Raw genomic sequence first — 288,358 nt, 5'->3', positions numbered from 1 at the left:
AAAGTGAGGCACTGAAGTGGATTATAGTGCCTTTAAGTGCAACATGTAGCTGTAGTACATCATGTGGGCTTAGGCTGTTTGTGAAGTCCCATATTGCTGTTTTTATTATAAATATGGTGTATGAGATGGTAAACAAATTGTGCTTTTAGGGTCAGTTATGTGCACCAAGTTTGATCCACAGAATGCTAATGAGGCAGAAATATCCAATTAATTCATCAGCCAATCCTAATGATCAAGCACTGAGGTTGAAATGTCTTGTTTTAAAGCATAAAGTGCAGTGGTTTAGATCACAATTATCTTTATCATGTTTTGAATTTTTTTCCCCAAGGGAATGTGTGGGAACCCTTAACTTTAAACCTTAAAAAAAGTTGTTATAAATGTTGAAATTAACTATAGAGATCAAAACATGTTTGTACCAGGCTGTAAACATATTTATTTCTGCTGTGGAAATGGGCATTTTAACATGGTTGTCTATAGATATTGAATCACTTCTGGCGTCAGCCTGATGCAGACATGCAGAGATCTGATTTTGCCTGAGAGGTTGCTGCTTGGTAAATGCATATCTGCGTAATGTAATTCCATATATGAGATACCCCAGATTACTAAAATAATCCGAAATCCAATTTGTAATGAACACCTATTAGCTAAAATAAAAACTCTTTCCAAGTTTGCAGTTTGTATTTTTGAAACTTTAACATAACAAATATGCAGAGTCGCAGACAGCTAGTGGAAATCGTTTTAGGGACTGTTAGACTTCAAAGCTACAGACTTTTAAGTGGTGGTTGTGATCAGTAGTTTGACCGAACTAAATCCAAACTGGTATATTTCTTAAAATGCAACAACTTTAAATGTACTGAGTCAGGCAAAATGTCAACAGAATAGCTTTGACTGTAATGGCGTATGAATGGAAAACTAAATTGGAATTGATTGTCAGAGAGAACCAGTTGAGAGAGAGAAGGAGAGGGTGACTTAAGAGAAAGCACCCCCACAGGTTAGGATTTTATAAGATGATTCTTGATGCAAACTATTCATGGATCACTTTAACATTGATCAACAGCTTGACAGATGAGACCATGACACTTCTTCATTTAGGATTCGATATTGCATTGTGATGTCTGCAGCTTACAATCAATAAAACCTCTCCAGACACAGTCCAGCTAATCCAGAATGTCAAAACTGTCTCACTAAAAGTGTGGCTTGTGTTGCTAATTAGTCTGAGGCCTTGTTTGAGGTGATGTGAGGCGAAGTCTGTTGTAAGGGTCAGACCAGGACGAGGGCAACAGATGGACGCCTTGGAATTCAGGGGTCAACGTGTATTGAGTAATGCGACAGCTCATGTGTGCACATTTTAGACTCTGCCCTCTATGACAGACCAGAGCAGGACAGCCGAAAAGCAACACACCAACTAACCAGGGTCACCGCAAGGCTATATTCCCGTTCCAGGCCACTAACCTCCCTCCTCCCTCCACCTCTTCCAAAACAACCCCCATTCTAGTATCACTTACACACATAATCAATACAGGCTCTCTGCTGTTATTGATCCAGGTACGGTGTGTACACAGCTGCTGAGCCCAGACTGTGGCCTCCTGCCTGGAATCAAGGACCCAGAAAAGGACACTTGATCACCCGCACCTGGTTCTCCTCAGCCATCCCCAGGATGTGCCGAGTTTGGGGAGATCAAGAGACAATGCAGACATCAAAGGCTTTTGCTTCATACAAGGACACTTAATCAGCAATCGTGAAATGTTTTTGCTGCCGGTCGATGACTCTGTGTTACAATATAATGAAGGGTACTCCTGAATTATAACTGCAAGGCTATGCAGAGCACTGACCTTTGATTAGCTGTCAAAACATTAAGGATGGTTTGAATGCGAGCCCCTTTCTTGCTTGAATATACAGAGAGAAGGTGCCAACGTCAAGCAGTGAGAGCCTAATTTGGGGTAATTATGATGCCACATGCTCTGGAGAAACTTGCGTCAGACATGATGCAACATGTGAGTTTTGTTGATTTTTGGAGTGATTCAACATCTCCTCTTAAGCTTAGAATAATCCACATAAAATTGAGTGGAACCAAAAAAAAAACAAAAAAAAAAACACGTCAAGACTGTAGGTTTTGGACGAGCCAGGTGGTGCAAACGAAACTGTTGTTTATTTGGAGAGGAATGAGAATGCAGTTCCAACCAATTATAAGAAAATTTGTTTATTAAATGGTTATAAAGGGATGGATGTTGACATCCCATCTAATTCACTCTTAGCTTCATCATCCTTTATTTGTTTTAAAGAAGTATTTCACTGCTGGAAAGATGGTCTTTTTTTAATAAAACTGGGCTCTCTATGCAGTAGAAAGAGGCAAATATTTATGAAAATTTAACATGACGAATGGCTGTAGCATTTGCCTATGCTCATGGGGTTAAAAAACTGCTGAAAGCACTGCGCCGCATCAGACCAATAAATGCTTTGCTGGTAGGTGATGTGATGTAGACTTGTCTGGTTGTTGTTGGTGGCTGGTTGGTAACAAATAATCTTAAAATTCAGTTAAGCACTGCCTAGATTTACTGTTTGATCTCAGTTTTTCAGCCCCCTTATTTACAATACTGGAAACAGTGTGGTGCCAACATACAGTACACAAATTCTATTAGGGCCAAACAGTGCACTAAGATATGTTGCAAGAATCAGGCAATACAGTAAAAAGATCTTGGTTTATATTCGACCAGCACTGTGTAGTTTTACCGTTTGTTCTGAATTTGGTCTGAGTTTGACCAAGTAAGAAAGAGAGAGGGGCTGCTCTCTGTCTATTCTCTTTGTGTCTATAGTGGCTGGCATGTGAAAATGCAGAAGTACAATCTGTAGTTTGAGCAACAGCCCTAAAGCCAGTGAAAATTTGAGCCAGTGGATTTGAGCTGAGACATGAGCAGAGAGATCTGGGCGCTGGTAAGATGGAGGGAATTTTACAACAGTTCATTTGCACATACTACCCACAATTTTATGATACAAAACGGTTTGAAATTCGGCAAAGTATCCCTTTAACTGGCGTGAACACCAGAGATGATCAAGTCTGTCATGCTGTAGGTTACAAGAACTAGAATCATGTTTGCTGCTGCTGTTCTCTCCTACCAGAATAACCAACCTGGCAGGATGACAGCAGCAGTCTGTCCAGTAAATGAGCTGCAGCTGAGACCACTGATGTTTTGTGCACATGCCAAAGAAATAAAATAATCTGGATGGGTTATAAGTGCCGTACCTCCATGAGGGGCTACCTACTTAGTTTTCTTTTGATTTTTCTTTCTTTATATAAAATTCAGCACCATAACCCTCTCGTCTTATGCCAGTTAATGACATTAATGTGTTGCTTTGATGAGAGGCAGAGCGCTTTATTGCTTCATCTGATATTAGTGGATGTGGCCATGTCCAGTGTTGACATTAATGTGTCTTTGGAACAGACACATTGAAGTTATATAAAAGAAAACCACCTCATGAACATCACCTGTGCATGTATGTGACACCCTCTGTGTTTTGTATAGAGAGTGGTGAATTGCAGTGTTATTTCTACACTGCAAACCCATAGTTTCTGTATATCCACAGTGTGTAATTATGAAATGCAAAAATGCTGCAAACTAAACTTCTCTAATGAGATTTGGTCTGAGGAAATCAAACCGCAGGCGTGGTTGTCTCTCGCTCTGTGATTGATTGTTGCCTGAAGGCTCTTGTATAGTTTGGTGGTGGGAGTGAATATTGCTCGCAGCGTCTGAAGGCAGCTTTGCCCATAATGACAGCAGACCGTAACTGCATCCTGGGAATTCAATTACCTATAATTTTACCTTCCCCACTTCAACATATTACCCTCTGTCAGAGTCAATCAGTTTAATCAAATCCGATCAAATATGGTGTGTTTTCCGCTGATTGATAATCACATGTGGATCGGGCTGACTGCCTTGCCGTAATTAAATTGTTCCAGTAACCTGCAAGAATTGTAAATTCTCACTGTTTGAGATGTGATATTGACATTCATTTGTTCAGAGGACACGAGGTGACGCTGTGTCACAGGAGCCTCTTGCTTTTGACAGATCAGAAATGACACCAGGATTAGTGAAAATGATTCGGTCTTGTAGGGGTTTTGGTAGGGATTAATGGTGGATGGATTCACATTGTAAAGACTGGGTTTGAGGTATCGCAGGGAAAAGACACATCACTGACAGTGTAACCCCAGAGACTGAGTTCAATCCTGACATCAGTGCCTTGCTTTTCTGCTCCCCCGTCCTTTCATCTCTCACTACTTAGATGTGTTTCTTAAATGAATCACGAGGAAATAGAATAAGCTAAAGGGCAATTCGTTTTCTGCGATTAAGGTCTGTATATAATGTGTCAATTATTTTTAATTGCGTTAATCGCAGGCTGACATTTCCATCTTTAAGTGGTTGTAATGGGCTGAGTTTTAAAGTAAGAGTGATGATACTGGTATCATCTGAAACAACAAGGCCTGGGGAATCCATCATGAAAACTACAAACATGTCATGAAAACTGGCATATTCATTTCATGGGTCCCTTTACATCTGACCTCTGACCTCTGACCTCAACATATCTGAATGAAAATGGATTCTGTGAGTAAGCAGCTTTGGGTTATTTGATTCCTAATAAAGACAGTCTGGTAAGAATTGCTTTACCTTGTCAACATGGACTTCAAAACAGTTTTGAAATGTGAAAGTGGAATTGAAAACATGATTAAAAAATGTGAATATTTGTGCTTGACTAAAGAAATTCTGAGAATAATTGCAATTCGACAAATTGTAGCAATGTCATAACTAGTAATTTTGTTTGCTGCAAAAATGGAGGACACTGGCGAGCAAAGGCACTGCATCAAGGACGCAGTGTAGGGGAGTATTTTGGGTTGAACACCATAGATCAAAAAGTAACCATAAAAGCTGTTTGTTATTTTCTACAAAGCAGCTGTTCTGCCTCTTTCTCCATGTATGCCAGCTAGCTGAAATTATGTTTATGAGTAGAGTTCGAGTGTGATACTTTAAGAAACGCCAGGAAAATAGGGCAAGAATGAAAACCTTTAATGGATCCTTGAAAACTCATGGAAAAGTCTTAAAATTTTGTCCATGAAAATGTATGGGAATCCTGGAATTGGATGCAAAATTCCAAGTCACACCCCAATCTCAAAACTCATAGTGCAACTGAATGACACCACACGGGAAATAATTTCAAATCATCTTTCATTTTAAATTCATCCAGTCTTGATTTTTGGGAAAAGTAACAGCCCTAATACCTGTAGCAACATATTCACATAAATGCAGTCCTTCACTCAGTGCTATTTTTTCTCTAAACGCAGCCTCAGTCCCAGGAGTGTCTGCTGTTTGTTGCTGTTGCAGACTTTATTTGATTTTTACAGTCGTGTCAGGTCAGATTATGTGTTTCACCTCACATCACAATGTAACTATAGAACTCTGATCAGATTAAAGTGGCAAACGAGACAATTTCTTTCCTCTTCCAGCCCACACATGCACTAACACATCTGTGTTGTGGTGGTAGTTCCTATCATTTCTGAAGGCAGAGGTGCTTGTGTAAGCACTGCAGCAGGGGTCACCCAACATGAGGCTCAAGGACGTCGTAGTAATGTAATCTTAGCTGTTAATAGGACTCTGAGGGGGGGTGTGATCGCCTAAGAGTGGGAAAGCACTGTAACCTGATAGTGGCTACTTCTATACATCCCGGGGCACGAGCACACTCACAAGAACACACATTAAAACGCATCTTTTCTTTATCTGTTGTCAGTGCTTTACAGTGCTGTTCTTTGAACAACCTTACGATCATCTCATTATAAGACACTTAAGTGAAGCCAAATGCTTTAAGCCTTTAATCTTTGATTCTGATTTGGCAGGAGTGTGTGTGTCAGTGTGTGTATGTGTGTTCATCTCAACAGTGATCACAGTCAGTAGGGATCGATAAAGAGCGGATAAGGGCGCTAATCAATACCCATCAGAGTTCCGCTGATCAAATATTTATCCAGGAAGAGAGAGGAGAATAGACTCCCTGTCTGTCTGCCTGCTCGGCTGTCTCTCTGTCTGTTGGTCGTTTTCTTCTCCAGGTCCGTCTGCACGCGTCGGGCTTTCTGTTTGTAATAAGAGTCAACCTCGGGGCCTTCAGTGCCTGTTGACACAGAGATGCTTCACTCAGGAAAAAGGTTTTTGAACTTGGTGTATCTTAATAGTTTTTACGTAATTAAGTTGACCGAAGTTGAAAATAGTTTATCTTTTGAGGAGATGCATCCTGGATAGCTGCCAAACTGCAGCAAGCAACCAATGAGTGACAAGAGATGCTGGAAAAACAACCTGTTCTCCTTTTTATTCAGTGTAGTTGCTGCCGCCTCTCTTTCTCTCCTCTCATTCTGTCTGACTTTGTGACTTCTCAAAACTGGCACTGATGGATCTGTAATGATTGGACAGGTGTGTATACATGAGCGTAACGCAAATTGTTTCCTATTCCTGCACCAGTTAACTTTGTGCTGAAACCAATAGACTGAACCACAGTGTTTGTTTACAAGAACTTCCAATTAGAAAATCACTTACACAATAAAACGGTACGGAGCAAATGCTGCCTCAACTGGTTACTTAAAAAAAATCAATATCAGATTAAGTGTACACTATATTGAGAATATTTTCTCTGCTTTAATTTGCTGTCAGACATCTCTTTCTGATTGGGGCACAAACAGTAATTTACCTAGCAGAAGATGGGAGTTGGTGGTCTACCACTGCCTAGTTAGAAAGATAAAGTGGAGGAAATATGTCATATATAGTGTACATTTACTCTTTTTTACTTTTTTTTGTCTTTTTTCGGTGGCTAAAACACATTTTGCTGCCTATCCGCAGCAGTACATGGTATAGGTTGTTGCAGATACAGCTGAAAATATCTAAATAACAGAAATAAATAAGTTTGCCCATATCAGCAACTGAAATCAGTTCCCAGTTGTTTACTGGAGGGGAAAGTTGTTACTAGCATCATGTCACAGTGATTCAGTCTGTGGGATTGATGTGTGTTTAAAGGAGAAGTGTGAATGTGTTAATGTGAAAAGACCTAAACAAGGACTTGCTGTAGATTTTTTTTTTTAATGTAATTTTCTAAATTGTGACTCCCACAAACAAAATCCCTTTCACCTCCCTTGTATTGTAAAGGAAGGACAGTTAACTGTGGTAAACTTTCTGGTGGTTGACATCGTTTCATGTTATGCATCTTTGTATTGCCCATCACTTCTGCCTACATGTGTGCTACCACTTAATGTTATTTTTGCAAATTTCGTCTTTGTAAACCTTTCAGCATAATGACCAGGTAAAAAGAATCCTTGGCTTTGACACGCTGAACGTCACATTGTCAAATATTGATCTAAAGAGCATCTTCACCTTCAGTCTAATTTGTGTTAACTACTTCCCTGTGTAAAGCTTCGCTGCTCTGTTGTGCAGCCATCTACAGCGTTGTTCTTTCAGGCGGAGACGAACACATTAGCAGCTCCTCCTCAAACAAGATGATTCCAAAACACACATGATAACAGCATGTAAAAACATGTTAATTTATTGGCTGTTGGGAGTCTCTATCTCCCTCGTCTTCCTCGCTGGGGGGAAAGGATTACTCCCAAATATGAGGATGGGCATGTTGGTCGAGGTGATTACAGGGCTGCTCCGTTATCCCGGTTGCATTAATGGCGAATGTTTAGCTGTGTTTTCCTGCCCCCTCTCCTCCGTCTCCAGCAGGTTTAATGCTGTTTGAGTTGTCAGGTTCAGGGGGTTAATTCGCTGCCTGTTTTTTCTCTCCCATTGAGCTTCTCCTTCCAGCTGTTTCAGCTATTGGCAGGCGGCTCTTTACACTCTTACATCAGCCCTCCCTGGCTCGCTGAACTGTGGAGCTGGCAAAAGCGAGCGGCGAGGGGAGGAGGTGCTGCAGGAGAGCAGGAGGTGCTGCCAGTTGGCTGAAGCAGCGAGAAAGTGAGGGTTTTTCGCTAAAGAGAGCCCCTGTAGCTGCAGTGATAACAGCATGATAGTGTGTGACTCAGAGGCAGAGGAGACGGGTACCTTGATGCAGTGCTGAGCAGGAGATAAGATGCACACACTCTGACACATAAAAGCAGCATGTTTGGGGATGTGTGTGTATTTGAAGTGGTTGAGTAGTGCGACAGCAGCAGTGCAGAACATACAGACTTGGATTGTGTACAAAAGTGGCTGGTGATTTTGTGTGTGTGTGTGTGTGTGTGTGTGTGTGTGTGTGTGTGTGTGTGTTCAAACCTCTGGCTACAGCAACATTTCATTGAATAGACGTAGCAACATTCAACAGCTTGATTTTTGTCACTCAAATATTCTACTTTTTGTTTAACTGTTGTTTCTTTGTCTATCCTCCCACCCTCAACGCAAGCAAATGAATTGCCTCGATCTTAACGAAGACAACATCAAAATACACAAGAGCTTCACCAAATACATAAGGACAGAAATATGAATTAATATGAACCTTGGCTGAAATTCAGTACTTTTTAATGACAGCTGCGTAGCTCAACTAAAGAGGCAGAGAGCAACACATCACACCACACTCACCAGAGGGAAAACTATACATATATATATATATATATATATATATATATATATATATATATATATATATATATATATATATATATATATATATATATATATATATATATATATATATATAATCTGTCGATATAAATGCAGTATGAGCCTGGCTCTACATATGGGGACCAGATAAATGTTAAAGCACAGATTATGTGAAGCATGTTTTTTATGGAGTGCTGTGATCTAATAGTTTCTCTGTCTCTGCAGTATAACTGATGAGCTGAATGATTCCTTTCTCACACTTTGCATCTCTTTACTCTGCTGCTCTCCTACACCTGCACTTTTCTCTGCATCATCCTCTTTGCCTCGGTGATTTTAACTGCAGAGCTGTGAATCCTGCTGGTAAGCCCCCCCGCTATCTTCTCTGGCTCTAGGTGGGTTTCCCTTTACAGATTTTCAAAATGTTTATTAAGGACAATGACTGTGTTTCCATTGAGTGATGTTACGTGACTTCTCCTCTCACAATAACATTCCAAGAAGTGTGGCGATGGATGTTCAGAACATTAGCAGGTTTATTTCTTTAGCAGCCACCGCACTAACCGTCATTATTCCAATCGAAAATTGCTAAGGCGTGTTATGCGAGCATTAATGAAATGGGAAAGCCCCTTATTCATGGGAGCAGCCACATATGAGGTATTTCTGGGAGGAGATCTGGAATTGAGGATTCAAAACTTCCGGATGATCCGCTCAACTTTTAAAATTATGCCATGCAATAATACTTCTTGTAGCACCTGCTGCATCATGCCTGAGGGAACCAGTTCCTTCATCATGTGACCTATAAAAGTGAAAAAAGTGTGAGTGAGCATAAAAACTTTTTTGCAATAAATGGGAGTTTTTAAGAAATTGACATGTTTCCATTAGCCATATTTATTGTCTGTTCGCAATTTCAGTTTGTGCAATTGAAGGTTAATCCAAACTCTCCTCCTGTTTCCCTCTGGAAATCTTGAGTTTGGTTTTAGGTGGAGGGTTTCACCGATCACAGTGAGATTCTGCAGCTGTTTATGATGGCGGCTTAAATTTATATTTCCAGGTGGCACAGGTTGTTGTGGTATAGGCCATAAAGCAGGGATGGTCTCAAAAGTTCACAAATGCTTTCTTTTATGTTTAAGCTGTGTCAAGTTTTGGAGTCTTTGAATTCTAGCCAGCAGGATGAAACAATGATATAGGAAACTGTTTTTAAGATGAAGACCCCCTAAAACCTCACTAAACCATGATAAGAGTAGCTCTGTTGTAGCTATAGAAATGAACAAGTGAGCTGTAATAGGAACCCACCTTTTTAATAGCTTCACTATGTTCCAAGGCCAGATGATATTATTTGATTATAATACATTATTCTCTCAGTGTGGGTAATTTTCTATCGTCACAGCCCGTAAATGGAATTTCAAGCTGTGAAGGTGCGGATCCTTTTTAATTCTGCCAATCAGGTTAAGCTTATTTTCCACACAGCATGTGTGCTGTGTTAAACCACAATAGTGTCTATTTGTTTCCATCCAAACTGCAGCTACATACAGGATAAATCTATGTGCTGCAGCTCAGAGTTTCTGTCTGTTGGATCGCTTTATCAAGGTCAGCTCGGGCTCCAAAGCACCTGCCAAAAACTGAAGACTTTGCCTCATCCGGAATGCAAATGAGGCTGTTTGGGTGTTCGCATATCTTAATTTAGACTACAGTAAGCACTTTTTAACTAAAGGTTATCTTAGATTTGAAAGCCAAGCCTGTAGGCAGCAGAGTTTCAGCTGTTTTGGAATGATGCAGTATTCAGAGCAGAGGACGGGAGGAGTGTGTGCTTCCTGTTTGTGTGCACCCATGTTTGTGTTAGTGCATGCATGTGTATGTGAGCGGGTGGTGTGACAGAAAAGAAAAAGCTCATTTATCAAAACATGCTCTGGAACCTTCCAGGGGTCAGCCTGCTGTCCAAGTCTTCTCTAATGAAGAACACAGCTGAGCCAATCAGGGCCTGCCTCCAATGAGGCGGCCCCAACTGCCAGCCAATCAAACACGTGAAGTTCAGCGGAGCGACATGCAGAATTGATGAGAGGAGTAAGTCCTAGTGAAGGATCACCATAAGCTGCCTGAGATAACACTACGCTGGAGCCGCACAACACTCAGCTCCATGGAAATGCAATAAAGCCTGAACCATATCTCACTGTTGGCCGATGGGTGATAACAGTCCCATAGTGGAGTATGGAAAATGGCCCATTGAAATGCAGCGTGAAATACGGTACCTCCAGAGCTATACATGTAGAGCAATGGAAATGGGATGATGTGTGAATACAAGTGGTTGGCATTATTACCTTTTGGTCCCCACTATTCTCTGATGGGACAAAGAATGAGCTGCTGAGACGATTTGTGAAATCAGGGCTGTGGAGGTGTACTGTGTCGGGCCTCTGCTGCTGCTGCGAGCGGAATACAGATTACAGTTTAGCTCCATAGTTCACTCTGAGGGCATGCCGACACTCTGTGTTTTTAAAAACCGTTTAACTGAGTCCTCCTCCTGCAGAGCTTTGATACAGTTGCAAGCACTGATCCAAAACCAGTTAGAGGAAACAGCTCTGTTATTTTGCAGTTCTTGGTTTCTTTGTAGCATTGGTAGTTCGTGGTTGTATACTGTATTCTGTTCTACTACTTTGCAGCTCTCCTGTACCTGTTTTTACTGTCTATTCTGTACATGCATTACATGAGGTTACAAAGGGACAGGAGTTATTTCAGCATTCAGTGTTTGGGAAGTAAAAGTCCCATTCATTTTTTGCATAGGCAGAGTTAGGTGACTGACAGCTGTGTTTCCCCCAAGATTTTTTCCAGCACTGGTGCTGAAGTGCCTCAGCTAGATTTTTCCTGAAGCAATTTAGCACGTCTGCTGACGCGAGAAGGGCTTTAGAAGCACACTTGAACACAGTTGTAGATAAGGAATTACGTTAAATTAAGTTCTTGCCAGATCCCATTTGCTGTTACAATGCTCCTGCACGTGAGGGCAGATGTAATAGCTGAAATCTTGTGTTTCAATCTATATTGTTACTTTGAATATATTTGATAAGTTAACAAGTAAAACACAGATTCAAGTTCCCACCATAAGAAATGTATCCAAAGAGTTCAAGAGATGTTTGAGTAATGACATTAAAACCAAAGTTGCCCTCGGTCTCCCTTAATCAACTCTGCATTTCCAGTCGCAGAGACAAAATGACTCAAATCATGGAAAAATGCAGATGACAAAGAGCTGGTGTACATAAAGATGCAATCTTGGTCATCTGGACATGATACAGGGCAGGGCAAAGCTAACTTCATCTTTGACTCTGATGAAGACACAGTGGTGTTGAAACGTTAGTCTGTTTGCACAATTAAAGGTTTTAAAAGTTCTTTCCTTCTCCCTTTGAAAGTCTCTGTCCTTGAGCTCAGAAGCACCTGATTTAGCTGCTGGATGATTGGCATGGAAGCCTGTTCCAACAAAACTAAATGTAACTCTGTTAGAAAACAGTGGAGTGTATTGCAGCCTCTACAGAAACACTTCGTGCGGTGCAGAGTCTGCACTTGGGTCAGGCAGTTGAGCTGGATTAAGCATTAAACCATGACTGCGACAATGAATGTTCAGTGTGAGCTACAGTTTCTCAGAAGCGTCATATCAGTAAAGCTATCTCATGGCACATATTGTCTTGAGTGTTTTGCATTATCTGATTGGCCTTTCAAACTATTTAGACTGAAAATCAGCCAATAACAATCAGTGGCAGATCGATCGGAGCACCCTTATCTGTGGTTGTTCGATATATAATCCTTGATCATCCCTACACCTGTCTGTTTAAAGTAGAGATAGCGAGTTATTTGCATATGGTGAGATTTTTATAGCAGTGGAGCTAATCATTTAGCAGCAACACAGAAGCAGCACTGCTTAATACAAATAGGGGAAATACTGGCCAGCTTGAGCACTTCTCAGTTTTGGATGGACACGAAACTGTCCTGGTTGAATTTGGGCACCCTTTAGCTCAGCTGGTAAAGCAGGTAAAGGGTGGTATAAAGGCTATGTCCTCACTGCAGTGGCTGCAGGTTCAAAAACAAACCACAGCCCTTTGCTACATGATATCCCCTCTGTCTCCTTTGACGCTATAGCTTTTCTATAAAATAATGGCCGAAAAGCCCCCCAAAATAATCTTAAATTAGAAAAAAACCTTGTTCAATCATCAGATGATCAATAGTTTTGAAAATATCTTGCTCTTCAATAAAAATACCAATGTGTACAAGTCTGTAAATCAAAACTTGAAGAGAAAAGTCAAGTACGAATACCAAAAACATTTTGAGGAGACACATCCTATCACAAAGCATCACAAAGAAATAATTAAAACTGATGGCCATAACACGAACCTTTAGTATTGTTATATAATTTTAAAGATTGCATTGTTTCATTGTATTGTGGTTTTAAAAAAATACACACAAAACCAGCTGCTGCTAAGATTTTGGAGCCTTGTTTCTCATCTCTATCTTAGAAAAATGATCCCTCCTCTGCAAAGATTTTTTCCTTTTTGTGTTTTGTGGTCCAGTGATAGAGGGGGTTTTATGATATACAGATTTTAAACCCCATACAGGGGATTGTGGAATATATGGATAGACGTGACTTGAAACAACATAAAAATACAAAGATTTATGCGTATGAGGGCGTGAATGTTCTTTACACCAGATAGCCAGGAGTTCTTCATGCTCTGAAAGCGTAACAAGATAAAGATAAATCCGCCTTCCTTAAATTACAATGACTCGGGCTCGATTTGTTTTGACCGCCATCACATTAAAGCATTATCTCAGGTGTGCTTTGACATGATTAATGACCGCTGGTTTGTGGGCTTTGACTAGGGATTATTAGACCGTTGCATCTCTTATCTTATCAACCCGCTAAGATGCTGCTAGTTTGAATAAAGGCGTCGGTCACAGGAAATGACCTCTCAAGGACTCAGGTGTGTTGACTTGTGGTAAAAGTGTGTCAGGAGAGCAAACTCCAGTTTCCTCACTGAAACTTGGCCTCATTTTACAAGGACTTTCACAATGAAGGCTTTACAGGCGTTACAAATGAGTCCTAGAAGACCAGTCTCTCCGGTCCATTTGTTTTATTTTGGGTAGTCCTGCTTTTGTGCTTCGTTGTAATTTGTTATGGGAGAAAACAGGTGAATATTTTTAATTTTCTAAATCAGGATGCTACTTGTTAAAATTATTAATGATGATAGGTGACAGGATCAGTTTAATGATTGATACAGTCCGTGGAGTCACATCAAATTCTGCAAATGCTGTCTTTGACTTATAGAGAACAAAGTGGAGTTTGATGTTTGCTTGCATCACAGACAAATTGTCAAACTGTCAAGTGCACCGTGCCCGTGTTGTTACATTCGCGGCCTTTCACTGGGTCACTTTTGTAACGTATGTGTGAGATACTTGAAGAAAGAAAAACGACCATCGAACTCAGACGATATCGACTGCAGTCCAGAGGTGCCGTCGCCTGCCGATGATGTATGAGGCGAGGAGGAGCGTTCATCAACGAGCGGGAAGATTACTCCTCCATCCCAAGACACCTCGCTCTCCATTTCCTCTCTCTCACCTCTTCTGTCGCCTCCCCAAGTGAGGATCCATCACCCTCTTTCCACCCCCTCCTCCTCCTCGCTCCTCTACATATCACAGCGGCACCTCTCAGACACTTTCTGGATGTGTATTGATCCAGCTTTTTCGTTTCCTCCTCCCTGATCAGGAGCTAAGATAGTACTGGCCCACTGTAACTTCCCGGATCAGCAAATATTAGCCCAGCTTGAGTCACGGTTTTCAAGGTTACTTAATGATTGTGTGCACTGCATCGCCAAAATGACGAGAAAACATAGCTCGGGCACAGCTAAAATGTGGTTCCTCATAACATGAGGTATCTGTAGATCTGGCCTTAACCCTCTGAAACCTGGATCATCAGAGAGAGAAGGAGAGAGAATCACTGGAAAATTATCCATAAAAAAGGGAAAAATAAAAAGTATTTGCATAATTATTAAAATAATGTAATTAAAATTGTGTTACACAAAAATATATTTATATTTATGTATTAATATAATTATCTTTTAACTCATTTTTATTTATTTGTGTTTTGTATGTTTGAATTTTTTGGCTATTTTTTAGGAAATTCATTTTCATTTTTGGGTCATTTCTAAAGTTGCCATTGCCCTCTGTCTATTTTTTGTAAAGAAACCAAGCCAATTTGCTCTTATTTCAAAGGGATAAACAACATTAAAAAGGCTTTAGAAGGTATTTAAAGGTCCTCAATATTATTTATAAGTGATAAATGTATCTTGCTTGTTGTAATGTTATAACATGTATTGTGGCTCTGGAGAGAAGTTACACATTATAAACTGAAAGGCGGAGAGTTGTGAGTGTGTGCATGCCGGAGGATGTTGACACCTTTTTTGCGAAGCATCCAGCAGCATCGTCAGACCTGCAGCCTACACTGCTGCTATTGATAATGGGCCAGGGTCAATTTTAGCAAGAAGTGAAATGAAGAATAAGTCATTTGTAATCAGTTAATCCATCCAACCCTTTTAATATCACGTCACATTAATGTAATTAACTGCATATTATTAAACATCTTGGCAGTGTTTCATTTTCATAATATGTTCTGTATCCAGTGTATCTGCTGGGCTTTGGGGTGCTGGATGGGCTGTGTGACTAATATTGGTCTTGTAGAGACAGGAGGAATATTTCCTCTCTGACAGCCAGGATGGATCAAAGCTTGTCTTTCTGCGCTTGTCGAGGGTCACAGCTGTATCAGCGGGAGAGCTGCCAGTGCTCTGACCAGGAGTAGTTTCCCTCCCATCAGTAGCAGAGCTGTTAGCGTCCAAGCTGCTGTCACCAAAATTAGGTTGGGCGATGTGTTTAAAAAAACATATTTTTTGTTGTTGTTTTTTTAGGTCTGTTGCCTTTATTACAGGATACATAGAGACTGACAGAAAAGGAGGTAAGAGAATGGGGATGACACGCAGCAAAGGGCCACTGATCTTGAGGTCGCTCCAAAAACGCAAATGTTTCATTTTCAGATGTTTGGGGGGCAGAGGACGTCTGCTTAACTTTGGTTTTTGGGAATTAGCTTTTATTGCTCATCATGTTAAGAGTTCAACTCCACCTAAATTATGTTTCAGAACAGCACGGCATAGAGGCACCAACTAATGCAAATCACTGGTATCTGAATAGATGCATATTTAGCACTATTTGGGGGATTAAACAGACACTTTTGTGGTCTGCCAGACCTGTGCAATTATACCAGAAAAAGTGGTAATCCTCAGTGAGACCACACAACTATGAATTGCTTGAAATCTACTAACTCTTTTGCCAGTGAACTTCCAGCTATTTTATTGTGTTAAATCCTTTTGGCTATATCGCTCCAAATTGTGAGACAGAGCAGCATCAACACCAGAAAGTCAGACAAGCAATTAACAGGTTTTCCATCCTCTGATCATTATCTGTCAGAGTTAGATTGGATAAGGAGGTGTAATCTTGTAATAATAGTTAAGGCAACTGTGGTAACAGAATTGCAAAACTCTGAATACTCTTCTGGAGGAGACTGGCTTGTTCTGTTAGCTGCAGCTCTGCAGTAATATATGATCAAAATCCTACCCACAATTCCCATGACTGAATACCTCCAAAAAGTTATGAATAGAAGCTCCCTCACAGTTTATGTGAAGAGTTTTTTGTGTCCCAGGATGTGACAGATGCACACAACCCTGTCAGGAGTGTGAGATGAATGCTTTAAGGTAAATTTGAGTCATCCAATGAAACTGAAGGAGAACGGACCTGAGCGCTGTTTGTCACACATGCACAGAAATAAACTTTACACAGACGGGTCACATCAGTATTTTTGTCATCTGGCCCCCTAAGAGTGAAGGTCAGAAGACTTGTTTGACATCAACACATACTTAAAGCTTAGTGTCCTTTAAAGGACAACTTCAGCGTTTTTTAAACTGCATATCCTGTTATCTTTCAGAGCAGGATGAGCCTATATTGTGCTCCATTACATTTCTCACTAATCGTGGGAATCATAGCTGTCTGGGCGGCTTTGCTCTTCACAAATCCTACACCTGATGATGCAATCACGGGCCAAGCAGTAGCAAGAACACCTCATTTCAAACCCAAAGACCTTGAATGATTCTCTCAGTCAAACAACACTGTGAGACTTTGAAACCAGTAAAGATAAAGTTAGAATTTTAAACCAGCAAAACAGAAATTAGACTTTGAAACCGTCCTCTTGTCGCTACTGCATTTTGTGACTACTTTAAAACATGCAAGATTTAGATAGTGGCCTCTGATGATGTGACGAATTTCATTGTCAAGTGTACTGTTAATCTGTGTGAAGTGGATTACAAGTATGCCAGTTGGAAATTGGTGAAATGGATCTTGTAATTGAAGTCAGCTTTGACTTACTGGAAGCAGCTTGCTTCGTCTTGCCAGTAGTTTGCTGTCATTAACACGTCTACAATCCTATCTAATTAAATTATTGAGAAGAAGCCTTTTTTTATAGATCTGTCCATGATTAATAGAACTCATTTATGCATTTGAGAAAGTGGGAAAATAAAGGTAGATGAGAGGGAGTGAAGGTGCAATAAGTAAATTACTGCAGTTATACACTTGAAAATAACTCCTGGACCTCATCCAGCATAAGAGACCGGTGATGTCTGAATGTTCAAGTGTCTCTGAATATCCCTGTAAAAGTGGCTCATACGGGAGCTATGTACAGTAAGATAACATGAAGTATTTCATTTATTTGTTACATGAAATTATAGAAGGTGCAAAATAAAATGCTCCTTCAGCTTGTGCATTGCACTGAAGTCTTTAGTGCGTCTTCTTATGTTGTAGATTGCTGCTTCATAATTGTTTATGTTTCCAGACAGGATGCAGTGCGTGTGTTTGTGTTGTTGGCATCACGGATGGTTCTGATAATTGAAAGTGTCAATTGTGGAATAATAACAAGTTTTGTCATCTGTTACGTCGAAGAAGAATGTGCTTCAGGCTCTGATTGGCTCCATCTCTTGCATTACTGGGGGCATACCACATGGTTTGTTTACATATTTTGACCTCAAGTGGTGGCGTAGTCGTTCCTCCTGAACACGGGCATTGAGTCTGCTCTGCAGCCATCACTAAACAGTGTATAGCAGGGATCAAGAGCAGGAACAGGACTAAGGCTATACTGGACTCAGAATTATGCCAGTCGAATCAGATTTGGCTGATCAATATTCAAAGATTAGTTTTGTTTTTAAGTCTAAACTGGCTCTGCTGGGTGTTCAGTGTGACAGTAGTACGGCACTGACAACAGATTGCAAATGCGCAACAACATTATTTGCTGACACTCAAACAAAAGCCAGAGACTGCAGCTTGCTGTGAGCTGTAAATTCACCACTTGTACACCTTACAGTGCAGTCTCTCTCTCCTTCTGTGCCGCTGCCTGCATGTCTGCAACTGCAAAGAGTAGTGTGCAAGTCAAGAGCACTCACTACGCAGCAAAATCTCGGGACGGAGAACATCTGCAGAGGTACACTGCACAGAAAGACGGCTCAACTTGAAGCAGTCTCAGTTGATTGAGGATGTCCGACTGATGATTTGTGTGTCCGACTTTCAAAGGGCAGGACAGCACGTCACATTCCCACCGTCACACCAGTCTCTTTTCACCATAAAGCTCATGCCTCCCCCTCTTCTTTAGAGTCCTCTGATCAGTCAGATGAGCATAAAGAAAAAAGCCTCACGGTTAAATGACGGTGTCAAGTATTTCAGGATTTTGTCAAGTTTTGGTGAATCAAAGGATAGTACAGTTCCTGTTGCCCCATTGGAAACTGTTGTATGTTGGTCTTGTGCTTTTATTCCAGGCTGAAATACTTTTGAAAAAATGAATGATTGAAGTTTGATAAAGTCATTCAGGATTCCTAGATGAATAATCCCAGTGAACTGATATTTGTCAGCTTTGATGATAAACTTGCAAGCTAAAATGTTACTGACTTCATCATGTGGGTGCTACCTTTAAGAAAAAAGGATAAACTCTTCATTTTGGTTCATTATCTCCGGTGTCACCATCAGGCCCAACCTGTATTTTTCGTGCCCCACTTGTGCAAAGCATTAAGAATGACAAAATTATCTCTATACTTCTCGCCCATCCAGCAATATTGTGCTCTACTCGAGAGTGATAATGAGCATTTTAGCCTCAGGGAAGGAGGGAGATTGATTGAACTTGTCCATCTTGTCCACTCCTCATGGCCATGTTGTTACCATGACAACCACAAGAGCAACGCTTTTGTTGGTATCTACATCCCCTTAATGGAGAAACATCAGTTTTAAACATGGATTATCCAGTTTTGCCCTGTGATTACATTAATTGGCTCAATTTGCCGTCTTTTACAGTGTCATATTGCCAGCCATTTGGTCCAAAATGATCAAAAATATGAGGCGATGAGATGAAGGTTGTGGATTTGTGGATTTTTTAGTCACCAACAAACACTGACTTTTTTTGTGAGGCTCCTGATAACAGGATATTATGTTTTGGCAATAAGCTCTCTGCAGACTACACACACCTCTGTGTAGCCATGACACCAAGCAATTGTATGACACCCCCCCCCCATTTCTAACCACAAATTGCAACGCAAAACATTTCTGCTACTAGCTCTCTTTGCTCCATTTTGGCATATTTGCCAAGTTGGCTACGGCATCAAAATGCTGTGGAAAAACACAATTCCCTGATTAAAGGTGTATAACAAAACTGTGCAACAAAGCAAAACTCTGTCTGTGGATGTGTGTGTTTGTCCAAGAGAAACCACAAAATTATACAATCAGTCTGATTTTTTCCAGTAAGGAGTGAGATCAGAGACGGAGGATTGAGTTTGATGGTTTCCTCTCCAACCAAACAAAAGCAGCTGATTTCACCTTCAGCCTGTGAGAGATAACCAATCAGTGAAATAAACTTGTACAGATTGTAGATGGAGTAAAAATCTCTCTGCCTTTGCTGCCGTATAATTACTCTCCCTGAGACAAACATACACGTATGCTTTCATGTTCATTTAGCTCATGTAATAGTACCTACATGGGAACTGTTTGTTTTTATTCATGGAGTCGTAATTCTCTTTTAACGATTTGTCTCAGTCTGACCATGTAAAACCAGCATATCTGAATATTAATGAGGATTTTGAAATTGCGTATATCCACTACAGCTGCCTGCAAGACCTCACCGAAGATAAATGAATAAATGGATATGTAAATAAGTGGAGGTGAAGTAAATAGAGTGCGGGAAGGAGGAGGCATGAATAGTGCATGTACCAAATTGATTTCCGCTTCCCTGCGCTTTAACTCATTTACTCAGCTCAGAGAATACCTCACGAACCCTCAGAAATCTGTATGTACGAGTCTGATTGTGTGTGTCTTTGGGTGCCTACAGACATTATGTGTTTGCCTTTTGTAGGAGAATCGGTGTCCCTATAAGCAATTGCAATTGCATATAACAATGATAATTTCATTATTGAGTTAAACTGACTAGTATTTCTGTTGCCAACTAGCAAGGGCAGCAATGTTAAATTGACTACACCACTGATTGTGCACATTCAGGTAAAATACAAATGTTTGTTATGCAATTTAACATAAAGGCTAATGTATGATGTATGGCATGTGTCATTAACTACCTTTCATAGTTAACAAACTGGGTGAAAGACTTGCTCTACTGCTCTGAGCATCTAATATTGCTGCAGATGGGTTTATATTGAAGTTAGTTGAAAGCACTTTGGTATTAGAAGCTGAGGATGACTGACGAAGTTGCTCTATTTCACATCCTGTGGATGAGAGTGGGTTGTATTTATTGAAGCATTTCTAGCACCATGGCATAAAAATGCAGCTTTTTGATGACACATCTTTTTCTTGCTCACTCCGCCTGTATCATTTGTGATACGCATTTCATTTTATTCTTCATATACGTCTGAACAGTTGTATTCCACTTGTAAAATTACCTGCACAGTTTGCAGTCATTGTGTCACCCTTAAAGCAATTTTGCCTTTTTGCCTCACTTGAATGCGTCACTTAAAGCCAGCCAAGGTGCAGAACACTGAAATTGGTTTTCATCTTTTACCCCGGTGGAAAAGGTGATAAATGAAGAAGTGTAAGTGAGTATTTCAGTGTGTCCTACTAAGTGTAAGACACAGAACATTAGGGACTTCTCTCTGTGTGACAGCTCCATTTCAGATTATTCATGTCTCATAGTCGACTTTCTTGAACCTTTCTCCCATCTTTTATATCCATCTCCTCTTTGATTTTCCCTATTTCCATCTTATTTTATGATTGAAGAAACCTGAACAGATGAAATCAATAAAGAATCATAATGTACATCTTGAATTTTCATCGGTATCCCAGCTGCTCAGGAGCTTTTATGCGAGAGCAGGTGGTCCTGATATAGACTTGACATTTTGCATACTTGATGCAGATGTGCACCACGAAGCCTTTCTTGTCTCACCTTGCAGCTTCATTTAGACACAGAGAGACACAGAAACATATTGGTTCGTCAGCAGCTGTTTGCCGCGGGTTGAAATGCTATAAAGAACCCCTGCCACACAAAGAATCTTTTAAGCCCTCTTATTGTTAAAATAACAGATTAAAGAATAGCAGATTTAAGCAGTGTCTCTCAACCTTTTTTGCTCTTTTTACCTCATTTGTCGGTCTTGATTTTTTCTGACTCTGCTCAATTTTGAGGACTTTGTTCTCTCCAGATTTTGACACAGCTCTGTAGTTTATTCTATTATTTTCTTCGTAACACCATCTTATGTGAATAAAAATAGGTTTCCAAAAAAAGGAGGTTACATTCTTGTATTTACACCTCTGCCAGGGAGGTTCTGTTTTCATCCTTGTTCATGATTTTCAGTTTATTGGCAGGATATATTAAACTCTTAATAAAAAAATAATAAATAATGTCGGGCCAAAGAAAACTAGATTACGTTTTGGTGGTAATCAAGAACTGACTTCATTAGAACATAATGTTTTTAGGCATCACAATAAAAGCAGCAGAGGAAGGGATTTGTTTAATGGCCAGGGAATCAGTTAAATATTATAAGTTTGTAAAACAGACATTTGTAAAACAGACATTTGAAGAATTGCACAGCATCAGCAAAACACTCTTACCCTCTGACTTACCTCTAGTTACATTTGTTGTTTGTTTTTTCTTCTCACATGTTCCTTTCTTCTCATCGGGAATAATTTCTCGTGTCCCACTGTGGGCAGGCAGGTGTGCTACGGTGGACCGCTTACTGTGCTGCCTCCTGGTAATGGGGGGTTAGGGGATGTGTGTGTATGTGTGTGTGTACATGATGTGAAGAGGTAGTATCCACCAGCGGGTGTAGTTAAGGTGGAACATCACGCAGCAGAATGAGAAGGTGTGTGCTTTTGATGTGTCTAGTAGTTCTCCTTTCTTCCCGTCTCTCTTTTTCTCTACATTTTCTCTGGCTTTTCATTCTGAGCCAGTTATAGAGTGAATTCATGCTAATGAATGGAAATGCTCCGTGGCATGTGTGTGTTTGTGTGTGTGTGCTGCAGCTACGAGAGACATGGCAGATATCTGGCTGTTAATAAAGCAGTAGAGAGCACGTCTGTGTCTCGGGTGTTTTCGATTCTTGCTCCTTGTTTTTTTATATGTTCTGCATGAATGGATGCTACCAGCAAATAACAAAGCGCGATGTCTGACTTTGATTACATTTCTCAACCATGGACTCTTGATGAGTACCTACATGTGTGTACACTTTTAGAGGTAAAGCATGCACATAGTATGTGAACTTTCAATAGAGCTCATGTGTGCCACCACAGCCAGATTGTTGTAATTTCTTTATGGTAAAAAGAGCATTACTTAGAGAGGAGTCTAATTGAATGAGCAGCTCAGATATCCACAAGGAGACTTCCTGTGGAGGTATTTTGCATACTTCCAACTGGGAGGAGACACAGGGGCAAACTCAGAACACACATCTGGTCTGGGAACACCTCTGGATCCCCGAGGAAGACCTCCGGGATGTGGCTAGGGAGAAGGATGTCAGGGCTACTTTGCTTTGCCGGCTGAGACCTCGAGCCAGATAAGTGGCTGAAAATAGATACATGGATGGTTAATATTCAGAGCAGAGTACATTTAAGCAAGTTTATTAGAGCCACGTTAGGCTGGACTGGTAAAATTGCCATCCACTGTGTTAAAAATGGAAAACAAAGTTATCAGTTCTTTCTAGTGGAGGAAAAAAGTCAATGCAGTATTCTATTGCAGTATTTTTGTGTGGCAATATTGTGTCGTGATAGAGATGCTAAGTATTAATTTTCTAATTATGCAAATTATTAATATCACAAATGCAGATTAAACTTTTGGGAGCCTACTAAAATCCACTAATCCACTAGATTTATTTTGCTGCAATAAAAATGACTGAAGTCAGATGAACTTAGAACATTATCTCATTTGATAAAACAGACGTTGTCAAAGTTTTCCTTTGGGGACATAATTTGCAGTTGGAAAAAAGGGAATTAATCGCAATATGCCCTAGTATATTTTACTGCAATACTCAAATTGCAACATGTGTAAAATTGTGTAAAAATGTGAGATTACTTGTCTTTAATAGTGTGTTTACATTAGCATTCTTCATGCAGTTTTCCATTGGGATTAAAGTATCCATCTGGAAACAGATCATCTGGGTCACTGGTGTGGTCAGCTGCAGGGTTTTGTTTCTGAGCAACCGTGTTTATATTTGGCTCATGTTATTATAAGTGTGTATTTAAATGGCTATTCTCGCTTATCCCATCCATCATGTCACTGCTGTCGTCTTTGTGGAAAAGCTACATACCTTAACCTTTCTTTCTCCATTCTTCTTCCAACATCTTCCCGTTTGCTTCCCTTTTTGCTCATTTTCCCCTCTTCTATGTTATTCTTGTTTTTTTCCCCACTGTCGTTGCTCCGTTGTCTTTCTTTCGCCTAAGGCCATTCAGGTTTCTGAAGGGGTTTCCCGCTCTCATTGATTTCCTGCGAGCCTCTTGCTGTGAGCAAGGCACTCCAGGCCCCTCACCCCACTGCGCTGATTTACTCGAGCTGTAATAGCATAATGTTTTTGAGACCCCCCCCGTCACACACACACACACACACACACACACACACACACACACACACACGTGCATGCATACACACACCCCTCCTACTTATTTTGGCTCATGTCGCGGACTCCTCGTGGCGTGTTGGCAGGAGAGGATCTGGACACCTGGCTGAGATATTAACATCGTTATGAACCAGCCAAGCTCCGGCTCCACTTAGACACAGCATGGGGGCCCTCACACACATAAACACACACTGAGGTCTGTTTGTGAGGCCATTTCACAGGACTGCATTAACTCCTTTTACCTTTAGGTGTGTTCACATGTTACCACAGTAAAGAAGCAGCAGGCTATTACTTATTTGGGTTGGAAGTCTGTAACATTAGGATGCTCTAGAAGTGAAAAGTGGCAGCAAGTGATGCTGCGATTGGGAATTGAAAAATTTAGCATTGATGAAGATACCCCTTAGTGTACAGGGCTGTAAGATTTTACAGAAAAATGTGATAAAAAAAAAAACAGTGAATATGTAAACAAGCTCAAGCTCAGCAGGGATATACTTCAAAAGTTCAGATTGATAGTGTGGCAAAACACAGCTCATCTCATGGTGTCGATATGTCTGAATGCATGCTAAATCTTGCACATTTTTGCCTCAAAGCTACCTTTGACTCTTTACACACTTTATGCACTTTAGCAATAATGCTCTTTGTGTCTATTGTAGATGGGAGGCTTTGTATACGCAATGTAGCACGCAACAGTTCCCTGATAAATCATTTTACATTATTAAAATATGAGCTTCTTCCACAGAAATTGAAAAGGTAGCACATCTGGTTCACTGCATAGTGCTTCAAACACTCTGATGAGGGCTTTGTGCCAAAATGTGTTTTTTTATAGTGATGTAAGCCAAATAAATACTTGAAGACTTGAGATTTGCTACCTTTTCATTTTTTTGGAATAAGCTCACTGGATTTTAGGTTTAGCAATCCACTAAGAATCCAGTTGCTGAAGCGCAACCTCTTTTTCTAAATACAGTAATTTAAAAATAGTTATACCTGACAGTGGATATGAAGGGGTCAGTATGCATTACCCGATGTGTTGTCACATCCCTGCTTCAGTCCTGGGTTCAGTACGTGTCAGATGGTTTTGGTGAATATGTGTTTCCATTGGGCATGATAATTTAATTTAATGTTACAGATGTTTAAACAACAGCCTTTTGTTTCTCCGTCTGCTGAAATATTCAGTTGTGTACTTGTAGAAGTTTGTGGACACTTTCCTCTATTCTAAAGTGGTGTGTTTGCCTGTGAAGTGGCTCTGCATCTATATGTGTCAGTGTGGTGGAGGAAGGGAGGCCACAGTGGACCAAAACTCAGCCATTGTCTACACACCTGAGAGGAGTCCTTCAGCGGTCTCCATTCATCCTCAGCCATCACTGACGAGATGAAGTGGACGACCTGCGTCTCCTGTCTGTAGAGAAGCTCTCGTCTTTGTTCTGAGTCAGAAAATACACCAGAGAGCTTCGAAAATGAAACAGTCACACTCCTGAATACACAATGGACTCCCTGTGTAAACTCTAGGCACACATTTTCCCTCTTCTCCCCCACTTCTCTTCCTCTCCTCTCCTTTCTTCTCATCTCTTTATGTCGTCTTTCCTCCCCCCTGGGTAATTGTGGCGACCCAGACACTGCAACCTCTGCAGAATACCAACGCAGTCTTAATGCCATCTCACTCAGATTCTCCAGAGAACTGGTGAAAGGAGAGGAATATGGAAGAGAGACGGAGCTGAAGGCAGATCTAGATGTTGATAATGTTGGCTGGAGAAATGAATAAATAGAATCAGCACACATGAGTGAACATGCACTGCATTTTGACCATCAGTGTCTTTGAATTGTATTTCTTATCTTTCATTTTGCATTCTTTCATTGCTCTGAATGGTGCCTGACAGTTTTGCACTGGCTGAGCCATTTCTGCAATAATTCAGCTAAAGATTGGTGACTGGAGAGTCAGGGTGTTGAATCTGTTTTTGGTGAAGTCTTGACTAATTTTTACAGATAGACCACTTTAATGGAATATACTGTGATATGTTTTTCTTTTTAAATCCCAGTTTTCTCCTTACCGTCCTACAGTTTTACAGTGATAATTTAGTGACACTGAAATCTCAGTGTGCTCCATCAAAATGAGTTGATAAAAATGTACCTTCAAAGGTTATCTCTAACTGCAGCAACATGCATAACAAGCACCAGAGCAGCACACTGAGTTTTGTCCCTCAGAGGCATCTATAACTTGAAAGGTTTGTTAGGTTTGTCCACCCAAGTCAGGGAGGGTAAATAAATCCCTCAAATAATTTCCAGTTTCGTAAAAAAAGATCGACAGGTCATAGTTTGCAAGTATAATGTCATCAATCAAAGCTTAGGCAGCGAAAAGTAAAGGACAATGTCCATGTTTTAGTCTGTAGGTATTTTCATGATGCATGCTGTTCTTACAAACTGTTTGTAAATTTTCCTACGAAATGTAATGCACTCAAATTCCTACATATTCCACATATTTTTGAAAGGCTGCATTTATGTGACCAATGTGCTGACAAGAGAAAGAAGCAGTCCCAAACGGTCTTGTTAGGAGGGGTGATAGGGGTGGTGGATGGGTTACAAAAACGCAGATATTTTCCCATTCTCAATGTTTCTTACGTAACTTTTATTGCCTAAACCTAACCTCCGTAACTTTATGTTTAATACGTAACTATACATAGGGGTGTTACATCATTCGTAGGATATTAATTTGTGAGATATCATATGAGCCTTTCTATGAGAATATGCTGCATTCTGTAATGTTAAGGTCAAAAAGATGCAAGTACAATATTATCCATATGATGCAAGTATCAGGTCTGTATCAGCAAAGCTGAATGTCATTTTCAGAAGGATAATAATTATAATAATAATTTGAATTATCAGTCAGAGATCCCTCAGTTGACAGAGATTGCTTCAGGTCTAGCAGTCTTTTTTTTCCTATGCCAGCTTTGAATGGAAAACAAAATGAATCATGGAATATTCGTATTGAACAGCCAAATCTTATTTGACTGACACAATTTTAAGTGGGGAACAACCGTAGTTGTTAGCAGTTGTTGTTGTCAGTCTGTTAAAATGCAGGAATTATTTGCCTGATATTTTAATACAAATTCTATAAACAGATATCTGCACATGTATGCAGGATTTGTCATCAACAGGACAAGATTTTGGTGTCAGAAGTATTCTGGTTATATGCCGATATCTGTTTTTAGAGATCAGCCAAAATGACTGGTGCATGAAAAAGGCAGTGTGGATATATGTCCACTGGCTGGACTGGATTTCCGAAAATATTGTCTGTTGCCCCCAGTAGCTTAGCTACTTAGATAGCGTAGATAGGGTCTGAGAATGCTGTTATGTTGTTTGGGAAAAGCTGCTTTTATGTCTGGTTCGAAAATCACAGATTTAATTTTATAACTCAACAAAATGAGGTTAGTTATGAACCAAACATACAGTAAACCCTCATTCACAGAGTTGTAAAAGATGGTGGACTTGTGTTTTTTAGCGTGTTGGTTTCCTTAGAGGAAAAGTCACTGTTTACCCCAGTAGAAAAACAAAATTAAGAAAACAGGAAGAAGCAAAACTTTTTTAGGCCAAGGAAACACTCTGACGTAGTGAAAGTTGCAGAAGCTTTTCAGTTTATGAAAAAACTTTTATTTTCATAATGAACCCTCAATAATTTATTTTACTTGACCAAGTTAGGAGTGGAGGGGAGACGAAGCAGGCAACATTTGAAAAAGTTTCCTGCTGTGTTTGTTTCCTCTCTTATCTATGTAGGTTTTTTCAATTTCATATTATGATGTGTGTATTTGCTTTGGTCCCTGCTGCTCCAGGCCTCATTCAGTGGGTTTCCTCTTTTTGTGTTGTGCCCACAGAGGTTTTCTCTAGTTAACTCCTATTGATCGCTGGGCTAGAGACGTGCTGTTTATCACACAATCTGCTCCACACTGCAGGGATAACAAGAGCAGTGTACATGCTCCAAATATTAAACTGACTCGTACATCCCTGCGTGCTCAGGTAATGAGACGAGGGGAGTTAAGGTAAATACAATCAATACGCTGCTCACGAAATGCTGGTACAGACAGCATGGAGACAGTCTTTAGTAAGAGACAACGTGAATTTCCTGTATTTTTCTTCCTCTCCTGCTCTGCATGCAAACATCCCCCTCTGTCTCTTGTCTTATTGTTATCCTCCCCCTTAACTGCTCATTTAGGATGTTTTTTTAAGGTCAACTTAGTGGATTTTCAAATGATAATTGAATGGGGAAAATACATTTTGAAAGCTAAAACTAGTGTGTTTGTTTTTGTTGGACAACAGTTTTGATAAATAACAAATTATTTGAATAATTTGCTTCCTTTGTCTGCTTTGTATCACAGTAAATTGAATATATTTGGATTGTTAATCTGACAAAACAAGACATTTTCAGATTTAATCTTGACCTCTAAATCATTGGATTAACAATGGTTTCAACATTTAATGTATTTGCAGAAAAACATACATATTATCAGGAAAAGAGAGAGATGACTGGTTGCTCTGTAGGCTGTGATCAAACTTATGTCAAAAACATCTAAGGTGCTCATAGAAAACAGGAACAAACTGGATAAACAGGAAGGAAATAAAGGGACTCCAAAAATGTGACAAATGAGGAGGAATTACATTAAAAAGCCTTTTTTTATAGTGGCTAAATTGTTAAAAAAGCCAACATGTTTCGACCACTGCCAGCTCAGAATTTCTGTCACAGAGCTTTTATTTTTAAGTGCCATTTCTTTTTGTAAAGTGAGATTTTTTTTCAGGTACAGGAACTACTTTATGGCCCTGTTCTGGGTGTTATTTGGTCTGACATGCTGTCTTTTTGCAGCGTTTTTTGTCACTGGGCTTCAAGCAATAATATGCACTTTTTTGGTTGCAGTGCATTTTATTCTTGCAATGCTTTTTAGTTCATTTTGTTTCAAGCTCACGCATTGTTTACATTATTGAAAAATAAAAATTAAATTTGTTGTATTTCCTTAATATGTGGACCTTGAAAGTATGACCAAGGAGAAGATCCTGTGGCTGGACCAGTTGGGAACCACTGATTTAAACCACCACAGGACTCATTCCTAAAACAGGGAAAGACTGATGATAAAATTAGCTGAGTTCACAGAAGAGCTCCTCTCACGCTGGATATCGATAACACCAACTAACCGATAGCCAATATTTAATTAAAGTCCACAAATGCCCTATTTATTGGAGAAATCGACATATATTTTTAAGCCCAGTTTAGATCTCTGATGGTCTGTGTACATTGATTGCTTCACTACTCGCCTCAGTTGAATGAGCACGCAGCCAACCTCTCACTGCTGATTAGAAAGCAGCTGTTTGTATTCAGCATCTCTGCCACCTGTGTTATTCTACAAAGGCAAAGTGACAGTGTGACACTAAAAAGTGTACAATTTTCAAGATGTAAGAGCTGTTAGAACAGCGAGAGCTGTGATTGTTAACAGTGACATCTTAGCAGGTAACTGTAGTGACAACTATCCCTGTTTGTACTCATAGCTAATTAATTTGGGCACGCTACAGTCTAGTTAGTGTGCTTTCTAAATGTTGGTGTCACATACAGCTGCCAAAGACACTAAAGTATTTTAAAGACATGTGAAAAGAACTTTTGCCTCTTTATAGTTGTGTTTTTTCAATGCTGTGTCTGCGATTTTCATAGCTTCCTCTCGGATGCCTGCTGCTTAACGTATGATACCTGGTCACTACCTTTTCATACAGTCACGACCTTACCTGTGCGCTGTGTCCAGGAAAAACTTGTCCACAACAAGATACGAGGAAAATAAGAAAACTCAGGCAGAAAGGCCAGAGTGTCAGCAGAAAAATACACTGCGACATACTTGTGGTGGGTCACAGGTGAAAGGCAATATTTTTGTTTCTCAGCTGCTTCTCAGGCGCGGCACATCTGGAGAAATGGTGGCTCGCTGATTTTTTCCATGTGACCTGCATAGTTTGCAATAAAAATACACAGTAAAAATTATGCTGCTTTAATAATTATATCAACTCTATACCACCTTTTACTACAGTTTCAATGCTGTATCTTCACAGACTTGAGGAAATACATATCTGTTTTGCTAATTCTGTCCTGTTTCTGTTTGAAAACAAAAGCGCTCTGACAATATTTTTGTCAACAGAATACCATTAGCTTTTGATACATGGCTTTTTATTGTAAACTGTGAACACCACAAGTGTGCAAGACGCAGCAGTGTGGCGAGGTTGCTGTCACACACTGCTCATGCAGTGTGTACGAGGTGTTAGTCTATAAATTTTTTTTTTGGATTGTCCTGCATAGTATTTCTTGAAACTTTAAAGCTTATCACTGATTAGAACTAGTAGGTAACTGGTATCTTTTGTCACTTTTGAGTGTCATTTTATTTTATTTTGAAGTTTTTATTTTTATTTCTGAGTAATAAGTCCACCCCTTATGCAGTGTCTCACTAACTTGATAGCTAATTTGGTGTATTTATCTATAGATAAATAAAAATAACTCTGAGGCAACTACATATTTTTATCAGATTCTTTTTAGGTAAAAACCACGAGGAACAAAACACTACACGTTTGACACTACGTTGACCAACCACTTAGGTCCTAAAGGGATTTTTTTAAAAAACACAGTCTTGATCCCAAAATTGGTCAGAAATATCACAGTTCAATATTTTCATAGCCTTTCACAGCCTTACAGCTAGTGGATGGATCTTTTTTGAATCCTAGAAAACTGTGTCCTCTCATTCACTCTCCTTTCTCTCTCTCTCTCTCTGTCCTCCTTTGTTTCTTTGTCTTCCTCACTCTTCCCTCACCTGCGAAGGTTTTGCTTCCTCCCACTCCTCCACTCAGCGTTACTCATATGCCAGATGCCTGGAGCTGAACAGGTTTATCTAATAACTGGAAAATTTCCACATATTGAAATTCATAAGCCACAACCCTGCTGTTGTGTTTGCGTTTGCATGCTTCTGTCTGTGTGACAGCAAAATGTTTTCTTCGCATATCATCTCTCTGATGATTAGGTGTTTTTATATTTGATTTATTCATATGTCTACATCCTTTCCATTGCTCTGTGGGAGGGATGTTTGTGTTTGCATGTTTGTTAGCATTTTGTGTGGGTTTGCTTGAAATTTGGTGGACTGAGAGCTTTGGATTTGAGTCTTACTTGATTAGATGTTTGTGGTGATTCTTATAGGGTTTGTAGACAATTATTAATTGTTAATATTATTTTGTAAGGTGTGAGGATACTCGGAGTAGACACAAGTCCCTTCTACACTGAGGTTGTGCTATAGGGCCGCTACAAAGTCCTTTCTGCATGTTTTCTTGGTAATTAACACAGAACCAAACGATGATATCACTCCACTCCAGTGTGTGATTATAGACAGCATGCAGGCAGTGTGGAATCAAAAGAGGCACGACAGGCATGATGTTTAACACAACAGCATCAGTCTTTAGTGCGACATAAAACATAGCTTTAGCAACGCTTTATAAACAATAACAATGGTATAACATGGCAAAAATGTCGCCCGTCGTATGGCGATATATGGCATATATGGCATATGGCATATTGGGTTAGAAGATAAGGAGCTCCAGTATGCGGCTGCTGCTCTTTTGCTTTGAGTTAGCTGCTAACTGCTACTAGCTGTTTTTTTAATCTCCATCAGTTGGTCGCAAACATAACACATAGTCAAAACATTAACACTCATCCTGCTCATAGTCCCGTCCTGCCAGCTGCCCTGTTTATACAAACCAGTCTGCCTCCCATTCCACAATCGTACCTAATAAACATAATAGCAAGGCGGCATAGTGGCTCAATACTCCCACCTTGATGGCAGTGTAAAATAGAGATAGATGTGGTACTTCATAAGTCCCTGGTTTTTAACTAAGAAGACTTTGTGTGGTTGTGTCGGAAAACCAAACCTGAAAAATACACACTAAAGACACAAACACTTGCAGAGGTTGCAGTTTACAGTTTAGTGGACATGTGCCTCCTTATTTGTTTTCTATCCAGCTGCCCCATGGGGAAAGTGATGTCATCCGCTTTCAGCAGAATCATTTGTAGGAAAAAAAGAAGCACCAAGCTCTCTGCAGCTTTATCTGAGAGCTGTTGGTCCTGCAGGTGGAAGGATTTCTTTCTGCTGATGGATGCAACAGCACCGACACTCCACTGACTGTGACTTCAGAGGGACATCCACAGCTCTTTGGAGGCTCCTCTTCTTCCATGTTTATTTTTTCCTCTCCTCTCTTCATCATCCTCACTCTCTTGAAAAGCAGACTCAAATCTGGAGTGTTGGCAGAGCTCTTGTGAGCTTAGCATCTGTTGGATTACTCTTTCCTGACCCAGACTGTAAAAATGATTGACGCCAGGCGCTGTCACAGTCTCTGCTCTCTCTCTGTCAGGATATCGACTGATTGGTAGAGATAGCGGATGAGACTAATAAAATATTAAAACGCAGAGGCCGGCGTCTGTGTTAGGCCCCATAACGCTGTGACATGAGCTATTGAACCCAGGCTTTTATCACCGCTGTGGAAGAACGCACAGTCACAGCATTGATTTGGAGTTTCTTTTTACTGCTTTTTTAAAATGACAGACACACTTAGGCACTTTTGGCAAAAGTCCTTTCAAGCCTCATGGAGTTGCCTCACTTCAAACAGTGAAGCCTCTGCTGCAGTCGCTCCCCATGTAGGAAACTGGATCTGCTGCTCACACATATCCCAGCAGAAGCACTTTCAGTAGCAGTGTGTGTATGTAAGCGTTTGAGAGAGCGAATGAATGGAGCTGCTTCGGGACTCCAGCCAACAACGAGCCCAAGCATCCTGGAAACCTCATCCTCTTTATGAATAATAAAACAAGCATCGTAAAAAAAAAAATACCTCAGCCCTCACTCACGTTCTGCCAGCCTGCCAGCCTGCCTGGCTGGCTGCACTGACTGCTGCTGCATTATATATTTATCATATGATCTCTTTATGTGTCTGTTGTTCGGCAGAGGGCAGATGATGACTCTGCCCCCATATCAAGGCCGTGCCTTTGTATCAGGCTGGAATGCAGAGGTGCAGCCATCGTGAGTCTAGAGCAACTGAATAATTTGTTGTCTATTTTTTTCCCCCTTTTTTTAATTTGCTCCTCTCACCGTGTGCACAATGAGATTCTGCAGGTGCATGGGAGACTCAATTAACTCTGTTGGTTTCAGATAAGGAATGCCTGAATACAGAAGGCGAGTCTTATTTGTCTGTTGCTGCTTGGCCATCGCCTGTCACATACATGTAGGAATAAGAGGTGTTTTTTTGGGCGTGACTCTGATGCTCATGCTGTGCTCACAACTGTTTGATCATTTTAAGATTTTAAGTTGTTTTATTACTTATTGCGAGCAGTTCCTTTTGTCTGATCTGGATTATACTTGTTGGAAAAGTTGTTGCACTTCATCTCTAAAATGAAATTTGCACTATTTTGCCTTGTTGTATTTGTGCCTGGAAACAATTGGGACAGGAGGCCTTCACCTACATGTGAGAGTGCCTGCTGTCACGACGGCCAACCGGTGGGTCCTCATCTGTAAAGTTCCCTGCAGACTGCTATGAGGTCCATCAGCCTGAAAGATGGTGGGAGTTACTGATGAGTTTTAAACCTCAGACGATATAAACCGATTTAAAGTGTTTCTAATGGCCTTGTCTAAGTGTTTGTTTTACTAACTTCTTGTCTACTTTTACTCATTTTGTCCCATGTCTGGTGGGCGTAAATGTCCACCCTAGAGGACAAAAAAGATCTGTTTTGTTTTATTTCATTTTATTTTATTTTATTCTGTTTGGGAGTTTTGTCATGCAGATACAGTGGCTAAATATCCCGCAGGTTTTCTCATTATGATAAATCAACATGTAGTGTCAGACGGTGGTTCAGGCTGCCGAGCATTGAGGAAAGGACACAAAGAACGATTTAAATTGGAGACCAGTCACCTTATACAGCTGACCTGACCTTTGAGAGCGAAGACGAAGGGGTGTTGGAGAACAATGGAGGGTGTGTTTAGAGAGGAGAGGTGAAGATCAACCTCCTCGCCCTTGCGGTTTGCAGAAGCGTTTTGATAAAGTGTGAGGCTAATGCACAGAGACAATAAAATGTCAGGCTTACCGTGTGAATGTCAGGCTGCCTGGGCAGGTCATCCACCATTATACAGTGATTAAAAACATTGTGAATTTCTGGACTCATTCTTATAGAAGCAGGTAGGCAATGCGGCGTCAATGGCATGAACCCTTGTTGGCTTTCCATTCACAAAAAGCAAATTGTGTCAATTTAAACACACAACAAAGCCAGCATCACTGTAATCCTTTGCAAATATTTTAAAAGCAATTGTGATTATAAATAGTTATTTTTAATTAAAGATATCTCCATCGTAGTTTCTGACTCATGATAGCTCCAGTTTCAGATATCTGTAATTTAATTTTGACAAGTTATATCCTTATTTGAGATTTACAGAAAGATAATTAAGATATCTTTAATTGTGCCAAATTAAAAAATTATCTTTCATTGAAATGATGCTGGGTCAAAACCAACCAGCAAACTCTGGGGCTGAAAAATAAAGCCAATGCAGAAGTGCCAAAAAACTACAGTTCCTTGAATAGCCACTCATAGCCACGGTTTTGGTCTCAATAACTACTTTCAACATTCATGACAAGTGTAAGGGGATTTTTTTTTTTGCTCACCCATTTATATTTTATTAAGGCTTAAAGTTATGCATATTTAAGGGTGAAGCCGTTTGAGTGACATACTATCTGCAAGGCATCGCTACAATATATGAGTCAGGTCCACCAAATGGTTCCTCTACAGCTGCGCCTTTAGTTCAAATACGGTCAATTTTGGCTCCCAAAAACAAGATATTGGTGTTTGAAATGCTGAGCTTGAGGATTTAGAATTGGAGTCCACATATCAATGGATGATGTTACGATAGCTGCGTTTCTAATCGTATTCTCAGTGTACCACAGAGGTTAATTCCTCCTAGTCAGAATGTAATAAGAGATCTGTCAAATTTGAAATTTGACTAGTTTAAATGTGATTAGAGATATCCTCTATTAAAGATTTAGACGTAAATGCATTGTAGGACATCGGTAATGTGAGTCCCATCAGTCCCATAAATCATCACTTGGCCATGATGATTGACTGTAGATCTATGATCACTATAGATATTTTTATAGGATTTCTGACTGTTATTTTGGACCAGAATCCGATTAAAACCCATTTTTATAGAGTCACTTTGATGTGATGTCGTCTATTTCAGTTTTATTTTGATTTTTTTTTTAAATTGATGTATTTTATTCATCTAATTATTTATTTATTTTTTATTGCATTTATTCATTTTTATCATTTAATTTATTTATTTTTTATTCTGCCCTAGTCATGTTTAATTCTATTACCAGTACTATTATTTCTGTTTACTTCAAACATTCTTCGCACAGCATTTATTCATATCTGGATGGGTTGCTGTTGTTATTTTTGTTTATGCGATTGTTTCTCTCTTTTGTCTGGCTTTAGTTCAGTATTACTGTTAAGCTCTTTTTGTCATGGTTCCTCTGCAAGAAACTCCTCTCGCTTCTGCTTTGCCTTGTTTGTCAAAGTACTTTCTAAACTCTGTTTTTAAAGGTGCTATACAAATAAAGTTATATTATTATTATTATTATTAAAGTAAGAATGTGAGTACTTTTCACTTTGTTTTTCTGTCTGTGTCTTCTCTATCTGTCTTTAACCTCTGTCTGACAGCCTATTCTCTCGTCATGTTAATTGTTGGTTTTCATCACTGACACATATCATCTCCAGCTGTGCTCGGTGCGCTCAGCGGTGGGATCCCTGCGTGGGCTGTTGTCAGCGTGTGCATGTGTGTGTGTCTGTATCTGTCTCTCTTGACGCGATGTGCCGTTAAAGCTCTCCTCAGGGCTTCATTGTGTGTGACCCGTCTTGACGTCAAACTGTGTCCCCTGTATTTTGTTCTTATTTCATGCCCTTGAGCGCTCTCTGGGTGTGTGAGTGTGTGAGGTGGGTGGCTGTTGGTGGGGGGTCTCAGAGCAGGTGGTACACCTTAGGGTATGGCGCTGCACGTCTGCAATAATTTGGGAGTGAGACTCCCGCTGCCTTCAAAACATTATTGTTCATCCAGTTTCACTTCTTGTCTTCGCTGCTGCATGAAGATGCAAAACACTTCTGACCTTACTACACAAACTAATACAGAAGACATGCACAGAGAGAATAATTACAATCCAGTACATTTTAAATTGGAAGCAGCTTACGAGCACCAAATGCCTGCAGACATGCTGGGATATTTTCTTTTAGTTTAGAGTTAACAAGCAAAATGAGGAAATTGGTTGACAGGACAAGAACAGCTCATCTTTGTAGTAAACATCTCCAGTCTCTACTACTTTATTTTTCACTCCAGTTTTTCTGCACTCCAACTTATTTTTTAGTGGTCCCACAATGGCACAAAAGTGGATGCCTGAGCCAATTTTGTAGTAGGTGCTTCAGCAACGAGAAAAGAAGTTTTGCATGCACACAATTGAGTGATGCTCAAAAAATGTTGATGTACAGTTTAAGTCAGTGTAATAAAAAAGGAACAACTCAACGCTGCAGCTCTGAAAATATTATTTTTGCCTATTTTATACATCGCCTGTAAAGTAAAAGTAAAAATCACAGTTTGTTGTTAGTATTAGAACCAAAGAAACTCGTTGCGTCCTCAAAACTTTTGAAAAAGTCTTAGAATTTTATTTTGTGCATTGAAATTGTCTTAATAATCTTCTGTAGATAACTGTCCACATTATTCAACATGATGGCTTATTTTTTTGCTGTAGCTGCTGATGTAACGTAGCTCTAATATGCACTGATGTCTGACGTCTTGTTGACCATCACTAAAGTTTCTTTATTTTTTCCAGCGTTCTGTCTCTTCCATGTACGCCAGCTAGCTGAAATTATATTTAAATAGAGTTTGAATTTGATATATTTTAACAAACACAGCACATTTGGCAAGAAAAATAATGCTATGGGTCCTTGAAAAGCGTATAGGAACCCTGTTCTCTCCACATAATGCCCATGTTTTTCTAGTGTCAATAGTGATATACTTGCTTTAAGGTTTACTGTGATATGAAAGTTGACAATTATTATACCGTGTACATTTGCTTACCTATGATATTGGGGGAAAAAAACTACGACTGCACAGAAAACCTCCTTTATTTTAGTTATTTTCAAAAGGCAAAAGTTTTACAGATACTTCCATTAAAATAATGGTTTCAAGTCTTAATTATAGTGATAAAATATTTGTTTTGTATTGTACCGTGAAAGTCGTAATTTTTTTATTCATTTTATTTCATTCATCATTTAACAGATCCAGTTTCTAATATATAAAAGAGGTAAAAATGCCAAACACAGTTCCCAGAGCCCAAGCTGGTGTCTTCAAATTGCTTTTTTTGTCCAACCAACAGTCCAGAACTCAATTATTTTACTGTAGACTGATGGTAAAGAGTGAAAAGCAAATCACATTTAAGAAGCTGAAATCGTAGACAAACAGTATTGTCATCTGCATATCTGCCCGTCCTTGTATGACTGCTCTGTTTTTTATGCTAGGTATGTTGTTGATTTAAACCAAAAGGTATGTTTCCTCTTTAAGTGCTGCATCTTTTTACACCTGCAGCTCTCCTCAAAGAAGCTCACGCATTCAAAGAACATTTTATAGTTACAAGCATGGCGCTAAGTCTTTATAAGAGCCCAACGATGCGCTATTCCCAGCAGAAATCACTCTGCTTCTGGCTTTCTTAATCTCCCATCCATCATCCATCACAGCGAAGGGGCTGTCAGAGTACCGCTATCTCCCCTCCCCCTTTCTGTACCTCCCAGCCCTCCCACCCCCTCCTTTTTCTAAGTGAGGGAGCCCTCATTAATGGTGACAGGTGAGCATCCCCCAGAGGGACGAGACCAGTCAGGCCGAAGGGGTAGATGAGGATTCCCATAGAGGTGATGGGGAAATGAACGTAGGGAGGATCCTCTCTCTATGATCCTGTATCGGGTGCAAAATAAACTGTCCCTGGTGGGGGGCCATTATGGGGCTCCGATGGTTTAGAGAGGGAGGAGGACGGTAGGACAAACAGAAGATGAAATAGAATGGGGGAGGGCGATGACAGCTCTAAAAAGCAGCAGTTAGTGTTTGCTTTTTTGATACAATCACTCACGCTCACTATGATCAGCGACGAGTGTCCACATGAATTCAGTGAAATCTGGAAACGCTGTTTACATATGAAAATGTGTCTCCAGCGCACACGTCCGAGGTTGTTTTCTCAGCCTAAACCAAAAGCGACAAAGCTGCTGTTATTTTAGATGTAACCAGCATGGCGTGGATGTGGTGTAAGACACACATTGCGGGACTGTGAAAGTGATGAAGCCTCAGCTCACATCCTCACTGCATATAAACATCACACTGCTGCTGTTAATGGGGACAAACCACAATAACAGAACACACATGCCGTGCAAAGCTGGAGGTGTTTACTGCTGAGCACAAGTGCACACCCAGTGCGTCCTTACTCACTCATTGCAGAGCTGATGAGATCTCTGGCTCAGTGTTTTTTGCTGTGATTCTGCTGCAGGGCCAGTGTGAGGAGATCAGAGGCTGCAGATAACCTCCCATCCACAGAGGAGTGGTGTTTTGAAGGAGAGGAGGAGGCGGGGGTGAGAGGGAGGGGAGCATCTGGAAGCTGACAGAATAACAGATTGACACACAGCACTTTGGGTTAATTTTAGCCTGCCGCTGACACTTTCTTTTGGGAAAAAGAAAATTTCCACCGGGCGAGTCTTTAAGAACACATTTTCATTTTTAGCAGCATTCATTTTGCCTCTCTGTCAGCACGTTCTCTGGGTGGAAATATTGATCTGTATCTTTGCAGAGAAGTAATTCAAATTTCCATCCACTTAGCAGAGAGGCTTTTACTCCAAAACTAAAAGTAATGCAGTGTTTTCTGGCGAGTAATTTCCATGTGAAAGGCTCTCCTTTTAATGAAATCCTCATATACTATAGTGGAGTGCTGTTATCCTTGCTGCTCAGCCTTTCTGCAAGTGTTTGCCTTGCACCACAGAAGAATAACAGCAGTCCAGTTTCTGCAGCCCACAGGTTTGACCGTGGTAATTCCACACTGGCAACATGTCACCTCCAATGCACAGAACAGACTGTTTTTAAGCCTCAATGCCTGTTGTCTATGCCGGCTCACTAAATGGAAGGCTGCGGCTTACATACTTTGGAGGCCACCTACATTGTGTGTACATACCATCAGCTCAAATCACCGACCTGCGGAGGCTGTTTTTAATTACCTGTTTGATGAGGCAGCATGGAAAGTGTCAAAGCGGGTGTTTCTCACAGCCTGGAGATGGAGAGGCAGAGAGAGGAGGGATGTGAGATCCTCTGGGGAGTTGTAGAGCCACATGTTGAATATATTCTCTGTCTGGAGTAAAATACTGCTTTATTTTACTCTTTTATTTAAACCTTGATTTAATGTTTTTGAACCAGGTTCAAGGTGAAAATGTAGACAGCTTGGGCATTTCATATATCATTTGTGGGCTACATCCACTCTACTTTGTTGTAATAAAATGCATTACTATTGCTTCCACATGACTCATTTTGCAACCTCTAAAACAAAGACCTTTGAAAACGCTGCTGATCCCGTTTTATTTTGGAAACTCTGGGGTTGTATTTTAGTCTGGACAGTTGGAACCGACAACACAGACATCCATGTGCACTTCTTGATAGGTTTTTATTAGTAGTCATGAGTGTCAATGATGTGTCAAGGCAGAACATTTTACATCATTTTTTTGCACCTTTCCATAGCGCCATGGCGTCCTCCAAGTGATGCGCACATACAGATTAAGTGATGATCAGCTAGCTGTTGTGTAGGTTTATTTGAGAAAACCAGGAGCAAGTTAATAGTAAAGTTTTAACACAGCATTTAGTTTTAACAGCCAGTGCTTAAATCCCCCAGTTTTAGTTCAGGATGCGTTGATAGTTGGTATGAATATGTTCAGGTGTTTTTGACTTGTTGGTAGGGGCTCAGATTCACCACATTGTCTGCTTATGATACATAAAACGCTTCTGGTTCATGTTACTGCGTTTAAGTGTGTTTTTGCGTTTGCATGAAACTGGAAAGGAAATGTAAAGAAGTGCATGCAGAGATTTATGTGTGTATATGCAAGCATTTAGGAACGAAGATGGCTATGGGATAAAGTTTGTGAGGGCTGGGAAATGGTCTCGGATCCACCAGGACACTCACACATGCCGCCCAGATGCTGGGAGCTCCTCTGTGCGATCCGCTGGAATTAGAGACAGGTTCTTTTCATACCTGTGGGGAAAGTACAAAGGCTTCCTCCTGCTGCTGGCTGGAAACATCAGCAGCAGAGCCAGTTTACAGGCCGCACACTGCCGCCAGCCTCACCAGGCGAACCCCTCTTTGTTTTACATTCCTCATGAATCCCACAATTCCCTTCTACAAACGCTACTGTGAAAGTTGCAGAGCATTTTGTCCTAAGAAACCTTAGTGAGATGTATTACTCTTGTTGCTTTACTGGATATAATGCAATGAAAGTATTAATGTCTACATGCACAGAATGTGAGTGGCTGACAGGTCTCTGTGCAGTCTCACTGTGGTGAATGAAGTAAAAGTCGGAATATCAAAACGCAAGAATAGTCTGGAGCTATTAGCTGCTGAATACATCCCTACAGTAAACTGAATATCTCGACTGTTAGATGGATAAAACAAATTTCTTGGAGACTTCTGCTTGGATCATGGGTTAGAGTTGCACTGGTGTTGTGATCCTGACCGACGCCTACTATACTGCCATTATCTTTAGTCATATCTCCACTATCATTTTACACATATGATTATTATTTCCATATAAATAAACTACAATATTCATATGTAATATACATACAATCATAGACTACATTCATTACTTATCAATACATTATTAATATTCATATGTCTTTTAACTTATCTTATCTGACTTGACTAGACTTGACTCCCAGCTGGCCACCAACATCATAAGATGCTGATATTTGGTTGGATTGAGATTGTGAATTCGGGTGACCAAAATTCAATGTCAGGACATTACCTATCATCAATTTAACATAGAACACTGACGACAGAAGATGTTGGTTTTCAACTGTGTTGTTAAGTTACCAAAATCCAATCTCTTTGAAACATCTCATGCCAATGCCATCGTGATGTAGAATACCGACATTAATTCATAAGGTAGGGAGGACAAACACCAAATGTGTGCAAAGCAATGATGGTGATCACACACACATCACACACAAATAAAATGTAAAAGTGCACAACAAGAAGAGTAATAAAATAATCTCAGGAAAGAAAAGCAGTTAAAATAGTACAGTACAATACATCTAGTCCAACATTTTTCTGATATCATATTGAATTCTGGTGCCGTAAGGGATTCTTCGTATCATTAAGATTTTAAAAAATAAAAAGATTAACCAAATAATAACGAAAATAATTGATTGATAACAAAAATAATCGTTAACCTTAAGTAAATACCCTGCATTCACAAGTTGAAGTAAGTAAGTATTAGCAGTAAAATGCACTTTAGTAAGTGAAATCATTATAATCAGAGTTTTACCTTCTCAGAATAGTATATTGCAATATTAAAAGAATTTATTATTGCTATTGCCTTGAGCAGCATGCTGAAGTGGAACCAACTCTAACTATAGCCTGTGTTATACTCTATAAAAATATACTTTTTTTAAAGAAGTGGAGCTGGTGTATAAAGCATAAATGAAGAATATTTGAAGTTAAGCACTTATGAGTTACTTTACAACACTGGCAGCCTCAATATTTCTAGTACATCTGTGAAGCCCCTCTCTATAATGAAATCAGCGCTGTCAGAAAGCTCCCCTCCTCCTCTGCTCCCTCCTCCTCCCAGCCCACACAGGAGCTGGGCAAACATCGCCGCTCTAATGTACAATAAATACAATGGATGAGTTCCATGTTGTTGTTTTTACAGAAGCGGAGGTTCATTAACATCTCTGTGTTTTTCTTTGTATGCATTGTGCATTTTACTGGTTTAGTATTCAGGAAACTGCGGCTCTATGATTTTGATTCAATGTTAATGTATCGTTGTGTGATGATCTGCATCTACTCACAGTTAGACCATCTGTGTATGCATAAATGTATATATGCATTTATTTACCAACACACTCACATAAACTACACTACGGAGCATTGTGACGCAGCTGAGCCCAACAGCTGGTGTCTGCATCCTGCGGTGTGTGTTTTTGTGTTGTGGGTGTGTAGAAGGGGGGGCTGCTGGCAGGCTAGCTGGCTGGAGATGGCAGGGCAGCAGCAGTCTGGATTAAGGGATCAGTGCTGGTGTCATACAAACATTGGATTAGTGCTGTAATCTCGCCCTCGCTGGCCCGAGCCTGAAACCGAGAACCAGGACCGTCCTCACCCTGTGTTCACACACCTGTCGGGATTAACACAGAAAAGAGCCGGGCCTCGTTAAGACCTCTGGCCTCTCAGCCTGTAATGAGCCTGGTAATTGAGTGTCGGACCATAACTTTGCCTGTGAATGCCAATCATTGTGCCCCCGGGGTGGAGACACCAGGAGGTGGGAGATGAGCACTGCTGTGTGTTGCATAATGCCTTCATGCATTTTAAATGGCAGGTTTGCCGTTTACTCTGGCATAGAGACGACGAGGTGGAGAGCAGCATGTCACGGATATTTGTGTTAATATTGTGTTTGTGACATGGCATTTCTAAGCAGTTGATAATGTCCTGCAAGCTGGTCATTATCATAAAATAGGCATTTAAATCTCACACACACACACACACACACGCACATACACACTTTGTCAAGCTTAAATCACATCTGCTTGGCAAAGACATAAATATTTACCCCCAAAATTGAGGTGAAATGACAAACTAATTTATGAGTCCTTATAATTTATCAATGATTTGGTATTTAAATTGATATTAAAAGTAGTTGGCAAAAGCATTAACAAGCCTTTTTGTTAAGAAAAAATTAAGATACCAAAATCTGGCTGGTAAATTGTAATATAAGGATGCATTTACATTAAACTTCCTAACTTGAGTTACTTTAATTGACCAATCAGCAGCTTTTTGGTATGTTCCTTTATTTTTCCTTTTTATTGTCTGTAAATGAAGCATAAACCTAACTGTGAGATGACCTAGCTGAACTTAGCTCAACTTTTAGACCTGTAGAAGAGAAAATGAGTGTGCATTGATATGCTTTTTTAAAAGGAATCAAGAAAATGGTAGAAAATGGAAAAACAGATTAATGAATCTTAGCTTTAGCTTTGGTATCCTTTTTATAATTAGCATCCAATGCTACTATTGCAAAAATGTAACCACAGTAATACCTCGTATCCTCAGGATACATTGCTGAAAAACTGTAATCATAACAATGGAAGGAAATTGCTTATTGATAAGTCTGTAAGCGGCAACTTTTAAAAAATGAAACTTTATTTAAAACTCAAGTTTATATTCTCTGTTATGTCAGTTTGTCTGCAGGAGCCAGAGTAACTGTCTGTTAGTCTCAATGAAACTCTCTTTATTTGTAAGTGTCCTGACATATTAATTGTAGAGTTATACAATTAGATGTCAAAATGCAATCTCTTCTGTCTAAAAATACGCATTCTAATGTAAATCACCTCATTTAGGTCTGTATGCTACATTCACATAACGAGCACAATCCTATTTTTGTTTCACTCTCATGTGACCGCGGATCAGATTTTTTCAGAGTAGTGTGCACACAGAAATCTGATTTTTTTTTCCTGTCAGATCTGGACCAATTTTGTATGAAGTGGTAAATCACATAGATATGAGAGCAAGTCATACTGAAATTCTTGTGTGTTCCTGCCATATGTCTGCTGTTTTTCCACGTCATACTTAAATTTGCAGGTGCAGATTTCTCATCATAAAATGTTGAACCCTCCATGTGACGGCCCCACCACTCCTGACTCCGCTCCTCTCCTTATTCACTGAATGACTAGCTGCTAATAGAGCCAGTGGACCGAAAGCCCATTTTTACAACAGCTCATTATCCCAAAAATCAACGCCTATTCCTCCAAAGTGCCATTTCTCCGATAATACACTACACATTCTCACATTCTCACACAGAAGCATGTCGATCGTTGTTATAGAGAATTATGCCATCAAACCTTCCCACTGTGCCGATCATTCAGGAGATGAAGCTTGCGCTGCTATACATCATAGAAATTTTCACAAATGTGGCGTTGTTTTGTTGTTGCACATGTGTGTGACATTATTGGATACATGAGGCGTTTCAGGGCAGAGATACGCTCACACTGATGTCAGATATGGGTCACTTCATACGTAAGTGTGAACGGTGTAGACAGAAAGATTGGATCTGGGGAAATAATCAGAATTGAGCATAAAGTAACGTAAACGTAACGTGTTTCATGGATTCTTTCCTCTCGCTCACAGAAAAAGTCAGAGCGGACGTTCCAGTGCACATCATTTGTTTACTGGCCTTTAGAGATGCCAAGTCACTGTCACATGTACCGCTCAGGGGTTTCTCTGCTGCCATGACATTTGCCTCAGCCTGCTCATGTCTCTCTCGTTCTTTGGTCTGAACGTAACGGGAGAAGCGCTTTAGGGGCCAAATGTAAAGGACTTCATGATTTCCAAGGACGTCACTGTTCCACTGATGTTGCCATATAGATTTAAAAAAACTGCCATCTTTTCTGCAGAATAAACATGATTTGATTTTCCTGCCAGAGCTCATGACTGTGTGGAAAGTTAGGTTAAAGTCTTTGAAATAATACAGGTGTCACCTGATATGTCAGGAATTTTAACTTTTAGTTAAGTGCCTTGCAGACATCATTTTAATGTCTCCGATGTGGTCCACGTCCTGAATCTTTTTTAAGTAGCTTACATTTTCTTGTTTTCAGTTGTTTATTGTGTCGTGCATTATAAAAAACATGCATAATATAACTTTATTGGGAGTAAAAGTGGCTTTTCTTGTCAAAATTGACTTCTCAGAGAAGCCAGAGAATTTTTCTTCTTGTTAGAAACTGGAGCTCAAAGGCTTGGAGATGGTGCTGGATAGATGGAGACATGTTGGCAGAGATGTATACATCATTATGTTTGTTGACCCCTGCGGAGCTCCGACTGATGGTGGCGTGATCAAGAGGAAGAGTAGCTGCTGGCTGCAGTCAAATGCATAAGCTGAAATCTGGGTACCCCTGTCATGGAAAATTTAGATTGATTTGAATGTGGTACATCGATGTGCATATATGTAAATAATGTTTCAATGCAATACTCCTGGATTTTAGTGGTCAGAGCTGCCATGGGAGTAGAGCCAATCAGCAGAACAAAGGTGCAGCAGTGTTGTCACAGTGTTCTGCACAGGGATGTGAGTTGGCAGTTGTCTGTCGTTTGGCCGTAGTTATGTTTGATCGCTCGGCTCACGGGAGAGTTTCCGCTAGTTGTGGCAGAGATATTTGGCAGGCTGTGGTGATTGGCTCAGCTACTGTACAGTTATTTGGCGATGTGTATGTAAGGGCTCTGCAGAGTTATATTTTAATGACGCAGGTGATTAGCAGCCTGCAGAGTTACTGATGGTCTGGCTGACAGCGGAGCAGCTGGGACACTCAGAGCTGTCAGCCAGACTGACGAGGAAATGGCTGGTGAAGAGGCTAATGTGGTTGTTGAGCGGCTGACAGGCTGTGACTTAAATATGTCCAATTCAGCCCTGGTCAGTCACCAATAAAATCCGTGAAATGAGAAAACTTTAGGTGTGCTTACATCGCAGGTGAAAGCGGACAAAATCTGATTCTTTTTTAACCTTCAGGCCACGTTGGATTTTGGCTTTGGTTAATATTGGTTACATTAACAATCATAATGTGAATTATTGTACAGAATAAATAAATAAATAAATAAATAAGTAAAATGGATCTGAGCTCAGAATCATATTGAGCACTATATGACTGACAGTATTCAGTATTTCACATGGGAGGAATTATGGAGTGAATAACGCATAATTTATAAGTAAAACAAGTTTAACTAGGGAAACTGAAACAACCTTTGTCAAATTTCATTTTTATAGTAAACATCTAAAACTTGTTCAGTTGAAGGCAAATCTTTGGTCCTCTTGATAAAGTACTAAAAAATAAAGTGAGCTACAGTTAAAAAGTCAACTCACTGTGAAAATGGAAAGGACTGAACACATACATGCAGTGTGAATGTGTGCTCATTACAGGAAATTTCAGACATCCAGGTTGAGCTGCTTGAACTTTTGTCCTTCTAGGTGGAAAGAGAATTACTCCAGTGAGGAATCAATGGAACATATCCTCATGCAAAATCCAAATAAAACATAAATAATATGAGGCTTCACATGTTCCTTCAAGCTTTTTCTGTCATATGACATGCACACTGAAGTCAAAGAGCTGTTGCATATTCATCAATCTTGCAATCAGAATCCAGCTAATGCACAATGAGCCTGTATGAAGAGTCACCGGAGGCAGAAAGGTTATGAAAGGTCATTATCATCACTGTTTGAGTCATGCATGAGTCACCCTGTGGGACTGTAAGGTAGCACTGATTCATTTACTCAGTATTCAACACACAAACATAATCCAACAGAGGAGGAAGCAGAGAACTCATGAGCCAAAACCTTTAGCACTATTAGTATCAGAGGTCACAGTCACAATTTAACTCAAGAAGGGATGAAATTATACAGAGAGGAGGAGGAGGAGGAGGAGGTGGTGGTGAGGTATGTTTGAACTAGAATGACGCTGAAGGAAGAAGAAGTGATGTTGTCTGTTCTTGGAAATATTCCTCTGTCTGAGGATGATTCAAACTTTTGAGGTGCAACAAAGTGTTTACCAGTGAAGATTTAGTATTTAGTATTTATCATGTAGTTGTAAAATAGTGTCATTATTGGGTGCTCTGGTAGGTTACCTGGAAGAGCGTGTGCCTCATGTTATAGATTGGATTCCATAGCAGCAGTCTGGGTTTGAGTCTGAACTTACTGCCCTTTGCTGCATGTCCTCCCCTCTTTCTACCCCCTTTCATAGTATTTGTCCTATCAAATAAAAGCCAAAATCTCAAAAATAATCTTAAAAAGATAACTTAATTATGCTCAAGTCCAAACAGATCGTAGTTGACCAGATTTTTTATTCGGGACATTGAAATCTTGCAGGCCACGTCGAACGGCATCCATTTTTTGGAACGGAGACCCTGCTCCTGTCATTGTCAGTACACATGGTGTCTTCAGATCTCTGCCATCTGGTCTCTGATCACTTCATTGATTTAGTGCAGTGTGCTGAGGTCCTGCATTCCTATTTGACTTTACTCTTTCTCCTTCGCACCTCCTTACCTCTCTAAACCTCAAACATTTGTCATAATTTGGTGGAGCACTATGGAAGTTAAAGGTGTGTGTTTATGTGTCTGTCAGCGGCCTCCTTGGGGGTCGTCTCCTGGGACTTTGGCTGGTTCTCCATTTTTTTTAGTGCAGTTTATAAATGTGAGGGCAGCCTGTGTGAAACTACAGAAGCCGTCTGTAAGAACGGCTAATGGTGAAGCAGCAGCCTGTGGAGCCGTAATGGTGACCGGCCTCTCAGCCAGAGCGGCGCTCTCATTACTCTGCCTGTTAGTGGATGGCTTATTGCATGGAGGTGACAGCTCGAGGCTGGAGACAACATAGGCAGGGATATGCCCATTTAACAACCCTGCACTGAGATGAAGAATATGGAGAGGATTGGCAGTGGACAGGAAGATGGATATGTTCTGCCAGCCCAACTGAATCATGGTTCAGCCACATGCTGTATATATTTCAGCAGGAAACTCTGGGGTTGTCTCTACTAGCAGTTTTACTTATGCTGCTTTTACACAGAGATCGTGCTATAAGGGTGCAACAGAGTTCCCCCTCTATACCGCAACTGCACTTTTGCAGAGCCAAACCACGGGGGCATCATTCTGCTTCAGTGTGTGATTATACACTGCATCACAGCATCCCACGATCAAAAGAGGCACAACAGGCATGATGTTTAAAACACAAGTGTCCGCCTCTAGTGTGACATATAATATATGCGTCAGTAGCGCTTTCTAAACAAAAACAAAGGCGTAACATATCAATAACAATTATTTACCTCCTCTGTTATATGACGGCTGATCTCGTCTTCTGCTCAGAGGGTAAGGAGCTCCCGAATCTCATTGTTTTTCCTATTTACACACATTTACGGCTGCTGTTCTTCTTAAAATTAGCAGCTATGCTCACGTGTTTTTTTAAAAAATGATCTCCTGCGGTGGGTCGCACACGTAAAAACGTCATCAAAACGTCACTCTCGTGTCGCCCATAGTCAAGTCTCTTTGGCTCTATGTTCTACTCAGACCTCACTACGCCGCTGATGTTACCTCTGTTTCTGGCTCAGAAGCGTGACCACTCTGTCTCGCGCAATCAGACGTTATATATAGAATGGCGAGGCGGCACAACAGCGTGATATTCCCGCCTATAACAGGCAATGTAAATGTGACTGTAGAAATATTGCTCAAATAATGCAGGTTGCATCTGTCCTTATTTTCAAGTACCTTTTGTATTGTTGTTCCAGATTTTCCACTACAGAATTCATTTTTTAGGCTAATTTTGGCACAGTACAAAACAAAGTCCTCACTTTTCTCTCTGAACATTCTTCTTCTTTGAAACAATCTCTAGAGATTCACTGTTCTCACCATTTTTCCTCTCATATGACAAATCGGGTAGTTGTTTACCTACGTTTGGGTGTGCAGTTATGAATGTATGCACTTCCTTTTATGTTACAAACCATCTCTTGTCAAAACTGAAGTGAGACATTTGAAGCAAAACGTTTCGTTTGTTTTTGTGTGTGTGAGAGAGCCCTGGGGGGAGTTAGCTGTGCGAGGCAGCTGTGCAGCTGAGAAACAGCAGGTGGAGAGCCGATGATCTTTAAATACAATACTGTCATAATCCTGATTATTTTCACAAGTACCTGTCCACCTGTCCAGGATGCTCAGTGCATACTGAGATGAGTCCAGCTGCTTTAGAGTTTCAGGATTGGATGGATGGAAAGGTATTACGACTAAATCCTCTATTGACTTTCAGTGGAATAATTGGGATAATGTGAACGTGCTGTGTTATTGTCTGCTTCCTGTCATCTAAATTAATTACTCAAAAAAACATTAAGATTATTTGGGTAGGAAACAAACGATTATATACATGCCCGTGGTTAAACCAGATTATCGACTTAGAGCTCTTTATTCAGAGGTAAAACCAAAAGTGAGCACATCCCAAATGTCAGGTATAACCTCTCGTTCTGCAGGGAAACTATGTGCACTGAAAGGACACTTTTGCTCATAATTTCATGATTAATGAGGTTTTTTTTATCCCAAATAAGTTTAGGTACCCCATGGGGTTTATTAGAATGTGTCTGACTGTCTGACTGTGTGTTTCTTGTTTTAAAGGTCCAGTGTGTAGGTGTATTTTTTCTTTAGTGTATAATCACTGTAAAATACATTTTTTTGTGTTTCTTTTAACTTTAGAATGAGCTGTTTATAGGGAGCAGGTCGTTACGTATAGAGATCACCATGTTGCACTGCTTTTTTTTCTACACAGAATGGGCACGCCAAACGCTTACTCCAGATAGCGTTTTTGCATTTTTACATCAGCCACTGCAGATAGCAGCCCCTTTGGAATGAGCAGTGTCGGAAAAACACAGATTTTGTTAACGTGAAACTGCTTTATTCTTGTTTGTACTGGTTTAAGCCACCAGATTTGTTTGTTTTGAAGAGGGAGAGTTTTGTGGATAATTCAGCTCCCAGCAGAAACCCCTTAACATCTCGATCTTAAATTATGAGAGAAAAAGGTTTAACACACAGTAGGAGGCGCTCGACAGTGGGCTCATCTGTGATGAGCTGAACAGCAGGAGAAACTGATTCCTATTGGGAACTGTTATATTCAGTGTTTTTACAGTTTAAATCATAAGTACAGTTTGCTGGTAAAAAAACTAAATGTTTGGATCACAAACACACATTAGTAGGTCTTGGGCTATGAGGAACACTGATTTGTAAATTAAAAAATGCTTTATTCAGTGTTTTTACTAGTTTGAATCCCTTGGTCCATTTGTTTTGGAGAGGTAGAGATAAAAAGAAGTGATTAAAAATAATTTGCCTCGCAGTAAAAACCTCCAGAACAATGAACATTGAAGGAATCCTACCCTGTAGAGGCTTCAGCTGGTTGCAGCCTGCAGTCCTCTTCACTAGATGCCACTGAATCCTACATACCTCGTCGTCTGTGTGGTGGAAGCAGCACACATACTTAGAAAACTGTCTCTCGTCACATTTTTGCATTCTCTCCTGAACTTCTCACTGTTGAGTTTGTTGTTTTGGCTGCACAACAATTCCCACCGTGTCGGGGCGGCTGCTTCTCTAGTTGCCAGGGAGATGGTTGCCGGGGTAACATACATTTGACAGCTGTTATTACTTTGGGTTCCCATCGCTGCTGAACTGTGAGAGGGCACAGTGGAAAGCAGGAGCACATTATTGGATCGACGTTGGTTCTGAAACGAGTGAAGCCACCTCAGGAACCTGCTAATTAGCAGCGACTGCAAGAGGCCTGACCGTTAGTGTGTCAGCAATTTTCTAAATTTAAGGCATCGACTTCCGCACTGCCTCCCAGCCAGTACGCTTGAACGTGTGAATGACTGCGCTGCAGCGCTGACTTGAAGGCCAGCGGCCAACTGCAAAGCATTTAGAGGCTGTGTGATGGCTCTTTGTGGCTTTGTCGTGGGCTAATGAAGGTTCCCTGGAGATTTACGTGCCCAAGGTCGTTTTTCTATTCACACAGAGGCCAGCGGGGACCGGCAAATCTAGAGCTCCCGTTCATCGCTGGACTGCTTTATAATAGATCCTAAGAGGCTAATAAATCACAGCGCTGGTCATTACGGCCCCTCAGATCTTGCAGAAAATGGCTGGAACATCTTTTCGTCATTGTTGGACTGCAAAAAAGAACAATTGTTGGCTCTGTTTTTGCTTTTTTCACTCCGGTTGCTTCAGTTGGCAGACTGTCGTGTCCTTGCAGGCTCTTTCTTTGCTCTACTGTACTGATCCTCATTATATCCTGACCGTCATTTCATGAAGCGCCCACTTATACGTGCTACACCGTGTATCACTCATCCTACCCCACCCCCATTCCTTCTCTCAGCATACCAAGGCCTCACAGTGACGCAGATGATGAAGACTAGAGACTGTCACCGTGCCATATAGGCTGTAATCACGCAGCTCTAATTCAATTAGGCTGGAATTCAGAGAGAACAGAGCTGTGGAAGAATTAAGGAGGGAGGAGAAGGAGCAGTTCCTTTGTTAAACATCATCATATCTTAGGCTATATCCATATCTATAATTCCCACCCCTGCTGTAAAATGTGCCATTTATTCCCCACCAATAACCCTCAGACAGATATAAATGGTTCAGTCTGAGCTTATTTGGGGAAAATTTGTACTCCATCAGTCTCAGAATACCGCAAATGAAATCAATTAGCTGTTAATGAAGTCTCCAGTGAGCTCTTTTGTCCCCCCCACCCAGTCATCAAAATGCCATATTACAGCACATACAGTGAATGCACCAGAGTCCTCATTAACCAGTAAAGACCTCATTTAGAGCGTCTGCTGTTGCGTGTCTGCGCAGGAAGGTGTTCAGGTGTTCAAGCATTTGATTGCAACAGTGTGTGTGTGTGTGTGTCAGAGTGAGAAAGTAGAGAAACAGGCAGATAGACAGTATCCTCTGAAGCCCGTGATCCCTTAATTATCAGACATCAATATTAAATAAAACCAAGCATGTATTTAATTATTGGTGCATAATGCAGCCCAGGTTAGTCTCAGGATTGCTCAGCTGGCAGATAAGAGTCCACTCCTCGTCATGAACTGCTTAGTCTCTCGGTGAACATCGAGATGATTTTGTCCCCAGATGCCTCATCAGCGTAGAGATACTTAGTTTTGTTTTGAAGCTATAACTCGCACAAACACAGGATAAACAGCTGTTGGCAGTTTACCCCTGTATGTCAGGGCAAAATGTAGATTAAAAAAATAACATTGCTTATATTTTCTCATTTGAGTTTAACAGCATAAATGTGTTTCTTTGAAATGTAAAACATCAAAGGGGAACTTGTTGAACTTGCGGAAGAGGCGCGGAGGACAGTTTGAGGGGAACAGGGAAGGGATGCTGAGTTGTGACTGAACTTGTGATTAAAGCCCAGACTCAAAATCCACTTTTCTGCATCTACTATCTTGCAAGTAGCAGATAGGGAGGACAAAATGACAAAGTGTGAGTTTTTGCAATGAAAACTCAACCACAGCACCAAAATATCAGCAGTAGAAAACAAGTGATAATAATCTACAAACTGTCATAAAACTGTGATATTACACCAACTACATATTTTGCATCAAGGCCCTTCTCTGTTAAGATGCTCTTAAACAGGGAGCAGATGAGGTTGAAGCAGAGATGGAGTAGAGTATAATAGATTTACAACTACATTTACAACTTTGTTGATCAATATCCATATCAGCAAGAAACCATCATCATGTCTTTATATACAGGATTTAATTACCCTGTTCATAAAATAAAGTCAGAGGCTTAAATTTGCATTTCGAACTGCATTTCTGTTGACATGCTTGTTCAGAGGACACATTTAACAAGAAAAAAATATATATTTTTTTGAACATCAAAGCTTTAAGCTTTTGAACACAGCTTTTACTTTGTTCTTCTTCTCTTGCCTTTGTATTAATGGTTTTTAGGTTTGGAAATACTTTTTCTTTTACTTTTGAAATCACATGCACCAAAAACATTTCACCCGCGCACACACACAAACACACACACACACAAATATTTTACTGGACCATTTTCTGTGGCTGGATCCGACCAAAGAAATCCAATATAGACTGCTTCAACAATTTTGTTGTTGTTTTATGACAGTTAAAAGATTGTGAAAATGTCACTTGAGCGGACTTTACCTTTTATTATCTCAAAAACTGCACAATAAAATAACTTTAAATTTGACGTGCTCACAGTCTGGGCCATCCTGTACATGATTACACTGAACATTTCAGCAAATCTCTGAAGGTAAACATTTATTTATTTCATTGAAAAATAAGGATATTATCAAAGTTTTACAATATGATTTAATGTTCAGTGTGTAGTTATGTACATTGAAACTACTTTATATAATTTGATGACATCACAAATTTAACAAGACGTATTTGATGTGTAGTACATTATTGCTGTAATGCAAGTCTTTCATCATCCATTTTGACATAGTGGCAAGTAGTGGTACTGTAATACCACAAATAGACATCCATCAAAATCCAAGTAGTGGCAGGCTCGACTGCGTCTTTAACTTTTTTCACAGTGCTGCTGCTGTCTTGTCTGTGTGCTGTTAGTGTTCTGTTTTTGCGCCGTGATGGTATCAGTCATAAATTGGGTTTTTACTGCTTAAGAAGATGGACATATGGCATGATTGTGCATGAAAGTTGCCAATTGCGTTAGTCTTGCAATCAGTACATTAGAGTTAGCAGCCTTGCATGACAGCATATTTTCTGTATGAATTTCATGCACACCGGTGCATTTAGAGCTAAGAATCTGATGCAAAGCTCAAATTATACATGCATTATGCACATGATGTTTCAAGCCCTGTTTTTATTGCTGTTGATGTCATCTTCCTTACAGCCTCTGTCATCATCTTTGTTAATATTTAACTACTGTCACTCTACAAGTTGACAGCTTAACAGGAAACCGTCGTGCAGAAATCTGGATTTTAAGGTCCAAGTTCAAATCAGCGGCCGCTGCTGATTGTTCGGTTGTAAAGTTTTGAATCCAAACAGTGAGGTCACTGATTAGATAGAGAAGGTGCTGCAGGGTCCAAGCTTCTAATCTCCTCATTACATTTACTCCCACAAAGACTGAAGTTTGGTAAGCAGTGTTTTGCTTTTTCTGTACCTAATCTGTGCTGCTTCTCTGTCATTTCATCGGCTGCTGTGCGGCTTTGAAGCGACTGTATGAGCTCAAAGGGATTCGTTTCACTTCAGGGAAGCTTTTATTCCCTGAGTATAACTGACAGCCTCTGTCTTTTTGATGGGATTTGAGACTTTGGCCACCTCTGTGTTATTTAACAAGAGCTAATTTGGACTCTCTTTTGGATATGTGAAAGAGGGAGTGTACAGTATGTGTGTGCGTGTGTTTTGACTTGACTGTAACATGCTGAGTGGCGTTGCTCCGCTGGATGCGCTCCTTGTGCCCTACACAGATTTAATTATGTGTCCCAGGGATGGACCATCACCCGTGGGAAAGAGAGGAAATCCCAGGGGTGGGAGGGTCACTGTCGTGTGAAAAGAGCAAGTAAGAAGCTAAAGCGATGGACAGTCTTTGAAGGCTTTGTCTTCTTGTTTCTTTTCAAACAGCACAGAGAGACTGAGACAGAGTGAAAGAGAAACAGAAAGCTAATTTCTTTGTGTCCAACCTTTATGGCCGTGTCTGGACATTATCTGGGCGTTGTAACTAGCTGATTTCTCCCTCATGGTTGAAGAGAGAAAAAAGAGGAAAGGAAATGAAAGAGTGAAGAAGTGGGAATTGAATAAATGCATAATTCAGAGAGGAGGAAGAAGAAAGCAAGGTAGAGAGATCACCTTGATCTCTCCACCTCGCTGCCTTTTAATGTGACGCTGATGCCTTCACTGCACTGTCACGACCAATAAAGAGAGAGGGAGAGGCAGCGAGATGCAAGGCAATTTTATTTATATAGCTCATTTCAAGTTAACTCAAACACAGAGCAGAGAGACAAGAGAAAAGGGAGATGAAGTGATGCAGAGAAGCATTTTGGCATATAAACTAGTTCCCTTATTTATATATATTTCTACTTCGTTGCCCTGTCATGATGATTTTAGAAAAGTTTTTCACAATCATATCTCGACTGCACGTCAAGTTCATAAGGAAATTTATTGAGCAAGACTGGCATCGAGTAGTAATGTCAAAACTGATAGAAAGAAGCATTTGACTTTGTGTTGTAGGCACTGAGTTTTGTATTGAACTAACAATGCAGCCAACCAGCGTTTTTAATTAATTTATATTGATAGATTAAAAAATTGTGCTGCATCTAATAATTGCTTTCTTCACTGATTAACCTGCTCATTATTTTCTTGACTAATCAGTTGATTGTTTTGCCTATGAAATGTCAAAATGTCAGGAAAAATTGCCATATTTCCCAGAGCTGTATGTGATTTCTGATATTTAAATTGCTTGTTTTGCAGAATGCAACAATTTAAGACAAAGAAAAGCATCAAATTCTCACATGTCAAGCCTAGACCATGTTTGGCATTTTTGCACAAAAAAATACAATTGAATAATTTATTTATTTGACTACATTTTAAAAACCTTTGGCCATTTAGAGCACATTCACACCAGACTTATGACGTCAGCTTTAGTGTGACCAGCCAACTGCTCTCTGGTCCGCCTCTCGGACTGCTGAACTACCGAACTCTTTGTGAAAGCAGATGCGAAGAGTTAGAAAACTGGAACATGGTGTATCATCCTTGAACAAATGGAGCCAAAAAGGACCAGTTTACCTAAACGTGGTGGAGTGGTCTTTTGAAGCAGTCACTGTCACTTTTGTAACGGAGAGAAAAAGAAGTAGGAAAGAATACAAAGGCAGGAAAAAAGGCAGATGTGTTTCAGCACAGTGGCCTTCAGCAGGGTGTTGTGATCCAGGTGTGCTGGGATATTAATGGAGGTAAAGATGCAATGGTTAACCACTGTAGCTTTCTCCTGGTTTCTTTAATTTACTGTTTTTGCATTACTTGTACTACCAAAATTACCATGTCTCATGATGTAAAATGTCACATGACAACACAACAAGGAAATATTTACTTGTTCTTTTTTGGCTCAGTTTTTTTAAGCATTGACCTCACCACAGAGCATCTTTTTTTTTGCACAGCAGCTCTGACAGAATGGCTGCCATTACTACAAATTTGTCCTCATAGCCACCACAACCACAGAAACCACATCAAAGCAGTTGTTCTGCTCCTTTGCTGATTGTCCACTGGACCTCTGGTTTTCACACGGAATATAAGCTTTTTAAATTTCTGGCTTCACTAGTAGTCAGGGGAGTGAGGGACCTCTGTGATCTCCTTTCTGCAGACAAAGCTGATTAAGCACCAAAGCTAATTTTATTAGAGAGCTACAGTACCTGTGCCTGGAAGGGTATGATCTCTCCCCTGTGTCCCACACCTACACATCCCACCCACACTCAGGCTGGAGGGTGGCTGTTTGTGTTTAATTTTTACATTTCACATGTTTAAACGATGTCCCACGTCGGCCAAAACCAGCGGGCTGTGCAGTTTTTCCCCTCTGCCAGTCCTCTTGATGAGTTTTTCTTTTTTTGGGGGGGTGGGTTCTCGTCAATTTTAGCTTTGCTTGAGGTGCAAGCGTCTGTGTCTGTGTGATCTTGAATATAAATCAGTCCCCCTCCCAGACGCCTCTTTCCTGTCCCATTCTCCATGTTCTGGTTGCCTGGCTGGGACCCCTGGCAGTGCTTATAAAAAGATTCAGCATGCAAGGCAACTTCAAAGGTGAAAGTGTGCAACATGATGAGTGTATCGGAGGGTAGAGGGGAGAGTTGATAAAGTGAAAGTGGGGGTCGCAAGGAAATTCTCAGGTGAGCTAAAGACTTTGCAAATAGGTAGTGGCAGTCACATTAATTCTGTCTGCTTTCCCTTTGTCTCTGTGTGTCTTCAGATTTCCATTCCTCGCCCTATTTCATCATTTCTCTCATGTCCTCTGTAAGTCATTTGATCTTTTCAGTAAAGGGAATGACAGTCTTTTATCTCACCCTGTTTCCTTTTCCCATTTCTTTCCCTATGCCACACTGTTTTTGACATTCAGCCACCCTTGTGCTTCCTGGTGTAACCCCAACTTATTTCCTTGCTGAGAGGGAGATGTCCTTTGTACTGTGCAGATGAAATAATGGACAGCATGCCTTTTTTCCCTGTCTCTATGTACTCTCTCTCTCTCATGCTCTCTCTGTCAAATGTCACGGGCTTCGTCGGCTCGGCCGTCCTCTCCTTTGTGGATGCAGGCGGCAGGGAGCTGGAGCTCTCATGTGGAACAGCCTCAGGGAAACCAGGAGGAAACTGATTTCACTTCGTGGAATGAGGAGTCTTGACACCGCTGCCCCCATCATCCACCCATCATCCATCACTTCTACTTTTATCTTTCTTTCTCCTCGTGTTTCTCGTGCTTGGATTTTTTCTCACTTGGTTTCTGAAGACAGTAAGAATTCATGTTCATCATCTTTTTATTCCCCTCCAAACAGATCATTTCATCTGTCCCTGCAAGATTTTGTGGTCTTGTGATTGTAAGAATTAATACAAATTCAAGCAGTCTGCAATTTTTCACAGAAAATGGTGAACCGGAAAAATACTTGACAAATTCAGCAGTCAAGTTCACTGCATAAGATAAATTCATTTCCAAACTATTTTATGATCAAAGTAAAATGAAGTGTCAATCCCGACAAACCTTGAAATGCTTCTCGGGCAGCAGTTGGCCCCAGGCTTTGTATCACTCCCAGCAAGTTTTCTCACATATCAGAAGTTACCAAAACTCAGCCGTCTCTAATCTAATACCTGAAACTAACCATTTCTATATGGAGCTTGATTGCAGCGGTACAGGTATGGCAGGAAGCAGTGAGGTCACCTGAAGCTGTTTTCTCATATCAACTTCAGACAATGTTCCGACATTGACTTGAGTTTCTCTTTAACACATGCAGCACACAACAGGAGTTTATCAGAAGCTTTCTTTATATTCTGTGTAGTTCAGGCAGTGGGTGGTGCCTGGGTAGAGCTTGCAGGAAACAGGACATGATGCACATTAAACCACGGTCATATTAGCCGCTTTGTAATCCTGACATTCATTTAGTTTGTCTGACGATCTCGGCTTCAGCCGTCTCTGACAAAAGCTCCAGAATCTTGTCATCACTCCAATTTAGTCTGCTGGATAGCATTTACTTTCCTTATTGTGATAATATGGTGTAGTGTGAATTCTATCAACTATTCTAGACATTGTGATGTTTCTAATAAATGTTATTTTGTAAATGTATTATACACTGATTATGATCAGTCATGAAATTCTTTGTTTTTGAATGTTTTCTGAATATTGTCATGTTTTTTAATAACGCTCACTTTAGATTAGATTAGATATTGATAAACTTTAAAAAAAAAAGAAAAAAAGATGTTGATAACTAGTCATGTGACTTGTGTATTTATCACATCTGCGAGTACTCATGTAATTTCCCTGAAGAAGCAACAGGCGCTATGCGATGCTCGCTGTTATTGAAGTCACAGTAAAGTTCTTCAGTATGCAGTGGTCAATTCTGTTTTTCCATACTGCCAGGGAGGCCTTTTTTCAATTCTGAAAGAGTTATGTATATTGGACTGTATGGATTGTATTGTTAAACTGTGTAGAATATTGAAAATCAATGACTCCCTGTAAGACAGACTAAGACTTGTATGAGGAAAAAACAACAGAATTTTCCTTTAAAGTACCAAAGTGTCACAGCCTGCCAGGTTCCCCCGGAGCGTCTGTTGACTCTAGCTGCCCTGCAGCATCTGTTTACAGTAGACTGACTCTGGTGTTTACCCAGTGTACCGCCCAATTACAGCACCGAGACATCTCTGCCACTCTGTTGGCTCAGACTCTGCTGCAGGATCCCTCAGAGACCTGCAGAGGAAACTCCCTGTCAGTGTGTCGCTGTGGCTACTTCCCCGTAACCCTGTAATGATATCGCCGCCATAGATGCTGAGCCCTTTGCTTCAAGTCGATCATTAGCTTTGTGGCGTGTGTGGAGCCAGAAAGGGCGGACTGGTAGCACACTGAATAATATTTCTGCTAACAGTTGTTAGACAGTGTGCTGTGGTGTGTCTCCTGCTCCGACAGTGTGGTGACAGTCTGTGTCTCTGCTCTCCGGGCGTTGAGGGAATAATACTGCCAGGGAGGCTTTTTTAATAAATCCTCAATATGTCCAGAGTGCCCTGTCTCTATGGTAACTGAGACTTGCGTTGTGTATTTGTGTGTGTGGTGAAACTGCGCTTTGTCTTCTGTGTGTATTTTCCTGATAGGTCTGTATTTGTGTTTGAGGGTTTTTTTTGTACACTGCATTTTGTTGTGCTGCTAAATCCTTTCAAAATACGCAATTTATTATATATAATAATTTACACAGAACTAGACTCAAAGCAACCATAAATTATCCATACACACACACACACACACACCCATGACTTGCTTAACAATTCAAATGGAGGCTGTAGCCTAAAGCCCCATTTAACTCAAATACATTTGAATTCATTGCAAATGAGATATATATGAAAACTAACTAATTTTTTTGTGCATATTGTCAATTGAATGTGTACACTTTGATCTTTGACAGAACACAGTTCGCTGCATGGAAATCAGACAGAAAAAAAGCAGAATAAATGGCCTAATAGCGTGAATCACAATATTTCTTTACAATAACTTCTGGGTGGAAAGCCCCCATGTCATGAACATAAAGTGAAACGGCACAGAGCAAACGCTGCCTCAACTGATTAGTTTCTGCCACCTAAGGGCCTGTGTCGCTTTTTTTCTCAGCGCTGGCATCTTTTTCAGCTGTTTACTATGAGAAGCGGGCGCTTGGCTTATGTTTATCTGTCAAGATATTTCTTTCATACAAACAAAGCCCATGTGCTCTTTGAAGTGGGATGAAGCGCTACTAAGCTCCCAGCCAACTTTTCTACTGAAAAAAAATGCCACGTGGACACAGGCCCTAGGAAAGGCCCACCTCAAAAACATCAGTTTAAGTTTATGTTATATTCGAATATTTTCGCCTTTTAACTTGCCATCCAACATGCCTTTTAGGAGCCTGAAGCTAATATCTCAAAGCCACCATGACTCCACTGACAAAAACAGTTATTTTATGGTAAATGGTAAATGGACTGTACTTGCATAGCACTTTTCTAGTCTTACTGACCACTCAAAGCTCTTTCAAAATACATTGTCACATTCACCCATTCACACACACATTCACACACTGGTGGCTGAGGCTACCGTACAAGGTGCCACCTGCTACTCAGTAATCATTCACACACTCACACAATTTTAATAAGCAGAATATGGTGTAGCTGATCTACGGCTGCCTCCGTTGGTTTAATGTGTCAGGTGATGTAAAGGAAATATTGTAAATATTTCAAATACTTACACTGATATTGACTTTTTTGTTGTGTCTTTTAAGAAGTCGAAAAGAATTTTTTCTGCAGACCCCATCCACAGCAGTATATTGCTAAGCTTTCATTGCGGTAGATTTGGTTTATTAAAGATATTAACAAAGCAACATATTCCTTACTATAAGCAGAGCAGAAATGTCAGATAGGCTGGATCACAGTGATTATCTTTATATTTTTAAACTTTACATTGACTCAACAGAAAATGGCAGCAGAAATGAATAATTTTGCTGATGTCATGATTCAAATCACCTACCTGAAAGTGATTGTTGCTGTTTGCACAGCATCACAGTGATTTGGTCCAAATCAGTGTCTATATCCAGAGATAATAATGCAAAAAAATGTTGTGCAGTGTTACCACTTTTTAATTGCAGGAAGTTATAAATAAAAGTGATTGTGAATTTATGTTTTTTAACAGTAGGAAGGAGCCTGATGGCTGATTGCAGTTTGTGTGTGGTATTTTTAACCTGCGGCGATCTGAAGCAGTGTGTGTGAGGCTGTGTTTGCGTGCCTCATCATGCCTCATCATGAAAGTGTGAAATTGGGATTTATCCCTCTAAGCCACCCTGCATGAATAGAGGTGGGAAAACAGATCACAGTATCAGCTTAGCCTTGTTATTGTTGTGAATAGTGAACAGAAAAGCTGCTTATGCATTCATGTCACCTCAAAGTGAGTAATACTTTCATGCCTGTTACTCTGTGTCGCCCAGTGTGTACTGATCTGTCTCTGTGAACACACAGGTGACATGGAGGGAGCCTGATGTTGCATACAGTTGGAGCTTGTGCAGGATGCTGTGCTATGATCAACCCTGATCTAATCCTGTGATACAGCATGCATGCCTTGGTGGCTATGGTTTTATATACCTTAAACATTTAGAGGTTGAAAAATGTCCAAACCTCAGCAAAAGTCCTTAGTCATTAGTTCAAGGTCCATTTATAAGTTAAATTACCACATATTCAATTTTATTTCACAAATGTATACATCACATAGGCTTAGAACACAGTAATACAAAACATATTGCACTAATAAAGTGCAATTATTTAAATTTTTGTAAATAAATAGCACTGGAACAAAAAAAAAGTGCATTTTATTGCTTCAAGATCAGTGAAATAAGAACAGTGCAAAGGCACAGCATGTTTATAGGCCAAATAATACGAAGAACAGGGTAATAAAATGGTTGCTGAACAACAGGAAATTGCCCTTCAAAATGAAAGCTTTTTATAAATTTGACATGTTTGCGAGTCACTTGCGGTCCATACACAGTGGACCCGCGACCCACTTTTGGACTGCGACCCACCAGATGGGAACCACTGTGTTAAAGGAAAGGAAGAAGAAGAACCTATGCGGTTGAGCTTTGTACCCGAATTCATTCATGTTGGAGTATAAATAATCTCCTGGCAAATAGCTTATCTACACTTTTTAAGAACAACATCAGTGATCAGTATTGCACTTTTCTAAAGCTTTTTTGTACTTAAAGGGATATTTTGACAATTTTCAACCAGCTTCTTATCATAACAGCATGAGTAGTACATGTAGATTAAGTGTGCTGAACGTCCCTTCACCTTCACAGGACCAAGACATCCCTGCTCATCCCCTAGCTCAAATATTTTTGCAGGCTCGAGACACTGCAGAGCAACAGGCTCAAACTACAGATTGTATTGCATTTTTGGTTGCAGGCCACCACAGACACACGGCATTAAATCTGACTGAGAGACAGAAAGAGAATTGCCTCTCTTCTTGCAAACTCAGAGCAAACTCCAATAAAAGGATAAAACAAGGCAGTGTTGATGGAATATGAACCAAGATTATTTTACTGCGTTGCCATTTTCTCACCTATAATGTCTTCAAAAACATATTTTAGTACCTTGTTTGGCTGTACATGAAAATGTATGAACAGGAAGGGTGCCGTACTGTGTTCTGTATTGTAAAAACAGAGGTTGAAAAAACTGATCAAATGTTAAAAGGAAACAGCGCTGATCAAAGGTGAACTAAGATTCTGGTAATATGTTGCATATTTCTTGCCTCAGATTTTTCAGAAACATATTTAATAACTTAACTTTAAACTGTAATACAAGATTGTTTGTTATCAGCTGGCAGCCAAATTGTTTCCTGTGTCAAAATGGACAAGCTTTCATTACATCACCCACCGGTGGGAGCATGTATTGGTCCAGTGCGACACTGTGCATTCTGGTAGTCGTAGGTTTTCTGCCTCTTGAGCAAAAGAATGTCACAGCCATTTTTTCTGTTTTCTGTGGTCATGTAGCAAATATTTGCATCTTTTTACTGCATACATAGCCTAGTTTTATGAAAAAATCATCTTTCCAACAGTGAAATACTTATTTTACTTAAAGCTCAATCTATATTGATTTGATAAGGAATTCAAAAGCATTTGGTTTTGATATGCAGAATTGATTCTATTAATTTATGATAAAATGCTACCAAACTGCAAACCAAAGATCATAGGCTGAGACGACAGTTCACAGTGATGTCTACAGTTTGTTTTTGCCACAGCAGCCTCATCAGCTGACACACAGCGCTGGAGTGCACAGAGGAGGTGTGAACCTAATTAGAAGCCAATATGTTCTGACAAGAAGGAACCTGCACTTTAATTTAAAGTAATTAAGTAATTTTAATAAAAGAATAGATACATACAGTTGGTAAACAAACACACATATGCACATATACCAAGACACGCAGATGCACACAGGGATAATAAAGTTTTATTGCATCTCAGGCACAGTGTGAACTGTGCACACTGTCAAATAAGGGGCTGAATAAATCATTATTTTACAGTAAGTCCCAGTCTGGGATTTATTTTTACTACATCAATTAAAGGCACGCCTGCCATTGGATACACCATGTGCTGCTGTGTATAAATATCATCAGTGTGATCTTTGTGTCGATGCAAAAGGCCGACTCCAGAATGAAAGCCTTTTTACTTCTATTCTGATGGATTGACCCAAAAAACTGATGTTTTAGATGACTGAAACTGCTATAAATACACTGACATGCTCTTTGAGAGTAACCAAAATAGACCAAGTGACAAAATTATCCTGGAATCTTAGATCAATAACCAACAGATATTTTAGGCTGGATGTTTCCCTTTATTTTTATGGGTAGCCAGCTTTTGTTCCAAGATATCAAAGTAAAATATTCGGTCTTTTTGCTTCAAACAGAGTGCAAAAATGTTTAAAAACACATATTTTTAGCTTCAAAATCCTGTTACTGTATTGCCAAACTAATATGCAAATGACTAAATGTCCAGTATACAGTATAGAAACACAAAGACGTCATGCATGTTCTTCTCTTTTCTAATTTAGCTTCTCCCTGCCTCCATTTTCACCTCAACTAACACTTTTCTGGCTGAAATAAGTATGCGTCTGCATTTTAATTAAAACACACTACACACATACTGATGATGTGAGAAACCTGTCAAAAGTCCCCAGAGATTGTTCAGTGAAAGCCTTACAGCGGAGTATCACTTTAGTGGAATATTTGCACGAACTGGCACACTTACCGTCAACTGCTAAAAAATAGCTGGCTGCTATTCATAGCTCACATTGATGTTCGTTCTTTGTTTTCGACTCCTCTCATCTCCATGTTGCTTCTCATCTCGCTGGAACGTGCTTCTCTGGGCTGCATGCTATTGAAAATGGACAAGTGTTTGAAGATGTTTATGTAGCTGGCCCTTTTATATTTGTATGAATTAAGGTAGAATGTGAACATGTCTTTTGATAAATTTTGGACAGGAAGTTGGATTTACCAAGCTCGTTTGAGGTTTAGGGTTGTATAATAAGTTGAGGGGTTTGCTCCTCTGCAAATCTCTATCTATGTCTTTATTGATTGATTTATTGATTGATTTATCTTTTCTTTGCATTTCAAGAAATCAGATTAACAATACCTCTGGAGTTACAAATCGTAAAAAAGAGAGAGAAGGAAGGTCAGAGAATACAGAAATCTAACAATCAAAGAGAAATAACAAAACAAACATGACAAATTAAAAAATAACTAAAAACAATAGTAGCAGGCTATCCAGCTTTATTTGCAACACAATACAATGAACACAATAAAAGAGTAAGGAGAAAAGATATAAAAGGTAAAAAATTAATTATTAAACAATTTACTATTTCAAAAATCACCTTTAAAAAAAGCAAAAGTGCAGAAAACTTGTAAATATAAAAAGATTATTTCAGTAATAACAGCTTAAAAAATATGAGCTTACAGGAAATAATTTAGCTGGTAACAGATTTCCTTCCATGAGATGTATATTAATGATAAGTAATACATTTAAGTCAAACTTTACATTTTACCAACAAAGGTCATGATGACGGGTGCCATAAATACACGCATAAACACACACCAATACGTGTGTGCATCCATGTGCATATATATACAATTACACACACACACACACGCACACATACACACACACACATTCTTTTCTACTGTATGCAACAGTAAATGTAAATTTGGTTTCCTTACTAATAATTTCTTTCTCTCTGTAAATTCACAGAGACGTTTATGCCTTTAAAGAACTATAACTCCAGCTTTAGTATGTTGAATATTGTAAATCATAAAAGCAAGGATGTCAACAGTGCAAACAAAGTGATACAAACAGTCATGCCTAATTATGTATAGATATATTAATCTTCATGAAAGAGGCCGTCAGACAGATGCAGCTGGAGCTAATAGAGTCACAGAGGAACAAAATTATGTTCAGCTCTAAACAGTCTCAGCTGAAATCCTCCACAGATGGCACAGACATTTTGGAAGGTTAAAATTATTATTTTGTTACTTGACACTCCGGTTTAATCACAGCAGACTACGTTCTGAAATATCCTCAGGAAAAATCTGTGTTCTCAGTGTCTCTCAAACAAAGACACACAAGGAATGAAAATGTAACATCTTGACAGTTTGCATAATAAAGTGCCATGCATGTCTGCACTAATGACAGCTTTTTTTCCAAAATATGTCAAAAAAATATGCAGGAAGATCATAGATAGTCTTTGTTTGATAATGACAATCTAAGATCTTTGTTCAAAAGCTCATAAAGCATAAATGAGTAAGGAACCAGGTCAACGGAAAGGCTCAGCATCATGTAAGACACTTCATAACGCTGGTCAGGGACACTGATGGTTATTAAAAATTATCAGTAAGAAAGTCTTCAGACAGCCGCAGTCATAAATTAGCGTCGGCTCAGGGGGAACTGTGCCCTTAAAGTTCACAGAATGCCTGTGAATAAAAAATATTATTATTATTAATTATAAGGGGCATAAAATGTCCCTTATAATTAAAAGTATCTTTTGTGCATTTAATCCTCTCCACTGTTTATTTATGTCTGAGTGTAGCTGTTGGCCTTGATAGACTGATCTGTGAGAGCCCAAGAACTCCCTTTTATCTGAAAGCATTATGAAAATAAGTAGTGGAAGTTTGTTTGGGGAAAGTGATGCAAACACTGTATTTGACAGAAGTATTGCATGATGTTACAGTACTGTATAATGTGAGACAATATCATGATTTGCCACAGTAGCAGATTTTATTCGTATTGCCCACACCCTTTTTTGTAATTTAATAGAAGTGTCTCCAAAAAGGAAAAAAGCAAAGCAGAACGCTGCACGCAGCTCGACAATTAAATACTTTTGTATTTTGAACTATAAAAAACATATATATAAGTCATGTTCACATGTGGGAGGGGCGGCAGCGTGTACTCTCTATGTTGCATAAAAAACTAATGTTACCCCCCTTCTTCTGACCCCATCACTCAGACCATACCCATCTTCGAACTCGGCCTTCATTGTCATCTCAACCACACACCTGTAAAGGTTTGTGACTGCATCTTGCACTTTAGTGACTCTACCTTGTTGAGAAAATCTATTCATAAGCAGACAGACACAGAAACACCATGCAAAAAAACATACCTCTGTGGTTGTTTGTAATATGCAATTGATTTATTTAAGAAGGGACAATGTACATTAATCCACATTTAAATGAATGTAAATGCACCCAAGTTAGCTAGTTTATATCAGTAGTCCCTTGCCTGATGTTAATAAAATACTAAAATACTGCTGCTACTACTACTACTACTACTACTACTACTACTACTGCTACTACTACTACTACTACTACTACTACTACTACTACTACTACTACTACTGCTACTACTGCTACTGCTACTACTACGACTAATAATAATAATAATAATAATAATAGTAATTAGTATGCGCTACAATAGATGTCACTAGGACCACATTTGCCATGATGAGACACACACAAAACACACACACACACACACACAGACTCATAAGGTGAAAACAATAGCAGCTGTCATGATGTTATCACGACTGGCGAAAATAAAACACGTTTCTCACCCTGGTCACAACCCATATTTTATGAACATTACAGCCAGAGCTGACATTGCTCCAAACCCATAACCAGCAGCTAAAGCTCCGGAAGGCATGCAGTGGTTCTTTAGAGCTGTGTGCAGGTTCCATATTTAAATATAACAACACCGGAAAATGCACATCCCCTGCACTGATAGAAACACAACCAGTGTACCGTGACCGCAAAAACACCTCACATGACATGCTGAGTTCCTTCAACCCTGTAAACAGGAATCTGTGTGTCCCACTGGTGGGAGGAGGGAGGCGAGGACAGGGACAGACTCTCTGAAGCCGTGTTGTTCTTACTGGTCTGTGACAGCAGGCGTTTGACAGACAGGAGGCATCAGACTGTACACAACCTGTCTGACAGGGATGAGAGAACTCAGTGGGATGTTGGTGCCCTACCCCCCTTTTTTTCTACACACACACACACATTGTTTTTTTCTGACTAGTAGCTCCATTATCTACAATTTGTACTATGATGTTCCCGCACAGCTCTCGGTGATTCGAGAGGTTGAGCAGCAGTAATGGTTGTCTTCTTGGGTCGAAGCGGGGCGGCCATATAGTGACACGCTGCTGTAATCACTGAGGAGAACACCTCACTAGGCAGGAACAGAGGGAGACAGCTGCTGAGCTTGGAGCTTTCTGCATGCTCAGGTCTGTGTGTGTGTGTGTGTGTGTGTGTGTGTGTGTGTGTGTGTGTGTGTGTGTGTGTGTGTGTGTGTGTGTGTGTGTGTGTGTGTGTGTGTGTGTGTGTGTGTGTGTGTGTGTGTGTGTGTGTGTGTGTGTGTGTGAGAGAAAGAGAGCGGAGGATAGATGGTGATACAGGAAGAAGGAAAGACTCATTAGTGAGTGAATGTCTTCCAGTGTAGAAGACACTGGCTCCACCCAAGGTGACTCCTCTGCATGCTGCTGCTGTCACGAGCCAGGTGATTTATAACTCCTTCAGGGAAGGGGGGGGTGATGTGGGTGGATGTTCCTGGCCTGAAGGCCCTGCCAGCTCGAGCCCCTGGCTGCAGCAGCAGTGATGGAGCCCCCTCTGCCCCTCTGACAGGCTCTTTGCTCCCCAGAGAGCAGTGCTGTCACCAGGGTGCTGCCAGAGCGTCACCACATGTCGTCCCATTTGAGGCTAATCGCTACATTATGAGGCTGTTAGTGCTGTTGTCACTGTGGCCCCTGCTCCATAAAAGCTCCATCAGTACAGATGCGCCATCCTCTTGTAGTGCCGCCTGCCTGTCTGCATGTTTACTGCCGATTTTATTTCACTTATGCCAATTTCGAATGCGTTAGGGCTCTTTTTACATGGACCATTAAAGTGTATTTTGTGTATTGTTCAGATGTGACAGTGCATTACGGTAAAACGATGATGGAGCTTCTCAGAAAGGCTCAGTGGACATGACATCCTGTGTGGACAGGGAGAGTTAGAGGACATAAACAGGATCAGTGTCATGTGATGTGCAGCTTTGACTACAGCTATATATAGATTTACCTTAAAGAAGTAACATTAAAAAGGATTATTTAAGACAGCCGAAATTGTCTATATTTGGATGGATTTTGCATGTATGTTTTGTAAGTTCTATCCTGCTTAATTGTTATTTATTTATTTTCATGTGAAGCGTTTTGTAGCTCGTTTTGAAAAGAGCTGTTCCAATACTATTATTTACTTCCCAAAACCGATTCCAGTACTTGAGCTTGTGTATTGGCCCATACCATTGCGTTTAAAAATATCAATTTGATAACAGCTGTACATCAGTAATCCTGCATGGGGGTGAAATCATTTATATTATTGCTGTATAGCATGGCTCAAGTTAAACCCTAAACTGGTTGGTCTTTCCGGTGTAAAAATTTCCAAAATTGCAAGCATTTTTATGTTTCACTATTTAGCAGAAATAATTCTTTGCTGTTTTAAAACCATAGTTGCCAGTGGATGCACAGTGCAACGTGCTGTGTAAGCTATTGTTTTATAATGTCGAAGAAGAAGTTTTATGCGAGTATGAAATTACTTTAAAGTTTTTTAATAAATTACATGGTATCGGATCAATATATGGACTTGTTTACTCGCCAACATCTGATCCGATATTGGAGCAACTCTGGATAAATCTACTAAGCAGTAATCCATCTGCTTCACCAGCCATCTGATGTCAACAGTCTTTTACCGGGATGTCACAACCAATGACATTCAGTATACAGTTTTTTCGAATTCAGGGTTTTATACAGCCACATATCATTTTTTAGAAATTACATGTCAAGGGAGGAATGGTTTGCCTCATAGACAGCCCTCATTTTCCTCCCTTCACTTTTTTGTTGGCGCTGCATTATTTTACTGTCTGCTTCATGTCAGTTAACACACACAATGTCACCTTATACAACTTGTCATCACATGCATGTTTCATAACTAGAGTTATTGATAGCCATGACAGCTGTTGATTTGAATCCAGGTTTGACACCTTTATGTGGTACTGCACTCTGTGTATCAAACACTCACTGCCTGTGGGCTTGAAAGCTGGTGTTAAAAGATTTGTTTTTTAATAGAGAGCAGCAGCTGTGTTTAGTTTGAAATAATGTCAGTTAGAACAGATTCCAACAGTTACAGGTTTTCATGGTAGAGAAAACATATTAAAGGGACCTATTATGCTCATTTTCAGGTTCATATTTGTGTTTTTGGTTTTCCCTAGGGCATGTTTACATGCATGCTATTTTTCTATCTGTGCTGAAACACCTCGGTCTGAGATATTCCGTTTCTGCACCAGCCTCTTTAAGACCACTCCTAAAAAAGCCCAGTCTGCTGTCATTACTCAGCATTTCTAACCCTTTCCCATCTGCACTCTTGCTGTCTCAGTACTATCATTGCAGCTGCTGGATGTATAAAGAGAACTGGATGAATCGTTGGATGTGTGGCTCAATTAAGTACTATGAAAGATGTCCAGTGGTGTATAAGACCAAAAAAGTTTGACTTCCTGGTACAAAATTACTCAGATCTTCCACATTAATAGGCAGGTTGTCCATTAACCCTCAAATTGCACAAATCGATATTGCATATATAAAATATGCCAAATGGATTTTGGAGCCCACTGGCATCACGTTATTGGCCTGGATGTAACTCCATGGTTACATGCAGTTTTTAGGAAATTTATGCTGCTGGTTAAAGAGAACAGCAGCACTTTCTATTGTGAAAAATCACCAATAAAAGCTTCTAAACCAAAATCTTCACAGACATGTTTCAGCAGGAATATGATCCCAAATTGGGGGCAAATGAACAACATCAGCAACCAAGATTACATGTTGACGTTAGCATGTAGCTTCATGTCTATTTGGAGCAGCTGATAAAGAAATCCGTAATGAGCTGACGTCATGTTGTCTTGAAAGTAAAAAAAAAACCAAAAAACTGTTGGCGTTTTTTTATATGATCGAAAATAAGGAAAAGCATTATTGGTCCACTTTAAAATGCCATTTAAAACTTCTTTGCAGCTCCTCAGCGTAATCCAAGTCTCCACTGTTTATCCATGCTCCATTGTTTTGACAAACTTTGGCCAGAATATTTTAACTTTAAATGTGACATGAAAGAAAAATATGTAAATCAAATCCTCTTATGTGTGGCATGCATTTTAAGAAGCTGAGGAAAACGTGACATCGGCAGAAGCGAATGGGCTGTAACTCAGACACCATTTTTCTTCTTTAAAAACACTGTCAGGAAAACTTGTCACAGTGTCAGTGCACCGGGGTGAGACAGGGTCTTTCATATGCCATGAAAGTGGAGGTGTAGCTTTGCAGAATATGGAGAAGAATTTCAGACAGATCAGCTTTTTAACATGCCGAAAAAAACACACTGTTTACACTAAAATGTGATCATCATGAATGTGTCCACAGAGGGCTTAAGGGAAATGAGAGGAAATAATATCTACTGTCATAACCCATTTCTTCTCAGAGCAACGCGCTCCCAACACGTCCTTTTTGATAAGCATTTCTGCAGTGACTGTGCTCAACACATCGCCTCTGGACCGACCTCTGTGTAGATTATCCTGCACTTCTTCCAGTCTCAGCCTCTCCTTTCTCACTAGTTCCTCCCTTTCTATCCTCGGATCCCTTTTGATTGTCAGGGACTTGACGACACCTCCCCCAAAATGACATGCGATGCTATCGAACAGCAGTTGTCACTGCTCCAGAGGGGGCTCACAAGTGAAAGGTCTAATTTTGAAGACAGCTTACATCATCGCTTTCATCTCCTTAGGGGAAAGTTTGGGATAACAAAAGTCAGCGAAAGTTTATTTCGCCGTCATTCGGAAATTGCGGCCTCTCTGCAGAACTGCTTACACTGCAGATATCGCCCCAGGATGAGCAAGCACATTTCCGGCATTGGGCACAATTGCTTGACCTTGCATGGTAAATATTTTACCTGCCTGTGTACCTGTTGACCCTTACCTGCTGTTCCTGTTGGCCCATTTCCCTGCTGATGTTTGTCAGTCGTGATTGATTTAGCTTCGAGGGACAGTGCTGCTCTGAATGCCACAGTGACGTTAATGTTGCTTAAGGTCAGAGGCTGTCTGGCTGCGCTGAAGTGCACTCAGTGACTCAGATGTGGAGTACTCCAAAAGGGGGCATGCACATGAAGAACACAGACATTGACCTTAATGTTGCTTCAAGAGGCAGAAACACTTGGTGTTTATGGTTTTTTTTTTTTTTTTATGTAAATGATGCATTTTAAGTGGCAGACTTTGCCCCAACTTTTTAGGAACACATTTCTTACAACTAAGAGTATTCCTACAGTACTTAAACCACCCTATATCGGCAGATTAGAGTTTTAAGCCTACTAGGACCTTCTGGGTCATTACTGAAAAAAATAATCTCACATGAAGGGATATAATTTACCTTTTCATTGTGATTATAAACTAGGAGAGAAAGTGACAAATTAAAGGAAATTTCAGAATCAGATCACAAGTGGACAGCTCTTAGTGCAGATGTGAATGCACTAAATGCAAGGAGCAAGCTATGTGTGACAATTGATGTGTTTATTTACATTTAGAGTGACAAATTGAGATCAGATCACGAGGGGTCATTCAAGACATGTTGAGACACATTCTAATGAATGAAAACGAATATGGCGGCATACAGGAGTGCAGGGACTTAATACTTGAATATTTATGCTTATACTTATTAATACTCATTTGTATTGTTTCTATCCTTGCTTAGTCTTAGATTATCTGGTTTTTTTGTATTTATTTGTTGTAGTTTTAGATTCTACTGTCCTATTTCATTGCTTTTACTGTGACCTTTTGAGTCTTGAATAGAGGTGTTCATGTCTTTTTAATACCAGCAGTAAAGTGTTGTGCCACTGTGGGCCTCCAGAGCAGCTTCAGTGCTCTTTGCTATAGAGTATTTAAGAGCCCTATATTGGTAGCTGAGTAATGGCTGACAATTTGGTATTTTCCTGACTTTAAAAATCGCTTTGCCCATCTGTGTGGTGCTTTGGTGGCCAGCGTAGAGTACATTGGACACAGATGGAGGTGAAGTGCAAACAGCTGAGAGGTTCATTCAAGTGAGGTAGAGCGTGCAAAGCAAGTTAAAATTTTTGCAAGAAAATGGGTCTTGGACTTTGTGGTGAAAACTTCTCATGTCTAAAATAGATTAAAAACATCAAATTTGAGTTTTGGCAAATGATCTTTGGGAAATGCATTACAAAAACAGCCGAGCAATAAGCTCCAAGCAACACAGACAGTAACAAAAAAAAAAAAAAGGAGGTGATGACTGTTGTGATGTGGCGGTTTTTGGTGTGTTTCAGCAGATAGAAAGGACATCACTGACTCACTTTACTGCGCCTGTATTTGCTCAGCCAGTTGCACTGCTCCTGCTGACACAGATGATGTATGGTGATGATAGCGAGGGCGATGTAGGTGATGATAGATGGTGGATGATGATGACTGTGATAATGGTGATGATGGTGACTTTTTTCTATTCGGGGCTGTGCAGCGCTCTGGTGCTGAGCATCCGAACACCATCCCGGCTCCCATACATCATCCCCTTCACAGAGCCCGCTGCGGCCCCTACAGGTGTACCACCCCAACTGCCAGAGTGACCTCATCTGTCCTCATTATGTCCACATCATTACACACGCATGTACTCGCACATATTCCACACATGTATAAATAGTAAACTAGGCCAGGGTATCTCCAAGGTTTTGGTTTTAGGAAGAGGAAGATTCTTGTTTATTTTTCTTTGTCAATTTCTGCCTTCATTTCCTGTCTAATTTCCACCCCCCCTCCCCCACCTATCCAGCTTTCCATCCTGCTGTCCCCCCCTCTGCTGCCTGTTATCTGGCCATGCAGGGTCATGCATCTGGGGTCACAGACTCAGTGTGGAGGCTTCCCCATTTATTAGCTCCTCAGAAAGGCCGCAGAATCAATTGTGTGCATTAAAGGCCGGCTGGCTGTCAGCAGGCCGGGAGCAAAGCGGAGGACCAGGGCTGCCCTGTCAGCTGGAGAAATGGAATTTTATCAGGATGAATCGTTGGACCGTTCAGCAAGAGCGGGGAAGAATAGGATCCGGTGTCACAACCGGTACAATTAATGACAAAAAGCTGGTGGGTGGAATCAATGGGAAAAGTCCAGAAGGCGGTGTCTGCTTTGTGCTTGCTGTCATGAAGTAAAAAGGAATCCCTGCTCCATATGAAAGTGAAAAGAAGCCATGTTTTGGTAAAACGTGATTAAGTTCTTACAGCAGTAACTGGATTTTTTGTAATTCCTCTGGTGGATGTTGTGGTATTTCCCAGAGGGGATGGGGTGGGTGGTGGAGGGAGGATTGACAGTGGGAATTTCATGTAATCCCATTTGGGATGGAGGGGATGCTCCTAGGGAAATCCTCACCGGCATAAACAGGGAGACGGCTGCAGAGACGGGAGGGAATAAAGAAGCAGCAAGTAAACAGAAAACATTAAGAAACATGTTGAACAAACTGACTCATACACTATAAAAAAAATAATATAAAGGAATTAAGGGAGTGAAATGGAGAAGATGAGGGATTCATGTTTTATTTTAATGACCTAAATGTAACCTCAGGCGCTGGTGCTGCAGCTGCAAATGCAGAGATGATGGTATACTGTATGTTGAATAGCTCAAACAGCCATAGAAGTAAATGTTTGTAAATCTAATGTGCTTCCTGGGGTCCATCAGTCCTTCAGTTGGATCTTTTGTTGGCAATTCCTTCTTCCTGTCTGCCTGATGAATCATTCATGAAGGCCAGAGAGCGTCACAGCCATATACAGTCGAGGAAGAGAAAGAGTAGCCGGAACAAAAGGACAGATAAGAGAGGAGATTGATGCAAAGGAGTAGAGGCAAAGATAAGGGAAGTTGAGGGAAGGGGTGAAAGGATTGATGGAGGTTAAGAAAGAGAAGAGGAGTGAGATTAGAAAGCGAGGACTGGTGAGATGAGAGGAAATGGAGGGAGCTTTGGTTCCAGGCTCAGAGGATCAAACTCTGATTTCTGTCCAACGAGCCACTCCTTAGGAAGGCTTTGGTGAAGAGCCGCAGAGAGCCAGGATCTGTTGATTTCAGCTAGATAAGATGGGCTTGATTTGCTGTTACAGACTCTTGGGCTTCCTCTGAGGAAATTTCTTATTTATTCTTCTATTTTTTTCTAAGATAAGTTGAAGAGGGCCAGAAAGTGACGATTTAAGTTTGAGGTGTTTGGAGTGACAGTCAGCCTTGTCCCCTGATGTGTTTGAGATCAACTTCATATAAAACTGACAGTGTGAACCTCTGCAGCTGCAGACCAATCCAAAAGATAACTGTGAATAAACATAATATCTGTTGTAGTAAAGTAGTTTAAGAATGGAGTGACAGTGAGGAGTATTTGTTGGTGTATTGAATGCGATTTTTCCGCCTTAAGTTATCACAACTAGGCGGGTCTCCATCCTAGATTTGCACAAAACGTAGGTGGTATTTTCTAAATGTCAATAAAACACAATTGCAAGATAACTGCCTTTCCATTGAGTGATGTTATGGGACTTCTCCTGTCGCGATAACATAACATGACATGACATTACATAACATTATATTACGTTACATAACATCACATTATATTATATATAATATAATATACAGTTTGGCACAAATACACAAACCAATAAATACATCATACAATAATAGCAAAATTATGATGTATGTAATGTTTAGAGCTCCAGTAAGTAAATAAACAAGTTGTTAACAGGCTGTAACTCTTTTGTAAGTATGAAATATACTGTATATATGTTTACTCAGGGTTTTTTTCCTTTTGGAGCTGAGGGGGCAATTCTGGCATTGTGCCTCAATGTGAACCTGGATACCTGGTATCACAGATGTGTGTGTGTGTGTGTGTGTGTGTGTGTGTGTGTGTGTGTGTGTGTGTGTGTGTGTGTGTGTGTGTGTGTGTGTGTGTGTGTGTGTGTGTGTGTGTGTGTGTGTGTGTGTGTGTGAGAGCGTTTCCCAGCTGTGTGTTCTGCTCACCACTGGTATGGAGCTGTCGCTGAGCAGCCTCAGACAGCAGACAGATGGGGAAGGAGGGAGGCGTCTGCAGAGAGCATGTCAACAGCACCAGCCAGCAGATTCCCATTAGATGCTCAGGTGCTTTATACATGGCTGTGTTGTCACGAACGGGGAAAAAAAACGACCCCAGCAACCGACACAGCAAAAAAAATCCAGCCAGACTCCGGCCCTGAATGTTCACCCTGTTTCTGTAGATCCAGAAGAGATGGATTACAGTTCAGAGCTCACAGGAACCAAAGTGTGGCTCTGGTGCTTTATGAGTTTCTGGTTTTCACCGACACTAAACAAAACATATTTATGCAACGTCAAAACCCAGAGAATATTATGACTATTGTTAGTGTTAGTAGTCTTTAGCCCTTTTTAAAAACACAGAGATCACAGTATTGGGCCACTTCTAAGTCCTTTCTTTATGCTGCTGTTGCTTTTTTACACAGAACCAAACAATGGCGGCATCAAGCATCCTGGATGAAAAAGAGGCATGATGTGTGTGATGTTTAACAAAACAGCATCTGCCTTTAGTGTGACAAGTAACATACATTTCGGCAGCACTTTATAAAAAAATAACGATGGCATAACATGGCAATAACAATCATTGTTTGTCCCTGTTATATAGTAGCTGACCTCGCCCTCTGCTCAGAGGGTAAGGTGCTCCTGGACCTCATTCTCTCCCCAATTTCCCCAAGACATTTTCATCCGCTCTTCTTTCTCTCTGAGTTAGCTGCTAAATGCTGTTCGCTGCTTTTCAAATCTCCTGTTGTAGGTCACAACTGCTTGAAAGTTTAAATGCTATGTGGACATTACAGTATAAAAAAAGTTGTCATTTAATGGGATTACAGCTTTGTATTCACCACTCCCGGTCAGCTGGCCACCTCAAAATATATGTCTTCAGCGATCTTATCACAGGCCCTTTTTTAGGAACACTTGCAATTCGATGTGTCTTACACAGCCACATGATGTAAATGCATCTTCATTAGCCACAGAGGAAATTTTGATTGCATTCGTCTTGGTTATCCTGAGAAGATGTAAATCTGTTCCAACCACTGAAATAGAAGTTGCAGCAGCAGCATAATGTAAGCAGATGCATTTACACCTTTTTAACATCCAGCGAGAATGTTTCTCATTATCACCTAACTAAATATAGCACAAGAGGAGAGAAGACTTAAGTTTTCACTAAACTTTCTACTGACTTCTACGAATGGACTATGACTTAAGTTTTGCTCTGTTTCATCTACCCAAATTGTGGTGTGGTGTAATGTGAAATCAGTGCTTTTTCGTCTGTGCATTCACATGTAGCTGCCAAAATTTCCTGTCGATCCCACGGACCACTTGTGCTTCTGTTACCCGTAAAGTGATTGACCTGCGTGCTGTTGAGTTCACTTTGTATCTCATCTCTTCACATGTGAACGATTAGCAGCCAGAGATCAATGTAGTGCTGAAGGCTTTGAAGCTAACTGGCTAATCACTGCTCTCAGAGCATTTCAGTGTAAGATCCCTGGCCTTATTACTCTGTGTTGGTGTTGGTGCAGTGCAGGTGAAATTTCAGCAAGGCATCGATTAAAGTGAGAGAGGAGAGGAGAGTTGGAATTCAATGTTAATAACAGAGAAAAACACACAAAGCACATTATCTATCATTAAGAAGTGTCCATAACAAACACACACATACTCACTCACTCAGGCCACAGCTCAGATAAATCCACAGAAGACAAGAGGAAGAGGAGATTAGAAAATTAGAAGAAAATAGAGATGGAAAGGATGGAAAAAATAAGAATGGAGGGCAGACAGCAAAGGAGAGGAGAGATAAAGAGAAAGTGGAGAGGAAGAGATGACTAAAGGGAAAGGAAAACAGAAGAGAATATTGAGGTGGGGAAGGTGGTGGATGAACCAGAAAGCAGCGTAAAAAAGGCAGTAAAATCTTTAATCATTAAACAATAATTTAGCCTCTCCTTATCCCACAGTTTGGTTCCTGCTTCTGAGGTGCAATAAAACGTAATTATCCCCGTGTATGTGTCTGTGTACCTGTGTCGCTCTGCTGGCCTGAGGCGAGCGGAGGCCAGTAATGGTCTCATTAGACCAGCCCTCATGTACATATTTTATTCTCAGAGGTGAAACAGCAGCGGTCAGTTAACTTCTTGTAATGCAGCCTGACCAGTGAACACATTAACCTCCCCGTAACTGTCAAATTCTGCTATTTTTCATTCTTTTTGTTGCTGTTTTTTTTTTCCCATTACCCTGGGACCTGCACTGTAAAAACTCACCCATGATTACAACCACAAATCCCAGTGTCACCAAATCAACTACTAGAACTTTAAGGACACTTCAGTTCACAAATGCACTGACACACTGTGGCCTTATAGCTGAGCCCTCACACTGTAACCGCTGTAAAAAGAAGGCTAACAAGGGTGTACACAGAGTCACTCGAGGGTTAGAGCTCCCAGAAACCCCTCTGCCCTCCCTACAGGTTTCCAAGACTACCTTGATTTACCCCCATATCTCCCCTCCCTCACTCCTCTGTGTGTGTGTGTGTGTGTGTGTGTGTGTGTGTGTGTGTGTGTGTGTGTGTGTGTGTGTGTGTGTGTGTGTCTGTGTGTGTGTGTGTCTGTCTCTTGCTTATCCAGGCGTACTGGTACTAAAACATCACCGGGGCTCTTTAATTGGCTCTGTCCTGCAGAAAGAAACCTTTCTGTCTGAACACTGACATGGGAAGTAGTGGGGGCAGTGGAAGGGTTTTGTGTGTGTGTGTGTGTGTGTCTGTGTGTGTGTGTGTGTGTGTGTGTGTGTGTGTGTGTCTGTGTGTGTGTGTGTGTGTGTGTGTGTGTGTGTGTGTGTGTGTGTGTGTGTTAGAATGAGGTAATGGGCTGCTTGAACAACTCTCCTCTGGAAGCCCTTTTCATTTGTTGTATTTCCCACAGACCTCCTAATGGATGGAGCTATGTTATCGTCTTTTTTTGTGGAGTGACCTCTCTCCATGCCGCCCCTCTCCAGGACACAGAAAAGGACACTTCACCTTGTATACCAGGGACTGGGGGCTGTGTGTGTGTGTGTGTGTGTGTGTGTGTGTGTGTGTGTGTGTGTGTGTGTGTGTGTGTGTGTGTGTGTGTGTGAGATATTCAGTTTTGAGTGCCCTCTCCTCCTCCTCTGTGCTCTGCTGTCGGAGCAGAGATGCTGATGTCTTGGGAGTGGGTGTGGGTTTAGAGACCCTCTCTGCTTGTTACATTATTTATCCCTTTTTACAACAAACCATTACTCCATGTGACGTTTCTCCTGGTGATGCTGTGCAGAGAAAAGACAAAAACATCTGTCCTTCACCAAGGAGACTTCTTCTCTTTCTGTCCATCAATCAGTCCACTTTTACAACAGCATTCACACTGCTGTTTTTGTGTCCATTTGCTTCTGCTCTCACATTTAACTTCGATGAAGGTGTTGGTTTTTATGTTCTGATTTGCCAAAAAAAAAGAAGCATCCATGCAACATAAATTCAAGCCTGAGCACTGGTCAACTTGATATCCAGTCAGTTATCAGTCTATTTGCTCCCATCTAGTGGTGTTTCATGCTCAGCACAAATTGGTGGCACTTCATGAGGGTAAAATTCAGTTTTTCAACCTCAGTTGAAGTTTATATCAGTTTTAAAAAATGTAGTTAAAATGAAAAAAAAAGGTTTTTTGTATTTTTTAATTTTTTTTGCATCATTTATGAATGAGTGCGTTTTTATGCACAGAAATTTAAACTTGACTATTTTGAGATCTTTGAAGTTATTGTGGGTTTAACCAATAATTCTTGACAATGTCTGGCATGATTTCAGCTGTACAAAATTGTGTTTTATTCTGCGTTTGAATTGTAAAAGGCAATATTGTCGGACAAGTAGGTTGTCTGAAATAGTCTGAGAAATCTGGACACTCTGAGGTCAGTGATTTGCATTTCATTAGCAAAAACTGTCACAATGGTCTCGATCAAGCCAGTGGACTTTGTTCAGCGAGAAAACAACACAATAACATTGTAGCCTTGAACCTGTGAGTGTCTGAGGTACCTTCTCTGTAGTACTCACTATACTGGCTTTGTTTTTTTACTTGCCTGCTCTTAAGGAAAAAAATCTCTTCAACATTTTAACACGGGACACACGTCTGCGTTTCTTGTTTTTTATGCCTCCACGCAGGCAGAAGCAGTGGCTGAAGACTTTATGATTTTGGGTTGTCTGTTCGTACATACAGTCGTCCAACTGTCCTTTTTCAAGTGAACCCAGTTTTCTCAAATGTGGTACAAACATCCACATGGATTCACGGATGAACTGATTTGTTTTTGATGGTCAAAGGTCAAGGTCACTCTGACCTCCCAAAACATGTTTTTGGTCACAACTCAAGAATTCATACCTGTAAATGTGAAAGAATTTCACCCAAATGTCCAAGAGGATAAAATGACAAAGTGGTGACATTTTTTATCTGAAAGGTCAACTTCACTGTGATATTATGATGTTCAGTAAAAATACTTTTGGCCATTACTTTGACGTCATAAGTCAGGAGCAGAAGGGGAGACTGAATTGGTGGCACAGATTTTGGGTGTGCAATATGAAACTGTGCTGATTGTAAAAATCTGCTGTGCTGCTGGTTGGAAGATGTGTGTGAAGCATCAGTGTTTTATGTGTGGATGCTTGTATGTATGAGGCTTCCTTGCAGGTACATCTGTATTTAAAGTGTTGTCTTCTGTCATGGCAACACATGAGTCTGGACATTGACGTAAACTGCAACTTGACTGGTTTGCAGAGGAATACGGCTTTGAGGTCGTAATTCTTATTTTATATTCTTTCCACTTTCACCTTTAATGCAGCTGAGATGCATTGGGCATCCTTGGACATTTTGAAAGTATTAACTGAAGCAGACAAATGTAAAGCGAGATTAGGTAACATTTGTTTGAATAACTTCTGACGATATGAACCAATTGATAATATCTACAATTTTCTGTTTATTTTGTGTGTGAATTCCCTTTAAATAAGGATTTAATATCATAAATAAGAACGTTTCCTGATGTGCTGTTTGGTTCTGTGAATGTGTCCATGCCTGGCTGTTTCTCAGTCCCCGTCAGACCTCTGAGCTGTTGAATTTTCTAAAAATGTGACAGCGACGATCCTGACTCTGCGGCGGTTAATCCTTTTTGTCTGCAAAAACAATGAGTGTGAAATCACACCGTGCACGGATGTCTTCAGGCAGCCTTTAATCGTGTTATGGGCCCATGCTCAGGGGGGAATTTGAATCTGTGTGCGAGCTGCGTCTGCTGTGTGCTCATGCATGTGGGTCTAAGGCAGAAGATCATATTTAATGTCTTAATTAAGGGAAGATTTATGCAAATGAAGGGAATTCTATTTCATTTCCCTCTAAGGCTGTTTTTTATCCAATCTGGGGGAGCGTGGAGAGATTTCAGGGCGTCTCCCATTGAAAAAAAAGAGAGAAATTATTGTGGACGTGCTGAGATAAGAGTTAATTGAATTAAAGTGGCACCCTGGGCAAGATCTACGGGAATATCATGGTGGGTTTTGTGTGATTGAAATCAATACCCGCAGCTGTCAGTCAGAATTAGTGTGAACATCTTTCTCCTCTGACGTTTTATCAATTTTTTCAACGTGAAAGCCCGTTGTTTTTGATTGAGTTTTGAACTGTTTGACATATATCCTGGGAAATGAAGTAACTGACTACTTCAGTAGAAGATAGGGGTAAGAAATCATAAATTGCAGCACTTCTCAACAACCCTTTGCAACTTGGATTGACAACAGTTTTCTTGTGCTGCATTCAGATGCAGTGAGCAAATTGGTTTGATTTCTTCAAGAAACAGGAAAAAAGCAATCAACAACCTAGCATGAAATGTCAGCATATTGTAAAAAGGTGACAAAAGAATGATCTGAAATTTAGCTGAAATACATAATTATATAAATATCAAGAGAATTACTTGAATATTTAAGTGAACAGGAAAAAATACCAAGAAACCTATAGTTATTATTATTAGTTATATTTATTATTTATATTTTATTTAAGCACTTTTTGTCTGGTACTTTTCTGTTCTTTTACTTTTCTTTCTGTCTTTATTTTTTTCTAATTTCAGCTAATTTTATTGAAACTTCTTGTGACTAATTTCTGGTCATTTCTTTTCTAGTTGCTTGTTACCCTCTTTCCATGTTTTTGAAAGAAATCCAGCCAATTTGGTTTCAAAAGGCTCATTTCTTCCCCATTCTCATCACTCATGCTGTATTTTAACAGCTATATTACTCTCATGAGAGTCCATTTGTTTTGCTGAAACATTATCTGCATTCACATGCTGCACAGAGACATCTATATGTTTAACGTCTGAAACTGAGCTTACAAATCTTGACTCGACCAGTCTCCACTTGTGTTGTCTTAGAGGCGGCAGGTTGTTTGAACGACTGGAATTGGAAGGTGAAGATTCGTACATGCTTTAATATTTCAGGGCTGCAGACCTTCACACAATAGACAACGTTAGAAGCAGACTTCAATATTGACTGTCTGCAGGGGGAGGTTTGTTTTGGACCGCAGCTCAGCGGCTCCACTGTGATTTGGATCAGGAATTGGGTAAAACAGCCTGAGAAAAAGGAAGAGCTTGATTCATGTTCCTGGAGAGGTTTTTTTTTTTTTTTTTAGCCCCATGACAGGTCCTGCGTTTACACAGTGTGGTTTAGGTTTTGCTGATTCTGGATGAAAAAGAGGTTTCCATGCTAAGTTCCCATGTTTCTACATATTACATGTTACATTATTAATTCTAGCAGCGTTAATAAATAATTTCCTGTGAACAGGAACAACTTTTATGGTCATTAACCATTTAAAAACCTGGAGCGACATCACCTTTCTTGTGCTGTTTTCAGATGCATTTCACAAGCATTCAAGGCTTTTAAACCTAAGCAAATTAATTTGACTCGGTAAAAAAATATCCCACAAATTGCAAAAAAGTAGTAGATTTCGAAAATATAGTTTTTAAAAAAACCTAGGGAAAATGTCTTGAGGAGAAAGGAAAAAAGTTACGGACAAAACTATATTTAGAATTATTATAATAACAAAAGCAAATTATGTTACTTGATTATTAATTAAATATGTAGTGATTTTTTAACTTCATTTTTATTTTCATTTAGTGCTCTTTTTCTTTTCATTTAGAGTTTTATTTATTTATTTATTTAATTTACTAATTTTCAGGGATTTTTTTTATTTAAAAACAAAATCTTGCTCATTTTTGCATCATGTCTTCTTTGGTTGCTCTTTCCCTCCTTCCCATGTTTTTAAAAATGGAAATCAGTTCAATCTTCTGAGGTTTCTAAGGGTTAAAGATTGCAAGGTGTTGGGACTCTGTGTGAGGCACGTGCATTAGTTTTATTGACCACTGGAGGCCACTGCAATCCAGTTCTGTTGCTTTGTTACCTCCCTGAGATATTCAGAGTCAACTGAATGAGGAGTGAGTGCTCTCATTTTGATAGCAAATGTTTCTCTTTGAGTATATGCTGTGAGAATTTTAATTTTACCAAGTTGTTTTGTGTGGAGCTGGTTCGTTTAAAGCAAATTCTCTGAAAAATTCAAGGCCTAAATGAGAGTCTAAATTACATTTTTGAAGTGCAGCTGTTCCAGGATAAATTTCTTCCTTGTGCACCTTTGTAGCAAATACCCTTTACTTTTATGTAATTTCCCAGGGTTTTAGCAGTATTATACAAATTCCGATTTGTAACAGCATCTCTGGTATTGAAATTGTCCCCCTTTCTACCACCTGTCTCATCAAACACAGACTGTAGTTTTAGATTCCTGGTCTCACATAGGGCATTAGGACTCTTCTTACAGGGTGATACAGTGTCGCTGGAGGCCAGTTGGTCTCTGCAATTAAGTACAAATTAGCACCCAGGTCCTGTGAGGCCGTCATGTTTAATTTGGTTTAATTCTGCTTTAATGTTGATGTCCGGATCAGTCCCTCTCTGCCTTATGTCCCCCCTCATCATCCTGTTGTAACCAGAAACATGTCAAATTAAAGAAGACAGATCCTGCTGAGCTGCAGCTGCAAGTAAATGTTTAATTCAGAATTTGTCCTCAACATGATTTCTCTTCATTTATGCATAAGTATTTAGAGAAACAAATCTAATTCATCCCGTGTAAGCAAACTGCACGTGAGGACGGACATGACAGTACATGACATGTAGTTTAGAGGCAAAGGCATCACGATTAATCTTAGCCGTCACTGAGACAGTTGGGCGTCCAAAAAGCTTAAGGCAACGATAAAGAGATTGAGGTGAGTAAGTGTGTGTGTGTGTATGTGTGTGTGTGTCCAGGATACTGTTTCACATGCAAACGCTATCAGCTTAATCTCGGGTAACGTCTCTAGCAAGAAAACATTTTGGAGTTTTTACTCTGCATCCTCAAATGTTTAAGTCTGTTTTGTTCAAAGGCCTATCGAGGTCCGCTGGAGTTCAGAATGGTTTTAGAGTTGAGAAAGAAGGCATGTGTGTGTGTGTGTGTGTGTGCGTGTGTGTGTGTGTGTGTGTGTGTGTGTGTGTGTGTGTGTGTGTGTGTGTGCGTGTGTGTGTGTGTGTGTGTGTGTGTGTGTGTATGTGTGTGTGTGTGAGAGTGTGTGTATCCATCCCTGTAATTGCCAGTAAGTGGCTTAGTGGTATCTCCACCCTGTTTCTACTGATAAGGCTGCGTTCTGTCTACCGTTTGTTGTAAGACTGATAAGGACGTTTCTCCGTCTCACTGTAGAACAAAACTGCCCAATCTGAACCTCACAATCACAGTCAGAAAAGCAAAGCATTCAATTAAATTAGCATACTTCACATTTAACTGCTCATATTTGAACCAGTTCACGCTTTCAGTCCCAAACTGAGGCATGAAGGCCTTTCAAACTGGCTAAACCAATATTATAAGGCGTTGTGTTTATTTTACATTTTCTTAAAACAGATTTTTTTCCAAAATTCTTGGGAGAATATGTCAGATTTTTGTTGTGTTTTTTAAAGCTTGTTATAAAGTTCTTCTGCCCCCCAAAATCTATTAATTCAGCTTTATAAAGTGTCCACATATCCTGTTTGTAACATCAAGTAACTTGCCACCTTGTGTTAGTTGAGTATGTCATTTTTACCAGTCAGCTATGGGCTCATTTGATGGTCTGCTGTCACTTTTCGTGACACCAGAGGGGCAGCCGCTCTATAGACATTTGCATCGCAGAGGCTCTGTGCAGATGTGCAGTGTGGGAGTGTAACTGCTGTAGTTTCTAATAAAAACTCTGGCTTTTATCTTGGTGTGGGAGGGCTCAAATTTGGAAGTGTTGCTGATGCAAGGTCATATTTAGTGCAAAGTGCACAGGGACCTCTTGATGTCTCTCAGGCCTCTTTCCACCAAATTAGTTTTTGAACAGGTTTGTTCAGGATTCTTGGAACCTTGGTGTTATCTAACAAACCCACATTTCCTCCAGTTTTTCACTAAACCATTTTAATCAAGGATGCGTCATCAATGCAGGGTGTTGCACAATGCAGAACAGCAGTAAACAGTAGATGGGAAATCACATTGATTACCTGCAAGCTTTTGTTCAGTTATTACAGATACATTATTTATTGTTATTCAAAAAAACAAGCATAGACTAACTGTTAGTGAGAGCACAGTGACTGCACACACGTTTTTCCAATGATTTCTCCCTTGACTTCTTCATTGCTGTTTTCTCCCTCCTCTCTTTCCAACCTGTACAGTATGACTCGCCAGGTGATGTCATCACAGTTCGCATTTCAGATCAAGGAAAACCTGCCATTTATTTGGTTTTAGCTGGGAACCAACTTTTCGGGCTCATGGTGGTTGAAAAGTGGTATCAGTAGTGACAGCTCGCCATGTCAGAGGCTGAAAATTGTTCCGCATACAAGTGTTGTTTTTAAAAACTTTTTCCGTCTCCATGCACTTTGGAAGTAGGTGAAGTTGTGCTGGAAATAAGTGCTCTGCTAGAACCTGAAAATGAAAACAGGTTATCTGAAATGTTGATGAAAACACATTAGCTGCTCATGAAATAATTGCATATGCTTGTGAGCTGGTCACATGGGGATAATAGAAGATGCCGGTGCAGGTTGTAAAAGAGATTTAAAAGCAGCCAGCAGCAGTTAGCAGCTATCTCAAAGATGGAGAACAGTAGCTGTAAATGTCTGCAAGTTGTGAAAACAATGAGATTTGGGAGCTCCATTATCCTCCAAGTAGAGGATGAGATCAGCTGCCATATAACAGGGATGACAAATTATTGTTTTTACGATGTTATTGTTTAGAAAGAACTGCCAACGCATTTTGTTTGTCACACTGGAGGCTGATGCTGTTGTGTTACCGTCACACCCGTCATGTCTTTCTTGTTTCCATGATGCTGGTATGCTGTCTAAAGTCACACACTAGAGCAGTATGATGCCGCTGTCGTTTGCTTGTGTGTAAAAATGTAAAGGCAGAGTAAAGATGGGACTTTGTAGCGGCCCTATAGCACTGTCTCTGTGTAAAAGGGGACTAATTCTGAAGTCTGCGCCCTTCTTCTTCTCACCTTCACTGTATCCAACATTTCAGTCTCCGACTTAAAAAAAAATTAAACAGATTCTTGCGTTGTCATTCCTTTCCCACTCCTTCTTCCTCTCAGCACTGGTCTGTCATCTTTGTGTGTGCTGGTGTATGCGTTGTGTTGGTCTTTGCTGGTGGTCCCTCAAACCCTGGGAGTCCACCCACATGGCCCTCTGTTTACCCAGCAGCCCACTCTCTCCCAAACAGTGCAGCCGTAATGCCTTTAAATCAACAGGTAATGCGCTGAAAGGTTGCGTCCACTCTTTCTTTCGTTCTCTTTCTCACTGTTGCAGTTTATTTGCATTCAGCCTCTCAGGCTGCAAGGAGTGTTAACTCCTTGTGTTGCCTTGTTGCTTTTGTTGGCAGCTGAGGCTGGTACCAGAACAACCAAATAAGTCCGTCATTCACCGCAGAGCTGTGTGCGCTTTGTCAGCCAAGCAAAGCACTGCCCTGGTTTCATGGCAGGAATAAGTACTTTAGAATTCTCTGCTCACTGTGTTCACTTTATTTGATTTTCTTTTTTTCTACGAGAAAATGATGAGTGGCTTATTTTATTTAGCTTGACTGTACAAATGACACCCAGTGTCCTCTTGTCGTGCTTGTCTTGTCTCCTCTGTGCCTCTCACCCCTGATGCCTCATTACCCGCAGGTCTATTTATACACCTTGTTATCCGTGAGTGAAGCTTTCCTGGCAGGAGTCGCTGAGTAGTGCCAGCCCGGGAAAGAATGCCCGTCCAGGGCCTCCGCAGAGTGCACGGCCCGGTCCCTGGAAGAATTGCCACTCTGTCTTCCATAGTTGGTTATGTAAGCAGCTGACCTACTCAAGCTGACACAATATGATGAACTCAATGGGAGCACGTTCGGCAGTAAAAACAGCTGAAGTCTAGAAATTGTGCTTCTTTTACATGAGATGATGAGGGAAAGTTCAAGATGAGACTTTGTCAACAGTAGTTTGTGCTGAACTCTGCCAGCACTGTATGGAAGAAATCCATCAGTTAATGGTGTAAAGTAGGTTTGAAACACCACATTATTTTTTGTTGTATTCATCCAGCTGTTATATGTTGGATATAAACCAATATGTGCCATGCACTCTGTGGTACTTTGACTTCCCTCCTTAAGCACAGCTGCAGAAAACCAGAAAACCATTCTTCTTTTTCTTCATCTTCTTTTTCTTCTTCTTCTTCTTCTAATTATTCTTCATCCTCTTCATCTTCCTCTTCCTCTTCTTCTTAATAAGGGTGGTGGAGCTGGTAGCCCTGAAAGAATTTATTGCGAAATTAGTTTTTCGATTGAGCGATTAGTCAATTGATAAAAAAATGAATCATCATTTTTAATAAACAATCAACTGTCTGGGCAATTTGTTGAGCAAAATTCTTGAATGTTTTCTAGCTCCATATTCTAAAAGGTAAGCATAACCTGCTTTTTGTTTCACATCATTGAAAATTACGTTTTTGACGATTGGTGATATGAAACTTCATAAGAAGACTTCAACTTGGGCTCTAAATTGTTTTGATTTTCTGACCTTCTGTAGACTTTTAATCGAAACAAGTCATCATCAGATGAGGCTATGATGAAAATAATTTGTAGTTGTAGCGCAAGTCTGGTTTCAGTGGGCAAGAAAACATTTGGTCACTTCTGGCTCCAAAATGCCAAGATGGCGACGGCTTAAATGCCAAACTCAAAGCCTCCAAAAGGCAGTCTGCAAACTGATGGGTGACATTTTGGCTATGTCTGTTACTTTTTTACAGTCTATATGGGAAACACAGAATAAAATAAAAACAATATGGTCAGTTTTAAACATCAAATTTGTTTTTGCTGTTTTTGAGTTTTTGCTTCTCATGCTGCAGTGATGTAGATTTCTATTCTAAGATGTGGTCAAAACATTCATGACATCACTGTTGGGTTTGATCTGAGGTACAATACACCTGAAACCTTCACCCATAGAGGACAGTGAATCCATCCTGGTATTAAATTATATTTTAAAGGTATAAATCAGAATCTCATCCACTGCAGTTTGAAAATCATCAACAGCCTTTAAAGAACCCACATTGATCGAAACCTACTTAAAGTAGAACTGGGTTAAGACTTCCCTCCAACAGCTCAGACTCAGTAAGCAGGTCAGGTTGAGGGGTGAAGGAGAAACGAGAACCTCATGCGCCACTGTGGAAGTGATGCTGTTAGTGACATTGTAGAGCAGAGCAGCCTAATTGGAGGAGAAGGAGGCGGCGGAGGAGGACAAGGGTGTTGAACGCCAGATGTTTAGCTATATGGTTCAAATGGAAAATAACCCATGTGGAACCAAAGTTGTGACGCTGGTTGATTCCCTTTATGTGGCTTCCCTCCCTCCCACCTCACAGCCTTCCATTAGAGGTTTTGGGGACGTTTTGCATGGAAATTAGGACTCTTTTTTGCGTCATGGGCTTAATATAAATAAATCACTGTGTCTGGATCCGTGCTGCATGTATAGCCTTTGAGTTTGTGCCTGTGTGTGTGTGTGCTTGTTATATTTTACACTTGTGTGATGTCGTGGCACGTTGCCAGGACCGTCTTCCTCTCTGCCTCAAAGCTCCTGCACCACCAATCACTGTGTCACATGTACAGTGCCAGCTGTTGTGGAGAAACGGCTCCCTGGTGTACGATGACTAAAACAAAACGTTGATAAAGTAGTAATCGACCTTCAATAAAATGAAACAGACTATGACTAACTGCTAAGAGTGATAACCACCCAGGAGCAGCATGTAGCTTTGTCTAGTCCATTTAATGTGTCCACAGCTCCTGTGAGACAGGGTGACCAGTGCGACCAGTGGGAACTGGGGTCAGCGGATGAGAAGGATATTGAAGTAGATGAGATTGAAGTGATCTCCAGGGTGTTTTTATTTCCTCTTTACTGTAGATGGATTTCCACTTTGGCACTTTCTTAATTTACCCTTCCCTGTTGACCTCACTAAGTTCTCTGCAGTGTCTCCTCTGAAGCTGGAGTGAAGGACTTTTACATGGAGGAGGAGGAAAATCTAATAGCAACATAACATGCTTCACAATTTTCATCTCCAAATGAATGACAGCAAACTGAATCTTGCCCATTATAGTTCAAGTTTTTGGATAATTTTTTTAATTTTCTTATTTTCATAAATCTAGTTATAGCGATATCAGTACAGTCTAGTTTAGTAAAGTGCAGAATGCATGGATGAATCCTGTTTTCCCGGCCAATTTCTTTAGGAACATATATTAATCATACTTTTGTAATGTATGTTGTTCCTGTAGGTAATTTTATTAAATGAATATTACTTGCTGCTATATTGGTATTTGATAACAGAGCCTTTGGTTTGCATCCTATCTGCTACTAATGGTCAGCTCGGGTTGCTTTTAACCATAACCCAGAGTCTTACCCCGTCTTACCCAAGTTGTATTAATTGATTAACCTTAACCTGACCTTAGCCACAGAGGTGACAAATCAAAGACTAAACCAACCAAGCGCATCCAAACAGACGTAGCGCCACTATGTGTGTGTGAGGAAGAGTGAAAGAGAGAGGGTTTAGAAGGTGGAAGGTGGACTATTGCAAGCAATGTTTCTTTAAGTTAGTACTTACTCAGAACGCTGTGGGTGAGGTCTATTATTTGATGCAAAGCAAGTGCTTCACTACAGTTGGCAGCCGCAGATAACCGTCAGCAATCTTTCTCAACTGTCCTTTTTCTTGTCTGACTTTTAACTTAATGTTTGAAGCAGAGCTGGAGGACTTTGCTGAGAATACTGGTTTCATTCATGTCTGACACTGGCCAGTTCCTTTATTTTTCCTCTACAATTTTAGTGAAGAAACAAAACAAAAAGATTTTGGCGTAAATTACCATGGCAATGACTGAAGCTTCAGAGTTTCTCAAGTTAATTTTTTTGGACAAAACCCATTGCTGTGCTGTTCTGTATATCAGAGAGGGTCCACCAAAAATAAATGGAAAACAATGTCAGGTTACCTGGAATTCCTAGCAAGTCATTATGATGTAAAAGTTGACTTGCAGAGTATTTTTAAGTATGAAGTTTGTTGTTAATCTCTTCTCCATTATGTCAATGCAACATGACAGTTGTGTTGATAAAACCAGTTTTGAAATGTAAAAAGGGGTTAAGAGAGACAAGAGGAGTATAATCTTTTGTTTGCATTTCTTCCCTGTCCACTCCTCTCTACTCAGAACACATTCAGGTAACATAGTAGTGAAATAATATTATTCTTAATTTAGTTGAGGACCCCACTCAGGGATCCTAGGTGGTCCCTGAACCCCTCGCTTTGGCAACAGCTGCAGCACCTCCGACCACAACATGCCCAGCACGTGCGTCACTCAGGCACCAATAAAAACATGACAGCCACTCCTTTTCCTTCTTGCTGGCGTGTGTCTGTGTGACTGCGTACATGGATTAAGCTATTTTTGGCTGTTTGTGAAGAGAATAAAACTTAATGGAGTGCGAGCTCTGTGCTCAGTCCTTCCTGTACGGTGTGTAAGATCAAACATTTTATCCTCATACATTGTGAGACTGTTGGTGAAATATAAATATAAGGTATAGTTGATGTTTTTTTATGCTACAATAAAAAAGACTGATATTTTTCTTGTCATGTATGATCCTGCTGTGTATATAGCAGTGTGGTCAACTTAAGATTGAATTCTGTCAATGTGGATTTCTGCAAAAAGGTGTCCCTGTAAATCAATACAAATAAAACAGACTCTTGTAGGGTTTTAGAAGATCCTGCGATTCTGTTGAGCAATAAAGGACTTCAACGGAGTTACTGTTTTATTAGAAAGCCCAATTACCCCCACAAGGGGACACTTATTGCTGCTACAAGTCATGCTAAAGCACGTTTTTATTTCACATCTCACCTCATTAAGGCTTCTCCCCTGTACGCTTAGAATTATAGCGATAGTTAATATGGAAATCTGTGTGTAGTGGAAAAGTGCAGTCACTCTCTATATTCGCTTATATTTCCAGTGTTGACATTACAAAGTAAAAGCATCTGTTGTAATGCAAATATATCTGAAGTTACAGATATTGAGCTTAATTACAACATGTTTCAGAGTTTTTACTGCAGTTGTAGGAAATGTAGTGAGTTCTCACTGCTGACGGCAGAACTGGTCTCCAGTTCATGTCCATGTGTGACAGGATATTAAGGCTCTGAGCAGCTTCTGTCAGTTGCTGCCACACTGAGCGCCTAATGAGCAGAAATAGCTCTCTCTGCTATTTTCTACGCTTTTCAGCCCGTTTCATCGATATGCTGCAGAGTTAGGCGGCACGTTGCCATGGAAACAGCAGACAAAGACGATGAACAGGGGTGTTTGCGAGCAGTAGAGAGGCCTCCCTCGAGTAACGGTGTGTGTATGTCAGTGTGTGTGTGTGTGTGTTTGCATTATGAGTCTTGAGCTCCATATTATAAGAAACCCTGTCCTTCTCAGCAGCGTTTGATCCGTTCACGCCTTCATGGACACCGGCCTTGGTCTTTTATCAGGGGACACAATATGGAAGTGATATTCAGCAGTGCTGTCTATCTGGAGCATCGCAGGACAGTAGAAGCCATCTGTCTTTTTTCTCCTGGTGAGACGTTTTCAAAGGGCACCAGTTACGAGACAGGGCCATCTTTTATGTTTATGACAGCAGTGTTCCTGCATGTGGAGATGCTCCTCGCACCACTGACACGTCTCTCTGTTTGTCAGCCATCAAATTTGACATGTTTGGTGACAAATTTAAAAATGGTGACAAAGCTGTTCATTACTGTGACGGACAAGTCACAATTAGAACATACCTTATTGCTTTTCACTTGGTGGATTTTACATCTGCGTATAGTTTGAAGATAATGAGAATATGTCACTGCTGAAGTTACTGTGATTAGTTTACTGTTATGGCTGTAAGCCCACATTCTTCCTAATGATGTTTCCAGATTATTATTTCAATCACTGCTAATGTTTTTGCCCTTATTACTCTGCTGTGAGGAGAGACAGTGTGGGAGCTATCTCATTATTCTTTACACATTCTTAGGAGTTTGGAGTTGACATGAATGATTCATTGGGTCTGTTTTCTTTTTTCTTTTTTTTTTTTTGAGCTGTTACTCAATCGAGCTCCTGAAGCTGATTTTTCTGACACCATAATTCATCTCATTAGTTATATAGCACAGCTCCACATCTCCTTTAGTAACTCTACACAGCTGGAGCCTTTAGAGCATTGCTCCCCAAACGTTTTGGGTTGTGACGCCTCATGGCAAAGCAACTCACAATCATTTGGCATGTTTGAGCTTGCAAGTAGTTCAACTTAAAATGCTCCCTTTTCAGATTGTTTTATCTGAGGTTTTAGTACTGAACACAATGTTCGAAAAACACTTGTGCTGTGTCATATTATATATAATCACACGTGGTATTTCCAAGGTATACATATTTATATATGACTTATTTCCATGTGAAATTATATTGGATTCTGGTTCAGATTAATGTTCATGCCAGCCTAAGCTGCATCCCATGGATCCTACATGCACATTTGAATTTGGTGCATGGACTTCTGCAAAGTGGGTTTGCCTTCAGTCAGTAGGGCAACATGAATCCATTCAAGTTTTATGTATCTAAAACATTTTTTCTTCTATATAAACAGCACAGGTATAATCGATGTTTTCATATGTCATACATCATATCAAATATCTAAATATCCATCTAAATATACACAAAAACTACATACACATGCGCCTATATGCAGATGTATCACATCTGAAATTATGTTTCAAGTGTGACATGTTTCACATGTAATGTGCTTTTTTGTACGACACATTTCTAGTCACAAAAACAAAAACTTGGAGAAAAGTAGGTAAAACAATAAACATAGTTTGAGGTAGCAGTTTTTTTTGCCCAATCTTAAAGAAAAACTTTACACCCTCAATGATCATTTTATATCTGTTACTCACCTTGTGTTACCTTGAATTCAGGAAGAAAACTTGTTTTTCTGGCATGCCTCCAAAGCGATGAAGGATAAAAAAAAAAAGAAAAAACTTACCTGATTTGAAGTCATATGAGAACATTACTATTACTCCTGCTATAACGCTTCCACACAAACAGCCCAGGCAAGCTACTCATCAGTGACTGTGACTATATAACGTAATACAGGGTGAGTCATTTCTATACAAATGGTCATATGGGAGCTGAAGTATCCCTTTAATGATCGTGTGACCCCTTAAAATGAATCTTGCAGCCCCGTGGAGGGTCCCATGACTGGGAATTATTATTGCATCAGATGACAACCCAGTGATTAGGGTGTTTTTTGAAAAGTTGTCTGCCTCATCCTGTCTTGTTGTAAAAAGGTTGACAGTAAAAGGTAAATACACTGACACAGTCCCTTTTTCTGCACAGTCTGAGTGTTCAGTCATCGTCTCAGAAAGATAGAGTCTTTTAGTGTGGTTGTACACTCAAAATCGGCAGTGTGTGAGAGAAAATGGTCCTATTTCATGTTGAGGGAATTCTTAGTTTGATTGGTTTCCCTGTTCAGGTTCAACAGTCTCTCTGAGGGAAAGCTCAGTCACCCCGAGGCGACAACGGCCCTCCTCCCCGACACTTATCACACTCAGAGAGCCCGCAGAGAGTAGGAGGAATAGCCTCATCTGACACTGGTAGAAAGAAATTAAACTAAAGGGAATGAAAGAAAGGAGAAACTGGAAGGTGTGAGAGTATAGCTGGTGTCAAGTACAATGATAGATTGTGAACTCTTAGTGGAAATGGCCGTTTTTGCTGCCTGATTGGACTCTTTAACCATCTGAATTGTCGGCCACGTCATGGTCACCATCCCTTCTGAGCCTCCCACAGACAGAATATGTCACTCCTTATGTGATGGAGATGCATACAGATCAAATATATCACGTTAGTCAGTCTCTCTGTGCCGATCGCAGTATTTACTGTGTTATTGCTCCAAGAGACTGGGTATGAGATGAAGATCTCAGGAGGAGGAGGAGAGACGTGCTGATTAAATCTGATTTGAGTCACGCCTCTCAGCTGTTATGATCATGTACCCGTTTTCCTGACAGCCGCATGGGAAAATAGTGACATCTTCATCAAGCAGCTCCTCCAATTTGATTTGCTTGTGTCAAACCAGGTTGTTCTAATTTAATTTTCCACAGTTTTGAATCAGAAATGCGCTTAAAAATTGAACATCAGGTTTGCAGTCATGGGAGATGATCTTAAAGGGATGGTGATGAGAGACCAATTAGGACATTTTTCAAGGACAAAGATGTTATACATAACCTAGAATTTCCCTGAAACCTGCAACATACAATTCACTATATCTCATCTTACATTTGAGGAAAGCTTGTTTTCTTTCCTTTTTTTGTAATTTTTTATTGCAAGACAATGGGCAGAACACTGACGAAACAAAAACATGAGTCAGTTAACAAAATTCCCACAAGGGGTGAGATTGTTGATTTGGGATGTGTGCAGTCCGAGCAGTTAGTCTGATGTGGTGGATGAATACTAAGAAACAGAGAAAAGAAAAGAGAAAAAGGTTTTTTTGTTGTTTTTTTTTTTAAAAAAAAAAGGAGGGGTAAGGGAGTATGGATAAATATCTAGATCGTGTAAAAATTATATTCCCTGCTCGCCGGCAGTGAGGCATGATCAGGTCACTCCAGACCTGTTCAGCAAGGTCAGTCCAGCAGAATCATCAGGTTTGTGTCTTGTAGTTATTTATATGCATTTTTTTTGTTTGTTTTAATTTCTTGATTTTTGGTGTTTTCGGGATTATTGTAACATCAGGTTAAGTACATTCACCTGAACATTGTTAGGAAGGGATGATCTGCCCACATCCTGCGAGAGTTTCCTGCAGCAGCTACAGATAAACCGCTCAAAGAGGATGGGAGCTAGCCGTGCTATGCACAGCGGTTAACTCCAACCTCAGTCTCTCTTAAAGCCTCCTGAGCATTTACAGCATACACAAGGCGCCAAGTTGGGTTACCTTCCAACAACCGATCCTCTCTCGGGGATAGAATGGATTAAAGGCAGCTATGAAGGCTTTGGAAGGCATTTAGTTAGCCTCCTCTGGTTTGCGTCTGTCTCCGGCAGCTCTTACCGTTCACTGCTCAGCTCTCAGTGGCTGTCGAGTCCAGTGGAGCGGTGCCAGCTCAGCAGAGGTAGTGCTGGGACGCAGCCAGCAGCAGTCTGGGACCGGCTCCAGAGTCCGCCATCAAACCTTCTTAAATCTATATGGAAGTCTCCTGGTGAGCCCCGGCCCCCACTTCACTCTTGGACTGATGGATTTATCCTTTATTTTTTGATGATGTGTTGTAATCTTTTCCTTTGGTCTCCTCGCTTCCTCTAGTGGTTTCCTGCGTTTCCAGAACGCATTTAGAAAAATTCCTCGAGGGAAGCTGCGGTTATGTCCAGTATCACTCACTGTTTAGTATATGGTGCATTGTATTTACCCTCAGACAAATGTATGCTCATTATAGTGCCCCCCCCAAAAATTGAACAATTGACCAGCCCAGTACATATGACTACATCACAAAACTTTAACATGGCGCCCCTTTTTGGATGATCAACCAGAGATGCGATAGATTTTCATGCAATTTCTCTGCCTTGATCTCAGCATTAATATGATAGTAACCTCCTCGAGTTTCGTCATGTCTGTTGTTTACATCCCACATGACACAGCCGGACGCAGCCGGACGCACGAGAATGGAAGGTTAAACAGCAACTATTTCTCTGGCCTGACAGGTGGCACTGCCATTACAAAGAACTTAAAAAAATATGCTGGCCTCATTGACAAACGCGACTGTGGACATTTTATCTTATGCCTACGATGCCTTTATTGCCTTGTCTGGTCGTGCAAATTGTAAAATACAGCATTTGGTCTCTCTTTCTCCTCTCAGATTTCTCTTTGTATTATTGTTAAATGTCGCTGTAAAAGAGAAGCTGATGAGATTCGATTCTGAGGGACTGACGCTAAAACCTGACATTTATCACTGATGCCTTTGATATCTTGTTTAGATAAATATTCTCCTCATGGGAGCATTTTGCAGGGGTGGCAGAGAATCACGGCTCAGATTAAAGCTTTAATTCAGCTTCTGTGTAGGTTTGAGGTCGTTCCCTATGTCATCCTCTTCTCCCTGGGGCGATATAAAGTCCGGAGCTCAGCAGTTGCAGGGGTCACGGTGATGTCACCTTCACTTGGCTTTGGGGCAAATACAGCGAGATGACCCATCTCCAGGCTGTCAGTAATACTGTGGGGTTTTCTGGGGTTAGCATGAACCAATGACTGAGCAGGATCACAGTGAAACCATTCATACTTTATGATCCAATATACCTGTTATGACTTTCCCCTGGACGCCAGGCTAAACTGAGATTATCTCCTGTCACTTTGTGTTTCCTGTGATCGGGTCCCTGCTGCCCCAAGGGCCGTGTAAATAATAACTCTCATAACCGCTGTGTTCCAGCGGAGCCGCACATAAACACAGCGAGTGTGGTTTCTGTTGAGCCGGCTTGGTTGCTCGCCCGATCAGCCGGCCAGTTAATTGCAAAGTACAAGCTGACCACATTGAAGCTGACATTCATTCTTCCGTTTTCTCCACACGCTTAATCCCATTTAGGGTCACAGAAGGGGGCGCTGGATCCTGTCCCAGCATGCACTGGGCAGAGAAACACCCTGTGCAGGTTGCCAGTTCGTTGCATGGCCTCAAGTTGACACGGGAGGCCAATATGAATACAATGTGGCTTTTCCAAACCCACAGTTTCCAGGTTGGAGTTCCATGAAGGAAACATCTGATGAGATGATTCCAGTGTGTATTTTAACAGACAGTTCCCCCCATTTCTTGAATAATCAACCTTTTCACTTATAATATTCCTTAGCTTTCCAGAGCTTGACAAATTCGTACGGTGAACATGGTGAGTCATCTATCAGGAAAATCCAGTCGGAGGCCTTCCTCTCCCATGAAGCCCTGTAGGAATTCTTTCCTCTTCTCCAATGAAACCAATTATTCCAGACAGCGCTGCTCAACAAGGAAAAGAGAGGGAGCGCGTCCCCGGCTTCCCCCGTGGTGAATAAACCAATCTATTATTGGCCCGTGTGATTCATCCGTGTATCGAGATAGGGAAATGTTATTGTCCAAACAAATTCATTCAGGCTGCACAGAAGCGAGTGGCTTCATTTAAAATCACTGCACGCTCCTCTGCTGCTGCCAGTGGACGCCGGCTGAATAGTTTTTGAAGACCTGCCTCGGGGTGACTACCAGTGGATGGTGGATGGTCCCAGACCGCAGAGAGGCGTTTGACAGCGAGCAGCTCCTCTTCTGTTTCATTTAAACTATTGTGGTGTTCATCAAAAGTTCTGCCTCGCTGCGGATGCTCGGAGTTAATGAATTAAACTTGCAGCCTGCTCTGAATGCTGAACATCCTGTTTATGCAGAGAGTCTTAATGCCGGCCTGTTATTCTGTTTACACTGCAAAATAAGAAACTCTATGCATAGAGCCTCTGTCTCTGCATCTGTTTGGGTGTCTTTATGTATAATGTTTGCTGCGTATGTAACAAGTCTAAGAAAACACAGGACTTGTCTTTAGTGGCCCTCAGCTTTGAGTGTGTTAACAGGCTACAATCGTGTCCCTTAAATATTACGTTAGTCACAAGGGTTCATGTTGAACCGATACCAAATTCTGATTCTGCCTCCTGTCTAAAGTTGAGCCTGGTGGCTCCATGGAGCTCCATTCCCAGCCTCACAGCTCCGGGACTGTCTTCCCAGCATTTGGGTCTTCCATCTCCTGTCTCAAGTTCGGGACATTTCGCAGCACTTCTGCCTCTTTTCTAAACCCCATGTTCTCCCCAAAATGTGCTCTCGGTTACCAACATTTGGCACCAAAGGATTTAATGTGCTTGAAAGAACCTTTATTATTCTGCCCCGACTCTTAAAGGAGCATTTTGTAAGATCCAGCCACCCAGTCCAACCGAATAGGGGTGAGTATTTCACCCTGTAAATGACTGTAAGCCTGTTTAGTTTGTGTTGTCATTAGTTACCTAAAGATATGGTTAAGTAAATAGTCAATGTTAGATGGTACTTACCAGTCTAAAAGAAACACTGCAAGTTCAACATCAACCTGCATCTTTTTACTCTACAAGAGTTGTCTTCAGCTTTTTAAATCAAACACCATTTATTCCATCAAGTATAAGTTCAAAAACCTAAAATATCATGACTGTATTACTTAATACAGAGATGTGGTATTTTGTGTAATTGCTGTTGTGTAGTTGCTGACAAGTTTAGATTTTTCTGTCTTCTTTTTTTTTTTATTTTAATATTACAGCCTCTGACACCATCAGAGATTGAAACTCAATTCCAAATCCTCAGAGCAGTTTTTAGGGTCAAGACATCAGTTTAACTTAAAACATAGTTGTACTGTACTGTAGTAATAATAATAGTAATGATAATACATTTTATTTATATAGGCTAGTGCTTTTCAAAATACTCAAAGATGCTGTACAGGTACAGACAAGCAACACATTAAAAGGAAAAAAAACAGCTGTAGTCATCCTCGGGCAGGGAGGCTGCTGCTCTGCTAATGTGCTCCTCCTTTGCAAAGTTTAACCGCTGTTATTAGAGAAAGAGAGAGAAAAGACAGTGAGCTGAACTGGGTCACTCATGATCCTGATGGAGGGATAGGAGAGGGAGGAGTAGCGAGAAATGAGAGGACAATAACCGGGAGCGTTGGTGGTGAAATCCTCGGGGAGCTCAGGGAGTGAGCTGTCACTCTCAGCATCATACGGCCCTTTCAGCCACCGAACGTGCTTACCTCCTCATATCCATGTTTAACACAGTGCGTGTGTGTGTCTGTGTGTGTGTTCTCTAAAATGTTGCTGTGAAATTGGACCACAGGGGCTGCAAGATAAGGGGGAGATAAGTTAAGGTTCAAGGAAAGCATTTCATGAAGGCATTTTCAAGGTTTGTGTTTGTGTGCGGACTTCCATGTAGATCCTTTGTGCTGTTGTACAGTGTGTGTGTGTGTGTGTGTGTGTGTGTGTGTGTGTGTGCGAGTGTGTGTTGGTCCATTAGTGTGTAGGGAGGGGAAGGAGCTGGCAGCAACACTGATGTGATCTGACATGGTTAAGGCTTGTAAAGGACGCTTGGGGCCTCTGTGGCTCCCAGTGCAAACCAGCAAAATCCAAACCCCCCCTTTCCTTGTCGTTTCCTCCCTCCCTCCATCTCTCCGTCCTCTCCTCCTTTCCCTCTCAGCATCCTTCTCTCCAGCTCGTCTCCCTCTCTCTGTTTGTTTAGGCATTTTGCCTTTCAGCCTTCTTGCGGGATCATTTCATAGCTATTTAGAACGGGTGTCTTCATCGGGTCAGGCATCTGTGTGTTTTTCTCTCTAATTCTCTGTCCTTCTCTCTCGGATTCACCTCTGACTGTCTCTTGCTGCTGCAACAATGTTCCTCTGTCAGCTAGTGTGGCTGCTGTGAAGCGAAGAGAAGGTGCAGGCCTGGCCTCTTTATCTGTCGCAGTCACTCTGAGTCAACTCGCTAAGGGTAAAGACAAACCAAGGATATCTACCATCAGATAGTAAAACAACTGCACAGAAACATAACAGAGCCTCTTTTTCAGAGGAGGTAAATGTTGCACACAAAAAGGTTAAAGCTTGTAAATCCTTTTTAGTGAAGTCTGTTGTAAAGGGGCAATGTCTGAATAAAGTCTACTGTGACTCTGAGAAGTTTTGGAAAGCCTCGTAAAGTGATCTCATGTTATGCTGTGTGCAGGTACAGCCCGCTCACTCCAAATAGTGCCGTTCTGTCAGTGCTTTCGGCGAACAAGTGTGACGCTGGAATATAGCTGGACGATGTCATATGAAAACACGCTCGGACAGAACCGGCGGTATTGTTATCAAACGCTGGTGGATGATCGGGTGGCACTGGGCGTGAAATGCTGAAGGACAGCGTCAGGTCATAACGCTGCAGGTAACCATGTAAAAAAAGTAGTATGAGTGCCCTTACAGGGCAGGCGGGTGTGTGAGTGGATGGGTCCAACAAAGAAATCACTTTCGTGCAGGAATCTGGAGATTGCTTCCCGTGTGGATGTGTGTATGTGTTTTTTCTACACCTGACTCTTTTGCCTAATGCCTGATGAAGATCTGTTAGATTGTAATATTGCACATTTAATATTGCCTTAGGTTTTTTTTGTTTGTTTGTTTGTTTGTTTTTAATCAAGCACTTGGGGAAGTTTTTTAGGATGTGTGTACCCTTCATTCTGCTTGTTCCAGAGATGGGAAAGATTACCACGTCTATGGCTTTCACGCATTCACAGAATCAAGATCGCAATGGACAGCTACTGCCACACATATACTGTCATTTTGAGGGAAACACAAGCTAATTTTTATTTTACAATAAACATTTGGGCAAAATTGTTCCTAAAAATCCATTACCTTTTCTTTGCTAATTTGGGTATTGCAAAATTGGTGTTAAATTTAATTCCGGCATTCAAAAAGTCTTAAAATGTCTTGAATATAACTTGCTTTATGCTGTAGAAACCCTGACTCACACTGAATGTTTGTCTTTGGCTGATGTAAGGCATCAAGTTTTCAGAAACGTTTTAGTTTCCAAATCATAAATACTATTCAATTTGGATGTTGTCATGAATTATTTTTTAAAATTAGGAACTATCTACAAGTCAAGGAGTTTGACAGATGTGGGTATTTGCCAGGAACTGAGTGTCTAACAAAAGTTGTTTTCAAGATGTGAATGGGAAATGTAGGATCCAGAGTTTTTGGAGCTCAATCTTGGATCCCATCGGTATTCATTTTGAAAACGATAAGGCCTCTGGGGGCAATGGCCAATATTTCAGGCTGATCTGAAGTAGCAGGCGGATATCTGGGCTAAGACTTCCTCTTCTCCGTGTGCTGGTCATTTCAGCTAATCTCTATAAACAAATATCTGCATATGAATACATATTTTAATAAAAATCTAATACAAAGCTAAATTATTGTCAGACGATAGACGATGGTTTCCAAGATTGCATTTTGGCAATGCGTTTCACCTCTCCACACGGACTGTTTACCAGCCATTCAAACATGATTCAGTACTACCCGAACTACAAATAGAAACCACAACACTTATGATACCAAACTCTTTTCCTACTGCCTATATATTATGCAAACATATGCAGATATCTTGATACAGAAGACTGGAATTTTACCCGTAAAAGGAAGAAAAAGTCACAACGTATCAGCCTTTTCTGTGTTAATTTTGACCCATACTTTTCAAGTTTCTCTCATAAGTCTCCCAAGTTTTTGTCACTGCAATGCTAAATTGCAGGAGAACTTCTTTAAGTGCCCCTCTACCTCTTTTTGTGTTAAATTAACAGGTAGGATTCAGATTCACCAAATATACAATGTAGGCCAGTCGATGGAAAAAATCACAACATGTGATCCAAATATTTGCTTAATTTGTAGAGTATATATGTGAATATGTCTCACGTGTTAACCACTCACGATCAGTTCAAGGATGATCATCTCTGCAGCCTTGAGTAGAAAAATAGGTTATTTAAAATGATAACATCGCAATAATGCATCCATCCGTCAAATATTACACCTTGACTTTGTTGTTCACTGAATTAAAAATGACAAAGAAGTCTTCCCTTAAAAAGATGAATTAAATGGAATTTAATCGGGATTGGGATTTAATTTATTTCAGGCTTTGAGGCAGAAAACCTGCAGACCTTGAATACGTTTCAACCCTCTGCATTCCCCAAATGTTCAGCATTCAGTATTCCTAGGCTGCCAGAATATAAAGAATAGATGCTGCAGCTCCACGGCCTTCAGCACATTTCTTCAGCCCAATCCTGCTCAGTCTTCTGCCCCTCGTTGTCATCACAAGGCTAAACACACTCATCCTTTGTGTTTTCCACTTCTTGCCCTCCACTACTGTATCTGTGGCTGAATGTTTTGCTCCAGGTTGGCATTAATACTCTGCAGAAAACAGGATTAGCACAGAGCGGAGAGTGGGCGACGCGGAGCGGGTGCCTTTCTGACCCAGCACGCTGTCGGAGGCAGACCGGGCCCACTCACTAAGCTTTTTAAAGGATTGCTTACTGATAAAGAGCGCACCTTCTAATCTGATCTCCAGATTGCTGCTGTCAGAAACAGTAGAGGTACATTTAAAGTGGCACCTGCTGCAAGAGAAGCACCACTGGCTCGCTCAACATCTACCGAGTTGTTATTACCTTTGGGTGAATGAGTTGTCAAGGACATCAGGATTTGAATGTGGGTCTGATTTGAAATTCAACAATTTTATTATTCAGGTTTGGATAATTAAATTTTCATGATCTTGTAAGGCTGCTTTGCAAATTAAGGAAAGTATCTGTGTATTATGCTGGTGGAAGGGTTGTACATATGGGGTTTTCAGGTAAACACCATCACATTAAATATCTTAGAAGAATGCGAAAACAGTAAATAATGTCTGTAACTTGCAGTTTGACCAAATTTGTAGAGAATTATCAAAGTTTGCAGTTAACAGTTCATTAGAATTCAGTATCTCAAAACTCTTGTCATTGCATTAGAAACACCTATAATTTAAATTTTAACTGTGTTAGCGTAATTCGATTTAAAGGTCCAGTGTGTGATGTTAAGGGAGATTTGGTGGCGCTTAGAGTGAGGACTGCAGATTGCAACCAGCTAAAAAGTTTTATGATTCCCTTCAGTGTTCATTGTCAAGAGGTTTTAACTTGGAGCTGAATTATCCACAGAAGTCTCTTTTCTTTTCCAAGATTTCCGATGGTTGAACATACTAATTTTAGCCCCTTAACCAGTGAAATGCAGCAGGGCATTAACAATAAATACCATCCATCTCCCTCCAAGCAGCGCTCAAACATCACTCCATATTAGTTTTCACTGAGTTTAAAAGAGAGACTGAATAAGTAAGAGATATATGGAAAGAAGTAACCACCGTGAAGTTTTGACAGACCTCCATCTATGCTGCTTTACTTCGATTTACTAACCTGTTCTCCAGCCTGTCTGTGACGTCAAACATGACACACCAAAAAAAAAGCTATACTCATCTGCTGCAGAGCTGTGTACACTGCTCTGAACACAAATCTGCTCCACTGTCAGTGTGAAAGGATATTCCCCCTAGATCCTATACATTGAATCTTTAAAGCTAAAAACTGAATGAAAACACATTTTCCTGGACCACTCACACCAAAAACAGCTCTCCATTTGAAAGCTTTCCAGGTCAAATGCAGGTACAGATACATTAAAGGTAGAGGTATGATTTAAATAATGTGATTATTTTCAATTCAAGTAAAACCAAGAAACTTGTAGCAGTCAAAATTACATCATAATTGTGATGGTAAAGTTTTCTTATCCTCAAAGTAAAAGCTTTTTTTCTGCACACAAAATGCATTTTCCTGTAGTTCTTCCACCCAACATTATCACGTTTTCATAAGAAAAAAATAAAAAAGTGGATTCTCAAAGGATAAGCTTTCTATTGCAGAGTTTCTTGATGCATCTGTTAAACTAAATGTAGCTTTCCCTGGAGTGCACCAGCGTAAAAAGGGTGGAGAGATCATCCACATTTAAACAGAGTAACCTTCGCCCACAATCTCCCACACAGCGTGAGAGCGGCAAGGCACATTCAAACTATCATGGCCATGGGCCTCGGTGCCTCCGCGTAAAGTCAGATTCATCACGGCCAAATTGGCTCATGTTGCGCTGTGAGCGAGGACGCCATGGACCTTTTTAGTTTTTATTCTGGGGGATATCCGCTTCCAGCCTTCGTTGGTAGAGTTTGGCCAATTAGCTGCTGCGAGTAGTGGTGTTGATGCCTGAATGCCAAGTGCTGCTTTGAGTGTTTGTTCATTTTCTTCTGAGCCCTGTGCAAACTGCAACCTTAAAACGCACAGAAAAACACGCATGCATCAAATTTTCAGTTTCTGCGTTGCATCCATACATACTTTTCCTCGCTCTCTGCAGTGTCTGTGCAGGCTGCTGCTCTTTATCCACTCGCTTGTGGTGCAGCTCGTCTATTAGAAACATCCCTGCCAACCTCTGCCAAATTAGAGCCTTTAATTGCCGTTTCGTTTTGTGGCTTGGAGTCAATGTGTTTCCTCTTCCCGAGCTGTTTTTCTTTGAACATTTAAAAGTCCTGCTTTCAAACTTATAAGGTTTTTACAGCATTTCATAAAATTCAGGTTTGTTTCCATCAAAGCCTCGAGGCAGGAAATGAGGCCTTAGACTTGATTTCCTCTCTCCATAACCAATGTGCTTACAGTAGGACTCTTTATTTGTTGTTTGTGGTGGTGTTAATTTCCTGTTTGCCTTTGAGGGGCCTTACTTGAGAGTTGCGTCCATCCCAGTATTCCTCTCTGTCTATCTCAGCTTGATTGCATCGCAAGTTTCTCCTTGTTAAAACAGGTGTGCGGGTGCTTCACTTTAAGTCTGAATTGGTCTGTTTTATTGGCTTTACATCACCATGCAAACAGCATTACCTATCAAATGGAAGCTGTGAGTAAGTGGTGCTAAGCTGGGTGGGCAGCACTTGGCAGCACATTTCAGCCTTGGCACCCCGCAGGCAGAAACAGGCCGTAAACATTAGGGTGGCTCCCCCAATGATTTCAGCTGGTCTGGGGCCAAACATACCTCTTTTTTTGCTGATACACTCTCTCCAGTTTGCCTCTTTGCTGTCGAATGATGGATTAAAGTTTGACATATTGATTTCAACGTCTTTGCTTTGCCACAACTTTTCTTTCCCACTGGATGACAGTTCAAAGAAGATTGTGCCACAACAGAGTGTGTTTTTCTGCAACATCAGGCATTCCTCATGATTCATTTGCAGGTCTTTTAATGTGTTTCAGTTGTTTTATGATCTGCTTTTACCTACATCACTAAAAGCATTAGAGGTTTATGGGAACATGCATTTTTCCTTGTAATATATGAGAAAAATGAATGGATATTACAGATTCAAAATCTAAAAAAAAAACATACCTAACACAGGGTTCATACAAGGTGCTTGAAGTGCTTGAATTTGACACTCAGAAATTTAAATAAGGCATATCTTGAAAATCAGACATTTTTTAGTTGGTCCTTGAAAAAATATTGATTGTATTTGGGAGGAGAACAGAAGTATAAATTATTTTATGAAACGTATTACATAATTTTAACAAGAAAGCTAAGAACAACGGTGCTTGCAATTTTTTTTCTAATGCTGTATCAGCTATATGTGATCGGCGCACCAACAGGTTATTAAACTCCACTAGATAATTAACGCCAGGATGTTTTGCTAGCCTGTAAAACGCTCACAGGGGTGCAGTGTCAGTCGTTAGTGCGAGGTTGAGCTTTGTCAATCGCATGCCTAAATAATAATAACCAATGAATTCATTTTTAGTGAATGTTAAGCCCTGCAAGCATTTTTGCTCCATTAACAAATTTGCATAAATCTTTACACAACCAATGGTTGTGCAGAGAAAACAATGGCATCCTTGAAAATAAGTGCTTGAAAAAGTACTTGAAAATCCTTGAATTTTACTTTCCCCCATCTGTACAAACCCTGCTAACAAAATTAAAAGTATTTCTGTATATCTGTCTAATACTGACATGTTTTTTTCCTCTTTCTTTTCTCCTGCTCCTGTTCGTCCTTCCCGTGTGATGCTGTGTGACCTTCTCATCTCAGGTAAGAAGTGCTTTTGTTTGTTAGCTTGTCGCCCTGTCCCATGTTGTTTCCTCTGCAGCGGGCTGGTTTTAAATTCAGCTGAGTGTGAGTTTCTGTCAAACACCGGGTCTCTCCACAGAAGCCCACATATGTGAGCCAGATGGAGGTTTGAGCACAGTGAGAGGGAGCTGTGAGATGAATCTTAAAATTAGAGTGTGTACTGTATGTGCATACACATTGACGTTCCCATCTGTGCAACTGTGTGCATCAGCATGTGTGAGCATTGTGGTATAGAGTGCGCAGCTACAGGGGTCTGTAAGTGTGGAAATAGAGCCACCTATGAGTTAAAGAGTACACTTTTTGGTATAGATTTTTGTTGAACCAGAATGAGACTTAGTGTATTGTGGATGCAGGTAATATAACAATATTGTAAAAATGTTCTTAATTGGAAGCACTTTTACTGTAAGTGTTTGCCATATAACGAGATTAGCTGACAGCTGAAGCAAATTAAGCAACTTGATCAAAATGACATTGTAAATTAGCTTTGGAACCACACAGATCTGGGGGATCATGTTTTATTTGCTCTGGCAGGGTCATCCGGTTGCCCTCCAGTTTAGACTGATTTCACACCCATTTATCTTCTTTGGGGTTGGTTTGATATAATGATTGACATCTTACTAAGACTTCAGGCTTTAATATATGGCTTGTGGGTCGTCCTCTAATTGTAAGGTTGGCGGTTTGATCCTCGGCTCCTCCAGTCAACATGTCAAACTATCCTTGGGCAAGATACTGACCTCAAATTGCTCCCGCTGCTTCGCCATCAAAGTGTGAGTGGGTATGAATGGTTACTGAGTAGCAGGGGGCACCTTGTACGGTAGTCTCAGCCACCAGTGTGTAAATGTGTCAGAAGACTAGAAAAGCGCTGTACAAGTGCAGTCCATTTCCCATAATATGTCATAACGTCATTTTTCACTCAAAGGACTCTACGGTAAGCATAAAGCTAGTTTAGCAAAGAGGAGCGCCATTCAGGCATTTGAAAAACAACCCAGATGGCTGCAGCTGAAGTGGAACTTTCTGTGAAAGTAGTATTTTTAAATTTTGACAGCAAAGATGGCAACACTTGTTTACAGACATATTGACGCTCCTCCATCACAGCTCATCTCTGCACGCAGCCTTTTTGCATTTGTCCGTCACTCATGTGACATGTTTTGTTGCTCTGATTGGTTAGAGGTCTATCCAATTGCGTCCAGAGGGATTATAATTCCTCTCGGAGATCATAATTGAAGTGAGAGGTTTCTAGTGACCATTGCCTGCCGAGGTGATATTTGTGCTGAATGTGGGCAGTACCTGATGTGATGCCGCAATATTTGATGTTGTCAGTACATATTACATTTTTCTACTTTCTATGCTTCTCTCCTAACTCCCTGCCAGACAGGCAGCATCTCTCATGTGGGGCAGTTTATATTTTTCACATATGATGCAAACAAAGCAACAATCAATGACTGTTAAGTTATTTGGTTTTGGTTTAGGCTTTGAAGCTCACAAAAGTTGAACTTCACGTGATGTGAAAATGCTAAAATGCTTCGCCAACTGAAGCAAATGTTTTATTCGCCCCTCTGCCTGCATTTAATGGAAATAAATAGGAGATGAATATTCGCCAGTGTTAGTTTCTCTAATGAGTGACAGTGCCATAGCTCTCATTTGTGATTTGGTGTGGCCCCACCAAGCTAACTGTGAATAACAGCATCTCTTTTCCCCCCTCATTGACTTCCCTGACCTTTACTTTACACTGTGCTCTTATAATGTCAGCTAGCTTTTCGTAGTGGAAGCATCCAACATTTACTTTGTTATATAGGCCTTGCTGTTGATTAGTGTGAAGTATGTGTGGTGAGCAACATCGTTCACAATGAGAAACCTTTTAGACAAGACTGTTTTGCTAATTTTAAAACTTGCCTGTGGGATGAAAATGACTCAACAATTCCACCAAACTATTCAGCAAAACAGTGTATAGAGTTTGTAACTACATTCCAAAACTATTCATATTTTCTGATGTGACACCGCTGCGGTTAAGGTTTGGTTTGGGTTTAGGTACAAACCGCCTTGGTCAGGGTTAGGGAAAGTTCATGGTTGTGGATGAAAGAAAGCAACATTGACGTTTGGGGGAAAACATTTAGCAACATGAAGTCACAGGCTTTAACAAACCAATGCATTCACCCCTAATCACTTCACTGTGGAGTTTTTATCTGCTATAAGTAAAAACCATGCTATTTTTACCTTTGATCCCCACAGATAAGGGTCATAATTAACACAGCAGCAAAAATAATTAGATTTTTGCACCCTGAAATTTGCTAATCTGAAGTATGCAATACAAGTTTTTGGCCGTTGTGTCATTAGATTATAGGTACTGTGTTAATCTTTCACAGGAAATTAGATTTATTACGGCAGATCATTCACTGCTAACCACATACAACCACACTTAACATAAAAGTACGTCTTTATTTATCCACAGGAAAAAGATCTTAACAATAAATTACCACATCTACAAAATATCCAATAGTAATAAATACTATGTATTATTTCAAAGGATTTGGTGTGCAAAAATGCAGTACTTAAACATCCACCTTTACACAGCTTGATTATTGATTTCTGCGTTATTGTCACTTGTTGCTCATATTCATATTAAAAGCTGACTATGTGCAAACTATAAAAATAGCAGCAAGGTATTTGGCAAAATCATAACTGTGTGCAACATATTGAGTATATTAATGGAAAGCGGAGTGTCTGATTATGTTGCCGGATTCAATTGAGAACTTAATATGGACAATTTGATACTTTTTTTCCACCATGAAAAACTCTCACCATTTGGATCCGTTGTAACCAAAATTAATCCAAGCTGCTTTTCCTCTACAAAATAAAACGATCAACTTTTTACAGTCACGTTTTTAAAGCCTACGGGGGATGAGTGTTTGATATTAGAAAGATTTTGGGTGGAGTGTCAATTCAAATTTTACTGCCCGTTAAAACAGCACAGCGCACTTCATGTGCTGGAGCAGATCACTGTGAGTTTCACATCTGCAACAGCAAAATCTGATGCCTTTATTGAATGGCTTTCTCACACTTTGGAGGGAAATTACTTTGACATTTTGAAAGGTTTCTTAAATCTCTTCTTACAAATTGCTACAAATGGCTAAGCATCCAGTGATTCAAATAACAAAAAGGTCAGATTATGAACTCATTGCACTTTCACACTTCTAGTAATAGAGCCGAGCAGCAGCACGAGTGCATTTCTAATTCTGCAGCGTTGAGGAATGATGCCACATGCAAATGCTGACTGTTTTGTTGCCTCCAATGAATAATGCATCCCTGCACACAATCACCCCCATAAACCCTGCAAAGTCCCAGCATTCTGTTTGGTGAATCCCATTTACATTTTTTTATCTCTGCAATCCACTAATCCATGATCTCTGCTCTCTTTGGCTCAGTCGTTGGGTCTACCAACATCACAGTTTCCTTCAATCACCCAAACCTTTCTGTAAATATATTTGTTTCGGGGAAAAATGTTTAGGTTCTGCAAATACACTGTTTATAACCCCGTTTATATTTTATATCTTTTTTTATTCTCTGCAGTGTTTTATCTGGCAGTTCAAATGCCATTTTAATTGCATGCATCAACAAACATTGGATTAACAATGCTCTGATGAGTATACTGTATCTGCACTGTATGTACTGCATGACTGGGCTTAACACTTGTGTAATAGCTGTAGAAGCCTGCGTTTGTCTGATTTTTTATTTTTTTTTGCTTGAAATCCTTCATTCTGGCACCCGCTGCTGCCCTAATGAGCCATTAGTTGTGTAAATGAGCTCCAGAAAGTTTTGTCGGATATGGCTCGGTGTGGATGTATGGACTCGATAATGAGCAGAGTATTCTCAAGAGCTCAGGCAGATTTATGTCAAAGCAAAAGAGAGCATTTTTTTAAAGTTGTAATAACAATCTGGGTTTCCCCTAATCGCCATTTGGTCTCTGTCTAATGCCAGAGAAACTCTACAAAAAAAGCTTTAAAAACCTTTCATATGTTGCTGGTATACTGTAGATGTTTTCCTCTCAGTCAGCTTTAGACAAGTTTCTTCGTTCGAAAGGATTTTTTTTTCAGCTGTAGCTTCATTGTGATCAAAGTTTTGATGTTTGCTTTGTGTTTGATTTGGTAAGTAACACAAATCAATAACGAGTGTCTGCGTTGTTGCATGTTGCAGTTTTGTTTACTTGTAGTACATTTACATTAACTTTATTTTATGCACAGTCTGACTTTGAAAAGCATAGAACATACTGCACGAGTTATGCGCAAGTTTGTAAGGAAATGTTTTGATTTAGCTTTGCTGATGTTAAACATCGTCCTCAATCAATCAATCAATCAATCAATCAATCGTTTGGTCAAATATGTTCACTGTTTTCAGCAGAAGCATGCAAGAAACAACATAGTTTTCTTCATGAATTGAAGGTAACATAGCAAGACTGATTGATTTACAAATGGTCATTTGGCTACCAAGAATTTGAAAGAAAGCAAAAACATGTCCCAAAAAAGTATTCTCATATGAGATCAAAAATCTTTGTGCGGGAAAAAGGGCTAACGAGACAGTTTAATGTGGTTGCTTTTGCATGTCTCTTTTCTGTGAAAACATCCCATAGTTTGAGGTTGTGTGTGAGCTGAGGAGACGGATTTATTAAAATATCGGAAATGCAGACTTTGGTGGGAAAGAGCAGTGGAATCTTGACGATAGCTGGTTTTTGTACCTTGATTATGCTTTCTGTAAGTCACATTGGACAAAAGTATTTACCAATTATGTGTAATATGATGGAATTGCATGATGGGCCACAGTGACAGGTGCTTGTTTAATTAATGGTAACGTGTCACGTAACACAGTATTTGGTAGAAACATGCATGCAGAAACTATTTTCTGGGGGAGGTTTTGCATGACTTTGGGCTCGTACATATGTTGCATTTTTGCACCCTCAAATACATGGTTTTCAATTTAGAAACGTGGCGAAAGGGAGAAGGATGCTGTTGTGGCACGCAAGCTTTGCCAAGTGGCTGTCTTTCAGGACATGATGGCTCTGTCCTGAGATAAACAAAGTTTAATTTTTTTGAACACAGCAAGACGCACTGCACGACATCTGATTAGGAAAAACCAATCACAGCTGGCAGACATATTTCTTTTGTTCTGTAAATATCCGTCTAAGATAAATGTGTAGGAATGAAACAGGCTGGAAGAAGTTCAGCTGATATCACCACGTTTCTTTCATGATGGTCATCTTTTGTCTGAAACAGTCCAAAATCGCACAGTATATATCATGCTTTACATGTGATAAAAGATGCGGCATGCATCCTAATGCATGATTCGCTTTTATTAAATGGACACACAGAAGCCTAATCCTGACAGTGTGTAGTGTACATGTGTTTTGCATGAAGTTAAGTCTGATTATGTATTCAAGAGTTTCCCAAGCCAACTTATCGTTTTACATGAAGTCTTTACAGGTGTCATGTTTAGGATTTCGTCAGTTTTTCTGTCAGAGTCCAGTATTGATTTTGCAGCCAATAGAAAACACATTTATCAAACCAGGACAAGTGCAGACTAGAATGAGTTACCATCTATCAGCCACTTATCTCTCCTGTGTTCTGCATCTCCGTTTTTTCTTTCCCTCCTCCTCCAGTCTTTTTTGCCCCCTCCTTAAGCTGCCCTGATCTACATCTCTATTTTGGTTACCTCTCACTTCCGCGCTTTCTCAGACCCATATTTGCCCTCATCTGTCTCACTTTTCTGTCCTATTTCGTCACTGAGAAAAAAAACTGTAAGTGGTTTTGTGTCACAGCAGTTGGGGTAATTGCTATTTAAGCCTCAGGGCTCACGTTACACCGGCTGCTTTATTGTAGACCAGTTGCCCAATGCAATTTTTTAATCTCACTATTGATTATACTCTTTCTCCACTAAGGAATAGAATGTAATTTATCTGAATGTCACTTGCTGGTGTTTTGGATATTTAGGCCAGCCTCTCAGCCCGACTTTTCCCGAACACTAGAAAGCATAAAGGAGGTCAGACCGGCTAATATTGACGCATGAACTTCAAATATGTAATTTGGAGCATTTTCTCAAATCAGCTGGGCTTTAGAGCTCTGATTATTGCTTTCAGACATTTGGTGTCCTCTCCTTCATCCCCATTCATTCATGAAATATTCACTGCCGTCTCCTTTGTCGAGTAAGATGGGCTAAAGCGGCTTAATGTTTGAAAATGTTAACATCAAATAGAGTAGCTGTAACATAATTACAAAGGAAAAAAACATGTCTGGCATAATGTGCTCACATTAAATTTCACCTTCAGTTAATTTGTACTAAATGAGCTACTAAAGGCTGATTAGTGCTGGTTAATTATGCAGACTTGATTAAGAAGTGAGTGGCGAGGCAGTTTATTGTGTTTCTACTTCATTTTGTCTACCTTGGACGAAATTGTCCTTCTCATGATCTAAAGTAGGTCTTTAGATCACAGGGGAAGATGCTCTCCACATGTACACACACACACATACACACACACACACACACACACACACACACACACACCTTGGAGCTGTAGACATGCTGACTTGTCCCTGTTTCCACCCAGACTGTTGTTTGGGTGCAGCTGTCTCCTCTGTCTTGCTTTAACTCTATATGAATGTGTGCTCTCTCTCTCTCTCTCTCTGTGTGTGTGTGTGTGTGTGTGTGTGTGTGTGTGTGTGTGTGTGTGCGCGCCTGTAATTTTTAGGATTTGGCTCTCATGTCTCTGCTTTTGTTCACGCTACACAGGTTGTGTGGTTGTCTTGCGCTGTGGTGAAGATCTGCATGTGTGTGTCTGTTCTTGTATATTCTGTCTTTGTGAGGACCAGTTTTAAGATGTTGACCTTGAGCAGTGAAGACAATGCTGGAAATTAAGGACATTTTTGTCAGCTATACTCTGTTCAGCATCTATCTTGGTTTTAGGGCCAAGCTAAGAATCAGGCTTAGTTCCTATCTAATAACAGCATGAAATGATCAAAAATGATAAAATGACATTTTTAAAAAGTGTAAAGATAGTGACAATCATTTCTGAAAAACATGAGAAACTCCAACTGAGAACATAAGCATATATAGCTTGGCAGAATTTCTTCTTGTCTTAAAGGTCCAGTGTGTGTAGGATTTAGGGGATCTATGGAATATAATTTAATATATTAAGTATGTTTTCTTTAGTGTATAATCACCTGAAAATAAGAATCCTTTTGTTTTTGTTGCATTCGAATGAGCTGTTCATATCTACGTAGGGAACGGGTCCTCTTCTACGGAGATCAACATGTTGCACCGCCATGTTTCTACAGAAGCCCAGAACAGACAAACCAAACACTGGCTCTAGATAGGGGCAATTGGTTTTTGTTGTGGTCACTGTAGTTTGCAGCTCCTTTGCAACAAAGAGCATCAGAAAAACACGCATTTCTTAATGTGAAACTGCTTTAATTAGTGTTTTTACCGCTTGAAATCATGTGGTCTTTTTGGTTTTAGAGAGAAAGAGACCTCTGCAGATATATCGGCTAATAAAAACTCCTGAACTTCTTGATCTTAAGTGTAAGAGAAAAAAAGTAAACAGAGATTAGTAGGTGCTGGACTTTTTTTTTTGCTGTGAAACTGTTTTATTCAGTGTTTTTCCCAGTTTCAATCACGGGTCCATCTGCTTTGTAGAGAAAGGGATCTCTGCAGATAATTTGGCTCCCATTAAAAATCTCTTGAACAATGAAAGGAATTTCAACCAGGTGAAGTTTCAGCTAATTGCAATCTACAATCATAACCACTTGTTGCCACTAAATCCCCCTAAATATTACATACTGCACCTTTAGAGGATCACTTTGAGTAGTGTTTGCTGTCATTCCTCTGAGTCCTAATAATATGGTTCTCATCATTGTACAAGGTAATTGCTAAGACCTGAAAATAAGGGGACATTGCTAAAGTGTTGTCAGAAATACACACAGTCAGACAGTCAGATCAGTTAGAATTAGCCAAACAGTAAAATTATTCCTCAAACTGTCCATTGTAAACACCCATCATAGTTTCGTGATAGTTTGTTGCCCTGTCACGATGACGATGCGGTCCCAGATCTTTTTTTGATCAATTTTGATGAATACATCGCCATCATAACTGAAAGAAATAATTACCCAAACTTTGAAGATAAGTTGTAATAAAGTGGAATTTCCCGCAAAAAAAATTAATGCGAGACTAAATGAGAAGTCAAGAGGAATGTTATGCAGTGTGTGTGTGTGTGTGTGTGTGTGTGTGTGTGTGTGTGTGTGTGTATGTATGTATGTATTTGATGTCTGCGCCCTCTGGACAGACAGAGCTAACAGTGATGACCTGTGTAGGTGACGTGTGACAGGAAAATGACAGGATGTCCCCCCATTGCCCCAGAGACCCATTTAGATCATACACACATACACACACGCACACACATGTGCCTCAGCTGGAGTTGTGCAAGGGCACTAACACACTTAGCAGTAGCCACGCTGACACGCACACACACACACACACACACACACACACACACACACACACTCCGTCTTCTTTCTCTCTCCTGTCAGTTGACTCTTCTAATTTTCTCTCCCATTTATTTAGATTTCATGTTTCATAAGTAAAAGGACCCGTTCGTCCTCCTCCAGCTCATCCTGCTGAGCTGATCTGTATTGAATATGTAGTAGGTGTGTTGTTTATTAGTGTGTGTTTGTCCTGACACTGTGCTGTGTGTGCTGTGTCACCCAGTGTCACTTGAGCCATGCCAGAGCCCTGCTGGGCTGCATGGACGCGGCTCCTCTCCCGCCTGCGATCCAGCCTTACAGCACTGCCACTGTTCATTATCGTAAATAACTTTGTGTTTGTGTGTGTGTGTGTGTGTGTGTGTGTGTGTAGGGTGTGTGTGCATGTGTGTGTGTGTGTGTAGGTCAAGTTGTAGATCCTGTGCTGTCGTGGTGGAAATGTCAGGCTGTTGCTCCAGTTAACGCAGCTCTTGTCAGTGAGAGCCCACTTGTTCTGCTCTGCTAACTCTGCTAATGAAAACAATCAGGAGAGGAAGGAACTGTGTGTGTGTGTGTGTGTGTGTGTGTGTGTGTGTGTGTGTGTGTGTGTGTGTGTGTGTGTGTGTGTGTGTGTGTGTGTGTGTGTGTGTGTGCAGTCTCATTTCATTTCCAGTGCATAAATATTGAAATATATAGGGGATATAGGAAAGGCTTTGGAAATGGATCACAGTCAACAAACTGTTTGAGTACTGTGTTTGAATTTTAAATATATCAAGGAATTTGATTTATAATAAAATTTTGTACTTTTAATTTTAGATATGAAGGTTCTCAGACCAAGTCTACTTTCCTCAATTTAGATTAAACTCACAGAGGTACAAATAAAAAAAAAGTAAAACCAACAGATTGAACTTAATAGCGTTGAAGAAAAATGATTTTCCAGGATCTAGTCTGTTTCTGAACTTCCACTAGTTTATTTTTTATCTGTAAATATTTAAACTACAAATCACTCAGAGAGTGGACATCACTGCAAAGGTTGCACGAGCACTTTGCCGCTGCTTGGTGGCTTTTTTAGCATTATAAATTTACTTTGAACAAGCAAAACCACTAAAAATTGTGCTTTTTGATTGAATGAAAATGATTTTTTTTTCTTTTTCTATCTAATACCACATGGTGGTATTATAGAAGCTAGCTCCCCACCAAAATACTAATAACTTTTTGGGACTTCAATTTAAAAAAAAAACCCAAAACAAAACAAACAAAACAAGTGGAAACATCTCTACGCGTTAATACAGGTGCAAAAATGTAGCTTTCAGATCCACCTCAGCGAGACTCCACCAATCAAACATAAGTGAGTGCCAAGTATAGATTACATTGTAATACTAACGGCGCATTTCTGTTTACATAGCGGTCAATGAGACGGAGGGCAGAATGATCGCTACGGTGATACAGTAACTATACAGACATGTAATATCCTGTCTCATATGCTGTAAACCTCTGAGCGTCTGATAAGGCTTCACACTTATGGATCTATTACTCAATCTGGATTGTATTTCATCGTCTCACCAACACCTGAAGCAACACGCCCTCGCTAACACACACTTCCCTGCATTTTCTTTAATGCAGTGCTCTTTTCGGTCTGGAGAGAAGAGCAACCAGTAAAAGCAGAAACCATTTTAGGGCTGGCCACAGTAGAATTAGTAATCCCACTCAATTTCTCAAAATTGATAATTCGGTACTTGAGCATCTCTGCAATTCATATATAATCTCTGTTGACACTAATCTCCCTCCATAGCTACAGAGCTCACAGCAAACACTCACCGCCTACCCCACACGAATGTTTATTATTCTCCGAAGACATACAGTATAAACAGACAGCAGAGCGGGCAGTGGGTGTCCTAGTTATTACTGTCAATACCGCCCATTTACAGCCAAACCGGCTCTATTATTAGACTGTGCAGGACTGTCATCAGGTATCTTCAAAGGTTACTACATAAATCACATGAGACAGGTTTTTTTTCCTGCTCTGTGAAGTGCTGTGTTGTGATCAGCGAGGGCTGAGGACATGTTTACCATCACAGAGGAGAGTAGGAAAATAATGGAAGTTTCCCTTGTTATGCTATGCTGTGCGCTGTATGTTTTTCTACTTTCCATTTTTGAAATGACAGATTGACATCTAAGGCTAGCCGCATGGAATTAATGTATTTTCCTATACGTTTCAGTCAGTAGTTTGTGTGTGTTTTGATGTCAGGATATGGGTGTTTTTTCAGTCAGGGAGGCAGCATGGCTTTTCAGTTATCACCAGTTACAATATTGTTGTTTTTTTGTGACAAGCTGGAATAAGTTAGTAATTATCTTAACCATATGAAATCTGAGCAAACTGGCTTGATGTCTTGCAAAAACACTGGGAGAAGGCAATGAGTAACTTTAGGAGACATAGCCCAAAATGAGCAAGAAATTAGTAAAAAATCACAAGAAAATTGCCTGAAAATAAGGAAAATTTTAAAGTAAAAACCAAAAACAAGAAAATTACCTGTAAAAGAGTACTGAATGTATATATATATATATATATACAGTATATATACATATATACATATATATATATATATATATATATATATATATATATATATATATATATATATATATATATATATATATATATATATATATATATATATGTCAACTTTTTTTCTGGAACATCCTTTCAAATATATAAATGTAATAATTTGAAACATAGTTTTCTGGACATTTTCAATTAGGGTTTTTTGTTCAGGTCATTTTTTTTCACCTTTTACCGATTTCTTGCAGTTTGGAGCACATTCCTTGCCAAGTTACTCACTGAAAGGCATCTGAATGCAGCACAAGAAAATGAATGTTGAGCCAGGTTTTAAAGGGTTAAGGTCAATATCTGGAATAGAAATGAAATCAATTTTAGTTTCAGAATGATGTCGTAATTACTGTGATCTACAGAACACTATAAATTTACCTCATTGAGATTTATGGTCTCAGGAAAACATATAATCTACCAGTACTGAAAATGATGAGAGCACTTCATGACTGTCTGTATATCGTATACATAAAGAATCAACCTGTTATTGACACCGAAGGCAGCTTTCAGTGTCTTCATAAGATGCAGCAGCACATCAGCTAACTCCAGTTTAAACCCATCTGCAGTAATATTTACCGCTGACAACTGATGTAGTTTTAAGAGCAAAAAAGTCTGTGTATAAAGTGGGCTTGAGGGAGTTGGATGGGTTAAACAAAATTGGACTTTCAGCAAGGAAAGACCGCAGTTTGTGTCCAATATAAAACTAAAAGTCAATAATGTTTGGCAACTTATGTGTGAATGTCAGGCACTGACTTCACTCACATGAGGTATTAACGTTATGTAACATATGTATTTTAACCTAAAACATGATCATTTTAGCTAAACAATTGTGGCTGTTCTGTTAAAGTTGTTATGTGTTACAATGTTTTTCAGCTCTGTGGACTTTGTGTCACTGACAGGCAAATTGGGTTCGACAAACTCTTAGTATTTGACCACCTGGGATGGGAACGTTTTGCCAGAATTCAGAGGAAATACATAAAATGCAGCTTAATTTGGGAATGGATAAAAATAAATAAATAAATAAAAATCTGGACTGGCAAATCTATAATTACATGAAGTGTTTCAAACTGTTTGGACCCTCGGCATCACATCTCTACACACACACACACACACACACACACACACACACACACACACACACCAAAACTGGACTTAATCATAATCAGATATTAGCATTTACATAATTTAGGATAAACGTAACAGGATTAAGATTAACATACTAAACACATCCTCTTCTGGATTAAATCATCGCCCTTTTAAAGTCTATGTTAAGTGTGTGTGTGTGTGTGTGTGTGTGTGTGTGTGTGTGTGTGTGTGTGCTACATCCATCTTTACTTTCTCTAATTCCACCTCCTCTGGTTCGCTGCTGTATGACCTGAGGTGACCTTTTCACATTGAACTGGAGCACTGAAAGTGCTCCACGGTTTGTGTTTAGTGACTCACTGGCTCTCATGTCTCCACTGCTGGTAATTTCGAGTAATTTGTTTGGTTTGGATTGTGGTGAGCTGCTACTGTATTTAAGAGGTTTTCACTGTCATTTCAAGAAAGCAGAGATGTCAGGGTAAATTAGTTTGTAAAATGGAGATTCTTAGCAATGATTTTCATGTATACATTTATGGTTTACAGAATTCATCCAAATGACTTCAAAGTTTTCATTTCTCCTGTGAAATATTTTAACAATACCACATTGCCTCTTCTCAGGATGAAATTTGGCACAGAAATTAATAGGTCCTAGATGATGTATGCAACTAACTTTGGAGATTGTCCTGCCACCATGTGATCGATGTTTTACATTTTAGAGTAAAGTATTGAAAACCTTCCCTTGCTGTGGCTTCTCAAATGTGAGGATACCACTTTGCTTTGTTTTATGTGACAGATAACCTGAATATCTTTGGCTTTCTTTGGCTTCGTAGGTCAGACGAACCAAGCAATTTGAAGACGTCGCATTTGGCTATAGGGAACTGCACAGACATTTTTTACAATTGTGTGACATTTTCAGCACCAAATAATTAATCAAGGAAGTTATCGTTAAATCTATTTTGACAAAAAAATCATTAGTATGAGCCCTAGTACACACACAGTTTGTTATATTTGGCTTTAAAAGCATGATGAGATACTTACGTTCTCACTCCTAACAAACTTCTATTGAAAGACATTTCAGATTTGAATTTTTGTCTCGTTGTTTTGCGATATTTGGTACCCAGTTTATTGCTCTCACCCACAGACTGTATATAAAGATGGATGACACTTACCCACTTACCCCCGCTATGTTAAGTGCAGCTAAAATATCCAAGATACGGCCGCTGCCAGCTTTTGCTGGTGATGTCATTCCGAGCCAGAGTCGATCTCCATGCTGGGGGAGTTTTCGCCAAACCACCCATTTGACCAATCGCGAGCAGCTCCATTGAACGTGAGCGCATAGATTGGCTGACACAGCTATCAATTATAGTGGAAAATCTGACTTATCATAAAATCAAAACATCAGGACTACCTGGGAAAAAATGTATTTGGCGTTTACTTTTAGTTTTAAGTTTGGCCCATGTCCTTTTCATTAACAGGGCAGGTCTTATGACCTATGCTGTAGACAGACACCAGGGGGCGATCAAGATTGTAAAGCCTCATTTGGGGGAAATGTCATGTTGTCCATCCTTATATACAGTCTGCTCTCGCTTTGCCAAACGAACTTAAAGGGTTAACACTCGACAGTTTTGTGAAAGCATACAGTAACCAGTGCAAATTTGCCTTAATGCTTTTCAGGTTTCATGGGGTTTGAAATGAACTATTTACAAATCATGAATTACATACAAATCTGTCTGTAAATACTTAAATCGACTGGTGTTGGAAGAGAAGAGGAGATAATGCAAAATCTCTCCTGCACTGCCCTTTTTTTCTGTGGCTCTGCAGCAGGATTTGAGTCATTCCCTCTGCAACCTTCACTAAGCCTGCTGGGAGTCAGGCTCATCTGACACTAGTCTACTAATTGGCCATCCGCGTATGTAAAAAAGGGGAGGCTTAACAGAGTCAGAGGAGGGAGCAAATACAGAGAAGAGTCTATTAATACTACATTTTCACTGTCAGTGGCTGTTATACTGTACTTGCTGAAAGTGAAGAAGCACTTGAAGCTTAACACGGTGATCTGGTCCAATATTCAGTTTGGTTGACAAAGCAAATAGTCATCAATCAGTCTTTACTATGATTGCTGACATATGTAGCATATTGTTGGTATTAGACCACTTTCTGCCTACATACATGCATCTCTAGGATCTGTAGCATTGGGAACGTTGCTATTTTAGCTCATGAGGTATAACACTGTTCTTTGGGTGACAGATTTTCTTGCATAGTTTTTTTTCCACAAACCCCCCAATATGTTACATTTGCATGTATCATATCGGCGTTTCTAAAGTAATTTAATATATGAGGTGACTTTATCATCGGGAGGTGAATGGCGAGATGCCTTCCAAGTTGGGGACCTCTGCAGATTTCTGTTCGCGACCAGGAAACAACAAAAATTGGTTGATTTATAGAGTTGTCGTGTTTCTGGTGGCTTTTTAGCCACCAAATGTGGGTGGGTTTTTAGCGATTTGTTGCTGTTTTTCCATCTGTCATAGTACCACCAAACCGGGCATTTTAGCCAAACATGATTTTATTCTAACCATAACCAAGTGTTTTTTGTGACTAATCTTTACCAATTTTTAACCACAGCATCATTGAGGCATTACTTTGGAATTACAATATTTTGGCTACATAATAACATACAGATGTAATGGTTCTGTTGTTGATGTACAAGGAAATATTAAAATTAAAATGACCTGAAAATTATTTTTTTAAAAAAGAAAAAAATGAAAAAGAAAATAACAAAATTTAATAAAACAAAGATAGAAATGACCTGAAAAATATGCTTAGAAGTGATCATTCTGTAACATAATTTTAAGTATGTAAATATAATACTTATAGAGTTTTTCTACAGCATTTTTCTTTTTCCCCAAGCATTAAAAACAAAATCCAAATGATCTAATTTCTTGCAATTTGTGGAACATTTCTTAGTTCTTCATTGCCTTTTCCCCATGTTTTTGAAAGAGACCACACCAATTCGCTCAGGCCTCCAATGTTTAAAAACTTGTGAAAGGCATCTGAAGGCAGCACAAGAAAAGTGGTGTCTATCCAGGTTTGAAAGGGTTAACTTACCGTTCCCCAAAAAGTTAGAGTCCATGGCTTGCGCCATTTCTAAAAATGTTAGAAAATAGGTCAAAACCTGTTTACTCTGAGCTTTGCAATAATTTCAGAAAGTTGTAAATACCACGAGGGGGTATTTCATGAACACGTAAACACGTAAACACGTAAACATGTAAACATGTAAACATGTAAACACGACCCCGAATGAGAGCACCCATAATCTCAAAGCAGGCTGACAGGATTTGTTTCTTGCAGTGGGAATTACATTGTTTAATGTGACCCACATGGATACTGCCTCATTTCAAGACATTTACATCTATTGCTCATGGGATTCAAGACCTTCACATGCAAAAAATAAACCGTAACACTGAACTGGCAACCCCAAAACTCAAGATGAGAATAAGTAGCTCCCCATGATGAGCATGTTATCTGAAAAGAAAGTAAGACATGCAGAGGAATAAAGAGGCAGGCTGCGGGAGCATACTGTTGATGTGTGAGCTTTTCTCCACATATGTCAGCACTGATCTAAGCCACACCTGCTGCTAACCACGACTTAGAGAGAGGGAGAGAGAGAGGGGCAGCAGAGTGAGTGTGTTTCAGGCTGTGCAGTCACAGGCTGAGCAGTCGTTGGAGCGAGCGGTCGCTGTGTCACTGCTGCCTTTTCTTTTTTCTCTCCATCTCTCGGTCTCTTCTCACCTCTTCTCAACGGAGCCCACTCTTTCCTCCTGTCATCCTGAAGCGATCGAGTGATTAACAGGGCTCTGTGGGAGAGGAACGCCTCTGCCTCTTGCAGGATCCTTTCGCCAATCGCTGACTCTCACTCAGTGCTGGAAATAAATAGAAGGCAACACTTGCTCTGCCACCAGGGAACTGGGGATTCCTCTGAGTGTGAAGTGGGATTTTTGATTTTCTTTCCTGGACTTTACAGAGTAGATTTTCTCATTTCCATCTGGACATTTTTTTACAGAGCACTCTGAGGAGGATTTGGTCTTTTCTAGAAAGAGCTGAAGCTGCTTACTCTGAAACAGGTGGATTTGGTGGGTTTTTAGCCCCCCACTGCATGCTGGGGAGCTCAGCTCACCCTCCTGCTGAGATCCAGCAGGAGCAGCCAAAGCTGGACTCCCAAGAATTACACACATTACTTCAACTAAGAGGTCTAAACTGCACGTGTGTTTCTCCTACCTGGTAACACCTTCACAGAAGAAGCTGGACCATATGTGAGTTAACAAAGACTCTCGCTGGAAAATTTCCATCTCAGTGTGAGAGGGAGGGGAGCGTGCGGTCATCAGGCGGTCGGGGAGAAGATGCCAGCCATCCTGGTGGCCTCAAAGATGAAATCAGGACTCCCCAAACCCAAACCAGTGCACAGCGCCCTGCCCATCCCTCAGACCCACAGCAGACCGTCAGCTCTTTCCCTGCCTCCGGCACCACTCAAGACCCAAATCCCCTCACTGGGCCAGCAGGTGGGCGCAGGATCCCCGAGAAGCATCACGCCAGCGTCGGAGGATGGAGAGGACAGGATGGTCAGGAAGGTCAGCATGTAAAACTGTCACCTGCACCCACGCCTGCTGAGTGGCATTTAAGACAACCACTGCGTTTTTGTCTTGAAATACTTCTCTGTCCACCTAGATACTTTTACTTAGTACTCAGTGTAGCTGCTGTCGAATGAATTTACATTATAGGCTCATTGCCTGCTGCTAGGCAAATGTGTGCAGCTTTGTGAGGTACAATATGTGCTTCAGTACATTTTGAGTATTGCTGGAAAGAGTACCGATGATTTCAGTGGTGGATGAAGTACCTGAAAGGTATATATGAGTAAAATACAAATTTCTTACCAGAAAATGACTTTGGTGGATGTTTAAGTCCCCTATTAGAATATTACTTGAGTAAAAATCTTGAAGTATCTAATACTAACTAGACTTAAGTACCAAATGTAATTTTATTATATTAAATGAACTTAAGTATTTAAAGTAAAAGTACAGGAAAATCCTGTTAACAAAAAAGTGAGCTGTCAGAATCATGAGAATCAAAAAGCTTATGTTTTAGTAACATACACCACCTTCAAAATGGAGCATACATCATATTAGAAGAAAAATTAGGTCTTTTTTTTAACAACTTAAAGGATTTAAAAAAAAAACTGTCTTCCTATTCCTTCATCCGTCCGTCTGTCCGTTCCTCCCTTATTTCCCTGTTTTGTTGTAAGTACTCTGGGGAAATACAGTTGAGTAAAAGTGAAAGTTGACAGAAATAATTAAACCTGAGTAAAGTACAGATACTCTTAAAAATACTTATGTACAGTAACAAATTATTTTTACTTTGTTACATTACACCACTAGATAATTGCCTTCAAAATCCTCTCTCCCTAAATGTTCTGTACACTCTTAGAAATGAAAGTATCAAATACAACCATATATGGTTCTTTGGCTTGTTTCCATAGGAGAACCCTGTTTGGTTCCTAGTAAAACCTTTTAATAAAGTTACAGCTAGAACTCTTTCAGGGGGATCTACCTAGAACCTAACATAAAGGGTAATACTTAAATAAAACCATCTGTGCAAGGTTCTACCTAGTACCCTCTATTAGAGGTTTTACAGAGAAACCTTCTACAATGTAAAATGTACAATGTTCAATCCAGAACCTTTCCACCATCTTAGAGTGCTAACAAGAACCCACCCAGGAGGCTCTAGCGAGAGCCCATTTACATTTCAAAGGTTTCATCTAGAACCAACTCAGACAATTCTTCCAAGAACCCTTTTATTTTCAAGTGTTTCATTAAGAAACCACTCATACGATTCTAGCTAGAACCCTTTAATTTCCAAGGGTTTCATCTGGAACGAAGAGGGGGTTCTTAAAGTACTAAGTCATTACGTTACCATAGACATTTCTCTTGCTAATCATAGATTTAGTTATTAATGTGACTTTTAGTCACACAAAGAACCCTTTCTTCACAAAAGGGTTCTTCAGAAGAAAACGGTTCTGGGTTGAACCTCAGCATTTCAGGATGAACCCTTTTGGAACCTTTATTTCTAAGAGTGTACAGATCATGACAAGTATCTGGGGTACAATTTTACAAAAGTGTTTTATTTTATTGATTGCTAATTTGTTTCCTCAAATCAAAACCCCCAAAATAATAAGTGATGGCTTTGGTTTCTGTCCCATAATCATCTAAATGCTGTTTTACAAGACTGGTTTGTCCAAAAATCTGAAGACATTCACTCTCTGCAAAAAAAAGTTAGTTTACAACCGTGTCAGTTGTCATCACTCAGTTCAGATTGTGTTTTTATGTGTCTGTCCTCGTTATTTTCTCATCCAGCTCTTTGAATAATCTTTTTTTGTAAATGAATACACAGACTTGTCAGTACTTTCTCTGGCTCTGTTTAGCATAACACAAACACAACGCCAAATTCAGTGATTTTCCTGGAAGGAGCCGGAGCAGGCTGCGTCTCTTCTGTCCAGGATGGCAGCGTAGCAGGATATCAGGGTGGCTGTTTTGCTGTGTTTGTGTGAAATATTGGCTGCGCTTAGCAACCCCACACAAACGGCTGCAGAGGCGAGAGGGATCGCTCTAACGCCATGTAAGGCAGTGAGGGGGAAGGAGGTGTCTGTGTGTTTGTGTGTGTTAGAGAGCCAGCATGTGCAAGCTTGGCAACCTGTCTGTACAGTAAGCGTGATTTGGAGCCACTGAGGCATCCAGCACGCTGTTGTTTAGGAGACAGCTCTGAATCTGGAGGGATGATGATGATGATGGCGTGAGGGGAAGCTACAGGAGCCCAGCGCCGCCGGACACGGCACGCGTCCGCTGCTGGTGTCGTTTGTTTAGTGGCTAATCATGTTTTCTCACTGACCTACTTTCCGTGACTTTCTCTCTCTCCTCTCTGTCTTTTTTTTCTCTCCCTCTCTTTCTCTCCATCCCTGTGGTGCTGATGAAGCAGCCGTCTTCACCCTCGGCTGAGTTAACCCCTGACCTTCCAACAGCAGTGATGTGAATATTGCAGCCATGTACTGAAATCCTATACTGCTGACTGTGGCTTGTGTGTGTGTGTGTGTGTGTGTGTGTGTGTGTGTGTGTGTGTGTGTGTGTGTGTGTGTGTGTGTGTGTGTGTGTGTGTGTGTGTGTGTGTGTGTGTGTATGTGTGTGTGTGTGTGGCATGTTTATGTGAGTGTTTTTTACTGAATGTTTAGGCAAGGGAATCCCCTGACAGCTGCTGTTTTTTATGTGGTTGTGAATTGCCTTGTCTGCCTTTCTTAGTCAACTTTTTTAACTACAGTATTGTACAATACACTTTGTTAGTCAGCTCATTTTATCAGGCAATAGCTGCTGCTACACAGAGAGCACGCTATAGAAACACCGCTCTGTACCACCCCTGTACTTTTACATGGAACCAAACGATAGCGGCATCATTCTGCTCCAAGGTTTAAATATACACTGCATCACGGCATCCCGCACTCAAAGGAGGCGCAACGGGCATGACTTTAAACACACGAGTGTCTGCCTCTAGCATGACATGACACGTGAGACCGGTCTTTCAACTTTCCACGATCAGACGTTATATAAGGAAAAGAAAGGCAGCATAATGGCAGGATATTCCCACCTTAAACAGTAAGTGTAAATACGGCTAATAACTGTTTAAAAATATGTCGTCTGCATCAGGATAAAGTGACAAATAGAGACCAAATTCAAATACATAAACTTAAAGGAGAACTTAACCCCCCCCAAAGTGACCATATATATGTTAGTTACTCACCATGTTTTATGTTGAATTACTTAAGAAAACTTTGTTCTTCTTGCATGCCTCCAGTGAACAAAAAATCCAAAAATGGAGAAAGTTGAAGTCATAGGAGTCAGCATATAACAACAGCAACACAACATCAAAACATAAGTGGTGGAGTAGCAGCGCCTTTGTGCAGTGAAATAAAATTACTGTTTTTTTCAGTGGAGTGTGGCTTTGAAGAGAGCATAGATGAATTTCACTTCATGTTCAGTTCCCGGTTGGAAAGGCCTCTCTGCTTGGGAAGCACTGAACATACGACTGGATAAATGAGGCTTGAGTTATCCTGCACAATTTGTGTGAGCGTCTGTAAATGGATCTTCTGATATAGTTTTGCTGTTGTTAATATAGTGGTGTATTAATATATCAAGATTTTTCTCATTTTTGGGGGGATTTTGCTTTCAACAGAGGCATGCAAGAAAAACACAGTTTTCTTCACAAATTCAGTGTAACATGGTGTAAGTAATTAAGAGATATACAGACGGTGATTTTTATCTGCTCCTTTCAAACATCACAAAGGTCTTCGGGAATGCACATAAAGTTAGATATCAAAGGAATACTTTACCCCCCAAATCACCAACAACAAAAACAGGGAAATGTAATTTTCACTTGAGTCGGATGTGATGGTCAGATATTTCAGTGGTCCACCTAATGCAAAAAAAAAAAAAAGATAAAACAAATGTTGGCAAAAAATAAACATGATTTCTACACCAGAGCAGCAGGAATTTGATTCCACTGATTGCATACACTCTGAAACACATCTGCATCACACACCAAGCATCTGAGTTTCATCATAGACTACATAAAATGATGAGGCTTTATTTAGATAGCACATTTCTCTCAAATAAATGCCCTACAATGTCCTTCACAAGTGATGAAATCCAGAAAAGACAACTTCTGTTTTGACTGCTTCTATTTTAGCAAACCATCAAATAATACAAAATATGAGACAAAAACATTGTTTCCATCCACATTTTTATGCACTGTTGCCCTTCTTTGGATTGAAAGAAAAAAACAGTCCATGGTTAGACAACCCTTTAATACAGAGGGAGTGTTGGTTGTCTCATAGCTCTATTGTCCTCATTTTTCATCTCTGTCTGCTGGGCTTCACTCCAGGGATTGACTGAACTAGAGGAAGCCCTGAAAGGCAGAATAGCTCCCGAGGATGCTGCACTGCTGTCAGCACGGGTCCAACCCTCAGCGGATTTGGTGCACAGACAGCGTTGGTCCTCACTGTGAACCCAATCTGCTCTGAGGGCAGAGTGAGATGAGACGAGGCTCTCCGGAGATGTGCAGGCCGCTGTATGATTTTGGTGCTATCGCAGCCATCTTCGGAGACACGATGTTAAAATTCTTTACTTTAGTTTTATAATCAGGGAAAGTCCATTCACCCAAAGCAATCTTTCTGGAGCTGCCATTTTGCGCCAACTTTCAACAATAATAGAGGGAGAAAAATCCATTATATGAGAGGCAGTAAGAGCAATTTCAGCTCCCACAGTAGCAACAAATAGACCTGAATGCAGCACAGTCAGAAGAGTGGGTTGACGTCTGAGTCATTTCGAGGAAAGCTTGTCATCTTGCTCCTACTATCTCTATCACAGTCAGTCTTTATTTTTGTGTTGGAACACTTAAAAAATAGAAGGTACAGGACCAACATATTCATGAAGATAAACAGTAGCTGAAATGGGAGATTTTCAGGCATTCTGGGAAATGTAGGAAAGAAGCTGAGGTAGAGGTCAAACAAGGGGCTTGAGGGACAGATGCTCCAAAAAACCTTGATGCATTGACAATGACACAGATTGTACAGGTACTTTTCACTCTAAATGAGCCAGATTTGGGTATGTGGATGTTGGTTTGCTTGGATTTTGTTGTTTGTTTGTTTGTTGTTTTCTTTTCTGCTCTCTCTGATTTGTTTTGTTTTCCTCTTTTTCCTTTATGTGTACAACAACTATAAATGTTTCTCATTAACACTGCTCTTTTCTTTGTATAAAAAAACTTAAATTGTACATCTGCACATTTACTATCCCGTTACTCTATAGTATTTTCAATTAAAAGAAAAAAAATGACACAGGTAACTACCAGCAGCACGCGTTTGCGGTGATCAGGAGGATTAGTGCAGTCATGAGTCAGAGTGTAGACGAGGCTCCTGCTCCTCACAAACATCCAGCTCGATGACCCAGTTGGCACTAAACACACAAACATGTTGTGCACACCTGTAACAAAGAGTTAATCCATAATGCAAGGAGAGCAGCAGGAGGCAGAGGGAAACATCCAGGTCGTGTTTACAGACAGGGGAGAGGAGGGCACTGTCTGTGTTCTCAGGTGTGTGTGTTTGTGAGTGTGTGTGTGAGTGTGAAGTCTGGCACAATCTGCTGAATCTGAAGTGAAGGCGATAGTCTGGAAACGTGTGAATGGTATTTGAGGCCGTTTGCTCTATGTTTGTGTGTGTGTGTGTGTGTGTGTGTGTGTGTGTGTGTGTGTGTGTGTGTGTGTGTGTTATTTCCAACTCATGTGTCATCACATGAAATGACAAGCCGTTGTGACCTTTAACCTTTTACCATACTGTCATTACAGAGAGCAAAACCTTGCACAGATACTCTGCTGCCCTCTAGTGCTTGTTTCTTTACCCTACACCTGATTTCATTCACAAACAGCGCACTTGTGTGTGTGTGTGTGTGTGTGTGTGTGTGTGTGTGTGTGTGTGTGTGTGTGTGTGTTTCAGTCATTCAAGGCCACAGTCTTCTCTATTAATCTGTAATACCTCAGTTTTATCCTGCACCACCTTCTCTCTCTTTCTCTCTCTTTCTCTCTCTTCTTCCTCCCTTGTTTTCTCTCTCTCTTTCATTTTCTTGCTCTTTGAAACCCGAGTGTTCATTGTTGCCAGCTCATTAATTCTTAGCTAAGGCTTTGAAAAAGAAAATGTTCAAACGAAGAATCTCTGAAAGCCACATTCACAGCAGGAGACCCTGAAAAATAAATTCTGATGCTACTTGGAGCGTGCACAGACCTTTATAAGTCATACACACACACACACACACACACACACACACACACACACAATCACATGCTCACTCACACATGAGCACGCAGCCACATAGAGAGATTTGTCCGTGTGCCGGTGTGATAAGGAGCCCCTATCTTAATAAGTATCTTTGCAGATAAAGGCTTAAGTCAGCCTCTGTGTAAAGACTGGCTTTATTAGACTCATTATGAAAGCTCATCTCAGCTTTTGAGCTGAAGCCCAATCACATAAAAACATAGTGGGACTGGTGAAGAGGGTCACAAGCCACCACAGCTAATATTTACCAAGAAGATCTTGTTGTAAACAAACCAAGATCCACAATTTAGGCATCCAGGAGAAAGGAGCTTAGTGTGGATATTAAATCATCACTGTGATAGATGCATCAGCGACGCAGAGCTCAATTAATTCAACTTCCTCCCTTCCTCAAGGTGTGTAATTGCCCGGGATTATAATACCCCTCATTTGAATTATTTAAATTGGGTGTAATTTCATTTTGGGAATTGGTTTGACCGTGAACCTGCAGTACCCGGTGACATGTGTGAACTCATTTAACTATTATGGATTCAAAGCTAATTAAATGACCCTCAGTGGCAAACTATGGATGAGTGGTGATGGAGGGGAGAGATTAGACTGATATATACAGTCAGTGAAAACCAGGCAGGGAAACCAGCAATGACATCATATTTTGTTGCCTGGTTATTCATTCATGTAAGTTGTAATTATTAATGTAATGCCTGCACTTTCCCTTTAATATTGAACACTTATGAATAGTTAAACCGCAGCAGACGGTAACTCCAAAGGAATTTAGTGTAGATACATTTACTGAAAATAATCAAGAAAAGATCACTTGACAACAATTTTGATAAATAATAAATCATCTGAATGCTAAACATTCACTGTGGGATTTTTTTTCTATCACACATTGAATACTTTGGAGGTTTTGCTCTGGTTTATGAAAAAGAATATATCTGAGGAAGTCATCATAGATCCTGTATGTACTAATTATACTGTAATGGGTACTTTTTGACAATTCCTGACAAAATATTGAGAGATCACGTCAATGAAAAAAACTCTAGTTGCAGCTAGGGGTTAGAGTCACCAGAGGCTCCACAATACAATATTTTCACAATAATTTAGTCACGAGGACATATTATTGTGATCTTAAATGTTTTATGACATGCTGAGTCTTATGATAACATATATTGTGATTTATTGTGATTTTTTACCGATTTTCAACCTTAAATTATGTCTCCAAAGAAAAACTTATACAACATCTGTTGTATAAGATGAAGTTTTTAGTCTGTTCATCTCACTTTATTCATTTTTATTGCCACAAAATATATCTAATGGACTGAAAAAGCGAATGATTTTTCTATTTTAGTGGGCTACCAATAAGTTAATTTGTATTTATAATATTAATGATTTATACAATAAAAAGTACTTGGCATCCGTGCATTAATACAATATTGGCTCACAAAATATTGTGATATTGTAGTTATTGTATATATATTGTATATTGTAGATGGTCAAGATGATTTTCAAGCACGGCATTTGATTTAAGGGAAACATAATAATAACAATAATAATAATAATAATAATAATAATAATAAAAACAGAGATTTCAACATGATATAGATCAAATTAAAACAAATGAATACTTTTGCGAAAATATTAAATATCCAGCCCAGTCGCCAGAAGAAAATGTCAGCATTGTATGTTTCTGCAAACATGAATATGTTACATTTGCATGTCTCAGATGCATCATATCAGTGTTTCGAAAGTGACGTAGTGTATGAGCTTTTTTTGTCTTTGAGAGGTGGAGGGGACAGTGGATGGCGTGTCACTTCAGTGAGACACAGCTGTGATTTAGCGAGACACTGCTGTATTTTCAGCAGCTATTTAGGCACCAAATGTTTTCCATCGCTGTTTTTCCAGGCAGGATTTTGGCAAGAAAAGTGGTTGTTTTTTACTGAGGCATCGCTGTTTTTCCAGCAGATATTGTGCAGGATGTTTACCTACAATGACTACGTTGTTTTTGTGCCTAAACATAAGTAACCTGTTGAAACATGAAGTTTCTACGTATCCGCCAGTGGTTTGCAGAAACACACAATGCCAACATATATTCTGGCGATTGGGTTGAAATTTCAGCGTCTTCGGTCTGCAAATACAAATACAATCAATCAACCTTTAAAACCCATCTCACTTGACCCCTAGAAGAGGTTTCTCTCATGTCTTTAGCCGCTCCCCTTCCCCCCCATATCCTGTGAAAGGCAGTAATGACTTTTTTTTATGGCTTTTACATCCAGCGTGAGTCTCCTGAAGACCCGGCCCAGCAGGTGAGAGTGAAAGGCAAAGCACCACCGTGCTGCATTGGATTGCTAATGCCCTCCTACCCGCCCAGAGGAGGACAGATTGGGTGGGGGGTCTGCGTGACTATATTGCTGCTTTTTTTTTTTATTACCATGACAAAGGGTCACACATACACATATGTCTCCTCTGGAGGAGCTGCAAGTTAAAGCCAGATTTAATGGATGTTTTAGTGATTCATTGTTGGAGAGTTCATTGTTCAGAGGAATAACTGAGGTTTTAACAGACTGCAGCAGTTCAGACAAAGAGCACAGGAAAAAAGACGTGTCTTGTTAGGACTTGTGAGTGATCCTTGTGGATTTGGCGTACGCTCTTTATCATTTCGTGTCACAGCTAGCATGGAAAGCCGTCAGAATGTGTCAAAAAGTCTGTTTCTGTCAAGCTGAAATCGCCGCTGTTTTCTTCAGTGCCTTAAAGCTGACACTCTGGAGATAAGAGGTTTTCACCAAACAGCGAACACACGCATGTTACAATCAGCATCAGGCAGGAGGAAGCCCATGTTGCTGTTGATAAGAGCTACAACACAAGTCTGTGTCCTCTCTCAGAGAGCACAGAGATGATGGTCCTGAGCTGAAACAGTCCGACGGCTGACACAAGCAGAAGCTTCACTCACACAGGTGCACGACGGTCAGATGATGAGATAGCAGCAAGTCTTAAGTCTGTGGGTTTTATTTGACGATAAAGAGACTGGTTATAGTGTTTCCTGCAGGATATGATGTTGAAACATTTGTGGTTTCTAGATCCAGCTTTGCTCATGATTTCATGTAATATGAACAACTGTAGTCTAGAGCTGCGATGATTAGTCAGTCGAAAGAAAATTCATCACTGTCTTTATAAAGATAGGTTGATCATTTTTCAAGGAAAAATGTTATGTTTTTTGTGATTCTAGCCTCTTAAGTGTGAGAATTTGCTGTTTTTATTTGTCATTTATGATAGGAAACATAGTCTTTGGATTTTGGACTGTTGGTTGGGGGAAATAAAGCGATCTGGAGTATAAATTTGGGCTCCAGGAAGTTTTGATGAGTATTTTTTTAAAATGTGAAGTAAAATGTAAAAGTTTTTATTTTTATTTTTTATATTTTATAGACTAAACAATTAATCTGTTAATCATGAAAATAACCAGCAGATGTATTGATAATGAAAAAAATAATCACTTGTTGCAGTGCTACTGTAGTCATGATTGTTGTTTTATCAATTTCTAACTGAATTGGACCTGTGCATCTGTTGAATGTATCTGAGACAATTCAGCTGTTATGTTTATAGAATAAATGTCTTCATATTTCTTTTATTCATTTATACATTCGTTCATTGTCACGGGGGATTTTTTTTTTTTTTTTAACAGACTCAGTTAAACGCTCTCTTTTTTGAGGATATACATGATCATATGGCAGTTGGCTCCTCTTGTAATGACCTCATCTCTGCCTAATGCGTCTCGATCAGATTCCACTTCCTGTGCGGTTGTCCCCTCGCCTTCCTGTGTGAGGTCATGGCTGAGGACATAACCATATTAATTAAGGCCGGGCATCTGCTTCTCCTGAGTCAACGTCCGTCCATTGATCTCCCCCAAGGTGCCCTCCTCTCTTCGCTTTCTCTCCTTCTCTGCTTTCCTCGCGTTAGTTGTAACAGGGAGCCTGTTGGTGCAGACAAACGGGTCATTGTGAGTGGCGCCCCCTGGGGAATTAAAGCTGCAGAGGCGGTTAGACTAACGCAATCAGCTCCATCTCTGTCTGGAAACAGAAGGCAGTGTGGAAAAGGGAGGAGAAGCCAGGAGGTAGAGGTCAGCAGGGCTGAAGTCACCCTCCCCAGAGGCCCGTGCCCGGGGTCAGCGAGGACTGAGAGGCAGGTTGAATACCTCATGACCTCTGTGGAGCCAACAGAGAGCCGATGACGTCTGCTGTCAGGTTTTAATACAACAAATCAGACTTGATGATCCGAGTCTAAATAAAAAGGAAATTTGTTTGTACAAAGCTGGAAAACATGATACCTCTCATAAAGTATAAAAATTCAATGTTTCAGGTCATATAATGTACAGCACATAAAATACATCTGAGATCAATTTGACTTGATGCAACAGCGACCGTAATTATTGCTCACTATGTGATCACCATCACGTAAGCTGAACTGCTCAAATGAAACATAAAAGTTAAGAAGTTCAAATTTACGATCAGATCTTTAGAAGTTATCCTTCTATGTAGAATACTATAATAAAACTTGAAATTATCATTTATATTTTATGTTTTAAAGTGGCTGTTTTAACATACTTAAGTTCCTAGGCCATTTAGTCAGCAAGTCTCTCGGTTTTGACTCATGTTCCAGTTTCTTTATGAAATCCAGGTACTCACACGAGGAAAAACTTAAACAAGGTTTATTTTAGCATACAAAAAAAATACTTCAGGCAAAGTCATTCCAAAGTCATGTTTCTCCTGGTCCACTACCAACGCATACACATATCACCTGTTAGCATACGTTATAGCACAGCATTAAACAGTCAGAAACTTCTGACAATCCACACCTATGCAGACTTCTGGTCGTTCAAGCATTCGAGGTCATCACGATCTCTAAAGTCATGCACACGAAACTGCCGTATGGCATCACACCTTTCTCAAATAACTTGTACCTGTATTTTAACAGAAATAATAAATAAATAATTTAAATATAAACAGAACCTTAGGATAGTCTACTTTTGTACACTATTTAAAATGTATAGAATTTGTTGTTTAAACTTAGATTACATCAGAACCTATATGATCACACACACACACACACACACACACACACACACACATATATATATTCTTTCAGATACATATTTTAGCGTACCGTTTAGCTGTGAAATGAGAAAGTTTGTGACCCGGCTTCCATGTTGAAAACAGTCCAGCCGATGGAACCAACTTTCTCATTTTACAGCTAAATAGTACACCAAAATTATTTTCCTGAAAATATTTGAGAAACGGGCAAAGCAGTAACAGAATCTGATTCATATTTGATCCGCGTTACCTGCTTTGACAGTTTGACCACAGTTCAGGAGCAGTGATTGACAGGATTGACATCTGCGTTATACACCTCTCAGCTCTCATTGGTTGTTTTTGTGCACCCTCATGTAGGTTCTTCTTCTTATAGATGGACTACGAGGAGGAGGGGGAGCATAATTCATGAGACTACCTGTCTCATGTTCAACTATGTGGATGTAGTGACAGTTTTAGTAAATATGACAAAAAAGGTTTTTTTTTCTTTCTAAAAGGTACCAACTATAGCTTTAAATGGTTTTAGTTGTGCTTCCAGCTGCAGAGGTTCTCTGTTGTGCTCTGAGTTTGATGCAAGTCGTCAGTGTAAATAGGCATGAATACAGTTATGAAGTATATTTCTTGGCTTTTTGTCAGCTCTCTGGTATTTAAAAGAGACACAGTGGATTTTCACATCTTTCCATTGAACTATATTATCCTGAAGCTTGAGCGAGTGTCTTCATCCCTCTGATTTCAACCTGGATGCAATCGCAATGCGTGTGTGCGTGCGTGCGTGTGTGTGTGTGCGTGCGTGTGTGTGTGTGTGTGTGTGTGTGTGTGTGTGTGTGAGTGTGAGTGTGAGTGTGAGTGTTATTCTGCATGTCTCCGCTTGCTCAGTTGACACAGGCAGTCTCTAAGCCACCCTGATAAGTGTTGAATCCTATGATGGGGCTGTAAATCTGCTCCTCAAGAAGCTTTTAAACACATCATCTCTGTCTCCCACACATCATCACACATCATCACGCACATACACGATGCATAATAAACAAAAAACAGAACTGCAATGAGAAGTTGCATCTCAACAATTTGCCTTAAGAATGAATATGTATCATCAATACTGGATAAAAACCTTCAAACAAGAGTTTTAGTTTTAGACTTTAATGGTGCAGCCACCTTTTAGGGATTATAAACTTCTTCCAAAACATGAAGACATAAGAAAAAATAGGCATTATTTACTCAAAAAATAAAAATCAAATTGACGTGAGAATTCTACAATTTTGAAATTTTGAGTTAATTTACTCACTTTTACTTAAAAAAATACTTAAAGTTATTTAATTCTGAGAAGACCAAATCTAGAGGCAGAGTATGTTCACATACAGCGATAACATGTTTCATCTTTTCTGTATCTTAAGATAGGATAACATTTTCCCGACTGTTACAGAACATTTTGTTCAGCGATAAAAAGTTGTTTTATTAGTAACATAACTCAGCTGGTAACCGTGACAAACTGCAAGTTGAATAAAAACTCAGTTTCTCTCCATTTTTACTTTGCCCCCCTTCACTCAACGCCATCTGGTTGCTTTTTCAGACAAAACCCGCAGAAAACAAAATTAAAGATGAATTTGACTGATAGCACTGTTAGTACTATTTAAATTTTATAATGATATAGCGATAATATCGTCACCATGAACTCAATAGTACAATAGTAGTGTAGTGAAAATCTGATATGAGGCCAAGCCCTGCTCACAAAGTATGAGAAATGTGGACACACATTTCAGAAATTTAGATTTTCTAATGCTGATATGATACCTTTTAACTCAAAGTTTCATTTGATGATTGATTTGATAGATAAAGAAGGTGGTGTCTGGATGACAAACTGTTTGACTTACCTTCAGTAAATAATAGTTAGTTGGTTAGTCGATAATACTTAGTGAAATGAAACTGTTAAAATACGACACCACACACACCAATTTATCTTATATTGCTAAGGGCTGCAACTAACAATTATTCTCATTTTCGATTACGCTGTCGATATTTTTCTCAATTTATTAATTACATCCCAAATATATTCACTTTAATGTCAGAGAGGAGTAAAGCTCTTAGAAAATATTCAAATTTAAGAATCTGAAATCAGAGCATTTAAACTTTTTTTTCTTAAAAAATAATTCAGCTGATTGATTTATATTAAATTAGCTGGTGGTTAATGACAGCTAATTGATTAATCTAAAATTCTGTGCCAAGTGCCAATTTTTTACATTAATGTGATTCCATACCACGTTATGTAAAGAGGACTGTATGTGATGTAAAAGTGGGGTCAATAAAAAGGCAACTAAAGTAGTCAATCTTTCATTACCTCCTCAGTAGACTCCTGTCTGATCGCTTTTGTGCACGTCACTTTACCCCCGGCAAGTCCATATGTCCCTCGCCCCCCATTCAGAGTGGAACAGCCCGGCAGCAGGGCCTTCCCAACCCCCCCTCCCACCATCACCCCAACCCCCCCGCCTTTCGAGTTCTGAGGTGGGGCTCCCCCAAAACAAAGGGCCCTCCCTGACAGGGTTATCCCCCCATTGTCGCTGACACACTGAGGTTTATCTGGGACTGTGAAAGGAACCATACTCAGCCCATTGACTGCGGCTGCACTTAATGAGCTTGTTGAAGGCCTGTTCCTAAAACTGTTAAACACAAGAACTAAATGCTGACATATTCCCTTCTTGTAGAGCCAGAATGTCATTAAATCAGTGCTGGTTAGGAGCAATGGGGGACTGATGTTCCCGTGGTGTGGTCGGCTGAGTGGATGGGGGTGTTTTTGTGTTGTCTTGGTGAAATACTGTATGGTATCGGAAATGTTTTGCACATGCAGGATTAGTTGCTGTTTGAAAAGTAAAGTATGATTTCAACTCTCCACTTTATATTGTTTACTTTCCATTTTTGGTGTTTATCGCTCATAGGTGCCGACAGTGTGGGTTGGTCCACTACTTTGGTTCAGAATGAAATATCTCAACAACTGTGGGATGGGTTGCCATGATATTTTAATTTAACTTAACTGTCTTTATTTGTCAGTCTTGCATGTTTACTCACAACAAATAAGTGGAATCTCTGTTTCGGAGTGGAAGCACAGGGTAATTTGGCGTCCCTGGAGCAGTTCAGGAGTTTCCTGTGCCTTGCCCAAGGGCATCTCAATAGTGCTGAGGAGGCAAAATGTCACATATTGAGCCGCCAGTCCGCACTCTATACTTGGTACGTGCGGGGACAGGAATCCGCAACCCTATAAGTTCCCAAGCCAAGTACCCACAGACTGAAACATTCACAGTCCCCAGAGGATGAATCCTACTGACTTTGGTGATGACTTTTCATCTAACGTCACAGTCAGGTCAAAGTTTTCACCCACTCAGTGAAATACATCTCAACATGGATGCATGAATTGGCACAAAGTTTTGGACATAACTCCAAGGTTCAACTAGCGCCATGAAGAGGTTGTCACAGACATTCATGGCCCCCACAAAATGATCACCATCAAGTGAAATCCTGAATTTGTTCATTTCTTTGTTTTATGACTAAGTACCTGCAAACCTAATATTGTCAGACTAATCTGTGCTTGTTTAGTTCTGATTAGCAAATGTTAGCATGCTAAGCTGAAGATAGTAAAGGTAGTAAACACCATGATACCTGCATGACATCTCTGGATTCAGCACAAAGCACCTCACGAGGCCCCTTGGCATTGTCAATCAATAAGGCACCTTTCCCACTGCACAAAAGACCCACTAACACCTGCTAACATCTGGCTTTGTATCTAATGGGAAAGGTAACAGTCACACCTGGGTCAAATGATTCTGTGGTCGACAGGTATTTATCGGCTCCGGCTCCGATTGGCAGCCATGAAAATACATCACCAGGGTGAGCAGGGTTGTTTTTGCCCCTCTACCAGGGTTATGCAATGACGCGCCACCACAAAACACCGTTCATCTCTGTACAAGCAGCGCTGAAACATTTTTACAAATCAGTCAGCACTTGAAAGGGAAACTGAGTAAATAAGATTTTAAAAAAAAGTAACCACCATAAAATTTTCACTGGGCCCGGTGCTGTTTTTTTTTTACTGTCTGCTAACCTGTTTTTCAGCCTTTCACTGTGACATTGAACGTAACACAACAATAAAAACAGAAAAGCATACTAGTCTGCTGCAGAGCCATGTACACGGCTCTGGTCCAGTGATTATTAAAAAATCTGGGCTGGATTTTGGTGGAAAAGAGGTATTAATGTCAGCTTGTGATGTCCTCCTAAATCTGTTGAGGAGATGTGACTTTCTCAAGTGTCACTCCATTTTTGGTTTGTCAGTGGTGTTTATTTCTGGCAAGCCAGCCACTGCTCTGTTTATGAAATTAAAGTGAAATTCTGTGAAGGAAAACACCCTGACTTGCAGACTGCAGTGCAAATGTTCTACATGAAATATAACATTTTACCCAAAATGCATTTTCCGTGAGAAGATAAGTGTCACAGCTGTCTTGAACCAGCTGTACATTGCGCCACTGTTGTGTTTTAGTATTTGGCTGTAGAGAAGCAACAGACATTTATTTCTGTGCAAACATCACAGGTCATTACCTTATACTGCCTACATGGCTTCAGCATTATTGTTGTTTCGTGAAGCTTTAAACATTTTAGTTCAGCCTGCTGGAAGTGATCATGCATCCCCCTACTGTGGGAACTTTCTGTAAATCTTGGGCCTTTCCCAAAATTCAAATTCGGCTTGTAATTTGTGGTCGGCGGTGGGGTGTGTGTATGTGCACAGGGGGTTGGAGCATACTCAAACGGAGGGCATCCTGTGCTGCGGACTCTCTTACACACACTCACACATACATAAAGGCTTAGGTTATGAACCCACTGTACACATGAACATAAATAAACACATGCAGCTGCTGCAATGTGATGTGGGTGACGGATGATCAGAGACCGGACTGCTCTGCTCTGGTTGGGGAAAATAAAACTTGGCCTTTTTTTACCAGACAGCAGAGGAGCTGGTTAAAGAAATAATAAATAGAAAAAGAGACGGTTTGCGTTGAGTTCTGCGTGGTTTGGCCTCTGAGCTGTGCACTTCCCACTATTTAGTCTCTCCACTGTTATCAAGGGTGCACTGATGATCCCTTTTTTGTTCTTTTTCCTCACTTTTTTTGTCATGGAGGGGGTCTGGTATCGGGGGAGGGGTGTTAGAAGGTTAAGAGGTCTGTCCTTTTTCTCTTTCGTTCTCCTCCCCATATGACCGATGGTCCATTGAAGAGCAATAGCACAATGTGTTGCCGTGGGCTAAGGAGGAGGGGAGGGGGGGGGTATCCACTCCTCCTCCTCTTGGTGCGTTTGGTTTGGCTGTCTCTCAGAGCGGCAGCAGAGGCCGCGGAGCTCCTCTTGCCTTTCACCTCCTGCGTTTATTTTTCCCTCCTCCGTGTCCCAGAGTGGGTGGAGAGAAGCTGGAGGCGCTGAGCTGTCTCCCCCTCAGGCAGACAGAGACCTGCTGGGGCTCGAGAAGGCAGCAGCTTAACATTTCCTCTGGATCTACATGGTGCACTCATTAGGGACATTTCTCTTAAACCTCCTCTGTGGATTCAGATTTTTTTTCCTGTGGATTTTCTGGTCCAGTCTGGTCTTGACCTGGTTCTGATGGCTTATATTTGGGCCTGGCTGGCCAACCAACAGTCCTCCTCAATGTGAGGCAGGTGTTTCTGAGGAAGGAAGCTGCAAGACGCAACATGAGTTTGATGCTGTGCCGCTGGGAGCAGAACAATTTCACCATGAAACTGGTAGGCTGAACACTTCCAGGTCATCACTAAGGTCAAACACCAGGGGGCTGTTAAAAATGTATTGTGTTTCAGCTCTTTTCAATGCATATAAAATATAAAATCACAGCCCCAATAGGTTTTTCTTTGTTGTTATTAGTCCTTTCATCAATACAGTGTTCACATCTTTATCCTGCCTTTCTTCCCCTCATGTTGCAGCTGCAGGACATGTCTCACTTAGATTTTTTCCCCCAGTGTGTGTTTATGTATCAGTGAAAATGCTTGTCTCATCAGCCCAAATCCGTACAGTAGCTGCGGTGTTGGATTGCAGGCACGCAATGGATTAGTGGCGGTCGTTTTAATATCATAGGAAAGTGCTGAAGGCGTGCATCCCGGTTTTTCCCCTCACCTGATACCAGCTTTACTTTGATGTCTGCATGGAAACTTAAAATAGGCTTAGCAAGGACTTCAAGCCCAGTTTTGCAGCACATTCATGTGTGTGCGTGTGTGTGCTCCTTTCAAGCATTTATAAGAAAGGACAGTGTTTGGTTCTGCTTTGTTGCCTGCTGCTTGGTGTGATGTGTGTGTACAGTGCCACAGAGATGGTAAATATTCAACAGGGTCTGGGACACTGTGATAAAATACAGGGCCGGTCAGGTGCAGAAAGGTCATGTGGTGCAAACAAACGAGAAAAAAAAAGATCTTTGTATTGGCTGATGTGTGTGATAAAAGTAGGAAGCAGCAGATTTAATAAAAGTCAGTTTACATAATGAGCACCCTGTTGAGTTTATACATAACACAGGCACATGGGACTTTCTCTCTCTCTTTATTTTCTCCATCTTTCTCTGCATCTCTCTTTCTTTCTGCCGTGGTCCTTATCTGGATCTGCCAAGCTCACAGAGGAAAGGGAGATGGAAGCAGAGGAGGTTATTACCAGAGTCTAGAGATGAGGCGATAAGGAGGCTAGTTTAATTACACACCCGCAACCTCCACACAGCATGACTGACGGGATGCCGGTGGGCCACAGGGTCAGCGTGTGTGTGTTTGTGTGTGTGTGGGAGAGAGAGAGAGTTAGAATGACAAAGGGATTACAGGGAGGCACACTTAAACATGTGCACACACTTCCAGATATTAAAATGACCTTCCTTTTTATTATGAAGTGTAGTCGATGTCCATGAGCACCTCTGTTCTAATACAGGTCTATTGATTATCTGATTGCCATGATCCTCATGTCAACATACGACCTGAGCAGCATAAATCAAAATATGTGATTTATATGTTAATCCTGATCAGAGACATGCCAAAGCTGAGAAAAGAATGGGACCTTAATTGTTGTTAGTTTTGTTGTATGCTGTAGTTGTCTTTGTGTCACTCTGTGTGTGTGATACTGTCTGTATGTAATCTTGAGTGACTCTCACTGAAGACATCAGTAGCCGTGACATGCATTCAACTGCTCATTTGTTTTTACAAATTGTTCTTGGGCTGATTTTATTGACTGAGTAAAGTTTTTGTTGTCAGTTATTGTTTATCCCAACCATCCAGGAGGTATGACAACTGAAGAAAGGGGAATTCAGCTACCTGTCTTCAAGCTTTGAAATCTCAATTAGGCCATTTAACTGGACTACTGTCCTTGTCCCAGTAACAAGCACTGGGAGAGAATCGATTTATTGACAGAAGTATGTCTGACTCCATCAAGGCAGGTGGAGACATGCCTCTTTTCAGATAGTTGCAATAAAGTTATAATATTTATACAGTCTATGATGTAGACCAAATCACAATCAAAACTGTCCATTTTGGATGTGTGCTGCTGCTTCTTGATGGCATTTTTGTGAAGTGCCAACCTCACCTGTGTTCTGTTATTGGCTGGGGGCTACACACTCAGTAACATCCTGACCACAACAAAATGATAAGAAAATAAAAAAGTGCAGGTAGAAGGCAGGGTGTCTGCAGATAAATACACTGCAACATAGTTTTAGTGGGTATTAAGTGATGATTGAGAGAGATTACTTTTGTAAATATGGTGTTTTAGAAACATCGTGCATTGCATAACTTTGAGAAAGTTATCCTTGGGTGTCAGACTCTGTTGACTCTACTCAAAAACACAGTGATATTGAAGAGTTTTGCAGTTTAATACAGAGGTTAAGTTATAGTGTGCAGACTTTCATTGCTCCTGTGCCACACCTGCAGAATGACAGTTTTTTTAAGGACCCCAAGGCAGCCGTCTCTGCCGGGAAATCAGTTTTATCATTGCATATGGCTTGCTCACTCATACAGTGCCACTAACAAGCTAAGCCCTCTTTAATAACTCTTGCAGGGCTGCTGTGCCCTCATGTGCATCAGGCTGCATGTCTCAGGATTTGTTCTGCTCAGATGTTGCACGGCAGACACCACTGTGCCATTTCAGCTGTGCAGCAAACAAAGCGCCAATTTAGGGGACTTAGAAGTCTTTTTTTTCATGATCCAATATTATAATAATCTGGATTAACCTCTGAATATTTCGGCATTGTCGGATAGTCAGGTTAAATTCTGTCCACAAGCATTATCAGAATGATCTTTGTTGGATGCAGATGTTACATTATTGCAATCTGAGTTTTTTTGTCCTCCACCCACCAGCAGTGAGTTTCAAATCAGTTTATGTATCTCTTATACACATGACCACACATGCACACTCTGTCCCTCGGCTTTCTGATGAATGACTCAGTTTCCCATACTCTAAACTGCTGATTTCTTGCCAGGTCGTTTTGTCTACCATGTGCCTGGTATGGCCTCCATGCCCCAAAAAGCCTCATGTCTTTCATGTGCCAAACAGAGACAAGCAGAGACATGAGGGCTCATTTAGAGCAGCATGTTTCAGCCCTCTGTGGGCTAAAGCCACTTTAGAGGTCTGTATGAGTAAAACAGAGAACGGAGGGGGATGAAGTAGCTGCCAGGGGCCCACAGACCAAAAATCAGCCATGGTGCATCCTGCTAGGAGCTGAGAAGAAAGGGAAGCTGCTCCAGCTGCAGTGGTGATGCAGAGGAGAGAATAAGGCAAAGTCAGGAACTTGACACACACACACACACACACACACACACACACACACACACACACACACACACACACACACACACACATATATAAAATCTTTTTTACATAATTTCCTGTATTTTATTTATTAATTCATTTATTTTACTAATTTCTAACTAATTGTCTTGTTAAGATTCTCATTGCATTTGCATGCACCATGTTTTTAATAGAAATCAACCCAATTTTCCCTGGTTCCATACATAATCTTTATCTCTGCACCTCTTATCTGAACTTATGCTATATTTAATGGTGACCTTTTTAACTGTAACTAATTTTACCCTCTATATCTTTTCTCTTTACTCTTTCATTGTAAGTCTTTATCGTTTGATATGTTTTATATTTTGTTCCACTGTACAGCCCTGTTGTATGAAATGTGCTGTACAAATAAAGCTGCCTTGCCTTAACAACTAAGAGGAAAAAAAGGCAGAAATGAGAAACAATGGAGCACAGTGCTTAAAAATCAGTGAAATCAGAGAACAAATAAAAAAAAACTACAAAGTGGTTTGACACACTGGCCTTTCTTTTGAGCCCCTGTTGGAAGCAGTTTTGGATGTTCCTACAACCAAAGATTGATCTTTCCAGACTCACTCTTTCCAGTTAATCTTTCTTGTGCCTTATTTCCTTGAAATCAGTCTAGTTTTATGTGAAATGTTACAGTAGCAGTGCTGCATTTTCCTGTAGTTTGTCTAACATCACGCAACTAAACTGTATAGAAAGACTGTTTGACTGAACTAAATGATTGCACCTTTAAAAACGTGGCATGAAATTTAAAGTTGATGTGTAAAACCATTGTGTTAAAATAAGGTAATCTGTACAGACTGTGCGGAAATTGAATCAAACTTAATTGAGTGAGCTGATCAGTGCATATCCCGTATTAGACAGTAGTGTTTGAAAGATTTGGACAGAGGTGAGATATGATGCATTTCAGCCAACTGAGCTGCCGGGATGCCTCAGTCCAGTTTGTGGTCAAGCACTGGAAATATCACTGTTAAAGCAGGGAGCTGGAGTCATTGTGTCCTATTTAAAGCATCTCAGCAGCTGGCAGAGCAGACTGCAGTCTTCTGTTGTCATATCATACAGACCAGGGACAGTGATTTCTCAGAAGCCATCTGTCTGTGCCTGCTAGTGGTCAGTGCCAGTGTAGAGAGCTGTGCAGACGATGCTTCCCTCTGCTCAGTGCTGACTTATTTAAGCTTTACTGATAAAGTATATATGATAGGTGTGACAGAGGAAGTAACAGTATGATAAGTGTATCATCTGCACCTATCCACCACTCCTTCCACTCCCCGCATCCTTCTGTTAGATTATTGTGAGAATGAATCCATGAGTCCATCCATCATTTTCCCACCAGCCATCTGCTAGTCGGCCCAGACTGGGTCAGAGGGGATGTGTCGCCACATGTCGCCCTCAGCCTGCAGCAGCACGGAGAGTCCTTATCGATGAGAGTCAGCGTGGTCGGGCAGCGGGAGGGGTCGCTGACAAGAATATGTTCTCTTGGTTGACTTAACTGCACTTACAGTAGCACCAGTGGGTTGTTATAGAGGTCACCTTGGGGACCACAACAAAAAGTGGTGGAGCTGTGAATAGTTTTCACATTTGCTTCATATGCTTAATGTTTCAGTAGCAAAGCCTGAGGTGTGTGTGTGTGTGTGTGTGTGTGTTTGGGGGGGGGTCTATGTCCCCTTTTACTCAGAGATTGTGCTATAGGGAAGCTACAAAGTCCCTTCTTTATGCTGCCTTTACATTTTTAAGATCATTTTTTGGGGCTTTTTGCCTTCATTTAAGAGGATAGATTAAGCGTGAAAGGGGGAGATGACATGCAGCAAGGGCTGGGATTGAACCTGCGGCTGCTTCAGCGAGGACGTAGCCTCTGTACACGGGGCGCCGTTCTACCAGCTTTTGTATCCAACTTGATGGATGTGTTGGTATGCTGATGTTTGTATCTATTTGTATTGTAATGTTTTTATTGTGTGTAAAAGGTGTTTTTTAGTGTTAGGTATTTGTTCTGTTTGTACCTGCCCAGGGACGGCAGATGTAAACTAGCTAATTGCTAAATCTGGCATGAATCATCTTTTTTCATTTTGAGATTAATGTTTTTATGCATGGTCCTTACTTAATAAAGACATGAAAAAAAAAAAGCCTGAGCTACAGGGCATCCCCAACCTTTACATTTTCACACAGTCTTCTTCCTCTGACACACCTGGCGCTGTACATTACAGCACCAGGTGTGTCAGAGGAAGAGGACACTGAAGTGTTCTGTCAGTCAGCGTCAGGAGCTCTGTCACATCGAGGAGAGACATCCATCACATTTACACCACCTGTCTCGGACACATGGGGTGACTCTCTTATTGCCAGGATCACAGATAGCGTTGAGTCAGTACAGGACAAAACACAACTCGGCTGACGGACTATAGAGAGCCTGACAGATGATGTTTTTTTGCAGGCTGATGCAGAAGTTTGTGTTGCTCTGTTCCCTCATCAAAAAGCCTGGGATTTTTCCATTGGATTTTGGATCATAGCAGAAAATAAACCCTGTGGTATACAAACATTTGTGATGCTTGCATGTGTTTTTCAGCAAGATAACCTCATATTATTCATCCATATTAGGCTATAAACGAACGACTCTTCAAGACCACTACGAGGCTGTAAAGCCTTGTTCCTGGCTTGGTGTGATGACACATAAAAGTTCATGAGTGGGTGATGTAGCTGATGTCATAAAACAAAATGTGAACCTTTTTTCAGCTTCTGCTAATCACAGACCTTTTTTCAGGCCTCTATAAAAAAAAAAACACTTACTTTGAGACAAGGGAACCAGAGGTGCTGAAATACTCGCTCAATTCTGGATTTTTGGACTCATTATTTGGGCACTCTATGGGTTTGCCTTGCTTCCTAGCAGGTAGACAATATTGCCAGTTGGAGTGGTTTTCCCCTGCTGTGAGACAACAGTGGAAACATGATCACAGTTGGTTACTATGCTTTGCCCGTGGAACAAGACCACAAGAACCCTATAAGGATTTGCCAGCTTGCCATTTAATAAATCATTACATTAAGGAGTTTAGGGATTTGTTGAATCTTTACAAAACAAAAGAGCAAGCAGCTACACCTTCTCATCAGAGATGTTTGTCACACAGTACGTCTGTTGTTTGCTTTATTATATTATCCAGATATGTTCGTGAGATTTAATGAAATTTGCTAAAGATACAGGGTGTTGCTGTCTGTCTCTCTACCAGTAGCATAGGAGGGAACTGAGTCAGGGTGTCTGACTCAGACAGAGTGAATGACACTCAGAGAGAGAGAGGGGTTAAAACAGTATCAGTGTGTCTGAAGCTTCACTATGAATGCAGTGTGAGTGGAGGTAAGAGAGAGGCACATTATGAAGAGGAGTTAAAGCATGTCCTGCTCATGCAGATTCACAGAGCTGTTACAGAGATGTGAGGTAAAAGAGAGGAGAGTCATCAAACAGCGTGCCTATATTTATCCCTTCTACTTTGCCTTTATGACTGAGTGCGCTCGTGTTTTGATCTCCTGGAAGTTTGCGGAGCTCTAGTTGTTTCCTTTTCCTGGTTAGACGTCTTTGCAAAAGTGACGGCTCCACATGGCGGAGTACGGTGGCCTTAGGGTGCCGGCCAGGAGCTACAGTCGCTTCTCCTGCGAAAACTACAAACTGGTAAGATGCCAGCGAGGGAGGGGAGGGGTGTACGCAGTGAGTTCATGAATCTATAAGTGTGTCATTACTGTGTTTTTGCTTAGCTTGCCCACTTGATGAACCATGCAGAGTTTTACTTTGCAGTAATTTGTTCATTTTAAAGCTGACATGAAGTTAACACTTAAACACCTGCATCCATTTCCTTGTGCTGCATTCAGATGGATTGTTTGTAATTGGATTGATTTCTTTCAAAAACACTGAAAAGAATAATAAGCAACTTAGTAATGTCCTGTAAACTGCCAAAAAATAGTAAAAGGTGATATGGAAATGATCAGAAAATTAGTTAGGGGGTTTATTGAATATCAAAAATGAGGGAAAATGTTCAATAAAATGGAATGTATAATTCTCTTAGTTATATATTCAATATATTTTTTAACATTTACTTACATTTACAAAGTCATTTGATTTGGATTTTTTGTTATTTATTTTTGCTGATTTTCAGGCAATTTTCTTGTAAATTTTTACTGATTTCTTGCTGATTTTTCAGCCATTTCTTGTTTAGTTGATGGTGGCCTCCTTCCCATGTTTTTGAAAAAAATCAGGCCAATTTCCACAGGTTTAAAGGGTTAACAGACAGCAGCATTCACAGTGAAGATTAAGTGTTGACCTGAGAGTTATGAGAGGAATAGACTCAAGAGGAAGGGTCAGCTCGAAATAGAAATGTCAGGGGCACAGCCAGATCTCCAGGAGCAGCCGGGAATTATTTTAGAAGCCCCCTGACAGAGGCAGGTAACACACACTACCTGCTTCCTTCATGTTGGGATTTGGTTCCACCTCATAAACCTCAAGATTTCCTAAAAATAGTCAGTGACAGAGACTTTACACTTGACATTCAGAGGTAGATTTCTCATAGAAAAGGTAGAAGAAAGCACTGTTATCAGAGCATGTCTTCAGTAGACTCAGCCCTCAGTTTAGTGCCATTACCTGACGTGTAACGAGAGCAGTTTAAGTTCTGGCTCCCTCTGAAAGCTTCTCGTGAGAGATAGCACTTTGTAGCAGCTTCGGTCCTGCTGTGTTCTCTTTATAGTTCTTGTTCATGTCGGTAGATTAGTTCATAATGGCGTGTTAAGTGCAGTGCTTTTTTAGGTTGCTTACTGAACCCTGAAAGTAATAAGGCTAATAGTCGCAAAGTTATCAGCATAATTGTTTCTGGAAAGCCGTGCGCCGTCAATGTATGTGAGAACTGTTGAAAGACCTGAGGTGTTGTGTGTTACTGCTGTCATGTGAAAATGTGGGAGAAAAAATGAGCTGCTGCTGGTTTGTGATTTTCATGCTTGGACTTCAAAGGGAAGACTAATGGTTTTCAACAGGTTGAGAAAATTCAGCCTCTCAGTTATGAAAGAGTTTCAAAAACCCATTGGAATAAGAAATGTGCCATATTATCACCATCAAGCTAAAAATAAACAGACCCAAGCTGTTGTGCAAACATGAAAGATGCACCAATTGCAGCTTTTTTGGCCAATTGCAAGTTTTTAAAAGTCTGACCCGCTTTATTTTTAATTGGCAAAATTGCAAAAAGTTCACAAAAGCATGCACATTCAGACGACAAACAACTTGATGCCAGATATAATACAAGAGAAGAAAAAACAAATTCTGCACACAAAATCATGTTCCTAAAAAAATTTACTTCAGTTACAGAGAGAATCTGAAAAATTACACCATTTATCAAAGCCACAAACTGTAAAAATACAGAAATTATTGTTGCGTATTCAAATTTCTGTGTGACAAAAGCTTCTGTCTTTTTAAAAATCACTTTTAGATGTCTCATTTGAAATTCTGATGAAAATAGAAGTTTCAACCTGTTTTCAACATTTAACTTGTAAGAAGGATTTGCATTTTGCTTAAGAAATTTATTTTGGTAATAACTCTCACTTGTGCTGTTTGCTTGTTGCATAGCTTCAATACCTACATTTGGGGTGAATGTATTTATAAAAAAAATGTTTAGGACCTATTTATGGTGACGGAAGGGTTATGCATTTCCCCCCAGTCATTCAGGGGGCAAAAGATCAAAATATTTGTAGCTTTGGATAGATAAATAAATAGACAGATAAATAAATAAATAGGTAAGTTAATAAATAAATATGTAAGGCGCGCTTCAGCCACCCCACTTCTCTGATAAATACAGTACAGTCCCTAAGAACTAGCCTAAAATAGCATACACAAATATATTTGGAACTTTTCTTTACTGGAAACTTGGCTTGAAAAGGTAAAAATGCATACATGATATAAAAGATGAGTATCTCATGAAACATCCATAAAAATCTGAATGATAATAAACTTTCATAACTAGTACAAAAACAGTTAGCCCTTTAACACCTGGATTGATATCAGTTTTCTTGCGTTTCGACACCTTTCAAATGTATTTGAACCTGAGAAAATGTATATGATTGCTTTCAAAAACACAGAGAAAAACCTATGAGCAACTTGGCAAGAAATGCCCTGCAAACTGCAAAAAAAAAAGAAGAATTATTTTGCTCTTTCTATCTATTTAGATATATGCTGTGTGTATATAGGCCATTTTTTTCCTTTTTTTTTCTTATTATTTTCAGGTAATTTCCTTTTTTGATTTCAATTATTACCCATGTTTTTGAGAGAAATCAAGCCAACTTGCTCAGGTTTCAAAGAGTTAATTTAGCCGACTGTGGGGGCGTGGTCAGATCATGCGTGATTGACAGCTGCCTCTCAGCTCAAGTGAACGTTAGCATTTCATTTTCCTCTCAATCATGAGCGTTTTGCTGCCACGGATTAAACTACCCAGTCTATCAAATGGACCCTACTTGGTAAGAAAGCAACTCTGATTTGATGTAACTAAACTTATCGAAATATGGCGCTAATAGTTGTATCATTTTCCTTGAAAATGACTCAGCTGGACAGCTAACGTGAGCTAGTCTTGCTGTCAAAAATACCGTCAGTAATATTTAGTGTGTGTCAAAGGCACGCGATGTTATTTACTTTATATTGTGTTAGCACAATGTTAGCACTCAGGATAATAGCTGAGCCAAAGGTTTCAAGTTTCCAAATCTGATTGGACAAGAAATATCTCCCGTTGTTAAGTCCTATCCAAGGTTCGTCCTATTTACTGGAGTAGTGAAAGACGTTTCCATTGCATAGAACTTTATGGGTCGGTAATGAATATTCCAGGTATTAGACAGGGTGTTGCCAGGGAAACAGTGAAAATTTTTAGGTTTTGACAGCAATAAGATTAAAATATAGTCTATATGAATATTTGTATCTTTTATTTCTCTGGTATTTAAGTTATATGTCCTGTATAAAGAAACTTTTAGCATCTTCAACCATTTATATGAAATAGTTATCTATGCTTCATTATACAAGTATGGGTGATTTGTCTGCTAGTTAACTAAACACAACAGCCTCAAACAGCCTGTAGCATGCATGGCATGGGAATAAATTAGATTTTTATGAAAGGACTGTATGTGAACCATCATGCAGAGTATGCACGTAAATTTAATTGCCACAGGTTCTGACCTACTCACTGCTCAAATAGCCTAATTCTGGTCACTTGATGATTGATTGATGCATCTCTAGCAAACATATTCAACATATTGCTGTTATGGGAATACTTAGTGGCTCCTGTTTTTGTGAATATTGTGAATTAGCCCGAAAAAGTTCATGCTGATACATTAACTTTAAAATTCATCATGATATTTAATTTAATTTAATTTTATTAATTTTATGTAATTCATTTCCTATTGAGAGTGAAAACTGTGTTTTGTAGGACTTTAGGAATGTCCTGTTTGTGGGCATTTCTATAGCTGCTAGTGTGTATAGCTAACCATAAAGTTTGATGTGCCTGTGTCATACAATTTCTTTTGAGTCTACTCTATAATTTACTTTAATAGACTCTATATGTTACAATGGTGCTTTCCATAAGACACACAGGATTAGTAAATGGTGAGCTTGAGGAGCTGTATGAGAAGGTTAGAAAATCTTAGTTGCTCTCATTGTAGTTGCAAGGATCTTGATTTTTGCAGATTGAGGCTTGCTATTTGATTGAATGCGAGAAGTTTTACATGGGAAACTGGGGAGATGTGGCAAGCATTCTTCATTAACCTTAAAACTAAGGTGGTTCTTGTAAAATTATAGAAATGTTGTTTGTTTTGTAAGCACTGAACAACTCAGTGTTGGTGCAAACAACAACAGAGATGTGAGGGTGATGTAATGTGACATGGTTGCTTCAGCTGAGTGGCAGTTTCATAGAGACATAAACACGCAAACACGCATATGACCACAAGAAGTACTAAAGCACATCTGCGTTGCTCCTCCTACTGTATAATCAGCCTCCGTCATTATGTGTCATGGCATTTGCTAAACTTACGCCTCTGCATCTGCAGCTGAGCCATCCAGCCAAAACAGAAAAGTCACTTTTCACTCTTTCGGCTCAAGGGCACTCTCTCAGTGTGATGTCCTGGCTGCCCTCGCCCTCTCCCCGCTCAGGCTGACCCAGCGCTGCGGGGATGGCCTGTGTGCGTCATGCCCTTCTGTAGGCATCGCACACAGGCCTGGTGAATCAGCAAGCCGGGGCAGCGGGAATGCTGGATGAGAAGCATATTTGTGTGGAGAGAAAAAAAAAGATGCAGCTGCCTGAATGAGTGACTCATCGCTGCTTGTCACAAGCTTTGAAGATCTGACTCTGTGTCACTTAAAGTTTAAATTGGATGTTATTATGTGAACATGCACATGTGATGCGTGACAAAGCATGGTCAGTTGTTTACAGGTCTTTTTCTTTCATCCAAGTTCATATTAATGTCACAATGTCGAGGTCTTTAGGGCTCTAAGTCTTGCTTAATTTGGATGTGAACAGCCTCTAATTACAGCTTTAGTCAGCACCTAATGCTTAATTCTTTTGTTTCAAATCAAACGTCCTGAAAGTGTTCATCTGTCGTAATACTTTTGGACTACACTTTTGATGGTCAGTGTTAAAAAAAGATGCTCATATTTTGTTAAAATTCCCTAAACAGGAGGTCAGTAGCTCAGTGGGCTACACATGACATTCTCCATAAGGCCCTGATAGTATGAATAACTTGGTGTCATGTTGCTTTCTGTGGTGACAGGATTGTCCCCGACATGAATTTACAGCTCCTAAAAAAGACCCTCAATCCCACGAGGAGAGAGTTGGGATTACTGGGAGTTTCAGGGAATGGGGGGATTTTCCCTCTTGGAAAAATGTATCTGTTGAACAGCAGAGTTTTTAATATGATCACTCAGTGATTCAGTGTTGGCATATGGATGTGAGAGATGCCATGGTGCCCTTTGTTTTAGATAGATAGATAGACAGATAGATAGATAGATATATCATTTTTCAAAAGTGAGGCCTTGTTGCGCTTATTATTTATATGTCCCAATCCCACTATTCCCATTATTCTTTGAGCCAAATGCAGGGGAAATACTTTTTTGACAGATGGTTGTGCATCTAACTTTAAGATGGACAGATTTGGAGTCTACAGTACAATGGAGCTTTTTATGTATGAATTAAGATGGTTACAATGGCAATCCAAAATCTAATTCATTGGTACTTTGATACTTTTATTGAATACAGGATATTTTTACAAATTTAAAAGTGGTTAAAAAAAGGTTCCATTTGGCAAAATCAGCCTACCTTTAAGCCATTGCACCAGTTACTGTTCTGTAAGCAGCTGTGTAAGAATTTAGCCTAAATACATTTTCGTGTAAACAAAGCATTGAGTCCTGTTTTAGATGAGGACACATCTGATTGCAGATTAGGTAAAGAAAGACTTAAGAATCTGACTCATCATTCAATGCCAACTTTTGAATCTTGACAGCTTTTGTTACCGGATGCCGCAGACACATTTAATTTGGCACAATGCACAGATGTTCAGTAGCCATTGCTACACAGAAAATGACCTGAAAATGAAACTACTCCCTTCTTACTTAACATGGGCTGTGAGGTAATAACGCTGACCACTTAGCCTCTACGTTGCCCTCTTACCCACGTAATTGCAATATTGATTCAGCAGTCCTTTACAACCCTTTGGAGTTTGATTACATTTTCTATATAATATGCCGAGGGCTTCCCTCTGATGAAGCTTAGAGACTGGATTCACTGAGACTTCATTTTGATAAATATTGAGTCAATATGGAGTCAATACTCCTCTTCACTAACCATTCAGCTTATTAAAATGCCTCTCAGATCAGTCTCCTGCTTCTCATCAGCCCCCGTCTTCCCTTCTGCTTGTCTTTCTGTGACCTTTCACGCAATTTCCAGATCACAGAAGCTACAATAAAAGTGCGGTTAAACACACATGATACAGATTAGTGCATGATGTCTTTTTGGGGGCTCTGATTTACAGACATGATGATGTAACATTTGGTCTGTGGTGGGATGGACTTCAGTGCTGGTTATGCCTCACTGAGGACGGTTTCATTATGAATGGATAGAAGTAATTAATCCCTTATGTTTACATTTTGCATCAGGCATCTTGCTGCAGCTTTATTGCGCCTTCTCTGAGTCAATGAAATATTGGTTAAAATATAAATTTTAAAACCAGTGCAGTAAAATGTAAGATAAGGGTTACAAGTCTTAAACTTTAAATTTTAGTCTCGACTTATTAACCACAGTGTTTGTTATGATAGCAAGTCAGTCAAAGCTACATTAATTGATGTTTTTGGCCTCTTGGGGGCAGAAGAAGTCTTATAGGCACATTATGGCCATCACAGTGCATTTGTGAATTTTATACCTATCCTATTAAGGTTTCTGAAGTGACGTGTGACCTTGACAACGGGGGTAAAGGGGACAGTAGATAGTAGTCGTAACACCTAGGCGAGACTGCAGACCACTGTTTGACGACAACACTGGTTATTTTTTTAGCGATCAGTCACTGCATTTCCAGGGGCTTTTTTGCTGTTGAATGTACGTAGGTGTTTTGTTGCGACTTGTTGAAATTTTTCCAGTTGCTTTTGTGCTGCAAATATTGGTGTTTTTTAGCGACCAGTTTTTTTTCAAATGGCTTTTGTGCCAACTTGGATATTTGTAGGGACTCACGGGGCTTTGAGCTGCTGAATGTAGGTTTTTGTAGCTTCCTGTTCATGCTTTTGCGGTGACTTTTGTGCCGCCAGTATTGGTATTTTTTAACAACCTTTTGTGGCTTTCCCAGCGGTTTGTGCTGCTGAATGTGGGCACTTATTTGCAACCCATTACTGTTTTTCCAACTGACTTTTTGCCACCAAATGTGGACATTTTTGGCCAAAACATGATCTTTTCCAAACCATAACCAAGTTGTTTTAATGCCTAAATGCAATCACATTGTAAACACAGCATTGGGCTGAAAATAGCTACTGGCTGCTATTAAAAAGGAGGTTGTTGAGAGAGGTAAGATGTGACTAAACAGTAAATGTGTTGCAAACCAAAACTAGTAGAGGCTGAAAGAAGCCATTGTTCAATTTCTCTGTGGATCACAGTGCTAAAATGCATCACCCCTGCATGTTTCCTCCGTCAGTGCCTAAGATATCACTTTTAAAGTTTGGATCTGTTTTGGCTGAGAAGATGACATCAGAGACACAAAATGTGTTTTGAGGAGTTTAATTTTCACAACTTAAAAGGCAACCTGTTGTGACTTGCCCACTTCCCCTCGTCTTTCCTCTTACAACCTCCCAGTGCCCCACTGCTTGCCCTCAGGCTGTTTGACCCCCCCCCAATCCCTCTGATATCCCCCTCTGTGATTGACAGCTACCCATTTCACCCCGATTTTGATTACACTCTAACCCCTCAATTTACCTGCCCGAAACTACTTCAAAGAAAACTCACACACACACAAAAGCTCCTGAACACTGCACTTCCTTTTCTCCGTGACCAGCTGAGAGTGTGAATTGAAAGGATAGAGCCTAATCCGGCAGGTTTTTTTTTTTTTTTTTTTAGCTCTGTGTGTTATTCAAAGGGCTTTTTATAACAGTGCATTTGTGTTTGGGTATGCAGGCTGTATGATTTACACCTCGCTCCGAGCCTCTTTGTGTTTAATGTGTGGTCGTGTACTCTCATAAACCCTTTGCAGTTTAGCTTGTGCGTGTAGATGAGCATATGTACGTGTGTGTGTGTGTGTGTGTGTGTGTGTATGTGTGTGTGTGCGTGTGTGTGCGCCTTTGAAGTGTGCACACCTGTTGTAAGCCATCATGAGAACGGTGATTCACCCGATGAGTAGCGTGGCAGAATTGCTCCGGGTCTGTTTAAAGTGCAAACTCAAAGAAACGAGGGTCACAACCGTGTCACACACCTCACCACCATGCGTGTTGTGTGTCCGTGTTTGTGCTGAAGGTTTGACCCCAACAATGCTGTGCACTCATTCAGTACTAATAGATGCACTTGAATTTCACAGTAATTCTTGAGAAAGTTGACACTCACATTAGAAGCCGGGTTACTGGGAGAAATGAGGTTAAACAGGAAATCTCATAACACATTTATACGAAGTATAATTGTAACCAGGTGACTACTGCTTACTGTTAGATCTGCGTATACATGCAGCAGGTCACTAATCAGATTTCTCCTCTGCCTTTGACCTTATTTTGGAGCCATGGCTCACTTATTTTAGGGTTATTGTAAGTAAGTAGGCATTTTTTTCCTTTACAGTTAGGGCTGGGTGATATGGGAAATATTTAAGATCACAAACTCTTGAACGGTTTACGGATTTAAATAAAAAACTGCTCCAACAATAGAAACCTTAAAGTCGTTGCTGAAGACCTACGTCTTCTCTTTGGTTTATGATTAATTTGAACTTGATTAATTTGTGGCTCAATCTTGTTCCTGCTGAAATTTGTTCTTTTCTCTCTTCTGTATTCATCTGTTTTGGTATTTTGTGCCTGTTCAGCACTTGGTCACTACTGTTGTTTTTAAATGTGCTCTTCTAGTTAAGCTTGACTTGACATGACAAAACACCCCAATATTAGGCTTGGGGTGGTATTTTTTAATATCTTCCTGACATTTCACTAGGGTATATAATGGTATTTGTGTAAAAAACAAAAAAAAACCCCAAAATCTTCCATTGTTCCAGCAATTAATAACCGTATGGGTAACGGCAAATAATGGAACAGCTTGAACAGTCTGGTAAGCTCATAAATTTACATAATTTTAATACAGCCTTTAAAACCAGAAAAGGACAACACTTACAATTTCCAAAATCCTAAACAATATATAGTCTCATATCACGATATAATATCAATATATCTCCCTACTTACAGCACAAGTGTCAGACACAGTTTCTACTTTCAGTTGTTCTGCCTCTGGATTTCAGTATTTTGATTTATATGGATGCATCACTATGATTAATGAGGATTTGTTTTATCCCGTTGCACTGCTGTCACAGGGATTCTTTAACTTAATGCATATGTGTGCATGTAAAAAGTGGGAAACTGGTAACACATGTAAGTAGCCAAGAAATCTGCCCTTTCCAGGAGCAATAATCCAGCTTGAAAAATCAGATTTCCTGTTTACGTAACACTGAAGAAATGAGATCACTGCAGAAACCGACAGTTACAGACTGTAACCAGGTGACTTAAACATACTGATCGTCTCTCCTCTGTCGTCTTTTTCACCTGACTGGTGCAGCAGTGTTTGGGGATGTGCGAAAATGACAGTGAGACATAGTGTAGTGCCGAGGGAGCGGCGTCTTAATTTAGCCGAGCTGTCGCACATGTTCCGGATCCCTGTGGGTGGAAAAACTGCTCTGAAGTTACACTTGTTAAACAGAGTCTCTGGAGTTTACAGAAGAGCCTGACAATGCTTCAAATCAAGATAGATCCATGAGGTTTCAGTTTCTCAAAAATAACTTCTTCTTTATTAGAAATAATGTTCGCTGCCACTTCATTTCAACCTTTGAGTGCCTTTTTTTTATCTCACCAGAAATAGAAACTCACTGCTCTTGATGAGAGAGAGGGAGAAACAGAGAAAGAGTTTGGTGACTAATTATGAAGGAAGCTATTCAGATTATTCAGATGCTTGCTCTGCCCCCTCCTCTCCTCCCCCCCAGGCAGTGAAGGGTCTTTTCTGTCCCCAGAGAGTGATGTCAGCATGGCCCATTGAAAACAGCCGCCGTGCGCTGCGAGATGAATGCCCTGGCTGAACACAATGGCCCCAATTTGAATACCACGCGGATATATGCCAGATCGGAGCCCCAACAAAAGAAAGAGGGCTACTCGGCTCCCATTCAACCATGTTGTTATTTTATTAGAGTCGTAAATTTGCTCCAACCATTTATACCTTTTGTAGTTTTCAAGTGTTTATGGAGTTTGAAACACGTGGACGACCTGACGGGGTTGCCCCTGTTTTGGACTGGATTTTATTTCTGTTGGCTCATAACTGAATGCTGCGGTTTGTGTTTGTGTCTGACCGCAGATCTACACGGACTGGGCCAACCACTACCTTGCCAAGTCAGGACACAAGCGTCTGATCAAGGACCTGCAAACAGACGTCGCAGACGGAGTGCTGCTGGCTGAGATCATACAGGTCGTAGGTAAGGAAAACACACTTTTGATTCCAAAATCTGCAAAAAGGAAACAAGCTCTGATCACATTGTTGCTGAAAGAAAGTGAAACACGTCATCAGTTACTTTTAAGATGTGGTGGATCTTTACCAAACAGTTGCGATATTTTAACAGCTTTTTTTTTTCTTTTCCAACTCTGTTGTCTGACATAATAATGCCAGTTTCAGAATGAATTGTGCAAAGAGTTTGTTTACTCAGGCACCATTGAATAGTTCCCTCCCATCGGGTGTTGATAGAGTCAGGACAAAACACTATTAAAGAAATGAAAATCCATTTTTGTCAGGTTTGCGCTTATGCTCTTGAGTGAACTTGAAGAAGTTGGATTTATTTTAGCTCCATAAACCTTAATAATCTCAGTCAGAAGCAAAGAAAGTCTTAATTTTTATGAGATTTAGTACGAATGACTTGAAATTCTTGCTGCCGTGTAAAAACATAAAAGGACAGAAAAAATGAAAAAAGCCCCCAAAAATAATCCTCATGTTAAAAAATTTCAGGTGTCCTCTGCTTTATGGTAATTACAGTCCCTCTCTTATAAGTTAAAACATTATGATAAACTTTGTAGAACATAATTACATTAGTCTCATTTTCACATTGACCATAGTGCATTTTAGAACTGATTAATCTCAGTTTTTAAAGTTTCTCATCACCCTATATGAAACACAGAAAGCTTGTAATTCTTACACAGACGTTAAATAGCACCATGAGTTCACATTCGCAAGATACGAAGATATTCAGCCTGTAAAAGTGGGCTGCTCCTCTGTGCTTTTGACCTTCACACCCGTCTGTATCATCATCAGTCTTGTCATTTCGTCTGGCCGTCCTTAGCTTGTCATTTCATGTGCAGACAGCCTTGAGGCTGAAGCAGGCTGACACCAGCTGACCGGTGACTCAGCATGTCACTGACTCTGTCTGCTCCCTGTTCTTCCCCCTCGTCTCTGACCCACATTCACTGTACACTTCCTATGATCAGCCTCATCCTGCACACAGAGTCTCACTGTTGCATAGCTGTCATACTGTAGCTGTTGCATGTGATGCTTTTTTTAAGGCTCGGGGCATTTTGTATGTCAAATGTATTTACATCACATGCTTGACAGCCTCCTCTCATACCATAACACTAGCTGCAGCCTCCTGCCATGATCTTGGCTACCTAAATTATTCTTATTATTACAGGGGTGAAATTATCTTAACTTCAGCAACAGTCAGTCCTGCACACCCAGGACCAGATGCATAGATGATGTGTATGCCCCAAAACCATGCGTAGACCCTTTCACCACACATAAACTAGTATTTATGATGTGCAATAATGTGCATGCCTTACATATTCTTCAGACCAGGCATACACAGTTTTAGGAGAGATAGCTGCGGGTAAAATTGTTGAGTTGAGCTGAGTGACGGATAACGTGTTTTTAGGTTGTTTGCCAATTTCACTGATTGTGTTATTATTTTGCAGTCTACTCCGAGTCAGTCAAAAACACATATACATTTTTTATGAGCATTAATTTCATCATATTCATTTTATTTGCATTAATCTTTCTGTGAAAAGATTAAAAGATTACATGTTATCTTGTGAGGCACTTTGGAAAGTCCGTCTTCCAGTTTTTTTGTTTTGTATTCTCACAACATCAAGCCTACATGCAATATATACACTTCGACAGCTGATCTGCTGCTCTGCGGTCATGTTAAAACAACACGAGACAGAATAGTCCATTCACCGGTTCAGCCTGCCTGCTGCCTCCTGTCCGCTGGGAAATAAACCTCACACCACATAATCGCTGGTGAAACTGGAGCAGCCCGCTGGTGTCGGAACAGCCATACTGGGACCGGATATGGCACCTGTTTAGCTATTTGACCAACTCACACTCAAGGTCGGGACTTTGGAAGAGGGAAACTTCTAGATCAAGGACACCAATAAAGTTTTTACGAACTGTCCTTGAGGCAACTGTTCTAATCTGTCCAGCAGAGTTCAGCCAGATCTGTGACCTTTTGGGTTATTTTACTTTTGTCTCATTACAGTATTGAGACTTTTCACAGACGCCTTTGTCCGGCTGCTGATTTGCAGGCTGCTGCTCTGCACTAGTCAACCAGGCAAAATATGTCTGGTTGTTGTGTTTTTTTTATTTTTGGAACATTTAATGTGTCTCAAAATCACAGAGTAGCTGTCTTTTCTGGGTGTCACCACAGTGTGAAATATTTTAGGAAGCACACAAACCATAGCCAACAGTAGTAACATTAAATCATCAATCATTTAAATGTCTTAACACGTCTAACACACATTTAAAGGGTACCATTATCCTTTTTCATTTTTTCAGTCATATATATATATATATATATGTGAAAACACATATGTCGGAAGTTCATATGAACAAAAAAACTCAGTTCATTTTGAATTCTTTCAAATGACAAGTTGAGGTCAGCTTGGGACAAATTTTTTATTGAGATGTCCTCCAGGCGTTACTGCAAGACTTTAAATTATGTAGCTTACACTGCTTATTGTAGACACATGTTAAAGTCAGCAAAACCAGAAATCTTGGTTGCCGATGTTGTTAATTTCTCTGTTTTAGAAGCTTTAAGTGGTGACTTTTCATGCTAAAAAGTGTTACTTTACTCAGTTACAGTCATTCTCCAACTGCAATGACGGTGCAGAGACACCACTAGCTGAGAAGCGAAGAAACACTGATCAATCAGAGCAGACTGGGCTTTTTTAGGAGGGGGGCTTAAAGACACAAGCGCTAAAACAAAGCATTTCAGACAGAGCGTGAATACAGGATTTCAGCACAGACATTATGAGAAAAATAAAGTGTACTTGAAAATGAGCATGACAAGTGTCCTTTAAACAAGTATTAGATGCTATTTCATGTATTTTTGCTTATATACTTACAAATTAGGGAAAGTGAGTACAACTGCCCAGCTTCCCTTACAGTTTTCATTGAGTCAGGCAAACTGATAGCTGTTAAAGTCAAAAGTTACAAAAGATAAATAAAAATGGACACATCTGCTTTTCCATTGTGACTACACCTCATTATTGGACACTGGAATTAAGTCAACTTTATGAAACCTTTCGACTGTTGCAAAGTCAATGAGATCACTCTTCCAAATTTGGCTTTTCATTATGAAACAACATATTCTGTAGAAGTAATCATTTCTTTTTTTTCTTTACCACAATGTTAATCTTTTAATTGAATAGTTTTACCTTTTACTCCTGCAGAGACACAGCTCAGTAGTCCGCCATTGTTGTTGTTATTGTCTTCCTCCTCGCACATGGGTATTTGCCTGAAACATAATGTGCATGCGCCAAGTGCGTCTGTAATGTCACCCTTCTCAAAGGGTTCTGCGCATTGGCAGTTTACATGGCAACAGAAGGGGTGGTGTTTTCAAAAAAAGGAGTTTTTTAGTTTGCGTTTTCAGGCCTCCAGAATGCCTTTGTCATGTGAACGAAAGGCAAAACCGCAACACAAGTTTAACATTTTATGCAAGAACTATTGCCTAGACAATCTCTAAAAGACACTGTATTTATTCACTGAACAGAGGAGTATTTTTTCGCAAGGTAGGTAATGCAGTACAAGGTCCTGAGCTGGAGCTGCACTGTGGGCCCCACTGTGCCTCCTGATGCAGGAGGCCGTGCTGTTGGCACAGTTGTCAGCTGTGAGCTGACGATCGTGTCTCAGCTGCTGTGGGCTGGGTCTCTAATAGATGGGAGGAATCCTCGACACCAAACACACACGCATCCACACGCCCCCTTTGAAAAGAAGCAGCACAACACACATCTAGATCGGGCCTCCAGTGGCCCCGTTCCCATTTGCTGTGACCAGATAGTGTTTCATGTCACAGCGGGTGGGGAGAGGAGGGCTTGGGGGGGTCACAGTTACCGGTGCGACACCTCTGCTCTCCCCACTCAGCCTGCAACTGTCGGGGACACACACACTCAGGGATCTCCACTGGAAATAAAAGAGGATTATGTTAACTGGACTCGCCTGAAAACAGTTTCATACTGGCTTCTTTTATCTCTCTGTCTCTGCCTCCTCTTTCTGTCTCTCTTCAGCCAATGAGAAGATTGGAGATATCAATGGCTGTCCCAAGAGCCGTTCTCAGATGGTGAGTGACCTTCTAAGTTTGTTTTGGCAGAACGTTGTGAAATTTACTTCCTGTGTGTGTTTCTGTGTGTGTGAAGCGACACACCTCTTTGATTTCCCATCTATCTCACCGCCTCATGTGGCCCTCGCTGGGAGCTGTGGCACAGAAGTCACTGGTGAATAGTTAGGCCATTTATTTTTACTTTTGTGGTCTTGCGGGCTGCCGTCCGTGAAAACCTCTGGCTCAGACTTCTGGCAGTTGGCACTCAGTTGAAAGCGTCGCAGGCTTTGGGTTTTGGGGCCAGTTTTGCCTCATCTTATTACACTTGCAAAGGAGCGAGCATTCCTCTCATCTCCAGGAGTGAGAGCAGGCGGTGAGCATCAGCGCTGAGGACAGAGACAAATGTTTACAGCCAGTTGTGACGTGATTTTTGTCCTCAGTGACATTTAGCAGATATGTAAGTGGGATTTCCTTTGTAACGCTGCTGGTGGGATTTCGGTGTTTTCACAGTTTTGTGTTCTCTGTGGGAAATGAGCCGACAGAGCCCAGGGCAGGGCTGCCCTCCGCTGAATGTGAAGGGTCGTAAATTGGGCCAGTGTGCCAGCTGAGGAGGCTATTTTTGGCCACCAGCCAGACTACTGATGCCTCAAAGCACCAGGGAGAGACACACACACACACACGCACACACGCACACACACACACACACACACACACACAGAGAGTTAACAACTGAGGAGGTGGAAGCACAGCTGATCGCTGAACCCTTTGCTCCATTGTGAACATGGACCCATCTTACTACACTTACGAGGACACTCTGTCATTGGGATTGATTTCTAGTGCTTTTTTAGTATTTTATAGTACTCTATCTTCATGTTTTTATTGTGGTCTGTTTCTGTTTTATGCCATGTTATAAGTTATGTTGCTGATGTAGCTACAGAAAATTCTCCACCTTGCTTTTTTGGTCTAATGAACAAACCATAGTAATTGTGTGATGCATACACTTCAAAGTAATGTAAAACTATTTCTTCAGTCAAAACGGAGAAGAAAAGTAGCTAAGTGTGATAAAATCTATCGGACCAAAATATTGCTTTTCAAATTATCTGGAAGTTAATCAGCAGCGTGGATTAATTTTCTTACGAAATACCAGAGAGAGTTAATTTTTCATGTTTATTTATATTGCCTCATGGTGTTCTGCAGTTGAAAGCCTTTAAAACTGATTAGTTGTTTGGTGTATAAAATGCCAGAAAATGGTGAATGCTGTCGATCAGCTATCCCAGAGTCCAAGAGGACTTCCTCAAATGTCCTCAAACCAAAATATATTGAGTTAATTGTCACAGAGGACAAAAGAAAAGAGAAAGTATTCACATTTAGGAAGCTGCAATAAGAGAATTCCAGATAACCTTTTTTCTTACACAATTACTTAAACCAATTAATCGATAATTAGTTTCTTAAATTAATAGTTGACAACTACTCAGTTAATTAGTAAGTTGTTGCAGCTCTATTTTAATCGTCACTGTTCTATTTGTGCTCAAACTATCCCTTCATTTGTTTAAAACCCTGTTTTAAAAGCAGACAGGACACAGAAAGTACAGGATTCTACTGACTTAGAAAAGTATATATTGCTCTTTATAACTTATCCCCTTTTGTAAATACAGTACTTATTTCCATGTCACGATACTGTATTAGTGATGAGAAATGTTTTTTCGACTGACCTGATTAGTAAGGATTTGGCTGTTGGCATGTTTTGGTCTGATCATTGATTGATTGGTTAACGTGCTGTGGAGCAAGTTGGCCGTGCAGCATAGGTGTTACCAGGGGGATCTGCCTTAGTTGTGAGCAAGCTGCGTGATACCAGAACACCTGAGTTTACTTACAAATCACTTCTGAAAATGGCTCACCTCTCCCTCTTCTTCCTGTTCCACTTACTATCAATTAGGCCTCTCCCATTAGCTCTGATTACGCCCCCCAGTCGCCTGTAATTGAGCGCTTTGCACTCTTTGGTCTCAGCGGTCGGGGCCTCTCTGTGGTTTTGTTGTGCTGTTATCAGCATCCTGTGTAGCCTCTTTCACATCCAGCCCCACTGTCATCAGCAAACACAGCAGCTTTTTTTAAGACAAGAAAATTGCAGGATACTTCAGAGACAAATCAAGCGCTTCCAAATATACAACTTGTCTTTGATGGTGTCCCCAGTGTTCATGGATGGTGCATGTGTCAGTCAACAGGGAGACAAAAAAATATATTTTTATACTGTGCATTCAACCAATGTGATATTGTTTATTGGATGGCTGCTGTCAAACTCTGCTTTTATTTTGCTTGGATGAGATCAGATGTTGCAGTGTGAGTGTATGTGTGTGTGTGTGATATTTTTGGATCGCTGCGTATAATCTCAGTAGGTTTGTTAGCTTTAAAGGAAAATCTGACGCACTCAAGCAGTGCTAAGGGCAGGTGCAACGGTAGTCATTATGCAAATGTTTGCTTTGTGTGTTGTTGTGCTGTCAAAACAAACACACACACTCACACGCACAGGTCCTGAGAGTTTAGGTGGCAGCTGGGGTGGAGGAGTATGAGAGCTCACTTTTACAGCACTTGATTTCATTGCAAAGCTTCCAAAGCTGCTGCCAATTACCAACACTTAACTTAACCTCCGTCTCTAAACGAATAAACATGGAAATAAGTTCCATCAGTGGAATAAATTGTAGCACTCTCAGCTCACTCTCACGCTAGGTGATTAACATGCGGGCTGTCCAGGCCGGAGCGAAAGGCTGTTTTTACAACTGTCACATCGTCGTTAAACGGACCCCCATCATCGGGTCATTCCTTTGCCACCCAGTAATTCCTCTGTGTGTGTGTTTGTTTGTGTGTCTGCCTGTGTGGGTTCAGTGCAAAACGGGGGTGTCGATGTGACACTGAGCTGTTAAAACCACACAGGATGCCTTGAACACACAAGAGACACACAAACACATACAGAGAGTTTTGTCCGAGCAGCATTAAGGCAGCAGCTTCTGAAATGAACTAGATTTCACCTGCAAAAAGCCTGACAGCTACGCTTTATCAGCCAAACATTTCATCATCCTCATTTCACTCAGTGCTAGTAATGGATTAAAGTACTTAATTTACTGCAGATACTATGGAACAGCTTTTTGAAGTTAAGCTAAATTTAAAGGGACAGTTTTAGTAGTCAAAAGAAGTGCAAATGAAAACTTGCAGACACTACTCCCTAAAAGAAATGTTACTGTTGACTTTTTTTAATGCATTTTTTGATGCTGTAATCACCACAAATTCTAAATCGTTTCCTTTCACTTCCATTATACGGCGAGTGACAAGTATCCCAAACATGGATAAATGAAATGAACATTTTCTGCAAAATATTAGTGAGAAAATGCATATTAAAATTTGAATGAACTGACCCTTCAAATTACATTATCTTGTGGTCCTCAGCAGATTATCTGAGGCACATTATACCCACATTTACATTAAAAATGATTGGATAATCCATTACATATGTATTTGCAAATTCAGGGACACACCACGCTTTAGACTATGTTTCTCCACTGTGTATTGAGGATGAAATAGAGAGTGAAAGAGCCTGTTCAAAGGCAGATTTCCCCCCCTAATTCAAAAAGATAAAATATATTTTTGTGTAATATTTATGTTTTTTATATTTTTTGTCTTATACCTGCAGTTGTATTTATCAGTGTGAATTGCATAGCGAATTGAGTTGTCGAGTTTCTAACTCCTAACACTATCACCTCATAAAGGAAGCGTGCGCGTAGTCATGGACGAGGGGCTCATGCTCGTGACGGTATGAGATGTAAATTATATTGTCCTCCATAGCTGAGCTGTAGTGTTAGCTAGCTCAGTGGTGCTAGGTGAGCTAGCAGTTGTAGTAGTACTTCTGCACAGTGACAAAGTTGATGAATGTAGTGAAAGAAAATAGTTCCTACATGAAACTGCTCACAACAGGGCATGTGGATTTTCTTGAATAAGGGGGCCATGATTTCTGGAAAGAGACATTGCTGTTGAGTTATTTAAATGTATTTTTGGCGCTTTGGGCACCACAAGCAGAGTGCCATCTAGTTTTATTATATTGGAGAGAAGGCAGACATCTCTGCGGCTGAAATCTCCAACACTTGGCAACTCACTAAAACTATCTAGACTGATAGCAGTACAGGTAAGAGGAAAAATGTATTTTTGATTTTAAGGTAAACCACTCATGGGTTTAAATTATTACCTGTATTCTTAATAACTTCTCTGCTGGACTGGTTTCTTCTCTCTAACATGTCTATTTTCTACTGCTGCAGAAGAGAGAGGGAGAGGTAAAGGAGGTAGACTGACAGTCAGCCACACAGGTAGAAACCAGCAGGACCAGGTGTCAAATGGGCAAAAACAGACTGAAGGAAGCATCGACATTCACAGAAAAACCTTAAATGACGACACAGCTCTTTCACTTCGTGGTTAAACTGGCCTGACAGCATAGCTTTTCTTTACCTTTTGCCCCGTGTGTCCCCTTCAGGTGCAGTGTTGCTTGAAACTGTTGCACAGTGTTGTGTTAGTGTGTGTAGTGAAGATCACAGATTTAGACCGGTGGCTATGTGGCTGTTTTCTAGACACAGATGGATGTTGGAGGTTTTGTTGCTGGTGAAGCTTTATGCAGGTAAGCAGGCCAAGACCCAAAAGATGTTTCATTAATGATTCAATGGGCGGGTGAATGTTTGATCAAAGGGAGTGGTACTTTCTGTGTGTATGTGTGTTAGAGAAAGAGAAATCCCCAACTGTGTCAGCTGGTCAGGACTCTGGTGATCACGTGATAGACTGAACACAAGACAGCAATCTACTGTTTCTAAGCAACCAAATATGCCAAACCCCAAAATGCTCATTTCTAAGGGCTAAGACCTCTATCAGCTCCTGAGCCCTGGGTGACAAAGAAACAGCACCCAGCAAGAGTGGACAAAATAAATAAGTTTAAAAACAATGACAAATAAATCTACCTTGTCCCTTGAATAATGCAATCCAATACAATAGCCCTGCAACAGAAGCTGCTGCAGTGAAGCACATTTTCAATCTTTCACAATACTGTGATTCCCATGATGCACGGCAAGGTGTTTTTTTTTTTGTCCACCCCTTGTACATACACACAGACATATTGTGCTCATTTGTTGCATAAGAAAGTCATCTGCTGCAGAAACAGTTAGTGCATTCATAGAAGATGACACAACACTTTGTAAATTACACAAGAAATTATTCCAGAAACCTCAAAACGTGGTGTTGTTAAAATGAAAAAAAAAAAAAGAATTCACTAATGTCTTCTGAATAAGTAAAGACAACCCTTAAGTGTTTTTCAGACTGCAAATGAGCAGATTCGCTTTAATTATTCTGCTCACAGAACGGGGGGAAATGTTGAAGTAGCCAGAGAAAAATGTTTTTGTTTGTGAAAGCATAGTGTCATCCGGAGGATAATTAGGAAAATCTAAAACCACATTAACATAAGGGTTTATAAATAATTATAAATCTTACGAAAATATAATACAACGAAACATGTTTAATAATGCTTAATTAAAAGAGAGAATACACACTGTGTCCACAACACGATTACAGACGTGCATAAAGACACACAACAGCAAGTCTATAAAAATACATTTGCAGAAGCACTATGCTGCCTGAGGTTGATGTGTGTGATTTTGCATCATGATGTGTGCATCACAGCAGCTGGTGCATCAGTGTTTTTATCAATAAGCTGTAAAAAACAGCACTTCCTCGAGATACTGAAACCTCTGCATAAATATTTCAGTCAAGAGTGAGAGAATTATTAAAGTAGACGTCAAAGTTCAGCATGTGAGCTGGTAACTGTTATCTGTGAAAACCTCTTGAGAGTGAAAGTGTGTGTGGGCAGATCCTGACAGATTTAAACACAGTCATACAGGCACGTGTGCAAATACACATGCATACTGACAATACGTTGTCTCACTACCACGTGATCAGAATCCACAAGATTCAACAGTTAGAAAGTTAAATGGTAGAGATCTTCAGTGTATCGGGTGTATCGTGTAATATTGGGTTTTTATGAAATATGACTCATCAGCTAATCATGTTGTTTGGTGACAGTGTGAAGGCGGTTTATTCCTCATCAGACCAGAAAAAATGTGGTTTAAATAACAATAACAATAAGAATTTAAATAATTGTTCTGTAAATTTTAATTTTCACGTTTTATACATTTCTTTGTTTATTTGGAACTTCCTTACACCAAAAATCAACTTCCTTATTAGAAAACACCAAAGTCAAAAACAAATACTTTTAAAATTGTGTTAAGTTGTTAAGTTCCTAAGAGTAAAAATTTCAAGTGTTACAGGTTTTGAATGTACAACCTCACTCTCCTCCTCCATGTAATTCTCATCACCTGGTGAGGCAGTTTAATTTGCGATATCACACGAGAATCACGAAATCACTCAATAATCCAGCTCTCATTTACAGCATCTGCGTAGAATAGCTCTCGTGGCAGAAACGGTATTGCCAAATCTCTACCGGTGGACACATTTCCGCGCTTGCTTTGTATGTATTCTGTCTTATCACCCAACACGAGCTGAGAGTTTGCATCCCTTAACTTTCCTAAGGCTGCCTCTGAGGCTTTTTCATTATGACAAGACTAAATTATTTGTATTGAACCACACAAGTTCATTGCTTTAGATCAGCTATCAGCAGCTTTGGTTTAAAAATATCGGCCTCAGTATCAGTTTTCAAAAGCTCCTATCAGTCATATCCAGCTTCAGACACGTAACACTCGTGCTTGCACACACACTCCCTCCCTCTAGCTCTCTCGCTTTCACTCTCTCTCTCTCTCTTTCTCGTTCTGTCTCATTCACACACACAACAATAGCATCCCTGTAATGGGAAGTGGTGTTTGTTCAGAGGGCCGTTGGCAAGCCGGCTCCGTGCTGCTGCCGGAGCAGAGCAGGAGGTGACGGTGGCCTGGGTGGAGGTGTGAGGCCGGGCAGAGCAGTCACACTGCAGGAACAGATCACATATCCAGGCAGGTGGGAACTACCAGTGGTGTCATTCAGGATCTGCTGTGGATTTCTCTCTGAGCTTGTTTTGAGGTATTTTATTGTGGTGATGAGCTGAGTTTGAGCACAAGAGTATTCTCATTTATTTAATTTTGACTGTATTTGCATACTTTGTGCATATTTTTTAGATTTTTTTACAAAATTTGTCATTTTACTTTTTTTAAAAACATGTTTTCTGCAGGCTGCTGCTATTTAAATTCTAACTTTACCAAAGACTTGGAGGCAGTAGAGGAGTGGTTCGGTCACTCAAATGGAGTTAAGGTCCAGTTGGGGTTGAGTGGGCATTTCAGAAAGGTTTTTTTTTTTAAAGAGTCTGTGGTATTTAGTGAGGATCATAGTCTGCATTCCTGTTATTCCTATGTTTTCTGCTGTATCACCTCGAAGGGCAGCACATGTCAGCCCCTCTAACAGCTGTTTCTGGGGTCAGAGGTCACTAAAATGACAGCAGGGGCTAGACTGCTGTTTCCACTCAATCAGTGGCCCAGAGTCCGCCAGCCTCTTCACACACTGACATAACTCAGATAAACACGGACTTTAGGAGTGGAATAAGTTGTATTAATCAAGTATTGGATTGATTAATAAAACTGTGGCACAGCAGTGAAGGTTAGCACTTGTAATGGCGTACATAATGTAGCAAGGAGGACTCAAACAATCACTACATAAATGTACTTACTCATGTTCTCGTGGTAGATGGACTTGGTAAAAATCAGGTTTTGGGTATTCAGGTTTGGCAGTAATAGAGTTATTAGTGATGAGGTGGTGCTTATAGCATGTGATTTTCAGGTTAGTAGCATATACACGACTAATATAAATGTGGTAAATGATATACGTAAGTACCTATTAATTTTGTGTTAGTGGATGGAATGCATTGGCTAAAATGCGATCTCGGAAACTAATGGCGATTGTCAGATAACGATTTATCTTAAGATTACCTTTGTTTTTTTGTTTGTTTGCATGCAGATATCTGCTCATAGAGATGAGGTGAAATGATTGTCCCGGATATCTGCTGCTAAACCAGATGTTTTGAAACACTGGCCATCTCCCCTAGTGGCATATTGTTGTCAGGATCATAATCAATGGATTTTAAGACCGTATTGAAATAGACCAGTAGTCCACAAACTTTTAATACCGTGTGCCATATTATTTGGCTCTCCAATACCACCACCATGTTGATGTGACAATACAGTAGCATAGGTGTACCCTTTTAAGCTACGGGCAGTTCACGCAGGATGTGGGTTTATTCCTAATCAGAATATTAACTGTCAGCAAAGCTGTACAAAGGAGTAACACTAGAATGGGCATTCAAACGCTTTAACACAGCTCATATATACTGTAAGGCCCAGCCCCTCATCAGGAGATGACTTCTGTGCTGCTGCTCAAGTAGCCACTGGCACTTGGTCGATTGTTGTCCACTTTAGTTTCATCAGGGCTGCTCGAAATATTTTGCTCCTGTGGTTCATTTCGATTTTTTTCTCTTTTTTTAACCTGTGCTGTTCTGGAGCTGGTTTGCCATTTGCTATCTGCTGGTTTACATGTGAACCTTGTGATTGACAAGTCACTTCCATGGCATTGTCCTTGGATTCTCAGTCAGATCCATGGTAGTGGATGCAACTAATAATAAGTTGGGGAGGGGGCTAATAGTAATAGTCAAAGTAATTTAGACTACTGTAGTAGTGGATGTAACTAATGGCAATATGTTGGATGAAACTAATTGTGATTTAGTAGTAGGTTTAACTGAAAAGGAATGGTAGCGCAAGTAACTCAAAATAATATGCAAGGGGATGTAACTAACAGTAGTATGGTCATGAATGTTATTAAAGTAATGTGGTGGATGTCACAAGTAGCAAAAACAGGAGACGTAACAGGAGATATGATGAGTAGTTATACAGCTCTTCATGTATGTAGTAGTAATGTGAGTGTAAGTGTAACTACTAGTGATATGGTAGTGGATAGAAGTAATCTAAAAGTAGTGGCTGTAAGTAATAAAAGTATGTTTGTAGATGTGGGTAGCACAAAGGAAGTAGTTGTCTTGTATGTATGCATCAGATGCTCATGTGTTTTCATTAGAGGAAGATGCAAATGCTTTACACGTCAGCTTCTCACCTCACAGCCAGAGACTTCCTGACAGGAGAACCATGGAGGGAGCTGTAGGTCAAGCTATATTTAGTCAGTGCATATTAAGTGTAATCATGTCATTAATCTTTAGAGAGCGGGACCCTCCCGGTTGCAGCCCACACAAAGAACTCAGTTCATATGTACTTTGGTTTAGAAACCACCTGGAGTATCACTGCTCTATATCTGTTCTCCCTTGGCTGTAAGACTATTTTTAAGTGGTTGTGCTCTCAAAACAGGGTTGTTGTAAGTACGTTGTGGCACACAGTGTGGTATAAACTGACTCTCACTGGTAATAAATGTCATGCTGGAAAAGATTTAGCACCTCTTTAACCTTTGTGCATACTGTAAAATGCTTTCAGTATGTCCATTTCACAGTCAATCCATCTGTTAATTGCCTTGCCTGGAGTACCACCCAGCAGTCAGAGCAACGGCCGAACCATATTGATATCTTGTGTGCCGTACCTGGTGTGTTTGCTCATCGGGAACAACAGTTGGTAAACTTTGATCGCGCGATCATTAATCTGCACCGACTGTGCCTGATGACTTGTTTTATGTGGTTTACTTTGTGATTACGTGGGCCAGCCAGCACACTCGCTGTATAATGGGTCACATGGGCTCTAAACAAAGCCTGTCTGCCTATCAAATCCTCTCGCAGCCCTGTGACAGCTCAGCAGTCTGCTCAGGTTGCCAGGGCTGCTGTCATAGCAACTGTGTCAGTGTAGATGGTTTGTTTCTCTCTTGCTCTGCTGACGAAAGTCTGCTTTGGTTTGAATCCTGTTTTGACTATGTCACCATGTGGCAAATATTGAGCTTTGTCCAGCACAGTGTGAGGAGCCAGTCTCTAAAGCTTTCCTAACATTTTACAACATTGTCTTTTTATGTTTTTTTTTTTTTTTTAATTGACTGACAATGTGCCATATGTTTGTTTTACAGCTTGATAACTCAAAAACTAGATTTGGATTCAATTTGGTGGAAACACTTATTTCATCACTACAAATCTCAAGAAATGTGGATGAGAAAAATGTACATATCACTTTGTTTTGTTTTATATCCCTTATCATTTCCTGTGTAATTGGGTAGGTATAGCCTATACTATATGAATGTAGCAGAGGCCCAGTTTGTTTTTTTCCCCTTAGCAGCAGTTTTAGGAGTTCTGCACCACTCCATAAAGTCACCGACCGCACGTCTATACTTCCTGTTTGGGTTTTCACCATTAATTGTTTACACTGTCAAGCAAACGTCACAACTCGGCAACTCAGTTATCATCAAAATTTCCCAATTTCCCACCCATAATTATGACTTTGGAAGGCCGTTCATGTGCTCGTAACTGGTAAATGTGGTAAATACGATAAATGCAGTAAATACGATTTTTCAGAAGAGCTTGTGAAGGCAGTATAAGCTTTGAACTGACCATCATCCTGGCGAAGCTCCCGGACTAGTTTGTGGTAGTTCCTGTGATTTCTCCTTTTTCTGAGGTTCTCATGTACCTACACAGATCTCTGTTTCTCTGTGTTCATCAAACTATTTGGAAACATGTTTTGCAATCTGCAAAATGTAGGGACTGTTCGGGGCCTAAGATTTCAAATTTGTGCAGCTTACTGGCATGAAATAAGTATTTACTGCCAAAGACAGTCCCATAAACATCAACAGTTTTAACTTCCCATTATAACAGCCTGTTTTTCTCGGTCCAACACTATCAAATCAATGAATATGAAGGATGTATGGATCTGGTTTCATTCTTGTGTTCAGCACCTCTTTTCTGAAAATTGTTTGAACATTTCGAAGGTTAGACCGTTTTGTGCTTTAGGCTTTTCTTTAAAGAAAGACTTAAAGATGTTCACAGCCAATTTTTCCACTGAGCTCTCATGAGAAGCGTGTAAAAGACAGACCGGCACGCTTCCTCACATTATACAAATATGCAAATTTGAATGGAAATGTGCAGGGTGCAGTGTCTTACAGCTGTGTCTATCTGTCTGCCCAGATTGAGAACATCGATGCCTGCCTCAGTTTCCTGGCAGCCAAAGGAGTCAACATCCAGGGTCTGTCTTCAGAGGGTAAGCTGGACTCCCGCTCTTCTGCTTTCACTGGAACAAGAATGGTAGACCTAAATGCAAACCAGGCCGTCAGAGCTACTGAAACAATGTCCTTTGTGCTGTGGAAAAAAAGATAAAGAGTGGCTACTTGATACACTGAGGCGTTTTTATTGGCAGGCTCTTTTGCCAGGACACACTTCATTAATGCCAGACAGTGCACATTAAAACATGTAGACTCAGCAGGGGCTGATGACTCCAAATATATGACTACTAATGTACCAGAAAGCTCACAATAGTGCTGTGTTTAAATGTACTACAAAAAAAGACAGCTTCTGGCCTAAATGTCAACATCATATTAATCACACCAGGAACAATAATAGTAGTGATACCAATACTGGTAGTGTCATCATTTTGCAAAAATGTGTATCAGTGGACAGCATGTCCCATTACAGTAAGAAAGACACTGGGTCAGTCCTCGGTTCTGTAAGGAGCACATATTCTTTAAGTATTTTCTTGCAAAGAACTTGCAAGTCAGATAGACTGGAGAGCCGAAGCCAACAGCAGACTGTAAATAATATTCAGGTTGCATGTTGAAAACAGCGTTGCAAAACAAAACAAACCAGTGTACTCACAGCAACTTGAGGATTGTTCACTTAATCGTGTCAATGCCGAATGAAGGAGTTAGTAAGGCAGGTTGTGGCTTGTATGTTCTTTTAAGCAATAAGTAAACAGTTCTCCTAAAACTAGAAGAAGTATATGGAATTAAACTGACAATAAGCAACAGCAGCAAATGAAATGACACTGCTACAGCCGCAGTGGACTCTGTGAAGACAGAGGGTGATTTAGGATTTGCAGAACCATATAAGACCATTTAAGTACAGATATGTTCCAATACCATTTTTATCCGCCGTAATACGATTTCCAATACTTACACAAACTTGCATATCGGCCAAGACTGAGTACTGTTCCCATACCACTGCATTAAAAAATAATTGATAGCTGTATACTAGAAACCGTTTGTGGATGTGAAATAATAACTACTATTGTTGTTTGGCATGGCATACAACATGACTCGACATTTAATGTAACACTTTTTATTTAATCAGTTTCTCCTCACGAATGAGACTCTCTAACAGTAGTTGCCAGTGGCTGCACAGCACAACTCTTTCTGTATGCTTACGTTTTAAATTGGCAAAAAATAATTAATTTCCAGGAAAACTGTTGTTTTATCTTGGTGTGAAACTGCTGTTTATAAATAAATGATGTGATATTGGATCAGCGCAGATACTCAAACTAGCATTTTAGGCAGTTTCAAAGGCATTTCTGACACCATATCATTTCTGTATCAGTATTGGAACGGCACTATTTAAGACAAATAAACTTTATTTATATAGCATTTAAAACACAAACACGGTTGATCCAGAGTGCTTTACAACACACACACACACACACACACACACACACACACACACACACACACACACACACAGCAAAAACAAAAACAAAGGGGAAAAAAAACACAAAATTTGAGCAATAACAGCAATATATTAACAAAAAATAATAAAATACCATTGCTGTTATTCTAGCATGTATAGTAATAACAATAGCAAACACTGTAAACTTGTTGTATTCACTGTCACCACATTGTGAAAGAAACAGTAATAATGACAGTTAAATTATGAACAAATAATGGCTAATTAGTAAAAGTGTGTTTTAAGATAACTCTTGAAAATCACAATTTTGGGGAGAATCGGATGGTGGGAAGAGTTTTGGGGTAGTCAAAATCTGGAATTCAAGTGTACAATGTCTTTTTGGTCACGTCTTTTTTTTTTTTTAGTTTTACTGTCACGTGATTATGTTTAAAGTACACTGTGGGCTTAATTTGCAAAGGCATAAGTGAAACTTTCTGCCTTCGATACTAAATAGGATTAAGCGGGCAAATGCAATTAAGGAATTAGTCAATAACACAATTTAACAACAATATCAATACAACATGACAGCCAGTAAAAGCAGTACTGTCATAGAGCTATCCTGCATTAGTTCCTTAGCCAAGAACAGTCCTCCTACTACCATTTTGCAGCTGTAGTCACAAAATTTCCCTTAAACTTTGTCCTCACAGCTGCTTAATCTTTCTCTTTTTAATATTCCTCATTGTCCTTCTCCCTGACCCCTGCAGAGATTCGGAATGGTAATCTGAAAGCCATCCTCGGCCTCTTCTTCAGCTTGTCCCGCTACAAACAGCAGCAGCAGCAGGCCCAGCGGCAGAACTCCCAGCCCTCTCTCCCACCCACCGCTCAGTCCCAGAGCACACACCCTCCGCTGAGCCAGCAGAGCAGCGCCCCGGCCCAGCTCAGCCACTCTACGCATGGGACTCCTGCCCCTTCAGCCCAGAAAGCAGCACAGGCCGAGATGCAGTCCAGGTGAGGCTCACTGACACGTTCAATCAAACTGGAAATATAAGAAACTTAACCTTGAAACTGGGTGACTGGATCTTCACTTTCTTGCTGTTTCTGCTGTTCTAATCCATCATTTTGTCATCTCTATCTTCCTGTTCACGCCTGCCATCATTTATTACTGTAAACCTGACCTCTCTGTCTCTGTCCTCTTCCATATCTCTCTTTTCTTCTCCTCCAGGGATGGCTCTCAGAGTAAACTGCTCAAGTTTTCCCTTGGTCAGAAAAAGACCTCTAGGTCAGCTTCTTCTGCCTTTCTGTTTTCTCGCCCCTCCCTCTCTTTCCTCCAGCACTCCTCCTGTCCCGTCCCCTTCCTGGAAATAGGAAAGTAGAAATTGCCCCTAATCAAGGATAACATTTCTTTTGTTCTGTTGAGTTTCATGTTGTTTCTTTGTCTGTGGTTAAGGGCAATATCTACTACAAGCACTATCTAATATGCATGAGTGGCGGTGTTGAGCAGATAGGAACTAAAGCTCTGGGCTCCACTTTCTGACAGCGCTGTCTGTCTGGCAGTGCGCCTCATTTGGCAGGCCTGCTAAATGGGCTGTGAAAGACCTTTAGATAACCCATAAGTAAGTGTGTGTGTGTGTGTGTGTGTGTGTGTGTGTGTGTGTGTGTGAGAGAGAGAGCTTGACAAGCACATCCCCCATATAATGTGACATCAATAATTAACACGGAAAAGAATCTGTTTCTGGAATGTGTCTCTAATGTGTGTCTAAAATGTAGCTTCCGTCTGCGTTCACTGTGACGCTCTCGAGTCTTTTTTGCGTTCACATTTGCCCCTTTTTCAGCATGCATTGTGGTATTATGTGATGATGCGCCTTGAAATTGGATTTAGGATGTGGTTTTGCATGCTGCCCATCCCAGATTCTGTTTTCATTGCACCTGCCCCAGCACCAGCTCTTCTCCAAAGCAATGCAAGGACCCCACCTTCTGGTCAGCATGTGCGACTACAAGATCCTGTTGGTGCTCTCCAACCACACAGCACTTAACTTCTTATGTTCACTGTTAACTTATGTTCTCTGTTAACCCTTTGAAACCTGGACAAATTGGCTTTCTTTTGAAAAAAGCAGTGAGCAACGACAGGAGAAATGACCCAAAATTCGCATGAAAATAGTAAAAAGTACAACAGCATTACCTGAAATGTGTTAAATAAATAAATAATATATAAATAATATAATATAATATATTTATATAACAAAAATTAAAAAGTGGATAGAATATGGAAAATTGCTTTAAAAATCATAATAATATCTACCAAAATCTAAAAAATGCAGTTATAATAATTATAAATATAGTTTTTTCGCCAGCTATCTTCCCTCCCATTGCCATTTTTCCCATGTGTTGAAATATTATTTTCTAAATCTACTAATTTATTGCAATATGTGAAACATTATTTACGCTCTATTATGCTCTATGTTTTTAAAAGAAATTACACCAGTGTGCTCAAGGTTCAAAGGTTTGAATGCTTGTGAAAGGCATCTGAAAGCTGCTCATGAAAACTGATTTTGCTCTAGGTTTCAGAGAGTTAAAGGCCCTATCATAAAATGTTATGGCAATAGACAATGAAAAGCCTATTTTTTTGTTTATGAGATTGGGTGGGATGAAAAATATTGCCACTGCCATTTTCCACATGGACAGATGTGTATTTCCCCCTCTACAAAAATTTAAAAATAAGTAAATTTCAATACCATATATAAGTAAATTTACCACAGTGTCAGAGATTGTGTGCTCTACAAATAAGCAAATATGATGATCTAAGATCCTTTGCACATCTGTACAATTCAGTCATGCCAGTCAAACAGGTTTTGAGCACACAGAAAACCCACCTAAACCCAGAAATTTATCAAATACCTGCCTGGCCCCTCAGGTCTTGAAACGTCCCATCGGGCTCAGGTCGGGTATTCAAACTCTAGTCCCACCTGAACAACTCCAGCCATATTCGTTTTGACATATTGTAGCCCATATTAATAGTTCAAAATACAGTTTATGGGTGTGACCTCGAGTTTACTAGGTAGAGTGGGCGCCCCACATGCTGAGGCCGTTGCGGCGGCCGTGGTTTGATTCCGGCCTGTAGCCCTTTGCTCCGTATCAATCCCCCTCTCTCTCCCACATTTCCTGTCAATCTACAGCAAAAAAACTTTAATACACCCGTCAAATAAATATTTCTTTTATGCCCCGGCCAGTCCAAAGGGGGAAGGCAGTTAGACTCGCTGGTCCTGCCATAATTGAAAGCCAGATGATCTGAGGCTACTCTCAAGTAAATAATGTGGTAAAACCTATTACCTTGCAGTGGTCAGATAACTAATGGCCAGTCAAAGTGAATGGCGTGCCGGAAATGAGAGTTTCTTTAATGTATACAAGAGCTGAGAGAGCGAGCTATAATCTGCTTATCAGCATCTGCCTCACAGTCCCAGGATAATGATGATGATGTCGCCGCCTGTGAATTAGCATTTCATTAGCAGTCTGTGTGCCGCGGCGTGGTCAGATTACGGCTCGGCTCGCAGACCTCACTAAAGGCGACACATCGGCTCACAGTATGGAATCAAGGTGTTATAAATTTCACCAAGGCTTATCAATGGCTTGATTATCCAGTTTAATTTGTGAGGGGGAATAAAGGAGTAGGATGTGTAATCTGAGGCTGTTGAGCCCACAGCTCCCCTGAGACATGCATTTTGACAAATGGTCCAACCTACTTGGACACGTCCACGCTGCTCTGGGCTCATCTGTCTCCATTAGATTACTATAGGTGCATATGAGGAGGCGGGGACAAGCAGAGCTGCAACGAAAACAAACAGTAGTTGAGTTTATGTTTATTAAAGTGTGTGTGTCTCTTAATCCAAACCACGGACCATGAGACTGAAGATGAGCCAGCTGTAAGCATGAACTACCAAACTGTTACCAAAAGAGTCAAAAACAGTACAAAGCAAAAAGAAAGATCTTGGCAGCAGGACTGAGTGGGTAGTTAAGTCATCATTTCGAGGTAGACTCGACTTTGCAGTCCAACTAGAGGGCAAGAGGAGAACTTTTCCACGAAGAAATCAATAAAGTAGGTCAGAAAAAAAAATAATGGTGTGAATTCAGTACATCAGCTTCCTCTGGCGTCGACTGAGGTCACAAGCTGCAGATTCACATAGTGGAAAACAAGAGAGAGTGATGTTTGTGTGGGATGATTAAACATGCTCATTATTTTTTGCAGGCTACTCATAACCTTTAAACAGATCAGACATGAAAAAATAGTGATTTGTTACTCAGATAAAGAACAGAAAATATGTTTTTTTCCTCATTTTTACATTGTTGTACACAGAAAGTGAATTCTGTATTTATAGTTGCCTGAAACATGTGATATTGAAGCAGGTGTTAGCATCGTGTTGTACATTTCGGATGTCTTATTTTGCTATATAGTAGCAAGGCAGTGCTTCTCTGACCTGTAATAACTTGGCATGGTCCCTGCACTCTCAGTCCTATTGCAGTGATCCCCTCCTGTTTGAATTTAGACCTTTTAACTGGATTTGTCTCAGCAGAATGTGTTGCAAACCTACATAGACCAAATGTGTTAATTTAGTGTGTAAGATGCAGGCTTAATATCAAACATGTTCTTTCTTTCTTCCTTCCTTTCTCTCTGTTGCTTCTCTCTCTCTCTCTCCATCAGACTTCCCGGCCCCTCAGCGAGGGTGTCCACTGCCGGCAGTGACATCCCTCCACGAGGCTCTGCGGTCAGTGCTGCTGGGAACAGACGCAGCCAGGGCTTCAGTGACAAGACCAAAGCCAACTCGCACCTGAACAAAGGTAGGTCTCATCTACAATCACACTCACAGATACGAAGTTTTGGAATGGAAGGCCTTGAATACCATCATCGTAACATCATAATATGGAGGTAGCCTTGACAAACTTTGAATCAGTGTGTGTGGTAGTGATAGAAAAAGGTAAACAATAACCTTGCAGCTCTTAAAAATGTTAATGTTTTGCTGTTAAGGAGAAATTTAAGGTGGCTTGTGAATCCTCTGGGTGCAAGAGGAAAGTTTGCTCTGTTGCTTTGAGACCAAGAGGAAGGATTAAAAACCGTGCCAGAAAATAATGCAGAGCCGTCAGCATGCAGTGCTGCTCTGAAACAACTGTCTCCTTTCAAGAGAAAACTCCTCCTATTAATGTTTCAGGTCAATTCAGTCAACTCAGAACATTTGTTTTTCGCGTCATAAGGAGAAAGCGTTCATTCTCAGTTCCTGTAACAAACATACAGATGTTGTACACTGAAGTAAGTGTACTCTGTGACTGCGGCCTCAGTGACTGTTCTGTACAATGTAAGTAAGGAAGATTTTCTCTTAGGATGTTCTGCCTTTGGATCTGTGTCTGGTTACTGTTTTAAGGACATTGTCACAGTGTAGAGGATGACAAGCTGTGATTTATTAGAGTTGGGATATTATAGTGACCTCCTTTCGGCCGCTGTATACAGACTGTATTTGTCTCCACAGGTTGAGAGGGTTACTGTGGGTGTAGTTGACTGTGATCTGAACTGTTTTGGGCATTTATAAGTATGTTTTTGAATTATTCATTTAATATTTTATTTTATTTTATTTTATTTTATTTACTTATTTAATAATGTATTTATTTAGAGATTTTGCTCACAAGTGGCATCCAAATGTGGAACTTATCAGGGTTTTTTTCGTTAGGTTTTATTTATTTATTTTTATTAATTGCAATAGATTGTCATTATTATTACAAACTAAAGAGATCCATTGTGGTGATGGTTAGTTTCATGCAAACACTATTATTCATTGCTTTTGTTTCTAAAGATAAAGAAATATTTCTCTAGATTTTTCACTTTTTCTTATACTTTTTCATTATTTTCTTTGTGTTTACTGAGGAGGATAAAATGATGTTTCACTCTGCTCTCATTTATAATTCATTAATTATTAGCTGACTTTAGTCTGGAGTAACAGCGCCCTCCTCCTGCTGCTGAGGTCAGAATTCCCTTTTAGGACTTCTGTTTGATTTGAAGGATTTTATCTTTGTCTTTTATGAAACATGTTTTTTTACCATTAGTTTGGTGTTATGCTACAATATCCATGAGCCTGTACATTTGACTTTTAACAACAGAACCGGACAAGGAGGAAAGTATTTTTAAACACAGTTGTTCATCTTTTGTACTGAGGATTCAATTGTTTTGTTTTGGTTTTCAGGTGGAGACGGAAATGTTCTCTCACACGTTTATTTCAAACTGCTATGACCCAGTTTAACTTGTGCTGCCCAGTGTTTTGAGTTCTGCAGCAGACAAACTTGCGCCGTGTGTGTTTGGCAGTATATTTAGTGAGAGCGGTGTTGAAATAGCTTCTGTCACAACTCAGTGGGCCAAGGCTTTATATAGACTGTGTTAGTGTTCATAGTCTAAACTCATTACCCTGCATTACACAGAGAATTCTGACCGCCCAGAGAGGTGTGTGTGTGTGTGTGTGTGTGTGTGTGTGTGTGTGTGTGTGTGTGTGTGTGTGTGTTTCTGTGTGTCTATGTGTCTGTGTGTCTGTGTGTCTGTGTCTGTGAGTGAGTGAGAGAGAGAATCCGTTGTCTGTGTTTAAAGTGACAAATTAACTGGGACCAACACTGGGAGCAGCACTGTGGGGCACTTATTCTGATGTACGGCTGCACTGGAGATGGGAGAGTTTCCAGAGGACGTTGTTGTGTTTGCGGACGTTTGTGCACTTTTGTGGGTTTATGAATGTGTGTGTATACTGTGTAGAAGAGTTCACCCACAAAATTACAATTTTTTATTACAATTAATCACCCAGTGTTACCTTAAATTTGTTTCATTTATTCAGTATCACGTGGTGTACTTCCAAAACATATACATCTTCATTAGTAGCTTATAATTTAAAACTGAACTGAAACTTGTAAAAATGCATATTTGAGAAGAACTGAGCATGTGACTGGATAAATAACACTTGGATTATACTGCACAAGTTGTGTAAGAGTTTGTAAATTGATCTTTTGATACATACATCAAGAAATCAATACGTTTACTGCTTTCCGTGATGGCAAGCGAGAATAAGTTTTAACACACACTCCTCTCATTTTCCTCATAAATTCAAAGTAACAAGGCATGACTTACTGTAGGTGAAGTATTTCTTCACACCTGTGTGTGAGCTAAACTCAAAATACTGTTCAGTATTGTTTATTTACTCTCTACAAAAAACAATGTGTGAATACATAAAGTAGGCATTTTATTGGGAGTTATGTTCTGCATTGTTGCTTCGCCCAGCCAGTGACCACATGGAGTCACAGAGAGGTTGCCAGGCTGCTTCATGCCAAGCTAAGCTAACTGGCTGCTGGCTGTAGCTTCATATTTACATGTGGGGGGAGGCTAACTCGGGGCTTGTAATCAAGTAAACGAATTTTTCAAAAAGTTGAACTAAGTAGTTGACTTTTTGGTTGTAGTGGTAGTGCAAGTGGTAGTGGTAATAGTAGTGCCATTAATGTTTGAGGTGTTAGTTAAGTTTATCACCAGGTGAGTGAGTGAGCAGTGAAAACAACCAAAGCTCATCCAGAAATCTGGTCAATTAGAGTTTACATAACAAGATTAATTTACCTTTTATACAAGCATACAGGGGTGCATGTATGTGTGTTTTTATCTTTATGTGTTTGGGAGCAGCAGGCCGTGTGATTGACATTAGGAAGTATGAGAATCGACCCCCCTTCCTCCTTTTGCACTGTTGTTGACATGCTGCCAAGCTCCTCCCCCCTGCCATACCACCACACTCCTCCTCCTCCTCCTCCTCCTCCTCCTCCTGCACTCTCTGGATGGCTGGCCATGGTTTTAGACTCTCCTATCTCCTCCTGTCCTTTAATTCTGTCTGCGTTCCTCCTGGACGTCTGCAGCACCTATGAGGTTTGTCAGCTTGCACATGTAGATCGCCTGTAGGTAGGACTGCAAGTTAGAGTTTCAGATGTAGAACTTTAGGTTTGCATTGAAACTTTGCAAGTATTGTTGCAGATTGAGTCAGTTTACTGGTTCGGGGGTACTGGTTATTGTTTTTGTTGTTGCTAGAAATGTGTGTATTTTTTAATGCTGCAGAAAGCAGGTTTGTTTTTCTGTGAGAGGATGTTTAGTCGGCTGCCCTTAACATTTTTGTGAAGAATTTGATTTCTAAGTAATGAGGTTGTATGAATAGTCATTAGTCAACTTCTTGTAAAACTGACACTGGTTCAGAATTTCCTTTTGTGTCCTTGTTATCATTAAAAATCTTTTTGATCCCAAAAAAATGCATGTTGGGACTGACATGCTGCATTCTAAGTTATATACATGCTAGTTTTGAAACATGGTTTGCTGCAGTTTGGATGTTTAGAGAGGCACCTGCAGCTTCTATTGTGTGTCCAGATCTGCTCTGTGTCAATGGCCCTGACACCAGAATGGACTCACATTACTGCACGGCTGTACAGTAAGGAAACAGACCTGAATCTTCTCCTCTGCTCTGTGTTAACACAGGGTGACAGCGTCTGGGTGTCCACCAAGTGACACAGAGCAGAGAGAGAGCAGGGGGCACCTGTGGTTCTGTGTTTGTGTACGTGCATGCTTCTGCTGCCCATGCATTTCTCTGTGTGTGTGTGTGTGTGTGTGTGTGTGTGTGTGTGTGTGTGTGTGTGTGTGTGTGTGTGTATGGCCGATGCTGAATGAATAGCCTTCTGATGAGCGGTAGCGTCACTGTTTGAGTGTATTCATGTGGAGAAACTTTAAAAAGTTTCAGTCTCTGGCACAAAAGCCGGCTGTCCATCTCACTTTTGGGAACACAATGAGTGAGGAGGGAGAGAGAGTGAGAGAGAGCAAGCTTCTGAAATCAGAACGTGATGAGTAAGCAAACACCTGCAGCCTCTAACTTTGTGCCAGTGAGATATGATTTGTGTAGATTTTGCAAATTAAAAGTCGATGAAGGTGTCAGTAAGTGTAATAAAACTCAGGGAGGACTACCATCACAATGCTCCCTCTGTGTGAAATCAAAGAAATCAACACGTTTCCAGTCGTGCATGTAAGCAGGGCATTTTCAGGTCAGGAGTTTGGTTGCCGACTGACTGAAAAGGTTCAGCTTTAATGTCTTGTGACTGGTGTGACGACGAGAGCGGTCGAAGGGCTTGTGATGTCCAAACAGTGTCAGCCGACGCTACATCTAATGCGTTTACCGCTTGTTTTCTTCATGTGCAAGAAGTGGTCGCACTGCAGTATGTTTTTCTCTGGTCACTTATCCTGCTGGTTAAAATGTTTGAAGTTGCTGAGCAGAACAAACATCCTCCTCTCTGTTAAACTTGACATGCATGCACGGACATGCACACACAAACACACAGGGAAGAGTGTTGACACACTGTGAAATTACATGGTTTTTCTCGGCTGTAGACGGGCATTAACACAAAGGGGCGCACACACAGACACATGAGTGCGACGATCCATGAGAAGAGCTTTGGGTCCTCTTCAGCCAATTTCCCAAAATGCCTTGATGTTATCAGGAGGCTCCAAGAGGAGTGGGCAGAGCAGGAGAGGGTGAGACAGGTTTTATGGCAGACAGGATGTGGAGTGGTGGTCTGATTCTTTTCCCCTTGGGTACTCCTGTACTGTCATTTTCTGCTCTTGATTTTATTCTCTAATGGCTGCTATAATTAAGCTGTTGGGCTGTAAACACTTAAATTCTTTCAGCATGTTTCCTCCAGCAGTTAAAGTCCAGGATTTGGCCCAGGGCTGCACAGAGTAGGTCATTAGGTCAGTGACCCATTCTTTGGGCATGTTAAGGCTCTTCTGTGTTTATTTTTGGAGGAAAAGTGCTTCCTCAAGTGCTTTTTGTGCAGATAATTAAAAGCTGGTCTCTCAAAATGTAGCCGGAATAAAGCCAGATTGGTCCACATTGACACTAAATGATCAGAATATTTTTAGAGATTTTGCTACCAAGTCTGAATACATTTGAGGTTGTTGTGATAAACTGTTTTATTTTTTAAATCTGAAAATATGAACTTTCCTCAACTTGATGAACGACTCAGCTGTTTTTAAAATAAGACACGTGCAACACTTTCTGAAAGGGAAATCCATTTCTGCTGGTGGCCAATAAATTAAATATAGAAATAACAGGTTCACTTTAACCCTTTGAAACCCGAGAAAAGTGACTGAATTTCTTTGGGGTAAAAAAAAGGGAAGAAGACACTGAGCAATTTTACAAGAAATGGGCCTGTAAATGAGCAAAAGTTTAGTCAAAAAAAAAGGTTCCAAGAAAATAGCAAAAAAAAAAACCCAACCCAACCCAACAAACAACAAATATTTTTTGGGAAATGTAAAATATTTTCTGCAACATAATTTTTAAGATATTATTATAAGAATTGTATTTTTTTCTCTATTTCTTTATTCTATCTAATATAGCATTAATAATAATAATAATAATAATATAGATCTAATAAGTTTGCAGTTGCTCATTATCTTTTCTCACATGTTTTCAAAAGAAATCAAACAAATTTAAAAATTTAAATTCAAATTTAAAAACTGATGTCGCACCATATGTTAAAGGGTTAAACCAGCAGGAAAGAGTGAACACACTTGAATCTGAGTTTGCTGCCTCTTTTATTTGTGATAGACTGGAGCGTTACAACTTGTCTGGAAACCGTAGCGGATTTATGATGCAACAGTGTCCAAGTCCATTACTCTCGTGTCACATCTGACCCGCCACGTTGAAGATTGACCACTTTATGTCACCCGTAGCAACCCAACTGGAGCGTGTCAGTCCTGGTCACTGGGTCCAGTCATGACAACGACCAGCTGTACTCGGTGTCCAGTGCTTCTCCGTGTCCTGCCTTTCTTCTTCTGTTCCTTCCTGACCCGAAATCCAAGCTGACCCCATTCACGGACAGCACAGACCGTCCTGCTGGCCCCCATCAAAGCTTCACTCATCCCAAACCTGCAGTGCCAGTCCCCATATTCTCTCAGCCTGCTCCATAATCACAGCAGGTCCCCCTCTCATTCAGCCGCCTCCATTTGGACGCCGGCTATTAGCAACCTGACCCACTTTTCCGATTGCTAACTGCTAGCACGGCTAATTGGGCTCTAATCAGTTCCTAATGGCTGCATTGTTTCAGGCTGCTCTCACTAAATGCTAAACAGGGGGAGGAAGAAGAGGCGGCGAGCGGGTACCTATTTCCAATTAGGACATGAAAGGTGCTGTAAAAAGGAAACAAAGTGGAGAGCCAGATGAGAGAGGGGTAAACAAGTGGGTTGAGTGTTTAATATTCTGCCTAAATACTGACTTAATGAGACTACATGAATAACATATGAATATGTAATTAATGTGACTAACATGAATTAAGGGCATCTTCACTCATAAACAAATGAGCCCTGTGAGAGCTGTATGATCATTTTCCATCAGAAATGTCACAGAGAAAGATTGTATATGCATCATAATTACCATTTGTCATAATGGTTTAGCACCAAAGGTCTTTTTTTACCTCTTACCTCTTTGTTTTAGTCTTAATTTCAATGGATTGAGGTAATTTTCTTTTTCCGATACAAATCGACTTGGTTCAAGAATTTTCGACAATCAAGTATCGTCTGTCATTTCTTTGAATCCTTGAAACAGGTTTTGTATTGGAAAAAAGTTTAAGAAAGAAAAACAAAAAAATCAAAAAGGGCCCAGAAAAAAAGTTTTTGTCACTTGTCTTCAGAGTAACTCTGTTTTTCCATGTTTTTGTGTCTTAGTGACTAATGATAACATTTTTTAAAAAATTGGTCCATGGTCCATTGGTCTATCACCAACTCTTGTTTGGTTGAAATAAAGCCTTAATTCACACAGTAAGATGTGAAAATATCCTGTATCTATTCACATTAGAATAGCTGTTTCTATGAATGGATTCTGGTGTATTAGGTGATTGTGATTTTGAGGCTGTAAAATAAATTAAAAATGAAAAATTACTCCTTCACAAAATATATTTTTTTCTGTAGAGATCCTTTTCATGATGTTATCAGACATTTATAATATCAATCTGAGCCTGTCAGTGGCAAAAACAAACACTTTTAGTAGACATACGCTGATGGTGCACAACTGCCCCAAGTGGATATATTACAGCCTGTTGTGCCACTGCCAGCTGAAGCTGCTCAATAACGGTCCAATTCCATTAGTCACTTAGACAGAAAATATTGGACAACATAGGGTACAGGTTGAAAAATACCCTTAAAGTTACCCTTTAAGAAAACTTTATGGGCTTCATTATTGACAAAAACATACTTATTAAGACGCAGTTTTGTTGTTGCTGGTATATTGTTCAATTAATAAGTCAAATCTTGCTATTTTAGCGTGAAACTGACTGATTTGCAGTGCGTTAAGAATCTAGAGATCTAAGGTGTATGAGAAGGCACAACACAGCAGCAGCAGTGCCTTCGAATACATTTAAGTCTGTGTGTGTAGGTGTGTGTGTTGGGTATGTCGCAACAGAACTGTTATGATTAATTCCCTCCAGTGCTCCCTGCACAGGCCCTCTCTCTCTCACCGGCCGTTGGTGTTTGAATATTCAAATGTTACTGGTCTGAACTCCATGTAGCCAGTAGCTCCCCTCTGCATACAAACTGACAACCTCAGCAGCTCTCACAGTGAGAGCAGTGACTTATCACCACGGATTTCAGTGCATCTCTTGGGCCTTCGGTTCTTGGTAAGTCTGCTTGTTGAGATGCTGCTGAGTCACTTGTTGCAGATATACTCAGACAGAAATCTGTTATAGGAGTTTCCATTGCAAGAAAAGAAAAAAAAACTTTCTGTTGTGTTAAACTGTATTTTTTCCATTTATAAATCTAATTTACAAGAGACTGAGCACATGTAACCAGTTGTAACCAGACAGTGTTTCTTTGTAAAGCAGAGGGACGCTGACCAAAAGCAGTCCATATAAGTCCAAGCCTTATAAGTGCAGCTGCACTGCTTCTTGACTTGGCCTGCTTGGCAAGACTTTAAAGCACTTGAGCCTGCTCCTCATTGTTTTTATAAAACGTTTGTGATGGGCTCGTCTCATTGTTAGTGCTAAGGGGTTTTTAACAGTTTTGGTGGCCCGCCCGAAGGAAAGTAATGGCACGTTTGGCTGTATCAACACAGGCCACCACCAGGCCCTTATAAGGCCACTTTGTGTGGGGTCAAAGAAGACTCAGCATCTGGCTTCTCTTCTCTCCCCCAGATCCTCCCTCTGCTTGACTTTTCCTCCTCTGCTGTACTTTCCTATCTCGTTGTTTAATAAAATGTCTGTTTTCTGCCTCAGATTCCTCAGAGGGCATGACCTCACAGCCTTCGGTGATGACTGAGCATGCTCCGTCATCTGCAGTGACCGTCAGCTCCTCCACCAGCATCCCCGCTGCTACCTCCGCCCAGAATCCTCCTCCATCTTCCTCCTCTTCATCCACGGCCATTCCCCAGCCAAATAGCAACAGCAAGCCCTGGAGGAGCAAGTCCATGAGCTCCAAGCACATCTCTCCTGCTCCCTCCTCCACCAGCATCCCCGCGTCTGCCATGCAGCCCGCCAAGCAGGAGAAGGACGTCTCCTGTAAGGCTGCCCCGGCAACTGAAGCTCCTCCGAAGGTTGTTGCTCAAAAGTCAATGCTGGAGAAGCTGAAGCTCTTCAACAGTAAAGGAGGCTCCAAATCTTCTGCCTCCTCCAACGGAGTAGGGGCCCAAACTGACAACGCTGCCCCAGCCAGGCAGCTCACAGTGGTGCAGGTGGAGAGAGCGGAGACTGGCTCCAACACCGACCCCCTGGAGGAAGACGATGGCAACGTCCGGCCGGGAATGAACGGGACCAGCAACGGGACAGCCTACGGAGCAGCTCCCACAGCAGGTACGACTGTGTCCACAACTGCCAGCAGCCCCAAAATCGCTCTGAGGGGCATCGCCCAGCGCACTTTCAGCAGAGCTTTGACTGCCAAGAAGGGCTCTGTCAAAAGCACAGAGAAGTACAAGGACAAGGAGAGGGGGAAGGAGAAAGGGAAGGAGGTGGGGAAACGCATCTCGGTCCCTGACAGGACAGAGCTCAAGGGGGACGAGCTTAAGGAGGAAATAGCACCTGTTGTCGACACAGACAACTCGAACAAAAGGACCTCTAAAATCACCAGCTTCATTCCCAAGGGGGGTAAAGTGGCCAAAAAGGAGAGCTCCACGCCTGCACACAGCGGAATACCAAAGCCAGGAGGCAAAGTCCCGGGAGTCGCGGGGAAAGCCTCCTCAGTGAAGGAGTCGGGGGAGAGGCCTCGAAGCATGCGGTTAGGAGGAGGTCTCGCCATGCACCGGGGCCCTCTGGACAGAGACAGGGACAGCAGACATTCCAGCTCCACCTCCAGCCTGGCCTCCACAGAGGGGAAGAGCAGCGCCTCCCCTGTGGCCGGAGGCACCACACAGAGCACAGCCAGCAACACCATCAGCGTGCAGCTACCTCAGACCCAACAGCACCACAGCCACCCCAACACGGCCACCGTCGCACCTTTCATGTACAGGTAAGGTCACACAGACTGGGGCTGGCACACATGTTAAAGCCATGAAAAAAAAAATCTAGATTTGGTATTTTTGACATGAAACATTTGTGACCACAATGAAAGTTACAATTAATGAAAAAAATTTAATATTTGGATAAGAATTTAAAAGTACAGTGTGTAGGATTTAGGGGGATTTATTGGCAGAAATAGAAATGATATTCGTTTATTCATTGTTGTTCTATCCGCACATAATCGTAACTTTATTTTCATTAATGTATTAGAGTACAATCACCTGAAATTAAGGATGAATGTGTTTTTTGTTAGCTTATAATGAGCCATTTATACCTAAGTAGGTAGCAGGCCATCTTCCGCGGAGTCTGCTATGTTTCTACAGAAGGCCAGAATAGAGAAACCAAACACTGACTCTAAAGAGGGACTTTTGTATTTTTATATTTCCTGATGCCCACTGTAGTTGCCTGAAAAGGAGGGGTGTTAATAATTGCAATCTGCAACATCACCACTAGATGCCACTAAATCTACACACTGGTCCTTTAAGACTCAGCTTTAATTGCAACTTCATAGATCACATAAATGCACCAGTAGTAGTAGTAAAAAAAGTATGTGATTTCATATTAATAATTGTTTTAATTATTAATATGAAATCATCCTGAATGAATTAGATGGTTAAAGGGGAACCAGCAAACACCACCAAAATTATTAATTCCGATGTATTATTCCCATGGTCCAGGCAAGTTCAGTCAGTATTTGTGAACATGTGCTACTCTCTGTCAAAGGGAGAAACCAGAGAAGAAAGTCTCAAACTTGTGATGTCAGTGGGTATAAAGCCTAGAGCCAATGAATGTACTAATTTGAAAATGGCTTTTGTTCCCCTTTAAGATCCAGCACAAATACAAAAAGGCAAATAAATTGCAGTACAAAATAAGATAAAGCACACATAAACAGTCGGATTTTGTTGCATCAGTTTTTTTACCTTTTTAAAAACTGTCCATTGTGAGTCAGATATTGTGATAGATACGCAATTCTAAATCAATGAAGAATTAATTTATCTTTTTAAAAATCTTTCTGCTATAAATATGTTGAAGTCGGTCTTGCTGGCTTCGACTCAATAACTTGTATGGGGCGTCATAAAACACTGATTAAACAAAGTCATCTAACTACTGAACATTCTCTTACGACTATAAAACATACACACACCTCACATTTTCCTGTTAATTCTTTACTGACTACTGTTTGAAGTTTACAAATATTTGCTGAAGTGTATTTGTTCAGTCGAATAGCAGTTCTGGATAAGCTGTTCTTGACTGAATAATTACACTTAAAAAAATAATAAAACAATTAAAAGTTAGCGAGACCTTTTTTTTAAGTGATTGCATATCTGATGTTTGATTCTCTGGCAGCATCTGAAAATCCAAAATCTGAATCTAGCCATCTGCGAACTGTTAACCAGGAATGTCACATCTGTGTTTGTTCATGTGTGCGTATGCAGAGTGTGTTGTCCGCATGTGTGTGTCCACATGTATCTGGGCAAATATGTGTGGATGTTGTGTGCCTCTGACCTCTGTCCTTGTCCCAGTGTGATAAGGAAGGAGGTCCCTCTCCTTCTCCACTCATTAGCCCCCTGACACTTCCTGCGCTGCTGCCCTCTCTCCCTCTGTACATCCTGACCCCAACCCACTCCCCCAAACACCCCCACTGTCAGTGCTCTGAAACGTTCGTTTTCTAACTGTATACCTGTCAGGTGCCATTACCAGCAGGATTATATCACCTCCACCTGTCAGGAAGAGTATGTTTGACAGAAAGTTAAAAAAATAAGAAACTTAAAATCAGTGTTCATGTTGGTTTTTCCCTCACACCCTAAACAAAAACTAATCACCCTCTCATAAATAATAGGACTTATGTCCATATGTATATATATTTAAAATGTAGCTTTTTCTATGTGTTTTGGACTTCTGTCCACACAGAAACCATGTTTTAGGTCACTGAAACTGACCTTTTATCAAAAGGTTTCAGAAACTCCCTTTTCAGTGTTGACTTAAGCTGTTTTTTGTTTGTTGTTTTGGCTTGAGACCTCAGAATGAGCGCCTTTATCTCCTTTTTAAGGCATCATGACAAAATCACACCATGCAGCAGCTGAGTGAGGTCTGCAGCAAGTTTTGATGTTTTGGCAATGGAAGTTGAGAGCGATTGCCTTTAAATTTGGGCATAGTTTTAATTTTTATGGTAAATTGTGGCAAGAGCATACCCACAGCTAATCAGCAAACACAGTCCTGTGCCTCCTGTGACATGGTGACCTATGTTACAAAGAATTTCTTCCCTCCTAAAACACATTTTTGTCATGGTTGCACCCAAAAAAAAGCAGCAAGCCACTTTTCACCGCTGGTTAATGTTTTCAGCATCAGAAATTAGGTGACTTTTGAACCCTATGTCAATTGGTGCAATTTCTTTCAAAAACATGGTAAAAAAAAAGGCAGTGTGTTACTTGGTAAGAATAGATTTGGAAAATTATTTTTTTTTAAAAAAAAGCTGTGAAAAAATATCTACGGGAAAAAAAGCTTGAGGGAAAAGCTACGTTTATAATGATCACAATTAAAATGTTACACAATTATTTGAATTTTTAGTTTCCTTTCCCATGTCATTTTCTTGTGTTTTGCTTTACTTCACTTTATATATATATATATATATATATATATATATATATATATATATATATATATATATATATATATATATATTTTTTTTTTTTTTAAATTAATTTGAGATTTTACTAATTTCTTGCAAATTGTTGTGTCATTTCTTCTATTGTTGCTCCCTGCCTTTTCACATGTTTCACATGTAATTTCTATGTTTTAAGGCAGTTCAAATTGTTTGTAATGATGAACATTTGTTTCCCAAACATAAAAACAAGAGTGCTAAAACTCAAATCTGTGATGTCATCAAGTGTAAATTTTGGAGTTTCTCCAGAGAAGATGTTCAGAAAAGATGTTGTAGATTACACTGAGAGCCCCTAGAGGAATGTCCTGAGTATATGGGAACATTTTCTGTTTCAGAACTCAGAACACCACAGCAGAGAAAAGCTCATTTGAGTATAAAAAAACAAATCAAACGCAGGCTCCCATTTGTGTCCGTGGAGCAGCTCCAGACTTTATGCTTGATGACACCACAAGTTTGAGACGTGATTATGTGGTTTCTGGCCTTGAAAGAGAATAGCTCATGTGCAGAGAAATTCATTGAACTTTACTTGGCCATGGAAATAACATATCAGAACTCTTAATTTAGGAGGTGTTCCCCTCTAAAGAGAAGTTTACGTGCTGTCGTGTTTTTGTGTGAGAGGCAGTCAGTGGCTCGACTGGCTCTCACACTCACAGAGAGTGTACAGTAGTCAACAAGGACAAAGTCTGGGATCAGGCAAAGACCAAAGGCTGTATACAACTGAGGCATTCAAACGTCATCATCTCAAAAAGCCCCAGCCAGTGCAGCGGGTGAACTGCATTGATTTATCCTTCAAAGACAAGTTTTTTTTGTTTTTTACCGGCATTTAGAGCTTAACAGGCATTCATTTTGGACTCTGGTCACAAGACTTGAAACACAGCAGATTTAATTCTTAATCAGGTTTATCCCTCTTTCGTGACAATTTGCTGAATATTAGGTTCCCACTAACTGCACAATAATTCAGAATCGATGATATCTGCCGCCTTTGATCCCTCAAATATTTGTTTCCCCAGATCCCAAACAGAGGGCGAGGGAACGGCGAACACTGAGAGCGGCTCAGGAGGAAGAGGTGGAGACGTTTCCTTCACTAAGACCAGCCAGCTCTCCATCGAGGACCTCTCAGGTGGGCGATCACTCACAGTAAACACTCTTTCTGTGTTTAGCGTATTGTGCTGGTAAATATTTCTGTTTCTTTTTGATCTCGCTCAGGTGAAGACCCAGAGACGAGGCGGTTGCGTACTGTAAAAAACATAGCAGACCTGCGGCAAAATCTGGAGGAGACCATGTCCAGCTTGCGAGGAACTCAGGTCACACACAGGTAAGAAAAACAAATATATCCATTCTCACAGGTGGTTTTAACTGGCAGCGACTGTGGATTCAGTGCTGAGGCCATCTGCTCTGCTTTCGAGTATCATATGTAATTTAACAAGCTTGTTGTTAAACTTTCTTACTTCTTTATTATTTCAAATATTCAGGTATATGTTGTGGTTCTTTGATTTCTAACCTAAATTGTTTTTTGAAAAATTGTCTAAAAACATGTCGATGAATAACACGTGCAGTAGGTAATAGAATAAATGCTATATGCTGGTCATTTGCCAAAGACTAATCATCAATGTAAGCCATAACACCTGGAGAAGTCTTAGAATTTCACAATCACATTTTCCAACCCTGGAAATGTCATGGAATTTGTAAAAATCATTGGAAGTTTTGGATAAGTCATTGAATTTTGTTGTGTGTAATGAAATTGTCGCTAATCTTCTACTGTAAGTATAACCTTCCAAGTAATGTACCATAACAGTAAATTTATTTTCTCAAAGATTTTGTTTTGTTTACCATCACATATCTTTCTTCATTTTCTCCCTGCATTTAGTGTTTCCTTTCATGTATGCCAGCTGGCTGAAAATTAGGTTTGTGCGTTGCGTTTTAATCTGATATGTTTAAAAAACACCACACAGGCAAGACATTTTTCTTTATTCATCATGGAGAAGTTTTGAAACTTTGTCCGTAACGATGTGTGGGAACCTTGAGTTCAGCACTGCTCATAAAGCAGTTTCAAAAACGTGCCTTGGAAAACAAAACTCTACTGTGTGGGGATCATCAAAGTGCGGCGCCTTACAATGGCTGCTTAGGCTGAGTGGTAAACAGGCCAAATCGGGATAACTGCTGGGGATTTGTGACTGAACTGCCTCGTGGTCAGCAGACTGTGTCTGTCTAGGTTTACAGGTATTACTTTTTTTTTTCACGGTCTCATCCTTCTTTTGAGGGATCTTTTGCTTTGATCGCAGGGCATGTCTTTCATGTCGTCTTTGATTCAGGTTTAGCTCTAATCACTTTCCCTCCCACAGAATTTTGACCTCTGCTCTCTCCTCGCGTCTTAGTGCTGACCCAGCTGTCTCAATTTAGTTTAGGCTTTGTTGTAAGTCTCCGTTTTCCTGTTTTTGACAGTAACAAAGCGTTTCTTATCTTCACTTTCTACCCATCTGTTCACTGAGGGGCATAAGCAGTTTGCCACTACAAGTATAGCAGTTTGTATACCTGTATTATAGAATATTTAACAATTCTTTGAACTGATTTCTGTGGACTTTGGTGGACAAGAAACAATTTATCTGGTTGTGGTGGCCATCCAAATTTGTGATCTCTCATTGGAGATAAGCTTTTTAAAATCTTTTTAACCAGAATAGCATAGAAAGGATTTTGTCATGCCTCCATGCCAGTGACAGCCACGGCCAGAGGAATTATGTTTTTGGGATGTCCGTCTGTCCGTCCCATTCTGGTTCATGCGATATCTCAAGAACGCCATGAGGGAATTTCTTCAAATTTAGCTCAAAAGTAAGGACCACTTTAACTTTTCATGCATATCATTCTCATGAACGTGATATCTCAAAAAGGCTTTTCCCAAATTTAGTGCAAACATCCACTTGGACTTATGTTCAAAGGTCAAAGATCAAGCATGTTTTTGGCCATATATCAAGAATTCATACGCTAATTATTACAAAATCCCTTATCTGCTGCGGGAGAAGATGTGCGTGAAACATCCATGACTTTACAGACATAGATGTAAACTGTAAATGCAACCTGACTGGTTCACAGGGTTCAGGGTTCAGGGCGGTAATGGCAGTTGTCTGTACTCTAACGCAGAAACTACAGATAGAGATTTAATTCCAAGTCATGAAATCATCCTCACATATATCAGATTATCTAAGAACTGCATTGGGAGCTTTTTGTTCTTGAAGTGCCTGTCTTAACGGTTTTACGGCATTTTCTGCAACTTCAAATGAAACACCCTCATTATTAAAAAGTAGATTTAATAGAGCCTCCCCGTTAACATGTTGATCACAAACGGTACCGTTATTCTTAATTCCTGCTGTCTCCTTCTGCTCAGCACCTTGGAAACCACCTTTGACGGCAGCGTCACCACAGACATCAGCAGCGGCGGAGGTGGCGGTGGTGGCAGCAACAACAGCAGCGGAGGGGGTCGGAGCATCCTCAGCATCACTTCTACCCGCCCCTCCCTGTCGTCATGGCGACTGGGCCAGTCCAGCCCTCGTCTGCAGGCGGGCGATGCACCCTCTATGGGGAACAGTTATGGCGGCCGGGTGGGCGGCGGACAGGGAGGACGCTACCTGTACCCTGGGCACCTCCGGAGGCAGCTGGCTGGCAGGGGAGGGGCCCTCTGCAGCGTGGACCTTGGAGACAGAGCCGGGGAGGACATTGACCTGGAGGGCATCGCCGTGGACGTCACTGGATACATGAGCGATGGAGACGTGCTGAGCAAGAATGCTGCGCGCACGGATGATGTTGGTAGTGGGTAAGTTGATTACACTGATGGAGGCTTTTTAATCCTGCAGTTTTAAAGTCGCTAATGGTGAAATTCTTATTTGCTGAATTGCCACATTGATCTACAGAGAATTACTTGACAGCAGTTTTGTTAATTTACTATGAAAAATGCAAAACTTTTTCTGGTTGCAGCCTCTTTAATGTGGGGATTTGCTTCTTTTTTCTGTTTCTTTCATTTAAAATAGATCACCATTTATTTGTCATATTGGGCTCTTGGAACTCATTTTCTCAGTTTTCAGATTTTATATGATAAACAAGCTCAAGTTTAAATTAACTTTTAAGTTGAGTTTATACACATAAAAAAGTAAAATTTACATTTGAATGCAATCATTATATTCACCTCAGCTCTCTCAGCCTTTAAACTATTTATAGATAACTTAAAATAAAGACAACATTAATAAGAAATCTCTTTAAATCACACTTAAAAACATTTAAAGCATGTGCCGTGCAAGTGCTTTCAGTGTTACAATTAGTCTATTAATAAATAAACATTAATGGATTTGATATCATCTAATAAAAATAATTATTAATTGCAGCCCAAGAAATTGCCACCATCCATTAACAAATGCATTCTTTTTGTGGTCAAGTAAGAGACACAGCACATTTGCTGATTATGTGACAACAGGGATACTCAACCTGCTTTACCTGGGGGCCACATTTGCAAAATGACAGAGGGCCAGGGACCAGATAACGAATGAACATAACTGTTTTATACATAACGCACCACTTAGCAATTTGCCACCAGAGTGGTGGAATTATCCCCTTCTTTTTGATAACCAAGCAAATTACCAAGATTTTGCCCATGGGCTGCAAATTGGATATTAATGTGTGTAATGATGATTAGTTTTAGTTTGTTTTCAATAATTTAATCAACTGTGAGTATGCCACTCAACAAAGTATCTGATATAAAGTCCAAAATTTTATTTTAGGATTGTTTGATTGTAATTTTGTCCAGTAAGAAAAGAGTATTGGTCGATAATGGATTTATCTCAACACCCTTTGTAGGCAAGAGAAACTGTAGAAAGACTGTATTTTAGGCCTGTACATTTTCATTACACTTCAATATAGCATAGCAGTGTGCTAATCAATCAGCAATAAAGTGATCGTGTGTATTCATTAATGACTTAGCTCTACTTTAAAGGAGGCATCATGTGATTATAGATTTTTCCATCTGGCTGAGAGATAGTGTTATTGTTGAAAATTTGATCCTACAGGCTCTTTATTGTGTGGACTACAAGCTTGCCAGAAGAGGGCGGTATTGTTCCTTTCTCACTCTGTCTGCAATCCAAGTGCCAGATGATACCTGACAGTTTAGCGCAGTAGCATAAGCAACATTTATCACTGTATGTGTAGCTCCGATCCCACAAGTATCCCATCTCTGCGTCTGCAGCCGCAGTCATGCTGATATGCTGATAACCTGTTTATTTGTTCTCACTAAACCACTGCCCATGTTGTAACAGGCCTTCTGAATACCTTGGCTTTCACACTGTGCAATTTAAACCTCTGCTGTCATCGTTATTATCAGATGAAGTTTTCAAAGGTGCCAACTCGCCTTCACATGACAGAGAGCCCAGGATCTGGCCAAAGAGCTGCTGCAGGGATTTGTTTGAGCTCTAATGAATGCAAATGTAGGAAAGAGTCTAAAAGCTCAACGTAGCAAGGTGATAAAAAACGCTCTTAAAAACTGGAGTAGGAACGACTTCCTCTGGCCCTCATGGGTTTGCGCTGATTCAGCGGCAGCCCCGAGGCAGCTGTACATGTCGAGGGGGCTAAGTGCTCTTGAAGTACTTGATATGTCTGAAACTGTGAGCAGACAAAGGCCAAGCCACAGCCACACCTGGACAGGTGAGTGATGTAAGCAGGTGAGCGCAGCCATTTGCCTGCAATGAGAATTTGATATCCTGGTGGGTTGGACCTCCGAAGAAGGCAAAGCAAATTAAAACTTGTGGTGATTTTCTGATAATCTGATATTGTTCAGGCAGTAATTATACAATCTTGTCATTCAATTCAGTTTTATTTAAAGAGCCCATTATCACAAAACACAGTTTGCCTCAGAGGGCTGTACAGCATACGACATCCCTCTCTCCTCACACCCTCACATCGCCTCAGGAAAAACTCCCCCCCAAAAAAACCCGTAACGGGAAAAAATGGAAGAAACCTCAGGAAGAGCAGCTTAGGAGGGATCCCTCTTCCAGGATGGACAGACATGTAATAAATGTAAATAACAATTCAGTTATTTATAAATTAATTATAGCATCTCATATTACAATAGTAATAGGTGTAAAATTACTAAATGCACTCTATGATAGCATGTGATGTTACACGTAAACATTGTGTCATGATCACTTTCTCTTTTTGTTAAATGATCAGTCATTTAGTCCATTAAATAGAGATTTTTTTAAAAAAATTTCATCACAGTTAGTCTAAAACAGACACAGACCAATGACCTCCCCCCACTCTTCTCCACACCCTCAGGCCATTTAGCCGTTAGCTCCATCACAGCCCTGTTAGCATCCACTAACTGGTTCTTCTAAACTGGGGCGGGATGTTTACCCAGAGAGGAGGAGCTGGCAGTTATATTGCAGCAGTAGAACTCCTTTCCTCCACATAAATGTCAATCAAAGAGTCAGTTCACATAAATCGCAAAAGAAACTTTTTTTTTTTTTCACTAGCCGTATCCAGCCATGCAGTATATCTGATTTTATCTGTCAAGGCTTTAATGTTTTTTTTCTCAAATATATGTCTTTTGTGTCACTAGATAAAAGTATCAGTCAGTTTTTTTAAATATCTTTTTAGTAGCGACCTGGCCAGAAGGGCAGCATAAACATCATTATAACAAAAAGCAGTACAAGTGTCCAAAAACATATGAGTAAGCACAACATCTAGTTAAAATGCAGTTTTAAAAAAACCCTTTATAATACGTAAAAAATTTAAAATGGGAAACAAACACATTGACCAAGTGTGCTAGTTTCGTGATTGTTTAAAACTGACGTAAATTCTCCGTAGTCATCAGCTGTGACAATTTTAGGTCCCTCTGTAAATTATTCCATGAAGAATGTATGTTTTCATCTCAATACAAAATAGGTACATGTAGTTTAATTTGAGTTACTCATCAGCGTGAAAAAATGACATTGAGGAAATGTAATGACAGCATTTCTTTCCAGAATCAATGTTTCTGTTTCTTCTTCTTTTTTAAATCTAAACTACTTTTCACTAAAGAAGACCTTTATCAGCCTTTCAGATGTCCTGATAGACATTGTTGAACACTATTAGCATTATTTTAAATTCAGCTCACCTTCAGGTGGATGAGGAAATTTAAGAGACACCATGGATTTGTGATATTGTAAATTTTATTTTTTTGTACATTTCCCATGGTGAAACAATTAGTTGTTTAATCAGTTAGTTTATTGACAGAAAACAAAAATTGCAATAATAGATTCACTTTAGCTATATTGTCTCTCTGTACTTTAATCAGTGCTGTGAGCTATCTTTAGGTTTTGGACTGTTTATCAGACACTTCAGCTCTGTGCTAACGTCATACTATATTCTGACATTTTATAGACAAAATTATTAATTGATAAAAAAAAAAACAACTGAGGTCGAATGGGTTATTAAAACAATCATTAGTTGAAGTTATACACATTAAGAAGCCGTCTTAACTGTAGACTGAGAACAAATCAGGATTATCCATCCTTATAGTTAATTTATTTAGTCATCTATGAGTCCTGCAGCACAGACAACATGAGTGATGACACCACATTAAGTGTCTGCGTCGGTATTTTTCAATCTCAAACCCCCTCCTTTGTTTTTCCTCTGGCTTCTCTGGCCCTTGGAGACATGGACAGCCCCCCTCCCGCCACCTCCTTGGCTCGGGGATATGTTTCCCGATCTACCCCTCTGCCCTCCCCCTCCCTCCCTTCCTCCCACCTTTCACAGACAGACCCAACCTCCAGCCAGGAGGGAAAAGCATGTGGAGCTGAGAAGAGAGGCTGCATACCAACACAGAGCTCCCACAGAGCAACACACACATTCAGGCTGCACATGGACACATAATCTATATGCACAGAGTTCACTGATACTCACTTCTGATATCACCATGATCAAACACGCTTTCACCTGGTGATATTAGTCACATAAGAGCAGATTACGCACGCAGGTTCAGACCTGATAACAGACAGTAGCCAGACGGTTGAAAACGGACACCTTTGCTTTGGAGATTTTTATCGACTGGGATCAACCGTCACCTGGATTTGTTTGTTTTGCTTTGGACTAACTGTGTTACCATGTTTGAGGCAGAAAGGTACGTCAGAGTGTTTATAACTATATGGAGAAAAATCAGCTCTGAAGGCAATTGTTTGTTTTTATTCCAGAGCGTGACATTTTCTGAATTTCCTCTTGTCGGTACCACAGTGCAGGCATTCTTAGTCAGTCAAACATTTCCTCAGTTTCCTTTACTCAGGAACTTTTCCTTCTGTTAGTTGCACGGCTGTGTAAACTCTACCTGGCTGCTGGTTTCAGCCCGTAAACTGTCTTGTTTGGACACGTTTCTGCTGCCTCAGAGGGTTACAGGTTAACAAGCATCTGAAACAGGAGGACAGGGAGGCTCAGTTACTCATTAGTTTTAAGGATTAATATGTGTCCATGTGTGTGACTGCCCGGCCATCTTCAAGGTGACTTTGCTTTGGGATGATGGATGCTCCCCATAAAGGACAGCTAACCCCACTCGGAGTGGATCCTGTTAGAGGAGGATCCCACCATTCATCACCTGTCTTCATTGTCTGTTTCCTCTCTTGTTATTGTGACAGTATGCTCAACAACAAGCCTTATGTCAGTGACGGGTGGTCTGTGGATCATTTGATTCAACTTTGGTGGTGGTCGTCTTTGTCCAACTTACCACTGTTTATCCAAAAACCATTCAAAATGCTTTACATAATACCTTAAAAACAAATAATAAATACAGCACAAGACTTAAAAACACTAATTAGTTAGTATTAAAGGCAGCTGAGAGTTTAAACATTTTTGATATGGATTTAAATCAGGTGCTCTTCCTTGTGGAAGTTTGCTCTGGGTCTTTTTACTGCATGGTAACAAAATGCTAAATCTCCATGTTAAGTTTGGACCCTGGTAATGGTTAGCAGACGACTACCAGATGACCTGAGAGAGTGTTTACAGCATTTATAGTGCCTTCATGTTATGGTGAGACAGTGCAACATCTGGTACTTTCAGGTTTGCTTCTAAAAAAGCAATTGCATGCTGCTGGTCACAGCAAATCAGTCCCCGCTTCATATCTGTTTAAGTCCCTTCAGGAATTGCAGGATGGTTTGGGGGGGTTGTTGCAGCCTAAAATGCTTGATGTCTTGGCAGTTTTTCTTAAAAATTCCAACACATGTTGCAATGTTTTGCAATGAAATTGCAAAATCAAGTGTGAGGTGGGTGTGATTTGATTTTTGTGTGTGCATATTTTTATTAAAAATCAAAGGACATGCACTTGTTTTTTTTTTACAGTTTTTTTGGGGGCTTTTGCCTTTATTTGAGACAGGATAGATACAGCGTGAAAGGGAGAGAGTGAGTGGGTTTGACATGCAGTAAAGGGCCGAGGCTGGAATTGAACCTGAGGTTGCTGCGGCAAGGGCACAGCCTCTGTACATGGGGCGCCCGCCCTACCAACTGAGCCACTGGGCACCCTGGACATGCACATTTTTTACTAACTCAGTAGATCTAGATGCAACAGCCCCTGTCATGGTGATTGTCCATCGATGATTTTTGGTTTGTGTTCTACTTTAACATTGCATGTGGTGCAAAACCTTTCATGGACTTCAGCAATCATTTTTGATGGTTAATGTGAGACATGTTGCCATTGTCTGCAACTTCATAACCAAAACTAAGGAAATGAGTTGATGACATAAGGGAGGGACTGCTATTATTTGTGAAACTCACAGCAAACTATGATGACTAGTAAAATTTATGGGAAAGTTGCAGTGATTGAACAAAATTGCAACATCATGCAGAACTCACAGGGATTGTTTAAATTTATGTAAGCTGTTAAATTTTTCTATTGCAACATGGGTAAGCTGCTGTTTTTTATATCACCACAGTGAATTATCTCCCATCACTGCCGAGCCTTTTAGCCTCTTTCAGTACACTGTTTTGGGGTTCCAGTCTGCAAACCTAGCTCTCATCAACCACCTTTCCAGCAGCAGCTGTTTCAGAAGAAAAATAAACTAGATGGTGAACGTTAAACATCTACTAGCTAAAGAGCCAGACATCTTTTCACAGACAGTCAGGAGCGATGACATCAGAACAATGGGAGAGTGAATATTAGACTTATATGTATCATTGATAGAAACAAGACTCCATTTTGACACTCATGTTGCTCTTGGTCTACTAGATGTTTAAGTATATATTCATAATAACCACTTTATAGGGTCATCATTGTGTTTTCAGCTAGTTTTGTGACCCACAAGAGGCCAAATAAAAAAACCCACCCAATCATTGCAACTTTGAGGACAATTGATTCTTCATCATAGTTACAGCTGTAAACAATATAAACATCTGTACAGGTTTGCTCTCTGCTGAGTGACTCCTGGTTGCCATTTCGTTTCTGTCCCGCAGCTCCGATGCTGATTGAGTTTGACTGCAGGTTACACAAAGGAGCTCTGTCTATAGGAAACACTGTACTCTGTGTATACTGTATATGTAGGCATAAACGTGCGTTTGTGTGTGTTTGTGCTGGGTTGCCTCTTAGTGAGATCCACGCAGAGATAACACAGAGAGGGTTTTAGTGGTGGAACTCTTGCTGGAGCTTATTTTTCTACTCACTCGACTGCAGAAACTGAATCATCACAGTCCCACACAGAAAGCATTCACTGCCCTGAACAGCCCAGACTCGACTTTAAATCAGCAAACATTTCATTAAATTACACCTGGGTTAAATGAGTCAATATTTAGTTCCATTAGGAATCTCCTCCACGAGTAAATATTTGGGGAATTAGTCGGTGTTGTTTTAGTTTGAATGGGAATATTTGTGTAAGTGTTCAGGCCTCAGCATCAGCTTTAGACTGTAACTGCTGCTAACGGTCAGCCTCTGACTCCAACAACCAATAAATCAAGTCAATTCAAATGTAATTTTCCGTCATGAAATGAAATGAATGACCTACGTAGCCTCCACTCACATATACAGTATATTTTTAGCTTCTCTTGACGTTCAGCTACTCAGTCAGTCATAATGTTACAGCTTGGAGGAGATGATGGTTTCTGTAGGTGATGAATGGTGGTATCCGTCTTGTGGGAATAAAGAACAGACTCATCCTGTGTCTGCTGAGCTGCCACATCTTTTACAGACCACTGTTGTTTACCACTGGCCACAAGAGAGAAATGTGTCTTCAGTCCGATAGTTTGCTGTCATCAGCGTTTGTGTGGGAGCTCTGTGCAAAATGTTTTGCCCTGATTGATGAGAGCTTTGCCCCGGCTGGGAAAACTAGATGAACGTGGGCTCCTCTTGATATATACTATATACAACAAAAGAAGTGCTGAAAAGAAAAAAAGGAGAGTGTATTAACTCTGGCCAAAGTCTTAGACAAGCTTTAAATCATCCTCTCTGAGCCCTATAATTGTGTGTCTTAGATGCTTTATGGTGACTATATCTAATGTGCTTTGTTGTGTTTTGCAGCTATATGACTGACGGAGGTCTGGGTCTGTACACGCGGCGCCTGAACCGCCTGCCCGACAGCATGGCCGCCGTCCGAGAGACGCTTCATCGAAACACATCGTCAGGACAGGGAGATGCTGACAGGTAAGGCTGAAACATCTTTTACATCTCTTTGAAATGATCCATTTGTGAGGTTCAGTTTGTTTCACCAGTCATTTTGTCATGCAGAGTTTTAGTTCATTTTTGGAATGAGTAATTTCCTTCTGCTTGGTTTGTGTACCTCCATAAAATCCAACTGATGCACATTTGCTTTATTCTTTTGAGATGCAGAAGGCACAAATGTTGCTGCTAATGCCTTTCTTAGTCTGCAAGCTGTGTGAGACTGCAAATATGCAGCAATTTTCACTATCAAAACATTTTTTCTTAAAGTGCAAACCAGTTTTTGCCATTTTAAATGCAGCAGATAAGCAAGGGAGAGCACTGTGATTCTGTAGTTGGACTGCTTCTGCTGATTAACTACATTTATCAAAAATGCCTTTATACCCCTCCTGTTGAACATGCTGAACGTTGTGTTTGTTCAGTTTGGTTTATGCTGTAAATATAAATAGCCACTGAGTTTGTATACATGTCTGGTAGTTGTAATACTTCCTGGTCTGTGTCCTGTTTCAAATAACCCAAACATTTCCTGGCTTTGTACTTCTTAAATGTACAATTCGATACAATATAATACAATACAATGCTGTCTTACATTTAGCTTTGGATTTTGGACTGCTGGTTGGAAAAACTATCTCATTTGAAGGTGTCATCTTTGGCTCAGGGAAATTACAAAGGGCATATTTGACCATTTTCTGACATTTTATTACCAAAATGATTAAACTGTCAATTAAGAACATATGAGGCTGACAAATTGATAATGTAAATAAATGTTAGGTTCTCTAGTTTAAATAGCACTGGTTCTGTTTCTGGTTGACTGAAAAACAGCTGGAAAACTGAGAAACAGTTGAAACACAATCATATCATGTCTGCTGATTAATATCTTAATAAAAAATGTTCTACCCATGTATTTCACAGAATATTATTGCATTGGTTTTGCTCAGACTTGTACTGCAACACAGCATTTGATTTAGCTGAGCTTTGTGCAATGCTGACCCCTAATGTTACAGTATAGCAGTGAGACACATGTATTTCCTTCTGTATTATTAAGATATATTGGCCACAGCATGTAGTAAAGTGAGAAGATTGAGTGTATGTGTGTCTGTGGGACTTTCCAGTTCGTCTCGAGTGCAGCGTGAGCGATTCAATGTGATGCTGCCGTCTTTGTCCTGTCATAGAGATGGAGAGGGATTTAGTTCCTGGCTAATTGACAGACGGAAATGGATGGAGGCCAAGCAGAGCCCCACCATGTTGCAAGGCAAGGATGGGGGGTAGAGAGAAAGAGAGAGAGGGAGAGAGAGAGAGAGTAGAGGGGGAGGGAATAAAAGCTTGATATGAAGAAGGACTGCAGGATGCATAGAGGGGCTGGGCGAATAGATGAATGAGGGACAAAGGAACGACTGGTCTCCTCAGTTTATATCCAGCTATCATCAACATGTGATGTTTTATTAAATAGAAATATACCAGTTTCTTCTTTCAGACTTGCAATATTTGACATTTTAAACAAAAGCTTTGTAGTCTTACATGAGTCTTAAACTGGTTTCGCAGGGACAGACATGCTGGTGTGTCTTGTAGTCGTTTGAGTGATTCAAGCAGCCTTTTCCTTAAATCCTCAGGTGTGGCTAATTTCCTGTCCTCTAGACTTTTGACCTTTGCCCTCTCGCACAGACACACACACACACACACACACACACACACACACACACACACACACACACACACACTTTTCCACTTTAAACACCCTCAGCCCTTAGGTGGGGCTTAACACAAACTGTCCCGCTCCTCACCTTTCCTCTCTTACTCTTTCTTCTTCCTCTCTTCACATGCAAGACTCTGTCTCTTATCTTTCCTTGTCCTCTTTCTTGTTTTGATTAGAGACTGTAGCAAGTGGAAGAAACTAAGTGGAAAATGATTAAATGATAAAAGTTGGGGGATTCCTCTTTTTGTTTCTGTTTGATTTTGTGCTTTCATGTTTCTCTGTGAGGTTGAATTGAAGTAGGTAGATGTTATGTTTCTCCCTAAACTTCATCTTTCATGATCTTCAGTCAGCTTCATTATCGCTTTGATTAGATTAGAGAGAAGAGCAAGGAGAGAGATTTAGAATCAAGAGGGGATGAGGTGACCCCCCCCCTTCTCCTCCCAACCACACCTCCTCTCCCCCTTGAAGGTATGTCTGATAAATGTGCTTACTGCTATTAGTTTGGGATTAATTAGGAGAGGTGGGAGATAAAATGCATTAGCATAACAAGCGGAAGCCCGTGGAGCTCAGGGGTAAATCAGGATGACTGGTTCTCTGTTGTAAAAGATGAGACTAATTTAATACATGAGAGGGGGTTAATGGTGCAGTTTGGGCAGGTAGAGGAGGGTGAGCACCTTTGTCTGCATCTGCATCCAAAATTGTGTGAGTGTCAAAAGCTGCTTTTACACTGGCTGTTCAAGGCTGTAATAATGTGCCATTATGCTGCCTTGCTGTCCTGTGTATAATGTGCAGTCACAGAATTGAAGGATAGAGTTGTCTCACCTCTGAGCTGGGAGCAGAGGTAGTGACAGCTCTGGAATGAGGTCTGTGTTATTATTAGTATAATACTACTACTAATAATAATAATAATAATAGTAATAATGTTTTATAGTATGCACTTTTTAAAACACACAGATACAAAGCGCTCCTCATCTGGATAAAATGTACACAATAAAATCACATTCATGCACACATACATACATACACACACACACACATACATACATACATACATACATACACACACACATACACATACATACATACATACATACATACATACACACACACATACATACATACATACATACACACATACATACATACACACATACATACATACATACATACATACATACACACACACATACATACATACATACATATATACATATATACTACATATACATAAGGACAATACATGGGCAAGAGTTAATTGTGGCAAACAGGGATAACTTTATAAAAATGCCAACCTATTGAGATGAGTTTTCAGAAGCTGCTCAATGCTAGACACAGATTCAGCATTTTAGATAACAAGGGGAAAGCTATTCCAGAGTTTTGGAGCAACAATTGCAAAAGCTCAGTCACCTCTGGATTTATAATAGGAACGGGGAATTTATAGGAATTATTGTTTTGCCGATCTAAGTGGCCGACCAATAGAATAGGGGCTCAACTTAAAAATGCAAAAACCAGAAAGACGTGTCGATGGTCAGAGGGAGTGTGACGTTTGATGACGTGTTATGTGTGCAACCTACAGCAGGAGAGAAAGAAGCGGCTAGCGGCTAGAAGAAGAACAGCACCTGTAAATGTCTGCAAATTGAGAAAAGCTTGAGAGAGAGCTCCTGATAAGATCAGCTACCTTATAACAGGACTGCTAAATGATTGTTATTGACACATCATGCCATTGTTATTGTTTTGAAAGCAAGGTCGACGCTTATGTTTTATGTCACACTCGAGGCCGACGCTGTTGTGTTACATGTCCCGCCTCCTTTGAGTCCGCAAGGCTGCAATGCAATATATAATCACACACTGGAGCAGAATGATGCAGCGGGCGTTTGGCTCTGTGAAAATATGCAAAAGGTGCATAAAGAAGGGACCTCGTAGCGGCTCTGTAGCGCAATCTCTGTGTAAAAAGGGCTACAGTGGAAGTTCTGGAGCTTAGAGGTGTGTGCGGTCTGTATTTGCTCTCTGGGTGTGTGACCTGTCTATAAACCTGCTGTAGTTCAAATGCCTCTTTTTTACGTCCTCCCGTTTGTGATGCAGCTGAGCCTCTCAGAGCTGGTGTGGAAGTGGGGGTGGGGTAAGGTGTTGGGTGTCACCGTCGCATTGGGGCAAAAACCTTGTGACCCATGGAAGAGGAGGTCACGAGCTTCAAAGGGTAGCGGTTCACAGTTAGAAGAGTTCCTAAAACTGTTAAGCCTTCACGCTAAAAGCCTCCAAATCAGACTAAATCTGCACTAATGAGGAGCGTAAAGGAAGCAACTTGAAAAACAAAGCATTCAGTGGCTTGTTCAGACACTAAGAAACCCATTAATAATATCTGATCAGTTAGTGACTGATGTGACTGCGGATCAGTGCTGCTGATCTCCTGGAAGTGCAGGAACTTGTTTTACCAACTGTCAAATGTATGTAAAGCAGGGGGTGGAAAGCAGCAGAGGATCTCATCGAGTCACGGGACAACAGGACCTGCGAGGCTGAGTAAACAGGCAGAGACAATAGAGAATTCTGTGTGTGCGTGAATGTGTGTGCGAGCGTGCTTATCCCTGTCATTTATCTCTGCGGCAGGAGAAACAGGAAGCAATCTATAACCGTCTGTCTTCCAATTTGAATTCTCTTTGTTAAAGCAGACAAAAGGAGATGTCTTTGTGGTGTGAAACTGCGGTAGCTGTGCGTGTTAGCCCCCCCCGCTTTCGCTGAGGTGTTGAAGATATCATTTCTCTTTTCCAAATGAGAATGTGACACAAAGAGAGCAGAGTACGACATAAACCCCCCCAGTTTGATGCAGTGACTGATGCTTTCATAGGAAAAAGAGGTGGCAGGGTAATAAAGGATCTTACTAATGTTTTAGACATTTGTGCAAATGCTTTCTTTTCCTCTTACATTCTTCTTGCTGCTACAATAGTATTATTGTGGTCAACTTGTAGAACTGAAAATATATTCACAGTAATGATAATAATCACGATAATAATTCATTCTATTTATAGAGCACTTTTAATGGAAACATAATATTAAAACAATCACAAAAACATGTCACAATAAAATTAAATTAGACATTATTCACACATTAAAAGTCGTCCTGAAAAGGTGATTTGTGATTTGAACGTGGACAAATTGGTGCAGTCTCAGATGTGTATGGGGAGAGAGTTGGGCTTGATGATGATCATGTGTGATTTATCAGTTTTGTTTGAGGAAGTTGGCTTTTGTGATCCATGATTTAATTTCATTGACACCATTGGTCAGATGGGAGTGAGTTGCAGCAGTGATGGATTTGGTGGAGATGTAGAGCTGGACATCATCAGCATAGCAGTAGAAGCGGAGACAATGATGTGGTATAAAGTTATCAACAGGGAGCATGTACAGGATGAACAGGAGAGGACCAAGCACTGTGCCCTGGGGGACACCTTGGCATAGTCGATGTGAAAAACCAACACATTATTTCAAGGTGATAAGTGAAACAAAGTAGTTGTCGGTACTACAAATTTAAGTGGAAATAGGCAAGTTTTTTGCTTTTACTCATGATAAAGTAATTATTGATTGCGTAATGTCATGGCTATAGAAAAATGACACTGCTGCGTTAAGATTTGTTACCCATAAGCCTCGCTGTTAAATTATGCAATTCTGCCCACCACTAAATATACTGGGAAAATAAAGGCTTGATTTAGGGCACAAAGAAAGTGTGTCAACCATTGTTCAACCCGAGACAGGAAGAGCATAGCACTTTTGTATTCCACGGAAGATATCAGTGGCTATCCCCAGTTACCAGAGAGTGTCAGTGTAAGGTTTTTGCAGTTACTATCCCTGGTAGTGGAAATGGTGAACAGTGAAACAACCAAAGTAACCATGGAAACTGTGGTATTTGCGAGGCTCTGACGTAAACTGAATGTGATCCGGTTGTCTTTGCGAGAGCAGTGCCAACAGTAATACCACTTGGTAAGAGGGGAAAAGTTGTCTGCTTCTACTCTAAATCGAAAAAAGCTGAATTGCTTAATTTCACAAAACATATGTGACAACACACTTTATTTTCATTGTAAAGACAGATCCACTTCATTGGCAAAGATGAGGAGTGAAATAACCAACAGGGAAGTACTGTTCTGCTGGTATCATGTGAAGTTTCTTACTGTATAAACATGACACTTAATGACAGATATGCCTTTAAACAACAGGTGCCTGTTAAAACACACTAGATAGCTGTCACTCACTCTAATACCTGTCATTGTCCTTCTTCTTTTCTTTAAATTGTAGATTTAATGCTTTTTGTAAAGTACTTTAAATTGCCTTTCAAAGGTACTGTACTAATAAACGTGAGTAAACTTGCCTTGCTCTGCCACTGTGGCTCTAAGCCTTTAAACACCAGTCTTTTAACTCCATTAGCACTGCATATAAAGACACAGCCTCCTCGTTTATTTCAATAAAAAAAAATTGAATTGTGGTTAACTTTTACCACAGTGTGATGTTATTTGGCAGCCTACTGCAATGTGGGGAATCAAACACATGCAAGCTCACATTCCTGATAGATTACGAATAATGTGAATTGTGCAATTCTGCTGTGATAACTTTCAAAAATTGGGAAATCCCTTCTCCCACTGTAAACCAATGTGTGTCTGACAAACTCAGACTCATAGATCGATTACGAAAGCCAGGCTTCTTGGGCTGTATTTTTTTTTTTAACCTAAATTCTTTTCTCTTCTTTTCCTAAATAATTTTACCCCGGAAAGTGATTTGTTTTAAACAGTAATTATTTTAGTGACTAACACATGTAACTGGTGTGCAGGCTAATTGCAGATGCCTGTGTTAACTACTCAAACTTCAAAGATTTCATTAGATTTTTACAATATTATGATACAAATTCAGATTATTTTGTCTGCCCCATTATCTGGAATGCTGATAAAACTGCAAGTTAAAACGGCTAATACTTCAAATCATGGCTTCCAGTTTTTCTCAGGGGTTTTTTAATCCCCCTACAGAACAACAGAAACAAGTTGTTTAGATCATGTCATACCACAAACACGCATTAGAGACACACCTATTGTAACACACACATGCCCCGAGCCCCAATATGTTACCTGTGCTGTCTAGACTTGAGCAGGTTCCCTGTTGGCCTCAGGTAGAGGAAGAGAGAGGTTCTTATCCTCAGCTACCAACAACACCTGGCACTCCACCTGTCTCGCCCTCTACCTGTCTGTCTCTCCGTCTGTCCTCTGTAACCCCACCTCCACCTGCTCCCCTGGAGAAGGAGAGTGAATGTTGTGGTTTGCCTCCGGGCTCTCACTGTAATAATAATCACTCCCCTCCCTCTGTTCCTTGCTGGTTTCATGAGCCAGCAATCTTGTTCCCCAAAGAACCAGCAGTCTATTTGTATGATAATAACAGACACACAGAAAAACAGCTTCATCTGCTCTTTAACCCCCAAAACCTTCCTTTAAGTGTTGTACCCCGTGCTGCCCTTCCTGCAGATGACATCAGCCTGTCAGCGCTGATCACAGCTGCTGTTTCAGGACCAACACTAACTGCAGTGTGTGAGTCCCAGTCTGGTGTGTGTGTGTGTGTTGAGCCTCGGCTCCACTCTCCAGGAGTGTTTGGTTAGTGATGGCAGAGGGGTGTAGGGTGAGTCAGTGTTGGGTTACCAAGACCAGTGGCACCAGGGAAAATGATGATCACACACCTAAACCATCTGTGCTTGTCAGATAGTGCAGTTTGCATAATTTTCTCCTGATATTTTTCCATTATGAAACATGAACAACCTTCATATGGTTAGTGAGACTGTGCTACTTCTCAATTTAAATGACAGTAGATGTCCATTTATTTCTTTACATGCTGACTAAGTTGAACGTGAGTTACTTGGCCACCATCATCACCCAACACCTTTCAACCAAGACCTTCCTTCATGCTTTTCTATTGATTGGTGCAGTGTGTAAGATTTAGGGGGATTTAGTGGTATAGTGAGATCAGGATTTCAGATTGCAACCAGCTGAAACTTCTCACGGATCCTGTGTGTTTGTTGTTCAAGAGGTTTTTCCAGGTAGCCACATTTTCCACAGAAGTCTCCTCCTAGTCTAAACAAACAGACCTGGTGATTTTAACCAGTACAAACTCTGAGTAAAGTCATTTTCTGTAGAGCAGGCATGTCAAACTGGTCCACAGGGGGGCCGGTGTGGCTGCAGGTTTTTGTGCCAACCAACCAAGAGCACACAGTTTGACCAATCAACTGTCTGAAGACGGAGATCAGTTGATTAAATGAGTCAAGTCTGGTGTGCTGCTACTTGGTTGGAAACAAAACCTGCAGCCACACCGGCCCCCCTGTGGACCGGTTTGACATGCCTGCTGTAGAGTAATTGAGTGATTTTAACTCTCTTGTTGCTGCTAACTAGGGTGGTGGACACAAAAAATATGAATGGTCCTGTCTAGAGGCAGTGTTTTTGTTTGTTCTGGGCTCCCGTAGAAACATGGCAGTGCAACTTGCCGCTCTCCATAGATGAGGACCTGCTCTCTGTGCAGATAAAATGTGCTTATTCTTAGGTATAGAAAACACATCAGTTCTCATTTTTATTCATTATACTCTAACGGACATATACCTATTGTATTATATTCATTTCTACTAGTATATCCCCCAAAATCCCACACATTGAACCTTTAAATGTGCACCAGTTAGTCACGTACATTCATAGGTCAAATAGGAAATTAAGAAACTTTGCTTCTCAAACTTAAAATGAACTCCGGTCTTCTAGCTGAAATAAAAGTGCAGTTATGTCTTTATCCTCAGCAGACTTACACAATCTACCTCGAGATTTGGTCTTGTCAAGAAAAGGTAAAAAGGAAAAGTTTTTGGAAATATGAATTCGCATTCACCAAGAGGAGAATGTGTTAAACATTTGGTCTGAGATACCAAACAGCCACACCTATCCTTTGTCTGCTCTTGCCTTATCTTCTGCACGTACACACAAACACACTCACTTATACTCACAACACACTTTATGCAACTAAACACTCTTCCACTGATATCCAGACTCAGCCTTTGACTCTCATAGAATACTAAATGATATAAATGCCTCCGAGCCATGTTCATACCGAAAACAGTTCTGCTGTGTCCCAGTGGTGTGTGTGTGTGTGTGTGTGTGTGTGTGTGTGTGTGTGTGTGTGTGTGTGTGTGTGTGTGTGTGTGTGTGTCTGTGTGTTTATAATGAAGACAGTCCAGCAAGGCGTTCTGAGGCAGGCTGGAGCAGGCTGAGGCAGTCTGACCCACAATCTGTAGCGGTTTGATTCAAGATTTAAGGTCAAATGTGTTCCCAAGTTAATGGGATGCTCCCACACACGCTCACATACTCCAGCTGCTGCAGAACGCTGCTCCACCCACACAGCACGAATCTCCTCGGTAGTCATTTCAGTGTCATTTGCGTTTAAAATAAGTGAAATGCAAATACAAATCAACAGGAATTTTCTGCAGGAAAACTGTTATTATTTTATTGAGCGTTCAGCCTTTCGGGCAGGTCTCTCCAACTTTAAGAAGATAATAATTAAATTTAAATTAATCCATTCCGAAATAATTGGACCATCAGTTTCCTACTGTTTTTGTTACCTCTTCTCTGTCTAGCTTTGGGTATCATTTCGGGGGATTTTCGAAACCGGTGCCAAAACAAGAATTTTAAAGCTATACCCGTAACTAAAATTATACTTTTAAAAAACAGAGCACAAAAAACGGTCAGTGACATTAATGAACTTCCTTTTTTAATTGCAAAGGCAAATTTAAACTTGAAAGTGAACAATATATTTAATATTTATTCTTATAAAAAAAATTTTTTAAAAAATGCGTATATTATTGTGCATCCCTACTACCCAGCCGTACCGCTGTCAGAGTATTAACCATTGCACAAAAAAGGAATGGTTGCATATAGCTATAACACATGAATCGATGGTGAAAATCTTTTGTTTCATATGGAAGCAACAGTTGTAGCTGACACAAATAGCTTGGATAGTAATGTTATATATTTAGTTTCAAATGTACCCACATGCAAAGGAAATTTGTTCCTGTATGTGAGAGGAGGTGGATTAGAGTAAAGCTTCTTAATTTACATGCAGAGAACAGGGAAAAGAATCAATAAGAACAAGAAGAGAGAAACACAGACTCTGAGAGAAATGATGTTTTAGTTGCCATAGATACCGTATCAGCAGACCATCTTCCCCCTCCTCTGGGCTTTTAACAAGCACACCTGCCTCGCCCTAGGGGACACACACACACACACACACACACACACACACACACACACACACACAGCAGTAGGTGGGGCTCTTTCTCAGGTAAATAAGAGTTTTTCTCCCACACATTCTCCTTTTTATGCCAAACATCGCAGCTTGAACATCCACAGCTCCCTCTTGATCTTTGTACTGTTCTGTCATATCATTTGTTTGAGCATGTTTGTGTAATTCTGCAGTTCAGTTTATTTGCCGACTTACTCGACTGAAAGCAGTGAAATGGAGTATTGACCCTCAGAGAGAAAAGAGCTTGATATGTGACAGTTTGCAGGCTGGATTCAAAACCAGAACGTCTTGATTGCAAAGTGCATGAGCCAAAGAGCCCGCAGTTTGTGAAGGGAAACACAGAGGTCAGAGACTCGGTCCAGTGTCTCTGGTCCAGTCTGGAATTTGAACCAGGAGGAAACGGTAGATGGAGAAAGTAGGGCAAAGGAGCAGCAGAACATGTTGGACTCTAACACATCTGCAGTGAGCGGTTTGTGGAGCGCTCAGCACAGGGTAAGTTTTAATCCTCCGTACCTCGCATGATTGATATTTTCCATGATGTTAGGTGCAGGTGAGAAGTCGGGGAGTCAGCAGGTTCGTGCAGGTTGCAGCTTTAAAGTAACCGAATGAAGATGATTATCCACGTTTCAGCTGCAGGAAAAGCTTGAGGACAAAAGTCTGCGTGAAAGAGAGATTTAATGTCATGGACCCTTGAAGTGTAACAGGTTACAGACCAACATATTGGTAGGATTTTGTCCTTGAGCCCCAAATGGTATCATTCACATAGTGTGTTTGAGTTCTGATTTTAACCCTTTAAGTCACAGTTTTCTCATTTTATTTCACTTTAGATAGCATTGAGATTGGAAAAATCCTGTTATTACCATCTGACACAATGTAATATTCTGCATAAACTTAATACAGCTCTTCATCAAAGCGATATGAGGTTTAAACTGATTTAAATATTTAATATGAAGACACATGTCCCCCCAAATCTAGTCCGACTCATCTGGCTGGGAGACAAGCAGCAGGTTCACTAAGTTCCACAAGCTTTCTTATCTTTTTCTCAGCTGCCACAGAACATCACTGTGACGTCAGATCGATGTTGGACTCTTACACTGGATAAACTTTAAATTTTGGTTGGAATGAAAATCAGTTTGATGATATTTAAAATGTCTAACATTGCTAGAATTTCAAAGTGTGTTGACGTTAACATTATGACGTTTTGCAGATGTTGGGTTTTGGTCTCTATGCCTTAAGATTATGTCTTAAGTCTTTGTCAAAATGATGTTGACATGAACAGTTCATTTATCTAACAACACAACTTAAAACCAACAAAATATTAATGTCATATATCATCAGGATTCAACATCAAATTGATGCAGGCATGAAACTATCAGTCTAAAAAAGTTGATGGCAAGCTCGGTTTAATCTAATAAAGGAACTAAATAACTCACAAAACATCAAGAAAACAGACAGAAATTGAAGCTGTACTCTTTCTGAATTCAGGTTTCTCACTTGCTTTTAACTGATACTGAAAAAAAAACCTTAATTAACCGAGTTAGATGTAAAAATATGCTTGCTCTTTAAACTTTTCCCCCCACTGTCTCCCTCTGCAGCTTTCGTTCATTCTTTGGAAGCACATCATAAAATACGCAAAATGAAATGACAAAAATTACAGAAAAAAATCACCAGAAAATAATAAGCAGTGATGCACACAGCCAATAGCTGATAGCTGATATATTTGTCCAAAAACTCATCCCTATTTTCAATTTTAAATTTACAATCAATGTTTTGTTTCCATATTTAAAAGTATGCAGTCTCATACACTATTAAACTCAAGTTCTTCAAAATCAACAAATATAAAATTTTATTTAATGCACATATTTTTTCACTGTGTGACTGAAAATTTATTTCAGATGGAGAACAGACTAAGAGCATCTGTGGAAAAATAGGGCAAAGAGCAAAGTGGAATAAAAAAAAGTGTCTTGATGTTCAGAAAGGAAACTCCTGAAAATGTTTGATTTCTTCAAAGTGGGTCATCATCTGTTATGTGGAGACACTTTCAAAGAAGGTTTCAAACCAGATGAGGATAAAAGAGGATCGTTTCAGGGAAAAGTTTCCCTTCATGTTGTTGCTGCTTCTCAACACAACTGGTAATATTTCTTGATTTGACCCCTCCATGATCCGGTTTCATAGAGCGCAGGAGTCACAGCCTTGTGTTTCATTCCAGCACTGAGGCGACAATGGGCTGGCTTGTATGCCGTGAGTGTTTACGTAGTGCATTTGCACACACCCGACAAATTTCACATTTTTCACAGTAGTCCTTTAAATTTCGATTTTGGTTTTGTGAGCACATGCAGAAGCATGATGGACTCGTGTGCCCATGTTTTGCGATGCGCGAGACATGAGTGACGGGTTTTTAACGTGGATCCGGGTCAGTCGGTCGAATCTAAGGGAGTGTGTGTTTACACATCAAATAGAAGGCGAGAGAAAGAGACAAGTCAAAGGAAATCCGTGTGAAAGAGACGCAGCCAGGGGGATCTAAATGCTTTGATAGATTCTCTGAGGGCAGATAGCAAATGTTTTCCCAAAGACACGAGACAATGGGACCAGACACGGGAGAGAGAGGGAGAGAGAGAGACATGCATTCCTGAGTGTGCTGTCCAGTCCTGTCATTTCTCGTCAGTGTAGGGACAGCTGTGTCATTTCCGTACCACACACAGCTCCTGGTCTCCGGTCTGGAATGTGCCGGGTCCCGTCCCGTCCCAGCTGCCCCTTCACTGCCTCTTTCACCCTCACACTCTGCCCATTTAGTGCTGATCGTTGTCTTTTGAAAGATAAGTTGAGGTTAGTTCGTCAGGTTTATGGAGTTTCCAGCGACAGTAATTCAGAAGCGATAACACTGCCTCTCAGCTGAACATTTGCTACTTTTTCCCATTTTTCTTACATTAAATCAATCCCGTAGAGATAAAGATACCTGTGATCATATCATACTTTAGATCTTAATAACCAGGAGCTTGCAGGTATTAATGTATTTTCAACACTGAAAGAAATTTTCTGAACCCTGAGGCAAAGAGCAGCTGCAGGTACAGATACTGATGTGAGAATTCTTAAGCTGTGATACGGTGAAACTGGAAAAGCAGCTTTTCAGTACCGGGGGAAACACCTGCCATATATTTCTGCCAGGTCATACTGTTGCTAAACATTCCTGTGACAAGTAGCCCAATTTGCATATTGATTTTATACCAGTCTGAACACGCGCTATTGTGTTTTTAACGCTAAACAGCATTTCTCCCTGTATCTGTTATTTATGTGATTGTATTTTATATTTAAAAAATCAGTGTAGTGTGTCTGAATGGTTAATTGAAGTTAGCAGTAAACGTAGGGTATTTGACATGTAATGGTTAGAGACAGTTTTTTCTTGCACTGGTCAATTTTGGGCTATTTTGCTCTCATAACATGTCCGAACACAACACGTCCATAAAATGTCCAAAATACAAATTTAGGAATCTGTTCTGGCTCTGGTATGTATTATGGAATTGTATGCAAAAAGTGAATATTCAATTAAACAATGCCTCATCTGCATATTTAAAATTCAGAAAACTTCACACAAAAAATATTTGTAAGTCTTAGTCTTCATTTAAGTCATCTGGGGGAGGTTCATGGTGATAAATTTATGTAATACATTTTCCCCTTACCACCTGGGGTGTCTCCCCTTAGTGGAAATTACTGACTGACATACAGCTGGCATCGTAAAAAAAAATCTGAGCAATATGTGACTGTTATGGTTGAAATAAATTTCACAATAAAAAATAATATGTTGACAAAAAGCTGGCATGGCATGTCTGGTCAGATTTTGACCTTTTTTGATTAGATGTTTTGTAATTCATTTATTTATTTCTAAACTGTGCTTAGACTTTTTATAGAGAGAAAGTTCTTAAACAGCTGCCTGTTTTTCAAAAACATTTGAATTTAAGATGTTTAGCATCGCATAACTTGTACATAATATATAAAATCCAACTATATCAAGCTCAAATCATCAAGTTCGGTTACAACTGAAAACTGATAAAGGACAGTGTTGTGTCAATAGAAAAACTCGTTTTTCACGTCACTCCATTATGCAAACCATATTTAGTGATAGTTACAAGGTGTTTTGAATATTTCTGATGATGCTGATATGTTTGGGATGAAGTCACGACACCAGCTCCTCTGTCCTGATGATGTGTGTGTGTAACGCACGCAGACTTCACCTGTCAACCGTGCCCCCCCCAATCCAGAGGGCTGTCTGTGAGAGAGACACTAAAAACCCTCTCTGCCCATCTGTCTGTCTGTCTTTGTGGACAGAGACAGAGATTTTTGGGTGATATGATCCAGCTGCAGTGCGTGGACCAGTAGTCACCCGTCAAACACAGGAAATCCCCTTACTTCTGCTTCACAGTTCTGTTGTGGCCGCATGTCTGTGTGTATGTTTCTGCGGCACAGATCCTGTGTGCATGTGCCAGCACCGGACTGTTTTTCTTTTTCAGGAGGGGGGGGGTCACTGTACTGCCGGGCCGACCAACCCATCGACCGACCGCAGCCCCGAGGGACGTGCACAAGAAAAGTTAAACAAATACAACCACAGCCTTTTTCTCAGGACACTTCCAGGCACTCCTATTGGCTGACCCACATGGCAGCCGTTTTTTTTTTTTTTGTTTTTTTTTTTCCATTGGTCTTCTTGCCTCCCCCACTCTCTCTTTGGAGGTTTGGCCTCTGAACTCTGACCCCTTTGGGAAAGCACTCTGAAGGGACCCGGCGAGAGGCGAGGTTCCTCTCTGGAATGTCTTGATTTGGGTCACTTTTCCTTCTCCGCTACTGTCCTCTCTGACTGCTTTACAAGCCTTTTAGCCTCTCCAGTGAGTGGGAGAATGAAGTCTTGTGTCATCCTGGTAAATGGCAAACATGCTCACAAAGTTCAGCTGAACATTCCAGCTGATTTAAAAAGGTCAGTTCACACAAAATCTGCACATTTTCCATTGCTGCGAGTATCAGAAACAGTCTCATTCACCTCCATTATAGTATGGTGCAGGCAGAAATCTGAAAACCTAAAATGGCAAGATAGTGTATGAAGTTAAGTGAGAAAATGGGTTTTTGTTATGTTTTTGACCCTTAAAAGGAGAAGTGTGTAAGATTTAGTGACATCTAGTGGTGAGGACCGCAGATTAGAACTAGATGAAACTTCTCCCGGTTTGAATCCCCTCAGTGTTCATTGTTCTGGAGGTTTTTACCAGGAGCCGAATTATCCACAGAGGTCTCTTCCTCTCTAAAAACAGTCTGGGTGATTAAAACTGTTAAAAACACGGGAAACAGCTGTTTCACAATAGAAAATCAGTGTTTCTCTGATGCACCTGCTTATGTGTGCTGGCCTTTTTTCTCTGATAACGCAAGATTTTAACTAGGAGCTGAATTATCCGGAGAGGTCTTCTTCTGAAAACAAACCAACCGGGTGATGTAAACCAGTAAAAACACAGAATTAAGTAATTTTACATTGCAAATCAGTGATTCTCTCAGACAGGTTGCTTCGCCAGCACCTGCTAATGTGTGCTCACCTTCTTTCTCTGCAGAATGACTTCATTTGGAAAGTCTAGAACAGTCAGGCGATCCAGTCATTATATCCCCATTCATGTTAGCAGAGTGCTAAACCAAAAGTAGCCGACTCAGCTAGCAGGAGCCTCTAGTGTTCCTGCTGTATGGGGTTATGGCGATAAAACAGTTATAAGGTATACCATGGAATGAAAATTGACAATTATCATACCGTGTACATTTGCTTGTCTATGGTATTGGAAAAAAAAGAGAATCCTACTTTTATTGTAGTTATTTCAAAGGGAAGACTTTTTTGTTTGGCTAAAAATAAAGCCCTTCTGTGGGTCGTTGCTACTGACAGTAATAATAATTCTGTAATACTGTGATACTGCAATATTTTCTGAGATGGTTATCGGAACAGGAAAACCTCATATTGTTGCAGCCCCAGGGCCCGACGATGTGGAAGTAGTGCCGATCATCTGGATTATTTCACAATGCGGAAATCAATCTTTTTTGGTTTCCTGTACAGCTGAGCAACTTTAATAGGAATGAGCAGGCTCCTTTAATATATATATCCAGGTCTCTTTACACATCCATGACAGGGACCTGCCCCCTAAAACAGCTTTTTCTAAATAATAAATTAACGATTGTTATATTCAGGCGATTATACACTAAAGAAAGCATACTTACTACATTATTTTCCATTTCTGCCATTATATCCGCCTAAATCCCACACACTGGATCTTTGAGAGGAAGAAGCACTTCACCTCTTCCTCCTGGTGTGATGATCTATTAGTTGTCGGCTTTTCGGCCTGCGTTTGGCACCGCTTCCTCCCGGGGGCAGCCAGCAGCTAACGTCTCCGTCTCCTGTGATTGGCCGTAGAGGCCTCGGTGGTGGTTAACTGGCGGGTTGCTTTGCCAGCGGGAGGCTGTGGGCTGGGCCACGCCGCTTGGCCTGATCTCTAATTAGCACTGGCTTGTCAGTTAGTCAGGGTGGATCTGTCTGGGAAATTGCAGTCTTGCGCACACAGACAAACCATAGCTGGGAAACACACAGGAAAGCAGCAGCAGCAGCAGGATGAGGATTGTCCCTCAGTTTTCAAGGGGGGAGTTTGTCTGTGATCATGCGGCTTGGATTTGTGTTACCGTTTGTTTCTTGTTAGGACTGAAGTGGCTTATTTAGGGCTCGGGGTGTGTTTGTGTGTGCCTTGGTGTGTTCTATTAGTGGCGTGGCTGCAGCAGTGAAGTGGTTAACAGTCCCGGGGGAGGCTCATGTTTCCAGCAGCAGGGCAGGTCCTTCCCTCCTCTCCCCCTCCAGTTTCTCTCTCAGTTAGTCCAGAGAGAGACGAACAGTGCCCGAGGGATGAAGCATCAGTGCAACAAGCGACAAAAGAGCTCAATCTAGGAACTCTGCCAGGGCGAGAGAGAGAGGGCGAGAGACACTGAGAAGGATCAGAGAGAGAGAGAGGCAGACGGAGGGGGAGAGGGAGAGACGTTTGGCTGTGTGAACTCTCTCAGCGGCATGAAGTCATGAAGCTCTCTGTCCAGCTTGGCATTTTCCCGCAGCGCTCTGGTTCCCACGGCAACCCAGGCGCCCTGACCAGGTAGATGCATGTGTGTGAGTGTATGTGTGCGCGCACATGTGAGTCAAGGCAATGTAAATCTTTTCATGATGACTTTTGTTCAGTGTGTTGTCAGGAAGCACTGAGATCTTAATGGGTTTGTACTTGTCTGTTTCTTTACGGCTGTCCACATATCTTTATTTTCTGTCTGTGCACTTGTGTGTGTGTGTGTGTGTGTGAGGGACTTTCCCCTGTGGCTGTACGGACGAGCTGAGACGTTTGTGGTCACTCTAAATCTCTCAGCACCTCTCAGCTTGTCTGCTCCACGGATGCTTTCAACTCTGAAACTCTCCTGCTGTTTGATTTATTCCGCCGGTAACTCCAGAAGGAAGTTATGTTTCCCCCTCCGTCTCTGTTTGTCAGGTTGTTAAAAAAAAAGCTGCAAATGTGTTTGGCTTGAAATCGGCCAGCTGATTAGATTTCAGTGGTAATCTGAATCTGGGATTCGAGCCATTCTCCAATCTTTGTTTTTGTTTAGTTTTTTTTAAGACTGTAATTATGATGTTGTGTTCATGTGCTGGTGGGAAACATTTGGGACTTCCAAGTTGGCTGCTGAACAAAACTGCATTGACTTGCCGTCTCGCTCGTCTGAAGATCTAACCTGACAGATGAATGATGAGTGGGAGGTGATAAGTGCTGGGTATTCAACTACAGTACAGATTGAAATGTTTCTGTATCATCAAGTTTCCAAAGTTGGCATTGGTTGCTTGTTTGGATGCTTGGACTCACTCATAGAAAATTCAGATTTTTTTTAGCACACTGCTAATTTTAGCCTGTATTTTATTTAGGCAGAATCCTTGTTTGGCTGCTTGTTTTACCACAATATTTAACACTGATGTCTCTACAAGTGCGGGGCAGCTGTGGTCATCCATAATTCAAAGATTGGTGGTTCGAGCTCCAGCTACTCCAGTCTACATGTCCTAGTATCCTTTGTCAAGATAACCCCAAATTGAACCCCAAATTTGAGTGTGTGTCTTAACTGAGTGGCAGGTGGCACCTTGTATAGTATCCTTGGCCACCACTGTATGAATGTGTGTGAATGGATGACTGTGACTCTGTAGCACTTTGAGCAGTCAGAAGACAAGAGAGGCGCTTTACAAGTACAAGTCCATCCAGTCCATTGACAAGTTTATGTTGTTAAGTTAAAAAAAACAGATTTCTTGGGAAAAATGCTCAAGCTGCTGCAAGGTATTGAGAAAAGTATCAGTAGTCAATATGAAATAAACCAGGAATTTCATTGGCGCTAGTAATAGAGAATTTCATCAATATGCAGAGGTACTGGTAATATGGTGATTATAGTTTTCATCATGTAGTCAATTTATTAAGTAGAGATATCAAACATTCTTTGATTTGTTTCTTTCTTCTTTTGTAAATCTACATATCTCTGAATATCTTTTTTGTCGTGGATGTTTATAGCGCAGTTGCAGATGTGTGTGACATATGTTTGTGTTCGTGTGTGTGTGTATGTGTGGGATTGTATTAATTGATTATTGTTTCACTGCTGATAGTTTTTTATGTCTCATTAGTCTAAAACTGATGAACTGAACGGTCCCTTGATGACTGTTAAAATATAGATAGTTTGACAACACCAGCTCTCTGAGTGTACACGTACGTGTGTGTGTGTGTGTGTGTGTGTGTGTGTGTGTGTGTGTGTGTGTGTGTGTGTGTGTGTCTGTGTCTGTGTCTGTGGTGCAGCCAACCCTGCACTGCCCATGACCATCAGCCACCCTCTGGTCCTTTCAGAGTGATGTTTGCCAACTGGCCGAGCTTCCTGTCCCCCACAGACTCCCAGCGGATGCACACACACACACACACACACACACACACACACACACACACACACACACACACACACACGCTCACACACACACAAACACTCACGCGTGCACACACATATTTACAAATATCCTGCATTAACTCCCAGCCTGTTTGCTCTGCTCAGATGGGTTTGTTTGAACAACTCACAGACACACACACTCGCACACACAAACGCTCCCTGTGATGTCACCCCTCCGACGAGCTTTTGTTCATATGATAGACAACCCCATTCAGCCTGTTGGTGTGTGTGTGTGTGTGTGTGTGTGTGTGTGTGTGTGTGCTGCAGCCAGTTCAGACAGAGAATAAAGGAGAAGAATCACCAGGCAGTCAGAGAAGCCGGATCCATCTTTTTTTTCTTTGCAATTTTATTTCCGTTTAACACTGTAGTTAATAGACTTTTTTTTTCTCTTTTCATGCAAATATTTATCAGATAAACAACTTTTGCAAAAATGAAATCTCACTGCAGTGTCAAAAACCATCTTTGTCTGTACAGAGTTCAGCTGAGTGATGCAGATCAGTGCTGTGATCATGGTATCACAAGCATCACACCTCACTGCTGCTTCTCTGCTGAACGTCTGCCGAGTGGACTGAATGTCTGTGTCTTCAAAGAGGAAGTAAACATGTTCCCAAAGAGCCGCTGTTTGCCAGCAGGACTCCCCCATCGTCTCCAATCTGAAAGATTTACTGTTTAAGAGGACTTAAGCTAATCTCTCTCGCTCTCTCTCTCTCTCCGTACAGCTGGGATGACAGCAGCTCTGTGAGCAGTGGCATTAGTGACAACATCGACACAGATGACATCAACACCAGCTCCTCCATTTCCTCCTACGCCAACACACCCGCTGCACAGCGCAAGGGTCTCAACACACAGGTAAGACTACACACACATCTATATTAAAAATAATATCAAACCTTTTCATGATTTCACCACAAGTTGGATTAGCCGGTTCCATTTTGGATCTGGTTCCAAGTTCTTAAATTGTCTCGATTCACTAAATCTCATTAAATCTTTCATTCTCCTTCCCCCTTTTTCTTTTATTAGAGAAGCACAATGTGCAAAACATTCAGGCATTCATCTAAACAGTAAATATGTAATATACCTGACAAAAGTTGAGCTTTTGCTCTTACATTACTTTTGGTTGTTTAAAGACACGTTCAAATAGATTCGTTTAAAGATGGATGTGAAAGATTGGATTCAGTTACTGTGTTCAGATTTGATTTGAATTTCATTAAAGCCTAGATGTCCAGGTTCTCCTCTCTTCTGCATGAAGCAGTCATGACGCAATGATGCTTTTTGTTTTAGCCTTACTTTGTGATTCATGGTGCTCAGTTGAATATTTGGTATCAGCGCTGCACTGGAAGGTTTAGGGCTACTTTTGAGGAGTTTTCTGACAAGAGTTCAAGAGTTCTGATTTACAATGATGTTTTAAAAAGTGTTAAAGCCTATAGATTCCCAAAGATCACACAGAAATGCAAAAAAAAAAATACCCAAGCTATTCACCATAAAAAAGGGAACAAAGGAACACAATGCACAACTTTCCATGTCGAAAATAGGACCACATGAGTTCCATTTGAAGGTAACATGAGTTTCACATTAAATGATAAATCTAGAAAAGTTAAAGGCATACTATGGGAGTTTTTAGTTACTGTTTGTTCATACGCTCACTGCAAACTGCTGTTTTGGGCATGTTACATTTTTGTAACGGAAAAGCTGATAGATACTAAGCAGCTAACTAAACTAACTGCCAGCACCTACCTGTTCAACATAAAGCGAGTCGACTCCATGTTGCTTTTCACCACCTCTCCTGTAGTTGTCACCAGTTAAAAAGTGAAAGCCAACCCTAGACTACTCGTTCTGCAATGATCTTTGTCCGCTTGGTGTTTCACCTCACTATATTTGTTTTTGCAACATTTTGTGTGTTGGTGCACTTTGTCGATACCTTTTTATTAGGTTCTTATTAAGTTTTATTGACTTGGGGCTTCACACCAATAACAGCGTGCAGGTGAGGGCGCCCATATATGTTGCGATCATGGCAAAATAAGAGGAAAAAAAGAGAATACAGGCAGAGGGCAGTCTCTTTAGATGAATTCACTGCCACACTTATCTAGTGGGTATTTGATGATTGAGAGGGAACTTATGTAAATTAAATGTATAAAGTGGTAAACTGAAGCAGCCGTATCCTTCCACTTGGCCTCACCTCCCTAAAGCCAGTGTGTCCCAGCATTCCTCAGCCTTCAGAGAAGAATGTGCGACTACAGCTGTGAACCCGCAAAGCCAAAGCTGATGTTGACTCTGGCCTCAAATCATTAAACACTGATTAAGAGTCACTCCCCTCTGGAAAGTGATCGGTGAGACGATAATATCGTCAGCTGACTCACATGTATGTCACGCTCACAGAGTGTTGTGGACTGATGTGGAGCCGGTCACCATGTGACATGTGTTCGTTTCGGCTGCAGAGGTCGAGGTGCTGGAGAAAAAAACAAAGGAGAGGCACAAAGGAGCCTTTCTCTCAGTACAGCAGCCTGACACAGTGCAGGTTGATTAAGTCTAGTTTAAATTCTGGGAACAGAGCAGCTTGTCGCATTTTTGTAGTGTTGCCTTGGCAAGCGTGGAATCAAGTTAAAAGCAGCCATCGTCTCTCCAACAGCTGTAATTTACCGTTAAATAAAGGCTATGGTGAACTGGTTATACCTTCATTTAAAACAATAAAAACTCCTCAAAAAGTTTTTTTCTAGTTCAGAACTGACGCTCAGAAAGTATGTTTTAAGTTTTCAAAAAGGGAAATGAAGTCGTAAAGCTCAGGAGGGTCAGGAACAGAAGCTATTTCAGCATTTTTTAGTGTAAACGGGAGGCATCAGAAGACTCCAGTGGACTTCTCTGCTCTGAGGGTGGACTTGTTTGAGATCAAAAATCTTCTAGAAACAAATATAAACCTGGTTTCGTCCCACATCAAGTGAAAAGTAAATAAGACGGCACCAGGCAAGCTTCTTGAAGGATTTGGTCCCACCTACCTAAAATGCACTGATTTTAATATGAAAATATTCAAATGTCATCTCATTTTTGTTTTGCAGTTTTGTTTTTGTTGGTTTATAGTGACAAAATAAGCATACATTAAAAAAATTCACAAACACTTGAAGATGAAGACCTTTCAAACATGAAAAAAAAGAATTAAATAAATAAATAATTTTTAAAATATAATTAAGATAAAAGATAAGTAAATAAATAGACACTTTCACAAGCAAATGAACATTAAGACCTTTCAATTATGAAAAAAATAAAATAGAAGTCAAATAACATACACTTACTAAAACATGCATTTAAAAAAAAGAAAGAAAATAAACAGATACGTTCTTTAAACTAAGATATTGGACCATGATGTCATCTCATTTTAACAGTCACCATTCAGAAACCCTAAAGACCTGCAGTTTCTTGACTTGCAATATAATTATGAAGACATGTAAGATGACTTTTCTGACAGACTTAAGACTTGACTTTAAGTCCAGGTCTCAAAAGTATGAGCTGCCCAGCAAAGTGAAAGTAGCAGAAAGTCTCACATTTTAAATAAGAGAAGTCTTTCTGTTTGGGCCCTTGCGTAGTCAAACAGCTTCCTCCCAAACTGCTCAGGTGATGTTGGTGTGGACGCCGGCAGGATTTCACAGCATGATGGCTGTGGTCATAAAATGGAGTGCTTTTTAGAGGCACTTGGCAACGTCTCATAAAAGACGCTTTCTTCAGCAGTAATAAATCTGACCTGTGTGTCTGTGTGTGTTCCCAGCCTGTGACGGATGCAGAGAAGCACTCGGCCTCCACGGCGGTGCACCAGGCCTGGTCAGGAGACGAGGTGAAGAGGCCAGACGGCGGGTCAGACAGTGGGGTCAAGATGGAGCCGGGCTCCAAGTGGAGCCGCCGGAACCCCTCCGACATCTCTGACGAGTCCGACAAGGGCGGCTCGGGGAGAAAGACCCCCTCGGTGTCCCACACGGGCTCCTGGAGGAGAGGAATGAGCACTCAGGTGGGGGTGACGTCCCCCAGGACTAAAAGCACCAGTAGCACAGGATCCACGAGCTCCACTGGACTCAAGACCCACAGTTCAGGTAAAATAGACATCCAACACCAATAAAAGAAAACAGACCGATAAATAAGTAATAACGCAGATTTTCCAGTTTATTTCAAGTGTCATCTCTCGATCCAATCTGATGCGCTGATATTCTACCCGTCATTTTTATCATCTCACTTCTGAGATGAAATCATGACAGTTTTTAAGGTGCAACTTGTGAAGTCTGACTTTCAGTGAGCTGAATGTGAAATTATGTAACCTCCTGAGACCCACTATTTGGGATGATGATGGGTATAAAAAACTAAGCATTGTCTTTAAATAGTAAGTTGCTTTAAAAAAAAATGTCCTTATGTTGAGACATTGGGCTTATTTTTATAGTCAGTGTGTAGTAAGGTATGAAACATGTTGCTAAAATTGGTCAAATTTGTATGCAATATCAAATTACGAATTCCGTTAAGTATAAATAAACAAGTTTCAACCGTAACATTTGAACAGATCCTGCACCTTGTACATTTTTGTGTTAGGATCGCTTGTGCTGACTTTGCAGAGATGGTCGCTATCTTGTTTTGAGACAGAGTACTGTGTCGTGCTTTTACTACAACTAGATAGCACAAAAAAATTTTCATGAAAGTGAACAGGCCTTAGTTAAGAAGACTGAAATATTTAAAATAAGATGAAGCAGTCCCAAGATGTACTGTCCATGAGGACACAGGGTCGCAGAAGGTCAACAGTACGCACACACCCCATTTATGTCTTTTCTGTGTGTCCTGCAGGTAAGACAGATGACGTCAAGGTGTCAGAGAAGGGTCGCCTCTCTCCTCGTTCCAACGGCCTTCACCGCTCACCCTCAGACGCAGGACGCAGTAGCGGCGATGAGGCAAAGAAACAGTCGATCCCCACCAGCCGCACACCGACGACAAACGCCCTCACACACACTGTTTCAGACCCTCACTCCCAGACACACACACTCACCTCTCGCACCCCTACCAGCACCTTCGGCTTCAAGAAGCAGGGCCATGGGATGGTAACTATGGTTACTGCCAGCGGCGCCACCATCACAAGTGGCTCTGCCACCCTGGGGAAAATGCCCAAATCTGGAGCACGCTCGCTGGCAGGAGGGCTGAAGGCTGGCGGGCAGGATGGTGGGTCAGCGCTGGGTCACCATGATGACGGCTTCCTGCCCATGAGCGCCCGCTCCACACTGCAGTACCGCAGTCTGCCGAGACCCAGCCGCTCTGGAGCAGCTGCCCGCAACGGAAACCGGTCCTCCACCAGCAGTATCGAGGCCGCCGTGCTCTCCGTCACGTCTCACGGGAAAAACTCAATGAGCTTGACCAAAGCCAATGGCTCGGGAGTCACGCTGGCCAATCAGACAGATCGGGAGAAGGGCGTCTCGGAGATTGATAACCTGAGGAGCGGAGTCGTGATGCAGAGTGGAGGATCAGCGACGGTCCCTCTGACAGGAAGACAGCAGGTTTCTTCACCTACACTGCGCAGGTTAGCACGCACACGCACAAACACACACACGGAACATAATTTGTGTTGTCGGTGATCCTGCAGACGTGATGACAGATAACTGATGAGACATACTGAGTGGGGTCTTCTTGTATGGGCTTGAATTTATCCACATACACCACAAACAAACAGAAGCCATTTAAAAGACAGTAATCATGCAGTCATAGTAAATGATAAACAGCGGTGAGTAATGATCACATGTGTGGGCTTGTTTTTCACACACAGACACACACGCACACACAGGCTCAGTGAGGTTATATCAGGCCATTGTGAAAGGCAGGCTTTGAGCCGGCTGATCAGCTGCCAAGCCTCAGCCTGGGCGGGGCAGGGGGGGCGGGTGGAGGGGGAGGGTGTGGTGCTGGGTAATGGGCGCTGGGTCTTACCTCAGTGCTCTGCCCTCATTAATGTGAGGGAGTGATAACTCTTCAAAGAGGCTTGTGCTGCCATTATCGCCCACCGCGGCTCCAGTCGTCATAGCACTGCCATTTAACTCTAACCCAGGATTAGCGGAGTACCAGGAGAGAGTTCTCTCTCTGTGTGTGTGTGTGTGTGTGTGTGTGGGCGTGTGTGTGTGTGTGTGTGTGTGTGTGTGTGTGTGTGTGTGTGTGTGTGTGTGTGTGTGTGTGTCGGCCTTGAGGGAGCGCTGACTCTACCTTTCCTGGCTGCAGACTTTCCTCTCTCTTTGTCGTTTCATAGAAGAAGAAGAATTCTACCAGTGTTTTTTGTCCCACCAGCCTCCGTTAAACTCTTTGATCCAGAACAGCCATGAATATTTACATGCAATTTGTTGTTTAATTTGCTATTAATATTCATAATCCCTGGAGGACGAATCCTAATTATTTTTTTCTTAACCTTGTGACCTTGCTTCTTGCAACAACATCAGTTTTCTAAGTTATATTTTTACAAAAAAAATAGAGGCTTCAGGCAATTTTAGCACCAGTGAACCTTGTTATTTTAAAGCATTGTTGCACTAAAAGATGTAATTATGTACAACATGCATTAAAAAATGTGTTTTTGATGGTCCTAGGAATTCTCCAACCATCGCAGTTTTTGAATCAAAACTGAAAGCCTGATTATTCTCGAGCGCTTTTAACTAAATGTTTTTAAAACCCAAGGTCTTTTTATCATTATATTATTTTAATCTTTTAACATTATTTTTGCTTTTTATTGCTTTTGTTTTTAATCATATTGTTTTAGCTTTGAAATGTGTTATTTTACATTTGAATAGAATTGTTCTTTTGTATTATGTTGTTTTTTTTATTTCTGTGTGCTTTATAAATAAATCTGCCTTGTCTTGCCTAAAAGTAGAATCACTTTATATAACATTATATTCTCCTTTAAGGTCACAATAAATAGACAGAATCTTTCTCTCCATAGAAGTTTGAATATTAAATTCAACATCATTACACTCTGCCTCTTCTTTTGGTTTAGTGCTCCTTTCATTGATGATGTTTTTTTTTTTATTTAACAGAATTAGTAGTATATTAAGAAATCACATCCTTTGCTCCTTTTGAGTATTTTAGCTCCTGTTCTGACCGTTTCTCCACTCCCTGAATGTCCACAGGTTGTTTGGTGGGAAGCCCAGTAAACAAGCTCCGGTCACTACGGCTGAAAACATGAAGAACTCCACTGTCATCTCCAACCCTCACGCCACCATGAACCATGTGGGCACGGTGCTGGAGTCCCCCGACGGAGGGCTGGGGGGCGTGGACAGCGAGACCAGCAGCCCCCTGTTTGGAGGCAGAGCACAGGGGTTAGGGATGGGGACGCTGGGCAGCGAGCAGGTGAGCGAGACTCAGATTTAGACAATTTTTTAATCCCACCAGGTGCAATTAGTTTGAACAGCTTGCTGTGTACACATACAGTAACATGTAGACACATAAATAAGTAATAAATAAAGATAAAAACGAATAAGAAACAAATGATGGAGACAGTGGGTTGGTCTGTCAGTCAATGTGGTCTTTAAATGATTAGAGCGTTGATAACCAAAACATTTCCGAGTTCCTTGAGGATTATTGGCTGTGATTCTCCAAAGTAACCATCTTCAAACTGCCTGACGTAGCCTGGTTTATCTTGAGATCTGTTTCACCGAGCACCCACTTATTCATTAGTTACGCTGGTATTTTTAGCTGTATGCATTCTCCAAATGCCCACCACTCATTACTGACCATGAAAAGAGATTTCCTCTTTCTTTTCTTTTCTCTTCTTTTCTTTTTTTCTTTTCTTTGGAGCTAATTTTGGTATTGCATTTGAATTCTTTTTTGCCAGGCTAGTGGCGGCAATGTCGGCCTATTGGTTAGTCAAACCACGTTGGTGCAGACTGCATTACCAACAACTACTGGGCTGAGAGCCATGACACTTTGTACACATAATCATGTCCCTCTGTGAAGGAATTGTAATAACTTATGAATAATTTCTTAAAGCAGCTACAGTCGTTATTGTTGTAAAAACAATGTGTCCCAGTACAGTGTCAAAGGGGTCACAGGTTATGATGAACTCACAGGGGATTTTCACCTGAAGATGATGGAGTTTTATGGGGCGTTTCAGCTTATTGTTTAGTTGTCTGGCCCACAACTTCACTGTTCTGGTTCACTCTAACTAATGTTAGTGTTTGAAACTGCAGCACGCAGCTGTTTTTAGCCAAAAAAACCTCACTGTACACTACCTGCTCTGCAGCAAACAGACAGTGCCTGGGTGTTGAACGGAGTGGAGCATTTAGCAGCTAAAGACACACACAGCAGAGACTAAAATCAGTGATAAAAAAGAGTGAATATTGGATTTAGATCACTTTGTAACTCCTGGATGTGTAATAACCAACTGTTTGCTAGCATGTTTTCCATATTAACTTGAAAGGTGATGATATGTGAATGTGTGTTCACAACCTTGTTTCCGCTGCTCCTAAATGAGTTGTTGCAGGTTTAACTTTTATTTAGTGTCATCGTCAACTCAAAATGCTATTTAATATCTGAACTTATGACATTTCCTATAGCTTCAGCTGTACTCTCCAAGATGACATCAATCGATTAATCGTTGCAGCTCCAGTGCAAATCAGCAAATGTTAACACACTAAGCTTAGATGATAACCATTGTAAACATTAGCATGTAGCATTGTCATGGTGTTTGCATGCTGATGTTTGTATTAAGCTCAAAGCCTCAGCGTGCCCAACTACAGCCTCACAGAGCCGCTACAATAGACTCTGAGTCTTGTTTTATGTCACACTGTGTGTATTTTATTACTTTCCTCTATACAATGATATCTGATTTTTTATCATTTAACTTTGGAGCTACTGTCATTTCCACAGTTCAACCAAGATTCAAACCAGAAAGTTAAGTTTTAGTTTGAGATTAGGAAAGATTATGTACCTTTGGGCTTAGAGATAGTGTTTGTGTCAAAGGTGTTTGTCAGCTGATGACGAGGCTTTGGCGTGAAGATGATTTTGTTCTCACCTGACTCATACCACAAACAAACAAAGTGTTTTCTGTGGAAGTTGAGATGTGCAGTCTAGATGCTTGTTTGACAAACTGTAAGCTACATATTGCAAAGTGAAAACATGCTCAGTCATGAACTCACCGTCACCTTCTCACATGATTCATGAGACTGTATCTGACTATGTCTCAATCATTAAGTGACTCACTGGGTATGGTTTTTAAGCAGCAGCCATGTCTTTAAAAACAGTTAGCAAAGGTTCAAAAGTTTAAATGGTTATCTTCAGGCAAATAGAACATCAAGTGTGCGTGAAAAAATCATCAGACAAAGAAAGAAAGGCAGCAAATTTAAAGGAACAGAATGAGTTGCTGAATGTGCTAACTCTTTAAAACCTGGGCAAATTGGCTTGTTTTCACACAAAAACATGGAAAGATTGCAATAAGCAACTTAACAAGAAATGACCAAATGTTAGGAGTTAGGAATATTGGTAAAAAGTTAATTGAAAATGAGCTGAAACTGTCAAAAAGGTAAAATATCAAAAATAGGAAATTACCTGTAAAAACTAATAGTAGTAATAATAATAATTATTATTATTATAATTTTAATAATTATAATAAATGTAAATATGTAAATATGTAAATGTAGTTGGTATGAGTATAATTTTTTTTCTTTAGTTATTTGATAATTTTCTCGTGATTTTTTCCCTCTCTTTTGGCTAATTTTCAGGTCATAGAAAGACACCTAACCAATTTGCTCACATTTTAAAGGTCTAAATGCTTGTGAAATGCATCTGAACGCAGCACAAGAAAAATTATATCAATGAAGGTTTCAAAGGGTTTAGCGACTCATTGTTTCAGCACTTGAATGCACACACTGCAGACAACAACACCCTCTCCATCCCTCCACAGGCCTCCAGTCCTGGCTCAGTCTACTCCACCGGACCCTCCAACAGCCTGACATGGGGCACCACCTTCAGCAGCTCCTCCGCCCAGAGCAGAGAGAGCACACTGGGCGGCCACGGCGGGACGGGCAGCATGGGATACCCCTCTGTCAGCAGCATGCACACCAGCAGTGAGTCTATTGACATGAGCCTGGGCAGCGCCGGCCACGGGACCCACAGGGAGGACACCCTGTCCGCTCTGGGACGCACCGGCAGCGTCAAGACCGGCATGTCTGAGAGGTGAGAAAAATTGGTGAATTTTATTGTTTTCCAAAAAAAACCCATCAAAAGTAAAGTCTGACATCTGTTCTCCAGCAGCATCTTTCCTTCATCAGTGTGTTGTATGAGATTGTTTCCAGGTTTCTTGCATAAAGTCTGTCAGCTTATATTAGCCACCATAAGCTATTGGTGGCACTGGATCGAGAAGGACTACAGCAGTAAAGTCTGGGAGTGTGTTGAACAGACAGAGATTACACTGCGTTTCGTTTCTAAAGCCTGATTTATGGTAGGGTGCAGAAGCACTTTTGATGAGTGCCGTTTCAGGGAAATGATACATTTTCAACAGAAACAAGTTTCGTTCGACACTTAATGGTGCACATCTGTAGAATTTTGTTATGTGGTGGTCATGTTTTGTCACTCAGTGTGACTGATAGTGTCCTCTCCCTGCCGATAGTAGTCCACACCGATTCCGACCTGCACCTGACCTTCATTCAGCGTCTCTGTCCTCAGAAGCAGCCGTCTGTCACCAGAAGCTCCTGCAGAGCTGAGAGGACAGCGGACGGCCAAACTGCAGTCACCAGGATGACTGACAGCAGACATTTCCCAGCCCACTGCAGCAATCAAATGTCCGAATCACAGACTTTCTGGGAGATGATCTATCAGTGTAGATACAGTTCATATATAAAACACATATACTTGGGGCTATTTGTGTGATTGAGGCCACTGTCTGTGCAGATAACTTCACAAAACGCGGCAGATTTAGACTCAAACTGTAAAAAAAAAAATGCAGGCGGTCTCTGGTTACCAAGGAGATGATGAATGTTTGATTTCTGTTGAGCAACATTCATCAAAAGCACCCTACTATAAATCAGTTTAGATTCACTGCATTTCAGAACTAAATGTTGCTGGTAACTGTTTTATATAAAAAACATATAAAAATCTTATGAATAAGAAGCCCTTGGTACAGATTAAAGCATTCAACATTTCATAAAAGTAGTTTAAATTATCTTTACATAAAAAAGATAAAAACAATGTAATACTACTTACATGTTAATTTATCTGTAATAATACTCTACTACTTTTTGCAGAGAAAACTTTTATTTAGTAAAATTCTGACTGCAAAACTTACTTTTTTAATATTAATACTGTCACTTGACAATTTAAAGACTTCTCCCATCTTTGGCAATGGTAAAATGCTGCCCAATTCTAACAATGACTCCTTTTTAAAGAGTCTAGAATTGTGATGATGCAAAAAGCGTCCGTCTCGTCGAAGTGTCGCCTCTTGTTTGCCGTTCTGTCCACGCTCGAGCAGAGAAACAAAATCCTGTGGCGTCCTCAGTCGATTACGCAGTAATTGTGGTCATTGTAGCGGATTCCATCTTGACAGGTTGACTGTGTAATGTGACAGGAATGTCTCAGAGGAAACTTAATAGCATGTGGAGTCGAAGCTTTGAGGCTATGACATCACCCTCCTCACCGAGTTTTCTTATTAACTTCACTGGTGAAGAATCTCGCAGTTGACCTTTATCCTGCAGGATTTACTTCACTCTCTAAACTTTTCTTTCTCTGTGTCTGTTGTGCGTTTTTCCTTCCTGTCTCCCATCAGTCCCCTCTCCTCCCCCTCCGCTAGCCCTATATTCAGCCGAAACACGCTGCCTCGGAAGCAGGACAGGTAAATGTACCTGTGTGCAGTGTTAGGCTTCTGGTTTGACGGCTGTGGAGGTTCCTACTGAACCACCACCTGCTGCCACACAGAGAGCATCACAGAGAGAGGCAGTGTGCGGTAGCTCGTTGTGTTTGATGGTTTTTATGTGGTGTTTCACTCTGTGTGGTAGCTTGTGGTTATTTTTAGGACCTCTAGCTCCTACATGAATGGAAATGTGTGAGTGTGTGAACATGAGGTTGTCTGTGTGGATGTTGGCAGATTCATTGTTTTTGTTTAGTGGTCTGTGTTCACATACTGCCACCTTGTGGACAGAGTATGTACACGCAGGTTTACCCAATAGCATGATGAGCTGAGGATGTTTACTATTGATTTCACACTGCAAAACATCTCAATCATAAGACGTGTTTTACCATTTCTGAGCCCTTGAAGTCTTGTTTTCAACAAAAAACACAATATTCATCTAGTTTAAGACGACTGTAACTGTTTCAAGAATTTTTGAATGGAGTGTGTCTTTAGTCCAGTGTAGTGATCTGCCTTAGTCTGCTTTCTCTTAAGGAAAATTCTTGTAACAATCTGAAAGAGGAGTGTTTTCAGTTGTCTTAACAATGAGAGTTTTAAGATGGAGTTACAGTCAAATTCAGGGTGCTGTCACACCTGTAGTTTGGTTCATTTGGTCCAGAACAGAGGGGGAAATAAAATATTGTTGCATTTTGTCTACAATTGACAGAATTTGACATATGCAGGAGGCCCTTGCATATGTGTTGCCATGTTTACATGTATGCATCGGTGTAAATAATTAACAGGCTAAACATGGCCTTTATACAGAAGGTTTGGCAAATTTGACTATCATCAGATGATTAATTATAGTGAAGCTTTTGAAAACATGCTAAAATCACATATCTGCTATCATAAAATTCTGTGGTTGATTTGATTTCTTTCACCACAAACAAATGCGCCAGAGTCCGTTTGGAAGCAAACCGAGGTCCAGCTTTTAAAGTGGTCATGGCTCAGTTGTTTGGTCTTCCCCTGGGTTTGATTTACAGATTTCACACCAGCCCAAACAAACTACACTAACCAGGCAGATGAACCAGAGTTCGTTTTAACCAAACTAGGCCGGTTAGGTGTGAAAGCACCCTTAGTTTACAAGATAGAGATTTTTTTGCAGTGTGTTAGTTCAGATGTCATAGTGTCAGAAAAATATGTTTAAATATTTTTGGGTAGTTCTTGAGAGATGCAGCCACATCTTCCTTTGCCCCCTTTGCATTCCTCCTCTGAAGTGTTTCTCTCCCACAGCGGGACACACTGTGGTAGAAACACTCTGCCCAAGAAGGGACTCAGGTACTGACTCCACTTCCTGCTGGACATGTTGCGCTTTTACACACTGGTTCACCAAATTTTCTTTGTCTTTCTTTTACTTCTGCGTCTACATTCACTCTTTGAGACTTGTGCTCACGCTTAAATGCTTTGGACATTTATTTTTGTTTGGCACTTGTGTTGTTGTGTTGTGCTTCTGTGAGGAGGCATGTCACTTCGTATCACAGCTACTGTGTTGTGCTGTAGCCGGCTTGATTTCGGTGATCAAATTTTCTTTGGCTTCTTTGCTGCTTTTTTCCCCAGTTTCTGTTGCTCACAGCTGAGAATCCGTCTTGTGTTCACACTTGTGATTTCTTGTTTCGGTGTCTGATTCATCATGTTAGATCCCGGCTACTAATCCGGCTGCTTAAGAGGGTGAAAAAATCCACTTCATGATTGTAAAAAGTCAGAAAAATCAGAATCATCTTGTTCTGTAAAAACACAGAATCCACTCTGCACTTGTTCAGTTTTGTGTCTTTGCTTCCACTTGAACCTTTTCTTTGACTTCCTGTAGGTATGGCCCGTCTCCTCAGCTTCGAGGCCACGAGGAGGCCCGTGATTGGCTGCGTTCACACTCTACCAGCGGGCTGCAGGAATCAGCCAGTAACTCCCCGTTCTCCCCCAGCTCCAGCCTCACCTCCCCCTCTGGCACTCGCTTCAACTTTGGACAGCTCGGTATGCCACCCACACCCACACACACAGACAAACACACACACACAGACAAACACACACACACACACACACACACACACACACACACACACATACACACACACACACACACACACACACACACTCCACCAAAACCCAGCACTCCATGTGAGTTTATACTATGCAGGATTTTTTATTAAAAATCCATTCGTTGACTCATAAAAACATAAATTTTGTATATCATTTTTCACAGCATCCAGCCCGACCTCGGCAGGTCAGATCAACCTTGCCGGTCTGCGCAACAACAGTCTGACCAATCAGGACGTCTCCTTTGACCCCTGCAGCGACAACCGTTTGAGAAACTCCTGCATGTCGCTTGACGAGAAGACTCGCACCATGAGCAGGTCGGGCTCCTTCAGGGACGGCTTCGAGGAAGGTAAGAGGAGACAAGAGAAGGAAGGACAGATGTAAGGGAGGTTACTCAATATTCGGTGACTCTGTGTGAGTTCTGGCCCTGGTCTTCAGATGTTTGGAGTAATCTGTAATTACACAGTAATCCTTTTCAAAGACCTGCACGCCTCCATCTCTTTGTGACTGTGAAGCCTCTCCTTCCTTATTCCACATCTCCGTGCCAAAAGAATTATTATTCCGTTTGTTTAGAGAACATTAGGACGGATTACAACTGCTCCTCTAAGAAAATCCCTCCATCCCCTTAGAAATCCATAATCAGCTTTGGTGCGGCTTTGTTTTTTTCATAAGCTTGTTTATTGGGAAAAGTACCCAGCCGTGCTTTTCCCACCAGCAAGATGACTCCCTGCTCAGGCGAGCTTGCTCCGCTGGAGTCTGCTCAATCCTCAGGGCTAATAGAAACACAGCGCTTTGATTTAGAGGAAAAAACTGGGAGGGAAGGAAGGAGGTTTTGTATGGTGTTGAAAATAGTTCTATTAATGGCTAAAAAAGTCACACATTAATATTAAATAGCCACGGCTGGTTGTGAACTTGCATCTCAGCGAAATGCAATATAAACAATACACCACAATGTACACACTTACCCACAAAATAATGCAGACACAAAACAGTGTTTGTAATTAAAGAGCACAAGGCTTAATTTTTCATAACAAAAACTGTCATCAGGTAAATCCAAAAAGTTTGCACTCCAGAGTTTTCAAAAGGTGTTCTGGGCGATGTAGTTAATCAGTAAAATCACATATGATCATCACGGACTGACAGTGGAAAGTAGGGTTGCGACCATATGTGATTTTCACAGAACAATAACTATCTCATAAAATATCACTGTATACAGTATTTCAAAGTCATTATAATTCTCATCAGTTACAGTGACCCTTAACCCTTTGACACCTGGATCGCCATCACTTTTCTTGTTTTGCGTTCAGACGTCTGTACAAGTGTTTCGTTTTTATGTATTTATGTATATGTCTTGTACTTTTTATTTATTTATTTTATCTAATTTTTGGTAATTTCCTCCTGAGTCGCTCATTGCCCACTCCCCATGTTTTTGAAAGAAATCATGCCAGTTTGCTCAGGTTTCAAAGGGTTAAAGGAATGAAGAAAGGGTTTGTTTTAGGAGGGAGGAGGGGTCAGATTTTTATTTTTTAATCATGTTTTTTCAAAATATCAAATGAAATACAGAGATACAGAGTAATATAACAAACAAAATCATCTAGAGTAGACGCTTACATTCTTATTAAGTGTGAAGCAATAATCACATAAATCAGTCCTTCTTAACATCTAAGACACTATGACGGCTTAGACAATGTGTAATTTTGCAAATGCATGAACTTTGTGATGTTAAACTTATTTCAAAAGTCATTCATGTTGTTAAACTTAAAAGCGAAGACCAGTGATGAAAACAAAATAAGAAGGTTCATGTAATTGTCTAAGAGAAGGAGACAGTTGTCACTCTTCTATTATACAGCCGTCTTTAAAAGACACGCCTGATCTTTTCCCCGTATTTTGAAGCTATTATACAAACCCAAAGGTAGCGCACATCTAATGTGCACATGCACAATAACACAGACACAGGCTTATTATTATTGCGCCCCCCAGTAGCACATCTGCCTCTCTTTCCCAGCTCCATGACTCTGTCTTCCCTTTCAGAGCAGGAGATAATTACAGGGATCACAGTGAGAGGCGTGAGAGAGACGTGATGACATACACGAAACCTCCGAAAACTTTCTCTCTCTTTGTGTGTGTGTTGGATCGCAGTGTGTGGGTCTGCGAGGACATGCGGTTTGTGTGTACATGTGTATGTTGTCGAGGTGTAACGTTACCAGACCGTTGTTAGATTGACAGGACAAAAGTCACATCATCCACCCAACACTTTGTCAGACCTGTCCTGTGTGGTAACAACACCAAGACACAGTGTCACTTCATCCCCTCCACCCAGACCCTCCCTCGCCTGCATGCTCTCCTTTATATTTGCTCACCTTCTCCCTATACTTGTAGAAACATATTTTCCAATAAAAACGGATTCATAGATTATATACTTATTCCTCTGAGTTAGTTGTTCAGAAACCGAGAATAATGGTTGTTATATCTGAAAATACCACCGACTGTCTGTTGCCATTTTTTATTATGAGACAGCTGTGTGCATTACATCACAATATCAACGAAACTGTGGAGGAAAACTAAAATGTACATTAAAATGCTGTCAATGTTGCTGACAGCTTAGATCCAATCAAGTATTAACAGTGGTGGAAAAACACTCAGCAGAACGGAGGAAGTTGAATGTTGACCCCCAAACCCCAAAAGTGTCTCCCCCAACTTTGAAACAAAACCTAAGCCCTTAGTGGAGCCAATTTTAGACACTTTGAATACCACTGAATACCACTAGTATGTAGTACTGCATCCTATCATGCAACCATATCTTATGTTATTGTATATTAAAAAAAACAGCAACTATTAGTGTCAGATACATTAAGTGGAATAAAAATAAAAAAATAAAAAAATTCCTTCCAAAATGTTGAGGAATTAAAATATAGATGAGCATAAAATGGATATACTTGAGTGCAACAACCTCAAAACTGTGCTCCACTTGAGTGAATGTACCGAGTTAAATTTTGCCAGAGTATGAAAAAGGACAGATTCTCAATGCTAAAACAAGCAGCAACATGTACACATTTGCCATCAATAAACTGCCAAACAGCAGGGTCATGAGTTGGACTCGAACCCGCGGTCGCTACGAGAATGACTTTGCCTTCATTTATGGGGCGCCTGCTTTATCCACTGAGTCACCCAACGCCCCTATTGGTTGATAGTTTTGTCTATAAAATGTTGGGAAATGCCCATTATGACACCCACACCGCAAAGTGATATCTTCCATCCTTTTTTTGGATTGTTGGTTTTATTAAACCAAAAATCCAAAACCTGAACATAGTAATTTTACTGTCATGTATGACAGTAGAAGCTGGAACCAGGGAGTTTTTGTTTGAAAACTGAAATAAAAAAAAACCCTTCAAAATAGTTGTAATAATGTATTTTCTGTCAGTCAATGAATCAAGTCATTGTTGCTGGAGTCAATTTCAGGTCTTAAAACGATGACAAACGTTAAAAGATCTCATCACATGACCTGCGCAAGCTAATTAATGTGATTTAAACAGACAGCGGTGAATCTAAATTAATATTTTTCCTTCTTATGTGGCTCCCTGCACACCTCACTGTCTAGACCGAATCAAGATAAAAGTGAGTCCTCAGTAAACCGATGTCTCTGAGGTGAATGAATGCATGAATGTGCCGGGATCAGCCTAACCTCTCTGTGTGGTTGATGACATCACTACCGCTGATCCTTTCTGATCTGCTCCCAGGCAGGAAACAGAGCTGGCGTTGTGTCCTGGCCTCTGATGTGTGATTAGCGGCTGAGTCATTAGCAGAGTAATGCTCAGGCTGTCATTAGTTGCGCCACAGTCCAACTGTAACGTGTAGGAGTTTTTATCTTTATGACCGCAGAGCAGTTTGGGAGGAGGCGGGAAGAAGGAACTGGGAACACTAGGCAGAACGGTGTTGGGTGGGAGCGGAGTGGGTGGTGTGTGGAGGGGTCTGTTATAATCATGGTGATGTTGTGTGTACAGACGTATTTTCTAATCCCCACCTTTGCTTGTGGTTTTTGTCTCTTCAGTTCATGGATCATCCCTGTCTCTGGTCTCCAGCACCTCCTCCATTTACTCCACGGTGAGTGCACAAAACGTCAAGAGTTAATCAGGAATTAATGTTATGCAAATTCCCTCTGAATCCTGGTACACTCAATAATTGCGCAGTACAGAAACAATGTGTTTTTTCAATACTTTTTATTTGTGAACATTTTTTTCATGTTATAGTGACAATGAGCAACCCCCCCCCAAAATCAAACATATCGATAAGTATGAGGTCATGGGATGTTTAAAGAGTCAAAGCAAATGTTCCTAATTTAAGTATAGAAGCAACATGTGTTGTGTATTTAAATTGCACTACTTTTTTTTTTGTCCAAAAAAGCACACAGACAACTGGGGTTTTTTAAAGGAGGGGACCAGTATACTGAATTTCACACATTTGCTTGACGCAGCAGTTGCTCCCGAGTGGAACATAATCAAATCATGTCCTAACAGCAAATGAGCATCTGACTATCACGTTGCATCATGTAACATTAGCACTATCTGTCGACATTTAATCCATTAAATTTGCAAATCTGTCACATCATGTAAACAAACAACATAGGCTTACCTATCAGCTGTGCACATGAGACTGGATCATAAGGCTGGATCTACAGAGACGTAAACACTTACAAGATGGATGAGTAGCCCACTTGCTGTCTTCATACATCTGTAATAATACTTTTTCAAAGCAGAAATCGCACGTTTTACATTGTGATATAGCAAGTAGCCTAGGTTGTTATTGGTGTTGGTCATTTTCCATAAAATTTCAGCTTCCTTGTGATCTCCCTCATACCATCCTCCACCTTATTTAGGTTTTTGTAGTGAAAATAGGAGCTATTGTTGAGGTAATAACTCATTTCATCTTGAAGAATTTGCTGTTCCTCGTCCATTGCGGCGCCTTCAAAGCGAGCGACGGGAATAAATACAAACACAGCATCTGACAAAAATTCAGCTCAAAACAGCACACTGTGTCACTCACAGCCAGTAAGTACATCTCTTTCACTGGCATCAAAAATGTTTAAATATTAGAACCGTTTTCGTTTTCTTGATAGACTAACTCTGACATGTCTTGTCCTATCACCCAAAAACACACAACTTTCTACTGGCTGCATTAATCCATTTATAAACGAACATAATAATATGTTAATCACGTTGTTTGTGATATTGCTTATTACTAATGCAACAAAAAGTTGGATTTAGCTCAGTGACGCCGTCAGCGCAGGTGTAGGCCACTTTTAAATATGCCAGATCGTGCCATAATGACAAACGCTGGCTCAGCTGGTTGCATAAAATCAGACCAGTGCTAACTCGCACACCAGACCGGACAGGCAAAACCTGAAATCAACCCAACTCTACTGACAAGTTTATTTTTCAACTGTAAACTGTTCCACTCAGGACATATCACAGTCACAACACTTTGTTAACACAATTTAGTGCATCACAAATGTCAGCCCTAACACTTAGGAGACATACCATGTAAATGCAGTGCTCCTTACTGCATATCATTACCTCAATCTCCTCATATTTTCTGTCCCCTTCTCCACTGTAAACTGTGCTATTCAGGCAAAAAAGGCATAAAGAAAAAAAACAAAAAACAATCATGAACATGTTTAAAAAATAGATTTTTTTTTCACTCAAAATATTAATATTAACATTAGTCTCAAACATACAGACACTCATATGCATTTCTCTACTTAAAAGTATTAAATGAATCTGTAATAAGAGCACCATCAGTATTAATATCACTTCCACCTACTCCTTTTCAGGCATGAAATACTTGCTGAATATGTCCGATGGCATTCTGGTGCTGTTAGTCTTGCTTATATTTTATTTTGTTTTACTTGGCATGTTCAAAATAAATATCGAACTCATTTCACACATTTAGTAAAGAATCAGTATCAGCTCAATTATTCAACCCTAAAGAAAAAAGGGGGAAAAAAGCAGGCTCTGTGTAACTTTGGTGTTATCTAGTTTTGGAAAATCTTTTCAAAGTATTCTTCACTTCACGTAACTCCACAGTTCATGTGGAAACCAGAGCAACCAGTTTGTGGTTTTGCCTTTAGAATGATGAAATATTAAGTGTTTGAGTTTGCAAAACACACTGTTACACATTTAATCCATCCAGATATCTGACTCAAACACCCTGTGAGAAAAAGGTTTGGCTTTGTTGGGACAGCCCACATGAACGCACAGTAGCCAATCAGAGCCCAGTCTTCACAGGAAAGCCCCTCCTCCCTCTGTGGGCTGGTTTACTCACCTGGGCAGGTGGAGCAGAGAAACACTGGATCTTTACTTGGCACTGGCTGGTCCTTTGAGCCGGAGAGTCTCAGGTTTGAATTCAGAGGGGGGAAGAGAGTGGAGGCAAAGATGATGGCGACTTTATCCCTGACGGGCACCGTCACGCCCTGGCAGCTAACGGTAGGGATGAGGAGGACTGTTAAGTGCAGCAGTACTTTACTCTGCTTTTTTTAATTTTTCTGTCGGAGGTGTAAATCAAATATATGATTACACAGAACACAGATGTTTTCTGTTAACTTTTTGTTGCTTGTGTATAAAGACCTTGCTTTACTGCCATGATGTTGTCAGTTCATGGGATTGCTTTTGTTCCTGATGTCCTGCTGCAGGATTTTGCATCAGAGTGAGATCTCTGTGTTTTGTCTGCGTTTCTGAGGCAGACCAGCTGTTCTGTTTGTATTATCTCGGATCGACTGGTTCTGCGTGCGTGATTGACAGCTCTGTTTGGGCGTGTAGACCATGTGTGGACAGATGCCACTTTGTAAAGCAGCTACTCATGCCGCAGAACACATGTGCTTTAAACATGGCTTTACATGCACAGACACATTAGGCTGTTGAAACCTGTTTTAATGCTTTGTGGTTGGTAGGTGGAACCACATGAAAAATCGTTAATTATCACATGTTCTGCGCCTTTGCTTATGTCATAACACAAGAGATGTGTTCAGGCTGCCCACAGGCCTTAAAAGTTAAGGTTGTGGATTTAAAAAGAAGATAATGTTAAGAAACTTTAAAACTACAGTAGAATTAAATATCATTGGATAAATATGACAGATTAATTAATTACAAGTAAATACAAAATTTAATTGTGAAAATTTTATAAAATAAATAAAATCCTAAAACAGAAAAAAAAAAGAAAAATTAACAAAAATTAACAATAACTACAAGAAAGAAATTAGTTTTTTAAAAAAAAGACGGACAGAAAAAAGGATATGACCTGTAAAAAAGTTCTTAAAAAAATATAATAATTTTGTAAAATAATTTTAGATATGGAATTATGTATATTACAGTGTTTCCCTTGCTACTTTCATTTTTCCCTGGAAATATTTCCCTAGCTTTTTAAAAATAATTTCCCAAATCTACTAATTTCCTGCAATTTATGAATCATCTGTTACTTAGTTGCTTATTGCCTTTTTGTCGTGTTTTTAAAAGAAATCACACTAATTTGGTCAAGGTTCAAAGATTTAAATACTTGTGAAAGACACATGAAAGGACAGTAATGGCGCTCCAGGTATCAAAGGATTAATAGCCTATGACTAAAACAAGCAGCGGATAGTGTTTTTGTTTTCCCCTGTAGCTGTGGGTAGCTAGTGACCAAAGAGCATCATTCTTTACAGTTACTATTCCAAAATAGCACAAATGGCGGACGGTGGAACAACCAAAGTTACTGTGGAAATCCCACCCAGTAAAAGAAGGAAAGTCGATAAATTTCACTGTCACTCGCTATAAACCAGGCGTAACAAAAGCGTCAGTCAGGTTGAGAGAAAAACGTTTTCAGATGCAGTGTTGGTGCACTGTGTAGCTTGTTTATATGTAAATACGGGTGTTACATGTTTCACTGTTGTGGTGAGCAGCGGCAGCAGCAGCGGGGCGTGATGTGTTCGTGCGAGCATTTGTTTTGCCTGCTCTCACACTGTATGCATTTTTCTACCTGTCTTTTCTTACTATTGTTCTGTGTGCAGCCCATAGAGACAATGGGATTCTCCCTCTCTCTCTCACACACACACACACACACACACACACAGAGAGAGGGAGAGAGATGAGTGAAATGCCTTCAGGAGGATATCTCTGCTTTCCAGACATATTACACTCGACAATCTCCTCCACAGTTTATACAGCTCGTCACCATGGAGCCAATAAATCAGACAGGAGTCAGGACATGTGCGTGGTGCCTGGTCTGACCTGCGGCTGCTTCAGCTTCTTCTTTTTCATTAAAGCATGTCAGATTTCAATCACTACTTCCTCTAATGATTTTCTCTTCTTCTGATGTTTGTTTTTACAGAATGAGGAGAAGTCTCAGTCGGAGGTAGGCATCAACCCGCCCACACCACTTCTATCCTGTCTTTAATTTTCTGTGCAGTGGCTCAACTTGTTGGAACATGGGGGCGTTTTCACAGTTGTATCTAGTTACACATGTATCTGTATTGTGAGTGACCCTGTAACAGGCTCTTGTTCCTCTCTGAACACCTGTGTACACCTGTATGCGCTCTTTTATGCAAGCACTGTGTTTCATCTCTTAACCTGAACGTATCAGAGCTCCAATCTGGGATCCTCCCTTATTTGTTGCAACAGTTTTTTTTCTCCATATTTTGTCTAGATGCGTGTGTCTGGTATTGCATGTTTTTGTGGACCAGGCATGTATGCTTTCGTCTGCGTTGTTTTGATGTTGAGCTTTTTTTGCAACCTCAGATCCGCAAGCTGCGTAGGGAGCTGGACGCCTCCCAGGAAAAGGTTTCCGCCCTGACGACACAGCTGAGTGCCAACGTAAGTGAGCAAGCACGCAAACACACACTCCTGACATGTTGTTTATTGTGCCACAATTTTAATCATAAGTATAGCCATTGAAAAACTAATGTTGTTGAGGATTTTATTTTAAGGGAACAGTGTATAGGATTCAGTGGCGTCTGGCAGCGAGGATTGCAGATTGCAGCTGAAACGTTTCCCGTGCACCAAGTGTGAACTCCCGGTTAGGATTCTTTCAGTGTTCAGGAGGTATAATGGTGTAATGGTATAATCCTGTAGGTATCAGGTATAATGTTGATCACAATCACCATCTTGAGTTAGTGTGTTAGCATGCTAAAATTAAAACTAGCACTGAACCCAAAGCACAGCTGAGGCTGAAGGCAGCATCACTAGTTTTGCAGGTGTTTGATCATAAAGCAAAGCTGTCAATACGACACTTTAGAGCACCGAGGCTGCGCAGCAAAATACAGAAAAAAATGACTGAAAGAATTCATGTAATATCATGTAATTATATCAGTAATTTTAGAAGATAAGCTCTATGTAATCAATATGTCATGACCTGAAGCAGATTAAAGTTTATCAATAGCCACATTCTCAACCATTAAAAAGCTGTGATTTGGCACTCTGTTGCTCCCAAGCACCCAAATATTTCCCAAACGCACGCAAGTATGTTGCGTGATATTCATCAAATACTGAGCTCCCAACGAGCACTTTGCTCCCAGAAGGTGTAATTTTACATCTGACAGAACCATCAGGAAATCTCTTAAAGCGTCTCCAGACACGATCCTCTCTGCCACCTAACCGTCTGTATTGCACAAGTCTCGCCACGCTTCGCTTGTGATCTGCTGCCTGAGTGAGTGTGCGCTGGTGGTTTAACCGTGGATTCGAGATATGGAAGGAAGGCATCGGTGTTAGATTACAGCCAAGAGTCAAGTCTCGGCACACTGCGGAGGGACTGTCGCAGATGTGGACTGAAGATTTAGGGCTAATGACGCCTGGATACAAGAAGACGTGGTGTTGAAAGACAAACTGAGACAGAAAAGAGGATCGGGGGGGGTTCATGAGGTGGGCTGTAGTGTGTGAGGGAGGGGTTTCGTCTGCTCAAATATTTGATTACATGCCACGGACAAATGAGGAGTTATCTGAACACGCCTCAAAGCCCCCAAGGCCGAGAATCTAAGAACATCCTCTTAAGCAAAAAGTCACGACTTGAATCACAAATCAGTCAACAGTTAAATCAACTCTCACACACGACCTGCAGGCACCTGCGGATCATTTCTGTTTGTAAAGTCTGAAGCCTCATACAGTATCGTGAAGGATGACCCCACTCACCCTGATGTGTTCAAACCAGTAAAATCTGCAGCATCACACTCAAAAATGAGGGTTTCAGATCTTTGAGAGTGCGTATTTGCTGTATATAAATACATTTATAAGTTTAATCCTTTATCTCTACATTATTGAAACTGACCCTATAGAAATTGAATTTATTATTATTGTTGTTGTTGTTATTAATATTTCTTCAAAAGAATTGGCTTGTAAATGTCTTGAAAATTAACTTAATTTGGCATTTTTTATCAGAACAGGTGAAAATTTTGACATTTTATGGGTTTTGCACGTGAAAAAATAAAGCCCCACATTTAGGTTTAACCTAGATATACAAAATTTGGTCGGCATATAAAACATCTCCAGACACACAAAAAAGTCTCTTGAAGCCATGCCCTAAACTCAACATGAAGTCAGCCATTTTGAATTTACTGTGCAATTTAAGTGTATTTTTCACCATTCACAAGGGTCAAAGAACTGCCAGACACACCGTCTGTACATTATAACATCCAGAAATCTGTCAAATCAAACTGTATTGAAAAAACATTTACCCGAAGTTGGCTTGATGTTGTGTCTCAGATGAATGAATGGCTCTAGCTCCAAGGGCTGTTTCTGGTGATGATGTAAGATGATGTAACGGTTCGGCTTCAGTGTTGTGTTTGTAGTGTGGGAATCTGTCCAAAGCCACTCATTCATCACCAGCCGTTATTATTTTTCACGATTACTTGGATTTTGTTATGCTTCCATTTTGGTGCGGCGATTACTGGACTGATGTCATGTTTGGGTTTTTAGCCCAAGGTTGAAGCTGTTGTGTCGACAGCTCTCACATTTTCTCGGATGCAGGTTGTTTTTCTTAGTTCAGGTCTATGCTTGTTGTTCCAGCTCAGTTGAGAAGTATTAAGTCCTTCTTAAATCAGCTTTCTCCACATTTATTCAGTCATTTGCAGTACAGTTAGCTTTCTGCAGTTAGAACCCATAGCTGTATCGTCTGAATTGACTTCCAGCTCACTCTGATCCCAATGAGTCCAGAAACTGCCAAAAAATTGAGACACAATCCAGGCTTGCAGTATGTATGCATGTTTCGAAGAGATTTATGAGAAATTTCTTTGTAGCGTGAGACTCTTGGCGCCTTGTATTTTTGTTGATTTTATCTCTGTATGTTTAAGCTGGAAGAAAGTTTTGACTTATGTCAATGTTTGTTAGCCAGATATCTTATAAAGGTACGGGTTGAATTTGGCTGAAGTGTGGCGAACTACTGATTAGATTCTAGGACTGGTAAATATGTATTTAGCCATAATTATTTTGCTTTTTTTTAAATCAAAGATTAGCGGGAAATATTGACATAGATCTTTAAGTCTCTGGTTTACATTTTGCTTATCCAATTTATTTTTGTGACAGTTCTACAACTCTGTGTCTCCTGCAGGCTCACCTGGTGGCAGCGTTTGAACAGAGTCTGGGCAACATGACCATCAGACTGAAGAGTCTCACCTTGACGGCAGAGCAGAAGGTGAAAACAGCTTCTCTTGTTTTATGTGCTGTAAAGTATTAAAAGTGCACATTCAAAGGTGATTTATGGCTTTGAACCTCATGATTCTCTCTGTGTAGGACTCTGAGCTGAATGAGTTGAGAAAAACCATCGAGCTGCTGAAGAAGCAGAACGCTGTGGCTCAGGCTGCTATCAACGGCGTCATCAACACACCCGAACTGACGCCGAAAGGGGACAGGACAGGTACAGACAACCACTACACAAAGCAGGGAAATTTGAAGGTCAAACATGCAATTATTATGTGTATTTTGTGGCATGATTTTAGAAGTCGACTGTAGTCATGCAATGAAATTATTTTGTATTTTTCCATAAAATATAACTTGTAAGTATGTCAAGATGCAGTTCTGCACACTCATGCCACAGTGAGGGACACGTCCATGAGAAAAGCCTTTCTACCACACGTCGTACAAGAAAGATCCCAAAATTTGTCTGACGCACAAAGCTGCTAGAACATTGCATTGATAACAAAGAATTTAATGTGTAGGAGATCTTAATTTATCAATAAAGTGTTGAAGTTGAGAGCTCCAGTCTTCAAAGGGTCAAACAGCTTATGAAAGCGTCTGAAAGCAGCACAAGAAAACTGATGCTGATGATGATACTCTATTTTAGTCTTTGAAGGCCGTTTTCCTGTCATGAAGCGGACAGCACTGACTGGTTGATATCTGATATTTTATGAAAGACATATCTCACAAACACGTGTATTTCCTGCCCTCGTCTGTCTCTCCTCAGCCGGCAGTAACGGCAGCTCACAACAGCAGCAGCAGCAGCAGAATCTGCAGAATCCGCAGCCGGACCTGCGCATCAGGAGGCAGCACTCCTCTGACAGTGTCAGCAGCGTCGCCAGCGCAACCAGCCACTCCAGCGTGGGCTCCAACATGGACAATGATGCCAAAAACAAGAAAAAGAACAAAAAGAACTGGGTGAGATGCTGTAAATTTAAACAGTGTGCGTGATGAACTACTAACAAGCAGCCAGCCCACGTCTCATGGTGGTTTGTTTTTGTCTTTGTCTCTTCGTGCTTTTTCATGTCTGTGTTGATGTCACATGCTTGGGTTTCTTCCCTCTAGGCATCTTTCACTGGGGAAAAGGTGAATACGCTTAGGATTTTCGTCTAGTCAGTCCTGTTAAATTACATGTAAAGACTGATTTGGGGGTTTGCAGGTCAAAAAACATCAGACATTTATGTTAAAATTTAGTGGTAGTAATCTTGACCTGCAAATTACCAAACCATTGTTTACTGGCTAGTATCTAGTCTTAGTGTCACTTCATTAGTTGTTTCTTCACTTGTAATCATACAAAATATCATCTTACATACTTACAATTTTTTTTCTTTTTGTTATAAGACTTTTTTATGCACCGGAGGTCAAGTCAAGGAAGATGACGTAGGCAACTTTTCTAGCCCTCTGTTGTCCCGTAGGCTGAAGCAATGTTGTGTTAGCCGCCTGTGCTTGTCACTATCTGATCCAGATGTTGAGTTTTAGGAAGAGCGGTGTGGTGCTCTGTGGTAGCTGTTAAAAGATGTGAGCTCGTGTAGAGTTTCCTGCTTTAGCTCGCAGTGATAATAAACGACCCTCCTGTGTGTGGATGTGCGTCCAGCTGTCACAGTTTGTGTAGATGAGACCCCACAGGAGGCTCCTCCATGCAGGTGCTCACTCAGAGTGTGTGGAGTCTATAGGGGCGGTGTGTGTCGCAGAGTGTATAATGGATCATGAAAGACTTCCTGTTTCATGGTGGTTGTGATGTAGCATTAGCTTGCAGCTGCCAGGAGGTCAAATAAAACCCAGCTTTAGCCTTATATGGGCCTCTGGTTCAATCTCTGTCCCTCCATAACACATTAACACACGCAGACCCATATGAACATGTGCTGTTTTGTCTCTCTGTCTTCCTTTGCTTCGCTTCATGTGGCAGGTCTATGAGGTAAGAATGGTATGCGGTGTGAAATAAAAGAAACAAAGCAGCCTAACCCCAGCACTTTTTCTAGGTTACTAACCTCCTGTCCTTTTCCTCCTCCTGTCCTCTGCTGCCACCGTAGTGCCTGTCCACTCCTCCCTAACACTGCCTCTCCCTGAAAACTGCTCTTATGATGCTTGAGCCAGCTCTTAAAAGGAAAAATCCACCCAAAAATACTTGAACACTGCCAGAAATTGGGCATTGTAGTGAAAAGAGCTCATATCTCTAAATCTATAGTTGATGTGGCAGAATGTTTAGATATGTTTGGTGCAGCTATTAAGACAAAAAATTGTAAAGATGTCCTTCAAAATCACAGACAGTTGCTGTTTAACACCAATTTTAAAAACTTTTTTTAAGAATGCAAGACTGCAGAGAAGAAAACAGAGAAAATGCAACGTAGCAACAGCTTGCTGATGTGACTGTTTTATCAGTCACAATACTTTGGAATTTCTCAGGAGTTTGTTGAAAAGTTTGTAGGGGATCACAAACTTGAAAAGAAGCAGGGATAAGAGTTAAAAGTGTACGTGGTGGATTTCTCCTTCAAACACAAACTCTTGGTCAAATAATAAGAGAAAGTCAAACAGTTTGTTTTTTTAAAGATTTTTCGCCAAAAAATGCAGATTTTTTTTTAAAAGGAGCACAGATGAGTACAGCTTACAAAGCATTGCTGCCTTACGTAGTGAAGAGAAAATTGGGAAATAATGCAAATATGTTGCTCATTATGCAAGTTTAGAAAAATAAGAAATGGTTCAACTACAGAGTTAATACAGTGTAAATTATATTTTTAATATGTAATTCTCCATGTGAAGAAACACGTACACACACACACATATAAATCTGTCTCATTCTTGTGTTCAAAAATCTGAAGTCTGTGTCCCAAAAGAGACACTGTCCACACTGTCAACAGCTCCCCTTGAGATTTCTCCTTTAATATTTTGAGAAAGTTAGTAATAACAAATTTGTGTCTAATTTCTTGACCTGATTTTTAACATTTATAAATTTAAAAAACAATGATAAGATTCCAGATTACTTTACCTTAAAAAACCCAAACAAAAACAGTGAGCTATAATTATAAATCCATAGCTATATACTCACACTCAGAGTTTGGGTTTAGAGCTGTAGCTCAAGTAATAAGACAGTCTACCACCAGTTCCCTTTCTCCCTGTGACTCACTTGCACTTTTTCACAGCTGTTTTCCTCCACTTCCCCCTGGCACAATCCTCTTCTCCCTCTCAGCCGTGTGTTTTGGTGTGTGCGTTCCTCACCTGCTCACTGTCTCCATATTTTTCCTTCTGTTATTTCCACATGCAGCTACGAAGCTCCTTCAAACAGGCGTTTAGCAAGAAGAAATCTCCTAAGTCGGCCTCTTCCCACTCCGACATTGAGGAGATGACAGACTCGTCACTGCCGTCCTCCCCTAAGCTGCCCCACAACGGCACCACAGCCTCCAGCCACATGCTCAGGAACACACACTCCAACTCACTGTACGTACGCAGCGTCCTCTGTATGTGATTGTAGCACTACTGAGGGAAGAGCTTTTTCTATATAAATATATACAAAAAAGTCTCAGTGAAAACAGTATAGATGAGAAAGCTACAGAAGTCTGCTTAATTCATAATATTTCATGTCACTAAACAGTGTTTTACTGCTTGTAAATGTGTGTACATACAGATTGTCAGAGTGTTTAGACAGCGAGGCGGAGACGGTGATGCAGCTACGCAGTGAGCTCAGGGAGAAGGAGATGAAACTGACCGATATCCGCCTGGAGGCGCTCAGCTCCGCTCATCAGCTGGACCAGCTCCGGGAGGCTATGAACCGCATGCAGGTCTGCTGACACACACACACACATACACACACTTATATTAGAGAACATTACTCTCAAGGGCAAGTCAGCACTGAATCGCAGTGTGCAAAAAGTCATGTTGCACTTCTGGCCACAACCCAAAAAGTGATGTCACAGCAAAGGTTGTGGCTCTCACAGCTGGTGATAACCACCAGTTATGACATCATTGACTTGGGTGTTGAGCAACAGTTGTCATTCTCAGTGTTCAACTTTTGTTCCCCCCTTTAAAGCATAAATATTCCTGCCACTTTGAAGACACTGATAGTAACTTTTACAAAAATAACTTTGTAATTTTTGCTCAAACTGTTAAACTAGGCAGTGCTGTTCAAACGTAAATCAAGACTTACTGAATTGCCTATTTCTCACATCTGCAGGTGGAGATTGAGAAGCTGAAGGCAGAGAATGACCGTCTGAAGGTGGAGAATCAGGGCAGCAGGATGGGCTCCCAGGCATCCATTTCCTCCTCCCCTCCACCTCACACACACAGCCAGGCCCAGGGAACCGGGCCGGCGCTCTCCCAGCACAGCCTCAACCTCGCCACCAGCGAGTCCACCAGCCTGGGTAAGACAGAGCTGATGTTATGGGACAAACACAATTCCTGGTAGATTTACATGAGGTGCTGAATGGGCTTTAATCAAATATCACAGACATGAACAGTTGGGGCATGAAGTATAAAAGCATTGACTTTATTTTTACCTAAATGCGTTTTATACATAGATTAGTTATTCAGAGTAGAGATTAAAAATTTCTGTCACTAGCACACAATTCTGTATGTGCTCTGTATGCTTCTGTATGAGATCATTGTAGACAGAAAGGGAATCATTACCTTCACAGACAGAGATGGCATTATATGTTAGTGAATTTACAAACACTTGAATAACCTGCTTACTGTTGGCTTTCTCCAGTGAAAACATGAAAACACTTAAAATGATCATTTAACTTTCCATTTTTCATGAGAAATGTAGAAACTTTGTCTTACTTTGCTCTGCCCTCCTATCAGACATGCTGCTGGACGACACCGGTGGAGAGGGAGGGATGAGAAAGGAGGGCCGACATGTGAAGATGGTGGTCAGCCTGGACGGGGACAGCAAGTGGGGAGAGGTGAGACGTGTTTTAGTACAACACAAACTGTTTTGTGTCAGTTAAGATTGTTACATACCTGAAAGCTTAATGATATCTAAAACCAGTCTTGTTTTTCCATCGCAGGAGGGCCGGCCGCGACATTTTCTGATCGGTTGCATCGGTGTGAGCGGTAAAACCAAGTGGGACGTCCTGGACGGAGTGGTCCGACGCCTATTTAAGGTAAACATATAAAGGAATACCTGCAGTCCAGAATCAGATAAAGAGACAATGTCAGAAGCACCTCATTATAAGTGTAAAGACAGTGTTTGAAAGGGATGTAAATGCATTAAGGATCTTGTAAATGTCTGAGTCTTGGCCATCAAGTTTTGTACTATGACACAAAATGCACACAGTTGTTTAAAAGAAAACTATTTCCTCTATAAAAAGGTATACAAAAGCCCATACATCCAAATGATGGAGCACAAGGTGCTGGATAAGAAATCATACAAAAGATGAAAAAACAGAGTTGTTGCACTATACTATGCGACCATGAATGAACACAAACTTAATTTAATTACCACTGAAGTGACATTTCAAGCTACACGCTCTTCATCAAACAAAATTCAATGCAGACACACACCTTCAAATATGTACCAGATGACTGACAGGTGACCCGGGCCCAGTCAGTACTTAAAAGTGTTTCTCAGCCTCTGTCGATGAAGAGCTGTAGGTCAAGACCTCACTTTGGTGGTAATTTAATTACATTTATGTTCATCCATGGGGCTTAGTCAATTGTGCAACCTCAGTTTTTCCAACTATTTTGTGTATCACACACAGAAATGTCCTTCTAATCGGCAAAAACATTTTAATTTAAACCTGAGTTAGCCTTATAGCTGGTATCCTTTTTAGAAAAAACACCCTTTAAATGTCAGGATTTTGTGTCTGACAGGAATACATCACCCATGTGGACCCGGTGAGTCAGCTGGGTCTGAGCTCGGACAGCGTGGAGGGATACAACATCGGAGAAATCCACCGGCCCAGCATCCCCAGCGCCGCACACACACCTGAGCTGCTGCCCTGCGGCTACCTGGTGGGAGACAGCAACACCATCAACATTCAGCTCAAAGGTACCAGCTCCTCTGCCAATTATTATTCTGTTCTGCCAGTCTGTTATAAGTTAACACATCTTTTTGTTTACAGAGAAAAACTGCCAAACAGTCACCATTCTTTTAAAAAAATCCAGTTTAAAACAAGTTCATACAGTGTCTATTTTTCTTATTTCTCTCAAGTCTGACCTTAATTGGCACAACACTGCTGCATAACTACAAGCTTAATAAAGAGCAGCAGTGTTGTGCCATCTCTTGACTTAAACATCTCTTGACTTAAAAATCCTGACGTTTGTGTGTTTCCAGGTGTGAGCAGCGAGAACGTGGACTCGCTGGTGTTTGACACTCTGATCCCGAAGCCGATGCTGCAGCGCTACGTCTCCCTGCTGAAGGAGCACAGACGCGTCATCCTGTCGGGCCCCAGCGGTACAGGAAAGACCTACCTGGCCAATCAGCTGTCCCGACACCTGCTGCTGCTGGAGGGCCGACCTCTGACCCCGCACGCCGTCGTCACATTCAACGTGGACCACAAATCCAGCAAGGTAAGCACAAATGTGTTTTCTGTATTCTCTGTGCTCACATCTGTCAAAGTTTGTGGATTTCTGCAGAGGGCTAAAAGTGAGTGGAATTTTTCTTAATGGATGAGAAAACATACTGGTCGTGATGGTTTAGAGGTTATATTTGAATTTGTCAGCCATTCATGCTCTGTTTCTAATCTCCAATATTGAAATAGTCTGTTGTACACGTTTAATTTAATACTGTTGAAATGAATTACAAGTCCAACTTTCATATTTCAAACATATTGCAATGTGCTGCACATCTTACAAGTTTTTAAAAAATGATTGAATAATTACAAAATGTAATCATAAAAATAAATAAAAAAACAAAAATAAAATAGTAGCAGGATGATCATATTAGGGCACCAGGTGGTTAATTTTAACACACCATAGCAAAGAACTTGACATCTAAACATTATAGTTTGTGTTGCTCACAAAGATGTTTGCAGAAAAATCCAGTGTTTAAAGAAAGCAAACATGACTGGTAACAAATATTCAAATATTCTCTGTCTCTCTTTGAAGGAGTTGCGTCAGTACCTGTCAGGGTTGGCAGAGCAGTGCAGCGGTGTCCCGGGGGTGGACAGCCCTCTGGTGGTCATTCTGGACAACCTGCACCACGTCAGCTCTCTGGGAGACATCTTCAACGGCGTCTTCAACTGCAACTACCAGCACTGGTCAGTACACACATACACACAAAAATCATGCCAAAAATAAAAGGGGACGTATTGTGTTTTTATTAATTTTACTGTCATAGTGTTTTAATGTCGTATGTTCAAAGTAAACATGGCCAAAGACAGATAGGAAAACAAAGACAGATAAAGAGCAGAGCAAACAGAAAAAAAATCAAACAGATAAGTATGAGGTCATTGGGGGTTTTAAAGAGTCAAAGCAAATGTTTCTAATTTACGGTAGGTTATTGCACATGATACAAACAGTGATTATAAGAGATCTGTCTCATTCAAATAAATGCACCGTTTTTCTCACCATTTTTTTTGCAATCATATGGACGAGATTATCTTTTCTAGGAGATGTAAGTGTTTAACAATGTTGACAAAAAGGCCAGCAGTGGGGCAGTTTTTCTAAGCAAGTATTTTGTTACTTGCTGCCAGCAAGATCCTTATGAGATAGGTATCATCTTTACTCATGATGTGTCCAAGATAAAGGGTTGTGAGTGAGGCTTCAGGCTGTCTTTAATACTCTGTTTACAGCATTTTATTTCTACTTTGAAGAAAAGCTAAACACGCTCTGGTAGAAAGCCAACATACTATCATAAGGCTAAAAATGATCATGAAGACCCCTTTAATATTTAAATGACATCACTACTTAAGTAAGGGCTGAAAAAATAAAAATAAAAATATATATATATATATATATATATATATATATATATATGCAGGTTTGTAAAGTATAAACCTACAGCATGGCAATTAACCAAAATATATTTCATTGGTGACTTAAAATGTTTTAACTGAAAGTAGAGCCCTATTAGAACAGCAAACACTTCATATCACAGGTCAAAATTTGCCTCAGAGGGCTTTACAACATATTATTATTATTAATAATAATAAGAAAATGATGATGATAATAATATAGTGATAATGATAATATTAATAATAATAGATAGGACTTATATAGTGATTTCCTATGTAATCAAAGACGCTTTATGTGAAATGCAAAAAGAAAACAATTACAAAATAAAGAATACAAAATAACATAACATTCATCTGTCCTTGGACCCTCACAGTCCAAAAGTTGTATCACACAATGCAAAGCAGACCAACTCCCTGTCAACCTCTATATTCTGATGCAACATATCGAGTGACTTATTGATTATAGTGCAAGTGTAATTAATAAACTGGTGTTACCTGAAAAGAAAGGATAACCCGTGTTTTTCTCCCCTCTCAGCCCCTACATCATCGGCACCATGAGCCAAGCCACATCATCTGCCCCCAACCTGCAGCTCCACCACAACTTCAGGTAAAGTGCTGCTCACTCCTCCAGCCACTGTGGCAGCTCGACATATTGAAAGACTCACATTGTCTTCAGATGCATTTAAATCTGGGGAAACTGTAACCATATTCTACAATACTTTAAAGATGTCACATACCCCTGTGCTCTCTGATCAGGTGGGTGCTGTGTGCCAACCACATGGAGCCGGTGAAAGGCTTCCTCGGCCGCTACCTGAGGAGGAAGCTGATCGAGACGGAGATCGGCAGCCGCACGCGCAACATGGAGCTGGTGAAGATCATCGACTGGATCCCGCGGGTTTGGCACCACCTCAACCGCTTCCTGGAGACACACAGCTCCTCTGACGTCACCATCGGTGAGATACTGACTCACGTTTGATAAATGTCATTGTGTTGAAACAATCAGCGTCTTACCTCTGTGATCTGTGACGGCAGGACCTCGTCTCTTCCTGTCCTGTCCCATGGACGTGGAGGGATCCAGGGTTTGGTTCACTGACCTTTGGAACTACTCCATCATCCCCTACATGCTGGAGGCCGTACGAGAGGGACTGCAGGTAACACACACACACACACACACACACACACACACACACACACACACACACACACACATGTTTTTGTCTCTGTGAGCTTGAAATATCAAAAACATTTCATTTGCACTTTATGTAAATGGGAACTTGTAATTTTTTTTATTTGATTTTTGATTTTGGGGCCTGGGATTTTTATGATATTTTTGTTGTATATGATATGATATGTAATGATTTATACAGAGACGTGATCTGACATCCTGAGAGGCTTTTTAAAGGATCCAGCTGAATGGAGTTGAAGTGTAATGAGTGTGAGAATAATACAACGGTTCAGATTTGCCCTCTCAGAGGACCGGGGTTATGTTCATCAAAGTGAAATGGATTCAATTTGTAGTCTTAATCTGCATGTAATTAGCATCTGATTCAATTAAGCAGCAGCTAATCAGCAGAATGCGACCTCTGAGTGGAAGTGAAGGGGAGGAATCTGTTTCTCATCAGCTCAGAAGAGGAATCACAGTGTGATGTTTTTGATATGCCACTTTAAACGACATTACTGTGACTTTTTTATGCCATTTTGGACGCCATACTACACTATATCTTTTTAAGCCATTTTGGATGACATACTATACTATAACTTTTTATGCTATTTTGGGTGACTGGTGATAATGAGAGCTAGAGATACAATCAAATCTTGTATTATTTTTTTCCTTTTTCATTCTTTCTTTCCTTATTTCTATTGTCTGTTACCTGCCAAGGGACCATTATTATTATTATTATTATTATTTTATACTAATATCCACTGATATGCTGTGTCCTCTTTTATTAAGTATTCATTAAGTAAATAAATAAGTGAAAAGCAAAAATAACAGTAACAACCCATACCCAATAAGAGTAAGTGTAATTAACAGTATATAAACAGTATACACAGAAATAATAGTAATAATAATGGAATTAAACCCAATCCAGACACAGTGAAATAAAAAATTAAAACATAAATTTAAAGACAAATTAAATAGATTAATTAAAATACAGGAAATCTCATAAAGGAGTGATTTAAAAAAGTTTCTAATTCTGACATACTATTATACTACGCTATCATACTACGTTATTTTGACAGCATACTATATCATGACTTTTTATGCTATTGTGAAGGTGAAAGACTTACTGTACCATGACTTTTTTATGTTGTTACGTACTATACTATGACCCCTCAATGCTAATTTGGATGACATGCTAGTGTGTTTCAGTGTTGCATTCTGTGTCTCTGTAGCTGTATGGTCGCAGGGCTGCGTGGGAGGACCCTGCTGCTTGGGTGATTGACACTTACCCGTGGTCAGCCACACCCACTCCATCTGATTGGCCCCCGCTGCTGCAGCTCCGCCCAGAGGATGTGGGATTTGATGGCTATTCTGCCCCGAGGGAAGGTGTCAGGAAAGAGCCACCACAGAGCGACAGCGATGCAGACCCACTGGTGAGCTAAAAAACACATGAAGAAGAGCAGACTTAGGCAGGGCAGTCATGCAGACTCTGCAGAGCTCTCTTCCAACATTGAAATCTTGCAAAAACATGGGGAAAATGCAATGAGCAACTTAACAAGAAATGGCCCAGAAATTGGCAAGAAATTAGAAAAAAAAAATTACAAGAAAATAAGCAAAAAAAACAAAGACAAACAAGGAAATTACCCAGAAAGAAGTGCCAAAGATTGAGGAAAAAATATTTACCTTTTTTTCTGTAATATAATTTTAATTCTAATTAAAATTATATTTTGGTTATTTTTCTTTCACCCTTTTTTTCCAAAATAATTTTTATGTCGTTTTTTTGAGCATTGTGGGACATATCTTGCCAACTTCTTCATTGCCTTCCCCCTACGTTTTCAAAAGAAATCAACCCAATTTGCTTTTTAAGCATTTTCTTTAACAGGTTGAATAGCTTGTGAAAAGCATCTGAATGAAGCACATGAAAACTGATGTTGATCCAGGTCCCAAAAGGTTAACCTTGGAAGAAATGATTTGGCCAATGAGACTTATACAGAGACTTGTTTCTGCTGACAGATGAACATGCTGATGCGTCTGAAGGAGGCAGCGACGTCATCGAGCCCGCAGAGCTACGACAGCGACTCCAACAGCAACAGCCACCAGGACGACATCCTGGACTCGTCGCTGGAGTCGACTTTGTGATGCCAACACTGAGATCGGTTTTCAGGAGGAACTGTTCTCACCAGGAGAACTTCTTGTTTAGAGTATAATTTAATGCCACAAAATCCAGCCACCTTAATTTGGGTGCAGGTAACCCAAATATTTAAAAATTAAAAGGATCAAACTGCATTTCAGAAAAACGGGCAACAAAAGTTTTTACTGCACTGCGCTGTTTTTTTTTCTTTTGTTTGTTTGTTTGTTTGTTTTTCACCGCTGTGGCCCGTGGCTCCTCTCTCAGGAGCCTGACATCAGACAGACACAATAAAAGCACACAGCCTGTCACTCTCGGTGAGGCGGCGTCATTACATCACCAGCCATCAGCATCTTAAACACCAGCCAGGAGTCCGCCATCCTTAACTGAGCCACGGCATTAGCTCCAGCTCATCAGGCTGCGACGCTCCTGCTCCCGTCCAGCCGCAGCGCGTCTGAGCCGCCTGCAGGTGGCGATACAGACCCTCGTCTCTGGAGTGAGCCTGAGCCACCAGCTGCTGAGAACACATGGATGAACAACCAGCAGCTTTCTGCTCTTCCTCCTCCTCTGTGGTGGAAGTTTACGGTGCGATTGCTGGAGGATAAATCGAGCCAAAGTGAATGCTTAGTCCAACATCGTGCACCCCGAAAGATCATTCATTTTACATCCCAAACAGTTTGATTTGAGTCCTAGTTCCCACAAAAAAACAAGGACTTTCAGGAGGGAAATGCGTTAACTGGGAACATTCACCGTGGCTAGATTTATCCTTTTAATGTTTACCATCGTTATTCTATCTGTGTTGTAACTTTCTGCGTGACACATACACATTTTACACCTCTACGTTCTTGCTTTGACTCACAGTCCTTTGAAATCTTCATGCACATTGGCCCAAACAGGCTGTTGTAGCACAAATGTCTCTTGGTGCTGGACTGAACTGTAACAAACAATGCCTTACTCTTTTTCTAAACAGACTATGTGCATTAGCCGATTCTTTATTTGTCTAAATGGCTGTATACCTAACAGGGCTCCGAGTCGACTCCTCTCTCCTCGAGGAGCGGCGTCGACCTCTCATCATATCAAACACCGATGCCGAGGGATTGAATGAGAAGCAGTACTTTGGGTTTTAAACATTTAAGTTGTATGCATGTATGACCCAGTGCTGTGAAGCTGGTGTAAATATTTGGACCACTAGCAAGAAAGAAAAATATATAGATGTTTGTTTTGGTGCTTGAAATTTTGCAGGTTGATTGGGTGAGGGAAGTTTAAGATGTGCTGATTTTATACCTCATCCCCATCCTTTAACTGTCAACGCTCATAGTCTATGTGATTTTGTGATGAACAAAAACTGTCCTAACAAACATGTTGATAATTAAGTGAAATCTAGTGTATATGCTGCTTTGTTTATAGTGATATAATTCATCTGAGGTTAAAGGTATAAAGGTGCTTGTGTTTGAATGATTATGTAAAACGGTTTTGACATTTCTGTGGCGTAAAATATAAAGAATATTTGCTTTAAACTTCCTGGCCTGCCTTCTGTGAAGGGCATGCGGACGTTTAACGCTCATGTTGTCCAGCACAGCTTCCAGTGCTTTCAGTGTTTTTGATCCTATGCAACATTCATTCAGATCTCCAAGTGGAAGCCAAAAGCTGAACATATATTTTGTCGCCCCCGTGTGTGGTTGTCAGCACTGTTGAGACGTACAGTGTAAAACCAGATCTGTGAGGACTTTTCAGTTTTGTGGCTCATGTTCTTTGTTCGTGTGTGTGTGTGTGTGTGTGTGTGTGTGTGTGTGTGTGTGTGTGTGTGTGTGTGTGTGTGTGTGTAGTTTATAGTTTATAGAGGCTCTCCTGCTATGGTCCTTGTAAGCACAAAGAGACTAATTCTCTGTTCGTCTTGCCTGCTCTGAGATGTGTGGATGTTGTCGAAGCATTTGTCTGTCAGTTTCACAAACTCAATGAATGTTTAGCCTTCTTTGCTATGTACATTTTTTTATATGTAACATAACTTTGTAAATAGTTGATTATGTCGCAGCATTTTGATGACTTTTTTCTAGCCGATTTGTTACAGTACTTGAAAAAGGAGTATTTTGTGTACAGTCTCTTTACATCAGAGCAGATTGATGCAGTTTGTCATCACTGGTCTGTCCAGGGCTCGGAGAATTAAATCTGATATCACTGTACTAGTCTTAAGTTATTGTGATTCAATAAAATTAATGATTATTTATGATTGAATTTTGCCAAATTGTTCCTTTAAAAAATGAATTGAATTGAAAAACATGGGGAAAGGGCAATAAGCAATTTAACAAGACAAGAAATAAGTAAAAAATTACAAGAAAATTACCTAAAATTAAGAGAAAAAATGGTAAAATAATAGAAAATAACCCCCAAAAGTGCTGAAAATAAAATGAATGAATACATTTTTTCTGTAACATAATTTTAAATAAATGAGTAAATAATAATAGATTTATTATTATTATTATTATTAATAAACTTTTATTTTTAAACAGATTTTATCAGTTTTAAGGCCAGCAGCTTCTTACATAAGCTGAAAACAAAACATGGTTATATTCTCAATATATATATTTTCAACAAATTAAAATACTGTCATTTTTATTAGTCTGACTCTCAGAAGTCCGAGTGCTACAGGAAAGAGACAAGTACACTTGCTTTTGCTCAAAAAGTGGAAAACCTACAACTCCCAGAATGCACGACACCGCAACGCCCGCAGTTGGATGACGTGTATGAAACAATATGGCGGCGGGCTGAAAACAACAGTCTCGTCGCAGTTAGGTGGTAAGCTAAAATGTGTTTTTAAAAGAGTTTATAGGCGGGAAATAACGCGGTACCGTTTTTTTAAATGTCAGCCTCCGTTTTTGAAACCGTATGACGCTTGCTTCTTGTCAACAAATCCAGGTATCACAGCCAAACACTGTACTAAAATATGTTTCTAAAACATGTTTGTGTATGTGCGGGAAATAAAATGTTGCTTTTGCTTCTTACAAGAGGAGACAGAAGTTAAATTACTTTTGGCTGCCATCTTTAGTGGAAGACATAAGCTGTAAATGCCAAAGCAATAGAGCGGTAAAGTAATGAGTCCCAAAACGCGGAAGCCCATTAGCCTTTTAGCTCGTCCGATTCCCTCGTCGTAAAGTCTATGGGTTTTTTGAATTGGGTTTTCGGTAAAATGCTTTAAATAAGGTCTGTGGTTAACACAGGCTAAAAATATGTAGACGTATTGTTCTGTAACATAAAATACGTCTGCTTAAACACGATTTTTAACGTTTACGGTTTTAAAAAAGGCGGTTGCTAACAAGTAGCTACATGGGACTACAGTGTTTGTCGGGGACGTTAAACGTCATCACACTGGACACAGAAACTCATCAAACCCACTTGTCCGCCTTTACAGCTTTACAGATGAGCTCTCGAAGTTGTAAATTTATCTGTTTATAATATTTTTCGATCGCGTTTTAACGTGTTTTTAAAGTGTTCGTGGTTGTGACGTTTAAGTCGTGCGACCGCGATGTAGTTCGTGTATAGCCTAACAATAGCTTTTTACTTCGGGATATTTTAATTTACGCTTCAAAACACACAAAAGTGATGTTCATCGGTGAATATTATCATGCTTAACAAAACGTGTAAGTCTTATAAATTTGTGTTCATCAGGGAGCTCATTTTTGGCGATAATCGCAAATCCCATTCAAAAATCCTATAAGGTTTTTGACGAGGGGGACCAGTGCGATGCCAACTTCCTGGTTGGTCTACAAAAAAACACGTCATCCCTTCGCCACCCTGAGTAACATGAAGCCGAAGGCACAAAAATATGAAGACTGTTTTATTACAACAAATGATATGAAATATGCTGTCAATATGGAGTCCCCTTACAGATGATGTTTTACATGTTTGCGAAACGTGGAGCTTCATCACTTCTCGTGTGCTGCATTCAAAAGCCTTTTATGAGTATCCTCTTTAAGTAGTTGTAGGAAATTGGTGCAATTTTCCTCAAAAGCATAAGAAAATGGGCAGGTTCACAAGTTGCAAGAAATGTGATTTTGAAAATTATTTTTTTAAAGAACCTATAGTGAAAAATGTCTACAGAAAAAAAGAGAAACTGTATGCATAATTAGAAAAATTACAGATTTAAAATGGTGTTAAATAATTATTTATTTATTTTACACACTTTTCCCAAGTCATTTCCTTGTTTGTTTTTGTTTTAAACACTTCTTTTCAAGGTAATTTCTTGTAGCTTTTATTAGTTTCTTGCATGTTTTGGGACATTTCCTTTTTTCTTAGTCATTGAAGAAATGTAACCAATTTGCCGAGGGTTCAAAGGGTAAATGATAATTACAGTGAATTACATCTTGAAAACATACTCCGAATTAGATCAGACCATTATGTTTAACTTCCAAACTAATCTCTAACCAATTCTTGTTCATGGTGTACTGTAGCAAAACCGTTCTGAAAAGAGAAAATGAAGGAACCAAATTAGGCAAAGTTTTAAATGTTTTTATTCAGGTTCATACTCTTTCTGGTCAAGCGGCCAATCTCCTGGTTGGTTTAAAATCTGGAGGGATGAAAAACATTCGTTAACAGTTATTCCATCACTACTTTAACCCTTTCAAACCTGAGCAAATTGGCTTGTTTTTTTCAACATCAGAAGAAGGCAATGAGCATCAAAAGAAGAAATGTCCCAAAAATTGAGTAAGAAATTTGCAAAAAGGACAAAAAATTGCCTGAAAATTGTTTTAAAAAAAGAAAGAAAAAAAATTAAAAAAGGAAATTATAATTATACATATATTTTTTCCGAGATTTTTAAAATCATTTTCTAAATCTGCATTCTTGCAATTTGTGGAACCAAGTTGCTCGTTGCCTTTTGCATTTTTTTTTTTTTTAAAGAAATCGCACCAGTTTGCTCAGAGTTCAAAGGGTTAACCTTGACAACTTTGGCGTTCACATTCTTGCAAACAGATATAGCTCCAAATACATATAAGATGCCAAAAATGCTGCAGTTTAATTAACCTCAAAAGCTTACCCTCTTGCTGTTGTTGCCACCCATGTTTGTGAAAGCATCATGTGGTAGGTCAGTTTAAACTCCAGGTTGATGGTTTCATGATATTTAGAAATCTTGGAAGGAATCTAGGAAGATCCAATTTCTGTTGAACTCTCAATGTGGCCTTCGTGGTTTGATGCTTGAGGTGTAAGCTCTGCATCTCGGCCCGCTGTCGGTGTGGGTGAAGCAGACTTTGTGCTCCATTCTGCGGCGACTGAAGGAACGATTGATGAAGTAGAGTTCAAACTAGGAGGAAGGGTTGTCTGACGGGGAATGAGTTCACTGTCTGATGTGTGAGTAGCATCATTTGTAGGATGTGTTTGGAAAGGTTTGAATTTGCCTTGGACAGGACTTGGTGCTCGGTCTGGTGGGGCAGGACGCCAGCTGGGTCTGCTTCCTCCGAAATTATAATTTTGCTGCCTTTCACTTGATGCTGGATGATCAAACCCTGGTTTTGTTGAATCATGGTTGTAACCGCCTGAATTGTGTATTACATGTGAAAAACCTGTTTCCCATATCTTTCTAGAACTAGCTTGGGGCGTTTTTTTGTCAAAGGCAGGCTTGAGGCGACGGACGTGAGTGTATCCTCTGGCTTCAGACGTCATATCGCTGCTATAGGCCCTGGGACTCCATGCTGGAAAAGAAGTCTTTGTGTCACTTTTTCCTGCTGAATTTCTGTCAGGAGATTGTCCCTCCACGACTGAGTCAGTCTGCTTGTCTTTGGGTTTTAAAACTGTTTGTAAAAAGTTTGTTCTGCCCTGATTGAAACTTTTGGGTCTGGTTGTGAGACGTGACTCCTGTGGATATACATTTTGTTCGATGGGGTTTACGTGCATCTTCTGAGACTTGACAGCTTGAATATTTAGACTTTGTTTATTGCCGTGGGAGTAGAATGGCGCCCCTTTGTTGTTGTGTCTAAGGCTAAATGGGACTTTGTCAACCTGAACAGGTGAAAAACTTCCTGTCGACCTCATTCTGGTATTATAGATTTGTGATGGAACCTGAACTGCACCTGTGGAGAATACAGAATCAGAGTTTGCTTGGTGAATCTTCTTGCCGTCAGGAAAAGCTTTGTGTCCAGGGCGGTTGTATGCCACATCACTTCGTCTTTGAATAACTGAGGGTGAATTGAAGCCAGGTTTTAATTGGTTGATTTGGCTTTTTGGTACATTTTGTATCTCGGGAGTAACAGGATAACGTCTTATGATTTGTGATGATTTGGAGGCAGTGGTGTGATCTTCTCGTGTGGGGTAAATGCTGCCACTTTGCAGTCTGTCCACACTTGATGTCTTGTAACCAGCTGTAGGGATTCTGACAATAGGTGGTTCTCTCCATCTTGTGTCGTCTCTGTTGTCATTGTGGACTCCCCTTTGGGCCTGTCCCACTTGGACGTGTTGGACATAACCTGTTGAAACAAAACACACAGATGGGAAATTTCCAAAACAACAGGCAACTCACTTCAGTTATATTACAATATTAATTTTGAGCTGGGCAATATGAAGAAAATCAAATAGCAATTTTTTTGACCAGATATAATGACATTATTGTAGAGTTGACTATTGGTGCTTTTACAAAATATTTATACAATGAGATTTTTTAAAAGACAATAAGTTAATGGTTAGCAATAATTAGTAGGGATGCACAATATTGTCCTAAAATCCTCAAAATGTCAAAACATCCTAGAAATGTCCAAAAATCCCTGAAATGTCCGAAACTCAAAGAAATGTTATGAAATCCTGGAAAGACTTTATAATTCTAAAAAAATCCTAAAATCTGAAAAACATCCTAAAATCTGAGAAATGTTCTGAAATGTTAAAAGCATCCTCATATCCTAGAAATGTCCCAAAATCATAAAAAACATCCTAAATGTCCTAAAACCTGAGAAACATCCCCAAATCCAAGAAATGTTCTGAAATCTTGGTAATGCCTTAAAACTCTAGGAACATCCTAAAATTTTAGAAATGTCCTAAAATATTAGAAACTTCCCAAAGTCCAAGAAGTGGCCCCCAAGCAAAGCAATGTGTGAAAGCACCGACAGTCAACCCCACAATATCACTGCAATAATGACAGAGGTATTTGGTCAAAAATATTGTGATGTCTGATTCTCTCCATATATCCCAGCCTTAATTAAAGTTGCATATTGACATATTGTGCGATACCTCTCTGAGTATTCTCACAATTTACATCACCAACCAGCAGCCAAAAGCAAAGCACAAACAGCCTGCAAAGTAAAGTGCAACACAGGTTAATATCAGAAGTTTCCAAAGTACATTTAAGTAAATATTTAAGAAAACTGCAATCAGAAGTGACACAGAACAGGACAATTTACCTCAAACAATGTGTAGCGCTCATTGTCAAGCTTGTTTCCAGCTGCTCTATTCCCAATAGTAACTCATGCTACAACTGATGTGTTGTAACAGGGAGCACAGAGCCGGAGCCCTGCTTCAGTCCTCTGAGCATGAGAGGCAGATCAACTCAGCTGTTCTTCATTTTGAACTAATTGCTGCTTGGACTTCAACACCCAGAGCTGCAGGAAGATGAGAAAGCTGTACTTTCCCCCAAATAAGATCAATTTAAGGTAAATTCTCCCACTCAATGCCATAGTTCTGATGAAATGAGCAGAATACTGTGTAGAAGCCATAATATTTGTTAAGGTAGCAGCTTGTGTTGAAGGAAGCAAGCATTTGCATATTTTAGATCAAAAAATGTATATGGACCCACAGACTGTCTGTACTCAGTGTTTTGTGTCTCTAAAGTTACAGGGTTCCCACATATTTTCATGGATAAAATTGCAAAACTTTGCCATGATTTTGTCTAGGACCCCTTTTTTTCTTTTCCCACTGTTTTCAAACATGTGATTCAAACTCTAATCAGAATTTCAGGATGTTCAAGGACTCTCAGAAATATGAAAATCCAGCAGTAAATTCTGTTTTCACAGTTTCTGCCTGTGAAAAATAGTGTCATCTTGGTGATATTTTCTTTCAAAAAGTCATGTCCCTTTTTTTTTTTAAAGGAAAAAATAAACAATCAAAAAAATCACCCCGAAAGTTTGTTTACTATAAAAATTGCCCCACACTGTTTTTTTAAGAAATAAAAGTTACAAAAATAGCCTAGAAAATTAAAGAAATTGCCAAAAATTACTAATAAAGAAGAACAAAAGAGAAGTCAATTTTATGGATGATAATAATAGGCTTTTTTTTTTTTTTTTTTACAAATCAATCAGGTTTGGAGAGCATGTTTTCTTACAAAAATTGGGGTCCCCCCCCAATAAATTCACTGTAATGTTACATAATGTAATATAATGTAATATTTATTAAATTCCATGGCTTTAACATGTTTTCCATGACCGTAGGATCCCTCACTTTACTTTTTCTTTTTTTTTTAATAAATTAACTGTAATTTTACATTCATGTTATATAATGTGTTACACACAACACATTGCCATGATTTTATCCGAACACAGACGGATGATTTTTCATACATGAATCATCTTGAAGCTGTATTGCAAACGAAAGCTTCACCATAAAGAATTATATAGGATTCATTTAGCCTGCTCAAAACTTTGCATGCATATAACTTTTTTAAGGACTGAAATGTTAACCACAGATTTGTGGAGGAAAAGGAGCGCATATCATAGAAGTATTTTGAGCCCAATGAATGTAACCACTTCTAGTCACAAGAGGGCGCTGCTAGATCAATGAGAGAAAAATAAAATTTCTTTTTCACCTCTTGAACACAACTTGTGTTGCTTCACATAAAGCAATGAAATATATCAAAACCCAAGAATGAGAATCAGCATGTTATACATACTGTTAAATCTAAAATAAACAAATATATTAACTTTCATATAGCACAGCATAGATGTTGTGTATATGCATGCAATATACAGTATGCCACACAGCTGTTGAATAGTTCAGACACTAGATATTATATTTATTTATACAGTCAATATGGAAACATTTTCCTAAATCACACACCTCAGTGAAATATTGATGATAATCTCATGAAAACATATAAAAGACATCCATCATTTCAATCTAGTGCAGAATAGACTTCAGCATTTACTTTAAGGCAGTTGGTCAGTACATCGTCTCTCAGCACAAATGGCAATAATTCCCTGATGAAAATATTATAATATAATTTAATACCAAAAGCAATGAAACCCAAATACAATATTAAGATTAAATATGTTTATGTAGTTGTCTCTATACATCTGCTGGAATGACCTGTAAAGAAACAGGAGAAAAAGTGTAGTGTGAAAGTCACAGTGAAATTTGAACCGTCAAAAGTCTAAAGAATTAACTTTGCACGTGTACAGCTTTAGAGCAAAAATAATATAATAAATTGTACATTTAATATAGGGAGTTTATTGTTTTAGTGTACTTTTAAACTCAACTTCTCAGAGGTGTAGGCGTAAGATCTTTATCAAAATGAGTTTGCAAGGTGACTGAAGCTCGCCGCGTTTGACAGACAGTGATATAACTTCTCATAGGGGCTGATCCTTTTTCACACATCAGTCAAAACACACATTGGATTCACTCCTCTGGATTTTTCATCATTCCTAAAATCATCCAATCGTGTTACTATAACACCTAATTTGTTCTATAAACAGAGCTCCAGATGTCCTTGTCCTGGGACAATATGTTTATTTAAAAAGGGATAAATAACAAGCAGATAACTTTCTCTCAGTGCCCTGTGTCTAAATGGTTTGACATCCATGTCATTAGACATACAGTAGATGTCCCGGAGTCAGGGAACTTTACTCTTACATACTGTCTGTTATCAGTGTAAATACTTTTTCTTACCTCAGTGTATTTCCTGCTCTCTCTTATTTCCCTGCACTCTTTCCCAGGGTGGCGATGGCTTTGTTCTCCAGGATCTCCGTCTTCTGCTCAGGCTGAAGCAGAGTGTTTGACGCCATCGCTTTTGCCACCGCCTGGATTGGGATGGACATGGACGTAGAGCACACGGAGGAAAGGGCACCGAAGAATTTCCTGGTCATCCACTCGGCGGGCCGACTCTCCTGTCTGTCCACCAACAAAACCCTGTTGGGAGGAAAAATATAAAGGTATTTATTGTTTAGAGCTTGTATTGGTGTTGGACTGGGTTATTTAACCCATTGATACCTGAGAAAATTGGCTTGATTTCTTTCAAAAACATGAGAAGAAGACAACGAGCAACTTAAGGAGAAATGACCCAGAAACAAGCAAGAAACTAATCAAAAGTACAAGAACATGAGCCGAAAATACCCACAAAAAAAACAAATAAACAAACAGGAAAGTTAAAAAAAAGGAAAATTACCTGAAAAAAATGACAGTTTCAGAGCCACTGATAGCTCTCAAACTAGCTGGAATGACAGACTGGCTGACAGTGAATAATAATAATAATGCAATTTACATTATTCAGAGTTTAGGCCACATAATGTGTACTACCATCCAACCTGCATGTGCTGCTGTGTGTTGTGACTTGTGTGTGTCCACAAAATAACCACGAGCAGCCTGTTTAAAATACTATCCGTTTAACATTAATATGATTCTGAACATGACTTAGTCCTTTCAGATGTTATCTGTTTTGGGGAGCCCTGATAGATAACCTTGAAGCTCATACTCAGCTAAAAGAAAATAGAAGATGGTTGAAATAATGTTCCAGGACAACACATGATTTTCCAGGATGTTTTACTCTTTACCTTATTTTTCATTTTCATTTTCAGTTACTGAAAAATCGGTCAGCTGTTTCCAGGAAGTGTGTGAACCCTGATGTATGTGTAGTTCAGTTTGGGGACAGTTTTTCCTGTCTCATGTGTAAAATCCGTCTCATAAAATGATTGAATCACTCACCCTGGTCTGTAAATGGAATATCTGTCAAAACCCAGCGCCTCAATATCTGCTTCCACTTGTCCCTGGAAGAAAATCCATTTCATGTTGATCCTTCAGTGACAGTCATTATTTAATGAGACAAATAGGTAAAGCTTAGGCTGCGAGAAAGAAGAGCACATCAGTATGTGGCCAGCAGTTAAGGAAGAAAAAAGTACCTTGACTTTGAGGTAGAGGAAGTTGCTGTTTTTATCGGCTCCTCTGGAGGACTCCAGGTGGAACTGTGTGCAGCCTCCTGCTTTGGCGAGCTCAGCTGATTTAAGGACATAGTCATGATCAACGCGGATAAATCCGTCCTGAAATAAAAGAGGGAAATAAAAGAAAAAATAAATATTTTGACAGAAACAAATCACATGTTCATATTGCAATGACTGCAGTAATTAATAAGAACAAAGATAAGACAAAGACTTGATATATTAGTGTATTCACAGTAGTGGAAGAATTGTTCAGTTCCTTTTCTTGAGCAGAAGTACTAATACCACACTGTGAAAATACCCTTTTCAAGTAAAAGTCCTGCATTAAAAATGTTACTTTAGTAAAAGGAAAAAAAACTGAGAGTATTAAAATTCTACTTTTGGTACCCAATGCAGAGAAATATAAAAAAAACTAAAATTAATTTTATTTCATTAGAAAAAACACCCCAAACCTCAAAATTATTGAAAAGAAAATATTTTTAAAAACACCTGAAAAAACAAAGATATTATAGGGGGGGAATTTAACAAAAACTCACACACACAAAAAACTCAACAAAAATATAAAAAATATTACAATAAAATATTTAAAACCATCCCAGAAACTCAAAATTGTAAAACGAATTCGAAAAAAAGTAAAAATGCTTCATAACTCACAACTAGAAAATAATAGGGGAAAATACTCCTAAAACTCAAAATGATAAAAAAAAAAAAGAAGACAAAAAATTGAAATTATTAAAAAATACAGAAAATGACTTAAATGTTTATCAAAATATTTGCAATTAATTTTCTCACAAAAAGCTAATTGATTAATCAACTACTCATTTCAGCTGTACTTGTATAAACTGTTCGAAGTGAAAAGTACAATATTCCCCTCTGAAATGTAGTTGAGTAAAAAGTATGAAGTAGCATGAAAAGAAAATACTCCAGTAAAGTACAAGTTCCTTGAATTCATACTTAACTACTGTACTTGAGCAAATGTGCTTAGTTACATTCAACCACTACCTAGCCAGTTTATCAGTCAGGTGCTAGAGGAAATGTTGCACATGGCTAAGAAACTGCTGAGTCATTGCTATAGACCAACAATCCCATCAAAGCCCAACAGATGTACAGTATTTTTGTAATTCTGTGCTTCAGTACAGCAGAAAAATCTTGACTGTAACACTGTAAAAGTACACATATTGGATTTGTAAAGTTAAAAGGATACTTTGCTGATAGTCATCCAGCTTTGTATAATAACAATGTGGGTAAATGACCTGTGGTAAACTTTCCTCTGTCTAACCAGTGCCTAGTTATCCACTGTCAGATTACACGATTTACATTGCCTGGTGATGTTTCGCTGGCTCTTGAGGCTGTTGCTCGAAATACAGGCTGTGCTTGCGCATTTTCGTATTGGCCACCAACCCAGCCGCAGCCTCAGCGGACTCAAAAGAGTATACAGCTGATCAAGAGACACACCCACCAATCTCGCTGTATCTAAAACTCGGATTAAACAGTTAAACTAGGCAGTGCTGACTGAATTAGGATGAGGGCCTTCTTTATATCGGTGAAATACTTCTTTACACTTACAGCCCCTGCTTTCGCTCTGGTCGTTCCCAGACAACAGTAGCCAACATCATGGCCCTGGAAGGCAGCAGCATAATCATCAAGCTTCTCAAAGTCCACCACCTCCTGTACCTGGAGGCATAGAAAACACACAAAATTTCACTCTCAAATAACTCAAATAATGAATTACGAGCAATGGCAGCTAACTGACGTCTCAATCAACCCACTGACCAGGTTTTCATACGCTTTGTCCTCAAAGGTGAGCTGTCGCCGTCCGATGAGAGTGATCTTGGAGAAGATGTTGCGCCCCAGCAGCTCTTGAAGTAACACACTGCCTGTTTCCCCAGAGGCACCGAGGATGAAACAGCTTTTATTTTGCTGCCTGAAGTTTTCCTCCAGAGTCTTCATGTCCTCTGCCATGCTGTGTGCCAAAGCAGACATCACACACGAGTGCAGGTAAGGCGAAAATTAAACACACGTGCTTTTTGCAGGCAATTTGTGTAACAATGTGAAACATGCTGGAGAACAGTTGTTTACTATCTGGGCATAGGGCATGTTTTTATATACTCATTTGGGCACTAAATGGTAAATTCATGGTGCAGTTGGATAAATGAGCTCCCATTGTATAGTTTCATGACAAGAACAGAAAAAAAATTAAAATTAGAAAAAACACTCCAAGACTTCAAAATTATTGAAAAGAACATAGAAAGAAACCTAAAGGTAAAAGAAAAAAATCCCCCAAACTTGAAATTACTTTAACATATAAATATAAATAAATATATATATATATATATATATATATATATATATATATATATAAAAATTATAAAAATGGAAATTATAACAAAGGAAAAAAACCATGTCAATCTATGAGCTGCAAGTGTATAATTCTCATCAACTCATCAACCTTGGTAGACAGCATTAATAAAATGTATAAAATAATAAAAACTGCAATTTATGACAAAGATATGAGAAGATGGATATAATTCAGAATCCAGTCCTAGTTTTGTTTTGCGAGTTGAGATTGTTTATTGTAACAGAAAAGAAGCTTTAAATGCTAAGTTTCTTAAAGGGGTTTGCTTTGACGTTCACTCTGATTACCAATGGGGTTCTTCTGTTAATCTAAGCCAGCATTACTGACAATACAGATATCTTAAATCTTAGAGCGCAAATGCACTGCACTGCTTTAAAAACCTGGAAACTGAAATATTGCCTAAACCTGGCAGGCAGAGCTGAAAGCTGAATAATGGATTAATTAACAGTAGTACCCCTGTCATATACAGAAGCAGAAACCAGTCTAACAGGTCCAATCAGAGGATCAAAATGAAGTCTGGGCATCTCTACGTGCCAGGCCTGAAAGTGCTTAGTCATTGTTGGGCATTACCGTTGATAACTGTTTATATTTGAAAAACAACCAGAAAGGAAAACTTTAAGTTGTACCAGTGAAATGTCTTCACTTTGAGCACCCAAAGACTTTGCTGAAGATGTAGACATTTCTTTTGTGTCTATAAAATTAAAAATGACTGACAATGACAGACAACATTTGTGTCTTTCTCAAGACTGACAAGATGAGGTGAAAAAACATTACAGCCAATGAGACAGCTGAATGCTAAGGTAGAATATTAAAAAAATAAATAAAAAAACTGTAAAAGTCCCATTACTAAACTCTTTGAAACCTGGATTGACATCACTTTTCTCATGCTGTGTTCAGATGCCTTTTACAAGCTATTTAACCCTTTGAGACCTGAGCAAATTGATTTGATTTCTTTCAAAAACAAAGGGAAAAGGCAATAACAAACTTGGCAAAACATGTCCCTGAAATTGCGATGAATTAGTTAAAAAAAAAAAAAAAAAACAAGAAAAAAAGGTGAAAAGAAACAACCTAATAATTACTTTTTACAGGGTTCCTATGGTCAAGGAAAACCAGGAAAAGTCATGAAATTTCACAATCACAAGTTTTGGAACAGCATTTTGTTTACCATCACATACATTTCTTCTGAAACTTTTTTTTAATTTAATGTGAAATGTCAGGGGAAAGTTTGGGGAAAAAAATCCATGAAAATATGTGGGATCCCTGTTTTTAATTAACTATATATATGTATTATACAAGTATTATAATTATATATGTACATTTATGTTACAGGGGAATTTTTTTTTTTATTTTCAGCATTTTTTAGGTCCTTTTTTTGTTTAAATTTACATTTTTGTGCTTATTTTCGGGTAATTTTCTTTCTTTGTTTGTTTTTCAACAAATATCTTGCCATTTATCGGGCCATGTCATAATGAGTTGCTTATCGCCTTTTCCTTGTTTTTCTGAAAGAAACCAAACCAGTTTGGTTTTTATAGGGTTAAACAGGCGCATTATCTGAAAAAAGACAAATATATATCCATGTTGAATTGTACCCGAGAAGTGACAGTTATTGAAGCAACATTTAAGGCAGAGAAAACATGTAGAAGCACAGAGGCAGAGCACATTAGTCTGTATTCACATTCGCATAAATAAAACCTTACAACGTTTATACTGGCGGTTTATACTGGTGGTGGGACCACTGCAGTTGACATTAAACATGACTTAAATTGGCATTTAGCTCACGTTACACTACATACCGTCCTGCATGTAACTGGTGTGAGACAGCAGCCGCATTAACGCATGCATGTGTCGCGTGCAGCTGTCATTGAAGCAAACAGAGATCTGCGCTGTTCGTTACCTGGTGTATTTAACCGGAACGGGGTCGTCGAAATAATTCAGAACCACTGCAACGACAACAATTACGACAGTGAAGATCCCGGTCGCTTTTCCCAGGGCGGTGACCAGCAGTTTCATAACAGACATCGCTATGAGCAACGATTAGACGGAGCACTTCCTGGTTGCTTCATCTTAGCAGACGGTGCTCTCAGGAGTCAAGAGTCAGAAATGATCAACACCGTCAGTGATCGATGGCACCGGTTCATATCAGTACTTTAAATTGTATATTTTATTTATTGATTTGGTATTGTGATTAACCGAAGAGAAATGGAGAATCTCACAAAGCCTCGTCCTCATCCTCGTTCACCACTGCAGATAATGCTTTTAGGTCCGCGCATGCGCATTTGAAAAAAATCCCTATAAAATTCAATATGACATTTTCACCCATCGTGGCCCATTAAAACATAATAAGTGTCTCTTTACCGGTGTTACTTGCATATTTGGTGTTAACCCACATTGAGCTGAATTGTAATCTAATTCATCAAAGGATGGGTCTTTGGCAGGGGGTCCGGGACCCCTAGGGGGTACTCAGAGTTACTGCAGGGGGCCTGTTTTATATATTTTTAAAAAAGTTTCTTTTCTTTATAAGAAATTAAAGCATTTTTTGAATTGCACTTTAACATACACATATTTTAAGGCTGCCTTCCTCCAGTCTTAACTTAAAAGGTTTATTACCTGAGGGTTGTGGGTAAGGAAAGCATGGGGACATCTTCGTTCAGCCGTCACTTTTTAATGTCCATTGCAACAATAAGATGAGATAAGATAGGACCGCAACTCAACTGAATACACATGAAGCATCTCTCATATCTAAACAATCCTTGCCCTTAAAGGGAAGGTGCACAACAACGTGATTCCTTATTTTAACTTAAAACAGGAGCAACTTAAAAACAATACAGTGTATGGATTTACCATTAATTAAATCAACTTATTTATCTAAATAAGTCAGAGAACATAATAAAGTTATCCACCAAATAAAATAAAACTGTACAAATATAAATCCCATCTTACAATATTTTGCCTTTTCCGACAACCTGTCTTTGAGAAGGTGAAGTCTCCTCCCTGTGGTGGACAGTAACAAGGTACATTTACTTAGGTACTGTACTTAAGTGTAGTTTTTGAGTATCTGAACTTAAATTGAATATATGTATTTTTGGAAATGTATTATTTTGTCTCCACTACATTTGACAGGCAAATATTTTACTTTTGACTCTATTTCTATGAAGGTTCTCATTACTCGTTACATTTACTTTGAAGTCAGATGATTTTTTTTTGTCCATAAACTGTGATCATGCAGTTCTGTATGTGGTTTGTTTGTTGAAGTGGTTTTCCCGTACCTTTACCTCAAACATGTGTGACTCAGATTTAGCAGCTCATTAATAGAGACAGGTAGAGAGGATAGGGCATCAGCTCGCAGTTGTATATGGTTATGTGGTGTTAGTAATGGCTACAGCAGCAGACTGAGATGAAGATTCCTCAGCAGATCACACATGGCCGGACCTCAAGACCACGTTTAGACTTTTTGAGATAAAAAGGTCTCTAAGGGGTCCTTGGCCTTACCAGTGTTGAACACATTTGCATTAGATGTTTCGTGCTCACCATCATTATTACACAATATTGAATTAATGGTGCAAACCTTCGCCTTTTTGAAAATGTGGTACAAATTTAAAGTAGAGCTCCATAATGTATATTTGAGCATGACAGGACATTAAAATTCTGTGTATGCACTGTGTTGGGAAGGTTACTTTTGAAATGTGATAGGTAAAAAGTAATGTAACTTATTACATTTGATTGCTATTTGATTATTTTTAATAACAAATGTTTTAAGCTGGGCAATAAAGTACAAAAAAACATCAATTTTAACCAGGCAGTGTAACCTCAACAGTGAACACACTGAATAACTTTTCACTTCTTCAATATAATGAAGAAAACATAATGTTATGTTCTATATATAAGCTTTTGTACCAAAAACAGTATGCTGGGATGTAACCCTTCTGTAATTAAAAATAGTTTGATTAGTAACTGTAGTATGATCATGCATTTTTTTCCTCAGTAGCTTTGACTTTTTACAATTACACTTATTTTGTAATTTAAATGTATAATTCTGTTACATAACATAACTAGTTATGTGTAAAGCGTAATTAAGTAGTCTTTCAAAATGTAAAACTATCACTACCATCTTCGTTAGGGATAATAGTCTTTTTGCCCTTAGCAAAGTATTTATTAAGTATTTATTTTAATCTCATCTACTTTATACTGCGGGAAGGCATAGAATTAAAGCTCAAACCTCTTCTTACACACTTAAAATTAATTCTTCACCACTGTGTCTGCTTTTGTTTTGCCCAAAGTCATCAGAGCTAAGACCACACAGTTTATCATTATGAAAGTTTAGCTTCTTCCTTCTCTTTTGTTTGTAGACATGCATGTTACCCAGTGGTGGAAGAACTTCTAACATATTTTACTTAAGTTGAGCAATACCTCAGTGTAGAAATACTCTATTACAGCACTCCCATTGCCCGTTCATACAACACTCCTACCTGCACCAAGGCTTCATGGTTAACCGCTGCAGAGAGCTTAGCTTTTCTAGTTGCAGCGAACTAACTTAAATGTTAAGTTAAAGGAGTTTTGTTTTGACATCAAACCCTCTTACTTTATGCAGCAGAAAAAGCCTTAAATGCTGGACTATGTAGCTGTGAAGAGTCTGTCCTCTTCTTTTTAAATAGCAGCGTTTACACCAGCGCTTTTAGACCAGGGATCGATGTTAACAACACCAAGGTTGAAATACAAATATTTTGCATAAAGTTCACTTAAAGGTGAAAGGTAAATTGTAATATTTAGAGGGATTCAGTGGCGTGTAGTGGTGGATTGCAACGAGCTAAAACTTCTCCCAGCTATTTCCTTCACTTTTCATTATCCAGCAGGTTTTCATCAGGAGCCAACTTATCCACAGAGGTTTCTTCCTCTCCGAAACAAACAAATCTTTTAAAAACTTAGAAACTTGTGTTCTGTATCCAAAACTTGTCTTGCCAAGGGGGAGTTAACCCTTTGAAACTCAAGCAAATTGGCTTTATTTCTGTTAAAAACATGGGAAGAAGCCAATGAACAATGACAGAAGAAATGACCCAAAAATAAAACAAATAAAAAGCAAAACAAAAAAAAGAAAAAAGAAAGTAAAACATAAAAAGTGAATAACGTGGAAAAAGCCCATAAAAATTATAATTATTCTGTAAAATAATTTAGAATATGTAATTATAATTAGAAATATAGTCTTTCCATTGACGTTTTTCCCTCGCTTTTTAAAAAATAATTTTCTAAATCTTCTAATTTCTTGCAATTTGTAGAACATTTTTTACCAAGTTGCTCACTGCCGATTTTCCCGTGTTTTTAAATGAAATCACACCAATCTGCTCTAGGTTCAAAGGTTTGATTACTTCTGACAGGTGTCTAAAAAGTAGCACAAGAAAAGTGATGTCACTCCAGGTGTTAAAGAGTTTTAAAATCTTTTTTTTTACAGTACAGAAATCAGGGTCTGGCAACCACAAGGAGAAAGAGGTAAAAGAGGAAGGCTCTCCGGAAAATTCTGCGCTTCCTTACACTGATGAAACAGGCACGATATGAGCAATTCAAAGGGTTTTAACTCCTATTAGGAAGCACTGGATCTTATCTTATCAAACAATTTTAAAGTTGTGCGGGCTGGCGGTGCGTGTGTGTAATGTGGTCAGGAAGTCCAGCCTGGCTCCGCAGTACGAACCCAACCCTGAAAAATGTCTTTGCCTTTTGTCAGACCTTCAGGGGGTTTGATTAGCCAAAACCTCCACACAAAGACAGCAAGTCCAGTCACATGCAATGAATTCATCAACACCCCATGTTTTTAACACCCCCCACCACTTCGAACACAAGGCATCGACCCAATCTAATAGAATATGATGGAGCCAGGGATGATCCTGTAAAGATGTCAGCAGTAAGAGACAGAAAGAACAGAGGCGGAGGTTGAGAGAAGAGGCCTTAGACTGGCACTCTGCTGAAATGAAATGTCGCCTCTTTGTTCCTTAGCCGCGGGTGCTAATTGGGCCTAGCGGCGGGGAGGAAAGCTGCCGCTGGGCTCCTGTCTGTCGCACCTGTTGAGTCATTGTCTCTCACATTGATCAGACAGGAAGTTGGAGTAAGAAGGCTTATGCCTCAGTGGGTACGTGGCAGAAACGTGGTTCAATTTCCTTTCAGAGCTGCGCTGCTGGAGGTGCAAATACCAATGGTGGTCAGTGGTCAATTGCATTTGACCATTGATTAGCTCGCACTAAAGGACATATGAATCATAGAGTTGATTTTCATTGGCTTTTTCACATGCTTTATGCCTCAATCACAGTCCCTCCTGCATTTCCTCAGCATTGCATAATATGTTTGACGTCTCTGTCACTGCTGTTCTGCCACACTTCACCTGAAGTCCCATTCAGGCAGGATTAGCTTTTACAAATGTGGATGTGAAATAATGACTCACACAGGATAAACTGCGAATGCATATAATATGAATTAAGGATGCAGTGATGTAACTGAAAATTCAGTATGTTCCCACCTGTACTGGTAATTGTTGATACCTTTTTTTCAGACTTCTACTGCAGATTCAGGGGAAAAACAGGTAGACCAAAACTCATAATGCTTCCAAAGTTGGTACTGCCAATTGCCCATAGTATGCAGATGTATTTAGGTATTTTCTAATTTTAACCTGGATCAACATCACCTTTCTTGTTCTGCATTCACAAGTATTTAGACTTTTGAACTCTGAGCACATTGGTTTGATGTATTTCTAAAAACACTGGAAAAAGGGCAATGAGCAACTTGGCAAGAAATGTCCCTCAGAAATTTATTTATTAACCATATTTCTAATATTCTGATTACATATTTAGAATTATTTACAGAATTATTAGAATTTTCAATAAGTTTTTTCAGGTCATTTTCCTTTTTTTCTACTTTGTTTTTTTGTTTGTTTTGGGGGTTTTTGTGCGTATTTTCAGGTAATTTTCATGCACTTTTAATATTTTAATGCTCCTTTATGGGCCATTTCTTCTTAATTTAATGATACATTAATACATAATTACATATTTAAAATTATTTTACAGGATAGTTATAGTTTTAAGCAGATTTTGGAGGTCATTTCTCTATTTGTTCAAAGCTTTTTTGTTTGTTTGTTTTTATTTTACCCAATCATTTTCAAGTAATTTTCTTGTACTGTTTTCTAATGTCTTGCTAATTCGTGGGTCATTGCCCTCTTCCCATGTTTTTGAAAGAAGTCAAGCAAATATGCCCAGGTTTCAAAGGGTTAATGGTCTTGCACCTGATTAGAGATCTTGGCACAAAATCACAGATATAGTAGGACTGCTTTTTCACACCAAAATGTATCATGTGTCGTGCAGTTTTAGGGTGAAATGTGCAAACAAATGCATCACAACTCAGCCAGTGTTGGGTTGTTTAAAGTCAATGGCATCTTATTTGTTTTTAGTCACAGAAAAATGACCAAACTTTTTACTCTGATGAAAAACAATCTCGGGTGGCACACAGGAAGGCAATCCACGTACACCAAAAGTATTTAAATGAGCAAGGAAATATTCTAAAGCCTTTACTATAGTGACTAAATCATTAAGGGAGCCAACATGTTTTGACGACTAAGTCTTCATCATGTTTGTCCTCATCCAGCGGTAACCAGTGAGAGGTAATCACATGATTCAGCTAGCAATATGACAGGTTAAACTAATGGAAAATAATAAAAACACAAAATAAAATTTAAAAAAATATAAAATTACCCATCTTTTAAATGTTTTTATTCTAATGTAATATAATACAAGAAAATATGTCTGCATCCAAAACAGCTCCATTAGTGTTTTATTATATTAGTATTTAGCATACTAGTATTTTATTTGCGTAGTGCAGCATTTTTTAAAATATAAAATAACAAGTAAACAAACTAAAATATCTTTAAAAATTGCTCTCAATTCTACTTAGTGCAGCATTTATTTTTGTTTTTAACTAATTAAAATGTGTCCTTTAGAAATAACTCTCAAATCCACTTAGTGTAGCATTGTAATAAACGTTCAGAACACTGTAAATGAGTAATATAATCACAATTCCACTTTAAAGTAGCGTTATAGCTTAACTTAAATTCCCAGTCACAACATATTAAAATCGCTCACAATTTAGCTTAGCACAGCATTATAGCAAAACAAGTTCACTAAAAATTAACAACAAAAAAAATCAATTCCACTTTAATTGGTGTAGGAGTTTATTTTGAACATGGAAAAAAAATCAGTTTTTACTAATTGGAGTCGCAGCTTTACAGTAAAACCTGAATATTTGTTGCAAATCGTGCTCTTTGTTTACGACAAATGTATGACGGTGGACGTAAGCAAAGGATCAGAGGCCTTTGCTCAAAAAATATGCTGATCAGGCCCGATACTGATCCTTCCGATTCGATCAGGACATCCCTTGTATGAATGCATGCCTACATACTGTATACATTCATCACGTACACACAAACACAGACACACACTGCACACACACACACGGCTTAAAGCTTAGGAGCCCGATTCCACAGACTCTGGAGTGTGATGCTAATGATGGAAATTAATGGAGCCTGACAGCACAATCTGCTGCCCATTGTCTCCCAATAAACAGCTTTGCAGTCCACATGAGCCACAGAGGGGACGGGAGGTTTAAGCTGGGACAGTGAGAGCAGGAGACAGGCAGGGTGGAGGGTCGGATCTCAGGGGACAGCGCTGATCCTGAAGTGGGGATTAGCTCAATTAGAGAGGCACTGTCTGATCAAGATGCAGCGTTCGATGGTACCTGTGTGTGTGTGTGTGTGTGTGTGTGTGTGTGTGTGTGTGTGTGTGTGTGTGTGTGTGTGTGTGTGTGTGTGTTGTGAGAGAAGTCTCCATCATTAGAGCCGACTGTTGCCTTTATTTGTTGCTGTGTCTGCTGATGCAGCTGGTGCGAACAATAGTCAAGATGATGCCTTTTGCTTTTCTGTGACCTTCTGCTCAGATATCCATTTATTGTCATAGATTTCAATGGTAATTAATCTTTGGTGTGTTTTATCATCCAAATGATAACAGATCCATGAATATTTCAATGTGCTTCAAGTTGTTACAGGTTATTTTTAGAAGTAAAAAAGCAACATTGGAGGTTATTTTTCATTCATTTTCCCAATTATTGTTTATATTTTGTCACTAATAAGACTTTTAACATAAAGTTTTAAAATATTGCAGTTTTAGCCTCAAAAAGGGTCAGAGCACTATTAAATCCTATATGTTGATTTTTTGTTAAATAATCTTGGAAACTGACTGCCTTGAAAAAGTAAAGCAGAAATATCTATAAATCTTTACTCATGTTTACTTCATAGCAAAGTGTTCAATTTCTAAAATTATCCTAGAAATTAGTCATAGAAATGTTCTCAAATCCTAGAAATGCCTCAAAATCCTTGAAATGTTGTGATATTCTAGAAATGTCCGAAAATACTAGAAATGTCCCAAAATCCTAAAAACATGTGTGCGGCTGCTGTGACTGGCCCCTGGTCTCCTGTCATTTTGCTAAAGTGACCCCAAAGCAAAGCAGGTTGAGTGTCCTTGCCCTGAGCATTAAAGAAAGAACTAGGCAAACTCAAGTGGCCATCTGGCAAATTGAATGTTTTTTAATCATCAGATTTTCACCAAGATTTGGTATTATTTGTTTTAAGCCAGTTTTTAAAAAACAGATATTGTCTATATTGAACTGTAGTTTTTGTTATCCAATTATATACGACAACCAAGAAAAGGTCCTAGTCCTTTCAAAAAACAATTATCCGTAGTATTATATTGTTTGAGGGAACCTCAGGAGGAAAAAAAAACATCATACCAGCTGCCAGATCCTCTGATCAGCGCTGAAAGAAGCGATACAATAAAGTGACTCCACAGTAGGACAGAGGCTCAGGGTCCTCCTCAGGCTCGGCTTTGTTGCAGGCTCAGACTCGAGGCTCAGACCTTCACAATATGTTGGAGGTAAAGCCGAGTATCAGCGGTGCTCAGAGGAGCTTTCCTGCTCAAAGAGCGGCGGCTAAACATCAATGAGACCTGCTTTTCCTCCTCTGAGGAACAATGGGCTCATTAAAGGAGCAAACAGATTATCACTGTTATTCAATAAAGGGTCCTAAAAAGAGTCTGGGGGCCTTGGCAGCTCCCAGCAGGTAGAGATAAGACTACACTTGCACATCTGGCCAACCTGTTGCTAACTGATGCGTCTGCCAGTATTTCTGCCTAATTTCAGGTTATAAATGTGTCAGTTTGTTTCCCTCATTTGTACATTTGAATAAGACACAATATTTTACCTAATTCAGAAAATAAACTTTGCAGAATGAAACTAAGTTTGATATAAACTGCACTGTAAAATGTTTGACATGGCATTAACAGTAAATTGCTCTCTCATAGTTGTATTACTTTCACAGTAATTTGCTGTATAATTTTCACTGGAAATTACAGTGAAATATTACAGTTACATCATGTAAAATCCTGGAAATACTCACAGCATCTTTGTGTCTTTATAACAGTATCATTTTTACAGTAATTTATTACATAATACCGTTACGTCCTGTTAAATTCTGAAAATAATTAATAGTATAGAAATAGAAAATGTATGGATTTGTGAGATGAAATGTTTCTAAAGGCTTTTATTCTTGTGGAGACTTGCAGTGACAAATCAAATACAAGCTGTGGATGTTCATCAAATAATTACAACATTTTTATTTTTTTTTTTTTTTGTAGGAAGAATTTAAGCCAGCGTACATTCTGAAAGACAATGACTGTAGAATATCTGATGAGTGGAGAGGAGAGAGCAACATGTACTTACATCGAAGCACTCTTGCCTTGCCTGTGCCACAACGTGTCTGAACTGTGCCAGCACTTGAAAAATTCTGAGGTAAGTGAGTTTTGAATTTCTTAAACCAGTTAAAATATCTCAAGCCCAAATTCTGCTGCATGCTGGGGAAGATCTGCTGTGAAAAAAATAATAGTAATAGAAATAAAAAATAAAATAATAATAATTACTTTATTTATGAAGCACAATTAATGCATAAAATCCAACACAAAGTGCTGAACATAAAAGACAATCAGAACATTTGTCATAGAAAAAAAGTTTTAGTTTTAGTTTTAAAAAAACTGCAAACAAAAAAAAAAAATCTGTTGAAACTACAGGCTAAGACGAGTCAAAAGAAACAACAATTAAAAACACACACTTCTTACTTTTTAATTAATTATTCTTTATTATAGCTATAACTGCTGTTGATGAGGATGATAACAATTTTTGTATTTTTCCTGTTTTTTTATCCTTTCTTTATTCACGTATTGTCGATTGCCTCTATGTATGAAGCTTTAATTTACACGAAAAAAAACATAAAAATATGCAATGGACTTGAATCTGATTGTATGAAATAATTGTAAGATGTAGAGAGAAATATTGCCATAAAGTGCAAAAAAAGTTAAAAATACACTTCAGGAGAAAGCAACTGTAAAACACTCATTGAAGTTAAAACAGAAAAGCCGAAGACATACATCCGCTGTTGGTACTTGCATCCGTTTTAGAGTATATTCATCCTATAACCAGCACTTTAATAAGATTTACATTATAGATAATGTTACTTTGCTCATGGCTGATCAAACTTTACCATAACAAGTAGCACTTCAGTGAACGTCATTAAACATTCCAAGAATATAGATCTTTCCTGAGCTGCAAACCCTTGACTGTGTGGTTGTGTATTGGCCACTGAGTCCTTTTCATCAGGGTGGCTTTGTTAAAGTCAGTCGACTAACTGACAGGAGATATCTTATTCTCTGCCGCTGGAAGTTATGCAAACATTAGTCAGGGTTTACTTGTCCTTTATGAATGAAATTGTAGTTGGTGTGTTGTTTGATTTCAGTCAAATATTTTACACCAGATTCAGATTTCCTTTGTCATCTTCATTATACACTTCCATACATAAATAAAAGCAAAATTACCTTAACCCCCCAAAAGAAAAAAAGGTGCAAGTCAATAATAAAAAGCAGGATAAAAATAAGTAAATGAAAGTCAGAAATAAGTAGATAAAAGTCATAAGAAAGTTATAAGCACCATAATTTAAAAAATCTATTAAGTGCATCATTGCAGAGGCGTGAAGGGCCTTTTAAGTGTCCATAAAGTGCTTAGTATTTTGTTATTTGTCCACTGAAAGCACTTCCTGTGCGTGCCCAAGTCTCTAGAATTTAGGACCACCAAGGCCTAGTAAAATGTCAATATTTATGACTGGTTGCTATCAGTATTGGGCTCATCATTTATCTCAATAGGAGACATGAAAAGGGGCAGATTATCAGTTATGATGAGATTTTCCCAGGAGAAAATTAAACTTGAAACAGTCAAATCTGTATCGGTCTTCTATGGGGAAATAATAGTATAATACACCAAAGCCTCTTAGTGGATATTTGTGTTTGGCTTTGAGTTTTCACTATCAGATCTATTTGCTGTCTTAAATCTCCCCTTTGTGGTGGGATGGGTGAAGCTTAATGACTCCTTTGAACTGCCGTCATCCCCACCCAAATGGCTTCGGGAATGTCAACCAACTAACCTTTAGTCTCTTTCCCACATCCAGCAACAGTGTAGGGCTCGTAATACCCATGTTTCAATTCCTGTCCGCCACCTTTATTCATAATGGGTTAATCATTTGCATGAAATGACGCACTGATCAGCGCGACACTGGCGCTAAGTGCTAGTTGATGCTAAACGCTAGTTGATGCTCATGCATACTTACTTTTGGGCTCTTGTTGCAAAATTAGCGTGCTAAGTTGGTTTCTTTTTTTGACACACATAAATGCTACTATAGCGAGGGCTTGATTCATTTTTGTTTTAATTTTTCTCATAACACTCAGCCTGTTCTCATTCCAAACTTGTTAAATAGCGCCACTTTGTCAGTGCTTTTTGCATAAGCGCGCAACACCAAAAGGCACCTTTCCAGCGCGCATTAAACATCGCTTGACGACATCAGCCGGCAACGCAGCCAGGCAGAACTGGTCATGGTGTTATTATATGCTGACAGACAGCTGGATGGCACCTGCCGCTTCCATATGATATGCGCACCAATGGCATCACTTGAGAACACGGCCGAACTGAACATGTCTCGTGCGCATGAAACGCAGCAGGTCAGGTTGAAACGCTGCCCGTAATGTAAGGGGCGCGAGGGCGCTTATACGGTGGGCAGGAGGGCAGTTGCATGGGTCCCACAAACCCGTGCTTTGATGCGGTAGTCCGGTGTTCACTTCCTGTCTGCATGTGATGTTTTTGCTCTACATCTACCCATGTGCCTCTCTGCCCTTTAACCATCAGACTGTCACCTAAATCTGATCGTCTTTGTTGTTGTTGCCTAAACACAACAACGTTCCACGTCATCCCACCATGTACATTTGTTGACATTATGGTAGTGGTATCCTAGGATACCTAACTCATAATATGTAGACACGGAAGTCCACTGACAAAGCTGCAGCATGTCTCGAGAGGGGATGAGAGCGTGTTGTACCACTACAGCAGCGTAGATGGATGACACACATGACATTTTGTTCTTGCATATTGATGTTGATGGATGTATGTGGTGGCCTGTGTTTCAGTAAGCATCGTCACTGTACAGTCTGCATACATCAAGCTTAATGTTGTACAAAGTTAATTTGATCATGTCCCATAGAGTTGCTACACTAAACTTATAAGATTTCTAAAATTTCACAGTCAGGAGTCTTAAGTGAATGAAAGTTGGCTTCTGACATTTTTATCACATGATAATAAGACACAAGACTGTTTTGGATGGTGGTGCCTGTTGGCTTAGAGTGATGAAATAAATAAAGTTGCATTCTCATATTTATATAATGGACGCAGTCTCGGTGTGACGCCGCTCTCCCCTGTTCCTCTGTCTTGGCTTCTGGCTCTTATTAACCAGCTGAGTTTGTCTCTTGGATGGGCCCTGCAGTCCAGCGGCCTACAGGGAGAGTGAAAGAAGGAGAAGGGAGATCATGTCGGATCATAACGGACCCACCACAGCACAGAGACCTCCCTGCCGATGAGCAAACACCACTACAAATGGCAGAGCTGGCTGGACAATCACTCTGTGAATGGGAGCTAATTAGCTGGAGTCTAATGCCAGTTTACTAACACCTGTATTAGCGTGCTCGCTCAGCGGGGAGTCAGGGCTGGCCAACAAGCGCTAATCCCTCATAAGCCTAAAGTACTCCTCCCTAAAACTGGCATTAGCATATTTGGCTTTAGCCAGCTGTTGCCAACCTAAATCTGGAGGAGACGGGCTTCAACAGGGATGGTTTGATGTAGAGAAGGGAGATCTGAATGAGTTTTATCGGGCTGTGTTCCCACGTGCATCAGGTTTCCTCTGAGTCCAAAGACTTTTTCAATTTCTCTTATTTTTTGCAATGTAAGGACTTAAAGTTTGTATATTTGGAAGTAACAAGACAGTTAACTTTCAAAAAAACCCCTCACAGTTAAGATGAAACAGAAACATTAAAAATAAGCAATAAGTTTGAGTTTGAAACCTATTTTACGTGACAATCACTTCAAATCGAAACAAGTTTTCAGGCAAGGCAGCTTTATTTGTATAGCACATTTCATACAACAGGGCAATTCAAAGAGATTTACAGAGCATAATATATATAAAAGGATCGATGCTTACCAGTTAAGGTAAAAAGAAAATACATAAAAGTTAAAATTAAATGCTAAATAATTTAATTTTAAAAAATCATGAAAAAAAGCAAAAGGGCAGACAAGAGGTGCAATATGAAAATATTATTTTAAATGATTTAAAATCCAGTTTAAGAATAAGTTGGCAGTCAAAGTTTGGAGTAGGCAGTGTTTTGTTTTGACCTAAAAGTAGTCAGTTGGGACTTGTCTAACTTCATCTTGGAGGTTATTCTAGGTTTGTGCCGCATGATAACAAAACAATGCTTCCCCATGTTTTGTTCTTACTCTTTGAACGGTCACTTGCTAGACTTTTATACCCCTTTCCCACCAAAATTTGCACATGCACACAGGTTTTTCAAACACAGGTACCTGCTAAATGTAGCCGATAGACCACATTCCCACTGCCAGTAGAAGACCTGTGAACACACTGCTGTGGCAGAGGAGTCTGCCTTTCTGTCAGCATGTCTGTGTGTGTGTGTGTGTGTGTGTGTGTGTGCGCGCGTGTGTGCCTGTGTGCCTGTGTGCATGTGTGCGTGTGTGTGTGTGTGTCTCAGGCGTGGAGGAGTGAGGTGGTTTTGTTGGTTTGTCAGACATCACGTACAGAGAACAGGTAAACAGGTAAACAGTAGACAGCAGCAGGGATAGAGGTCTGTGGAAACTTAACGGTTGCTACTTCTCTTCATATATCTCTTACTGATTCAGTCTGTCTTTCAAACTCAGCAGACTAACTTGGAATAATGTTTTAGCGCTGCTTAGGAGGAGACGGATGGTAGTTAGTGGCAGCCCGTCATTCCATCTTGCAGGTTAAGGAGCTGAAATTACCGCATTCACCTGGGATTTGTGTTATCATAAATACAGAACGGAGCCATAGGCGGTAAATACCCGAGTCTACTGCAGAGTCGTTTGACCCGGGTTTAAATGCTGTTCGTACGCATCCCCATTGCATTAAAAAGACAGATGTTAGCAGGTGTTGGTGGGGTTTTTTGTGCATTGGGAATGAGGCTTAAGTTATAAGAGAGAGGGATTCAAGATTAGAGCAGACAGTCTTTCTTTCTGTGGCCCAAAGACAATGATGTCTGTTAAGTTGGCGAAAATTTTGATACATCCAATCACTTATTTGCTCAATACAGTGGCAGTATGTGTAGCTGTGTGTCATCTGCATAATTATTGTAGGCTACTTCATATTTTATATGATATTTGCCTAATGGAAACTTATAGAGATTAAACAAAAGGGCTCCTAAAATGGACCCCAAAGAGCAAGAAGTGTAAGTTCAGAACCTATTTTTCATGATGACAATCATGTAAAATGAGAACATCCATGGTAAAAAAAAAAGTCACGTATTTAGCTTTGTATGATGTGCCGGATCCTCTCCTCCTCCTTTGTCATTTTTCCCACACCTCACATGGGAATCCCGCCATGTGTGTGTGTTCACTTTCAGCCTCATTCCTTTGCTCTCCCATCCTCTCTCACTGCCTGGGTGGTGGAGTGATTACCCAGCAGCCGTGTGCGCATCAAGGCAAGTGCGAGGCCACTGTGTGTGTGTAAGGGATTAGCGAGCTTTAGCATTAACATCGTGGCTGGACTGGCTACATTCCCTCGCTCTGCTAATAATTTGAGGGGAGGAGAAAAGCGGCTGGTCCATTAGCTCAGTCTGTTTGCTCAGGAGTTGGCCGACTCTGATCCCCTAATTTCTCTCGCCGATTCCAAGAGGATCTCTGGCTTTTGTGACAGAGGGACGGGAAGATAAAGGATGGGACTGAGGGGCACATTGATTCAGAGATCACCATCCTTGGGACATTCTGTACACTTACCAAACTAATCAGCGTGTGTAAACACAGCGAGACGTGTTGAGGGCTGGTGGCTAAAAGGCCGGGGTCTCTGGGGTTGATTAGGAAGAGCTGTTGATGGACCACACTCGGTGTCTGCGCGCTCTGATCTGCAGACCACATGCAGACAAACTGTGAGCAGCTTGGCTCATGTGTCGCTCTGTTCTGACTGGTTGTGGATGTTTAAAGAGGCTCAGGGTGAATCTGTTGTGGTCTCTGGTGGACCTGCAAAGTTTTTAACAGAGAAATCAGGTGTTTCTAGCTGCTACAGTAGTGCCAGTCTGATGAAACCAAACATTTCTGAAGTTAATCCTTTGAAACCTGGAACATCAGTTTTGGGCTGCGTTCAGAAGTCTTTTACATACAATTAAACCTTGGAAACATGAGAAAATTGGTGTGATTTGTTTCTTTTAAAACATGGCAAAAAAGGCAATAAGCAACTGGGCGAGATGTTCTACAAACTGCAAGAAATTGGGAAAAGGTGATAAGATGAAAACTATAATTTTTATTTTAATATTAGTATATTTGTAACTTTTTTTAAAGTAGTTTTTTTTTAACATTTTGAAATAGGGCATTTGGCCTTGGCAAAGGTCTGTGCTCCTTGAGTGCCCTTGCCAATGTATATTGTAACAGGATAACAGGTTACCAGTAGTTGTATGCCATTTCATATTTTCCACGATAATACTGGTATAATTTTTGATATGATAAAAAAAATTCATATTGTGATAATGGCAATATTTCATTGTTGTTTATAAA

The 288,358-nt window shown here is 40.2% G+C and overlaps 3 protein-coding genes across 10 annotated transcripts; 1 reads left to right on the top strand and 2 right to left on the bottom strand.

Annotated features, from left to right (window-relative positions):
• The first annotated feature begins 121,047 nt into the window (after nucleotides 1-121,047).
• On the top strand, nucleotides 121,048-259,888 carry nav2a (neuron navigator 2a). Of its 8 annotated transcripts, XM_088070406.1 has the most exons (41): nucleotides 121,049-121,963; nucleotides 156,206-156,323; nucleotides 160,393-160,445; nucleotides 171,580-171,652; nucleotides 173,808-174,051; nucleotides 174,266-174,322; nucleotides 177,737-177,873; nucleotides 186,337-187,561; nucleotides 191,284-191,393; nucleotides 191,480-191,588; nucleotides 193,653-194,078; nucleotides 201,777-201,899; nucleotides 221,619-221,748; nucleotides 224,654-224,972; nucleotides 225,709-226,432; nucleotides 228,015-228,234; nucleotides 230,786-231,057; nucleotides 232,643-232,708; nucleotides 233,996-234,040; nucleotides 234,570-234,730; nucleotides 234,960-235,142; nucleotides 238,842-238,894; nucleotides 243,149-243,172; nucleotides 243,556-243,630; nucleotides 246,356-246,439; nucleotides 246,538-246,661; nucleotides 247,208-247,398; nucleotides 247,546-247,566; nucleotides 249,740-249,912; nucleotides 250,100-250,253; nucleotides 250,646-250,832; nucleotides 251,272-251,372; nucleotides 251,478-251,573; nucleotides 252,283-252,460; nucleotides 252,746-252,981; nucleotides 253,519-253,670; nucleotides 254,902-254,973; nucleotides 255,123-255,319; nucleotides 255,399-255,517; nucleotides 256,761-256,961; nucleotides 257,542-259,888. In XM_088070406.1, the coding sequence occupies exons 1-41, from the start codon at nucleotides 121,736-121,738 to the stop codon at nucleotides 257,665-257,667; spliced, it is 7,587 nt and encodes a 2,528-aa protein (XP_087926532.1). In that variant the 5' UTR covers nucleotides 121,049-121,735; the 3' UTR covers nucleotides 257,668-259,888. The 8 variants fall into 8 exon arrangements, with proteins under 8 accessions (XP_087926626.1, XP_087926532.1, XP_087926662.1 ...); XM_088070500.1 differs by lacking the exon at nucleotides 233,996-234,040 and having other exon boundaries at nucleotides 121,048-121,963; XM_088070536.1 differs by lacking the exon at nucleotides 174,266-174,322.
• Nucleotides 259,889-262,138: 2,250 nt separating this feature from the next.
• On the bottom strand, nucleotides 262,139-265,187 carry LOC121944463 (uncharacterized). The gene is made up of 4 exons (XM_042488256.2): nucleotides 265,033-265,187; nucleotides 264,863-264,924; nucleotides 262,686-264,108; nucleotides 262,139-262,217 (listed from the first exon to the last, which is right to left on the bottom strand). The coding sequence occupies exons 1-3, from the start codon at nucleotides 265,053-265,055 to the stop codon at nucleotides 262,790-262,792; spliced, it is 1,404 nt and encodes a 467-aa protein (XP_042344190.2). The 5' UTR covers nucleotides 265,056-265,187; the 3' UTR covers nucleotides 262,139-262,217; nucleotides 262,686-262,789.
• Nucleotides 265,188-266,607: 1,420 nt separating this feature from the next.
• On the bottom strand, nucleotides 266,608-273,384 carry htatip2 (HIV-1 Tat interactive protein 2). The gene is made up of 7 exons (XM_042488794.2): nucleotides 273,021-273,384; nucleotides 270,544-270,733; nucleotides 270,337-270,444; nucleotides 268,735-268,872; nucleotides 268,541-268,602; nucleotides 267,509-267,748; nucleotides 266,608-266,929 (listed from the first exon to the last, which is right to left on the bottom strand). Exons 1-6 carry the CDS (start codon nucleotides 273,143-273,145, stop codon nucleotides 267,532-267,534), a joined length of 840 nt encoding a protein of 279 aa, XP_042344728.1. The 5' UTR covers nucleotides 273,146-273,384; the 3' UTR covers nucleotides 266,608-266,929; nucleotides 267,509-267,531.
• Nucleotides 273,385-288,358: the final 14,974 nt, after the last annotated feature.

Source organism: Plectropomus leopardus, chromosome 1, assembly GCF_026936395.1.
Source record: "Plectropomus leopardus strain MGB_pleo_1.0 chromosome 1, ASM2693639v1, whole genome shotgun sequence".
Lineage (NCBI taxonomy): Eukaryota > Metazoa > Chordata > Actinopteri > Perciformes > Serranidae > Plectropomus > Plectropomus leopardus.
The sequence above is the reverse complement of the archived record's forward strand: the minus strand, read 5'-3'. Positions and strand labels throughout refer to the sequence as shown.

Bases quoted from the DNA above. Each gene is read 5' to 3' on its own strand.
- nav2a (XM_088070406.1), top strand. From the start codon at position 121,736: ATGCCAGCCATCCTGGTGGCCTCAAAGATGAAATCAGGACTCCCCAAA. The intron at 232,709-233,995 runs GTAAATGTACCT...TCTCTCCCACAG, and splicing joins CTGCCTCGGAAGCAGGACAG to CGGGACACACTGTGGTAGAA. The intron at 255,320-255,398 runs GTGAGATACTGA...CTGTGACGGCAG, and splicing joins CTCCTCTGACGTCACCATCG to GACCTCGTCTCTTCCTGTCC.
- htatip2 (XM_042488794.2), bottom strand. From the start codon at position 273,145: ATGTCTGTTATGAAACTGCTGGTCACCGCCCTGGGAAAAGCGACCGGG. The intron at 270,445-270,543 runs GTCAGTGGGTTG...CTATGCCTCCAG, and splicing joins ACAAAGCGTATGAAAACCTG to GTACAGGAGGTGGTGGACTT. The intron at 268,873-270,336 runs GTAAGTGTAAAG...CTTTTATTTCAG, and splicing joins CCAGAGCGAAAGCAGGGGCT to GACGGATTTATCCGCGTTGA.
- LOC121944463 (XM_042488256.2), bottom strand. From the start codon at position 265,055: ATGAGCGCTACACATTGTTTGAG. The intron at 264,925-265,032 runs GTAAATTGTCCT...TTTACTTTGCAG, and splicing joins AGCGCTACACATTGTTTGAG to GCTGTTTGTGCTTTGCTTTT. The intron at 264,109-264,862 runs GTATCGCACAAT...TTGTTTCAACAG, and splicing joins TTGTGAGAATACTCAGAGAG to GTTATGTCCAACACGTCCAA.